This window comes from Chionomys nivalis, chromosome 10, assembly GCF_950005125.1.
Source record: "Chionomys nivalis chromosome 10, mChiNiv1.1, whole genome shotgun sequence".
In the NCBI taxonomy this organism is placed as follows: Eukaryota; Metazoa; Chordata; class Mammalia; order Rodentia; family Cricetidae; genus Chionomys; species Chionomys nivalis.
The window spans coordinates 80,353,517-80,641,874 of NC_080095.1; the positions used below are offsets into that span (position 1 = coordinate 80,353,517).

At 42.1% G+C, this 288,358-nt stretch overlaps 2 protein-coding genes and 1 pseudogene across 4 annotated transcripts; 1 reads left to right on the forward strand and 2 right to left on the reverse strand.

Moving 5' to 3' along the window:
- The first annotated feature begins 44,991 nt into the window (after window positions 1-44,991).
- LOC130883151 (peptidyl-prolyl cis-trans isomerase A-like) lies at window positions 44,992-45,946 on the forward strand (annotated as a pseudogene).
- A 14,848-nt stretch (window positions 45,947-60,794) lies between these two features.
- On the reverse strand, window positions 60,795-161,118 carry Snx13 (sorting nexin 13). 3 transcript variants are annotated; one of them, XM_057782297.1, is made up of 26 exons: window positions 160,262-161,118; window positions 123,878-123,990; window positions 120,139-120,241; window positions 117,720-117,809; window positions 116,666-116,787; window positions 112,456-112,577; window positions 112,274-112,375; window positions 111,050-111,138; window positions 104,397-104,480; window positions 101,769-101,907; window positions 101,334-101,422; window positions 99,195-99,294; window positions 96,995-97,188; window positions 95,728-95,832; window positions 95,061-95,193; window positions 92,008-92,045; window positions 87,580-87,649; window positions 82,862-83,034; window positions 79,125-79,232; window positions 77,410-77,520; window positions 71,596-71,757; window positions 70,597-70,668; window positions 67,544-67,689; window positions 67,244-67,312; window positions 65,590-65,702; window positions 60,795-64,162 (listed from the first exon to the last, which is right to left on the reverse strand). In XM_057782297.1, exons 1-26 carry the CDS (start codon window positions 160,679-160,681, stop codon window positions 63,915-63,917), a joined length of 3,315 nt encoding a protein of 1,104 aa, XP_057638280.1. In that variant the 5' UTR covers window positions 160,682-161,118; the 3' UTR covers window positions 60,795-63,914. The 3 variants fall into 3 exon arrangements, with proteins under 3 accessions (XP_057638280.1, XP_057638281.1, XP_057638282.1); XM_057782298.1 differs by having other exon boundaries at window positions 82,862-83,001; window positions 160,262-161,117; XM_057782299.1 differs by lacking the exons at window positions 120,139-120,241; window positions 160,262-161,118 and having other exon boundaries at window positions 123,878-123,976.
- Window positions 161,119-209,886: 48,768 nt separating this feature from the next.
- Window positions 209,887-210,843, reverse strand: Prps1l1 (phosphoribosyl pyrophosphate synthetase 1 like 1). The gene has a single exon (XM_057783081.1). The coding sequence runs from the start codon at window positions 210,841-210,843 to the stop codon at window positions 209,887-209,889; it is 957 nt and encodes a 318-aa protein (XP_057639064.1).
- Window positions 210,844-288,358: the final 77,515 nt, after the last annotated feature.

Below are 288,358 nucleotides of genomic sequence, written 5' to 3' on the forward strand. Positions count from 1 at the left end.
TGTTGTGGGGTAGTTTGAGGAGTATTAGTATTAGCTCTTCTTTGGAAGTTTGGTAGAATTCTACACTAAAATTGTATGACCCTGAGCTTGCTTTGTTTGGGAGACTTTTAATGACTATTCTACTTACTTAGGGGTTATAGCTCTATTTAAATTGTTTATATGATCTTGATTTAACTTTGGTAAGTAGTATCTATGAAGAAAATTGTCCATTTCTTTTAGATTTTCCAATTTATTGTAGTACAGATTTTTATGAATGACATAACAACTCTTTGGATCTCCTTGGTATCTGTTTTTGGTCTCCTTTTTGCTTCTGACTTTGTTAATTTCGATATTCTCTCTTGTCTTTTAGTTTAGTTTAGATAAGGGTTTGCCTATCTTGTTGATTTTCTCAAAGAACCAACTCATTGCTTCATTGATTCTTTATATCGTTCTCTTTTGTTGATTTGAGCTCTTAGTTTGATTATTTCCTGCCATCTGCTTCTCTTAGGTGTGTTTGCTTCTTTTTGTTCTAGAGCTTTCAGTAGTGCTGTTAAAGTTGCTGGTGTAAAATCTCTTCAGTTTCCTCATGTAGGCGCTTAGTGCTGTGAACTTTTCTCTTAGCATTCCTTTTATAGTGTCACATAAATTTTGGTATTTTGTGCATTCATTTTCATTGAATTCTTAAAAGTCTTTCATTTATTTCTTATTTCTCCCTTGACCCAGAAGTTGTTCGGTATGGATTTGTTCAGTTTCCCTGAGTTTGTTGGCTTTCCGTTGTTGAAACCCACCTTTAATCTGTGGTGGTCTGATAGGATACAGGGGGATATTGCAGTTTTCTTGTATCTGTTGAAACTTTCTTGTGATCGAATATGTCATCCATTTTGGAGAATATTCTATGAGGTGCTAAGAAGAAGATGCATTCTTTTTTGTTTTGGTGAAATGTTTTATAGATATCTGTTAGGTCCATTTGGTTTATAAAATCTGTTAATTCTAGTTCTCTGTTTAGTTTTTGTCTGAATGTGAGATGGGGTATTGAAATCCCACTGTCAAAGTGTGAGTGTCAATACGTGATTTAAGATCTTTACAAAAGTGGGTGCCCTTGTGTTTGCAGCATAGGAGTTAAGAATTTAAATATCATTTTGGTGTATTTTTCCTATAATGAGTTCTTTCCCTTTTCTTTGATTAATTTTCATTTGAAGAATATTTTGTTAGATCTCAGAATAGCTACACCAGTTTGCCTTTTAGGACCATGTGCTTCCAGATGTCATTCCAACTGACAGTTGATTGATTTTCAAATACCTTACAGAAGAAAGAAAATTTCTACTAAGGTTTAATTTTCTGCATAAAGCTTCAAAATTTGGATCTTGCAAAAAGAAAACTCAGATTGAACTGTCATAGCCAAAACTGGCCAATAAGGACAAATCTAGTCTAAGAACACAAAACACCAGAACCAGAACCAATAAAACCTCCCCTGCTCCGTGTGCCTCCTGAAATCAGGATTTTTAACATGGTTGAAAACAGTTTCCAAGCTTTTTGTTCTTTCATCTACTCCAGTCATCTTATATGATTATGTCTTAAGGATGAACAGAGTCCAGGAACACCAACACTTCAGTTCCAGGCGATCACCAGGAGTAAAAGATGAGGGGCTGTCCACCAAGGTTATATAAACTCTCACCCCAAAGCAATACCCCATGAACAGAAAACAGGAGAGTCAGAATCTTGGCATGAGGCTGCAAAGTCAAAGACCAATCCCATTTTCAAATGCGCCTGTAGTTGCACAGGGAATTCTCCCCCAGATGCTGCAATTCTGATATGGAAAACTTCGTAAGTTTCATGGGAGCAATTTTTCTTCTTTAGAAAATGCTGCTGCCTTTGAAATAGAAATTATATGTAGCCACTATAACTAAATTTCTCTGGTGTAAAATGAATGGCAATCGGAATTCGTTTATCTCTTAAGAAGATACACTTGTTCTAACAAATGCTTCTCCCTCTCAGCTGCTCATGCCATTTTCCTTTACCAGTTGCTGGGTGGGGCAGTTGCTCACAGTGGTAAAAAACCAGAAAAGATCTTGACATTTTAGACAAGATCACTCAACCGTGGATAGTGCAGCCATAGGCTGACCTGGACTTTAAGACCGTGATGGGTATCCCACCGAACAAACACTGAGAATTGACAGCATCTTCCCATTGGATCTTCACAAATGTGTCTCTCTTACTTGAAGCCAATCTTGATAAAATTATTGATTGCCACATGGACAGTAGTAAATTGTCTAAATGTGTCATCTTTTAGTTAATTCTCTGCCATATATGAAATAGCTCTGGATTTTAGAAGGGATTTCATCAGTGAATTACAATTTTTAAAACCCAATCAAGACCCAGGAAAATGACCCGGTGATAAACTGTTTGCTGAGCTAGCTGATGAACCTGAATTCTGATCTCCAGCACACTTCTAAAAACTGGGTGTGGTCATGCACACCTACAACCCCAACACTAGGGTGCAGAGACAGGTAGGACCTGTGTTTCCCTGGCACACGTTCAGCCCAAACAGTGAGCTCCAGATTTATTGAGAGGCCCTGTGTCAAAGGAAAAAGTGGAGAAGTGATTGAGGGAAACATTTCTACACCAGCCCTCGCCTTCCACATGCACAGCACTGGCGAACATCTATACACACACACACACACACGGGTGAAGAGCATACACCACGCACAAACAAGTAAGTAAATGAATGAATAAGCAAGCTTAAAATCTAATACAGCAATGGAAAAGCAATACTGCCTTAAGTTCTTAACTATTAAAAAGAAAAATGGCAGAATGAAGTCATTACCAAAAACAAAAATGGATTGCCATATACCCACATGAATACAGGTGACAAGTTTGAGTGACTTCCATTAGAACTTCAAGAAAACAAGACAGCTTGCCCTGCCTTCACCTCCCCTCTCCTCCTGTCTCCTTCACTGCCCTTCCTTTCCCTTCCTGTTCCTTCTTTTCCCTGAGGTGATGGGGAATAATCTTTTCCACCTGAATTTAATGTCCATGAAATAAAACAGGAAATTCCAATATAACTTTCCTCTTTGTTTTTAGATAAAGCCTAGCTATATTCTCTTGAATGTTGAGCATGGTGGGGTCACATGACTATGCCCATCCATTATTGTGTCCATCCATAACCATGCCATCCATGACTATGCCCATCCATGATTACACCCATCCACAACTATGCCCATCCATAACTATGCCCATTCATGACCATGCTTATCATAACTATCAATCTCTGTGCCTGTCTCTCCCCTCCCCCCACCTCTTTGAACTATACATTGCATTGTTCCCTGACTGCTGCTAAGCTGGACAGCCTCCTCAGCAGCCAGGAAATGCCTGAATGCAAGACAGCAACTCTTCTTTTATTTATGTTGAAGAATATGCATAATATTCCTACAATGTGGAATGTCAGACGGGAGTCCTCACAGGCTATTTCTATCTGTGGAACAGCCTCCAGGATGGGGAAGCCAGGGGGAATTAAGTCCATCACCCACTGTGTCCATCAATCACCACTACAGGAAATGTCTGTGTGTGTGTCTGACACTGCCTTGTTGAACAAATCTGCCTTACCATGACATCTGCTGGAAGACTCTGGTATCAGGTGGAAACTGAGCCAAATATCCAATGTCAATAATTGCCCAGGGAGGAGAGAGATTTGTGCCAAGATCTTTCTCTTAAATGATCTTCCAAACCAGAAACCATATTGTTAAAAGTGTAAACCAAAACCAAGGTGAACCCATAATAAATACCAGATGTGGGACTATGAAACTGAACCCCCAACACAAGTCAGCACACGCATGCAGTACTATGTAGCTTAAACACTTCCTTAGGAAAGATAAAATAGGAGGCATCCACCAGAGAAAGCAGGCACTAGAGTTTCTCCCTGCAGACCAGTTTTCATCTTCTTTCACAGACATCAAGGCATTAGTTGAGCTTAAATATCTTCATCTTCCTGGGAATGCTACCATACATTGCAGGCAGACTTTCCTGGTCTGTGGGTACATGGATCTCCTCCTACCCCCATGCTTGAATTCCAGCTGATGGTGTGACCATCTGAGAAAAAAGGACTTCAGCAGATATGATCCGTCTGCTGTTATTTCCAGAGGTTCAGCCTTTAGGAAAACAACAGTAACCTTAGCTATAATAAGTCTGCTAGCAGCCTCTACCAAGTGGGGGAGACACATGAATACAATACGAATCATAGGAGTTCACTGGAAATACAAAATAAATTATGGCATGAATAGTCATAATTTTACTGAATTGTCCCCATTACTTAAATATTGTTAGCACAAAGTTCAGTCTCTAATTGCCATTTAGTCAAAAGACTTTTGAAACTTAGTCAAAAGACAATGAAATAGAAGGTCTCTTTGTTCATTGAAGAAAACTCATATTGTCATGAAAGTATGATAGGTCAATTATCTTTCCATTCATGGTAAAAATTGAAGTCCATTTTTAACACGTGATTGGAGAGCAATTACAACTGCAAAATTTCTGAGGTTAATAACATTACAATCTCTGAGAATTTTCAAAGAGAATATGTGCGTGTGTGTGCATCTGTGTGTATGTAATAATTTCCAAAGGGTGTGTATGTATGTATATATATATATATATATATATATATATATATATATATAGTGTGTGTATATACATATACACTTATATATGTATATATTATTTTATTTGGAATTTATTTTATATATAAATATATATATTTCACACACATATATATAAAAAATTGAATAGGATTTTTGGGAAAAAGTCCCTTGTATTTTTTAAAGATAAAATACAATAAACAGAGAAAATATTTTGTCATATAGTAGGCCTGAAACTGCAACCCATGTCTGTGATATTCAGGTACAATTTTTCATTTAAAGATGTGGAAAAATCTCATTATTGAATCTAATCATCCAAAGGCTTTGCTTCTAGCAAGGCTCAAGTCATGCCCACAAAAGTAGCACAGGATTAATGAGCACAATGAGTTGGAATAGATTCTATAATCTCTTTCTTTTCATAAATTAAAATGATTTAGAAGCAAGCTTCTACAAGAACCAAAACTCTATTCAGAATCACTGGGTGTTGTATTCCCAGTGACAGCCCACTGACTTCCTAAATCATCTGTGGAAGGAGTTTCCATAGACCCGACCTTCCACACACCTACATATCCTGCTACTGAATTATCCCATCTCACCTCTGTGCGCGCGCTCACACAAACAAACACACACACACACACATGCTATAACGGTTCATTGTCTTATTGCCTCTAAATTCTATTCCAGACACCAATCTATTCCGCAATTTCGTTTTCTATTGTGTCCCATACTTTCTGCTCTGCTCTATTTATAGATTATCCTACTACCATCATGCAACTCCCGTTCCCACGTTGATCTCTTCGTTTATTTTGTTGTCTCACCTATAATGCTTTGTTCCCTACTTCGGTCCTCATTCTTCGAGGTTGACTTTCAGCTGCATCTGAAAGCCCTTGTGTGTTTCAAATGTTAAAGCTCCGCTCTACTCACCTCAACAGGCTTTCTGGAGCTGGCTGAAGATCTGTGGATCAAATGTACACCTAACCACAGAATAATGAAATGTAACCATCTTGGCAAACTTAAAGTGCTTCTGGGTTGGTGTTAACACTTCCATTGGTAGCTGAGGACAATTAATCAAAGCTCTTCACCATTTGTACATATTTGAGAGTCCCACAATTATCTGCTTTTTAAAATCAACAGAAGCTTATGTAAGGAGAAACCGATACAGTCCTCAAGACTGTGACTGAGTAGGTTTGCAGAACATGTCTTCTCACGTAGCTTCACAGCTCCTGGTAGCTACTCAGCGCCAAGACATTGTTTTTCCAAAGAAGATTCCATCTGACTGCTTATCAACTGACCCATGAGAAGCTGTGCAAGCCACAGGAGATCTAGGGGTGATATGTAGATTAAACAAAACACAGGAGTCTTGTCTTAACGTGTTGAATTCAGCAGCAGCATCTACATATTTGATCAAACAATTCACAATGTTTTCCTTGTTGTCGCAGTTATAAACCCAGCTATGACTGTATCTGGAACAATTTGAGGGGTGGAGGGTGAGGTTCAATACATTATCCCACTGAACCAGAAACTCGGAGAATGGAATCTGCGGATCTGTATTCTTTTTTCAAATCTCCAGGTAAATGTCTTAAGCATAAGGGTCTGGAAATATAAATGTGTGGCATATATTTGTTATATGTAGTAGTGGGTGTTACTTGAACATTTTTATATGAATATAACACTCTGGACAAATTCCCTCCTCCCTCCTCCCACCTTCCATTAGACCTATTCATTCTCTTGAACAGTCTCTTTTCCTTCATCCTGTCATAGATAGGATGGGTGGGTGGGTGGATGATGGGTGGATGGATGATGGATGGATGGATGGATGGATGGATGGATGGATGGATGGATGGGTAGATGATGGGTAAGAGAATGGATTAGGTGGATGGGTGAGTGGATGAGTGGATGGATGAATGGATGGATGAATGGGTAGATGGATGGGTGGATGGGTGGGTGGATAGATGGTTACATACACATACATATGGACATATACATATGTCTAAATAAAATCTAGTATCCACAAGTGAGTAAAAACAAGCACTATTTGTCCTTCTGAGTCTGACTTATTTGCTGTTTATGATGATCATAGTCACAGCCATTTTCCTGTAAACATCATTTTGTTCTTCTGTGCCACTGATTCTACCTTTCTGGATCAATTCCTGGACCAACCCTTCAGCTAGTCAGAACTTGCTTCGGAAGAAACACTTGGCGAGTTAAGACCTAATGCTATCCCAATAGATTCTCCTCACCCAAGTTCTTCCAGAGCATTCCAGAGGCTCAGCGTGTGGAACTCAAGAGACTTAAGAAAGCAATAAGGGGGCGGCAGTCGAAGGAGACAAAGCTTGGCTTGGGTCTGCTGATATCATCTTCCCAAAGATCATCACAGTGGTTGCTCAACCAAGTCTCTTTATGCATAAAGATTTGTGTTGTTTTGTAGTTTCCATGGGCTGTTGCTCCGGTGGCTAGAGCCTTATTTTTGCCTGCGTAGATGATCATTATGGGCAAAGCATGAAACACTGTGAAAAGTTTACTCTTGGTCACCACCGAGTAAAATCTCAGCCGGGCCGTCACTTCACCCGCTATCCTTTTTTTTTTTTTTTTTTTTTTTTTTTTTTGGTTTTTCGAGACAGGGTTTCTCTGTGGTTTTGGAGCCTGTCCTGGCACTAGCTCTTGTAGACCAGGCTGGTCTCGAACTCACAGAGATCCACCTACCTCTGCCTCCCGAGTGCTGGGATTAAAGGCGTGCGCCACCACCGCCCGGCCCCGCTATCCTCTTTAAATACCCTTGGAGACAGCTTTCTTTCAACTGAAAAGAATCATCAGGAGATTTCCCTTCTCATTTTTCCACAGTGGATATTTTGATGCACATTAACCAAGAAGAAGACAGGATGTTTGTCAGCTGGGATTTTTTCCTTATTATATGAAATTGAAGGTGGAAACTGTGGCTTTGATAAAAACATTGCAATTCCAGTAAGCGGGATTAATCAGTCTTTCATGTTCCAGAGCTAGATTGCAAACAGCAAGTAAAAGTTCCCTGACCTACCAGTGGAAGCAAACTCTCTCAAACGAAAATAAAAAAGGACTTCACAGACAGGAGAAGCAAGGCCGGAAAGAGTAACATTTGACATTTGGAAGGCTGGACTCTCGGTTCACAGCTCTCTCCCACAGGGGACACATCTCACCACATAGTTGGCTCGTTGTGCTATTAGCTTTCTTTGAAACAGCAAGCTGGAAATCTTGAGGGAGAAGGAAGGTTTTGGCTTAACTCCTCATGGCCTGAGAACTGTTGCCATCCAGTCAGGAAATACAAGACCAAAAATGAGTTTTAAAGTCTAAGTATCTGAGAGATGAGAACAGATTGTTGACAGGCCCAGGCCTGCCAGCAGCTGCAGAAACTCATTCAGTGTGTGTCTTGGGACTCTTTCCTGCCATCGTTAGTGAAGTCTCCTTGTTTGGGGGTAGCATTTGAACATCCTTATTTATTTTGTGCACCAGGACAGCTGCTATTTTGAAATGCCATGGAATCTCTTATAACAACAAGAACAGCATAAAAGCCTAACAGTGAGAACCTGTGCCATCACCAGCATTATTCAAAGAGTTAAAGATATACGTGGGGCTGGTAAAGAAATGAGATAGGGTGGGGTACTACAAGTTCCAACACTGAACTAAAAATACAAGATTTCTGCACGTTCTGTGCATCTCCCAATGCTTCAGGACTGTGAAGTTCAGATAACCTTGCCATATGTTATGGTTTCTTAAGTTCAGATAGAAAACTGAGTATCTCCCTGCCTCTCCTCTAAGCCGTCTCTGCATCCTAAGCAATCCTCATCAATGTCCCCAACTCTCATGACTCACACAGGAAACCCCAGCTTCCTTCTGTTCTTCTCAATGTCTCTCGGTTTTATGAGCACAATGCAATAACCTTTTAGGAAGCCTTTTTCTCCTTCTACTCAGCAAAATGCAGGTGGCATTTGTATCCACTCACACACATGTGGCCAGTGTGTAAGAGTGACTAGCACTCTGAGAAGCAAGGATGGTAAACTAACTAGACTACAAATATCTTTCATGGGATAATACAGAATTATCTTCATAAAGATTCTGTGAAAATGATTAAAGACCTCAATATCAGTCCAAACACACTGAATCTGATAGAAGAGAAAGTGGGAAGTACTCTACAACACATGGGCACAGGAGACCACTTCCTACGTACAACCCCAGCAGCACAAACACTAAGGACATCATTGAATAAATGGGACCTCCTGAGACTGAGAAGCTTCTGTAAAGCAAAGGACACTGTCACTAAGACAGAAAGGCAACCCACTGACTGGGAGAAGATCTTCACCAACCCCGCAACTGACAAAGGTCTGATATCCAAAATATACAAAGAACTCAAGAAATTAGACCGTAAAAGGTTAATCAATCCAATTATAAAATGGGGCACTGAGCTGAACAGAGACTTTTCAACAGAAGAAGTTCAAATGGCCAAAAGTCACTTAAGATCATGCTCAACTTCCTTAGCAATCAGGGAAATGCAAATCAAGACAACATTAAGATACCATCTTACACCGGTCAGAATGGCTAAAATCAAAAACACCAATGATAGCCTCTGCTGGAGAGGTTGTGGAGAAAGGGGCACTCTCATCCATTGCTGGTGGGAATGCAAACTTGTGCAACCACTTTGGAAAGCAGTGTGGCGGTTTCTCAGGAAAGTCGGGTTCAACCTACCTCTTGACCCAGCAATACCACTATTGGGAATATACCCAAGAGATGCCCAAACATACAACAAAAGTATATGCTCAACTATGTTCATAGCAGCATTGTTTGTAATTGCCAGAACCTGGAAACAACCTAGATGTCCTTCAATGGAAGAATGGATGAAGAAAGTATGGAATATATACATATTAGAGTACTACTCAGCAGTAAAAAACAATGACTTCTTGAATTTTGCATACAAATGGACGGAAATTGAAAACACTATCCTGAGTGAGGTAAGCCAGACCCAAAAAGAGGAACATGGGATGTACTCACTCATATTTGGTTTCTAGCCATAAATAAAGGACATTGAGACTATAATTCGTGACTCTAGAGAAGCTAAATAAGAAGGTGAACCCAAAGAAAAACATATAAGCATCCCCCTGAATATTAACCTTCATCAGGCGATGAAAGAAGACAGAGACAGAGACCAACATTGGAGCACTGGACTGAAGTCTCACGATCCAAAGGAGGAGCAGAAGGAGAGTGAGCACGAGCAAGGAACTCAGGACGGCGAGGGGTGCACCCACACACTGAGGCAATGGGGATGATCTATCGGGAACTCACCAAGGCCAGCTGGCCGGGGACTGAAAAAGCATGGGACAAAACCGGTCTCGCTGAACATAATGGACAATGAGGACTACTGAGAACTGAAGAACAATGGCAATGGGTTCTTGATCCTATTGCATGTAATGGCTTTGTGGGAGCCCAGGTAGTTTGGATGCTCACCTTAATAGACCTGGATGGAGGTGGGTGGTCCTTGGACCTCCCACAGGGCAGAGAAACCTGCTTGCTCTTTGGGCTGAGGAGGAAGGAAGACTTGATTGGGGGAGGGGGAGGGAACGGGAGGTGGTGGCGGGGAAGAGGCAGAAATCTTTAATAATTAAATTAATTAATTAATAAAAAAAATCAGCAAGAAAAAAAAGATTCTGTGAAAATACTAAATCTGATTACCTATAAAACACTTTTCTTCTGTATTTTCCAGTCTCTTTATTATAAAATATTCTGACACAGCAAACCTAAAATCACAGCAGGTAAGGATCTATAAGCACAATGACTTTGGGCTTTCCTTTTATCATCATTTACTTAGTCAATAAAGACAATTCTCCAACCGAACGTTAAACATTGGCGCAATGACCTAATCGTATCATTCTTTAACCATGAATGAACAAATCCTTTATCTCTCCTCGTGGTGCAATCATAACTTCAACGCCCGTTAACATGGTGATGAGGTTGTTTTCTAACTTCAATGCCCATTAACAAGGTGATGAGGTTGTTTTCTAACTTCAACGCCCATTAACATGGTGATGAGGTTGTTTTCTAACTTCAACACCCATTAACATGGTGATGAGGTTGTTTTCTTTCCAAGGACCTCAACCACAACCTGCTGAAAGTCCTTTAAACAGGACACAGAGAATGGTCACTTTATTCCATTACCTGTTGACTAACAATATGGTCAGAGTTTTTTTCTTATAAAAGTCTCGTCTTGGAAGACACCTTCACTAAGTTCTTGAACAAATTGCAAACCCAATTTTATGAAAAGGGTCAACCTATCCAAAGAAAAGTAATGGTACCAAAAAACCAGAGAAACAAAGATAGGTAGCAAGCGCTATTTAACAATTGAAGTCAACAGATATGTCTTAAGATTTCCAGGTGTACAGCTCTGGGCATTGCTTGATCCAGAAAGCATCCACTATTGGCCAATCACACACTGAGAGTACAGAATGGGCCTGCCAGGGTCTTCTCTCCTTGACTGTCAAAAGTTGACACATACAAATCACATAGGTTATGGATGGTTAAAGTTTTTGAGTTTCACATGGTTCAACAAAATTCCAGGTTTCATTGATTAATTCAATTCTTCTAAAAATCCTGTTTGTCGGTCTCCTGTTACCTGGAACTGCATGCACCCTACACTAGGAAGATTTTCCCAAACAATTAAGGGGGAAATCCTTCCTTCAGGTAGCAACAAGTCTGGAATCATCTTTTCTCTGTAGGCAACCAAGAAGTGGAACAAAATACAGGAATTAACTATTGTTGACATTGGAGCAGAGATAACAGAAGACTGTGACGCAGAGGGAAGCAAAATAATGAAGTGAATCTCGGAATGCTGTGGCTTTTGCCTAAAAGTGTTCTACGGCTTTCTGAGCAAGGGCGCCCCCTCCCCCGAAGCTGTTGCTTCACTGAGGAAGGAAGACAAGCACTTGACGTACTCTTTTTGCATGTTCCTGAGAAATGTATGGCCTAGAATGGTACATTGGCATTATGAGAATTCAGTAGTGATATTCTTCTTTCCCAACCTCTTCCAGAGATTGGTAGCCTGGACAGGTTGTCTCTGTCACACTAAGCCATGTAGGTCATGTTGAGTGTATGTGAGAGAAACATGACCCTGATGTAGAAGAGGGACCATACCAGAGACCAAGAGTTTCTTGCTGGCCTTAACTACTCCCCTCTGCCTACCCTGGCACAACAACAATAATATAACCCACCGCCATCATGACCCACTATATGGTTCCTTTGGAGCCTTAACTAAAAGGAACCACGGAACTCGAGAAGCACTAACGGGTTCTTGACTCTGGGAAAAGAGAGCTGCTCTCAGAGCAAGGAAAGGACAGAAGTGGGGTAGCATGATGTGACTCTGGAAGCCACTTCTTACAAGCTTCCTAACTAAAGGACAAAGCCAGCCACATGGCCAGGCTGCTGCTCTGATGTCACTGAGAAGCTGAGGAGCAGTGTTGGGAACCCTGGTGGCCATCAGTGCACGTATTAATCAGTACTTTCCAACCTGAAAGTGAGAAGTGCTGTGATTAACTACTAATCACAGAGTGACTGAGTTTTCAGCGAATGGCATTTAAAAAAATATCAAAGATATCTCGCCCCTCCCATGCCAGCATGTCATTTACATTATGTTTCTGTGAAAGGTGAGACGGGGCTACAGTTATCGCTGCCTTCTAACGGACCGAGTTTAAGCACAATTACACAAACTATTGTATTGTGGGAATGATTTACATATGTGTTGCGGCAGAAAAGCGAGGTTGCAACCACTTATCTAAACCACAGCCATATTTATCATTTCCACATTGCTGTGAACAGTTACATATGTGTTCTTGCTGGCCACACAGTAAGCACACAAATAGTCAAAGATGTATTCCCTTCCTTGTGAAACCATTTGGCACAGAGGGGGAGCATTTTCTCTGCTAAGGGCCATCAATTCTAAAGGCCTTAGGGGTTGGGTCTAACGACAATAACACGCTACAAAAAAAATTATTTTGCATTATGTGTCATAAAGTTCTTCATGTATACATTTTTCAAAGTTATAACTGGAGCTAAATACTGTGAGAATTTTCTAATTCATCTCATCAAAATCTGAAAATGGAAAATGTTTATTAATTATGGTCAGAGCTAGGACAGAACATTTGACTTGCAGCTGTGGGGGCCAGTTTGGAGTCCTGGCACCCACATAAATGCCAAATAGGCATGGGTGGCCATCTATGGTTCCTCTATTCCAGAGACAGGGATTCCTGGGACAAGCCACCCAGATAAACTAGCCAAGTAACTATGCTACAACAAGAGGGCCTATGTCAATACATCAGAACAATTGATGAAGACACCTGATAGGAGGGTCACAGGAAATATAAAGGACTCATATAAACTAGTGACTGTTGGGAAAGACAAGGCATCTTGCTACAAGCAGATGGGGCTTTTTGCTTTGTGCCTTTCTAGAAAACTTTGGTATAGAGCAAGTTACAGGAGACTGTGTGTTTCCTGCTGTGTGCTTAACTCAAAACTATTGAAGAGCTCACATAAGAGAACCTGAATTTTCAGACACCCAAAAGACTGTGTCTAAAATAACAAGGAAGTCTAGAAAGGGCGTGGCCCTCTTGCCTCTGTGCCATTCCACGTTCCCTTCCTCCACATTTTCCTGCTTTCCCTATTGCTGACTTTCCAAACCCAGCTCAAATGTTCCCTTACCCAGAGACCTTGCCCTGACTTCCCTAGCATAGGGTTATTGTTACTCAGTGTTACATCATAAACATTCTGGAAGGAGCTTTTCCAATTGGTTCAGTTTTCTACAGGGTGATCGATAAGCTACCCCTTTCCTGTCTACCCATCCACCATCCCCAATGAATTAGGAATGTTGCCCATCACGACTATCAACCCTCATTCCCAAATCCTACCCACAGCAGGAAGAGAAGCTGGGCCCACCATCTCATTCCTCATCAGTGACGGTGGCCCTCCAAGGAGTTATCCCAGGAGAGTGTATTGTTTCCTCCATTGGTCAGAAACAGACACATGGCCACTCCAACCAGTCATGGCAAAGGGAAATAGGATTGTGCAATTGGTTTACCCAAGGATTCATTCCTTTGATAGGGTCCAGCTTTCTTTCAGCATGTTACTATTGTCACGGCCTGCCACCTTCGCCTTGTCCGTCCCTCCTCTCTCCCTGCCTTCCTTCTTAGCGCTATGTTTCCATTTTACACTCTGCCCGGCACTGTGTGGTTTGGGGGTGAGGGGAGCTGGCGCAGGCCTCGTCTTTTACTTCACCCACAATGGGCTCAATACAACAACCAGCAAAGGGTTTGCTAAGCATCTTATGTAACCCTCTGTTCATTGGATGCACAATAGCACACCTGGGGAACACAATGTGCTGAACATGCCTATGAAGTCAAATGTCAGATTCATCCTCCCCCACTCCCCAGAAAGAATGAATTCTGCTTCAATTCTCAAGAACAGGAGAGTCAGGCCAAAGGAATAGCTAAGCATAGTAGGCGCTTGTGAACGCATGATTCAGCCTGCAGCTGAATCTCCAGATGATGGCAGTGCCACCACCGTGGTCTCCTTCTCTTTTGTCATCTCCTCCATCTCCTCCTTCTCTTCTTCCTCCTCCACTTCCTCCTCCTCCATCACCTCCTCCTCCACTTCCCCCTCCTCCCCTTCCTTGGGTTTTTTGAGACAGGATCTTTCTATGTAGACCACAATTGCCTTCAACTTACAATCTCCCTCATGCCTCAGCCTCACAAGTACTGGGATTACAAGCATGTTTCATCATGCCTGGTTGCCTTACTGGTTTCCAGATAATCTTTAATATGATAGAAGTGTCTCACTTAGGGATACAACTATTTAATAATGACCATGGAATGCATAGCACACTAAGACATGTTTCCATTAGATAAAATGGCATTTTGTAAAATTGTATTGGAAAATACAAATAACCACAAGCAAAGAGCTTGGTTTGACCAACTGCATACTAAAACCCTTTACACTGTTTGGACTTGAGTCACCAGCTAGGTCTGTCTGATTGGATTCTTTTCATGGTTTTGTTTATACTGCCTTGTTTTTGGCAATCTTGTTTGGGGGAGTGTTTTTGTTACCAGTGTGTGTTCTTAATCATCTTTTCCCCTCCTTCTATGTCTATATAAAAATAACTCTCCAAATGATGATGAATATGGAAAGGTATCATTGCAGATTAAAGTTGAGATGAGGAAGGAAGGAGTGGGTGACTGGAGATGTGGAAGGTAAGAGGACAAAGGAGGATGGTCGCAGTAGTATTGACAGCAGAGGGAATGTATTGCTGTGTCATAATGCAGCCATTTACACAATCAAGGCAGTTTAATACAAAGCCATCACTCCAAACAAAGGCGTGCTTCTATGTAAGATCCTGATAGACCATATAGGGAGGAAACTTAATTCTGGGGTTCCCTGCACATCCACATCAAAATGAATTCTTGATAGAGTCTCTGGCTCCTGTGCCACTCTACGGAGGTCCTTAGGTCAATGTCATTCACGCGCACCTCCTTTCAGACCCGAACGGCCACTAGACCATCGCTCCACAGCTAACTGGAGCCAGAAATTATTCGTACCTTCTTTGTATAAGTAGTGTGTAGCCAAGTAGTCCAGGCAAGTCTTCTACTCAACTATCCTTTGTGCTCAGCTTCTCAAGAGCTAGAATTTGAAGGCCTGTTTCTTCTGTTCTTAATCACAACACACAATATCAATAGTTTCTTCAGCTGGAATTTGTATTGGAATTTCTTATTGCCATTTCCAAATGAAAATTCTGTCCTTTACAAATTACACACACACACACACGCGTACACACACATACACACATACACACACACATACAAACAAAGTGCCTGATACAGTCTTAAAATTTCAATATTAACGGAGTTGTTTTCAAAGTTAAGAGTCATTCGAGTTCTAGACCACAGTACCCAAAACCTGGATAAAAATCTCTGAAGGAAAAGCACACTGAATACTTCCAATTCCCCACATCTCCCGTGGACAGCTGGACCATCTAGTTCCTCTCTCCCAGGAGATGAAATGGACCCAGCCTATGCCCTCGCAGAAACCTAGACTTCCCTTGCTTTATCACGTGACCTCAGCCGACACTGAGTAAAGCAAATGAGTGTTGCATCAAACCCTAGTGACCTCAGAGAGATAGTGAAGTTGCTTCTCAAAGTGTGCTTGTCCTGTTTGGGTGTGGCCTGACAGAATGGCCAAGGCAGCATGAAGCTGACTCCCTCTCCAGCAGAGAGTGTCAGTCTGGTGTGACCCTGGGTACAAACGGGAAAGGTAAGAGGAAGCTGAAGTCTGTTGTAAGAAGGCTGCTTGTTCATTTTCTGGCCACCCAGACTCCTGAAATTATCACACAGAAACTATGTTATTTAAATCACTGCTTGACCCATTAGCTCTAGCTTCTTATTGGCTAACTCTAACATCTTAATTTAACCCATCTCCATTAATCTGTGCATCACCACAAGGTTGTGGCCTACCAGCAAAGTTTCAGCGTGTCTGTCTCCAGCAGAGGCTCCATGGCTTCTCCCTGACTCCACCTCCTTATGTTGGGAGCTGTGAACTCCCTGGATCCTGAATTTCTGATAAACAACTTGTAATGTTTACAGCTGCTCTGAGCATGAGACCCTCAGAAGTTCCTGATGGCAGAAGAGTGGTTTCTGGTGGGTTTGGCTGGGGCGTGGCTATCAGTTAAGGATCTCTATGTAAGCAGCTCTGGTACACAATAAAGGGGGCATTCTGGCATCAAGGATGACCTGTGTCTCTGTGTGTCTTTGTGTGTTTAAATCCCCAACCACTTACCCAGTTCACAAACTGTATGGTGGTGCATAGAGCACAGATGGTGTTAGCTTCCCCCACCTAAGTAAGTTCTACCTTGCTATAGGCCAAGCCAGTTTCTTATTCATTAACCATTAAAAGCAACACATAGACAGAAAGACCTCCCACACCAGGAGTCCTTTTGAATTGCTACACAGTGGTGATGGAGCCTCCACAGGTCAGTCACCTGAGGAGCCCTAAAACTCCCAGCCAGGAACAGCACAAAATTAAGCCTCAGCCTCCCAGGTGATCCTGTGTGTAACCAGATGGAGATTTTATAAAACACGGAGGTCTGGGGATAAGCCAGGAAGACTCCCATGAGGCAAGGCAGGCTCCTAATGCATCTTGAGGTGCAAGAAGAACCCACAAATGTGGTGTGTTTTCAATAGGAATGACCCCATAGACTGTAGATTTCAATGCTTCATCACCAGGGAGTGGCGTTATTGGGAGATGTGGACTTGTGGAGGAAGCGTGTCAGTGGGAAGTGAGCTTTGGGGTTTCAAATGCTCAAGCCAAATCCAGTCTCTCTCTCTCTCTCTCTCTCTCTCTCTCTCTCTCTCTCTCTCTCTCTCTCTCTCTCTGTGTGTGTGTGTGTGTGTGTGTCTATCTATCATCTCTCTCTCTGCCTGAAGATCTGGATGTAGAACTCTCAGCTACCTCTCCAGCACCGTTCCTGTCTGTGTGGCACCATCCTTCCTGCCATGGTGACAATGGACTAAACCTCTGAACCTGTAAGCCAGCCTCAGTTAAATGTTTCCTTTATAAGAGTTGTCACGGTCATGGTGTCTTCACCACAATGAAAACCTAAGACACTGATCTTGCCTCTTTAAGCAGTGCAAACAGAAAAAATTCCACACAATGACCTTCCTTACAATAATGCTGTCCAACACGGATAAATTTTCCCTGATGCTCCTCACTTATGCAAACACAACATTGCAGTTTCAGGGTCTATTCTAAGGACATATTTACATAGGATCATTGCGTCTGGTTTGCTTTCTACTGCTGTGATGGAACATTCTGACCAAAAGTAACAGGGCAGGAAGGGTCTGGGGAGTTGCTTTTATCTGTTTGTTTTGGCTTATACACCGCACCCCATCACAGTACATCCCAGAGGAACCCTAAGACAGGAACCCAGAGGCAGGAACTGAAGCAGTAGCCACAGAAGAGCATTGCTCACTGGCTTGCTCCATGAATTACTCAAGACACTTTCTATTCAAAACAAAACCACCAGGCCCAGGGTGGGCTGTGCGCCCCACATCCATCATTAATCAAAAAAATGTCCTCACAGACTTGCCCACAAGCCAACCCGATGAAGTCATTTTCCCAATGGAGGTTCTCTCTTCCCAGATGACCTTAACTGTGCCAAGCTGACCAAAAAACTGACCAGCGCACTTTCCATATAAAGCCCATCGTTAAAGAAGTACAGATTTGGCGTTACTCATTGTTCTGTGGGGGTTCTGGCTCAGAGCGGCTGTGGTAGTGTGTATGTTATTAGAAAACTTGGTGGCAATTCAGAGTCCTGGGTTCCACCCCAGCGCTGCCTAAAGCTGTACACACTGGCTAGCTGGCGCACGAAGTGCTGAAACCACACCAAAACACACAGAAGAGAGAAAGAAAAGCCCCCAGACTTGAAAGCCATGTAGAAGGACTTAGAAAATGGGACAAAACAAGTGTGTAGAAAACAGACCTGCTGGGGTGATGCCTGTGTGGTAGAGGTACCTGGGTCCAGTTCTCCGAACTAAAAATGAAATGGGGTGGTGGGGTGGGGGATGCTGGTGGGTACCAGTAGCTTTGTTTCGCCTTGTGGTTACCTCAGGGAGTACACACACTGAGTACAACAGAGAAACTAAGTGAGCACCCAAATTCTAAGAACAAATAATTACAGTCCTGGTAGGGGGAGAGCGGGGGGGGGGGGGGAGATGATAGGCTGTGGGGAGCCAGGTCATCAGCCAAGTCAGTAGCCGGGAGGACCTAAAGGTGAGAGGCTCTGACTTCCGGTGGGACTCAGTGTCCTCCTGCTCAAAATCGCACACTGGACTCGAATCATTGTTGAGGTCTCCTGCTCAAGATTTTTACCTTTTGAATGTCCTTGGCGTGAAAGGCAGTTACGGTAAATTCCTTCGGCGTTTATCAATCGCTTTGCCACTAGGTGGCAATATTGATCCATAAATGCTCGAAACCAAGGGTCAAACACAAAAGAAACAAACCCTTTATTTTGCGACTTACATCTGTTTTCCGAAAGTTAGGAGGAATAACATATTCAGCAAAAACAAAGCTCAAGGGTGAGAGAGCACTAAGTCATCCATCAGTAAAGGACCAACTGAAGCCTTGGGAAGAAAGGGGGCGGGGCGGGATCCCGGGGATGGGCAGAGAAGACTGAAGGATAGAGCAGGGCAAGAGATGAAGGCAGGTGGTGGGAGGGGGGAACAGCAAACCTGGACCCAAAACCCTGGTAGTGTCTCAGGGACACCAGTGTCTTGAGAGAACGACTGTGGACTGTGGCTTCGATATAAAACACCCTCATAGCCTACTGAGCTCCCACACTCGGACTCCAGCTGTGTCGACCGACACAGGCCCCTGTGGGTGCCTTAATGGTTTCCCTTCTTCTAATAGACGTGTATGGTTCCTGATCTGTACCCTGGCTTAAACTGTTCGGCTCCTGCCTTGCCTCCTGGTGGCAGGTGTTTCGTCACAGAGATGAGGGAAGTAGTGAACACGGGGCTCTTTGCTAAGCTTACTGGGCACTCTGGTTGGTAGCAAGCCTAGGATCACTTTTCTGTGTTCTTCTGCAGTGTCTACAGTGCGCTGTAAATTCACCAGATTTTACTGAGCTGTTGGGACTCCACTGCCTCCTGTAGGTCACATAGCGGCCCTTCCAGACCCCAAGCCCTGCTAAATCCTGAAATGTCTTACTCAGATGTTTGAGCACAGAATCATCAGATGTTAGGACTGGAAGAAATCTAGCGGCATTGCATCTGTCTATCCCGTTTTGTCAAAAGAAATTAGAAAAGCAGTATTTAGTATCTGAGGAGTTCTGGGCAGGAAGGGAATGGGTTGTCTCCTATAGTAAAAGTCCCCACACAAGCAGTTTCTGGTTTTGTTCATTCAGTGATTCAGCAACAATATCAGAGCCCAGGACCCCTTTCTCTGCTCCTCTATTCATGGTGCAGATGCTTCCTACGGCAAGCAAGCCACATTAGCTTTAAACAGCACAGTCTCACGCCCACACTTCAAAGGCACGGGCCAAGTTCAGCATCTCTCACTGAACATGGAAAAGAAAACATTCCTAGGAACCGAGCAGCATATTTACCGAGCGGCATATTTACCTTCCTGATGTACTGGCCCGAACTGGGTCACCTGCCCAGTCTTTTGAGTCACTCTCGAGAGAACGGATGCCCCATCAACAGCTTTGGAAGCAGATCTGGCTTAGATGGAAGAGGCTGACGTGAAGTAAGACAAAGCATTGCTGGCACACTGCACTGAAAACAGGGACGGTGCCCGTGGGGAACTCCAGGGAGTGTTCTGTGTCACTACACTTGATGAATAAGAGATCAGAAAACAAGATATCTAGGCTAGGCAGAGTCAAGAAATATCCCCTTGCCATGAGACTTTGTTCAAGCATTCTCTCTCTCTCTCTCTTTCTCTCTCTCTCTCTCTCTCTCTCTCTCTCTCTCTCTCTCTCACACACACACACACACACACACACACACACTGCATCAGCATCAATGTACTCAGCTGGCAGATGCAGGACTGTTCACACGCCAAGCTGTTCCGGGGACAGATTTCTCACCATCACCCAGATGTGGACAGTCACAGATGGGTTCCTAACTGTCTGCTGAGAAGGATGAAGTACTACCACAGTTCTCCACTCAATCACTCTGTAATTGTAAAAATGGCCCTGGTATCTGGACTGGAGCGCTGTCCCACGGACCTGCCTCTGAGACCGTGGTCCTCTCAGGTGGAGGAGGATGCTGGCCTCCAGGGTCAGACTCCCAGAGATGCTGGTGCTGCTGGTACGAAGACCCCACCCTGAGGTGGTGGCTCTAGGTGAGCCCAAAGGACCCCCAAAACCACTCATGGCATCCGGAATTGGCACAGCCTTTCCTGTGATTTCTGGAATTGAAATGTGTTCCACTCCAAAGACTCCTAAGACCTACCTGACCTGTAGACCTGTATGTGCCAAGCTGCGCTATTTTCTTTCCATTTAAAATGTGTTACATTTATATAGTGGGAGCCAGGCCCCAAATGATGCTCTACAAATGGAGGAGGATGGGTTTTGAATATCTCTCCCCCATAAGAGCATTGATACCATCAGTGTGGAACCTCAGCTTCATCGCTCTTTAGGGATTGTCAGGATGCGGTTTATGAACGAATCGCAGCACCCACTTTAGGCCGTGCTGTCTTTCTCCCCGGTTCTACGCTGTCTCCACACAGCAAGAATCAATGCCTTCCCAGAATGAATCTCAGAGCGCATCTTCCAGCTCCCTTTCATGCACTTTGATCAGTGAATTTACGTGGAGAAAACCACCGCACATGGGCCAACAGATCCTGAGAGCTCTCCAACAATCTGTAAATTGGCAGGAACTCTAAACAGTTGCAGGTGTGAACGAATTGGCAGCTTCCCCCAACCCCCATGCACCGTGGCAGCCTCAGATACTCATGGGACTCTGGGAAATCCTCCACCTCTACCTGAGACTCAGACCGACCGTGGAAACTGAGGAAGGCAGCTTTGTTTAAATAGTTTGCACAGTGCACAGGTGACCAGGGTGCACAGGTGGCCACATTTGTCAGCTTCCATAGGCTTCCACACATGAAGTCATTGTCCCGGCCCAGTGGGAGAAAGCTACAGGCCCCTCTCTTCCATGAATCCATCTGGTCCTGCCTGTATCAAGGTTGAGCAAGGTGTCCCACCGTAGGGAAGGGGCTCTAAAAAGCTGGTTCATGCACCCAGGATAAGTTCCGGTCCCACTGCCAGTCCCCCCTCCCAATAGATCAACACAACTGTCACCCACATTCAGAGGGCACACTTGGTCCCATGTAGGTTTCCCGGCTGTCAGTCCAGAGTCCATAAGCTTCCACTAGCTCGGATCAGCTGTCTCTGGAGACACATAACGTTAGTGCAATGTGCTATCGAGAGACATGAGAGAGGAGAGCCACTGCCTAAAGTTAATTCAGAAAAATCTCTCAAGAAGATGATAGCTGCCGGGCAGGGGCGGCACATGCCTTTAGTCCCAGCCCTCGGGAGGCAGAGGCAGGCAGATCTCTGTGAGTTCGAGACCAGCCTGGTCCACAGGCTCCAAAGCTACAGAGAAACCCTGTCTCGGAAAACCAAAAAAAAAAAAAAAAAAAAAAAGGAAAGGGTGGATTAGACACCACGCATTTTGACTCAAGACTTTGGCCATGCCATTCCCAGAAGTTGATTTGCATAAAACCTGAAGGCGTGGTGAGAACGCGTCCGTTATCCTAACTTGAAATTATTTAACTGAAGGACATTAGGCAACAAGACCCAAGCTCTACTCCTTAATTATGATGAATTTTTAGCTTTAAGGTTTTAAATAGTTTTAAGGTCTATTTATTTTAAAATATTTACGTCTGTGTGTGACTAAGTAAGTGCATGCCATCCGTGTGCAGGTGCTCTCAGAAGTCAGACGAGGGCATCGGCTCCCCGCTGCAAGAGCAAGCATCTGCAAGCTACCCAGGTCTTCTGGAAAAGTAGCAAAAACCAATCAATCAGTAGCAAAAATCAATGAGCCACCATCTCTCCAGCCCCTTTAATCATTTCTTAATCTTATGAATTTTTTAAATTTAAAACCTGAAAGATTTTATCTTTTTTTAAAGCCTCAAATGAAGAACAAAGATTCCTGGTCTGACAGACAGTGTTCCATAGGAGACCTCACACTGTGCGATATTCTGTTAGAAACAAGCAGTTGTCAAACAAAACTATTACTATATAAACAAGTTGCATTTTACAGCTAGGAGACTAACTATTGAGGGAAATAAAAAACTATTTGGTCACTGTTTCTTTAGAATATTTTTCAAACTGGAGATTTTTAAAATGTGAAACTATGTTTAGACAAATAAGTATTTTTAGAATTGCATGGAGGAATGTTAATATCTTCACGGTGAGTTTTGATAATATTTTATTGTTTAAAAGAATAACATGCTGTACACTTGGTTTACAAAAATAGACCCTTTGCTTCCTATACCAATACTAGCTCATGCTGGCCTCTGCTCAGTAAGAACAAATACTCCGTGGACAGAAAGGAACCCATCCTGATGGCAGAGATGTTCATCTGACTCAGGATATCCCAATTCAATTTCTCTGTTCTTGGCTCTACTAAGTTTCCTGGTCTCATTGAACCAACTGTCCAGCTTCCCACTGCCTCAGTTTCTCAGGATGCACTTAGGTTCAGATTGCTCCCCCACCACCACCACAGAGGAAGTACCATAACAAGGCAGACCATTGGGAAGGTTCAGCCTGTGCCTATAAAGTGTATTTACAGCTCCCTGGAGCAAGACAGGTTGGAGCTAAAAGTATCATTATTTTTGTAGTTAGAAAGCTAGAACACCACACACACGCTTTATGCTTTTGAAAGAGCTCTTGATTTTCTGCCTAAGCTCTGGCCCACGGGGGAAAATATTCTGTCTTTCAAAGGCTTTCTTTCATAAACAGGTCATTCTTTCTAAGTGGGTCCCACTGACTATGTCTATTAAGTTGTAGACACACTTAAGGAAGGCTGCATTCGGTACTGGGAATAAAATGGTGTAGGCGGTCAGCCACACCTTAACCTAAAAAAGAAAACAGTGCAGAAAAGGCCTGGGGCACCCAGAGAGGCCAGAGCAGTTACAACTCGCTCAGGAGTTCTTGTGCCACCCAAACCAAGCTGCGCACACAACAACTGGGCCTACAGAGGACTTCCTCCCAGCCTTGCCGGAGAGGAAAGCCACCGGGCCTCAGAGTCACGGCCACGATTCCACCTGAGAAACGTCTTTATCAATAGAAGAGAAGCTGAAGATGCTCAAGCTGGTAAACATTTATGAGTGAATTAACAGGCTGTCTTCTTGAGTTTCCTTTTAGCATGAAGTTCAATCCTCCATTCCCTAAGTTGAGCAACTCTACCTTTAATTTGTCATGACTCAGTCAGCTGGCTCTCCCTGCTCTGTTCCTCTGGTCTCGAATCTCACCACTTGTCTGTGGTTAGCTTGGTTTGACAATTAGTATCTCCAGGGTGTCTGCGGAAACGGGGTGCAGAAGGTGCGGGCAGAACAGGCTTCACTAGCACTTTACACTTGGAGTCAATGTATCTCTTTAGGGTTTGTGTCTCGAACACTGGGAGTGCTCCAAGTGATACTTGTTTTAGTGCAACGAGACAGTCTTTGTCCAGTGATGGCTGACCCAAGGACCTAGAATGCTGTAAAAGAGGGGCCCCCTTGTTTGTCCCTGCTACCCGGCTAGCTTACACCTGAAATAACCATACAGAAACTGTATTAATTAAAACACTGCTTGGCCATTAGCTCTAACTTCTTATTGGCTAACTCTTATTTGTTAGTTTAACCCATCTCATTAATCTGTATATTGCCACATGGCAGAGGCTTACCAGAGATTCTAACTGGCGCCCATCTCAGGCGGAGGATCCATGGCTTCTCCATGACTCTGCTTTCTTCCTCCCAGAATTCAGTTCTGTCTTCTCTGCCTATCTAAGTTCTGCCCTATCAGGCCAAAGCAGTTTCTTTATTCATTAACCAATGAAAGGAACACATGAGCAGAAGAACCTCCTACACCACTAGAATTCCAGCTATTCATGGTCATCAGAGACAGACCTTCGACAGTGGCGTTTTGTGAACTGCCTCGCACCAGTGAGGACTAAAGGTGAAGATGCTTATGAAAATGAGGAGATCAGAGAAAAGCTTTATTAAGGAGACTTACCAAAAATTGATAAATTGAGGAAAAGTGAGAGAGAATCCCATGTCCCACCAGCTCCCAAATATGGATACGGAGACTTCTTATTAATTATAAAAGCTCGGCCTATAGCTGAGACTCGTTTATAACTAGTTCTTATAACTTAAATGAACACATTTATATTAATCTACATTTTGCCATGTGGTTCGTGGCTGTTACCTCTCCTGCTGTACATCCTGCTTGCTCTGCATCTTCTGGGGACTCCACCCTTTTTCTTCCCAGAATCCTCTCTGTCCCGGGAATTCCTGCCAATAATCCCCTGCCTAGCTATTGACCATTCAGCTCTTTAGTGCACCAATCACAGCAATGTATCTCCACACACCGTGTACAAACATCTCACAAGAGTTCCAAGAGAGGGAAAGGTTTCCAAGATGGGGAGGAAAAAACCTTCCTTACATGGTGTTTTTAAGGGAAGATGTCAGCAACCGGACCAAGGTTAATAATGACTACAGTCAGTACTTTAGGTGCCAAGCCAGTTGGGGCCCCACATGCTCTGTGCACCTCCTTCTGGACCATGTAGATGATCACGTGATGACCAGGAGCTCCCAACCCAAGCGCAGTTCCTGCAATTCACCTGTGATTTGTTCTCGGCCAGCTGCCGGACTTGATTATGCACTAACTGTTCACCGCCCACTCGAGTTGCGGTTCTCTGACGGTGCAGGCGCTCACGCTCTGTTAATTACGCTACCCTCCACTCACGCAGCCAGCAATAAGCATCTGCGTTTGCCTTTCGTAACCCCTTGCCTGCAGGATAGTCTGTAGAGGAATTTTTCAGAGGCCATTTTTACCTAGTTTATTTTAAAATATTTGCTCTATTAACAGCAGGAATATATGACAATACCTTACACATGGTCCTCGGGGGCTAGAGAGTCAGAGTATGCCACCACTGGCTTTGCCGCTCAAAACCTCTGTCTCCAATGAGACTGCATGCCGCAGGCCCCTTTTGTGTTTCAGCCTTGGTATCCCCAAAATCCCCATTTTAGCTGTAACCATTTCTTACCCCAGCATCCAGTCTCACTATAAACAAACTGCGGTATTCACCGTGAATAATTTTCCTCTGCCACCTCACAAGGAGAGAATAAGAAGAAAGCTGCACTGCAAAGATAATACCGAAGGCAAAGCGATGAGTGGACAAGATCTCAAAAGAAACAGAAAAGTGACCTCAGTGAGCAAGGCAGAGATTCTCCGAGGCACAAGAAGCCCTCAGAAATGGAAATGGACAAAGACAGCACGGAGCTTCTGGGAACGGCGGGAAAAATTACAGGGGAAAACTATGGTACAGGAACTGGCATCAGAAAGATTTGTCTCACGTGTTCTCAAAGCAATTTTTATTGCAGGAATGAGAAACAATGTTTTTTTGTTTTGTTTTGTTTTTCAGGTTTTTTGTTTTTCTTTTTATTTATTCTTTGTGTCTTTCACATCATGCGTCTCCTCCCATTCCTCTCCCCACTCCTTCAGATCTCCCCTCTACCCTTGCACCCTCCCCACCAAAATAAAATGAAATGAAATATTTTTTTAAAAAAGAAAACTTTTTTCATGGAAGCTGTCGTGTGACCCAGTGAGTCACACAGTACATCCTTTAGTCCACACATCTTGCTTGCAAGTGTTCATTTCAGAGAGTCGTTGGTCTGGTTCAAGGCCTCTGGTTTCTGTTACACCATCAATACTCGGACCTCACTGGGGTTCTTCTTGGATGCCCTGCTGTTGCCCTGTGTTGTGGAGATCCTGCAGCTTTGGACTGGCAGGAGACTAACTCCCAGAGAGGGAACACAGTGGAAGGGCCAGGCTGAGAGACCTATGACCTCGTGTCCACCAGTCTGTGCTTTCCATGGACACACATCAGTCCAGGGACACGACACAGCAAGGGCTCCTGGGGCTGAAAATTAATTCTAGCTGCATCTCCGCACTGCATGGCTCCTATCTATGTCCGAGGTTGTGTAGGCATTTTGAGAGAGTCTCTTTGGGACACTGTGCCCTGGGTTATTTTTCCCCTTCTATTTACTGTAGCATTGTAATTTGAACAAGCTTCTACTCCATACACTTCGTCAGCTCTAGAGAATTAGGTATCTACTTCTTTGTGTGTGTGAGAGAGAGAGAAAGAAAATCTTCAGACTCATGTCCTAAAATACAGAATTATTATGCAGAACTTTATGTACCAATACAAGTTGGAAGAGGGCAGTTGCTTCCCCTTCACTTAGAATCTCTGTGAGGTGGGATGTGGAAAGCATGACCTCTGAGGAGGCAGGGCAGCCGTGAAATGGTCCCCCCAACCATGGAGTTAAGAGCATGCTGGGAATTAAACTACAGATCTGGTTTCTAGTCCAACAGCCACACCCGTCTGCCCAAACTGCATGTGTCTGAAGTTGGCTCCAGGAAAACAGCTTTTAAGGAAATTGCTAATGAATCCCCTCTGCTGCAGGGTAATTGTGGGGAAAGACTAACCTTTATTAGTTGTACTTAGACTCTGTCCCTTCCTAGCTATGGCTGCTACTGGTCATTTACTTAAGCCGTTCCACCAAGTGGGGCGACACGCAGTGAGAGAAACCAAAAGCAAAGGCTGCAGGAGCAAACTCTCCCGGCCAACACAGTGGCTGGCGTGACCCGGGCCCTGGCCGATTGTGGCCAAGCAGGTGTATGAAAAGGTGTTCAGCATCGTTAACCATCAGGGAAAGGCCGAATAAACCACAGTAACCGCACACCTGTTAAACTATTGTCAAAAATTTACAAAAATACCAGGTGTTGGTAAGGATGTAGAAGTCAAATTGTCCTCCAGTGCCACCGCTGGGAACAGAACCTGGTATAGTCATTATGGAAATCAATAAGGAGAATCTCATTTCCGCATATCCACTCAGAGGAAATAAAATCACTATCCCCAGGAGATAACTGTACTTCCAAGGTCATTGCAGTGTTACACACAGTTAAGATCAGGAAATGTATGCACATAGACACATACATGCATATAGGCAGACATGTATACATGGATGTCTATTCATATGCATAAATATAGAATTTGCCTAGCATGGAGAGAGACAGTAATAAAATATTGTGAAGATGGTAATAAGTACTTGGGGAAGTTAAAACTTCAGTGGAGTCCTCAGTCACAAATGGGACATTTATATCAATTGTATACACGGTTTCCTGAAACATCTCTAAAGAAGGCACAAAAAGATTGTAAAAGTTGGAGGTTCCAGCCTGGAGCAAACCTGTCTTCTGGACACAAAGGACCATTGCACTCACGAACTTGCAGCAGCTGTGTCTGCCTACACAAGCCCTTCAAGGGTCAAGCCAGACAGCATTCTAGCCTGAAGGGGGAGGAAGGAGCTTCCTGAGTTCCTGCCACAAATTGAGAAGGTATGAACAGTCGCGACATCTGCTGGGGAAAGAGTCAGCTATCTTCAATGATGCAGCCATGGTAGGTTAAGCCTTGACCCACACCCAGGGCGGCACAGATTCGATTCCATGGTTTTGTTTTATCTTTTTAAAGATCCTGGTGAGCTGTGAAGAGTAGAAGGTGGGGATGAACCTAGAAGGAGTTGGAGGGATGAATGGTGTCATATACAATCAAAATACATTGCACAATCTTCTCAAAGAATTGATAAATACTGTATTAAAATGCCTTATATTATTGCTGCTTGAAATAGTATTTATTATTATTCGGGGAGAAAAATGTGGAAGCAAGCAAATGTTTTTCAGGATATGAACAAATCAAGAAAACGTTCATATCTACACAAAAGAATGTCATGAAGCCTTGGATAGGAAAGGGATCCTGCATCCAGGACAACAGGATGCTAAGGGAAGTGAACAGGCAGCGTGTGATCTCAGCTACATGGCTACCCTGAAGACATCAGACTCATGGAGACAGGGTAGAGTGGTGGCTGTCGGAGTGGGTGACTGGCAGGCATGGGTACGGTGCCAAAGGGTCCAAACTCTCCACCAGAATAAATTCCGCAGAGGGTGCTAACTGCAAGGGAAGAGGAAAGAATTGGGAGGAGGGCATTTACCAAGCATACAATATATGTTGTCTGTAAAAAGTGTAGAGAAGATGACAGGGAATCGATCTAGGTAGCTATCGATGGGTGATAGGCAAATTAAATGAACTCTCTATAGATCTGAGAGAGAAAGACAGACAAAGAGACAGGATGAGAGATGGAGAGAGAGGCAGGGAGAGCTGCTGCCCCAGGAACACACTTTCTTCCACTGGGACGCATCTTCCAGCAGCTCAGCTGTGGGATCTACACAGCTCTCAACAGCACCACCAGCTGGGGACCACGTTTTCCGCACATGAGCCTTCTGGAGGAAGTCTCCTGTGTGAAGAGGAGTAAGAGGCACACACGTGACATCAGCCAAGGTGCTCCCTTCTCCGTCACACCTGTTTGCTCTCTAGCCAACAGATTCAACTCCTGCACACGGAGCACAAACACAAACTTATAATGTGACTCAAGCGGTCGAGAAATGCCAAAATGAAAATATATAATAAACGAAAGACAAAACACCCCTCCAACTGGGACAGCTGCCGTATCTGATAGGAACACAAAAGTCATAAAGCCAGCACAGACGCTCGACAAAGATCCAGTAAAACTGAGCACAAGATGCCTACCGTGTCACCTTTGGTCTTCATCTCCTCCTGTTGCATACTGGGAAGACTTAATATTTGTAAAATTTGGGGATATTGAATTGATGGAGACTGTTTTATGAATCACTTATTCCTGCTCCCAGGAGTACTGCTTCCAAGCTTCGCCTGGAACTGCTGAACATACTACCTCTCCCGCTTTTAGGGAGACGTCCTTATCGACTTGAACGTCTCCCTTACACCTTGGAGGTTGTGACACACAGAAAGGAGCCTGAGGTTTCTTTCTGGGGCTCTAAGACATTTTTGAAAGCTCTGTCCCTGCACTTACCCTGGATCAAGATATCCAAAACAAAGTAAACTCAAAAAGGTCAACAGAATCGGTGGTCTAGAGGAGTTAACCACAGCAAGCCTCTTCCCTCTGACACTCAGGCCGTTGCGTGCATGTACAGCCACAAAGCCAGGTTAGCTGGTCACCTGTGCTGGCCTCCCAGCATCCAGCTTTCCATCTGCCATCGTGCAGACTGCCGGTGCAGTGCACTGCACGGACTCCTTGTGTAAACAAAAGCACCTTGCTTTCCGGCTTGATGAATAAGCTGGAGATATCGGTGGAAAAGAAGCAGGGGTGTGCAGAGGTTCAAAGGCCAGCATGCCACATGCGGGAGACCTTAGAATAAATGCTTACTGCATGGAACCCTGCCTAAGGGATGGGGCACCAGGCCATGGATTCCAAGGGTGTTGACAATGCTGTTTTATAAATTTATGAGGAATAATTCCTGATGTTTGTTCTTGATAGTTGATCAATTTACTCATTTCATGACTCTTTAAAATGTAAAAAGAAAAAAATGAGATACTATTTTACTATATAGCCAAAGCCAGTCTCCTGGTCTCCAACTCCCGAGCCTCCTGCCTCAGACTTTTTGAGCGCTAGTGTTCTAATCATGTGCTACCTCAATCAGCTGAGAATAAGAAAAGTAGTAAAAGCGAGGCTTGCCACAAAGCCTGGCATAAAGTCCATCCCAGGGACCCACATGGTGGAAGAGAGAACCAGCTTTGGAAAGGGGTCCTGGTCCTCCACCGGTGGGCGTGGCCTGTGTGCCTCCCCCTTACACACACAGAAATAAACATCAACTACAAACCTCTCTCTAATGGTGGAGACAAGGCCCCATCTATGAGAAGGACAGATGTGTTACTTAAGCCACCTTTTTACAGCCAATATTTTAGTTTATCGCGTTCTACCTTGAGAACAAGGCTGACCTGGATGCAAGGACCACGTTTCCCAGTCACGTGCTTTGATACTTTCTCAGTCTCTAAAGGAAGCTGGCGGTCTGCACCTTGCTCCCAGTGTCTTCCATTTTCTCCGTTGTCTGCTGTCGGAGCACTCTCGCCGAGGACAAAGCCATAGCTGCTGTTCTTCAGCCACGTTTGGTGAAACACATCGGAGTTTTCGGGATCTAACAACCCTGACATGGGGACAGAAAAGGGAAAGCGATCCTGACTGGCAGACACTAGGAACGTTCTGGTTCTTTAGGGATGGAAGCCGTGTACTAGAGGCACCGCGAACCTGTGCTGCACCTGTGGAAGGCTGGGGAGGTTCCCAAACTTTAAGTTGTAAACAGACCAATGGCTGTTACCCTGAGTCGTCTTTCTTTGATCTGGCCACTAGAGGGAGATGCTGCTTAACAGTTGGAGCCGCCGGTTTGCAAGTCGCTTGGCTCCCCCAGCTGTCCATCAAACTAAGAATTTCGATTTTTAGTTGTGCTGAGGCCTTGGCATGTTGTAAAGAAAATCTGATCAAACGGTGCCCTTTGTCTTCTTTGAACCCAATAGAGTGAAAAAAAAATTCTCCCGCAACCCCAGATCGAGAAAGGATGAGAATTTAAACAAGAGTGCCAGGGGCTGAGTAACGGGAAGACGCAGATCTGGGAGATGCTCGTTGCTGATCTAATACCTGTGATAGGAAACTTGACAACTGCACTACTTCCTAGGAGACACGAGACACTTGGGACAGCGTCCCCAAAGGGTTGCCGAGCCCTGTAGACTCCTAAGGTAATTTTTATAGGAAAAAAAAAAGTTGTATCTAAAAGTGGTCTCTTTAGACAAAAGGAAGGTCCTTAATTGAACTTCAGAACTACAATGACTAAAATCTGAAGAATAAAATTATCCCAAAATGGTTATTTTGAGAAGAAACGATTCTGTGCGTCTTCGCTACCATGTAAGGGTGCAGAGGGCTCTCTGCTCGGTTACTGCACAGATATCTGTAGAAGTTATCTCTCCTTTAAAGAGATGTAATCAGTTCCAGACGTGTACAACTGAAACGTGGAGCCATGAGAAGGATGCTTATGAACTTGATGTTTTCTCTAACTATTTAATGACACAAAGTAAATTGCTAACAAATACTTGAGGAATTCTTCAATCAAAATGAAAGTTAGTTCTTGGACAAAATATACTATCGTCGCTAAAGTTTTAAAACTTCATTTACAAAAGTGTCAAAGTAACTAGGAAAAACTTTTTAGTCGGAAGAAACATGCTAGGAGCTGGGGAGACAGTCACGTGCTTAACACATAAGTATGAGAGTTCCGGTTTGGTTGGTTCCCCCAACACCCACCTAGATGTGCACATTGAAAACCATTAAAATTCCTTGAAAGAAACCTAAATAAGTAGGAAGGAATCCCAAGTTCACACGCTTAAAGACATTCTTTAAGACCTTTCATATTGGTTAGGAAAGGTGGGCATCCTAAAGTGACCTCCAGATTCAACCCCGCTCCTACCAAACTGTCAGCTGCTTGTTTTCAGAGGTTAACAAATTAATCCTGAGCGTTCCATGGACATTCAAAGAATTCTTAGCTGTTGTGAAATATTACTTTAACTATGTAAAGATGCATTACATTTTGTCAAGTTGCAGAATATTTCTCTAACTATGTGAAGATGTGTTACATTTGCATTAATTAAATAAAATTAACCTGGGCTCAGAGAGGTGGGGTTAGCAACTCGTTGACAGGAAGTAGAAGGGAGGAAAATAGGGAGGGATTTTAAGTTGGGGCAGTGTAGAAGGAGACAGGTTTCCAGGGACACTGGCAAAGAGATGTTAGGCAGAGCTCACAGGTTTTTACCCGAGCCTTTGAGTCTCTAGTTTTATTAGAACAACAGAGATTTAGTTAAAGCTACCTTTAGTGGTAGTAGCAGAGCATTTTCCAAGGAAACAGAATTCGCCCCAGGCCACTGTGACAAACATTGTGGACTATTACTCTAAGTATGTAAAGATTTGTTACATTTGTTATGTTGTGGAATGTTACTCTAGCTATGCAAAGGTGTGTTACATTTGTTTAACTATGTAAAGGTGTGTTACATTTGTTTCTCCTTGCCTAGGTAAGGAACCTGGTTGGTCTAATAAAAAGATAAATGGCCAATAGCTAGGTAGTAGAGGGATAGGCGGGGCTGACAGGCAGAAAGAGTAAGTAGAAGGAAAAATCTAGGCTCAGCAGAGAACAAGGAAGAAAGAGAGGGAAATGCTAAGGGCCAGCAAGCCAGGCAGCTGCCGACAGTCCAATGGGGGGGTGGGGGCTAGGACAAACAGAACGAGAAAGGAAAAAAAAACCCAAGGCAAAACATAGATGAAGAGAAAGAGGTTGAATTAAGTTTTAAGACCTGTGGGACAAGCATGAGATAAGGCTGGGCATTCGTAACTACTAAGTGTCTGTGTCAGGATTTGGGGGCCAGTGTTCCGGGAAAGCTTGCTGCATCTCGTAGCTAGAATGACTTGAAAAGGAGAACCATGTTGATCATCACACACGCCCCAATATCGCAGTTCACATGTGCTTCATGTATGTGGTGCCAGCAGAAGTACAGACACGCACATAGACAACCAGACCCCAGAGGCCAGATACAAAGCCGTGTGTTTATGATCAACTGGTTTGTGATAAGGGTCCCAAGATAATGTAATAGGAGAGGAGTTTCAATAAATGGTGCTTGATGGAGGAAGGTCATTGGTTAAAAAATAAAGAAACTGCTTGGCCCTCATAGGTTAGAACATAGGTGGGTGGAATAAACAGAACAGAATGCAGGGAGGAAGAGGAAGTGAGCTCAGATGCCATTTCCTCTCTTCTCTGGGGCAGATGCCATGCCGCTGCTCTCCAGGGCAGACGCGATGCAGCCAGCCACCAGGTCAGACATGCTGAATCTTTCCCAGTAAGACTAGTGCTACACAGATTATTAGAGATGGGTTGATCGGGATATGAGAATTAGCCAGTAAGAGCTAGAGCTAATGGGCCAAGCAGTGTTTAAAAGAATACAGTTTGTGTGTCGTTATTTTGGGGCATAAGCTAGCCAGGCGACCAGGAGCTGGGGCGGCAGGAACACAGCCCGCAACTCCCACTATAGGTGCTAAGACAACTTCTATCCATCTGCAAAAGAATTAATTTAGACCTTTTTCCCACATCATAAAAATATAACTCAAAGCAGTAGCTGAAAGTGAGACAGAGGACAGAACTCCTGGGCGGGAGATGTAGCTTGTAAACATTCCAACTTCGAATGAAGCAATAGTTTCTTAGATGTGACAGAGGAAACAAGAAAAACAAATACAAAATTGCTTTTAACCAAAATTAAAATATTTTGTACTACAAAGTGAATTACTAGGGAAAAATTTTAAAAGAATACTCACAGACTTGGAAATATTTGAACGTTACGTATCTGATAAAGGTTTATTATCGGAACCCATAAAGAACTAGAGGTGGGTAATAAGAAGGCAAATCTGTTTTTAATAGGTCCGAGTTTGAAAGACATTTCCCCACAACTGAGGCACAAGTGACCAATGAGCATGAGAAGACATTGTCATCCTTAGACAGCAGGGAAATGTAAACGACACAGTGAGGGGCCACGTGCTCCCCGCAAGGACAGTGTGCTAAGCATACACACTTGGTAAGGGGCAGAGAAGTCAGAGCCAATGCTGCTGCTGAGAATGGCATGGGCCGCCACTCCATTGCCAAGCTGTTTGCCGGCACCGAAGGGGACGGGAGGGATGCGCCCAACAATCCCATTCCTCGGACAACTGAGGGTGACAGATAACACAAAGTGAACGCAGGATACTCCAGAAACATAAACTCATACAATGTCCCACACATGAACGTGCACACAAGTGCCTATGGTGGTATTTGCATAGTCCTCAGCATGTTTAGCTAATCCCAGTGTCCTTGATAGACACAGAGGACACTGGATGAACTAATGTCCCCATGAAACCAACCCACAGAGCCAGGAAAGAATTCAGGGTCAAGCCTTTTAGCTTCTTTGTAAACTTATTTACTTACATAACGTAACTACTCCTATTGATTTTTGTCTTCACATAATGGAGTGTTAATGTGTGTGTGTTTCTGTGTACTATGAATATAACTGGGTTTATTTATTTATTTTTGCTTTATTTTAGTGTTCTTATACACTGTAATGTATGCTTTTAAAACCCAGTCTGTTAAAGTTGTTAGTATATATAGTGACACTCGGAGGTGAGTTGCTGTGGGAAAGTTAGATAGGAAAACTCCCAACGGAGCAGCAAGAAGACCAGGGCCAAACCATGGGGCTCTTGATGGGGATATACTTGTTAGCAGCAGCCTGGAAAAATCTGCCTCAGAGGAATGGGCTTCTGAGAGATGCTGAGACCAATAGCATCTTTCTCCCCTGTCTAAAGCTAAAGGTATTTATAAAAATTCCAGCCAGTTCGTATTTTGAAGCCGAAGTTTTGCCCAACTCCTTTATTGACAGCACTGGCAGCCAAACTGTAAGCAAGTCACTCCAAATGGCCAAGATACACTTAAAGAATTGCTCAACATCCTTAGCCATTAGTGAAATTCAAATCAAAACGACTCTGAGATATCATGTTATACCTGTCAGAATGGCCAAGCTCAAAAACGCTAATGACAGCCTATGTTAGAGAAGATGTGGAGTCAGAAGATCACTCCTCACTGCTGGTGGGAGTGCAAACTTGTGCAGCCACTTTGGAAATCAGTGTGACAGTTTCTCAGAAAATTGGGAATCAATCTACATCAAGACCCAGTGGTACCATTCTTGGGCATATACCCAAAGGATACTCAATCATACAAAGACATTTGTTCAACTATACTCATAGCTGCATTACATGTAATAGCCAGAACCTGGAAACAGCCTAGAAGCCCCTCAACCAAAGATAAAGAAAATGTGGTACATTTACACAATGAACTATTACTTGGTGATAAAATCAATGACATCATGAAATTTGCATGCAAATGAATGAAACTAGAAAACAATATCCTCAGTGAGGTAACCCAGACCCAGAAAGACAAACACAGTGTGTACTCACTCTTAAGTGAGTATTAGATGTAACACAAAGGATACCCAGCCTACAATCCTCAGCCCCAGAGAAGCCAGGTAAACAAAGAGAAGCCTAAGAGGGACACACATGGACCACCCTGGGAAGGGGAAATAGATGAGATCTCCTGGGTAAACTGGGGGGTGGGGGATAAAGGGAGGGGGATGGAGGATGTGAACGTGAGGGATAGGGATGGTCGAGTTGGAGGCAGGATGGAGGTGGAGAGAAATGAAAGTGATATCTTGATAGAGGAAACCATTATGGGGTTATAAAAAACCTGGTGCCAGGGAAACTCCCAGGAACCCACAAGGATGACCCCAGTTGAGGTGCCTAGCAATAGTGAAAAGGATGCTGAGCTGGCCTTCTCCTGTAATCTGATTGGTGACTACCCTAACTGTCATCATAGAACCTTCATCCAGATGGAAGCAGATGCAGAGATCCACAGCTAAGCACTGGGCCAAGCTCCGGAAGTCCAGCTGAAAGAGAGGGAGGAGGAATGGTACAAACAAGGGGTGTCAAGATCATGATTGGGAAACAGAGACCTGAACTCGTGTGAGCTCATGGACTCTGAGCTGACGGGGAGCTGGCATGAGACTGACCTAGGTCCTCTGCATCTGCATAGCTTGGTCTGTTTGTAGGGCCCTAGTAGTGGAACCAGAACCTATCCCTGACACATGAGCTGGCTCTTTGGAACCTATTCCCTATGGTGGGTTGCCTTTCTCAGCCTTGATGCAAGGGGGAGGAACTTAGTCCTGCATCAACTTGAGATGCCATGCTTTGTTGACTCCCATGGGAGGCCTTAGCCTTTCTGAATGGAGACAGAGGAGGAGTGGAAGGGGGTGGAGATAGAAGAGAGGCAGGGGAAGGGAATGGGAGGATAAACTGTGGCTGGTATACAAAATTAATTAATTAATTAACTAATTTAAAAAATATTGAAACAATTATGTACAGATCTAAACATAATTCTCAACAGAAGCATCTCAAATGACCGAGAAGCACTTAAAGAAATGTTCAACATCCTTCGCCATCAGGGAAATAGAAATAAAAACAACTCTAAGATTCCATCTAAGTTCTGTCAGAATGGCTAAGACCAAATATAACTGACTGGCCATCTTCTATAGCCAGACAAGACTTCCAGTGCAGGGATTAGGATACCAACAGATTCACATCCCTACAAGACGTGCTTACCTAAAGGTGGCACATAACTCATGGAAGCAGCCAACCAATGACTGGGCCAGCTTGTGACCTAAACCACAAGAGGGATTCCATGCCAGACAATACCTGGCAGGCCAGGAACCAGAGGCTGGATTGCCCAGAGACCTAGAATAGAATCAAACACAATTAGCAAAACAACAATAAAACAAGTCATGAAATGATTCCTACTGATACTCTCTCTGCTATACTTGTGGACAAGAAGAGCCTGGCATAATCGTGATCAGAGAGACTTCACCCAGTAACTGATCGGAGCAGATGCAGAGAATGACAGCCAAACCTCAGAAGAGCTCAGGGAATCCTGAGGAAGAGGGCATGGGAAGATTGGAGGAGCCAGAGGGGTCAAGACACCACAAGAACCCACAGAGTTAAATGGGGCCCGCAGAGACTGAATTGACAACCAGGGAGCGTGCGTGGATCTGACCTTATCTTCTGCACATAAGTTACAGTTCTGTAGCTTGGTGTTCCTGTGGGACTTCTAACAGTGGGAGCAGGGGTGTCTCCGACTCTTCTGACTGCTTTTGGGATCCTTTTCTTCCTACGGGTTGTCTCATTCAGCTTTGATATGAGGGGTGTGCCTGGTCTTGTGATAACTTGACATGCCATGTTTCATTGATAACCTTGGGAGGCCTACCCTTTTCAGAAGAGAAAGGATGAAGACTGGATCTTGGGGAGAGGGGATGAGAAGGGGGGATTTCAGTTGGGATGCAATATATGAGACAAATACATTTAAAAATAAATAAATAAATAGCCTGACGGGGGTGCTCATGCCTTTAATCCCAGCACTTGGGAGGCAGAGGCAGGAGGATCTCTGTGAGTTTGACACCAGCCTCACTTAAAAGAGCTAGTGCCAGGACAGGTTCCAAAGCTACAGAGAAACCTTGTCTCAAAAAAATAAATAAATAAACAAATAAATAAACAATAAGCATATATGAATAAGACAAAATAACATATGACCATCACATTTCTTATTACATAAGAAATACAGCTCCCCAGCCTCTTACTGGAAAGAAGGAGGGAGCAAAGCAACCCAGGCCACCCTGGCTCCCACCACAGCCAGTGACAATGGAAGAATCCTGGGAGAGCCAGAGCAGGTGTAACTTACCCAGCACTTGCAGCAGCTCACCCTGCAGAGACCTAAACTGGAAAGGATGGGGCGGGGGAGGATGTGAGTAAGATTCCCGTGTGGAGGAGGGCTTCTTCGTGCTAGCACGGTGAGGCAGAACAGATGCCTGTGACAGAGTTATTGGTGGCCCTTTTGATCATCAAATGGAGCGCTGTCACAAATCACAAAGATAAAAGACAGTTTCATCCACAAGACTGCGCTGTCTCCAAACATCTGCCTGGGCAGGATCAGGGGTGAGTGTCACTCAGACATCCTGCTGTGGATGGGGCTGCCAGACTGCAGGTGATGTGGGCCAGCTGTGCAGGCCCACGGATTAATGAGCAGACAGAGGGCTAGTGACCTGGTCACACTGGTGTTGCTCAGCCTGGCTGGTGGAGAGCATGCCAGACTCAGGCCGTCCCTGCGGCCCCTGTTACTCTGTTAAGTTAGTCTTTCCTCATTAAAAGCCATTGTGTTTCCCTCCTCTCCTCATCCGTTTTTAAGTTTTAATTGTAAATCGCACAACCTAAGCTTCACTGTCTTAACCACCTCCAACTGCAGTGCTCAGCACAGCTCAGCTCAGCACTGTGCTGCTGCCTCGGGCTGTTTAGAGCGGAACACCAAGCTGAGGCGCAGCCCTCGACAAAACAACCCCAACAGAGAAAAGCAAACACAAAAGACAAGGTCTCTAGCTCTGTTTTCATCTGTATCTTAGGATGATGACCAGACAGCATGAAAGAGCAAGGCTAAGTCAACATGCACATTCATACACACATACACACATGCATATACACACACACTGAAAAATAGATATACACACACGTGCATGCACATGCACTGAGAAACAGACACACACATGTACACACACACACTAAAAGACAGACACACTCATGCCCACACACATTGACATACACTCATGCACACACACACACACACGCACATGCACACGCGGCACTTGGATCCCACGGAACACTCCAATGCTGTGGACTCTGTCTGGCTTGTGTTCTGTCTGTGTCATCAGAGCTGATAGCATGGAATCCCCGTCCTCCAAGAACAAGCTTCTTTCCTGGTCTCAGGCTTCCCAACAGTTTTGTGTCTGTGAGGTCTCAGGGAGATGCTCTGAGCCACCTTCTCTGTTTTATTCAAATTCCTTCTCAAGAAAACAACTTCTAAGCCCAGGGGAAGCCTGGACAGTTGTCATGGGAACCTCCATCGCACTCTCCCCTCTAGAGGCAGAACTTCCTGCTGTATCACAGAATGAGGAAGTTTCTTTATTACCCGGATATTACAGCAATGGCAGACAGCACAGGCTCCAACAGGGAGCTCCGCATACTTCCCTATGTAGGCCAGGCATCTTTCACTCTCTCCACCTCTGTGCGCTCCCAACAGTCCCTTTATCAAGAACTAGAGCCCACTGCCAGCATGGCTTAGTACTCAGACACTTTCTGCCTTTAATGAAGCCATGGAATTACACTGCATCAGACTCCAAGGCCTACAGCTACTCCCCAGGCACTACTATCTGCCCAGCTCTCATGCCCGCCAAACCAAACGTGAAAGGAAGGAGCAAGGCCTTTGAAATAAATGCACACTGTGGTGAGATGCTATACCGAGACAGCTAAGTCAAAGCTCTCTGGGTCTGTTTACATGGGTCTTCAGAGACAATTTTATTCAGACGTTCTCCGCAGCCATTGGCAGGGAATTGGTTGCCTATCATTGCCTTCATTTACAGACGGCCAAGTGTTGCTCAAGGAGGCGTGGATGAAAGGGCTAGAAAACTATTGTGCCACGGTCTCTGCGGAAGCAACAGAGAAAAGGAACTTGGCCTGGCTGCTCACTTTTGTACACAGGTCCACCCTCACCAGGACCATTCAACACTGGCAGCTGAGCCAACTGTCATCTGTAGAGACAGCAATTGTCCTCACTACCGAAGAACGGTATCTCCAGGTTTAGAGCAACCCCGGCAGGTGAGAGGCCACACTGCTCAGCCAGGAAAACAAACGAGGGCTACTCACGTGCACGAGGCTGACTGTTCGCCCACAGCTAGACTGGGCTGGTGCAAACCAGAGAATTCTGGTCTCACCACTTCATCCCCGACCAGCAGAGGGGCCTCCATCACCACCCATGTCAAAGACAAGAGGTTGGACTGTGATGATTGATTGATTGATAAGCCTGAAAGTCCTATTGCTTAAGAAGTAAACGAAGCAAAGCCCCCACCCCCATCCTTAAGGAATCTGATTTAACACCTAATGTTGGAGACCAGGAGGTTTGAAGGTCTCCAGTTTTCATCTAGATTTTGGCTTCTGTGACAAAAGACATTCGTTAGATTGGGGAAACCAACCTGTTGCTTTTGTTTACCAGAAGCAGCAAAGGAAACCAAGAAGTCTGCTTTTAAATAATTGCTATCAAGCATATCTAAACATAAGCACACAGGATCTAGACAGGACTGGCAGATAAATGGTTAAATGATTTGGTAAGTTAAAATAATTCACTTGAAAATTAGAGGTGAGTCCATATGAATGTCACAATAATGTTCTTGTAGCTTAGGGAAAACAAGGCAAGAGTCTCCTTCGGGTCTTCTCCCGGTCTTCATGAAGAAGCCATTAGGACCTACAAATGACCCTGGGGTGCTATAAAACAGAGACCCGATTTGATAATGCTTATTTGATAGTTTCTGGGTTTTAAATGCCTTTAAAAAACCAGGGCATATACTTTTCTTTGGGAAATCAAAATGCAAAAAGACCACATCAAGTTCCCCATTCTGAACCAGTTCCCGAGTCTGAACTCTACAGTTAGTATTTTCTGAGTGGACGGGGAAGGTTGGGAGAGCAAGTGAGTGATGGGGCGCCCTGGGAAAGGAAGCCTTCAGTTCTGCTCACTTCAAAGGGGGTGCAGGGAAACAGGTGCGCCGCCCTGTAGGGAAGGTGAGGGACAGTGGCTGTGTTGGAATGCACACGTGGCCAGGCAGGCAAATAAGGGTTCAGAAGATCAAAAGGAAACCTGAAAATCATAGGTCACCCCAATCTGTCCCTCTCCACTAGGATTACAGTGCCAGGCAGCTGAACGCCAGCACCTGACCCCTTCCAATCCTTTCAAGGTCAGGAGCCGGGACTCCAGCACGTCTGTAACGGATCCAATGCTGTCAGTTTCGCTGCTGCCAAGGACAGCATACATGGCAGCTGGAGAACCCAGCTCCAAGGGCTTCAGATTCACGGAGGTAACCCGCATTCTGCCGGCTTCTGTGCTTGTCTGTGCATCTCCCTAAGCAAAGGGTCTTTAGTTCGCTCACCAACAGGACTGAAAGTTTTTCCCAACTAGTTTGTGAACGCCCAGTTTGAATGAGAACAGCCTTGTGCCCTTCTGCCCTAAACATAGTCTCTCTCTCTCTCTCTCTCTCTCTCTCTGTGTGTGTGTGTGTGTGTCTCTCTCTCTCTGTGTCTCTCTCTGTGTCTCTCTCTGTGTGTCTCTCTGTCTCTCTCTGTGTCTCTGTCTCTGTCTCTCTCTCGCACACACACACAGTGGAAACATGGGATCCAGCTCCGGCACCTTACTTGCTAAGCTCCTGGTCTCTTTATGGTGGGGGAGGCAGACAAAGGGGGAAGGTACTTTTTAGGTTGATTTAGATTTAATTTCCCACATGCAGTGTTAGCAGAATCAAGGAGTGAACGACCACTGAGATACAGCAAAGGGCCTGGTGGGAACAATTTCCTTGCACCTTATGAAACGCGAAATAGCCGACTCATTGATTTCTCTGATTACCTTTGTGAATACAAGCAATTCATAGGTTACTCCGCCCTCAGTTTCTCCCTGGCTAAAAACTTATACTCCCCATGGTGCATATGAAAAATGTTTGCTAGGTCAACATAACATCTTAAATGGTGGCTCAAGGATTAAAAAAATTAGCGTTTCGTTCACGTGTGTCTTAATAGAGCCCATTTCCAAAATTAAATTTTTGATTGACTTCTACTGTTTTTCTTTAACTACTAACATTGAAAACATATGTAAAATGGAGTCACAGTTTGAGGCCCCTTGAAGGAAAGGCTCTCCAGGCTGAAAAGAGTCTTTTCTTTGAACTGGAGTCACACTTGGCGTCCTCTGCGGCCAGGGCTACGCTATATGGACAGACTAGAATAAAAGCGGACTTCGTTCTGTGGCTAATATGTGCAGTTTATCACACTTCCTATCTCTTCTCGCATGGTTCAGTGTGTCCATCAGCAAAATTTCACAAAATAACAAATCCAGCCCAAATCCAGTGGTTAAGCCCTGTTCTCCCTGCTCTGGTCCCTAGTCATGTTTGATTTGATTACAAAACAGCAAATCAATAAAATGCTACCACCAGAAAAACTCCAAGCTGTGCCTGCCCAATAAACATATCCGTTCCGACGCCAGAAAACATGGCACGACCACTGACAGAATTTACGTGCTCTGATTGCATGGGATTCAAGCTGAAATGTTACCACTGAGGGGAAACACCAGTCCTGGGTTGTGAAATCCCACAGGGAAACTCCAATCACCGGATAATCAAGTGTGCTTGATTATCTTATCCTTCACATGGCATTCTTTTGAGTCACCAGCAACTTTCCTTCCAATCCATTTCAACAGACCACTACGAAAACTGATTCCTTATCTGTAGCCGGAAGCTTTTCTATGTTTCACCCGGTCTTGCAGCTGCTTTCAAAATCACCACTCAGAGGCTTAATATTAATTATAACTGTTTGGCCGATGGCTCAGGTTTATTGCTGGCTAGCTCTTACATTTAAATTAGCCTATTATATAAGTTCATATTTTATCACAAGGCTCATGGCTTGTTACCTCACATCTTGCTTCTCTGGCGGCTGCTGGCATTTCCCTTGACCCTACCTTCTTTCTCGTTGTATTCAGTTTGGCATTTCTGACTAGCTATATTCTGCCCTGCCATTGGGTTGAAGCAGCTTTATTTATCAACCAATAAAAGCAGCACATTTTCACAGCACACAGAAGGGCATCCCGCATCACTTATCAGAGTACTGAATATGCATCTTGTTCCTAATGGGAGCACGCAGGGAGCTTCCATCCTTGGCTCCCTCCTGAGACGAACTGGGTTTTCTTGATTCAAATCACAAGCCTGGCGTTCAAGTTCTAGAGAGTCTAGGCATAAGCACCAGAGCCCTCACTCCAGTGGGCACCATCAGAGTTATCACAGCCTCTCGGCGTCCACCTTCCCTTGCATTAGCTTGCAATGTGCAACCCCACAATGCCTTGCCTCCCGCTCCAGCTCATCTGTTCCCTCCGCAGCTTTCTCAGTGTTGCTGAAGCAAGAGAAGCTACGTTTCTTTAACGGTCAAGGGTGTGCCCCCGAAAATGTTAAGGCCAAGCAAGATAATTTTCTACAGTTTCCAGCTCATGCATCCTCTCAGAAACCAGCCTTTGAGACAAGGCAGGCAGCAGCAATGGTGTCAAATGGGAGCTTGCTCGAGGTGCCCTGCCTTGAGGCCCTTTCTCGGCAGAGTCGGTCCTATTCCATTGCCTCTTCTTCCCTGGAGTGTCGCCCAAATGGTGCCTCGAACATGAGTTTTGCTGGCTATATTTTCTCTAGAAACTTATCAAAACCATCCCTGATATTTTAAACTATAGCATGCCCAATCTTCATCTTAGATCTCGGTCTTACCCCTCATTTCCCCCCCCCCCGAGTTAAAGATGCCCTACATTTAAGGTGTGTCTGCCTGTTTGGTATTTATATTGAAGGATTGCCAGTCTGTGCTTCCATTTTTTCTCTCTCTGCCTTGTCCTTGGCAGAGTTGCCCTTCTCTCAGTTTACCATGAAGTCTGACAGGCCAGCATTGGGACAGGCTGTTTTCTCAGTCCGTCCACACTGAAATTACATGGTGTTTGTCTGGGTCCAGATCCTCGAGGATGCACCACACGCTTGGGCAATCAAGGAACCATTTCTAGTTCCTGGAAGCCCTTCCGTGTTTGTAAACCTGCCTTTTCAGTCCAGTCCTGTGCATGCTGACTGATTTTACTCAGGGTTTGCCATGGCCCAGGCAGCTTGGTTCCCAGAACCCTGGATGGGGTAGTGAGAAAATGAATATGGACAGACACACGGACACATATGTGAAGCTGGGATTAGTTGGGATTCTTCGGCCACTGCCACCACATTGGGGAAGCTTGGCAGGCACAGCAGAGGGGAGAGGTTAGGTGGTCTTGGAAGGAGGACTCTCTGGGTGAGCATTCTCAGGCTATGAGCATCTGGGAGAAGGAGCTGTGGTTGCTACTGCACACACTGGACAGTCATGCATAAAACTCATCCTGGGACCGCTGAGGGGCATTTTCTCACCTCTCTTCAGTCTGACAGATACTAGTACTGGCTTTGCCTATCGTCCCATGGGTCTGAGGCCTTCAGGGTGCTGTGCCCATGGTAAAAATACACATCCACTCTGGACTTTGCTTACTTGGGAGCTTCCACCTCCACTCCCTACAAGGGTTGATAATGGCTTTCAACTCTCAACCCATGCAAAGCCTGCACACTTTGACATCACAGCCATCTACAGAACTCATCCTCTGGAAATCTCGCTTCTCTTTATTCACTGAATATTAACTAAGGTGGTTGACCGTGGGAGATTTGTCCCCATAAGGTACTATGCACCTAGATCGTGCTGACTCTGTCCAATGATCCAGACAAGATGTCTGCAAATGTATCAACCACCACTCCCTCTGACCATCAGCAACATTTTCCATCTTCCCAAACTATTGATGGGAAGTAACGCGAACAGAATCCTTGCTAATTGGCTGTTTTATTATGCATGTACTTTTTGTCATAGCGGAGATAGTTAAATTAAAAACTAATCACGTGGCCACAATACAGCACTGAGGTCTTGTTAGGGTTTCTACTGCTGTGATGGAACACCACAACAGAATGTCACTTGCAGAGGGAAGGGTTTATTTGGTTTATGCTTCTGCATCACTGTGCAGGAACTCAAGCAGGGAAGAACCTGGAGACAGGAGCCAATGCAGAGGCCATGGAGGGGAGCTGCTTACTGGCTTGCTCTGTATGGTTTGCTAAACTAAACCTGCTTTAGTACAGAACCCTGAACCACCAGCCCAAGAGTGGCAACACCCGCAGTGGGCTGAGCTCTCCCCCACAGATCACTAATTAAGAAAATGGCCTACAGCCCAATCTTATAGCAACATTTTCTTAACTGAGGCTCCTTCCTCTCTGGTGACTCTAGTCTGTGTCAAGTTGACATAAAAAGTAGCCAGCAAAGGGCCATTGCAGAATACCCTGCTTAAAGCCATACTGGGCTATATATGGAATTCTTTCTCAAAAATCCAAGGTCTGGGCTTTGCAGATGCCGCTGTCCCCTCTTACTGCTTGCTGCAGCCATGGTCAACCCCACCGTGTTCTTCGACATCGCGGCCCATTGCAAGCCCTTGGGCCGCGTCTCCTTCGAGCTGTTTGCAGACAAAGTTCCAAAGACAGCAGAAAACTTTCATGCTCTGAGCACTGGAGAGAAAGGATTTGGATATAAGGGTTCTTCCTTTCACAAGATTATTCCAGGATTCATGTGCCAGGGTGGTGACTTCACACGCCATAATGGCACTGGCGGCAGATCCATCTACGGAGAAAAATTTGAGGATGAGAACTTCATCCTGAAGCATATAGGTCCTGGCATCTTGTCCATGGCAAATGCCGGACCAAACACAAACGATTCCCAATGTTTTATCTGCACCATCAAGACTGAGTGGCTGGATGGCAAACATGTGGTCGTTTGATGGAGGAGTTACTTTCATTTAATAAAAAAACTGCCTTGGCCCATTTATAGGTCAGCCCTTAGGTGGGTAGAGCAAACAGACAAAATGCTGGGAAAAAAAAGCCGAGTCAGAGAGTCGCCATGATTCTCCCACTCCAGACAGACGCAGGTTAAGATCTTTCCTGGTAAGCCAGCTCGTGGTACTACACAAAATATTAAAAATGGGTTAGATCAATATGTAAGAGCTAGCCAATAAGAGGCTAGAACTAATGAGCCAGGCAATGATTAAAAAAATACAGATTCCGTGTAATTATTTTGGGGCATAAGCCATGCGGGCGGTCGGGTGCCGGGACGCAGCCCTGCCACAGATATTTCAACAGTCGTTGGGAAGGTGAAAGAAGGCATGAACATTGTGGAAGCCATGGAGCATTTTGGGTCCAGGAATGGCAAGACCAGCAAGAAGATCACCATTTCCGACTGTGAACAACTCTAATTCTTTTGACTTGCGGGCTTCTTACCCACCAGACCATTCCTTCTGTAGCTCAGGAGAGCACCCCAGCCCCATCTGCTCACAGTACCCTGTAATCTCTGCTCTCACTGAAGTTCTTTGGGTTCCATATTTTCCTCATTCCCCTTCAAGCCTAGCTGGATTGCAGAGTTAAGTTTATGATTATGAATAAAAACTAAGTAAGAACTGTTAAAAAAAATCCAAGGTCTGAGCATGTATCTCAGTATTAGTGTACTTACCTGCCCTGCACAAAGCTCTGGACTTGCTCCCTGGCACTGAAAAATAGCAACAACAACGTCCTTACGCTTTAAGTCTTCTGTGCCATAAGTTGCCCCAAGTCACATGAGCATGCCTGAGCTTGCCTGGCTTCTCAAGTATGAGGCTGTCCCATGATCTTGAAGTTACTTAAGGCCACGATGTAATCAGGGTGCACTGGACTGAGGTCCAGATAACACACCTTCCTTATCTTGCAGATATTTGAACTCAAGGATGTGGTAGGACAGAGAAGAGCAGAGGGAAGGCGGACTGGGCTACCAGCCATTCATACTGGGTATTTCTTGCATTTGCTCAACTGTGCTCACATCCACAGCCAGTGAACCCCACCCACAAGTGCTTGCCCTCTTGAGAGGTTTTCATCAAGCTAAGGGCACACTGCAGGTAAATCAAGAATATACCAGTCCTCTCTAATGGAAAGCAATGCCTATCCCAGATAAGACTGTTGAAGAGAGAAAAGCAAAAAGCTAAATGTAAAATAAAGTCAGAGATGATCCAAAGCAATTCCTTACAAATTAATTTGTGATGTAATGGGTATGGGAAAGTCACATACAGACTCATGAAGTTTGCTTCAGAATATCTGCATCCCTGACATGGCCTTTGCTCTTTGTTTAAACTGGCAATAAGACAGTTTCAGTTTCATATCCTGGTTTTTCAGTAACAGAAACTCACTATTTTGTTTTACACTGTCTTAGTGGGCAAAAGCCAGGGATACACTAGCTCTTGATAATAATGTATACAAATCCCACTCTCTTCAGTAGGGACAGTGCTGTTTGCGGATCAGTTTACAAATTGTGCATCTTTTTGGTTGTCCCAGTAACGAGGGAGATGTACTGATGATATTCAAGGAGATTAGGGACTCTAGGCAAGCTGACAATACAAAAATGCTAGGGAGTTATCCTTCTGTACACTGTGAAAATGTGTTGATATCACTGTTAATAAAAGTCTGATTGGCTGATAGCTAGGCAGGATTTTCAGGTCAGAGAGAATGCTGGGAAGAAGGGCAGAGTCTCGGGAGTCAGGAGCAGATACTGAGGGAAGCAAGATGAACGTGCTGTGTTGAAAGAACGTACTGCCATGTGGCAGAGGGTAGATAAGAAAATGGGTTAATTCAAAACAGAAGAGTTAGCTAGTAACACACCTGAGCTATCAGCCGAACATTCAGGAGCGGCTGCTGGGACACAGAGAAATGCATCCCACGTTCCTCAGAAGGTTCAAATATTGATCCACTTCCATTAATAAGCAAAAATACCCTATATTATTGCAACTGTCTCTAAACACTCAGATTTGGATCTATCGCTCTTTGCTTTATAGACAGTGCACATCAGTATGCTTCTTTGAAAACTCAGAGACTTCAGAGGGTGTGTACCAACAGGAACAGGAGTACTCAGTATCTTAACAGTTACCAGGTCGAGATGGTACAACCTAGCTGAGGCTCCCAAGGGTGCCTCTGCCACATCAGGGCTCCCGGGGTCTCTGACTCCTGTCCTTGACATTGGTGCTCAGAATGGAAAGCTTCCATGCTGAGGTGCAGAGGCCTTTCCATGCCGGTCTTAATTCCACAGCTCACCGTGCATTAGATCTGACAGTTTGGAAGCTGCCAGAGATTTTACTCTCAGACTCACAAACCTTTCAGGATAATGACTTTGCATCATAGTTTGTAACTTGCAATTAAACTGTCATTTCTTTTTATACTAATTCCTAGCAGAGAAAGTGGATCATAGAGATCAAATTTCCCATCAGAAGGGTAATTACAACAGCCAGGGTTATACATTCATTTTAGAATTTTACTTTAAAATTAAAAAAATTCATCCGAATATGTAGGTATGTTTTCAATAACACCTAGCCATGACATACATTTGAAAGACTTTGTGTCTGTCTGTCTGTCTGTCTGTATGTATGTATGTATAGTGTTTGCATGCTCCAGGTCACATGTGAAGGTCAAAGAACAGCATGCAGGAATCAGTTCTCTCCTTCCAGCACGTGTGTTCAAGGGAAGGAACTTGGGTAGTCAGCTTGGCAGCAAACTCCATATATGCTGAACCATCTTGCAAGATACACCATACTTTCAAAGCTCAAAACAAAATCTATAGATTGTCCTGAGACATTTTCCACTTCAATAAACCTATGTAAAAGACCACAGTTGGATATTCCTTAGCAACGGTGACTTCAGAAGGCATCGTGGTCTGTCCAGAGGTCCTCAGGCACCTTTGTCCTCCTGCATGGCCACAGTGTTTCTGTGGCCCTCGTGTTGCCAACGTCCTGACGTGGAATTGAAAGCGGACCGTCCCATTTGTCTCGGCCTTTTCAAACAATGGGGTCCTCTCAGGGCACAGTTCTGTGGGCAAGGGTTTCACTGCCTTAAGTCATGTGCAGGATGGCAATGAACCCTCAACCCCATCCAGACCCCAAAGGCCCCTCGTTTTGTCTCTTGGCACTTCAGTGGCCTATGCTATTTTTAGGAATCATTAAATCAGTCTGATCTCTTCCTGGAAAATAAAGAGCTCATTCTAAATTAGCAGGTAGGCATCTAATCCCGTATCTCAGTATCCACACCTTGCGAATGATGGCCAAGTGAAAAACTCTCATCTCAAGTCTGGTAGCACAGAGGTGCAATGCTTGAAGGATCAGTGCCACAGGTGTGTGGCTGGGGGTTCATTTGACAAAGGCCTCCAGCTGGAAAGCAGAGCACACCCAACGTTTTTAATGTCACCATACACTCCTATTGCTAAGTGTTCTATTCTCTCGCCAGTGGTTAAAATTGCTGGACGTACACAACAGAATAGCAGAATTCCTAACATTAGCCTTCAAGCTTAGAGACCCCTTGCCTCTTCGCCCTAACCCCAGGCATGGCCCACAGTCTCATCACAAATCCCAAATCCCACATGCTACAGGCCTTGTGCTTGAAGACAGTCCCCTGGGGCATGTGAAGAGAAGCGGGTTTAAAGTAATTTGCATGTTTGTGCTTCTTAAAGGAAGTGCGATTCCCATTTCTGTCACGCTCTTCAATCACAAGGGCAAATATGAAAACGGGCAGATGGGTCACACCACGGGCAAAGTCCCGAAACTGCAAATGAGGTTTGCCTATTTATGGATACCCCAGAAGGATCTCAGTACTGTCTACAGGGAGGAAACCATACGAAAATAGAACACAAATTCACACAAGCAATAGGAAATAGCAGTTAGATGGGGCGGGGGGCGGGTACCAAGCCCGGCCTTCTTTGTATCTTTAATTTTGAAACAGTAAATTGGCCAGGCAGGCCTTAAGCTTGCCACCCTTCTCCCCAGTTTCTCTTAAATCTTTCGTAATAATTAGTCTTGTAGGACACAGGGGAGAGGGTGTGGAGACATGGGCAACAGACCGAACATCAGTGAAACCTCCATGAGGTGTTGACTTGGTTTACAGTCTTCGAGAGAGACGTGAATGATTTTGATGCTCGGGTACAAGGGTGACTGGCAGGAACCGCAAAGCCAATGGCAGGTCTATAGAACACCATGGACTAGTAGTAACCCCATCGGCACTTTACGTAGAACTGTCCAAGTATATCTATCTGCAGGTCTAGAATCACGCCACATTAGCACTGGGCACACTGAAGTATTCAAATATTAGATGAATATTGAGAATTTGTTTAAAGCTTGATATTATCATAAGTGATTTAACTCTGAAGGAGAACTAAGATATGGTACACACCAGTAATCCCAGTACTTAGGAGGCTGAGACAGGAGGATCGTGAGTTTAAGGACAGCTTGGTAACACAGTGAGATAGTGTTGTGCAATGGGTCCTCTGGAGCCCTGCTCTGGGATCCCCACACCATGGTTAGGGTTCAATTCCATGCACACATCAGCCTGCCATTCCCCAAGAGTTCAAAGGCCAGGAAGAGACTAGCACTCCCTGGAGGCCTTCAGTCAGCAAGGCCCTGTGTCCAGAGACCTACCAGTCATTACCAGGTCCTCTGGCCTCATTCACCCAGCTGACAAAAGTCCCATGGTGCTGTGTGTCTGAACCAGTGCCCCTGGAATGCAGCCAAGGTGTCCACTGTTTCAACAGGGTCATCAGATGATCCTGAAACACATCAGTCTGTCAGGGCATCTGGACCAATCCCAACATGTCCTCTGTGATGTACCGAAACTTCTGTGCTCTGACCATCCATCAGGCCATTTCCACATCCTCAGACCACTCAAAAAGATGGTGAGCCAGGGTGATTTATTTTAGAATGTTGGCTCCACACCACCTATGTTCAAGAACATAGGTCCCATGTTAAGGCCCCTTCTGGCTACCTCTCTGTGCAAACAGAGCCTTGGAACATCACACTATGGTCAGAATCCAGGCTTTGGAGCTGACGACTGCTTTAGAGCATTGGCTTCATCATCAGCACGGTGTGGCCATCAATAAATACAGGAGTGTCAGTCATTAAACTACCATGTTATCTATTTCATAGTATTAATTTTTATTTTAATAGTCTCACTGTGATTTAGCTACATATGCTACATTTCAAGAGTACAGATCAGGGCTTGCAGAATGGCTCAGTGCACAGAGGTTCTTGCATGCTGGCCTGACAACCTGAACTCAATTACCAGGTCCCACATGTGGGTAGGGGAGAACCAACTCCTGCCAGCTGGCCTCTGACCTTTGAATGTGCACTTTGACATATATGCCCGTCTACTCCACTGCTCGGTTTCACGCCCCTCACACATCTCTCTCTCCCTACTCTCTCACACACAATGAATAAAATGAGTAAAAATTCAGTTTAACAGCAAATTTATAGAATTATACAATTCTCACCATTACCCAAATTTAGACTATTTTTCTTACTCCTAAAAGGAACTTCATATCAATTAAAAGTTACATCCTCTTCCTTTTCTTGCCCAGACCCTGGACAAGACGACCTACCTCTCAGCTCTGTGGGGTTCCTTCTCTAGAGCTCACTGAGACAGAACCGTACCTTAGGTGGTTTTGAGGCTGCTTTCTTTCCCTTAGAGTGTTCTCAGGATCGACTCATGTGGAGACTATCACAGTGTTCCACTTCGACAGAGCTGGATAGCCCTGCATCACGTGCACATACTCACTCCTCTGCTGACATCTGTGCTGTTTCCCCTTATTACAAACACAGTGCTGGGGAAAAGATTTGATCATGAGGTTTTATGTGGAAGCAATTTTCATTTATCGTGAGTACCAACTTAGGGAGAGAATTGTTAGCTCTTAAGATAATCCTCACAAAACATTTTGAAGAAACGGGCAAAGGGTTTTCTGGAGGAGCATTTCATAAGCCCGTCGGCTGCCTCTCTCTCTCTCCTCTCCCTTCCTGCTAGTGTTTCTTACTGAAGACACACTGCTGAATATGGAGCCGTTTGCACATTGGCTTCATTCTTGCTGTCCTGTAATGTAGAGGAGCACCTCCTCACGCATCCTGACGGTTTCCATGTTTGCTCCCTCTCACTGCTCCACTTGAGGGACATCAGTCTATATCCCTTAGCCATAATTGCACTGGGCAGTTTGTCTTTTTCATCGCTGAGCTGCAGTTCTTCGTGATTCTGGACACAAGTTTTTAATATACACAGGACTTGTAAATATAGCCTCCCTGTGGGCCAGTGGTTCTCAACCTGTGGGTCATGACCCCGTTGATAAACTCTCTCTCCAAGAGTATTTACATTACAATTCATAACAGTAGCGAAAGTACAGTTATGAAGTAACAATGAAGTAATTGTATGATGGGAGGGTCCCCACAACATGAGGAACTGTGTTAAAAGGTCACAGCGTCAGATGATGTGGGATTCCCTTCTGTATGCTCTGATTGCCATTGATTAATAAAGAGCTGCTTTGAGCCTATAGCAGAGCAGGGAAGAAGAACAGAGCTAGGCAGGGAAAATGAAGCTGAATGCTGGGAGAAGGAAGGCAGAATTTAGGAGCCATCACTGGAGACAGATATCAAACTTTGCTGGTAGGCCACAACCTCATGGTGATGCACATATTAATAGAAATGGGTTAAATTAAGATGTAAGAATTAGCCAATAAGAGCTAGAGCTAATGGGCCAAGCAGTGATTTAGATAATATGGTTTCTGTGTGGTTATTTCGGGAGTCTGGGCAGCTGGGAAACGAACAAGCAGCCTCCTACAACAGATAGGAAGGTAGAGAGCACGCTGGGGGCTGCCCTTTTTCCTTAATCATGTTCTTTGAGCCCAGCATTTTCATTCTCATGAAGCCCACTTTACTTTTTTCCCCCTTAGTTTCTTGTGCTTGGGGCCATATCTCAGAAAACACTGCTTAGTCAGGTTAAGAAAGGCCCCGTGGTGGCACACGCCTTTAATCCCAGCACTTGGGAGGCAGAGGCAGGCGGATCTCTGTGAGTTCGAGGCCAGCCTGGTCTACAGAGCTAGTTCCAGGACAGGCTCCAAAGCTACAGAGAAACCCTGTCTTGAAAAACCAAAAAAAAAAAAAAAAAAAAAGAAAGAAAGAAAGAAAGGCCCCGTGTACTGCAGGTCTGGTGACGAGCCACTGTGCTCTGCCAGCTTCTCCCTTGGTCAAATAGGCTGTGTCTTTGATTTCAGACTGTTCTTAACCTGCTGTCTCTGGACACCACCAGATTTTTAGTGAAAGCAGTGGACTCCTCTCCTTGCTTACACTGGCTCTGGACTGTCCAGAAGAGGGCAGCAGTCAGCCAGCAGAGACTCCCCTGGCCAGGCAGAACCCATCATTCCCCATGAACACACTCCCCTGTGGACGCTAACTGTTAAAAGCCTGAACGTAAGACGCTTTCTCAACATTCCAGGCTAGGAATTGAAAAGGGGGTTTGATCAATTACAATGCATGTCACTTTCTCCCACACCACCAGCTCCTGTTCTATAGCACAACAGGAAGTCTCAAACCTTTAAACTCTCCCTTTTCTGTGGGATCTTGAAGCAGCCTTACAATGCTAACATGATTGTGTCAAGAAAACATCCACAGGGCTGAGGGTTAGAAATGCAGCCCCCTGACCGCCACAGAATCAGGATGAGAAGCACAAAGGAGCACTGTGCGGAAGGCAGCCAAGAGGGGATTGCAGCTCAGCAGAATCACCAGCGCAAACTCTGAAAGCTTGCAGTCCGCGTCTCCTCTGGACCGGCTGACAGTGTTACAGAAAACCCATGGTTTACTTTTCAAAGACCCAGAATCTGGTCGATTTCCCTAAGGCTTCATACTTTAAAATCAGAGTCATCCACCGAGGGGACCGTGGGCAGTGCTTCCTTAAAATGCTGCCAACTAACCACAGTGCAACCCAAGCAGCTTTATTAAGATGCAGCTCCAGAGCCTGGCCTCGCATGAAATGTTCACCGAAAAGGAAAAAGCTATAAGGGTATGGCTTCACCATTGGGACTCACATTGCCCAGTAAGGAAATAACACCACACATGTACTCACATGCATACACACATGTGCACACACAGCACACACACATGGACACACAGAAGTTACATGCACATGTACACACACAGCACACACATGCACACACACAAACACACACACACAGCACACACACATATACACACACAAAGTAAAATATACTTTAACTTCTCTCAGGGTAGGTGGTGCCTCAACATTATAAAGGCAGACTGTTGCATGGCTTTGTCTTTTTTTTTTTTTTTTTTTTTTTTTTTTTTTTTTTTTTTTTGAGACAGGGTTTCTCTGTAGCTTTTGGTTCCTGTCCTGGAACTAGCTCTTGTAGACCAGGCTGGCCTCGAACTCACAGAGATCCACCAGCCTCTGCCTCCCGAGTGCTGGGATTAAAGGCGTGCGCCACCACCGCCCGGCTATGGCTTTGTCTTGTAAACACATTCTGTTCAGTCCAGATAAGACACCAAGCAAAGAGATTACTGCACGGAAATCAACCAAAATGAGTTGAACTTCCAGTGGTGTGGGAACTCCAGGGCGGTTACACCAAGCAAGGGCAGTCTCCTCCTCAAGGCCTTCATTAGGTCCTTAAGTGTTTGCGGAGAGGGGCAGGGAACACGCACTGCCTCTTGAGCAGTTAGTAGGTCCATCCTTTGTCCCCCACAGCCTATGACATCTGAGAATGGTCATACTGTGCTTGGAGAAAGAGTTCCATAACAAGGCAGAAGTTTATGAAATCAGCAAAACTTTTATTGTTTAGAACATAGCCACGACCCTGACATTCCCATTATATTTATCTGAGGCCAGATGTTATTCTGAGTCCTTTATCTATATATCAACATGCTGGATAATCACAAGACTGTCCTGTTGACACTATGAAGGTCAAACCCTTTGGAGATACAAGGCTGTGAACTGATGATCCCCAAATTAGAAGCCACATCTGTGTTTAATACTCTGCAAGGCAAACTGGCTGATAAGAGAACCTCGGGGATTGTGGAAACATCTACTATTACATAGGTCAAAGTCAAACTATCTTGGGCTGGGTCTCAGCTCCTGTCCTAGCCATTCATAGTCCACTTCTGAGTGTGAGCTAACAGCCAGCCTTCTGATTATTAGAAAACTATTTATGAAATGTACACATTATCAGCTGGACTGTCTGAATCTGTAGGAGTCTTTGGCATAACCCACCCGATAGTCCCACCAATAAACCTGAAATATGTCTTGATTTATAAAACCTTCACGAAACTTACATGAGAACATAGTATTTTGAGTACACTAAATATGTACTTCAGGCCACAGCCAGGCATTTTCAGCTGCTCCAGAAGAAACTACCTCCTATTTCATTCGAGATAAGAGCTGCACTTTTGTGCCAACAAGGCCAAGGCCATGTAGACTGAAATCAGTAGAGCCAAAATTAGAACCCTGGGCAGTTAACTCCAGTCTGCACTCTTAAACGCTCCAATACTTCCTTCTGGGAAAAATGATGACGTTGAAAGGTGGGGGAAGTGTATTTATCAAAAGTTGGCTGGTTAAAGAACTCATTCTCTGCAGGAAGCACACTATGGAAAGCATGAGGCTCCCTTATTGAGCTGAAGAGCAAGGAGAGGATGGGTTGTTGTGCATTTTAATTAACCCTCATTTCATATCTCTTGGATTCCCGAGTTATCATTAGAAACATCTTCCCCATTTCGGGGATACCAAGGAATTCTCTCCTTTCTTCTGGGGCTCTGAAGAATTGTTCACAATGTGACTCTGTAGACTGTTGTAAGATTGTCATGACACACAGGTGGATGCCAACAGACCTACTTATCCCCACTCCCGTTGTTTGTAGGCAGAGACCACTCATTCTTTTCCCAGCCACCCAGACCCGAAATAACCACACAGAAACTAAGCTAAAACACTGCTTGGTCTATTAGCATAGGCTTCTTATTAACAAATCTTACATCTTAAATTAACTCATTCCTATTATTCTGTGTATTGTTACAAGGCTTGGCTTACTGGGTAAAGTTCTGGCATCTGTCTCCTTGGGCAGCTACATGGTGTCTTCTTGACTCCACCTACTCTCTGTATCTCTTCCAGCCTGACTGTATTCTACCCTGCTATAGGACAAAGCAGCTTCTTTTATTAACCAATGGTAGTAAAACATATTCACAGCACACAGAGGGGAAATCCCACATCAATTGTTAACTTGCCTTCTTCCTCTGCTCCCCCTCCAGTTTGAGATGCCTTCTCTCCTGAAGTAAATCATCTACATATTTAACCCTCTTCCTGGTCTTATTTTATTTCTGTGTGGGCTCTTTTTCATTTCGGAAGCAGTCTGAGCTGTTTGCCTTTGCACCCAACTATCATTTTATTCCTTGAGATAAATTTATGGTGTATCTGGTACACTGTGCCAACTTCCCTTATCTCCCTGGAAAAGTCACAGACAGCTTTCCTGCCAGGCTTTCATCAGAAACAGATCTTGAGAAACACTGTCCTGGGCATGGGGTTGTACCTCTATCCAGAGGAGACTCTCAAGTCCATATTTTGCCTACTTAATTCTATAGGTCACTTGACTATTAGAAAATAGCAATAATAGGAATCAGCATTAAATTCACTGCATGTGGCCCAAAGCAGAAAGTCCAGACAGCCCGTCTTATGGTTCTCCTTTACAAGGTACAAAAGCAAGATTTCAATAGAAGGCAAGCTTGTAATTTTGACAGTGGACCTCCTTCCTATACAGAACATACAGTACATGGTGATGCTGGGTAGCAGAGCAAGCCTGTGTACAAGTCATCCATGCAGTGGCAGAGATCAACACTCTGCAATGCTTACATTATTGTCTGGGAGGTCAGGTGATTAAGCAGATTCTCAAATCACAGTTACTTCAGCTTAGAATGTGTTCAATAGGAAATGACCCAATTTAAGTGAAGGAATATCTGTATACTAACCCTGTCTATCTACAGGGAGCCGAATAATGTTGTTTTTCTATATGGATATGTTGAACTTTTAACACTAGCTCTGCCCACAATCTGCTTCATCTTTTTCCTTTGGAAGAAAAAGAAGTCAAACTTCTCAACACGCTACAGGTCAATATGAAGTCATAAAGCTCCATGTAAGCTAGAAGCTGTCAAACGTGCCAGCTCATTCCTGATCACACATGCATCCTTACCAGTGACTATAACACCACAGACAACTGTCTCAATCTTCAAAACTACAGAAAACAAACTTCATTTTTTTCCCCGTAAATCTCTATATGCATCCTTTCCTACTTATTGGCTTGTATTTTCAGATTACCTTCAGTACTGCAGAGAAATGACCAGTTTCTACAAGTCCCTTAATAAGCGGCTGAGAGACAGTGAGGTGGGTCCATGCCACTGTAAAGACGACTACTGTAAAGGCTACTTTCCCAAGGGCAAAAAGGCTTTTCATTCACATTCACATGTACACACACACACACACACACACAATTTTACAACTCACCCATAAACCAAAAATCAAAGAACAAACTTACCAATTTGTTGTAGGAGACTAAATGGCAGGGAGCTGTTTTTTTTCCCAGCAAACAAACAAACAAACAAACAAACAAACAAAAACCACTTTCTTGACCAGTTTTTAAAGTTCGCAGTACTTTATAAGTAAAAGAAACAGCCGACTTTAGCACACACAGAGGGAATGGATACAGGCCGAAACATGAATGACTGCATCTGTAGTGCCCCAGTGCCGGGACCCCAAGACCACCACCAGAGATACTGACTCAACGAAATGCAAAAGCAAGGTTTAATTCGTTTAATTCTGCAAATCGTGATAGACAGACCTTGTCTTGCACACGGATGCAGCGGGGGCCAGAGGTGGTGTTCCACCGTTCTTAGGCAGGGTTTATAAAGGCAAAAAAAAAAAAAATCACAAATCTATTGTTATGGGCATAAGAGGTACAGGTGAATCTGATTGGCTCCAGTCTAGGAGATTTTCCACTCTTCAGATATCCACCTACAGCAGCTGGGCTCCAGTCTAGGGAAGTTCCTGCTCTGCAGATAGCCACCTTGGTGTCCTTCAGGTGAAACTGTCAGTCCTCAGGACAGGCAGGTGAACCAGGAAGTCAAATGGTTGCTTGACAGAGGATCAAACCACAAAAACTGGCCTCTGAACACTGCTTCTATCAATTCAGAAATCAAGCAGCCTTGCACTAACCAAAACAGGAACGACGTTTACCAAGACCCAGGGAGACATGGGGTTCATCACTGGGGTCAGGTGTGCCTGGGGCCCACGAGGGGTATCCCAGTAGGACATTCACCTGTCAGAGGAAACTCAAGACAGAGGCATTTAGGAAATGTGATTGCAAAGAATGCAGCAGCGGAGGAGTTTTCAAGTTTTAGAAGGGCAGAGTGAGAATATAAAGGATACTAGGTATTTTAAAAAATCCTTTTGTAAACACCAGTTACTCAGTTATAAGTAGGTATATGGAACAATGATCCATTTTCTCATGACCATTCATCTCCCACCTCCACGGACCTTGAAAACAGCATCTTTCTTTATGCCCTGCGCCCCCAGGTGTGGAGTGGTCATGACATGAAGGTAAAAGGAAATGCTTGGTTTGCTGCCTTCACCCCATCCTACTTTAGGATTCATTTGCCTTTCGTTGGGGAAACCACACGTTCTGCCCACAGAACAAAGACCCTCAGGTGTGGCTCCATCATTGTGAGGATGGTGGCCAGACCGTCCAGTGCCGGGGTTGAGAAGCCAGACCGTCTGGGTTGGTTGCGTTAGCACTCCCTAATCACAGAACTTTGGACCAGCAAGTCCCATCTCTAAACCCGAGAAGGCAAAATAGTACCTGCACCTCCTAAGGCTGCTGACCTTGGATTAACTGATCACTCTGGCAATCTTTATTGGAAACAAATGCTGTTCTTCCAGGTGCTTGGGTTACGACAAACATTATCAATTGAACATCTCTCCTTTCACCTTTGTGTAAATGTTTCTTGGGATGTTTCTATTGACGGTGTGGATGCTCCAACACTGTACAACTGCTCACCCCTTCCTCGGGACAAAGGCTAAAGGGGTGGTAGAGCCGGCCTGGCTGTCTGCGGTGCTGGCCCCAGTTCTCAACTGTCCGGGAATTTTATGGTAGAGGTGCTCCAACAACTAGAACAGCTCACCAGACCTTGACTGTATGAACGCCTTGCTTCACTCAGAACACCTTTGCTAATCGTCAGGAAGGCAAGGAAAAAGGATGGCCTCAGGCACAAGTGTCCACGTGGCTCACATAGTGTCCTAAGTCCTTCCTGGGGGAACTAAGTGCATCGTGTATTAACTTCCCCAAGAGAAACCACGGGCAGATTAAGCTTGCCATTCCCATCGTTCATGAGAAGCCTTGTTTGTCTTGTGTCTAGTTTACGTACCATGTTGCTGTAACTCAGGAGGCTTCTGTGATTCAGGGAGACAGTGGGGGCTTACAAAAATACTTGTTTTATTCCATTCTTATATGCAAAAGGTCAGCTCAGCTTAAAAGATCACATGTATTTCTCATAAAATCATGACTTGGGAAGCACAATTTTCACTCTGAGCTGTTACATGATTTTTTGAATGTAGCGTGTGATACGCAAATGTTCCATGAACTGAAATGTGTTTCTCTCCATCAATTTCCTGGGCACTACTGGTTTGATTCTGGCAGGAAAAAGAATTCATGACAAGCACCTTTTTCAGCTTCCTTGAGGAAACAGTCGAGTCCCCTTCTTTCAGTTCACTGTTCTGGTACTCAAAGCCAAATTCTGCTGTGGGATGGCCTTCTGTTAACGTGTTGCTTTTACTGGTTAATAGAGCTAGGCAGGAAAACCAAACTGAATGCTGGGAGAAAGAAGGCAGAGTCAAAGAGACGCCAAGTATCCTCCGCCAGAGACGGATGCACCAGAACCTTGCCAGTAAGCCACAGCCATGTGGTGATACAGATGATTAGAAATGGGTTAATTTAAGATATAAGCGCTAGCTAACAACATGCTTGAGTGATTGGCCAAGCAGTGATTTAAATAATATAGTTTCTGTGTGGTTATTGGGGGACCAGATGGGACAGAAACCTCCGCCAACAGAATTCTACTTTAACATCTGCTGTACAACCAGCTATTTATTAATTTACCATATTTTCTGCTTTCTCCCAACGACTGGACGTTCTACAATTTAAAAATTAATTTATCACCAAAATTCACATTTTTTTTTTCCAATACAGTTTGCACTTCCTAACCATAGAAGTTTTTACAACTTTCTGTGAATATTCCTAGCTCAACACTAGGAACATGGCGATCCTTACGCTGCTGATGCCAAAGACTCCGAGCAATGAAGCTTAGGAAATAGGTAGTCTCGGCAAGGCGCCCTGGACAAGGTTCTGGACTGTGACCACTGTAGTATTCTGTGCAACACTAGACTCCCTGTCACAGCACATCCTAAAGGGACTGATAATTAGAGCATAGTTCTAAGAAATACTATGCCAATTCCTAGTGAGGTATTAGGTATTTATTTGATGTCTGAGCAGTCTGTGATCTAGGCCAAGAATGCTAAACACATCTTTTTTTTTTTAATTTTTTTAAAATATTTATTTATTTATTATGTATACACTATTCTGTCTGTGTGTATGTCTGCAAGCCAGAAGAGGGCACCAGACCTCATTACAGATGGTTGTGAGCCACCATGTGGTTGCTGGGAATTGAACTCAGGACCTTTGGAAGAGCAGGCAATGCTCTTAACCACTGAGCATCTCTCCAGCCCTTGCTAAACACATCTTAACCAAGCACATTATTACATGCCACATCAACTGTCTTTGAGAATAGAACATGCTGGGCGGTGATGGTGCAGGTCTTTAATCCCAGCACTCAGGATGCAGAGGCAGGCAGATCTCTGTGAGTTCGAGGCCAGTCTGGTCTACAGAGCGAATTCCAGGGTGGCCAGAGCTACACAGAGAAACCCTGTCTTGAAGAAACAAAACAAAACAAAGCAAGAACATGTCTAAAATACCATGCAAAATTTGAATCTCAAATGACATAAAACACAACTTGCTAATGAATTACTATTTCTCAATCTTTGTGTTTTGGAAAATCGCTATATAATTTTAGGTGAAAGGACAATATAATGTTTAAGACTGGTCTACCCCATTAAAGGAAAAATCAAATTCAGCTAATTTGAACTATTCAGTAGCTCATCTATATTCTTCGAACATGAGTGTTCAACTTCTAACTGAAATTAAAGAACACAGAGATTGTAGAAACAAGAACATTGAGCAGGCATTTAAAAAAATAACACATATTACCAAGTAAACTCAATGAAAGTGTTTGTTAATACTTTATTAGTATTTTCTAATGGACAGAACATAACACAAACCAAATAAAAATTTTCATCTTTTTAGTTAATAAAAATAACTGACATTCTGATGATTCCCCTCGTTAGAGGAGGAGAGCAGTGACGGAGCAGGTAGGCACAACTGACACGTATGTACAGTGATATGCACAAGGACATTTTCTAACAAACCCGAGAATGTGCTCTTTAGTTTTCCCTTATAATACAGGAGCCACGCTCCCATAAGCAAAATTTTCTACTGATAAAAGAACTTCACAAGGAGTGACAAGACTTATAAGACACGTCCTCATTAAGGTGCAGCAACAACAGAGTGAAGTCGTTGGATTAAGAAGACAGAACTATAGATCTCAAAACATTAAAAATGTACTTATTTTACAATTACTCAAAGAAACATGCATCAAATAAAAATATTGCACAAAATTAAAACTGTGGATTGTGAAATTTAGGTTGTTCTTAATTTTTTTTAAATCGGTACACTTTTAGGTTACATTTAACTGTTTGACTTATTTTTTCCCCAAGAATCTGCAGCAAAAACTTATAGTGATCAAACTGAAATATTCAAGAATTTTTTGTGTGTTTTAAATTAAGGCTAACGAAGTGCATCCATTGGTCAATGGCACGACTGTTTCCAGGAACTACATAGAAGACCCTAATTATAAGAAATACTCATCTCTGTGCTACATTTAACGTCATACAATCAGATTCTAGGTGAATGAGCTGTGTTGGTTTCTATGTAGTTATATATTACTTGAAAAAAAATCAGAAAATCCAAAAGAATGATTAATTTTGAAGGTCCTTGCCTAAAGGCACTACTGACTTGAAAGCATTCAGAAACTCAACATGAGAAGACATAAAGCTTCTTCGTGTATGCTCATATGTGCAATAAATGCCCGAGATATAACAACTTTATTACATGTGGCACAATGTACTTGGCGTCTGGGTTAAATACACAGCTGGACCAAGTCACTCAATAGGTAATCCGCAGCCGTGGCACAGCCACACTCTCCACGGGAAAGCACAGGCAAGCAGACATGTGACCATTTGACATTTCTGCTCCTAAAATATAAACTCTTCTCAAAAAATTATTTTAAAAACATTTGCTCAAATGGTTGTGTTTTCACTCTGTTCTGTTTTGGTATGGTTGCAGTTGTCTTGCAGGGCTATTAGGAGCATGTGCATTTTATACGACCTTTTTTCCCCTGGTTAATGGTCAGTTTTCTCATTTTACATAAAAATGCATTTCACATGTACACACTAGGCTCTTGCATGAATCCTTCTGTATACACTAAGATTTATTCATGTAAAAATATAATTGGAATGGGCAGGGACATGTATGAAGATCACTGCGCTGGTGGCCACGCTGGCTCCCTACAGGTCTGTCTGACACATCCATTAAGCAAGGGGTAGAGGAAGGAAGGGGCTGGCAGGGCAAGGGCAGGATGTATGTTGAGTACAAGAAACAGTTCTCCCACCAGAGAAACGGGCTTCTCTTTCTTGAAAGTTGCAAGAAAAGGATTCTACTTATGCAATTCTGAAAGACATGCAACACGTTCTGAATATATGCATAAGAGATATGCACAACAGCACTGATGAACATCACAGAGCTCTGCAGGAAGGCTCCCCTCTGTTCGCAGGCTTTCCTGGGTGAGAAGGATCTTAGTGAAAGCAAGACACGGTATACTGTCCCAATCTCAAAGCTCCCAAATAACTGGAACATCAATACTCTGTCTGACCTTTACTGTAAGCACCCAAACGTTCTAACACCAGGATACTGGCTCGTGGTCTGAAAAGTAGCTTCACTATTTTAAGGTTTTAGTGTTAAATATTTGTAAAACAAAAAGAGCTGATATATCCCAAACCCCTAGTCATGGGAAGTATTTAAAAGTACAGAAATCCTGCATACATGGGATATGAAGACTTCTTAATGGACAAATGGGGAACACCAGGAAATGTAAAGGCTTCAAAACTGGAAAAGGTATTTTGCTTCAATGATATATAAAATTATATTAGGGAGTTAAATGTATACACCAAAGGGTTTTGTGTACTAGCTTTATTTAGAATTTTACATTATGCGAAATATAAATAAAAGCATATTTTAAAAAATAGTACAGTTCTGTTTTCATTATTTATTTTCATATATGTACATATAGTAGAATTAGGCATTTGTATGTTTACATAGGACTATAAGCTCATTAATCCTTTGATTTGCTATGTTGGTAGTTACCTAAGGCATGTCTAGATCATATGATTAAAATTATCATATGGTACCTTTTAATAGAGTACTGTTTAAATTTTCAATTTTTTGAAGAACAGAATGTATTTGGCAGTTCTTACAATAAATAATTCCCCTTCTATATAATCAGTAATCTGTTAAAAGAGTTTTAAAAAATTTGAACTTAGAGCTACCACATGCTTCTTCTGCACAGAATGCCAAAGGAAAAGGAGAGAGTGGAGTACCGTAAGAGCGAGCTGAGCCCTTAGAGCACATAAAAATCAATGGAGATTTATACCAATGAGTAATAAATCCAATCAAATTCTAGTTTTGATTGGTTCTATTTTATAGCGCTTTACTTTACACAACCAAACTGTAATTCTGGGGAAGGATTATTTCTACACTAAGGGCATCCTGTCACTTTTCCCAGACCTTGAAACATTTGTTGTAGAGATGCTCACCTGCTGACCCACGTGACCCAGCAGGTCACCGAGGGACACAGCCCTCTCTCTCCCAGCCACACCACAGTGTGCACAGTTAACAGGCTCGTGACCGAGGACCCACTGCTGTGTGCTCCCTAGCTCCTAAGAGCACTCCGGCACTTCACCACTGGTGGACAATGTTGATTGGTTTGGAACTCCAGTCTTGAATGAGACGGGGCAGTATCCTCTCAATGTTGCAAAGTATGCACCAAATCATTTAAGACACAGGATTCTCTCTTGGTAGTGGCTGGATTACAGGTGAGATGAGAAGGCCCAGTCTTATGGATGGACTAGGGTCTGTTTGGAGACACGGAAAGACTGGTGTAGATGCAACAGTATGTGAGTCACACCATTAGTCCTGGAGAAAAGCACACCAGGTTTACAGGTTGGAGTGTCACCTTTTCTGTAAAGAAGGCGCTTGAGTACTTTGAAGTTTCTGTTTATATTTCTGCATCTGCTTTGACCTTGAATGAAGTTTGTTGAAAAGTTCCCGGAATTTATACTGTGGAAATAGGGTTTCTAAAAAGCCTTCTAAGAAGACGTACACCATTCTTCTATTTAGCTGGTTGTGCTGAAACATTTCAAAGACACGAAGAATGCCTTTCCGTGTGGTCTCTGCTCCAATAATGTGCTTCAGTTCATCTGTACGGAGCAGAGAAAATACACACGTCCATTCCACAGACAGAGGAAAGACATAACTACATCATGATCATGAACCCAGAATGTAAAGAGCCAGAGCAGAGTGAGATGTGAACAGCACCTGCATCCAGCACCACCTTCCCACACTAGAGACAGCACAGCACAGGAGCGTCAGAGCCGAGCTCACGGGTTCCAGATTAGAGTCACGATCCTAATGCTCTTCCCTCAACCCCATGAATGAAGATTTCTAATAATCAATATCCTTATAGACAGACAGATTTGTACAATTTAGTTAAGATGCTCACGGTGTGGAGATGCTTACAGTGAAACAAAGAAAACATCCTTTGGACAACAATGACTACAGCTGATTTTGTTCCTTGGGCAGGACAAGGAAATTAAGGATTATCCCGGGCAAACAGAACTTCAAAAAACAAATGAGAAAGAAGTAAATAAAAAATAGTGAGAAATGAGGGTAGAGAAACAAGACTGGGGTTTAGAGTTCCAGCAAGAGAAAGTAAAGAATAAAAAAGTTGCCAAGAGGTGGTGCCCTTCACTTTTAATCCCAGCACGAGGAGACAGAGGCAGGTGGATCTGTGAGTTTGAGGCCAGCCTGGTCTACAGAGTGAGCTCCAGGACAGCCAGAACTGTTACACAGAGAAACCCTGCCTCGAAAAACAAAAGCAAAAATAATGAAACATTGTCACGACTATGAGGCAAGCTTGCTCGAGCTTATGTGGACAACATCAAATTACCACAGACAGAATGCTTGAGAGCTATCTATGAGCATCTTGGAATTATTCATAAGCGACCCCAAAACAAAACTATTATTTTTCTATTAGAAATGAACAGAAAAACTTAGCAGTTTGCAGACTTAAAAGGCATAATATTAAATAAGCAAGAACCCCCCATGTTATCCCTCATACGTGGAATCTAGTCATTTGCGCACGCGCGCGTGTGTGCATGTGTGTGTGTGTGTGTGGGGGGGTGTCTCATGTCAGCCAGGCTGGTCAAGGGTCAGGGATAAAAAGCACATCTGTGATGCCCACTATATGCACTGCTTTGTGCATGCCAGGCAAGCAGTCTGCTAACTATACTCATGTCTATCCTTAAAATAACAACAAACACGAGGCAGTCCCTATGCTGTGACCAACAGTCCATCCACCCGTCAAGTCCTCGTTACACAGCTCTCTAAAGGTCTCAAAGCAGCAGTCAGAGTCCTGCTGCTAACTACAGCTCTGGGTGAGCAGGGCTGTTTCAGAGGACGGCTCGGAGGACTGGTTAGGGTGGACACACAATGCCAAGTGCAGTGCCCAGCAGATAGGAAGTCACTGTCTGCCAGTCAACAGAATAACAAAAATGATGTCAATATCAAAAAGTAACGTCAGAAAAAATACAAATACATCGAATTTTAATTAAAAGTGTTCACTCACCTGGCATAATTGCAAACAATTTTGTTTTTCCTGCAATTCTTGTTCTCATTCGGATTGCTTTATCTCTGCATGGAACAGTTTCTGCTAAAATGCCATTGGGCCAAAATGCATCTCTATTTAAGAAAATTAAATATTATTTGTAAAGATTTCATTTTGTAATGACAATAGTTGATAACATCATTACAAACTGCTAAGAAATGAAAGATTCAAAGCAAGACAGCATTACAATTTTATATAGACAAATAACAAGCATCATCCAAGAGCAGGATTCAGTTGAAGTATAAAAGGATATACACACAAAGTAGCAGAAAAATTCTGGGCCCCTAGTACTTTGCAAACACTAATAAAATGGAAAGTGTGGATCAGCACATGACAAAGCAAGCATCTTATACAAATGCATCCACAGCACCCTGAACTTGAAAAGTCCAGCAGTTTAACAGCTAGTCTGTCTCGGCTATGCCATCCCAATCCCCATCTAACTCAGACAGCAGGAAACTCAAGTTGATGTCTACAATGTATGCCACAAACAACTTGTTCTCCATCTTCTAGTGGATTTCAATCCTGCTTCTTGATGTTAGTTCCAAGGGGACCTGAACTGAAAGGTCTGGAGGAACGAGACTCCCTAGACAGCCAGAGGCGCCCTCTCGATACTGCCATGTACAAATGCACTAAGCCCCACCATCACCACTGGACATGCCTTCAGAGAAATCATCTAATAAAAACTAGAAACAGCTTGGCTATAAGGAGATAAAACCATCTTTGCTGTGTGAATGTTCTACATGCTAAGACAATCAATTCATTCATCTCTGGAGAAAGGGTCCACCCATAGCTAAACTTCCCCAGTTAAGTACAATCTGAAAATTCAATCTGAAAATTCACCTGCCCTAACTAAAATGAACAGGAGCTCCTATGCATGCCTGTCTTCACAGTTACAGAGGGGCTTACTTCTTTATTTGCTTTCTGCCTTACTCTGAAGAAACTGCATCTTATCTCTCCCTTCTCAGTGACTGACAGGTAGAGTGGTCAACAAATTCTGGAGTATAAACGTAAAAATTACTGTCTCAATGTTGTTTAATTTGTACTGTCCTTATTTAAAGATTAAACCAGTGTCAGATACAATTTTCCAAAATCTTCACTGAGTGATTTCTATGATAAAAAATGTTACACTTTTGAAACAGGGTTTTCAAGTGCCAAGGCTGGCACCTGAACTCACAACATAGTCAAGGCTGATGGTTAACCTCTGATCCCCTTGCCCCTCTTCCAAATCCCACCAGACCCAGGTTTCTAATACTATTTCAACAATCTTAAAGCTATCTATGGGATAAAATATCAGCTATCACTTTAATAATTTGAAAAATGTTTTCTTTGCAAAGTTTAGAGAAGTGCATAGCTCCACAGGACAAATGTTTGTCAGTTATCACGTGCGCACATGCATGTGTGTGTGCAGGGCGGGGTGGGACATGGGCCACAGTGCAGACACAGAGGACATCTGTTCTAAGTATCTCACCAGTCCCAAATATGTTTATAATTCTCATATGTCTTTGCTCATCAAAACCAGTGTTAAGACCAGGAAAGAAAGGAAGGCATTAAGTTAAAAGACAATACGTATAGCAATTACACTCTGACTATATGGAAGAAGCGTCTTAAGACACACCTGAATCGCTTCACCGAGTCAGCTACCTGTTCGGGTGAGGTCATCCAGTCAACATGGTCAACTATTTTTCTGGAAGTAAAGAAATTTGAATGAGCAATCTTAAAGTCTTAGCAGCAAGTAAAACTACCACAAGTCTCAGAGCAACACTCTGAGTGGGTAAGCTGTTTCTGAGAAGAGGGAGCTAACGATCTTTAAAAGTTCTGAGGAACGAGTCGCTGATCATGACTGAGCCATTCCCTTATGGAAGTGAAGTTTAAGGCTAGTCACCGGGCTCTCCATAAGAAAGCAGGGAGTGGCTACCTGTTAATGGTGTCCCCATACGTAGCTCTAATCAGCTGCTGCAGTAAGTTTTTGATATTCCTTCGCAACCACTGGTTTCTCTCTTTTAAATCAAACACTTCATCCATTAGAAGAAGCATTACCCGAAGTGGAATATTGTCATCTACCTGGAAAAAAAAAAAAAGAGAAGAAAACCCAGAACAACTGGTGAGCTTCAGACTGTAAATGACTGTTGTACTGAGCAAACATCACCACTGGAGATGCCAGAGGAAAGACTGACACAACATCTTAACTCAGGGAAAGTGTGCCTACACATGACAGTTCTACATGCTAGAATTTTATAACCCGGCAATGTTAAGTAATTTCTAAGGCTAGAATTTTAAAAAATTCTTCTCAAAGTGGATTCATGATGAAAATCTTAAATATAAATTAGTTCTAGCTTTTAGCAGTCTGGCAACATAATATTAAAATGGATAATAATTTTCTGAAAATATTTTTTCATAAAATAAAAATATTTTGGCTGGGCAAAAATTATAGCGCACACCTATAATCTCAGCACTTGGGAGGCAGAGGCAGGCGGATCTCTAACTTTGAGGCCAGCCTGGTCTACAGAGCAAGTTCCAAAGATAGCCAGGGCTACACAGAGAAAACCTGCTTCTAAAACAAAACAAAACAAAAAGGAAGAAAAGTATTCTTATCATCTATATTTAACAGCTGAAACAGAAAAAGAATATGTTTTTCTTAATTAATGCTTTCTATACAGTTTTTACAAACATATATATATATATATAACTATTTTCAGAAAAAAGTTAAAGTACAATCTAGTAAATAATTAAACTATCATTATAAAACATATAATTTTTTGGAAATTTTATGCCTTAACTGGCATAATTAATACTATGCTATTAATATTTTATATAATTGGAATAATTAATTAGTAAATGCAATTAGCAAACCTAAAAGAATGTAATTAGTACACCTACAAGTTAATATAATTTTTAAAAGACTTTTAGTCTCACATTGCTCTCTTTAGGCAGTTTTTATCTTACTGGTCTTTTTCTTGTACATTATGATTTCCAATTTTATGTTTTTATGGTTTTGTGCACGAGTGAACTCCTTGTGTTTTTTCTTCTTAAAAATTCTGGGTGTTTTTGTTTGCTTTTTTTTTTTTTTTAATGTGTAGCCCAGGCTGGCCTTGAACTCGTGATCTTCCTGCCTCCATCTCCTTCAGCAAATCCTACTGGTGTGCACCACCAAAAGGAGTGCCTGCTTGTCTTCTACAGAAAGAAAGGGAACATAGGTGGTAGAACTGGGTGGGTGGATTGTGGGAAAGGCTAGGACAAGATGGAGGAGGAAAATGCAGGATCAGAATATGCTATCTGGAAAGTTTTTATCAATTAAAAAAGAAAAAATAAATTAATATACTTTAATCATGAAAGTCTTCAGCCAACAGTGCAAAACAATAATAAAAACCAGCTGGAATGCTTTCACATGGGAATATGCGTGCCAGGAGAAAGCAGTTACTGACTAAGAACTTATGTAACTGCTGGCCATCTTAAAATTTCCAACAGTTTGATACCACTTTCCTGATCAATTACATACCTTAAATAATGAGAAAAGGCAAGGATTTTACATTTTCACTACTGTGTTACAAGCACTGATTAGTGTAGTTCCCATGCCACACATGGACAGATTATAACTTAGATACAGCGAGGGGAGAACGACACACTTCATTACTGTGGTACAATAAATACTGCTAAATTATCTGAAGAAATAACAACATAAATCTGAAAAGACATTATAAAAAACTTTAACTACAAAATCCACCCACATAGTAAAAGATGTTACAGATAATACACATTAAACTCATGAAGTATTCGAAAAGAATCTTGAAGCAAAAATAGTAATAATCAAGACAGTTTATTATAAACTAATCTATCTGGAAACTGAAAAGTGAAACTGTAACTTTAAGATAAATCTGCCTAAGAGACCGGAGCCCATAAACAAATCAAAAAACACAAAAACTGAATCACACATAAACAAAACAATAGGTAAGATGAGCTTCCAGTAAATGGTGCGTAGGCCAGCTGAATGCTTATCCAATCCACACATACAATAATCAGAGATGAAGTGCAAATTTAAATGTTGCCATGGTAAAGCAAGAGGGTTTGTAAAGGAAAACCAGAGAATACCATCACTGTGACCCTAATGTTGGTAAATTTACATATAGGGCTCACACGTGCACATGCGCGCACACTCACACACACAGCAAAGAACTCATACTCAGATTGTATCCATACTAATAGAACACACAAAAACAAAGATAACTGTGCCAATAGGAAAACGAGTGAAAGATTCAGACACCCACAAACAGGCCACTGAATGGGTGACAACATGAATGCGTCTATGTCAGTACGACCATGGGAAGGTTGAATGACAGATACAAGTGCTGGCTCTCTGCAGAATGCAGAGTATTAAAACTCTCATGTACTGCTGGCGAGAATGAAAGTGGTACAATTAGTTTCGGAAAAGTATTTAGCAGCACATATTAAATTTTAATTTATATAATTTATATACATTTTCGGACTCAGAAATTGAATATTTAAGTAGAAGAATGTGTATTTATCTTTTTCAATTTTAAGATATGAACTAAAATGTCCATAGAGTTCTATGCATAGTCCCATATACAAACTTACAAGATTAAGCACACATCCTACAAAGACACAAACTCAGAAAGAAAAACTGGAGGACACAGCACAGAAGATCTCACAGAGCTGAGCAGCGATGCCGGCCACGGAGCAGCCCCTTTGTCGTCTACTCACAAGTATAAAGTATAAAATCCTCCAAGGCTATACTAGCACGGGAGGACAGTGGTTTCTAGGGCCCTGGTAATTTCTGGGATTTATTTGTTTGTTTTTAAATGAAGAGTGCTGATATCAGAAACATGTTCAGTCCCTAAGGATTCACCATGTTTAACCCAACATGGGAATCTGAATGAATGATACACACACATTTATTTTAAAAGCTCTGCCACCCTATGCTAAAATAGAACCTCAGAGTAAAGATGAACTCACATTATCATCGAGCTGAGCTGAGACTCGACAATGCTCAGGATCTGAATCAGTCTTCGTAATTAAAGGAGGCACCTATACATTTAAAATGATAAAAAGTTAACACAGTACCCAGTGAAGTAACCCAACACTATCATAACTCAAATCAAAGGCAAGCACTGGATTTGACTTTTGGTGCAAATATCAACAAAGCTGAACATTCTCGATTCTGCACTGGGGATGGCCAGGAACAGAGCTCCAGTCTGCTCTTTCTTGAAGACCCTGGGAAGCACATTATCAGGTCTAAGCCATTAACAAGTGATTAATCCGACCATGTATTTTACAGCCAGGGAATCTGCTGGTACTCTGTGCCAGCAGCAGCACTGCCACTCATGCCCACGTTTCAGTTGTCCACAACCACCATAAGGACAAAGCCCACTGAAAGTACAATGTTTAATGGAAAAGGAAATGCCTCTACCAGTAAGAAAAAAAAATCTTCATTCAACAATTATGTGTCTGTGTCATTCAGATTCACATGGAATTAGTTTGTAACTCAAGTGTTAGGTTTATGGGTTGTCTTTTACAGCTCTGATAACATACTTAACAAACAACTACATCAAAATGATTTTACGAGTGTAAGTGAGAAATGCAATAAAGGTCTCGGAATGTATGGCCCAGGGGTGCACACACAGGGCACGACACCACACTGGCCTGGGAGGTCCTCTCCTGACTGACCCGATGGGCCTCCACTGTTTGAATCAGCATAAATTAAACTCTATATCTGAGTGAATATTAAGTGTAACTCATCCGCAAATACAACTTATTTATTTGAAAAGAAATCTACACCATTAGAGAATCAATACAGTCCAGTGTAGTAAGTTGATGCAAAATATTAACTTTGCTAAATTTATTTACTGTAAATGAATTTTTAAAATTTTATGACAGACTGATGAGAGAATTCTTAGTGTCCCTTTGGCTTTTCTCTCCTAGGGACCTATGTCTGGCAGTTTGAGAGCTGCTTACCTTAAAGAAGGACTGCTTTATGTCCTGCCCTAACCTCTCAGACATTCTGCCTACGTTGTCGGACATTTTTGTCACTCCTTCTGCCAAGCTATCAGGAAGGGATTTGACTGCATTTGAAACATTCCTCATAGAGTTGCGAAGCGGATTTACAAAAGTGTCCATCTAAAGCAAAAAAGAAATTATATTCAGATCAGTTACACAACTCAGGAGTCTAAGAAAATATAGAAATATACCATGGGAAGACAAAATAATTTTCTTGTCAATAGTATGCCATTGCATTAAACATTACACACATACACGCACGCACACACACACCTGTTGACTTAGTGTTCTTTAGAATGTATCTTCATAATTCACATATGTGATTTGAAAATCTCACTGAGGATACTGTTAGGAAAGGAATATAAGCCTTCATTGTTTAATTATTGAAATTCTGAACACCTTCCCAAATATTGATACAAATAGAATTAACTATTGCAAACTTCCACCATAATCCAAAGCAATAGTGAAATATGAGCCATAGCATAAGACATCTGCCAAAGGGCTACAGAGAGTGGGATGAGTCACGACAGACGCCCACTGCAGTGGGCAAAGTCAGAAGAGGGCAGCCACCTGGGCCTTTTGATGTCAGACATGGAACTAGAGTTACAGACTCATAGTTTCCCTCCTGGATTTCGGTCTTGCTTTGGGATGTGGCACACTCTTTGTATGCTGTGAATATGTTTTATTATCATTGGTTAATAAAGAAGCTATTTTGGCCTACGGCAGGGCAGAATATAGGTAGGCGGGAAACTCAAACTGAATACAGAGAGAAAGTAGGCAGAATCAGGGAGACACCAGCAGCCAGATGTGCAAGAAGCAAGATGTGCGGTAACAAGCCCTGAGCCTCAAGGTAAAATACAGACTAATATAAATGGGTTAATTTAAGTTGTAAAAGCTAGTTAATAAAAAGCCTGAGCTAACAGGCCAGTTTGCAATTAATATTAAGCCTCAGAGCAGTTATTCGGGAGCTGGTGGGTGGAGAGAAACCTCCAGTGACAGCTTTGACCAACATCTCCTCCGATCCTCCCTTTGGAATGGTGAGGTATATTCTGTGAAATCACATGTTGGAAGTTTGATATTGGCTTTTTAATTCTTACAGGGGTTTACAGTTAAAAGAATGCCTTGAGACTCAGAAGAAACTTTGGACATGGAGTTGAAACTGTGAAAGATATGAAGACTGAATGCATTCTGCACTGTGTATGGCCACGAGCCTATGGGGGCCAGAGAGTGGAGTGTGAGGGTCTGAGTGAGAGAGACCCATACATTTGAATACTGCTCCACGGGTGGTGGAACTGTTTGAGAAGGATTAGAAACATGGACTTGGAAGGAGGTAGGGTGCTGAGGTCTACAGAGTCAAGCTATCTGCAGTGTTCTGTCTTCTATTTGCAGATCTAGATACAAGCACCCAGCTGTCCCTGATGCCATGCCTCTGTGCTGACACCATATGCTCCAGAGAGTCGTCCTGGTCTTTTACCTGGTTTTTTACCACAGCCACAGAAAAGTAGGACTGAGGCTGATGTGCACGCTTTATGGAGTATTCAACCTTAATCAAGAACACACAGGCATAGCCGGGCGGTGGTGGCACACGCCTTTAATCCCAGCACTTGGGAGGCAGAGGCAGGTGGATCTCTGTGAGTTTGAGACCAGCCTGGTCTACAAGAGCTAGTTCCAGGACAGGCTCCAAAGCCACAGAGAAACCCTGTCTCAAAAAACCAAAAAAAAAAAACAATGCCTGTCCTGGAACTCTTTCTGTAGACCACGATGACCTGAACTCAGTGATCTGCTTGCTTCTGCCTCCTGAGTCCTGGGTATTTAAGGTCTGTGCCACCATGTCCAGTTTGACATGCAGAATCCTAAAAACAGGACCTTAGGAGAATATCTATCAAGTATCACAGTTAAAACATGTAACTAAAGAGAAAGTTGTAGCTCTCTAATATAATATTTACTACAGAGAAATTCATAAATGTCCACTCCATGACTAACAGAACTAGAAAATATTCTGAAATGTTCTGAAAACAGACAAGAACAAACTTTCCAATCAACAGCTCTACTCAGCTCTCTGTTCTACTAACACAACACACACTGGAATTTTGACTGAAATTGCTACTTCTTGCTATGGGTAAAAATGATCTCACATTACAATAAAACAGCAGATAAAAGGGTACATCAAACTGAGAGAAAGACTGGGTGGCATTTGTTCTATGAGTTGTTCTACATATTTTTTTTAAAAAAATGGACAAAAGTAACAGTTTCTAAGATACTTAAGTTGTGAAAACCCTCTCAAAAATGCTTGTAGACTCTTTAATGGCTACTTAGAAGGGTCTTTAGTCTTTATTTAACATAAAATTCTTTTATCTCAGAAGACTTACCAATTGTTTTGTGAAAATTAATATAATTGTAAAACAGAAAACAAGGAAAATAACTAAAAGAAGACTGGAACACATCTCTATTAACATTTAAGGCGGGATAATGAATGCAACCACTCTGGGGGAAAAAGTATAAAGCTACGCACATGCATACATGTGCATATACATATACATACACATACATACTATTTTAAAGTCTATATATTGGAATTTACTTTTAAAACACACAGTTTAGGAATGTTAGCATCCATTGTGGGGTAGAATGAAAGAAAATGGCCTCCAAAGAGAATGGCACCCTTAGGAAGTGTAGCTTAGTTGTAATAGGTGTGGCCTTCTTAGAGGAAGTATGTCACTGTGGGGGTGGGCTTTGAGGTCTTATTTGTTCAAGCTATGCTCAGTGTGGCACATAGTTCATTTCCTGTTGCCTGTGGACCAAGATGGAGAACGATTAGCTCTTTCTCCAGCAGCATATCTGCCTGCATGCTGCCATGCTTCTTAGAATGCTGGTAATGAACTAAACCTCTGAAACTTTAAGGCAGCCACAATTAAACGGTTTCCTTTATAAGAGTTGCTGTGGTCCGACAGCTGCTCAGCTATGTTCACGGTAGTATTATTGGTAATAGCCAGAACCTGGAAACAACCTAGATGCCCCTCACCTGAAGAATGGATTTAAAAAAAAAGGTACATTTACACAATGGATTATTACTCAGTGGTAAAAAAGTAATGACATCTTGAAATTTGAGAGCAAGTGGATAGAACAAGAAAAAAAAAATCTTGAGTGAGGTAGCCCAGACCCAGAAGGACAAATACAGTATGTATGCACTCATAAGTGGATATCAGACGTAAAGCAATGGATAACCAGGCTACAGTCCACAAAGCCTGAGAAGCTACCCAACAAGGACAACACTGAGAGAGAAGCATGGATCCCAGGGAAAGGAAAATAGATAAGAGCTCCTGAGTGGGGAGGGGAGGAGAACATGAGGAATCAGGATGGTTGAGTTGGGGGAGGGACAAAGGAGAGCAATGAAAGCAATATCTTGATAGAGGGAGCCATTATAGGGTTAGGGAGAAATCTGGTGCTAGGGAAACTCCCAAGAATCCACAAGGATGATCTCAGCTAAGAGTCCTAGCAAGAGTGGGGAGGGTGCCTGAACTGCCCTTCCCCTGTAATCAGATTGATAACTACCTTAATTGTTATTATAGAACCTACATCAAGTAATTGATGGGAGCAGATGCAGAGATCCACAGCTAAGTAAGCCACGGGCAAAGCCTCCAGAGTCCAGTCAAAGCAAAGGAGGAGGGAATATATGAGCAAAGGGGTCAAGATCATGATGGGAAACCCACAGAGACAGCTGACACGAAAGTGGGAGCTCCCTGACTCCGGACTGATAGCCGGGGATCCTGCACAGAACCAATCTAGGCCCTCTGAACATGGGTGACAGGTGTCAGGCTGGGGCAGACTGTGGGGCCACTGGCAGTGAGACCGGGATTTATTCCAGTGGAGGGATACCTTGCTCAGCCTTGATATAGAGGGGTGAGGGTCTTGGTCTTGTGTCAACTTGGTATGCCAGACTTTGTAGACTCCCCATGGGAGGCCTTACTCTTTCTGAGGAGTTGATGGGGACTGGGTGGGGGTAAGGTGTGGGGGGGGAGTAGGAGAAGGGGAGAAAAAAAGGGGTAAATGTAGTCGTCATGGAAAATGAGAAAAATAACATCTTTTAATAAATTTTTTATTTATTTATTTATTTATTTATTTATTTATTTATTTATTTATTTATTTTTCGAGACAGGATTTCTCTGTGGTTTTGGAGCCTGTCCTGGAACTAGCTCTTGTAGACCAGGCTGGTCTCGAACTCACAGAGATCCGCCTGCCTCTGCCTCCCGAGTGCTGGGATTAAAGGCGTGCGCCACCACCGCCCAGTTTAATTTTTATTTTTAAAGTTGCTATGGGCATGGTGTCTCTTCACAGCAATAGAAACCCTAACTAAGACATATTAAGATCTTAAAATCCAACAACCTAATCATATGAATTCCTATTTATAATTTCTAAATATTTTGTGTCAATTCCTTAACCTCTTTTCTGATTTAATGACAAGGAAGGACTTGGAAGGAGAGACTTCCAAATATTTCCAAAGGGTTATCACACAGCTCCCTTCTGCGTCTACCCTTACAATCCACAGTAACCATCCACTAGTTATCTGTAAGACACTTTAAACACAGAATAAGAGCTTGACTTATGAAGTAGCTTAAAATAAAGAGTTACATCTTTATTTCTTGAGAGAATTACAGTAGCAAAATGAAACGCAATCCAATGCAGACTGCTAGCAAAGACGGGACAGGACCCTGAAGACCTGTTACCACATACCACAATACACAATCCAAAAGCAGGTCTGGTTCCACATTGTAAACTAACTAAAACTCTTTAAATAATAACACTCAACAGATAGAAATACTTTCAGAACGAATCCTAGTTAACATTTGACTCATTGTTGATTGAAATAAAAGACATTTCCTCCCAATAAAAAACATTTCCTAAATAAATAAATTAATTGAATAAATAAAAACAAAACAAAACAAAAAAAAACAAACAAAAAAACAAAAAAAAACATTTCCAACTCAAAACAATAGAAAGCTTGTAGCCTATTTTAGGCAAACATTCCTTAATGGACTATTTTTAAAATCTGTTCCCTTGTTTTTCTTTCTTTTAAGCTCCACTAGATTGCAAGGTGCGCTCGTATATGAGGTAACACAAACCAGCCTGCCTCCATCCTGTGCCTGAAAGCCATTTTATAGTCAAAGACAAACTAGGACTGGCCATGCCCCCTACCTGTACCTTCACTACAAATGGTTCTGTGCTGCCTGTTCTGGGAAACAGCAACCATATCTCTGTTTCCAAAACTGTCCCAACCACCTTGCAATCCTATCTTTGTTTCAAAGGATTGTTATTACCATCTTATGACCATCTAGTAGTCAGGTCTTCATTTCAAGTTAATGTTCTCCCTGTGTACCCCCCCCCCCCGATTTTGCCCACCAAATCTCCCACTTGGAAAGGTTCTAGACCTGAGCAATAAAAACCTTGTTTTCCTCCCATCCAATGCTGATATCCTGAACGCCACTTTTAGAGAGAGAGAGAGAGAGAAAGAGAGAGAGAGAGCCCATACACACATACACACAAACTTGTCTTTATTAACTGCTTGATTAATGTGGTTATGATGATTTGGATTGGTGGTCTTTCTCCTCCATCTTTAGGATTAACAGATATCCCAGGCAACAGTGAACGGACTGAAGCCCACATGCCTAGATGCACTTGTCATCTTATCATTTTAAAACGTGTAAATCTGTATTTTTCTTTTTTAAAAAGGAGCCATGAAGAATATCTTAAAAGGAAATTTAACACTATGCTTACCTTGCGAGCAAAATCTCCTTTCCCTTTACTGTAGGCTTTGTTCTCAAGGAAATCAAACACACAGTGCGCCAAGGCTGGGGAGGCTTTCATCATCTCAGGAGTCAAGAGTAGCTAACAGGAAAAAGAAAGTAGTTCAGGATGGTAAGATAGGGAAAAGACTGTTTATAATTCCACCTGATAATTTAAGAATATAAAATACTTTATTTTCTGACTCCACAATTCAAACACGGTAGAAAACTGTGTTTTTATATAATTATGCTAAAGTTTAACATTAATAAAACCAAAATTTTATGATATACATAAATAAAAACTTTCAAGTGTTATTTAAAATGTACAAAACAAAATACTGCTTCCACAAATGCTAATGAACTTAATATAGTCTAGCTAGTTCGTTCTGCACCACAAGGTGTGACACATCAGCTAAACGTATACAGTAGAGCCACCGTTAAAAACACTTATAGGACTTCATTTGGGAAAAGCCATCAACGGTGCAAACAAAACTAGAACCAGAACTGAATATTTTTCAGGCAAACTGTTTAGAAGAGTTTTAGAAACGCAGCATTCATGCGTTCAGTTTCGAGTTCTCTTCCTGTCCTTTCAGTACAGAAAACAGGGAAGAACAATTACAGTCATCAGCAAAGCTAGTCACAGGGGTGAATATTTAAGAGAAGACAGGGAAGGAAACGCTGCTAAACAAAATATTCAGTATATTATCTTTTAAATTTCACTCGATTCTAAGGGGAGTTTCCTAAATCTTTTTCTAAAAGATTTTTTTTTCTAAAAGAGCCATATAATAATTATGTAGGTTATGACCAATGAGTCCCTACCATAACTATTCAAGTCTCCTGCTTATGAAGAAGATGGAAGGAAGGAGGAAGAAAAGAAGGAAGAAGGGAGGGAAAGACGGAGAAGAAAGAAGGAGAGAAAGGAAAGAAAAGAAAAGAAAGAAACACAGCTACAGGCAACAGATAAAAATTCTTGCTCCCAAACAGGAGCTTATCTGTTGGCTGCAGTCTGCTGATTCCTCTGCAGAAGAGGATGAGCTGAGCAATGGGACACTGTGCACTGTGGGGACATCCTTCTGAGACACTAACTAGGATAAACTCCACCTGGGTTCTGCGTATTCAGGCGTAAAATGCATCTCTGGGCATCCTACCAGCCTGTGCAATATGTAACATGTAAAATATGTTTTGCTGTTTCCTATGAGGAAATTTTACGACCAAGATGATGGATCCAAGAAGCATATTCAGCTCAACTTCTCTCTTGAACTATTTGGAGAACAAAAGATTGTAAAGGTTTTTGTGGTCATGTGAAAGTTACTATGTATTGAACTGGGAGCATTTAACTGTTGGGTATGGCACAGATGTATCTACATACAATCATCTGAAAAACATGCTACAAATACTCATCTAAACATAAAGAAACAAGTCTTGGTGTTTAAAAGAAAATGTTTACCACTAAATATAGAAATAGTTAATAAACTATTTAAAAGACTACATGTCAATTTGATACACTCCTCAAAATCGATTATTAGTCCACTATTACAGCCAAAAGCTCAGCTGTGTTTTCGTTCTTACTGCTAAGTAGGCTGGAGACAGAGCCCCGGGTCACAGCACGCCAAGCACATGCCACACCAAACTAACTCAATGAGGAAATCCACTCCACGCTTGTATCATAGTGAATGAAATCTACGGAAAACAGGAAAATGGCCTTACCTGCAAATAGGCATTCAAATCTTTTTTCCTCTTTTCTAAAAAGTCTCTGTCCATGTTGTTAAAAGTCTTTTTACCAGGGAGTTTCAATATGTTCGACAGATTTTCAAACTACAAGACAAAATACATTCGGAAGTTCTCTTTTTAAGAGAAATGATTTCCACATAACAATTTCTCTACATGTCAAATGTATCTTCAGATAATTTGAGGTTATATTTTCTTACATTAAACAAAACATCACAAAAATCTTGTCCCCAAAGCCAAAAAGATAGTAACCTCTTTTTAATAATAAAGAATATCAAACAAAGAATAACAAAGGCGGGTAAAAATAAAAATGGGCATTTGCCGTATGAAGTCTCAGTTTGGCATTCTAATTTTCAGATTATTCACAATTTCATAGTAAAGCTAGTACTTTTCTTAGCAACTATTTGACTCATGAACAGAGTATTAAAGATTTAAAATTTAAAATCAAAGTTATGACATTATGGCTTGTTAATCTCATAAAAACTAAACTAATATTAATGACAATAAAATAATCACTGTAATATATTTTTTTAAAAAGCAGAAAAGACAAATTATTAAGTATAGGCAGCAACCATATTACAGCTCTGTATACAACTATAATAAGCATTAATAATTTTTCCTCACCACGAATTACACTATGAAAAAGCAATCCGGCAGCCTAGCTGCTACAGACTTAACATTTGGGTGCATCTTCGTGGTCCACGACAGCAATCTGCTGCACCTTCTCAAGCACAAGCTCTTAGTACAGTGCTTGTTAACATGGTCTAAGAGCAGGACTGAACTAGGAATGGCCCGGCCAACTGCCAGGACCTGAAGCTTCAGGCAGTCCCTTCCCTCTTTCCATATTAAATACACTGAAGTAAGCAAAGTTTTTAAAACCATCCTTTTTTAAAAACTACATTATTTCAACAAAGAAAACTAATTCCTATTGCAGATGAGAGAAAGGGAGAGAGAATGAGGTTCAGAATCATTTTCATCTCAAGCTGGAAGATTCTGACAAACTGACACAGCGAAATATGTAATGGCTGTTTGGAGTGAGAACATGAACCCGCTCACTGCACACTATATATGCAAAATAATTCCTTTGCCTCAGTCATTATCAAGAAGGAAAAAAAAACGGATAGGGACAATAAGTTGAAAGTACAGTGCAGTAATGATAACTCACAAATCTGGTTATAAATAAGCCAGAAGAATAAGTCTTCATAAAATACAATATGTAAAACAGGCTGTCTGGTACATCAATGAACCCTCCCCCCCTTTTTAAATTACATTGTGGAACTTAACACCCTATGCTATTTTAAAAGATAGATAACCTCCTAAATATCATTATGTATATGACTCTAAATTCTTACCAAAGTGCAAGGGTCTGAACCGTTCCCCCAAGTTCACATGCTGAAGGCCTTGGCTCTGGACCCTGCACGTCATATGTTCAAGACCAGGCCTTTAGTGAGGTCATTAAGTTAGTCTGCAGTAAGCGTTAAGTAAAAGCTGACTCTGCCATCCTCAGGGGAGGACAGCACACCCTAGGAATGCATACACACTGGGAGAGGCCATGGCCTTGTCTGAGACAACCTGGAAACCTCAGAAACCAAACCTGTCAACCCTGGACCTCAGGCTTCCAGCTTGTAGAATTATTTCCAGCATGTGATTTACGCAGTCTGAGTATTTTATGAACAGAAATGGCAGCAGTCATTAAAATAACAATTTTTCCATAAACTTTAAAATGCTAACAAACAACAGAAGTAACTTAACATCACAAAATAGAAAGTCTATATTTTAAGGACACAATCCTTTCTAAGTTATCTGCCTGGACATCAGTATTCTATATTACTGTCATGAGAAAAGACAATAAATTTTATAGAAGCTATAAACACATACAGGATTATTTTGAAAAATAGAAAAATGTCCAAACAAGTAAAAATTGACACATATTAAATTAGAATGTCCTCTATAAAGAACTGTTATACTAAATATAAATCATAGACACTCTAAGCTCAAAGATTTTATCTTTTAACATTAAACATATTGGGTCTAGATTCTTAATACACCACTAAAAATTTGTTGAAGCAGTTTTGAAGTTACATTTTAAAAAGTCAAAATGTGTTAATTCTCAAACACATAACTCCCTTATTCAGTTGTAAAACAAATTTTCAATAACATCAGTGGCACCAGTGTTTGTGCACCCATGTAGACATGATGCTGTCTACAGCACTGTATACTCCTGGAGCAACGACGCTGCCTGTCGGCTTCACTGCTTCCCTGGAATTAGGAAGAGTCGGGCATATAAGAGAATCTTAATAAATCTTTCAAAACTAAATGAATGGACAGTTCTAGCCATTTTAAAATGCATATAACATTAAATTTTTAATTTTTATCGATCTGTCCATAAAGACTATTTATTAAGGTCTTTAAAGAAAAATGATAGTTCATTTACTTATATTGAGAAAAAAATATTACTCATTAAATTAAATAAAATGAAACAAATTTTAAAATCATTTCACTTTTAAGCACTACTTACTTACTTACTTTCTTGTGCTAAGAGAAAAATTACAATCATCTGTCCACAGAAAAAAATGTCCTATAAACCAAACTCCCACCAATGCACACTAAGTGGAACTGCTTTCGGTCATTAAGTTTTTATACACTTCTGAGTAGTTCGAGTGCATGAAGAGCTATGTGAGCTGCCTGCTTCTAGACAATGATCTGACACTTAAGAAGTAAACAGCTTTTCTCCAACGGGAGTTGGAGAGTCCTTCATAAAAGATCTATTAACACAGAAAAATATAAATGAAAAGACATGCACATAGATAATTACTTATTGCATTACAAACAGTCCTATTACCAATAGAGAAGTTGATCAACAACCTCTTGTTTTTAATAATGTCAAAGCTCTTAGTTTATCCTGCTCTATCTACTAAATATTGTAATGAGACTATCATGGTACCAACCGTATTTTTTCAAATATATTAAGTCTTATTTCTACAGTACAATGTTATCTAAAATTCAATTAGGCATTATCTTAATTTTATTGACTTGATACTACTTATATAACTAATATTTTGATCAACCAAAGATTTTCAATGGGGAAAATAGCTCCTATTCCATCTCTCATCTGGTATTGTTCTAAGGAGAAGAAAAAAATAGCTTTTCAAAAATAATCAAGAGAAACAGTTTCTTTTCATTCAACGTTAAGTCTTTATAGTTACTTCCACAAAAAAAGATTAAATTTAGTAAGAATTTAAAACAGTATTTGGTTAATGTCAGGTTCATTTTAGACTGTGGTTCAAAGGAACTTAAGCAAAGTGCCCAGGTTTCAGCAACACTGTTGGGTGCAAGTACCATTCAAAGTAACTGTGGCTTTAAGTTATGGCTCTGAAACCCACCACCGTGTTCAGACGGTCCTAGCCGTCTTCTTCCCTCTGCAAACCACCACATCTACAGAGAGCCCCCTTGCCTCCATCCATGTCCAAACTTTTCCAGTTTCAAGACCATGGTGCTTTGCTGTTACTCCGCAATGAGTGAGACTGGTTCAAGTTTCTACATCTGATTTAGTGGTTCACTGCTTAAAACCATGCCACCAATTATACCAATTATATAAAATATCAGCACCTTATTTTCTCTCATCAACTTTATACAATGTGAACATTCTTAGAGAAATGTAGATCCAAAGCGGAACCGACAGAGAGTATAAGGCCCAGGCTTCACAGCCTCATTACCTGCTCAGTGATCCTCATGTGGAAGTCATGGAAGTCACTGTAACGCCGGTAGGTTTTCCACATCTCCTCGGTGTTTAGGCTGCGCCGGTGTACAGTGATGGCGTACAGCGCGTATGTCTTGCCATGATCATTACAAACGCCTGCCACAGCATATGGGTCATAGTCAGCATATACTAGTCATTTCAAACAAAATGAAGAGGAACAAAAGACACAAAAAGGAGGAAGATGAAGAACAAAAACAAACAAAAAAGACACCATGAAGTGAAGAATTTGAAATGACAGATGAAAGAATGGCATCAGAGGATAAAACAGATTCCAGTGCTCTGTGCTCACAAGTTCACGGTCTTCTAACAACTACAGCGTAAGACAAGGTAAAGTCTAGTGATGCCAGCGGCCACGGCCACTGCAGCTCTGTGGCAGCTCTTCCTGAGAGCTTTTAGTCATTATTAAGAATGTTGCCACTGTACTACTCAGAGTTGAAGCAGTGGGGTCTCCTAAACTTCATACACCAGGAACCCTGGAAACATAACAATAGCCTTTACTGTTCATTTGCAGTTCACTAAAACCTGTCCAACTAAAGAACAACAAAAAAGCCAAAGGGTAAGGCTCATCCTCTGGTAATTCTTTCCTCAGAACTACCAATTACGTTCACCAACTCACAAATGGAGTTTATTCTAGAAGGTTAGCAACAGCAGCAAGCAATAAATAACTAAATAAGCCCTCATCCCACTGACTTTCCATATACCACATGTCAGTGAGCCTTTAAAGGGAAAATCCTGTTCTACTTTGTGCTAAATCAAGCTCTTCTCTTTCTAGAGTTACTGTGTGACTCTAGCTCAGTAAGGTTCTCCACCTTCCTATGCTACAACCCTTTAATATAGTTCCTCATCATGTGCTGACCTCCAACCACAAAATTGCTTCGTTGCTACTTCATAACTAATTTTGATACTATTATGAATCATACTGTAAACATATGATATACAGGATATTTGATATGCAACACCCAAAAGGGTCCTGACTCATAGGTTGAGAACCACGGCTCTAAGTCTCCAAAACTTCAGTGCCTCTCATGTGTGTCTAGTGTGTATATACCTGCAGCAGTGCAGCATGTGTGTACATTCATGTAGAAGCTAATGACCAACCTCAGATATGTTTCTCAGTCTCTCTACTTTTGCTGGAGACAGTCTCTCACCGGAGCTGTTCACAGAACTGACTAACCTAGCTGACCAGCAAGACCCACGAATACTCCTCTCTCCAGCTGCCCTGCAAGGTTTCCAAGAGCACGCTGTACTGCTACGGTTTGACCACCCTCATGCTTCAGTGGCAAGCACTTTACCAACGGAGCCACCCTTTCTCCTCATGGCCTGTGGCACCTGCACACCTCTGTCCGCCGTTTTCATGGCACTACCACATGCGGCAGCCCACATGGAAGTTTGGCCCTCTCCTCAAGTTCTGAACTGGGTATCCGTCTCAGTTTTAGCCACTGTATTTCTTATTTTACGTTCTCTCCTTGGTTCTTTTCATGCTTACCTTAGGATTTATTCTCCTGAATATTTTCAATATATCTACGCACTATTAAGATTGTCATTTCTGATTTTTCAAGAACATAACTTTCTTTACTGTGGCTCCTGTTTCCTTCTGGAGCTGCTTTCTGAAATCCACTTTCAAGCTCGGCATCTCAGAGCTCTGGGCTTATGAAAGAAGGCACAAGGAAAGTTGTTGCCACTCTAAGTGATTTTCACAGCTGGCCTTCTGTATACTTCAATTTAAACGTGCTTGTACTGGTATATACAGACTTTTTTTTATCTTTGTTCTTATTCTCTAGCCAATACAGTACATCAGTTGTTTATATAGCACTTCATTGTACTGGGTTTCCAATCTAGAGATGATCAAAATAAATGGGGTCACACGTGAACACTCTATGATTTAAAGTAGGAGAACAGAGCATCTGTGGATAGTGTGCTATCTGAAGACTTCGGAAGGCCAGCTACACTAACTCTCTCTGGACCGAGACGCTGGGGTATGTGATGACAAGGACAGTGAGATGCAGACACTCATGGTGGTACATAACTGGCGCTTTGCTTTGGAGGGCTATCAGATACCATTCCCGACTACGACTTTCCATTTCTCAGTTTTCATACATGAATCTAAACTAAGTCTTCCTAGTTCTTGTATCTCATCAATCTGTCCTCTGCGCCACTGAGTGAAGGACACAGTTCTGTTGTCCCTAAACGGATTGCATAAAAAGGTCATCCAAACCAGGACAATGGTCTTTATGCTACTGGGAGTATGGCTGGGCACCACTGCTTCTTCACTCCCAAGGGCTTGTTTCTCCTTATGGCCATGGTACCTGTACACTTCTTCAGCTAGTTTCACAACACTGCCATATGTGGAAGGCATTGTGGCAGTTTAGGCTATTATACTAACCAAAACTCTAAGACTGATATAATGATAGATTAAAATAATCCATTGTGAAAAAAACAAAAGAGAGGTTTTAGAGCTGACTAAATATTTTGCTGTCTTTCAAATCAATCTCACAAAGGAGTTCTATATACCTTCTTAATTATTTTAATATCATAGAAGTAGGTATCTATATTGCCAAATATACATGAACAAAGCCTCATGCTAAAATGTGCGCTTCCTACTTAAAATTGTCTTTCCTTACCTTTACATATATTACCAATATATTTTATTTGGCCAATGATAATTATACTGATGATAATATTAGTAACAGAAATACTCTGGTCATCACATTCTACATATGCATTTTAGCAATATACAATGCTCACATTATACCGTCAACTTGCTCTTACGGACTTAGGCATATCAAATAATAAATGACTTTTTCATCAAGCTGAAGATTTGGCTTTTTAAAACACAGTGGCCAAATCAATCAAGGATTGGCTTTATCAATTGTGCTCAAGGGCTGTTTGAAAAAGATAGTGTAGAAGCCAATCAGGCAGCTCACTACAACCAACTATGAATTAGTGAGAACAAGGAGACACCAAAGATCAGAAGAGACAGTGAACATGTAGCAAGGCACTAGAGCAGCAAGGCATTGAACTGTAGTTTTATGCTAAGGTCTCATGAGATCATGGACCAGTGTCCAGTTGGAAAAATAGATAAATAAGACCCAAAAATGATGCCTGTCACACATAAGCCATTACTAGTAGTTAGATACACCCACATAGCTATCCCATGAGACAGGCATTTCTGTCAAGGTTCCACTTGACAGGACAAGAAATTCTAGCAGAGACCTCACAGGAGCTCCTCTGACTGGAGCTACAGAGTGAAGTCTGAGCCCGGCAACTGGTCAAGAGCCGTGCTCTTAACCCCAATATGACACTACTTCCCCAGAAGTTCTGTATGTGTGAATGAGGGAAAAAGCAATTTACCAAAAACGTTTTGCTTTATGCTTTCACGCATTTAAAGGATATACTGTTAAAAATAAATAACTGATAAAACAAGAAACTCAGAACAGCCTAAAAAGAAAAATATTGCCGGGCGGTGATGGCGCACGCCTTTAATCCCAGCACTCGGGAGGCAGAGGCAGGTGGATCTCTGTGAGTTCGAGACGACCAGCCTGGTCTACAAGAGCTGGTTTCAGGACAGGCTCCAAAACCACAGAGAAACCCTGTCTCGAAAAACCAAAAAAAAAAAAAAAAGAAAAGAAAAATATTAACACCAGAGACATGGGCACAAATGTTCTCTTCTAGACATAAAATTTAGTATTTCTAAGAAATAAAAATGCCTATTGCATGAAAAGACATCCATAAAATTAGAAGACAAGCCAAGAAAGAACACGAAGACTTTCTCTAATTCTTTAAAAATTTATGGAAGAAAAAGGTGGGACAAGTGCTTTAAAAGTTAAAAGGAAAAATAACCAGACCTCCACTTTAATTGACAATGTGTTCTCTAGTGATATCCCCAAAGAAAGTAGAATGTGTATTCACTACACGTAAAAAGTGAAGGATCCACTGACTGATAACTTGTTCCAGAAATCTAGCAAAAAGAGGAGAAGTGAGTCCTTCGCTTCATTAAGTATAACAGAGCCATTTTTTAAAATGCAGATCATTATGTTTCAAACTATAATTACATGTCAAAATCTCTTTTCAAAATCTCAAATGTAAATTAAATGAAATTTAATTGAGACATGAATCTCTGTATAATTCATCAAGTATAGAAAATCACTCACTCCTACACTCTAGGACAGTGAGAGGCTAGGGAGAAACTGCCATGAAAACACCATCAGCACCATGTAAGACTACCTATCACAAGGTCTTAGGCTGCTCAACCCACGAGAGCATCTGTGAGGTTCCATGAAAAACACGCACAAATCCCACCTGCCCCGACTATCTCTGCCAACTCCTGAGTGCATGAAAGCAAATACAGACCCAAGAGCTCCGTGAGAAAGAAGTGGGAATTAGGAAAGGGACTGTCAGCAAGACTCAAGTACAAAGAGGAAAAGACTGGCTCTGGAATTTACTTTAAACAATAAAATGCTTAGAAAGTAACCATTTTCAAATGTGGCAACCTTAGAGAAGAAAAACATCCAAATACACAAGCAACCAAACATTACAGGACTTAATGAATTTGTCTAAAAAAAAAAAAAAATCAGAAAACAAGTTCCCAAGACAAGCTGAACGCAATCCTAAATGTGTAGGTAACAGGACTGTACAATCACCCGTCTTTAGTGGGAGCAGCACAAGGCCTCTTACCAGTGTCGGAAATGTAGGCATGAAGCTGGCCAGAATCGTCAGAGGACATATTTGAAAGGTCATCCAAAGACTGGAAAAAAAATTAGGGAATAAGCTTTACAGGAGAAGTACGAGTCATTCTGTATCAAAGGTCTACCATTGCTACCTCCTCGCGTGTGCTTCACACCATGTGCACGGCCACACACTGAGACCAGCAGACTCTGCCTTTCTCTGAGTGAGCTAGACAAGAACGCTAAGCTCCTGTGCTCCTGCAATGGGGAGACTAAGGCTGCAGCCTTGAATCTGAGGCCTGCCAGAGCCACACCCAAGACCCAGTATTTAAACAAAATAAAAAAGAAACTAAAAAACCAATTTAACATATCACAATAGTCTCTTCATTACTTATCCACATACAGTAACTTAGTTTCAATTATAGACACTATAAAGGAAGAAAATTAAAAATTAGAACTCTTTACAATAAGAATTCTTAATGGTGAAATATACTTCAGACAGATACATTCCTTAGCACTTTCATTAACTGAGAAATAATCAGTTAACTTATTTTACCTCACACAAAAGGAGGGTAAAGACACCTGCCTCACAGGGTATGTGAGATTGAGAACATATGTAAAAGTATTTAGAAAACTATTATAATAATTAGCCATTGTGACTACTTAGCAAACGGATGTAAGTTCAGACTAAGACTTTTGTTAGTAAAATTTATAATGCTACAAACAAAATCATTACTGATTGATCAACAATTAATTTAACTATTAAACTAGGACACTCATATTTTAAATCACTTGGTCACATACATTTGTACCCCCACACAAACACATCTCCAAGGCAGACAGGACACACAGAGACAACAAAACCAGGCAACCTGAAGCTGCTCTCTGAAGACCCTGCCTACAAGGTCCTCCTCCTTTGATGCCCCCACCGCCTGACACGCCGCCGTTCTCCACCCACTCCTTCTGCACAAGGTGCTTATCTCAATACTCTATTTCCTTTGGGGCACAGGATTTGGTATTTCGCAGTGGAGCATGCACTCTGCTATCTGGCTCCAACAAAAACCCCTCTGCAGCTCATCTCTAATAAGATTTATGCATTAATAACAGTTCTACCTTTGTTAGGGCACAGAAAAAGTGAAAATATTAGGAAAGAAGTGAAACACATATACTTTAAGTGTTCCTGTGGCTCATACTACAATGTTTTCTAAACAGAAATTGCACAATCAATAATTTACATATCCAATATCTACCTGTAATTTAAAAACTATACGTTCTTTCAATAACAGCACAGAAATTCACAAAATAATTTTTCAAAAATAAAGCATAACAATAACAATCCTCTTTTATATTACATATATGACAAAATGATTAAAAAAACCCTCCTAAATGTTGCTGCAATTGCCATACATAAGTAAATAACAACTAGACTATGAAATTTTAAATGGTAAAACAGTATTAACTCCAGAGTCACATCTAATTTGGAAAAAGTACTGTTTGGGAAAAGAAAATTGTGATTTTAAAACAAGCGCATTAATATCACACTAAGATCATCAGTTTATATAGTAATCCCTGAGCTAACATTCTTAAACATCTTGCACGGAAAAGAAAATGGCTCATTTGTTCGTTTGTTTTCTAATTTTATGTTATGGCAAAATTTTGACTTCGACATTTTTACTCCCTCTTCACTGCTTTTACAGACTGCTGTCCAGGCTGACACAGTCTGCAGACAGCACTGTGCCCAGCTAGAACTACAAACTTTGTTAGCTCAGCAAACACAAGCGCACCACCGTCTCTGGTGGAGGTGGCAGCAGTCATGTACCTGCTGATCTCAACAGGGTCATATGTCAACAGTCAATGCATTAAGTGCTTTCACTGCTCAGTATATTACAATCAACAACTACGTTTAGTTCATAATCCTATTTTTTAAATTTAGCTAGACACTAAAATTTGATTCATATCATAAAGTAAATATGAGTGACTCCAGCTACACAAAAGCCAAATTTAAAAGATGTATGAGCTGAAGATGGCTCAGAGGTTAAGAGCACTGGCTGCTCTTCCAGAGGTCCTGAGTTCAATTCATAGTAACCACATGGTGGTTCACAACCATCTCTAATGAGGTCTGGTGCCCTCTTCTGGCCTGCAGGCATGTATAAAAGCAGAACACTGTATACATGATAAATAAATAAATCTAAAAATTTCTGGTTGAGTGGTGGTGGTACACGCCTTTAATCCCTGGCACTTGGGAGGCAGAGGCCTGGGGATCTCTGTTAGTTCAAGGCCAGCCTGGTACACAGAGTGAGTTCCAGGACAGGCTCCAAAACCACAGAGAGAAACCTAAAAGCATTTACTTCAGACATGAAGAAAAAAAAATCACATTTTATTACTGTTTAAACATTTGTATAAACACTATAAATATGAATATTAGAAAATTTCAAACTGAGAAAAGTTTCCAAGGTTTGCAAAGTTTATACATATATGATGTAAATTATTGCTAACATTGAATGCTCTAAAAACAATTCTTTTTCGTTATGACACTCTGAAATATAACAAGAGAAACATTTATAAAGCATTATAGAAGTTATAAAGAATCTGGCATGCCTATGGCTGCTTTGCTTCAGCTGTTTTGCAAGTTATACTCTATGTTGAAAAAAAAACATTTACTCAATGAAGTTATTTCCAAATAAGGAACAGTATAGTTCCAATAGATCTCTAAACAAGTCACAATAAACCTCTGAACTTATTAGAAAATTTAAAAGAAAAAAAGAAAGAAATGTAGGAGTAAAAGTCATCCTTTACCTCTCTACACTATGAGCTGAGTATTTCACAGAGTACTAGACTCTCTTCCTAACAGTACTCTAGGAAACACATCATCCAATGGCAAGAGCAGATATACAGGAGAAATAATATGTTCGTTATGGAAGATTCAACCAGTTATTGCCAGGGAGTTTATATGCTAAAAACCTATCATTCTTAATTCTCTAAATAAGGTATAATTGATAGAAAATTTTGACTACAAAACCCTTTTTGTAAGAACTTGAATTGTTTTGGTGCACACTCTATACATATGTGGCAGCCCGAATGAGAATGTCCTCCATGGGTACACGTGTTTACATGCTTAGCTCCCAGTTGGTGAGCTGTTTGGGGAGGAGTAGCAGGTGTAGTCTTATTGGAGAAAGTCTGTCACCTGGGTGAGCTTTGAGGTTTCCCAATACCACACCAGGCCCAGTCTCTTGTTTGGGAATACTTTACTGTGTAAAGATGACATTTGCTCATGCTGCAGAATATTACTTTACCTGTGTAAAGGTGTGTTACATTTGTTTACACTGCATTTGTTTAACAATGTAAGGATGTGTGTTTAATTATGTAAAGATATGTTGCATTTGTTTCATCTAGCCAGCCTAAGCCACCTATTGGTCTAATAAAGAGCTGAATGGCCAATAGCAAGGCAGGAGAGGGATAGGCGGGGCTGGCGGGCAGCATAAATAGGAGGAGAAATCTAGGCTCCAAAGAGAAGAGAATTAGGGAGAGAGAGGAACACGCCCAGGGGAAGTCAGGCAGGCAGCTGCTGTCAGCCAGCTATGAGAAAAGCAGTGAAAGCAAGGAAAGAAGGAAAGAGAAGGCAGTAAGTCTCGAGGGAAAAGGTATATAAAAACAAACAGGTTAAATTATGTTTAAAGAGTTAGCCAGAAACTCTAGGCTGAGATTTCAAAACTAATTAGTTTCAATGTCATAGATTTGGGAGCTGGTTGATGGCCCAAAAAGAAATGACCTGGTACAGTGTCTGTCTCCGCCTGCACATCAAGAGGATGCTCTCAGCCACTTCTCCAGTACTGTGTCTGCCTGTCTGATGCCACAATTTCCCTGCATGATCATATGAATTAACCGTCTGAAGCTGTAAGCAAGCTCTCACTTACGTTCTCTTCTAAGAGCTGCCTTGATCAGGGTCTCTTTACAGCAACACAACAGTAACTAAGCTGAAAGTTATTTAACAATTTACTATTTCTTTTGAAAGTGAGAGAAAAGTGATTTGAAGCTTTAAGGATAATAAATATATGAATATAGCATTTAAAAATGATAAAAATAATTCCTTTTCTTTTTTCTTTTAAAGACGTGGCCTCACTATATAGCCCTGGCTGGCATGAAACTATGTAGACCAGGCTGGCCCTGAGATCACAGAGATACCCCTGCCTCCAATTTGGGATAAAGAAATCAGTTCCTTTATAAAATTCAACTGCAGCTATGCAGGTCTGATCTAATCACCATTTCTTAAAGATGAAACTCGAAGTACAGATCGATGTCTTACAAACTTAGCATTTCTTTAAAAGCACAATGTCTTTCCACTCTGTAGGGCAGCTTGACGTTTCTTACGCGTACCAAAAGCCTGCCACGTTATTTTCAAGCTACTTTACTAATTAAAGTACCTATAAGTAGTACTTACCAAATTTATACTTCCTGTAGGAGATCCATTAAAAGATTCTACAAAAGAAAAATAAAGATTAACACACAGCAAAAAAGTTCAAAGTTGTTACTTTATGTAGATCTAAAGGTCAGTAATACAGCTCAATAAGAGCAGAGAGACAAAACAGAACTGTTTTACACTTCTAAACACCTGACCCTCAACTCTCCAACTACCATGCCAATTTAACGCTGAAATGAAAATCTGCACACCCGACGGCACACACACTCACAGGTCTCTCGTGTGTCACATGCTGTTTAATGCAATGCGAATCAGTTTCAAGGCAAGAACCTAGAGCAAAGCACATTAGGTAACTGCAGAATTATTTCTGACTTCTGTTTCTGGGGATTAAAAATATATCAATAGTATCAGTCTTCAGTGTGAGATACAAACACACGGGTTTTTAAAATATCTAATTGTCCACTGTTTCCTCATAAATTCAGCAAAAAACATTGCAGTCTAGTTGATGAGATCATTGCATGTAATGCCATTTAGTTAAGCAATCATGATGAGAAAATAATTTTGTAATGAATGTTAGAAGTATATAGCTAGGCTTGATGATGTGTGCTTATAGAGACAGAGACAGAAACAGACAGGAGAAAAGTGAGCACAAAAATGCCAAGACTCACAACTTTGTATGCCTACTTGGGGGAAAATGCAAGTGTTAGAATAAGAACAAAAAATGTAAATAAACATTAGCAAGTAAGTAGCAACTATTAACACTAATGAAGAACAATGATGTTTTCTTTCCCTTTGGGTTTTACTATGTATCTAAGCAAATTAAACTTTCAGTTATGATGTCTCTGCTATGTAAAACACTACTCATATACAATTTAAAGTTAATATACCTTTTCCAGGCCTTAGTAAATGTATAAATTTGATTAGTTAGATGAATCTTCAAATAGACCACACTACTTGTGCAGTTCTAAGAGGAGTAGCTGGTATCGCCTTCTACCCTCAATAACTTGTTAAACAAAGAACATTTCTTAGCTCCCCAGAACTCTGATCACAAAAAATAAAAATGGGAAATTTCATCTAGAAATATTCTTGGTTTATAATCAGATGATTCCTAAAGTAAATAAATATACTGACTGTTTCCTGTCCCTTCTGTGGCATGGCAATCTCTTTTGTCTTGTCACTAAAAAAGGTTTCCAAACTACGGAACAGTACAGAGAGATGTAAGAGGTAGGAGCTCAACTGAGAATGTGAGGCCAAGGGGCTGAAATCCATGGCTAGAAGACAATAAAGCTGACAGCCATTTAAAATCATGGTGCAGATTACACAATTTTATAATTTAAAAATTTTATAATTTTAAAACTGGCTTTCAAAATTATTTTCTGAGTATAAAAATCTATCAGTTAAGATATGAAGGTATCAGAAAGCACTGAAGCATTATCCTAAAAAGACAAACACATAAACATGGGCAAGCAGACGGCTTAGCAGATGAAGGTGATGGCTGCCACGGCTAAGTTAGAAACCCAGAACAACAGGTGAAAAGAGAGAACTGACCTGCAAGCAATACTCTCGACATCCACAGGTGTGACATATGCACACGTGTGTGCACACACAAACACACACACTATATAATTACAAACTACAATTAGTGATTTAATCTGGAGTCAATCAACAACTGATACATAAGAGAAGTGTGTTCACAGTCTTAACCTAATTTATGTTGACAATAAGTACACGGTTTGGACTGAATGGCTAGAAAGTGAGTTTTAACATGCCAATTCTACCCACATAGAACACAGAAGCTCTATTAGTATCTTCAGTCATACAGCACCTAGGTAACTTGATCATCACTCAGTTTATCTTGTTCCATTCCGAGTTACACAACAAACCCACTTTAAAATTACTAAGATAATTTTCAAATGGATGTAATTAATAATAAAGACTTTACAATAGTTATTTTAGCACAGTGAGCTGACAGACTGCTTTCTCAAACTTCACAGAAGAGCTACCATTTTCCAGCAGCAAAGAAACACAGATAAACTGTACAGCTCCACTCCTCCTCTCCAGAGCTACAAAGCGTGACAGCTCAGAAAATGAATCCCTCCCTTAGCTACACACTCATAGCTTGAGTACTCCAGTGGATTACGCACTGAATCGTCTTGTCCAAAAGTCTATGCAAAAGTAAGTGGTCATAACCAAAAGATGTAATTAGTTCTATATTTTCCAATTTACTTTATCTTTACATTCCTTATTTATTCAGAACATAGTAGAAAGCCGTTCAAATCTTAGACAGCTAACTGCTCCTTAACAAAGTTTCCAAATGTAATCACAGTAAAACAATCACTGGATCTAGGAACTCATGTCCAAAGGCCTCATGGTTCACTTGTACAGCCTTTAGGTGTGTGCTTTAACTCATAAAACATTTTCACACAGAGAAGTTTGTTTAAAAATGATGACTTAATTACTGTATGATGATAGGATAGTACAACTGACAAAATGAGGCTTACAGTGAATAAACTATCTGACATAAGCAGTGAGCCACAGAACCATGTACCGACCTAAGCATGCCCTGCGCTTACACGTGCACATCACTACAACACGCTGGTAACTCTCAGGATCAGCGTTTAAAAAGAAGTTAGCGGCTGGAGAAATGGCTGGGGGTTTTCTAGGTTGAAAGAAGGTGCCCACAATGTGTGAGCTCTAGACACGGAGAGGAAGCAAACAGCTCACACTGCACATGGCTTTACAGCGGGCAGCTTCAGAGCGCCCGCTCTCCTCACTTGGTCCCACGGTTACTGAGTACAAAAGAAAAATATTTTGGATGATCCATGTTAAAAAAGTTCTTACTCTCATATTCCCTTATAAGCTTTAAAATATAGTACAGTTTACATTTGGGTTTAAAAACAATTTTTATCATGTTTAAAAGGTCACTCTTTTGGTAATTAGAATGCATACTGAGACACACACAAACACTCACACACACCAACACACACACACAAACACACTCACACACACCAACATGCCAACACACAAACACACTCACACACACTCACAAACACATTCATTTGCTACCACCTTACCTCCATCCCCATCGTCTGATCCTCTGAAACTCGGATCTTTTAACATGTCAAGCTCAGCTAACATCCGCACATAGAGTGCATTCTGCCTGAAGGAAGGATAAAATCTTTCATCCCGCAGCATCAATTCATATACCTGTTGAAATAATTGAGGTATTCAAAACTTAATACATATTAATTAATGATTTTGCTACATAAAGTATCACAAGGCTACACTGATATTTTTCTATAATATATCATAACTTAAAAGGTGTCAATAATAAGATAGTTTAATAACTACTATGATATTCTGAACCCTCCAGTGACTAAAAGGTTCCTACCTTAATAAAAGTTATGTGATATTATGACATTTTTATGCTCTGGGAAGTAGTGCTTTCTAAGAAACAAACAAATACATTTATGAAGACATATTAAGATGAATTTTTGAGGCATGCTTTTTTATATACAGGTATCTACTTACTGAATTCTTAGACAAGTATCTGGCTCTTACTTCATATTAAACAAAGCAACCCAAAATAAATGGTCATTCAAAGAAATAAAATAGTCATTTATATTGCTGCAGTTAAGAGTTTTTACAATTCTAGTACCTTTCTAGTAACTATTCTACCAAAAAAAAAAAAACTTGTCTGTACACAGAAATACTTTTTCAAGAAACATGAAATATGAATACCTTTCTTTGAATGTCATCAAAGATTTCTGGAGTTGGATCTTCATGATTCAAAGTATCTGCTAATTTTGCTACTAAATAGTCATCAACAATAACTCTTGGAGATGCCTAACAGAGAAAAATATAATGAGCTTTGTAATTCCTAAATATAAACAGGAGATAAGAGAAGTTAAGAACAGGATCACATCGCTTAAAGTAGTCAGCAGACAAGAAGCTTTACCAATGGCACTGAGTATTTAAGAAAGCTAAAATAGAGCTACAATGTATTGTTCATCCTGTATGTTGCAAAAGACTAACAAAGAATTTTTTAAGACTTGCTTAATTATGTGTCTAAGTATTTCTTTTGTGTATTACATGTACTCCTAGTGCCCACAGAGTTCAGGAAAGGGTGCTGTACACCTGGAATGGGAGTTCCAAACAATTGTGAGCTGCCCTGTGGGTGCTGGGGATCGACCCAAACCTTCTGGAGAACAGCCAGTGCTCTCTCCCGCTGAGTCATCTTGCTAGCACTGGCAGACAAATTTGTTCTTGTTTTTTATTGAGCAAATTTGCTCTTACTATACATTACTCCCGAATTGGAAAAAATGGAGATAATTCTATCGAAGGTTATTCAAAATCACTATTAAGGATTAACAAAGATTTACTTAAGACATAGTTATACAGTGTTAGGCACACAGGATACACTGTTCACAGAAGGTAAATAGTCAAGCCATCGTAGTTAGGTAGGTATGACATGACTGACTAATTTGACACCAGATAACCCTTCCGAATGTCTACTAAAAGACTACCATTATCCTAAATCTACTTTAGTGACCAATGTTGGAGGCAAAGTCCCAATGTGATATGGGAACAAAATAAACCTTAAAGATAAACCTATTACTAGAATGTTCATTTCAAAACATATGCGGCAGATGCAGAAATACAAAACCTGACCTTTCTTTTCAAACAGTGCTGGGACTGAGATGAAGGCCTGTGCAAGCTAGACAACTCTGTCTGCAGTCTCCTCTATCCTCCTGACTTCTGTCTAGCATGGACCTGAATCTGAAGGAACTACCAGTCTTGACTTCCATTAACCTGGACATCCTAATTTGATTTTATAAAACTGGATTCCTCTCCTAAACAATGAGAATACAAATGCACAGGAAGGCTATCCTTAGGGTTAACCAAGGTGGGGTCACTGAAGCCACCATGCCCAAAATAGTAAGGACCACACTGAGTATTATGAATGATACTGCCTAAGACAGAAACAGTGACCACAATAAACTCTTACCTTCTCAGACAAATACTGTTCATAGATTCCAACAGCAGCTGCTCTTAGCAGACCTTTGGTTTGGTTGGTCTGCTGTTTCCCATCTCTTTGATGACTTGATAAAACCTCTAGCTGCTGCTGAGCTGTAACCCGGTAGCCTTCCACTGTCATCCAGAAGAAGAGATGTGCCTGACCTCCAGTTTGCTGCATGTAATCTATCAAATAAAAGCATAGCAACAGTTATTAACGTCATACTTTAGGTTCATATTACTGTTTGAAAATAAGAAGGGTTGTAGTTTCAAATATCCAAACTCTAAGTGGACCAGAGAAAGTCCACGAGCACTCAGTGAACCCCACTGAAAGAACTACGGGCAAACAACTGAGGAAAGCTAAGGTCGGGAGACAGTCTCCCCAGGGAAGAGCACACGACCTGGTCATCTAATGCTAAACGGTCATCCCTGAAAACAAACCTGAGTAACACCACACAGAACGAACAGGGTGCATGCATGTGTTAAGGAATATATATGTATATGCAAATCGTACAGAACAATAATTAATGAGAGAGCAAGGTGGGATATATGAGAGGGTTTATAAGGAGAAAATGATGGAATTATATTAATCTCAAAAGATAAGAAACAATTAAAAACAAAAGGTTTAGAAAATCTCTAATGTCAAAAAGTAACCATAAATTGGTTAAGCTAAATAACAATTACATAGGAAACAGGAAAGCTTTTTGTATTTGTTTTTGAGATAGAATCTCACTAGCCGTTCAGGCTGGCCCTGCAACTTAAGATCTTTTCCCACCTAATCCTTCTGAATATGGGCATAAATGGGATGTTTTGAGGATAAAATTCCCTGTGAACTTTCTATGTAAGACTTTATATAAGCAACTACTTCATCAACATTTATTTATTCTGAATAAAGATTAGTAATAACATGTAATTTTCTAGGTATATTAAAATTAAGATTAACATTGTATGAAACCACATAGACTTTGATCACACAAATAATGATTCAAAGATTCACGTATACTGGTTATGTTTACCAGATAAAAATAATATGTATGAATTCAAGGCCAGCCTGTTCTACGTAGCTAGTTCCAGGACAGCCAGGGCTGTTACACAGAGAAACACAGCCTCGAAAAACCAAAAAAAAAGAGAGAGAGAGAGAGAGAAAGAAAGAAGAAAAGAAAGAATGAAGAAAAGAAAGAAATAATAGCCATTCAAATTCATTAATATTTTAAATTGTTAAACTCCACCATGAAGGACTGGCAGGGTCTGTCTGATGGAACTCTGAAAGGAAAATTCTGGGGTGAAAGCTGGATGGCTGAGGCAGACTGAGGGGCCACTGACAGTGGCACCAGGATTTATCCCTACTACTTGTACTGGCTTTTTGGGAACCCATTCTCTTTGGAGGGATACCTTGCTCTGTCTAGATAGAGTAGGGAGGGCCTTGGACCTTCCTCAAAGCAATGAGCCTCACCCTCTCTGAGGAGAGGATGGGGTCGGGAGGGGGAAAAAGGTGAAGGGAATGGGAGGAGGGGAAGGAGCGGGAACTGGGATTGGTATGTAAAATGGAAAAAAAAAAGTTTGTTTTGATAATAAAAAAAAAGAAAATTCTGAATGCCAGGATAAAGATCTGGGGAGGATAAACTGGCTGAAATGTAAAATGGTACAATCTCTGAAAAATAAGTATAGTGGTTCGTCAATGAATGAGCAAGACAATTATGACTGACTACTTCCACATACTGTTACATACGTGAAAGAACGTAAATAAGGATCTCAAAAAGCTGCTTCTGCATACACACACATCACAAAAAGCTGCTTCTGCATACACACACATTACAAACTCACGCTCACTAGAAGAACGATGAAAGCAACCCAACATTCCCATGGGGACAAATGGATACACAAAAGGTACTGAGGGGCAGGGGAGGTGAGCCCACATGTATGTGTATGTATGTGACACCCTGAAAAAGGAGAAAAATTCTGACATATGCTGTAACATGGAAGACACCTGAGGATGTGCTAAGAACGGAAGCTGATCTCTTTCAAAAGTGGTAACAGAAGAACCACCTTAGAGAGATGGCAGGATATTAAATATCACTGGACTATACACTTAAAAGTATCATATTTTAGAATTTTTGGGTTGCTTGTATTATACCACAAATTTAAAACCAAAAGAATTAATGTCTATATTATTTAAATAAAGTTTTACCTACCCATAAAAAATTGTAGTGCAACATTGTCTACAAGAATGCTGTCCAGGGGGACTGTACAAAGTTTGCCAAAGTTTGCTGCCAGCTTCACAGTATTTATTTCCTACAGACACAAACAGATCATCAGTCATTAGGATCGGATGTTTATAGAAATATAAGGGCAATGGAACATTCTATCAAAATGTGACAAACACTCCCCTTTGCATGTATGTTGGTTCCCAATAAAATACTCTGTTGAGAGACTCTAAATCCCTACTCATTTTAAGAAATAGTTATCAAATAATCACTTAAAATGTAATAAGCGTTAATTGTCCCCAATATAAAATAACCTTTATCACTGTGTTTTCATGCATTCTCTATTTCCACACATTCAGTGTACAACAAGCACTTCAGGAGATGAAGCCAAGAGTATGTTTGAAGGCTTTTCATTTCCATGTGGAGGTGAGGTTACTTCCGTGGCTGCTCTCTACCTAGCTTGAGAAAGGACCCGCGCTGACCCTGAGCTCACTGCCACCTACTGTAGCACTCGTCACTACTCGTCACTACTACTCGTCACTACTCACTACTACTCGTCACTACTACTCGTCACTACTCGTCACTACTCACTACTACTCGTCACTACTCGTCACTACTCACTACTACTCGTCACTACTCACTATACTCGTCACTACTCGTCACTACTCACTACTACTCTTCACTACTCGTCACTACTCACTACTACTCGTCACTACTCACTACTACTCGTCACTACTCGTCACTACTCACTACTACTCGTTACTACTCACTACTCGTCACTACTACTCGTCAATACTCGTTACTTTCATTTCCATTAGCATTTATTCCATAGAAAAACCATTTCCAAAGAGCAACGCTGCTTTTAACAGAATAAAACCTCTGCTACTGATAAAGAAATTTTCTTTTCAAATTATATAAATAGTGAAGTACATAGTCAAAGCAATAGAACAAGATGGCTACCTACAAAGAGAACTTTAGAGAAAAGGTTAAAAATGTCAAGAACATCTGGCGTCAGGCACTGTGCTGCATACAGTAATCACACCTGATTGTACAGACGAAGAAAACAAACATCAGAAAGGCTGACAACTGTCATAACTGATGATGCACGTGGCAGGGCCCAGCCCACTGTGGGCAGCACCATCACTAGGCAGTTGAGTCTGCGCTGTGTAAGGAACTAGCAGAGCGAGCCAAGGAGCAAGTCAGGAGTCGGTATTCGTTGTGACCCTGCTCCAGTCCCTGCCCTGCCTTCTCTTCATTGTGGGCTGCGACCTGGAAGTGAAAGTCAGAGTCTTTCCTTCCTCAAACTGTTTCTGATGAGTGTTTATCAGAGCAGCAGAGGACAGAGGAAGACGCATGCCTTCCACACTCGTCTCCAGCCCCTCCAGTGGTCTGCATGCTGACTCACTCAAACACCGTGGCTAGCAGCAGACCTACATAGCTGCACCACTACCTGGCAGGTCGATGTTCACGTTAGATGTTGGCAGTGTGGTGCTGATGCTACACACACTACCACATCACTCTCGATAAGTTCATCAGCAGTCCCACAAATTAAACCTCTGTTGCTTCTAACAGCGATCATCAATATCTGGGTGCTTCTGGAACAGTTATCAGCGTCACCTTCTCATCATCTAAATTTCACTGACGATCACTTAGGACAGACCTCCAGGTCCATGGCTCCACAGATATCCATCGGCAGGCCAGGAGCACTGCAGATGGGGGACTTCCAGGCAGTGCTGTAATCAACCCTTCCTGAACTGCTTTACAAAGTATCAACTGTGCTCTAGCATATGAAACTAGTTCTTTGCCAGGCAAGCTCCAGGACCTTAGTTCAGATCCCCAGGACTCACATAACAAGGCTGGACACAGACTTGTATCTGCTACCCAAACACTGGGTGGGAGCGTACATACAAGGATATTCTCAGAGCTCAGCGGCAGGTGAGCTCCAGGTTCACAGTAATGTAGAAAGCAACCACAGAAGGCATCTCTAGTCTGCACATGGCCTTGAGCATGTGTGTACACACACCCACACGTTTTATGTCCTGCTGTGACTTTATGCCACAGACTGGGATTTTAATTGCTGTTAAGTATTTACAACTAGGCATTATTTCAAAAGTATTTTATACTTACTTTGCCTGACTGTAACCGCTGTATTCTTGAGTCACATACTTTCTTTACAAATAATAAGCTATTTATTTGATTTTTAATAGTGTTAATATCTGAAAGAAAAAAATCATTAGGAGCTAAAAATGGTTGTGGTATTTCAAAAGTACTTAACACACACTTATTATTTACAAAACAATCAATAAAGCAATTTTGCTTCAGTAAAAAACAATGTAAAATTTTTCATAAAATCATTTACTTTCAAATAAATCATACCTATTATCTTTAGGGGCAACTGCAATAACATCATCTTCACGTTTACTCTAAGAACATGTTAGTACAGGAAGGAAGACTGAATTTGAGCTTTAAAACTAGAAGTTGACGATTCCATTACATAAATTAAAATTGTTATTAAGGATCTAATAGTCCTTGAAGAGAACCCTGTTCAGAGTGAACACTTACCATCACCAGCTGTATCTAAAGATCTAAGGTACTGTAGTTCCTCTGCTGCCTTATCTCTGACTGCTTCTAACTCTCCAATATTGTCACTTAATTTAATAATGTTCATAAAGGCCTCATAGTTGCAATTTGAATCACGGATCTGAAAATAAAGTTTTAAAGGACAGGTAGGAGAGAATTACTTATTAGGAGAAAATTTCAGCACTGAATGAAACCATAAGTCAGGCACCACAAAAAAAACAAAACAAACAAACAAAAAGACTGTACCAAAAGGATGAGCAGTACATTCAAGCACTTACATTAAAATGGGTCACATACCATTAACAAAAATGATTAAGCTAAACATACTACAAACTGAAGAGCACAGAGTCATGCTCAGAAAGAGTGCTGACAGCAAGGAAATCAAGGTGGGTGGAAGTGAAAAGGGAAGGCCTCAAGAGCAAAGGGTGAGCAGCAGGGATCGGGTAGGAATTCCATAGTGTTACAAGGGTTCCAGTTTTGGCTCTGAAGGAAATTAAGTCACTAGGCTTAAACAGAATAGGACTAGAGACAATATTCTATGCTGCTGTATAAACACCAAACACAGGCAATAAGTAAAGAAGAAAAGGAGAAGGCGCAGGTAACACGTGCAGAAGGAGTAGTGGGGGCTCTGGTAAGAAAGGTATGATAATGTTCTTTGTGCAACATCTTAAAGTTAAAATGTGTTTGTTATGAAGAGTGCCGAAAGCTGACAAATCAGAGGAGAGTGAGGAAGGAAGCCACGAAGGGCTGCTGTAAGCTATGGCCTGAAAGACAGTGACGCTCAAGCTACTGCAAAGCAAGACAAGAGACAGACCACAAGAGAGGGTCAGGGAGCCATTAAGTGTCCCTGAGTATGCTTTAAGGCATTATTCAGGAAAATCAAGGCAAATATGTGATTTACAAGCCACTGACAGAGAGATGAGAGTCAAGACCACGAGGCTGCACAGGAAGGGCAGAAAACGAGTGTGAACTGAAAAGGGAAGCTGTCACAGAGCTAGCAAATTCAAAACAGCAAAAGACAGAAAGGGCAACATTTAAAATAAAAGAAGTGCAGTGTGGTAACTAAGTGTGGTATGGTATTTCCTCCTGAGAAGCATTTCCTCCAGGAGGGAGAAGAAGGCTCACGGGCCTGAGAAGGTAAGTCAGTCACGTGCCAGGGAAGGCTGTGTCTTGGGCGGTTCTCTAAACCCTCTCTCCAGCTTTATGGGGCAGGCACTGACTGCTGGGTGAGGGAGAAAACACAGACTAGCACAGACCAAGAGGTTTCTCATAGACTTGCAGAGCTGCCTCTAAGATCTGCAGTTTAAGTCATCAACCATGTTGGGGTGGTCTATTCTGTTCTGCACTGGCTTTTAAGACATCCTGTTCCCTGTAAGTAACCTCTTGCCCACTCCCCCCTACTAGCAGTCCCATAGTGACTCGCTGGCTCCTTTGGTGTAATTCTTACTTTGGTCTGCCATGGGCGCCCTTTCTGCAGTAGACAAGTGCACGCTGCGTCTCCCAGGAAAAGTGTCCCACACAACAGTGCTGTGTAGAGTGCAAGTGATGGGAATATAAAAACAGGAAAGACACAAAGACTACAAGACAGAGTAAGCGCAGAGACAAAATGAGCACCATGACCTTGTGATGAGGGCAGATGCTCTCACCACAGCACACTCAGCAGCTACTGGAGAGGAAGGGAGAATAAAACTATATTGGACATAATCAGGCTATGCTATCAGTCGGTGAACAATGGGGCATTTACCGACTAAGCAATAGTCCCGACTAGGCACAGCCACACGAAAGGCAGCAGAGCACCTGCGCCGCCTGTCGTTCTCATCAGAAAGTCCGGAACCACAACAACAGACACAGTCGTACCCGGACGCTTGCTTCTCATCAGAAAGTCCGGAACCACAACAGCAGACACAGTCATGCTCGGACGCTTGCTTCTCATCAGAAACAAGCAGAGCAAGAAGACAAACTTATTTTTCCAACCACCCATCTTTAAAACTAATAAAAACTGTCGACACTCTAGAGGAAATGGAACTATCCTAGAATCGTACAGTAAAACCTATTTTATGATAAGCAAAGGTTCAGTGAGCTTGATGTCAATTATGTCCATAAATTTTGAAAATCATACAAATCCTATAGGAAACTGTTCAGAATAAAATAAAAACAAAGTGATATTTAGAATTATAAAAAACAAAGATCATTAAAAATGCTACATTTGTGGTGGGTACTTGAGTTTTATTTTTCCTTAGGTTTTTTTTTTTTAAAGAAATTATGACATAAAAAGTCTAAGTTACACTACTGAGTAAATTATCTATGTCCAGATAAATAAACACACAGGACTAGAGTCACAGCTGAGATGCTCCTGCTGGCCAGGCTCACACTGGATATGAGAGGGTGAGGCACTGCTAGATGCATTTGCTGACGTGATTCATTACAATTTTTACAGCGGCCACTAAAATAGCAATAGTAATGCCATAATACTAAAGATAATAGAAATGTAGAGACTAGATAGCTTCATTTCTTTAATATTCTGTTGATTGATCACTCTAATCTCCAAACTACATTTTTACTGCTAAAAACCTGTTTCAAAGACAAGTCACAATTTTAAGAGGTACTTACCATCCATATGACATATTGATTAATATAATCAGGATCACTGAGTAGATTTATTAATGGAAGAAGAATTCCTCGTGCAAGGATTTCCTAAAAATAAAATTAAAAAATAGATAGCTCAACTGTCTTCTCAAATCTAACACAGCATAAATTTTCTGAAACTACAGTAACTTATGGAACGTGGAATCACTGCATTATCAAAGGTGTGCCACCATCCCCACACTAATCAGCGAGATAAAAGTACCAATACCAACTGAAATACAGCTCTAAGAGGCTCTAAGAGGCAGCCCATGCCTGATACTATCTGATACTACCTGGAGGGCCAGGAGCCAGAGGTTACATGGCCCAAAGACCAAGGATAAAAGGAAACATGACTGGCTAAATAAATAAATGAAATAATGAAATGAGTCCTAAGAATACTCTGCTATACTTGTAGACCAGAGCCCAGAATAACTGTCATCAGAGAGGCTTCATCCAGCAAATGATGGGAGTAGATGCAGAGACCCACATTAGATGGAGGTGGGAGAGAGAGATTGACAGGAGTGGAGAGGGGAAACTGAAGTCAGGATATAATATATGAGAGAAGAATGGAAGACAGATAGATAGATAGACAGACAGACAGACAGACAGACAGACAGACAGACAGAACAAGCCACAACACTATGAAAACCAGAGGGGAATAAAAAACAATAAAAGAACACCTCTGGAATATTAGTATTTGTGTGTATTTTTAAAAGAGAAAGTATCATATAAAGGTCCGCATGAATCTAAGCATCCACACAAATGTATTTTATGAAAGGAGACGTCACTCGTCACTTTCACAGCTGTCCGCCTCCAGTGAGGAGACAGACAAGCACCAGCTGGGGTCAGCACTGGCTACATCCGGGCAGCTGGCACACAATGTCTCCTCTACCTGACTATTTTCCTAATAAAAAACGTGAAAAGTAAATGATAAAATCTACTCACATACTCTACACACAGTCCCAGTTTTAGCAGTTTGTATGACCTTATCTATTAAAACTCTGTCCTCCTCCTAATGTCTTACTAAAGAATCAATTATGCTTTGTGTCTTTCACACCATGCACTTCCATCCCATTCATTTCCCCGGCCCTTTGTATCTACTCTGCCTTTGTAACACACCCCCACCAAATAAAATAAAACTTCAGAGGAAAAAAGGAAAAGAAAGAAAAAATAGTGAGTCACACAGTAAATTCTTTTATCCATATACCTGTACGTGCAAGTGTTCACTGCAAACAATAAATAAAAATGGAAAAAATAAAAACATAAAATTTGTATATTAAAAAAATACTCTGGGCAGCTGCGGGATACCCCAGAGGAGTGTCGGCAAGGACCCATGCCTCACTGACTGAACAAAATGATACACTGTGTGACAGACACACTCAGGCTCCCGATGCCAGAAGGACGGGTGAAGAAGTGTTGGAGAGGTGGGAAAGATGGAGAAGCAAAGAGAACTTTTTGGGTTTTATCTTCTTTGTTTGCCTGCTTGCTTTGGTTTGATGTTTTCAAATTTTCTTTTGCATAGCACTGCAGGGGTGAAGGGAGGATATGGGGACATTGGAAGGTGAACAGAATTAGTGTGCATGATATGAAATTCCCAAAGAATCAATAAAGAAATTATGCTTTAAAAAAAGACTCAATTATCCCACTAAGTATGCCCTGATCCTTTCAGCTAAAAGGTTTTCCACGTCCAAGTTTCAAACACATCTATATAGGTTAACAGAGAGTCATCTATAATAGTCAAGCTTGTAGTCATGTTAGTTAGATTTTTGAGATATACAAAAATGTATAGGGATTCTTCAAATCTTTCAGAGACCTTCAGAATATGGCATTCAAAGTGTTTTAAGAATTTAGGACGTTTCATGATAGTGAGCATGTCTGCTCTTGGCAGCACCAAGAGGAAGATGGGCATCGAGGAGGCTCCTTATGGAGTTTGTTAGCCATGTGGACAGGAAACTGCTCTTGCCTGGACTGCTAGTTGGCATGCAGGACCCACGGAGAAAAGACTGCTGGACTTGCCTAAAGGTGAGACAATACTTTGGGGTTCCTGCTTCATGAAAGAGTCTGCAAGTGACTGACAAACTGCCAATATAGGCAGAACTATCTTTGAAATTTCCTGCTTCATGGAAAAGACTGCTAGATACTATGGGCCTGTAGGCTGAAGATGGATGTCCCAATGGTACAGAAGAACTTTGGATGACTGTCCAGTTCTAGAGTTTTGGAAATTGCTTACAATGAACTTACTGTTAAGAAAGAAATGGGTTAAATTAAGATATAAGTGTTAGCCAATAAGAAGTTAGAGCTAATGGGCCAAGCAGTAATCTAATTATTGCAGTTTCTGTGTGATTATTTCAGTTCTGGGTGGCCGGGATGAACAGCAGCTCCCTCCAACACAGCTGTGCCTGCATTTATTGTATTTGTGTCAGCATTTTCTCGTTATGTCTTACATCTCTGACAACGGAGTACTACCTAGGAACTGGTGTGTAAATGGAATTCCTTGACTGACCTAGCTACTTACTTTATATTTACCAGTCCTCTACAATATTTAAGTCCAAAATGGGCATGTATTTACATGAATGGCAATGAGGGCTTAAGAACTTAGGACTCATGCTACTAACATGAAATTTTTAGTGGCATAACCATCCCTTGATGCATGTGATTTTTTGAGAATACTGGTAACGCTAACTTAATATTCACTTTCCTAACTAAAAGCCCAATTGATTCTCTTGGCAGATCTCTAGTTTATCAGTACCATTTGTTTTCATATACACATGAAATATAGTCATATATATGTTTATATACACACACACAAAGACATCTGTCTTTTTCTTTAAAGAAATATTTTGTATAATCCTGCATGAATAAATAGTTTTGCCAACAGCTATTACCCCATGATAAATTAATAATTTTAACAAGCAGTAATTCAGGCACCAGTAATTTCTAGAAATTGAGATTCTTTAAAGTTGTAGATTGTAAGGAATATAGTCAATTTCTAACTTTTTGTTTCTTTATTTTACTTCTAAGACAGGATCTCAAGCAACAGAGGCTACCTCAACTATGCTGATGTTGTATTCCCCTCTGCATGCTATGAATATGTTTATTAGCATTGGTTAATGAAGAACCTGCTTTGGCCTATAGCAGGTCAGAATGTAGCCAGGCTGGAAGAGAGATCGAGATAGAGTAGGTAAAATCAAGGAGAAAGACGCCAGCTACCAGCCATAACCTTACTGGCAGGCCACAGCCTCATGGTAATACACACATTAATGAAAATGGGTTAATTGAAGATGTAAGACTTAGATAATAAGAAGCCTGAACTAATAGGCCAAACAGTGTTGTAATTATAGTTTCTGTGCTATTATTCAAATCCGAGCGGCTGGGAAATGAAAGAGCAGTCTCCATCTACTCTATGTAGCTGAGGATGACCCTAAATGACTAATCCTCCTGCCCAAGCCTCCTAATGTTCGATACTACAGGCATGAGCCACAATACTCCTTTTTAAAAATATATTTCAAATTTCTTTCTTCAAATTCTGTTTCTGACCAACATGTTCAAATTTTAAAATGTACTTTCTAAGCAGAAAAATTCAATCCCCAAAATCATTTTTCAGAGTTTCTTTTCAAAATAACAGATTGAAAATAACTGTGATTTTATGCTTATTATTTAAAATAATCAGTACAGCAGTCTTAGAAAATTACTATGGTCTTTCAAACTCTCCTTATACAATCTGGCTAGTAAAAGTTTGTCACAGGACTCTACTGTGCCCTGCAATCCCTGCAGCACCACAGCAGGTAGCCTCTCTCTGGCTTGCAGTTCTGAGTTTAAGACCCCACATACCTCTCACTTTTTTATCACATATGTAGGAGTGCACACACAGAAGCACACAACTCAGCACTTGTAGAGGGCAGAGGAAAACCTGCATGGTCTCCTCCCACTGTGTGGGGAGGAATACTTGCATGATCTTTCCTTCCACTGTGGGGGCTCTGGAGACTAAACTCAGGTCTTCAAGCTTGGTGGCATTTCCCTTTACCCAATGAGCCTTCTTGCTGGCCTAAGACCTCAAATTTCTAAAGGACTGCCCCAAATGCCAATATGAAAACCTGACATTAAGTTACTGAAGTCATGACTCAATCAGTAAATAAAACACAGAATGGAGACAATGGACAGCCATTTAAATAGCAACTACCTTAGACAAATACTGCATTGGTACAATCTATGCAACAACAACAACAAAAATCAATACACCAGAAAGAGATTTTAAGCTATTATTGAACCTAAGCAAAATATCTGCTGTAAAAGTTTGAATTTAAATACTGAGAAAGAAAACTGACAAAGGACGAAAAGTGCAATGAACAAAACTGACTCGTTGAATGCAGTGTTGTAGTACACTAGATTTGACCAAAAACGATGAAATCTGGCCAAAAAGCAATCTATAGTGAGACAATGGCTGACTACCTTCCTACGTATTTTTAAACAGCAGCTTCACTTCACGACACAGCACCTCCATTCTTGACTGTGCAGGAGCACGCAAGCCACAACCAGCAGGGGAGCCGCTGGTTTGGTAACTGCTATGTACCACACACTGTGTTAACCACTAGATTCACAACAGTGTAGATAAATAGTAAGCATGGCCTCAGTTTACACTTCATTATGGAGAAAAACACCAAATTAATAAACAATAAAAAAAATTATCACTTAAAGAGGATAAATACTAAGAAGGAAAAAACTAGGCACTGTCTTCAGTACAGGGAAATACAAAGGAACTTGAAATTCAGTGGTCACAAAGGAATGTCTGATGAGGGACACTGAGACATAAAACTGAAAACGGTAAGGCTAAGAGAGTAACAACATCATTCTGAGTAAGACCAGCAAAGGCATGACACAACTATCAATGAGTGAAACAAAAAATGGTACTTCTTGGGGAGAAAATTTGTGTAGCTGACTGGTGACGGAACTTTTATCCTTAACTAAACTCTAGCTGCTTACTTGAACCATCTTCCAAATTAAACCTCAATCTTTCTTCATCTTTGTACCTTACATTTTAACAAGAATCCACCCAGAGGAGTTTAGTCATAACGTTCTCTTCCGCACTCTTGTGTCTCATCATCCTGGCCCACCTCCAACAAGAATCCTAATGAGGTGTCTACTACAAACCCTTGGACTTACAAAGGTGACTTGCCTGCATGATGAGCTGGTGCGATCGATAATGGTGCAAATATTCCAGGTACTTTCTAACTGGATTCAAGACTGTCTGTGTGAGATTGGAGCCCACACCTGACACAGGTAAAAGGGACAAGAACCTGAGCGCAGACAGATCGTGGCTTACAGGGAAAGCTACTACTGTCCTGCAAAGGAATGTAGCGGTGAAGTGACTGCTGATGGCAGACTGTTATACCCAGACCAGAGAAGACCTGGGTATAACAAGAAGACAACAAGAAGATCTTGTTGCAGTGGAATGGAATTAACAGAGACCCACAACTGGATAGTGTGCAGAGACTGAGTCTTTGGATCACTCATCTGTAAAAGTGGTGTTTTCACCAATTCCTTCCCCTCAGAGCTCAGGGAGCTATGCAAAGGAGGAACCAAAGGATTCTAAGAGCCAGAGGTGATAGATGACTTCAAGGAAACATCTTCCAGCCACAACAGGACTCATATATGAACTCAGAGATGAGACAGCGTACATGAAACCTGCACAGGTTCCAGACAGACGGGGTCCCAGCACTGAGGGGGGAAGCAGATACAGCATCCCACCTCTAACCAAGAAGTTGTCTGTAACTGATGCCATTGCAAAGAGAAAACCACTTTTCTCCAGTGGAGTGTCACTGATCTATCAGCCACACTTCAGGGAGGGCCCCAGGCCTGGGAAGAGTTGAACCACAAAGAACAAACTCAGCAGGATGTTGTGGACTTGTTGTTCCATTTTGTTTTGTTCGGCCATGTTTTGTCATGATGGACTTTGGTGTGATTTTCCCTTTTATGGGATTTTTCTGTGTTCCTTGGTTTTCTTTTGTTTTGTTTTGAGAGAGACGTAAAGAGGAACATAAAGTTGGGTGGATAGGGAGGTGGGGAGGAACTCAAGAGAGGAAACGATGAAAACATATTACATGAGTCGTTTTTCAATTAAAAGGAAAAGTCTGTCTGTATGATAACCATATATTAAAGTTCCTAGCTCTAAGGCAGTTCTCAAAGTATTGGCCAGTGACCTCTGGAGAATTCAGAAAAGATCCCCAAGTTCATTTCTCCCATTCAAATACTAACCAGGCCCAACCCTGCTTAGCTTATGCGATCAGACAAGATTGGGTGTGTTCAAGGTGGTATGGCCATAGAACCAAAATCCTTTCTCAAAGAATGAGCTGAGCCAAAGTCCACTTTCATAATGATACCAAGCCCTTATTTACATTGGCACGCTCATGGGACAAGAAGGCATTCACTGATGTCATTGACCTACCAGCTAATGATCTTCTGCTTTAAAATTTGTTTTTGTATTTTATGACACATACTTATTAAAGATGAAGAATCACATTTTAAAAAGCTCCTCAATGTTTCCATAATTCTGAAGTTTAACTGGGTCTCGAGGCCAAAGATTTTGAGAACTACTGCTCTCAGTTCCCTTACATCATTATTGGGTATGAGTTTACGCTTACCCTGACAAAGTATCGCATGATCTTGTTCTGGAAATCTCCAGGAGGTAGCAATAAATATAATAAAACCTCACACAAATCCCTTAGGAATCCTAAAAACAGAAAAAGTAGCCATAATAACATTAGAAAATCTAAAGTTTCTACCTACTCTTATATAAGACACAGTTTTAAAAGGCTCGTGTTCATAACAACTTCCTGCTTCAGTACTTACACATCAGCATTCACTAAATCGCTGTCACTGCTCTCCAAATACTCACTAATCAAACTCACATCAGTCCGAGCCAGTCTTATTAATCATGAGAAACTTTAAAGACAAAACTGTTTTTCTCTAAGACAGCTTTAAATATACAAAATACTTTTCATTCCTATTATGTATTATCCTTGCATACTTAGAAATTTCCTATGCACATAGTCAGGAAAAAGAACCACGTCTCCAGTCGCAGATGTGCGAACACTGCAGGACGAGCTCCTCTAGTCTACTCATGTAAGAAAGCTCCCATGCGAGTTCTTCACAGCACCGTAGGTACTTGTTCTTTAACTATAACTTCACACACCACTAATCAACTGGTGGTGAAAATTAAACTTAATAACAACTATAAACAGGAAAGAAGAAAAAATGGGAAAGAAAATAATAGAAAAGGCAAGAAAATAGTTTAGCACGTTCCAAACCTGAAGAAAAGCAATGCTTCCTTATGGTTATTCCCACACAGACACTTCCTGGGAAACAATTTAATAGCTAATCCCATTAGTAAAATTACATTCCAAATAGTAAAGATGTAATTGTGGACTTTAATTTAAACTAAAATTAAAACAAAAAAAAAAAAATCGAGAGCAAAAATTATCTAACTTCCACCAAGTGAAATTTTATTGAAACAACAAGAAACACTTATTCCAGTAACTAGTAACACAAAATAGCACATAATAATCTAAATATTTTATTTGAAATTAATTAGAAAAGAGTTTAGGGAAACAGGTATACATTAGGGTATAGATAATAAATTTAAGAACCAGAAATAACTCTAATTCTTAAAATGTTAAGCGTTCTGCTGTTTAAAAGGTAAGCTTCAGGATGAGAAGCGTACGTGGAGGCTACGTGTAAGAGTTACAATAAAGTCGTGTCTTCTCTCTGCAAGCTGTCTTGTGCAAGAACAACACCACCAAGATTTGTCCTGCTAACTTGCCTCTAACCTGAGACTGTTCACAAAAGAGTTATATTAAAAATTAAACCTTCTTCATCTTTGGGAGAAGTGCACACTAGGTCCCGGCAAACATCCTTCTCCATTTCAACTTCAACTTCAAAAAAGCTCTCCACCAGATCCTCTGCTGCACCTAGAACAACAAGGGACAGCTGAGAGTGCAGAGAAAAACGACTGTTAGATCCTAGCATTCAAATGAAATGAGGTCAGTACCTTTGACTTCATCATCTTTCTCTGTTGCTCTCTGCTGAGCCTTTCTGAATACTCGCAGGTGAGTGCCAAAGTCATCAACAATGCGCGTAGTAAAGTAAGGCTGCCAGTCTATTTCTTTTGACCTTATAGAAAAAAAACATTAAATCATTATATAAATGCTTTGCAGAGACGAGTCAGACTCCCTGGGGTTACAGGCAGCTGCAAGCTGTTACAGTGGTGAGAAGCAAAGGTCCTCTGCAAGATCCTCCAGCTCCTCAGACTCAGATTTTGTTCCTGTCATATTTTAATATTTATACCTTAGATGTTCCTACTTAAGACTCTGAGTAAATCAGCTCTTATTTCACTTAGTCTTCTGACAATATATTTTAATTAGTATCAAAAGGCATAAAAATACAATTTAAATTCTTAAAAACTGGTAAAAATAGTAAAATAATAGTAAAAAAAAAAGCTGCCCATGGGTACATCTTATAATTTCTCATCCCAGATACAAAAATACCTGAGAGATTCAGAATGTTTCTATCTGCTTAGGAGTATTTCAGACACTTCTTGGTTTCTTCTGAATCCATTCTAAATTTTCCACTCTTTTTTCTTACATATACTAACATTTAAAACTATCACCACTAAATAACAAGACATATAGAACCACTGGGCTAAAAGGTCATGATAAGTATAACATGTATAAAACTCTTCAGAATACAAAAGGTTGAATATTAATCTTATGAAATCATTTAGTGCTCTATCTCAATAGCAACAAACTTCAAAAACCATTTTAGTAACTAGTCAAACAAGTAAAAACAGCACATAATTCTGTTAACACTTTCAGGAGTATACCTAGGACAAACAAAGTAAGATTCTGGGCCACAAGAGAACCCAGGGCAATGGGAGCAGGAGAGAACACATTCATTGACTGCTGGCGATATACAATGAACAACTTGTGGAGATCTTCATTTCATGGCTGGCCCTATTTATTTATTTTCAATCAGAGGCTTTGCATTGTAGTGAATAGACCAGTCTTAACAAGAGAGAGGGGGGGAGGGAGGGGGACACGAACATTGTAGAGGCTGCTGCTGTCAGGGACATATCCAAAGCAAGGGTCTTCAACTCCTATGTGCTCCCCAAACTCTACGTCAAGCTGCATTACTGTGTGCGCTGTGCTACTCACAGCAAGGTGGTCACAAATCGATGTCAGCATGCTCAGAAAGACTGAACGTCCCCACCACAATTCAGACCTGCTGCTGCTGCACCAAAGCCCATGTAAAGAGGTGGCTTCATAAAGACAGAGGAAGAAAACACCTTGGAAAAATAAAATGGGACTTATACTTAAAAAAAAAGCTCAACCCAGCCATGTTGACACACATGTACCCAAAGCAAGAAAAAGCTGAAGGCTCTCAAATCAGAGGTCAGCCTGGGCTACACAGTGAACTAGAGACCAGTCTTGACTACACAGTGAAATGGTGACCTTAAAAACCATTTAAGTCACAATCAACGTGAGCAACTTTCAGTTTTGTAAAATATAGTGTACTCACTACAGGATAAATTATTCCACAAAAGGTTTCTTGTAACTAGTTTGGAAAAAATGATATGGAGAATTGCATATCTGTTTTCCTTTATAGAACAATGCCATTTATTAATTTACTGAACTGCTCCAAAAAATTAGAAGCATTTCAAACTCATATCAATTCATTGAAACATCTGACATCTAAAGTTAATAAGACTATCATGTAATACAAATATTTAATATAGACTATTCAAACATTTAAATCTAGATTTCTATTTTTTCAAAACAGAAATATGTTGAGGGTTAAAAAAAAAAAAAAACCAGCACACCACCTCTATTTGACTTTCTTACAATTACATGCAGTCTAGACAAAATTGCAACTCCCAGAGAACAAGGACAGTAACACTACTGTTTTCTATTGCAAATAGGAGGGCTACACTAAAAATGTTTAATGTCTGTCTTGACAAAGGCGGGCAACAGTTTAACAATGGTGTACTCTATAAAATGGTACATGATAAATATGCAAGAAATGAGCCATGAGCCTGGGGGTGGAGGCGCACACCTTTAATCCCAGCACTTGGGAGGCAGAAGTAGGCAGATCTCTGTGAGTTCAAGGCCAGCCTGGCCTACAGAGCTAGTTCCAGGACAGGCAGGGATGGTACATAGAGAACCTTGTCTCGAAAAAACAAAACAAACAAACAAAAAAACAAACAAACAAAAAAAAAAAGAATGAGACGTGAGTGTTAACAAAAGCCACTCGGCTACACATTCCCGACCTCAACCACTCTAAGTAATGACTAACATCTAGGCCCTTTGTTCACTTTGTTTACAATACTCCTAACTACTGTGCATTGCTACCCAGAAATCTAATCCTCCCTCCCTCTCTCCTTCCCCACCCACTCTGTCTCTATCTCTGGGTGTCTCTCTGTCTCTCTCTCTGTCTCTGTCTCTGTCTGTCTGTCTCTCTCTCTCTCACACACACCCACACCAAATAAAAATGTAATCTAAATGGCACATCTGTATCATATCCTCTTCCCTCAGAGAGGGAGCAGAACACTTGTAAGATCGAGAGCAAGGGGAAGATCAGCAGCAAAACAGCACCCACCAGCAACGAGAGGGCAGCAACACACACAGACCTGGAGCTGCAGGGCTGCATGTACGCACAGGACCTGCCCAGATCAAGGCAGCCACAGTTCTGCTGCCTTAAAAGAGGCAGGAGAACATAAAAGGACATCTCACATATCTTCATTGCTGCTCATCATATGTTTAATTGCCTATCTATAGCTATAAAGGAAAATGCCAGATTTATAAAATGTCATTTTCTCCTTTAAATTTCTTGAGTTAGCTATACTTAACCATAAACTGAAAACCCAAAATTCACTGTATTTCCTGTATTTATTTTTATTTTCACTGTATAATATTTACAAAATAGCTGAAATTATACAGCACACTATTTTGTAAGCCTTCATTTTAATAACGTTTCCTACATACTTGGTGTTTCTTGAATGTCTGAATGGCAAAGTTGGAGAGAAGGCTCATCAGCTGAAAGCACTGACTGCTCTTCTCGATGACCAGAGTTCAGTTCCCAAAACCTACACAGTAGCTCACAACTGTCTATAACTCAGTTTTAAGGGATGCCCTCCTTTAGCCTCCCCAGGTACAAAGCACATACATAAATGCAGGCGAAACACCCATAAACATTTTTAAAAAAAGTTTTAAGGGGGCTGGAGAGATGGCTCAGCAGTAAAGACCAGTAGCTGCTCTTCCAGAGGACTTGGTTCAATTCCCAGCACCCACACGGCAACTTGCAGCTGTCTGTAACTCTAGCTCCAGGGGCTCTGATACCTTCACACCAATGCATATAAAATAAATTTGAATAAATTATTTTTAAAAAGTTTTAAAACAACTTTTAAATGTCCCAATGGTGACAAAAGTGTCTACTCCTAGATAAGTAAATTTCTTTTTTTAATAAGACAAATAAAAAGTATAATATTGGATGCCCTTAACCTCTGTCATAGCCAGGCAATTATGCCAATTCACTACAAACACTACGAGAGACGTACAGACCAAATGGAAAGAGGCTCTCTGTCTACCTGGCTGTCCTGGAACTGGCTACGTATACTGGCTGGCCTTGAACTCACAAAGATCCCCTGCCTCTGTCCCCTGAGTGCTGAATTATAGGTGTACACCACCACGGCTGGATTCAGTATTTAAAAAGGCAAAGGCAAAGTAGAACAGTAATAAAATACAAGCAACCTCATTTTTAGAACAGAGCGAGGGTGTGCCTAGGCACTCCTTAATGGTGATATACAATGGCTGATAAGTATATGAGAGGGTGCTCAATGAAAACTTGCAGAGAAGCACAAGACAAAACCAAAAAGATAAGCTATCTCACATCTACTAAGTGCTATAATCAAAACTGACAGGCAATAACAACTGTGGACAAAAACAGAAAAATATGAAGTTGCTAATGAGAATGTAACACAATGCAAACACTTCAGAGAAATTTGCATTTCCACAAAATATTAAGGACATCGGTCCAAGAGAAATAAAAGTATGTTTGTGTAGATAATGTGATAACATCCCATAGTAACAGTCCACTATTTAACTTACCTTTTACCTAAAAACCCCTTCATTTGGAAGTTGTTTCCTACTGTAATACATGACACACCTGAATTGTTCTGTGTAACTCTAAGCAGCGATCTTACTTACCTAGTAGCAAACTGAATGAGTGCATTCTGAAGAGTCTGCCTAATCTCAAGAAGAAACGACTCATCATCACTCAGTGTGTAATACCAGTACTGGACATAATCCCTCAACGAAAACTGGATAACCTATAGCAAAACATTAGGGAAAAAAAACCTTTTTAGATTTTAAAAACAGGAGCAAAAACCAAAAACGAGACAATTATTGGCCAACTTATATTCTTCTACACATCTTAAATTGTAATGGTAAATTCCTCTCTTCATTATCTCATGTTAAAAACCGTCTCAAAAAATGTTTGATACCCCAATTCATACACCTTCAGTTTTTGAGAAAACTAGAACATTATCTATGACTACTCACACTCAGTGCTGTACTACGCTGAGTCCAACTCAGTTCCCTGCGAAGGGAAGTAAATAATGCCAAGAGATACAAGGAGCTCAAGTGCTTTACTGATGCCCGTCAGATCCACTGTCACCTAATCACAAAACTAACTGAATCCTATTAATACCTTTGATGCAGCCAGTACTGTTAGTCCATAACATCAAGATTATGATTTCTACAAGTCATATAAGTTAACTACAGGCTAATTTATAAAACATTAAAGTTCAAAGTATAAATTATTTATAATGATCATATAATCAAAAACATGATCAGAAAATATTTGAGAGAGGGATATCTACTTCCAATCTAATTAACACTTTTAATCAAACTGGTGATAAACATCTTTAGAGGAATAAAACTAACTCAAAAGTCTAATTTATCAAGCACTGAGCTTGAACAAGATTGATACATTAATATTTTAAATTATAAAATTACTAGAATATCAGATGTCAGCAAAACTTTTTTTCTAATAGCCATTAACCCATAAATGCTATCATGTTAAATAAACTGCCTCATTATAGGCACCTAATAAATATAATTATTACGTATAAAATTCAAAGGTAGCATTATCATAAAATTTCAGGAAATTAAATAGCTAAGAGGTACACCTTAGTATTTCCAAAAGAAATATAACTCAAATACAAGAGATGAAATCCAAATACCACATACTGAAACTCACTTGCTGGAGAGGTTCATCAATTATATTGGCACCTGTCAGTCTTCTATCGATTTTAATAGTCCTGGCTTCTCGTTTCATTTCTTCTAAGCACTTAAGGAAAACCATAATGTGTTACTGAGTGTTTCCTTGATTTCAAACATCTGCAGTGTGCTTCAAATTGATTTCTTTTTATACTTTCCCTTATTTTCCAGGCAATAAATAATTTGTTAAAATAAGTTTAAGTCAAACTTCATTTCTCAGAGTAACAAAATTAGACATCTAGGAAAACAAAAGCTATTACTATTTTCTACGATTTTGACAAGAGGTGATTTAAAATGGACAGGTATAATAACGGCTATTGTTCAACCAAACCTCCAACTATGAAGCTAACATTTCTGATCTGTCAACTTACTGTCTTTGCTGATGCTCTCTGTGGTCCCTCTCCTTTTCTGGGGACCAAGAGCATATTAACTATCAAATGAATTCACTTTAAAGTTACTTTTAATTAGAGACAATTAGGAACAAGGGAAATGTCGTTCACCACATTTCAGTCGTTATCAGAATAACCATTAGCGAGGGAATAGGGAAAGAAGTGGGAGCCTCTTCAATAAATCTAAGCATCAATATGCAGTCATATAACAAATGCGAGGCAGACAATAGAACTTAAGATTACAATGAAGTTGACAAAGTCCTAGCACACAGCGAAGAAGCAAAAGAAAAGGAAACTACAGGTGACACAGAGACAAGCTGGTGAAAGGAGACAGAGACAGAGACCCACATTGGAGCACCGGATTGAAATCCCAAGGCCCAAATGAGGAGCAGAAGGAGAGAAAGCATGAGCAAGGAACTCAGGACCGCGAGGGGTGCACCCACACACTGAGACAATGGGGATTTTCTATCGGGAACTCACCAAGGCCAGCTGGACTGGGTCTAAAAAAAGCATGGGATAAAACCGGACTCGCTGAACATAGCGGGACAATGAGGGCTGCTGAGAAGTCAAGAACAATGGCACTGGGTTTTGATCCTACTGCACGTACTGGCTTTGTGGGAGCCTAGGCTGTTTGGATGCTCACCTTACTAGACCTGGAAGGAGGTGGGAGGTCCTTGGACTTCCCACAAGACAGGGAACCCTGACTGCTCTTCGGGCTGATGAGGGAGGGGGACTTGGTTGGGGGAGGGGGAGGGAAATGGGAGGCGGTGGCTGGGAGGAGGCAGGAAGGAAGGAAGGAAGGAAGGAAGGAGGGAGGGAGGGAGGGAGGGAGGGAGGGAGGGAGGGAGGGAGGGAGGGAGGGAGGGAGGAAGGAAGGAAGGAAGGAAGGAAGGAAGGAAGGAAGGAAGGAAGGAAGGAAGGAAGGAAGGAAGGAAGGAAGGAAGGAAGGATAGGTAATTTTTAAAAAAAGTTGCAAGCATTCCACCTAGCTGCAGCACTCCATGGTATCTATCGTAAGGAAGTTATGTCTGTATTCAGAGATGCCTGTGTAGTGACGGTTACTGCAGCGCTGCTCACAACGTGCAGGATAAAACCAGGCTACAGATAAATAACTTAGTGTGGACATGAAAGGAAGTACTACTGTACATAAAGAAGAAGAAAAGCAGGCCCTCTGTAGAAAAAAAAGGACAGATCTTGAAGACAATGTATTAATCAAAATAAGACAAACATAGAAAGACAAGTAAGCAAGGTCTCATGGTTTCTCTCCAAGAGTGTAGGGGGGCTCAGAGGATGAGGATGTGACTGGGAGAGGGGTCCGAAGGGTGGACGGGATCAAAGCACACCTATACAGAAATTTCACAGCGACCCACTAATGTATACAATCTATATATGCACAATAATTATATTAAACAGTATGAAGAAAACGTGTGATCAAAATAAAACACTCAGAATGAAGTGGAATTCTTTCCTTTCTACAATGTAAACTAATATGTACATGACTTGCTTCATTTATATTTTAATATTTAAGTGACTTTAAAGTTAAATTACTAGCATTAAATTCAAATCATTTGTCTCTCCACATAAAATGAGACCCCCATAACACAAAACTTGAGCGTATACCAACTATGAGTTCTACGTACCCACAGGATGCAATACCTACTTCATTTATAAAATCTGATACTTTAACAGAAAAATAGCTTAAATCAGAATGATAAAAATTAAGACCTGAGTTCTTAAAACTAAATATTCTTTAGCTTAATTGCAAAATATGCTTTTCAAAGTAATTAAAAAGTGTACATTTTATGATTCTTATTCAATTTCTTTCTCTTAAACCAAATATTCATTGGTCTTATAAATTTTTATAAATTATATGACAGTTTGATATTAAGACAGAAAAACAAACTAAACTAACCAATTTCTATCTTTCCCTCAAAGCTGCCTTCCCATTTGTTCACACATCATACCAACAAAGTTCTCAGGATGCCGTTTCTCACCCCACCCAGGACCCACCTTGGGGACCCCAGGCGGTGCTGGAGGAAGGAACGAGTGCTCACACAGCTCGAGGTGCTTCTCTGAGTTTGTCTTCCCATACAGGAGAGTGACCACTAAACCCCTGGGGGGAAATAATTATAGATTAAAAATACAAAATATTCCTATGTTTTATCAAATTTGTTAGTGAATATATTGATCAGACTTTACGAGTTTCCATTTCTTAAAAACTAAGTCTGGAAATTTGGAAAATTAAGATTGACAAATTTTGTTAGGCTTTGAAATTTAGAACAGCTAGAAATATTCAGTGAATTATATCATATTTTTGGAAGTTTTACTCAAATAATTTTTATTTAAAAAAAGCCTTCAGCCTTTAATCCCAGCACTCGGGAGGCAGAGGCAGGCGGATCTCTGTGAGTTCGAGACCAGCCTGGTCTGCAGAGCTAGTTCCAGGACAGGCTCCAAAGCCACAGAGAAACTCTGTCTCGAAAAAACCAAAAAAAAAAAAAAAAAAGCCTTCAGCCAGGTAGTGGCGGTGCACACCATTAAGACCAGTACTGAAAGGGCAGAAACAGGCAGCTCTCCGTGAGTTTGAAGCCAGCCATGACTATGTAAAGAGACCGTCTTGAAAAACCAAAACCAAAACAAAACAAAAGGCAAAGGAGAGAAAGGAAAGAGGGTAAAACAACATGGATGATGTCTGAAAGAGAAATCGCATTATTATTTATTTACCTAAAGTTACATATAATACATACAAGCCTCTATGTGTGTGTGTGAGTGTGCATATGTGCATGGGTGTGTATTTTATGAGTATATATGTATGTGTGTCATGTGTGTGTGAATGAGTGTGCTTCTGTGAGAGTATGTATGTGTATGTATGTGTAAGTGTATGCCTGAGTGTTTACAAGTGTCTGTGGGTGTGTATGAGGGTGTGTGTGTGTGTGAATGTGTAGGTGTATAGTGTGCATAGGTATGTGTGTACGTGCCTGTGTGTGTAGGTATGTGTGCGTGTGTGCTAGTGCATGTGTGCGCTTGTCTCCAGAGGTCGTAATACCTATTACCTGTGGCAGGGCAGACATTCTTACTAAGATTCAGTCTGGGCCTGTTTCAGTTTAATCTGATTATGAAGCGCACTTACAAAACACCAACAGCTGGGCATTGTAGTTCATGCCTTTAATCTCAGCACATGAGAGACAGGTAGATCTCTGAATCTGAGGCCAGCCTAGTCTACAAAGCTAATTCCAGGATAGCCAGGGCTGTTACATAGAGAAACCGTGTCTTGAAAAACCAAAATAAATAAATTAATAATCTACCCAATACATACAAAGAAAGTCCTGAAATAATGCAGTATTGACAATATTCCAAGATTTTATTAAAATACATTGTGCTTTTTCCTCAAAAAGTTTTTTTATCATAGAGCAAGATGGGCTGCCCACAGGAAAATACATTCCTTCCAAACCTATTAAGTAAATAACAAAAACACATCTTTAAAATCTTAATAATAATTTAATTAATAAAACAGCAGAGCCAAACTAGCAAACAACTCTGAACTTAAGAAGTGTCATCATTTTACTTTAAAAATGTATTTTGTTGCTTAAATTTACAATCCACTGAATGACACAAAGTTTCCCTGCAGGGGCAATCAGACCTCAGAATCAAGGCCACAAAAAGGGAAACTCAGAAGGTGATGAACTTGTTGAGCAACCCTGAATACTCTGAGACAGTCTCAGGAGCTAATCCTCTTCAGCTGGGTGCAGAGGAAACAAAGGACCCTGAAGGGGGAGGGGGGCCTTAGCAGGTCAGCGGCCAGTACAGAATCGCACTAGTTCAGGGCACAGCAGTAGCCTGGCGTTTCAGACTCCATCCTACGACTCTAAGCAATATCTAAAGAGGTTTTACTAACCTCACCATGCCTTCCAATAACCTATTTTTATCTAACATTTTTATACAATTCTCAGTATTCAAGCCATTTTTTGAAAATTATTCTCTGGATAAATTAGCAAATTCAGAAAGGGGTCAATAAAACTTCTAGTACTTCTGTAGTGAGTAGATGGTCACCTTTCTGTGTCTCAAATCTGTATTTACTGTTAAGAAATCCTTCTCAAGCCGGGCGGTGGTGGCGCACGCCTTTAATCCCAGCACTCGGGAGGCAGAGGCAGGCGGATCTCTGGGAGTTCGAGGCCAGCCTGGTCTACAAGAGCTAGTTCCGGGACAGGCATCAAAGCTACAGAGAAACCCTGTCTCGAACCCCCCCCCCCCCAAAAAAAAGAAATCCTTCTCAAGTCTGGTGGAGGTGGTTCACACCTTTAATCTCAGGACTCAAAGACAGGCGTATCTCTAAATTTGAAGCCAACCAGAGTGAGCTCCAGGACACCCAGGGCTCACAGAGAAACCCTGTCGGGATGGGGGAGGGGGCAGAGAAAGAGATCTGCCAACTTAGAACTCTGAGCTTTGTCTCTAAAGCTAAAATTTCCCCTCTTTCCAAAGTGTTGGGAAATATTGACAAAAGGCTTATTCTACTTATGAAGTTAGTAGATCTCTACCTTTTAGACTGTAAGATTTAGAGAAACATTTCTTTAAGAAAAATAATTTTTTCAGTCAGCAGAAGCACCTTGACATGTGGGAAAGAGCAGCCCCACAAGTCAGTGTAGCTGGAGATCTCTTCTGGCTTCGCTCCTGCGTCTGTTTCAGAAATTCTGTACCAAGGTTTTCATTATCAACTGAGATACTCTGAACTCTCTATCACCTGACTCCTGTGGCTAAAATAGATTTATTTATTTCTTTCAGTAACAAGATACTCTGTCTAGACAATTACTAAGAAAATACTGAATCTAACAGGAGCTACATACACTTTTGTGGGGTCTAGGACAGAACTGCTCAGTCATCACTGTGTGCTCCCTAGAAAACGAACATGACTTTCAAACCTATGGCCTGAAAGAGGTGATGGGTAGTAGGTGCCTTCAGAAGTCACCCCTCAGTGTCTACAGGCTCTGATGTGTTTGTTTACATGTACAGTCAAATAAATCACCTGAAACCGGAAGCTCAGAAACTCCTCCAAATGTTGGGAGGTTTCAAAATATGTTCAAAAAGAACTAGGAAGTGTAGATCATACACTAATTACATCACAATGGACTTTCTCAACACACATCAAGAACAAAATACTCATCTGGCTGAGCTGCACTGGACAGTACTACACAGGCATGTCCCCATGTGGAGTCTAATACCAACTGTTCTGTTACAAAGCATTAATAAAGCTTGGCTGGAACCTTCTTTGTAAATGTTTGTCAATTTAAACAAAATCATAAACATTGCAAACCAAGTAACCATAAAAGAGAAAACTGTAAAAGCAAGTATTTATCTGCACCGTCTGGATCAAAGTAGAAACACCATCAGAAGGCACAATTAGTATCCGCCATCCGGTTTAATGAAATAGGACCTCCTAAAAAGTAAAACTAGATGTGTTATCTCAGCTGATCAAAGCATCACAGCAGATAATAAAATTCTAACCTTAGCCAGGAATTACATCAAAATTTTTCATATTATGAAAAACATTTTCATCTTTAATCACTGAAATTGCATTTGTAAAGATAACCACCACATACAAATGGGTATCTTAATTTTACTTGTTTTTTTTAAGCTTTAGTAAACAAAATTTGAGAAAACAGCATTCACAAATAAATTATACTATGAGTTCTAAGTCATTTTATTTCAATTTTAACAAATAACACTAAGTTATAAAATTATCGTTGTACATACTTACCCTCCCACAAAGCAGAGGATGTAAAATGCCAAATAAAATATTACAAAGGGTCCAAAGGTTACTAGAAAAAGGACAATGCCAAGGCTTCCCCATCCCCATATGGATAGACTGGCCTGAAACAAAGCAGAGACAAGAGGAGCAAAAGGTAAATAAAAACCAAAGAAAGAATTCTTCATATGAATTAGCAAAAACAATTTCAGTAGTTTTTAGTTTTTTCTTTTAAACACTAATGATTTTAAGTTTGTCCTTTTATACATGTATGGTATCATTTCAGAAAGCATTAAAATATTTACTTTTGGAAATATATCCTTGGATGTTTATTTATTTCCAAGAAACAATACACAGAGATTAACAGAGATCATCAAAAAATATTGAAAAAAATGTGATAATACTACTGAATGAAAACTTTGTATAATAACTGAATATTTATAGTTGCAAAAGCATACAGAAGAGTTTGAATAGCATGACTAACTAGTTTACAAAGTCATTATTATTTATAATACTTTAAAATTCGATCTCAAGAATTATAACACAAAGAAACATTTTTTAATCAAAATTTTAATGTATGTCATCTATCTCACTGAAAATTATGGCATTTTTGTTTGATCCAAATGCTATACAGAAAGTTATGAACATAGACTTGAGAAAATCCCAACTTGCACCACCAAAGCTAGCCACACATTTCACAAAGCATTCCCAGTCTCCATCCCTAGAGAGAGAAGCTGTCATAGAGAATCACTCTGTTTTATCTAGTGAACGTATTCCTTTGTTAAGGGCAAACTGGATTTCAGCAATGTAAGTCATAATGAATAAATAAAGATATTCAATTCAAAAAGTGTCTCCATCAATTTGCTGTGTACTGTGATATATACAAAGATGGTATTTGTCATCAAGAAGCACAGAGAAGAATGTCTTATAAAACAAAACAATTAGACACTGAACCAAGAGGATAAAGGGATAGAAAGCATGGCAAGATGTTACACTACACAAAATTACCGACAACAACCATAGCACGGACACCCGCAATACGGACTGTGAATGAAAAGGTCTGTGTCCTCCAGTCGCTGGCTGCTTCCTATGCAATGAGCTCAGCTTAAGGTGCTGACACAGAGCTCAGACAGCGCTCATGTTCTACACTTCCACACGTGTACACTCGTGAGGGAGAACACACAGACAAGGGAGCACACAGTCCACCAGACAGAGAAAAAAAGCAATGGGATGGCTCAGCAGCTCCACTGGTTGGAGAACACAGGAGCAGAAAGCTTCTCCACAACTTACTTGGAAACAGTATTTTCATTTACTCACGTCCTCTCCTATGCTCTGCGTCCGTCTTTCTGCGACCACCACCCATTTCCTTTATCTTTATCATCCTTTCTCTGCATCCTGACCACTGACACCTTTAACCAGGGCCAGAATGGCTGTTAATTAATTTTTGTTCTGCTTCCCCATTCTCTTTCTTGGATCAGGTGGGAGTAATATTTCACCCACAGAAGTGGTCATCTGCCCTTCCTCCTAAGAACTCAAAGTAGGTCAGTAATTGGAAATAAAGCAAAAAGCAGCCTGGTCCCTCTGATTGTCATTGAGCTCAGCATACAACACCTACACCTCACTGCAATACTGCCCGGTGCCTAGCAACAAGAGACATTCTGTTTCCCAAGGTCCCCCAAAGTGTTCACCAACCTCCCCAAGAGCTCTGATAAACTCTCCAGAAAGGTGAGAGCAGACATGGTGCAGGCACTAGCCAGCCCACCTTCTCCAGCACAGTCTGACTTCATCTCAGTAGTGCTGCCATTTCTGTATACATATATGTATGCTTGTTTGTTTCAGAACTAAATAACTGGTTGAGGAATGACATTCATACACTTTTAAGCCAGTAAAATGCCTATCACAGGACAAAAAGGAGCCTGAAACTCTCCGGGAGAGCCTTCACAAATACTCTCTACCAGGTTGTCTGGTTCTAATCATAGAAATCTATTTAGTCTCATGTTGTCACACCTGAGGACCTGAGTTCCACATGCTGTCTTCTCCATGTGTGCTGTAGCATGCTTGAACACACACAAAATAAAAGAAGGAATGGATAGATGGGAAAAAAAAACATAATACCTGTTTTTTAAAAATAAATAAATAAATTTTCAAAGAAGTAATCCCAAATAATTGATAGGACTGTACTCGAGACTGGCTGGCCAAAACTCTGGGAAATCTTCCTGTTTAATTTACCAAGGGTTTCAAAGGTAAGTGTATGCGCTCAAGTTTAGATTCTTCCAAGTCTCTAAGTTCTCATTTGAAAGACAGCAACCCGCCCGCCCCCCCAAAAAAACAGGCTTCTCATTCACTCAAACAAAATTTGAGAATCACTATAATGTACAAGATTCCAGCAATCTATCAGAAATTAATGACATTACATACACATAAGAAAAAGTCTACAAAGCAGTGCTCTGCTTAACTAAGGAGAGAATTTTTGTTTTGTTTTTATTTATTCTTTTGCAATTTCACTGTGTGTTTGTGTGTACACTTGGGTCATACTCTGCAAAGCCAAGGGTCTCATCCTCTGCCCCGGCACTTCTTCTACCCTAGGCAAGCACAGTGCGGAACTGTATCCTGAGACCAGGGAGAAACATAAAACCCTGGAGAAGTAAGTCAAGTGGTCATTTGCTTTGGTGTTACTCTCCTACAACTATCTGACAATTTTAAATTAAAAATTCCTTATTGAAACATTATCCAAAAAAGATTTTAATTGAATGTTTTACCTAATGCCAGTTAAAAGTTTAATTCTAATTATTTCCTAAAATGATCAAGGATAATATAATTTTGCAATATGCCAAAAACCTTCACAAATTCAGACAAGCATTACCTAAAGATAAAACAGAAAAAAATCTACAGGGCTCATAACATTAAAATAATCCCTAATATATCCCCCCCCCTTTTTTTTTGCTAAACACACATAAACTTTGAAATGTCTTTGCTGGTTTATCCATGAAACACACACAACTCTAAGCTGGTAACCTTTAAGGTCATCCACAGTTTCTCAGGTTTCAAGTACCTAAGCTTCCATTCACAGCATCGAAGCTGAGGTAGCACCCAGTGCTTTTCTTAACCTGTCAGAATGGTTTAGCCTTTTGAATCAAGAAGATTTTAGTTATAAATCTTCCTAGTCTCCTCTAAAAGATAAAAGGCTCTGTAAGTCAAGTTCAAAATCATCCTCAGCTACACTGAGTTCAAGGGCAAACTGGGCTACAAGAGACCACACCTCATTAAAAAAAAAAAAATGACATGCACACACACGTACATATAAACACACACATATTAAAGATATTAAGGTATAAAGACGTTTTATAATTCACAAGGTCACACACCTAATACTGTAATGGGTGGTAGTTAAGACAGAAATCCCTAACTGGCTAAAATGCCAAGAATCAAGTGTTTGATGATAAATGGGATACCATCTAAGGCTCGGAATACATACCTCACGAAAGATGGAGCAGGAAAAACGTGAGCGCATGAGGATGGCAGCAATGTGCAATGAAAAGGTGTCTTCTGGACACGACACAGCCACTGAACTTAAGTATTCATGACAGCTGTGCATGTATGCACAAGACTGGACCCCTAAGCATTTTATCATAAATGGGGGAGAGATCCACGAGGCCCCACCCCTCAAGACCTATTGACAAGAGTGGCCGCCAGAAGAGGGGTGCCCTTTTCTTCAGTGGGGTAGCCTGATACGCTACTCATACACCACTATTAAACAAACTCTCACCCACACACCTGCAAGCAATTCTAACTAACTCATTGGGGTCCACACAAAAAAGAAAAGCTTGATGGTAGGAGTGAGACCTTAGTAAGGGGTTAGTGGGAGAGAGGAAGAAATGAGAAAGGAAATAGGAATTAAAAAACCCTCAAGGTCCTTATATATGTACATGAAACTGTACAAAGATTTCTAAAAGACAAAAAAAAATTATTCTTTCAAAGTCTCAGAATCAAGAAAGAAAAAGTATCATGTATGCCTCTTGATAATACAGAGCAAATAGAAACAAATTATTTTATGCCTATCAAAGCCAACTTATGTTCAAAATTTAAAATTCACCACATACAACTAATACTAGAAACTTTATGTATTTCTAGAAACTCACTAAGACTCTTTTAATGCAGAATTTTCAGAATAAATCATCTCTCAAGTTAGTCTGACCACAACCAATTAATTAAGCAGCTTTGTTCATAAATGCACAGCATATTGCATTATACAGCAGTCCTAGAATATTCTGGCATGTAGGAAGTAGGGCCAAGTGAAGACAGCTGTTTAAATCAGCAGGTGAACAAGCTGTCAGAAGCCCACATGAAGTGCCTTGGGCTCTGATCTGAATCACTCTAGATCGGATAAACTACTCTTTGAGGTATAAGAAAACAGTCTATTTTTGATTGTTCTTTGTATTTATTTTTTATGGGTGTTTTGCCTCCATGTGCATCACATGTGTGTCTGGTGCCCACAGAGACAAGAACAGGGTGCCAGATCACCTGGAACTGAAGCTACAGACAGTTGTGAGCTGCCGTGTGGGTACCAGAAATCAAAAGCACGTCCTCTGAAAGAGCAGCCAGTGCTCTCAGCCTCTGAGGCATCTCCCCAGCCCCCAAATACATTTTATATACACTATATGGCAGAGGGTAACCAAACAGATAGGGCCAAGAATCTCAAAGTTTATACACATTCAATGCCACGCTTAAATTATATATAGTTCAACAACCAAAACAGCCCTAAAAGTGGCATTCTCACCAGTCTAGTCTGTCTTCCTCCAGCCTTATTCTATCTAGAGTGAGCTGGAAGCTATTCTCTAGGAATTTCAACTGAATGCTATCTTGACAAGAGTCCGAAGCTTCTCTTAAGATTATAATGCGATCAAGGTCTGGTATCTCCAAGACAGTTTGCCAAATATTCATCCATTTACTAGCTAAAAAGCAAAACTAGAAACTAGAGGAGAGAAAATAGAGGGCAGACTACGGGGAAAGCCTGTGGAGAGATCCTAAATGGAAATGCTCCTCTTCACCTAACCATATGGCTTCAGCATCACATGGTCCTGCCAGTACAATCCATGCCAACACTCCACCCTCCACAACAAAACCAATTAACAGCGCCCTCCTCCTTCTCCCCAGGGAATACCACATAAAAGTAGCAGCAATGTCTCAGTCAGTTCCACATACTCAAGTCAACCTATCTACCGCCCATGATTTCCAGGGGCAGCCAGGCAGGAATCTAAAGTATCAATACTGAGTGAACAGCCTAACCTTCTCTTTCATGTTCAGTAACACAAGGACAAACAGGCTCTTTCACTCTCTCCATTCAAGGTACCTAGTGGACCTCTGGAAGGAAGCCTGACGATGGTGACTTGTACAAAGTTTTCCATACTGCTGTGAAATAGGCAGGGACAAGGACCATGCGGACAGAATTTCAGTCAGGCACTTCCGTGTGAATACCCTTGGGTTTTCTGAATGGGAGGATAGCCACAATGAGTAAGTTATACCTTACACATACATTCTGGTTCTGTGGTAATAGAACTGCTTCCCTTACACATTTCTAGGACAATTACTTGCATATATATAGATGACTTCCAAGTCCTTAATTTTGGGGGTTTTGTTTTATTTTTTGAGTCAGGGTTTCTCTGTAGCTCTGGAGTCTCCTGGCACCCACACTGTAGAACAGGTTGGTCTCGAACTCACAGAGATCCACCTGCCTCTGCTTCCCCAGTGCTAGGAGTACCAGCGTCCAAGTCCTTAATATTTTTATCAAAGCAGTGACAATAAATGATCTCTCACTAGCTAGCAGGACTCTAAGAATCCAATAATAAAGAAAATATAATAAAATCAGCAGCTATGACCTAAGTGAGTTTTAAGAACGCATTTGCTATTCCTACGTGCACCTGCTGTGTACGCACTTGCCCCACCTGTGCGTGGGTCCTGGGTAAACTCCAGTTGTACAGCAGCTCCTTTGCCACTGAGCCATCTCGTCTGCTCAAACTCTTTCTAAATAGACCCTATCAGTTCTACAATACCTACACACAGTGTGAAGCTCCAGCAGGCAAAACCACAGTGATGTTATTAGGCTGCACTCCTCCTCCAAGCTCCCACAACACAAACAGTGGAATCAACGAATTAGGGACCAGAAGCAACGACAGTATTAAAATTAAATCAGAAAATCATATTTCCTGAATGTTTTCTCTGATGCAGAAAGAACAATAAAACTACATAAAACGCTTATGAGGTTGTACAGAAATAAACAATCCTGACAGACCTGCCACAAATACTCTGATTCAAAAATGCAAACCAGTTTGCTACAGTTTTCTAGATTTCTGACAAGAGTCTTAGCAGTCAGGCATAGGAAACAGACTGATCAAGAAACTACTAGAAACATTTCTCTATCACAATAATAAACGTAAAGATTTTTTAAAATAAATTTTAAGATTCAAAAATTTGTTAAAAATAGACTTGAGGGCTGGCAAAATAGCTCAGGGGTTTAAGGAGCAGGGAACTTTTCTAGAGGAGCTGTGTTCAAGGTTCCCAGCTCCCACAATGACCCACAACCATGTATACCTAACTCCAGGAAATCTGATACCCCTGACTTCCCTAAACACCAGATATGTAAATGGTACACAGACATATGAACAGGAAAAACACCCACATAAACAAAAGAATAAATGCTTGTAGGCAGAGATTGCTCAGACCCAAGTAATAATCACACAGAAACTATATTAATTACAACACTGCTTGGCCTATTAGCTCAGGCTTCTCTTACATCTTAAATTAACCTATTTAACTAACTCTTACATCTTAAATTAACCTATTTCTATTTATTAATCTGTGTATCGACACAAGGCTGTGGCTTACTGGTAAGGGTCCATCTTTCTCCTTCAGAGGTCATATGGCATCTCTTTGATTCTGCCTACTCTCTCTCTATATCCCTTCAAGCCTGGCTATATTCTGCCCTGCTATAGGCCAAAGAAACTTCCCCAACCAAGAAAAGCAACACATATACAGGACATCCTACATCATTTTTTTTATTTTAAAAAATAATTTATTTTTACTTAATGTGCAACAGTGTTTTATCTGCGTGTTTGCTTATGTGAGGGTGTCAGATCCTCTCAAACTGGAGTTACAGACAGTTGTGAGCTGCCATGTGGGTGCTGGAATTGATCTCAGGTCTTCTAGAAGAGCAGCCAGTGCTCTGAAATGCTGTTCCATCCCTCCAACCCCATAAATAACTTCTTAAAAGAATAATTTTTTTTAGCACTCTCCAGAAACCAAAACACACACACACATTAAAAACAGCATTGCCCTCACCTCTATGGTATGCCACAAATGTTAGTAGATGCCACTAACACAACGCTTACTTTGGAGGAGGGTGCTAACCTTCTGACAGAATTTTCACTATTTAGAAAACATGTTGATATTTATAAACATTTCCTTTTGCCAGATTAAAGTCAAATTTAAACACTTTTTAGCTAACACTGCTATATATCTCATACAAAAAAACTGTCTTAGAAATAGTTGAAAGCAAAATCTTAAATATACCGAGGAATAAGACACTTAAATCTCCAGTGTGAGTTAACACAATCTATTTCACCAAAATAATTAGTAATAATAATAAATCCTATTCATTTTGAATAAATTTTCTATCAGAATATTTATTTTAATTATTTTCCCTAAATAAAATGGTATACTAATATGCACAGCTATCAGTCATCTACAAAGAGAAAGCTACAAAAGCTCCCTCTTTAAAGGTAATGACAGACAGGTTCTGTCACACAGTGGGATACAGGAGACAAATCTCAAAAAAAAACAAAACAAAAAAAAACCCTGTTCTACAGATATGACCTTGGAACAGCACATATATTTTTGCATAATTATCAAAACTACACTGGAAGGGGATAACCACAAATAGAGAAACCCCTTCCAGAGTTTTCACCGCATGGTAAATTGACGGTGGGTCTTTAGTGGAAAATATCCTAAGAAAGACAATCAACATACTTCTGCCTTCTTAACAGGGCCTTAAGTAGTTACCTATCCGTACAAAGCAATGCTGTAGTTCCAATGCAATGCATCAAGGCTACTCAGAAGGACGTCTGATTCCGAGTCTGGGTAGAAAGATTTCTAGAACCCTCAAGCACCACAAAAACTCACTGAGAGGACGCAGGACGACCTGAAAAGCCCCACCCACCAACGGCACAAGCAGAGCAATGCTGTGGTGATGGGACACTGCTCTTCAGGTCCCAGTGATCTCTTCTGAACTGACAAACTGACAGATCCTGCCACTGTTCTTAAAGGCAGGAGAGAATGAAACAACCATCACGGCAGTGGTGACGAAAACACAGGTTTTTAAGACATATTTCATACAACAATGAATATTGTGTGCCTAGCAGTAATGCAGCTGTTAACCCATGCAAGAAGAGCAGAAACGGACGCCGCCTTGTGAATAAAGCTATACAAACACCACCATCTATGGAAAGGTGTTACAGGAAAAAGTAAAACCAAACCTGCACTTTACTTTAAAAATACAGAAAACTAAGAAAATGTTATAAATGCCATGGAGATGAATTAAGAAAAATTCAGACTTCAGGAAACACCACAGGACAACAAACTAAAGAAAACAAACAGTTTCTTCAAGAACTGAAGCTCAAGGGGTAAAAGACAGACAATGGAGTAAGAGCAGAAAGAAATAAGATTAAAACAGCAACGTGTTAAAATTACTCAAACTGGTTTTAAGCAAAGCACAGTGGAAGAAAGAAGGAAGCAAGTAAGAGAAAGAAAAATGAATTTAGTTGTTCTAGGCATCATTACAATAATGACATTAATAAATTCTATTTTTTGGTTGGTATAATGATATTATAGTTGTTTTAGCAAAAGAAATGTTTAAATGTATTTTCAAGCTGAAATCCTGTACCTGGAATTCAGTTCTTAGTGGAGAAAGGTAAAAAAAAGAAGCTACGACCCAGGGACAAGTGCCAGAGCTGGCAAGAGCACAGGGGCTCAGTACATGATTTACTGTTCCTACTTTTATCTCTAAAATGTTTCACTGACATATTTCTAAAATCCAATCATAACACTCATTTGGACAGTTAAGTACACTTGTTCTCAAGTAATCACTACAGGGAAATAACAACTAAATATGCTGCATCTTTCCAGTCCAGGAAACTCAATTCCAGTTACACATCTCCTATAAGATTAGTTAACAGTGGTACAACATACGTGAAACTATTCAACTAGGAGGAAAACTATTTTAAATACTGAACTGTTGAGCATAGTGGCATGCACCTTTAATCCCAGTGCTTGGGAGGCAGAGGCAGGAGGATCTCTGAGTTGGATGCCAGCCTGGTCTACAAAGAGAGATCCAGGACAGCCAGGCTACACAGAGAAACCCTGTGTTGAAAACCCAAATAATGATGATGGCTGAGTACTGAGTTCTGATGGGGGAAGCTTTATTAACCAATCACCTCTAAGAAGTGGAACCTAATTAAGGCGTGGCTACCTGGAGCTCAGGAAGAAAAACTGGGATGGACCAGGTGCTCGCTCTCTCTGGTGATTCCAGCGGGACACAGTGGAGCTTGGACTTCCCATTCTCGTGGCATGAGTTTCCCCTTATAATAAGTAAAAATGTAATTGTTTATCTTCAAGATGGCCTGGTTATTTCATGAATTGAGTTAACATTTACAGAATTCTAATATCTTGTTTTATGCATAAAAAAGTAAATGTTTCACATAAAAACTACTGGCTTTTAAAAGATTATTTTGGAGGTTTCAGACTGATTCTACAGTAATCGATTAGTTATGTGTCAAGTCTTAATGTGGAAAGCATACTCAAAGAGCTTCTGCTTGCAAGGGAAAGAAGAACATATAAATTTAGCTAGCGGGATTATGCCAGAATCTCAGTGTTCAGGAGCTGCAGCAGAAGGATCTAGAGTTCATGGCCTGCCTGTCCTAGACTGAAAGAGAATTGGAGATAGGCAGCCAGATGGCTGATTACCTGCTGCACAAGCTTGGCTACTTATGTTCAGGAGAATCTCCTCCAAGTTCTTCTCTAGCCTCCCACATGTGCACTGTGGCACATTTACACATGTGCATCGTGCACAAATACACAGCAAGAAACTTTTAAAAATTAATCTATTAATTTATTCTTCTTTCATATATCCTGACCAGTCCCCCCACCCCCAGACCCTTCCCCACATCTGTTGGGACTGAGCCCTGGCCTTCAGCTGCTCTTCCCTGTCTAGAGACTTCTTCTTTTTTTTTTTTTTTTTTTAAACATTAACCAAAGGAATCTTTTCTTTTTTTTTTAACTTTATTTTATGTGCATTGGTGTGAAGGTGTCAGATCCCCTGGAACTGGATCTTCAGACAGTTGTGAGCTGCCATGTGGGTGCTGGGAATTGAACTCGGGTCCTCGGGAAGAACAGTCAGTTCTCTTAACCGCTGAGCCACCTCTCCAGCCCCTGTCTAGAGACTTCTAATTGAAGTGACTAAAAGCTGTGCTTTGCCTAGAGGATAGAGGATGGGGTTTTCACCTGTTGGCCATTGACTGCAGGGTATTTAAGCCTCCATGGTGCTATTAAAGAAGGGCTTTTGGTACCAGTGATTGAAGGTCTGTGCGTCAGTCTGTCTCTGCGTGTGTATTCTCAACCTCCAGCCCCTTGCCCGAAACTCGCGAACTGGGTTCTAGCGCATAGAGCGCAGACGGGGCCGCGGCGCGCAGGCACACATCCACTCCTCCTTTCCCTTCAGAAAAGAGCAGGCCTCGAGGGGTATCAACCAAACATGGAATAACCAGCTACAATACAGTTAGGCACATACGCTCCTATTACTGTTGGACAAGGAGACCCAGAAGGAGGAAAAAGGTCCAAAGGCAGGCAAGAGTCACACATGTAGCAACACAAAAGTGCCACAAACTGAATGAGGAAGAGTTTTTCAATAAAAGAAAAGTTAGCACTTCCAGACCTGAAGCAGTTCTTAAATTCCTTCTAAAATATTTTCATAAAAAATATAAAAAGGAGAAAAGAAAACATTATTAGAGTGGATTTTAATTGTATTTTAATAAAGACTGCCTGAAGATCTGAGAGTGAAACAATCCCACTAGTCAGCCTTATAGACCAGATTAGGGTAACACACACCTTTAATCTCAGTAGGCACACTAATTGCCATAGAAACTGGGCAGTGCACGCCTTTAATCCCAGCCCTAGAGAGGAATATGAAACGGGAGGAGACAGCTCTCAGACACAGTCTCCTTCTGAGATTCCAGGAGGCAGGATCGCCATTTCAGACTGAGGTCTGAAACAGTGGCTGGCTGTTTTGCTTTTTTTATTTTTTTTCTGTTTTGATTTTTGGACCTTCATGTTGACCTCCAATTTCTGACTCTGAGCTTTATTAATCATGTTTCAGCATATTCAACAAATGGTTCTAGCATAACTAAATATCAACATGTAGAAGAATGAAAATAGATCCATATCTATATTCATGCACAAAACTCAAGTCCAAATGGATCAAAGACCTCAACATAAAACCAACCACACTAAACCTCATAGACAAGAAAGTGGGAAGTACACTTGAACGCATTGGCACGCCAGACCACTTCCTAAATATGACCCTAGTAGCACAGACACTGAGAGAAACAATTAATAAATGGGACCTCCTGAAAGTGAGAAAATTCTGTAAAGCAAAGGACACGGTCAAGACAAAACGGCAGACTAGAGAATGCTAAAAGATCTTCACCATCCCCACATCAGATAAAGGGCTGATCTCCAAAATATACAAAGAACTAAGGAAATTGTTCATCAAAAGAACAACTAATCCAATAAAAAAAATGGGGTACATACCTAATCAGAGAACTCTCAACAGAGGAATCTAAAATGGCTGGAAGACATGTAAGGAATTGCTCAACATACTTAGCCATCAGAGAAATGTAAATCAAAACAACTCTGAGATTCCATCTTACACCTGTAAGAATGACCAAAACACTGATGACAGCTTATGCTGGAGAGGATGTGGGTAAAGAGTACAGCCACTTTGGATATCAGTATGGCAATTTCTCAGAAAATTAGGAAACAACCTTCCTCAAGAACCAGCAATACCAATTTTGGGTATATGCCCAAAGGATGCTCAATCACACCACAAGAACATGTGTTCAACTATGTTCATAGCAGCTTTGTTTGTCATAGCCAGAACCTGGAAACAATCTAAATGCCCCTCGACTGAGAATAAAGAACATGTGGTACATTTACACAATGGAGCACTACACAGCAGAAAAAAATAATGACATCTTGAAATTTGCAGGCAAATGAATGGATCTAGAAAACATCATATTGAGTAAGGTAACCCAGACCCAGAAAGACAAATATCATATGTACTTACTAATAAGTGGCTTTTGGACATAAAGCAAAGAAAACCAACCTACAATTTACAATCCTAGAGAACCCAGATAACAATGAGGACCCTAAGAGACACATATATGGATCTAATATACATGGGAAGTAGAAAAAGACAAGATCTCCTGGGTAAATTGGGAGCATGGGGACCATGGGAGAGGGTTGAAGGGGAGGGGAGATGAAGGGAGATGAGCAGAGAAAAATGTATAGCTCAATAAAAACAATAAAAAAGACAAAAAAAGATTACAACACTAAAAAAACTGAAAATAAATTTAAAGACTGTCTTCAAAAAGCAGTTCTATGGGCTGGGAATATGTCTCAGAATAAAGTGCATACCCAGTATACAGGAGAAAAGACACAGACTCAGTCTCTAGTACCAAAAATAAAGCTAAACACAACACAAAAGACACCTGCAGTTCAACAACAATAAAAACAAACAAACTACCTTTGTTTTGCTAAATGAACATGTTGTCAAACTGCCTTCTCAAACATGTGCTTAAACAGAGTGGTTCCTCTCTCTATCTCAGGAGCTGACAGAAAGTTAAGTCCAGGGATCAGTGCTAAACAGGATCTCTAATGCCCTGTCTACCCAACCAAGGCTCAGAGAACATCACAGAAGGGGGCAAGAGTAGTGTGAGAGCCAGAGGATGGGAGAAGAGCTGTGGAGCTGTCTGCTAGACACGACCCGGCATGCAAACACTCCAAACATTCCCAGGTGTTGCTGCTGCACAACATTGGGGCTCACAGAAAAAGAAGATGGGGAGATATAATGTGAAGGGCAGAGGAGGAGGTACTGGGAGTCGGAGGGAGTGGAAAGGGAACTGCGGGTGGTATGATTCAGACAGATCAAAGAATAAAAAAAAGGTAAGAAAAAGCCAATCTCTTTCCCAGAATTCAGCCGATCCCCTTTCCACTACTGTCAAGAATATTTCAAAATATCAAAGTAGATGATGCTGGCTTGTGTTTATTACAAAGAATTTAAAAACTGAGAAAGGGATCAGAAAGTTGTTCCATTTCATTTTTCCAACATATGTGTTTTTCTTCCCTTATATTCTAATTTCTAAATAAATATTTTAAAGCCATTTACAAATTGAGGTTCTGGAGAAGAAGAGGAGGAGGAAGAGGGGGAGGGGGAAGGGAGGGAGGAGGAGAAGGGGAGAGGGAGAGGGGAGGAAGGAGGGGGGAGGGGAGGGAGGAGGAGGAGGAGGAGGAGAAAGAAGAAGAAGAAGAAGAAGAAGAAGAAGAAGAAGAAGAAGAAGAAGAAGAAGAAGAAGAAGAAGAAGAAGCAGCAGCAGCAGCAGCAGCAGCAGCAGCAGCAGCAGCAGCAGCAGCAGCAGCAGCAGCAGCAGCAAAGAGAACAAAGAGAAGATAAGAGACAAGACAAAAGAAAACTCTGGCTGGGATCAGTGACAGACGAAGCCCAGCAGTGGTATCCACCAGAAAAATGAGCATGGTTTGTAGTAGAGTCATGACCCTTCCATGTGTTCTAAAGATTTACTTGATGCTGAGGCAAATTTGGTTTGAAAAACAAAAACGGTCTTTCAATAGGTTACCCACTCTGGCCTTGAATTCCTAGCCTCAAAAGTTAGCTTCCTGAATCAATCACAGGAGAAGCAGTCATGCTGCAAAGATAAAACTTTACTCCTGTTTGATTAAAGAAACAAGACACTTATGTGTACCTAAGCTAGAGATCATCGTGGGCAAAATTCAATTCACTGCTTTCACTGAATGTCCCCTTTATTCCCTCCCTTAAAAGGGAGTAATGCCGATCCAATTACTACAAGGAAATGTCAGAACTGTGTTAAATGACCCTCTTGGAACTTGCTCATCCAACCAGTTAGCAAAGTCTGTCCCATGTTTTGTCCTTAGTATCCCCTGGAGTCTCCTCTCTTTACTGCCAAAGCCTGAGGCAAATTCTTCAGTGTAGGTACCAGACTGTAGGACTGTGGTGGTTTGAATGAGAACGGGCCCATAGGCTCATATATTGGAAAATTCGGTTCACACTGGTTGACTGTAGGTAGGAATAGGACATGTGACCTTGCTGGAGGAGGTGTGTCACTGGAGGTAAACTTTAAAAACCCACACCAGGCCCAGTCTCGATATCTCTGCCTCCAACTTCAGGATCAGAGGTAAGCTCTCAGCTACTGACTGACTGCTCCAGTGCTATGTCTGCCTGCCAGGCACTGCGCTTCTGCCATGGTGATCACAAACTAACCTTCTGAAACTATAAGCAAGTCCCCAGTTAAACGCTTTCTTTTATAAGCTGCCTTGGCCCCAGTGCCTCTTCAGAGAAGCAGAACAATGACTAAGACGCTTACTCCTACGTTCTCCTTAGAGCCAGTCTGTGATAACCATCCTGAACCTGGCTTTCCCACGAGCAGGACCAGCTAGTTCTCTTGCTCCTGTTTCCACTCCAGAAAAATTTCCTCCCTAGCAAGTTCTCTTCAAGAGCCAACAGCTTTTCCCATAAAGAAAGCTTTTCCTTTCAAACATCCGTGCTGAATAGTCTAAAGTCAGCTTGACACAAGCAGAATTATCTAAAGGAGGAAACTGAGAAAGCACACCCACAAGACCCTGTAAGTCACTAGCTGCTAGGTGTGAGGGCCCAGCCCATTGTGGGTGGTGCCATCCCTGGGCTGGTGGCCCTGGTATCTCTAAGAAAGCTGGCTGAGCAAGTCACGGGGAGCAACCTGGAAGCAGCTCCCCTCCATGGTCTTTGCATCAGCTCCTGCCTCCAGGATCCAGCTCTGCTTGAGTTCCTGTCCTGACTTCCTTCACTGATAGGAAGTATAAGCCAAATAAACATTTCCTCCCCTCCATTAATGCTACAGTGACCCCAATGAGGACACCCACTGTGCTTCCTTACAGCCTTACCTTTAAAAAAAAAAAAAAAAAAGAGTCTAATATTTTTCATAATGTAAGGTATGGAGGACGCCCTGAGTGAAGTCCTGGGTTTATGTGTATTTTAACATGGGCATAGGCTGTTGAGGACTCCAAGACCAAGTGGCCCATGGGAAACTGGCCAACCCATCATGCAATGGTCAGTTTCTCTCAGGGGTCCAAGTATGCGCATCTGAGAGTGATGAGTATGAGAGAAGACTAGCAGCTTCAGCTTCCTCCTCCTGATGACTACAGTCTATAGAGACCACCAAGAGACCAGTCAGCCCTGCCCCACCCTGTACCTGATTCCAGCTTCCCTGTCCATGTCTGTGCCTGACTTTTCTTTATTCCCTCCCCACCTCAGTCAGTGGTAGGTAAGGAATATACAACAACAATGAATGGAAACCAGGGCCATGACTCTGAAAATGGGCAAGGATGGGTGTGTAGGAAGGTTGGAGAAGGATGTAATTATATTATGATCTCAAACAACTTTTTTTTTTTTTTTTTTTTGGGTTTTTCGAGACAGGGTTTCTCTGTGGTTTTGGAGCCTGTCCTGGAACTAGCTCTTGTAGACCAGGCTGGTCTCGACGGTGGCGCACGCCTTTAATCCCAGCACTCGGGAGGCAGAGGCAGGCGGATCTCTGTGAGTTCAAACAACTTTTAAAAATTTAAAGCTACATGCATCCAACAAATGTCTATAGATCTCTACTTTTTAAGAACAAAAAGGAAAAAACCTCCACATCTTTACTAGTACTGCAGAAACATGTGTGTACTTATCTAAACTATTCCAAGCCTCTCCTATGTTCTATAAATATACAGTTTTCAGTGAACACAGTGAGAAGGTCCTAAGTGGTATAATTTGCAATACCTCTTAGGTATTTTTTCAGAAAAAAATTATTCTAACCCAATTCTCATACACAACTTAGAAATGACACCGTATGAATCTATTTCCCCTTTATTTCCATATTTCTATACATTTATATTAGTTGGATCATACAGTATAAAGTAAATATTTAACCATGAATAATCCATCCATTTAGCAAGAAATAATGCAAATTAGTCTCCTATCAGTAAAGCTACGGACAAAGAAAGAAATTAGAGAATACAACTATGACTAAAAATAAATGAAAAGTAATTTTTTTTTTTTTGGGGGGGTGGGTTTTCGAGACAGGGTTTCTCTGTGGTTTTGGAGCCTGTCCTGGAACTAGCTCTTGTAGACCAGGCTGGTCTCGAACTCACAGAGATCCACCTGCCTCTGCCTCCCGAGTGCTGGGATTAAAGGCGTGCACCACCACCGCCCGGCAATGAAAATTTTAAAACAGAGAATCAAAGATGGTTGGATTAAAATAGTCACAGGTCTTTACCCAGTACCAACCTTTCACGGGCTCTGAAGGTGTGGACTCTGATGACTGACAGCCACACGTGGTACGTTACTTAGTACTCAACTGATTAGCACTGATAAACCTGCACCGAGGCTCAGCTTGGCTGAAGAACTAAGGCCCTGACCACTCTGCCTTCCTATAGATGGAGACATGTCACCAGCAAGTCACATCACGTAGTGTAACCTAACAATGTCACCTGTCACAGCCACGGCAGAACCCTGAACCCGAGCTTTACAGCTAAGCCTGCACAGTGTGCCCCACAGAGCTCTCCAACAAATTACCACGGGGTTTGCAGAAGGGGAGAAGAATCCACATCCACCTGAGCATCAGATAAAAGAAAGAAATTGAGAAGTAAGGAAAACCACGTATTGCTGCTTGGTTTTCATCTTGCAAGTGAGCATATCTAATACTATGACTACAAAACTTACATATAAAACATCACAGCCCATAACCCATCACAGCCTCATCTACTTGGCGTCACAGCCTCAACAAGCTATTCTGAGTTTCATAACTTAAATACATAATTGAAATTAATTAACTATATACAAGATCATCTGATTAAACAAAACAGGGCCAGTGAAATGTTTTGGCAAGTTAAAGAACTTGCCACCAAATTCTCCAATTGGAGCTTGCTCCCTGGACCCATGCTGTGGAAAAAGAAAAACCGACAATCAAGTTCCTCTTTCCTCCAACACATTATAGCATGTGCACACACACAAAATAAATGTACTAAATGTTCTTAAGTATAAAATGTTTAATCATGACAAGCATTTTGCTTAGGAAATGGGTTTTGATTAGTAGTTAACACAGATACTGTAATTACATGCAACTTGTGTTTTCAGAGTACTATTTTCCTATTTCTCCTATAAGCTATTACCAAATTTATTGTTTTACAGTTTATCTTATTCTGACTAAAAACACTGAAACTGTATGAAAATATTGTGACTAAAGTCCTGATTGAAAAGCAAATTATCAGTCATCATATAGCTGCTTTTCTTTTACCAATATGAGTCAGTAACAATCACAAATTTCCAGTCCCATATAGCTTTTCCTTTACTCTAAGGTTCTTTATAAAACTTATTTCAAATTGCCATGCAGAAAATCCTAATGCAGAAATAAGAGTAGTTTGCCGAGATATGATTTTTTCTCACTGTCTTAAATCTATACTATTATACATTAGAAAAAGAAAAATCTTAAATGATTCCAGGAAAGCAGCAAATACAAAAGCAAACCACACTCTAGGCTTCGCCATTCATTGCCAGGCAGAGAGAGAGCAGACCCAGGGCAGCAGCATCATAGGTGAAGACTGGTGCGCTAGGCCAAACTCAAGCTTGGAAAGGCTGGGTCTTTGTCAGAAGCAGCAGCCGCTAACCATGACACTCACTAGGGAAGCTGTGTGGCAATAGTCCAGACCGTGGGTCTCTCTTTGGATCCCACAGAATCGATCCACTCTTTCCAGAGGACACAAGGTTGGAACTTGCTAAGATCTTCAATGCATCAAAGGTTTACACTGGCACCTCCTATGAGGACTATCTATCCAATATCCAATTATAATCCACCACAGCACGGGTACACATAGTTTTTAGACTATTTCTGAACCTGGGAGACCTGTTACCATGATGCAGTAAGTTTGCTGTTGTCAATCCTGCCCTCTACACTAACCACATCCTTGCTCTTCATCTAATTTCCCACTTCCCCTTCTTCCTAACACGTCCCTTTAGGCTCACTCTGCTTGACAGTACAAACACACACTCCCATGAGGAAAAACTGCTTCCTCTGAAATCTTCTCCAAGACTGCTTATTCTTTCATTCATCATTATTATCATATTTTGCATTTATCATTATCATCTCAACTTTAATTCACAGGTCATGAGAAGTTTCCTACAAACACACACACACACACACACACACACACACACACACACACACACTAGTAATACCTCTGCTCCCAGATAATTCTTGTTCATTAGGAAATACTTCAGGAAAAGGAAAGTAAAGAGGAATTTTAACATTCTACTACCAGGCTATGCTGCCTACAAATTACACCAGAAGAACAGAGGATGGGAACCATGGTTTCGCGATTGCCAATGTGCAGCACAGTTAAGGACAGTTTAGAAAATTCTCCAGGTGACTGCAATCTGCAGTCACATACAAACTACTGGTTCCCAAAGCACAGCTCACCTTTCACTGCACACGGATACATGGAATCCAACATACTTTTACCCCATATACTAGATAACCTGAGTCATCTCAAAATACACAAGGAGAACCCACCTCATTCTCTGTCTTTAATTAAGTGCTTCTACATTAGCCAACATTCTCTGCAACTCTACTTTAAGCATGTAAGACTAGCCACTCCTTTCACACTGTCTTCTTCCTATTTTATTCTCTAAGCCCTCTAGCGTTAAAAGTTATTTGTGCCGACTGCATCTACCATCCATTGTCATAAGAGTTTCCCATAACTGACTATCCTACTTTTTCCTCTCTGGCCTACTAAGCATCTGCTTTCACGGCTGGCCTCCAAGGCCCACCACTTCAAAGCCTCTCCTGCCTGTGTCATCATTTATCGCCGCAGCTGGAACTACTTTAACTTTCCCATGGTTACCACATTGTAATGAGTTGAGTCTGCTCTGTTCACTGCTGCACACTTGATGTGGCACATACAAGACTCCTAAAGCTGTGTGCTGTGTAAGTACAAGCATAAGCAAGGGCAGATCTGCTGAAATCAAGACACTTCCTCCAACTCCCAAAGATACACCCTCATCACCTTACTTCCCTTCCTGAGAATTTACTAACATCTGGGTACTCGTCCTTGAATTCTGTGTTAAATCAATTTCATAAGGAACTACTTTTTACTGAGCAGGGGTATAATAATAAATAAAAACTACTTAAGAAAGTAAATGAAGATTATCAAAGACAATTCACAGCATTATATTGAGTCATTTTTCTAAATTTAGTGAAAATTCTCTCATACGCATAAACACAAGAAAGTAATAATAATAAAAAAAAGGTGATGTGTAAAACAGAAAACTAGGGGCTATGGAGATGGCTCAGGCAAACTGTTTCCCGTATAAGCATGAGAACCTGAACTCAGATCCCCAGTACCCACAGAAAAGGTTGGGAATGGCAGGATGAATCTGATCCCAGTACCAGAAATCAGGGAGGCAGATGTTTGGGACTTGCTGACCATCTGTCCAGCCAGCCCAGCCACATGATGTGCTCTGGGTGCAGTGAGAGATACAGTCTCAAAAACTAAGCAGAAGGGGCAGTTCAGTGGTGGAGTGCCCGCCTTACATGCATTAGTCCCTAGCCCCAACCTGAAACCCCAGCACCACAAAAATGAAAATTAAGGTGGAGACTAATTGAGGAAGATATCCAATGTAGAACTCTGGCGTGGGCGTGCACACACACACACACACACACAGACGCATGCATTCATCACTCACATGTGCTCTCTCTGTTGTTCACTCACTAGCATACACACACATACTCTTGCACATCCCAGAAAAACACTTTCAATACCTCTTTATTCAAGAAACATGAAATTTCTTCCTCCTTTACTCATTGACTAGCATGGAATTTTGAAAAAGCAAGACACTGTAATCAGCACTGTATTGTTTCACAGTGGGGTAGGCCACTTTTCCCCACAAAAAGTTCATCTTCTTAACTCATGTTCTGTGTCTTCAATTAACTAGCAACCTTTAGCATGCAAAGAAACCCAAAACTTAAGAGCAGGAATATAATTTCTTCACTTCTAGGATAAAAATGAAAACTTTTAAATTGAAATTGTTTTTTAAAATGACTCTAAAATATCATGCCAACATCTGTTTAGACATAAGTTGTTTTAAATATTCATCTATGCCTTTTTTCTATTAAACATACTTAATCTGGAACAAAAGGAGTTTCTATCAAATGTCTTCTGGACATTTATTATAATATTCTATTTTTTTCTACTAGACAATTAATAAGTATGAGTTTACTATCCAGTACTTAGACATTTTTTCATATCTTCAATAAATTCTATTTAATTGTACAGAGTAGATTTCCTTTAAGGTCAGATCAGAAATTTCACTTGTAATTTCACATGAATGTTGCAGTAAAGGTAGTCTCTAAACCTGAGATATATTAGATACATTAAATGAAAACATGTTATAAATTTGCATATGTATAAGCCTTTTTAGAATACAAACATCATAAAACATAATTATTTGTGACTGCCTGTATGAAGAAACGAAACCTCCATGTAACATTTGAACTTTAAATAGAAGCAAGTTGCTGAACTACAATGATGTAATCTGCAAGTTATGATGCTTCCTCACCTAAAGTCAAAAAGAGAAGGAAAAACAGCTGGATTTTCGTGAATATTATGTGAGATTTTTAAAATGTGGATAGGGCTTGGAGAGGGCTCAAAGGTTAAAAGCTCATGTACTCTTACAGAGAAACCTGGGTATCATTCCCTGAACCTACGTGGCATATCATAATTCTCTATAATTTGTTCCAGGGGGTCTAACAACCCTCCTCTGGATTCTGTGGGTACTAGGCGCGTACATGTGTCACACACACATACACATACATACATGCAAGCAAAACACAGATACAAAATAAATCTTTTTAAAAATTAAAATGTTAAATATCATATTTTAAATACACCCCTACAAACTGACCCAGCACACTGAAATGCGCTTCGGACAAACACCTAGCAGCAGCAGCTTGAACTACACCCAGTCTTCTCCTCAGGCAGGGTTTTGAGTCATTATGTCCTTGACATAACTAAGAAATTGTTTCATAGAGAAAAGCACTGTTCAACTTTAATTTTCATAGCAAAAAAGGAAACATCAAAAACGAAGTTAAAATCTTAGAAAGCCATGTTTCTCAGTCAGTTCCTATTCTATAACACTGTTCTCTTCAGATTTTTCTGAGTAGTTCAGAGACTACAATAGATACATAACGGACATGACCCAGCACTATGTCTGGCATGTCTGGTTAGCGTGTCACCTGGTCTGCTCTCCTGGGGCCACACTGCAGCAGTTAAAGACCCTGGAAGTCAAAGTCACCCTCTGCCCTCATCTGACTCTAATAGCTTGTCCTAGGGAACTAAGCTCACACACTTTAGCATGACTAAACTCAGTTTACACAACAACAAAGCTTCATCTACCATTTGTGGTGGTTTGAATAAGAATGCCCTATAGATTCCTACATAGATTTGAATGCTTGGTCACCAGGGCATGGCACTATTAGGAGATGCGGCCTTGTTGGAGTAGGTGTAGCTTTACTGGAGGAAGCAAGTCACTGGGGGGTGGAAGCTCAAGCCAGGCCTAGAGTCTCATTCTCTTCCTGTGGATCCAGATGTAGATCTCTCAGCTCCTCCTGCATGGTGTCTGCCTGCATGCCACCATGCTCCTTAACCATGATGATAATGGACTAAACCTCTGAACCTGTCAAACAGCCCCAATTAAATGTTTTCCTTTTTAAAACCCCTAAGACACCAGGGTTCCTCTCTAAGGAGACAAAACTTGTATAACAGCGGCAGTTTGGGACACAAAGCAAAACCAAACATATTCATAAAGGGCCTATGTTTTTCCTTCATCCATATAGACTATAATGCTGCAGAACACTGGGCTGCAGAGATGGCTCAGTGGTTAAGAGCAAGAATTGCTATTGCAGAGGACTCTAGTTCAGTTCCAAGCACTGCTCTGGACAGCTTAAATACCTGTAACCCCAGCTTCAGGGAAATCAGACACCTCTGGCCTTCACAGGCCCCTATACTCACAGCACATACCCACACATACATGCACAGCCTTAGTTGGGGTTATTGTTACTGTGATTAAACACCATGACCAAAAACAACTTGGGAAGAAAGGGGTGTATTTGGTTTATGCTTATATATCACTGTTCGTCACTGCCCTGAAGGAAGTCTCAAGCAGAACAAGAACTTGGAGGCAGGAGCTGATGCTGAAGCCATGGAGAAGCGCAGCTTATGGGCTTGCTCTCCATGGCTTGCTAAGCCTGCTTTATTATAGAACCCAGAACCACCAGCCCTGGGATGGCACTGCCAACAATTAAGAAAAGGCCCTCCAGGCATGCCTAAAGCATGATCTTATGGAGGCATTTTCTCTTCTGAGGCTCCCTTCTCTCTGATGATTCTAGACTGTGTCATGTTGCCATAAAACTAGATAGCACATATTTACACACAATTAAAAATAATTTTAGAAAAATCAAAAAATACTGAATATTTCTGGTATTTCCAATTCTTAGTTTCTGGGGTTTGTATTTTGGTTCTGATTTTTTTTTTCTGTAATACCTATTCAAAGGAAAACCATTTCTTTAATGGTAAGCGGACAAAGTAAGATTCACACTGTGCAAACCTAATACTGGTAACCCTAATTCTTTTCCTACATAACAGGTAGCCTATGTCTAACCAAGCAATATGAGCTACTATTCACTAAGCTCTCACTATTAGCTCAGGACCTTTGCTAGCTTTTAATACAGCTACCTCTAAGAACCCTTTCATGAGTAAGTTTTATATAACCCTAACCCTAACCAGCACCTTAAACACCTGGCCACTCTTTACGAATGTTACTGGGAATCTGCAGGTATTAAGGGAACTTTCAGGGTGTGTTCTGGCGCTGTCGGAGTTCAACATAAGCTTCCTTTAGAAGGCTAAGGTCTGTATGGTGGCAAGGCAAAAGATATCAAGTCAATAACTAACTCTGAAAGTACAAGGAGCTTAATAACTCAAAGATGAGCCTTTTTAATCAAGATAAATTTAGGGAAGAGTCATGCAATTACATTGAACTGCAACTTTAAGAAAAATGTATAAATTATTTTATTTTTTCATTTTGCAAATAAACATGAAAAATATTTTTATACTCAAATAAGTACAACACAAAACATAAATATTATACATGTTAAATATTCTGTGGAGCCTAATTTACTAGAGGGAATAAAAGGGATGAAGGTTAGGTAGAAAATTCCTAAGAGGGAAAAGTGTAGGCCTTAAATCATGGACAGAACAGGAGAGTTGGGGGAGGGGCCAACAACACACAGTAACAGACAAGAAAGGGAAAGTCAAGTACAGAAAGGAAGGAGTAAGACCGGCTTCACCACAAAGGGCCTTGTGGCAGCGGAGCAAGTTACTGTAACAGAAAGAGTGGCTCCCTGAGAACAAAACACTTCTCTGTTACATGAGCCTGCCTGCAAGACTGCTGTATAAAGAGATGAACATTATCTATCTGCCTAAATATTTAGTTTTCATTTATGTACACAAAAATTTTATTTGCAATAACATGGCCCTTTATACTGTGCATATTGGAGGGATTAATTTTACTGCTCCTCACTTTCTGGTTCCCTATAACAAATGTTAATAAGATTTAATGAATTATAAAACACACATCGACTTGACTTTCTAAGACTTTTATTTCAATTGCTGGGAATGACTTTACATGAAACTTCATCAAGCTGACAAGAGGCCCAGGCTTTGCATATCAGAACACTGCATGACAATGGCACTGGTGACATATAATATGAGTAGTCCACAATTTCCTCTTCCCTTTCATCTATATTAAAGGGTTTGTGGGCCAAAGACACAATCGTTAACCAAATTTTCTGATTATGACCAATTTACATTACACAGGTGTCGTCCTTTTTGTTTTCCTCTTGAAAGTAGGTATGAAACTAATTCTTAAGATTTACACTAGAAATATAATACCTACATTAAAAAGTTACTAAAAACTGACAAAGGAAAACATTAAATTATCTGGCTCAAAGAGAATGGTTCTGTTTAGCATTTTAAAGCCTCTTCAATGAAACAAAGACAACAGAAGACAACTCAAATTCTAAGTCTAAAAGAAACCTCTTGCTATTTATAGCCAAAGAAATAATCATGCAGCAAAGGACTTACTCAGTGTCAGTTCTAAACAGGACTCAGCATGGACCACTTCACTTAGTACTCATCAAAACCTATGGGGCAAGTACTACAAGTAGTGCAGAAAACTGCAGTTCAGAAAGGTCAAAAGATGCTTAGAATGACAAAAGTTGTATTCAAACTCAAGTAACCTGGGGCCAGTCACCACTGCTAACCAAAAGCACCCAACTCTTAAGAAGGTCTGTGACCTGCAGAGTGCCTCTTAGCTACTCTTCTACTGCTGTGGCCAAGGCAGCTCGGAGAGCACAAAGTGTCTATGGTGTCAGGGGGCTGGAGCCCATGATGGCAGAGGAAAGGCAAGGCATCAACAACAACTAAGAGCTTGTATCTGGAACAAATGGGGGGGGGCAGAGAGCACAACCCTGGAGCCCATGCCCAGTGACACACCTCCTCCAACAAGGCCACACTTCCTAGTCCTTCCCAAACTGTTTCAAGCCATTCTTATTCAAACCACCACAAAACATTAGAGGACCTATACAAACACAATCTAAGTTCACAGACATTCATTCAAGGGTTCTTGACTGTAAAGTGAAATTTAACAAACCGTGAAATATTCTGAAAGCCTACTCATTTTAATAAAGCCTGTATGTAGTTAATATGCACTATTTTCTGAAGTCTGCTGTATAGTTCCATACCCTTTATGTATTCTATTCTTTATGTTTTCTCCAACCTCCCTCTCCTTCTACCTAACAGGATCAAGCCACTGCCATATTTTGTATGGAACACTTAGGTCACACAAGAAAGAAAGAAAGAAAGAAAGAAAGAAAGAAAGAAAGAAAGAAAGAAAGAAAGAAAGAAAGAAAGAAAGAAAGAAAGAAAGAAAGAAAGGAAGGAAGGAAGGAAGGAAGGAAGGAAGGAAGGAAGGAAGGAAGGAAGGAAGGAAGGAAGGAAGGAAGGAAGGAAGGAAGGAAGGAAGGAAGGAAAGAAAGGAAGAAAGGGCAACACATTACACTTATTGTAGTCTGATTAAACATCAGTGTTGTTTGTTGTAAGAAAAAAAAGCAGGGTGCTGGAGAGATGGCTCAGTGGTTAAGAGCACTGGCTCCTCTTCCAGGCATGAGTTCAATTCCCAGCAACTATATGGTGGCTCACAACCATCTGTAATGAGATCTCACGCCCTCTTCTGGTCTACAGACATATAGGCCGGCAGAATACTGTATACATAATAAATAAATCTTTTTTTTTTTAAAGTATATCTCAAGTTCAGAAACAGAAATCAGAAACCAACTACAAAGTACCTTATGGCTTGTAGAAACACTTGGTAACATACATCATCATATCCTGAAGTCACATCAATACCTGATAAATTTATGTAATAACTGAAACACCCTGAAATTTTGTTTCACAATTAGCTCTTCCATTGAAGTCTATTTTACAACCTCCAAGCCTCAAGAGATGATGACCTGAAAGGCCATTTTTTGCATATGTTCATTGTTAAACAACAATGAGAAAACTTAAAAACACACAATGCAAGGGACTACATATCTATCTTGTTCCAAACCACAAGCAGGCTAAAAATAGTCTCAACGTTTTGGGAACGAAAGCGATCCTAGATTAAACAGAGCAATATCCAAGGACTTTTCAAAATACTAGGTTAAGGTCAAAGAGTCATAATTCACCTTTGGGTTTTTCAGAAATGCATGAGACTGAACTATGTCAGTAAACAGGAGGAAACAGTGTTATAGCGTCAACAATGATGAACTATCTCAGTTGACACACACTAGCTTCGCATGCTACTGAATATGCTATGCAGATCATCACAGAAATGAATTATTAACAGCAAACTCTCCTGGTACATATTATTCTGTAAACAATGGGTGAATACATAGACAAAATGACCCTCAGTGCTCTGTGTAACTAAGAAGCATTTTAATCTGAAGAAGGACGCTTAAAAGAAATCCCACACTAGCTCAGACAGTTATTTATTTAGGGGTAGACTCACAAGTCACAATCCTCCGCTGGAATGGAGAACAGCAACCGAATCCCGCAGCAAAAGAGGCAGGACGAGCGCTTTACATCGGCATAGTGTAAGAGGGCACAAGTAAGTGGGCAGGTAACTGAAAGGCCACTGGCGGTAGGAATTCCAGCACCTCCCCCTTTGTTTAAATAAGAGAGATCTAAGCCTAATACAAAATTATATACAATAAGAACAAATATACTCAATAATTATCCTACCCTAATGAGTTTAAGTCTTGTATAATAAATAACCTGGCCAAGTCATGAGAGGAAAGTAACTACAACTATCTAGTCTTCAACCCCATCGAAGACCTAAGAAGGGAAATAATATTATTTGAATAGGCAGGAAGTGCCATCAAGCAACTTCCAAAAATGTACAACAAATGACAGAGTCAACTGGCTACCTGGGCAATCACACCAAAGTCTCATTTGCAACTTTGAAGCAACAATCTTTGCCTAAGGCCTAGAGTAACTGACAGACCATTTTCAGAGGCAGGAAATTTTTCAGAACCGTTTTATACTGTCTTGGCAAGATTTGACAGTCTTTTTCTTTGTGTCTTGCTTATCCATTTCCAGATACCATGTACCTTGTCAGTGGTTGAGGCATGGGCAGTTCCTTGCCCAAAGGTCAATCATGCCAAGAAGAAAACAAACTCTGAGTGGAGTGTCTTTGGTGCTCAACATTCACTTGGGAATAGATCAGTGCACTGTATGGTGGATATAGCTTTTACTCAAAAAAAAAAAAAAGAAGGGAGGTTATATGCTGCATGGTGCTACCCAGAGTTTAGGTGGTGAGGATGGCTCCCACCCAGCAGTCCTAGAGGGAGAGGTGAACTACATCCACCATATTTAAAACCTGAGAGAAGCGGACCCAGCACCCAGGGCCACTGAGACCAAGCTGCTTAACATTTTAAGAAACGCTTCTGATCAGAAAATAATTACAGATATGCAATAAAGAAAAAACCAGATTAAAAAAGACCTCTAAATGGGTCACAGTGTTGGATAATATTATATCCTTCTGGAGTCTTTGATGGAGTTGAAAAATTTATAGCTATAGTTATAGTTTTCCTTAGTTATGATAAAAGATAAAGTAGATATAAATACTGTAACTGTAATTCTTGCTTGGTATCTGTTTTGTTATATGTAAGTTTACTATTTTGAAGTTAAAGCTTTCCTTTTTGTTTAAACAGAAAAGGGGAAATGGTGTGGGAAGTCCTTCTGTCTATGTGTTGCTTTTATTGATTAATGAATAAAGAAACTGGCTTGGCCCATAGCATGGGAGGAGGAAGGCAGAGTTGGAGAGAAGCCATGGAGCTGCCAAAGTCAGACATGCTGAAACTTTGCCAGTAAGCCACTGTCACATGGCGATACACAGATTAAAAGAAATGGGTTAAAATAATATGAGTTAGCCAATAAGAAGCTAGAGCTAATGGGCCAAGCAATGATTTAATTAATACAGTTTCTGTGTGATTATTTTGGGTCTAAACTAGCTGGGCGGCTGGAAACCAACAAGCAGCCTCCTGCAACATTAATCCAGAGAATCTGATAGCACCTGCACATTTTAGAAGTGTGACTGCCCTCAAATTTCTATCTCTGAAATCAATGATTACATTTTTATTCACACACATATATTTGTAAACGTTAACAGCAACATTAAAAACCATCAAGCTGAAACATTCAACAAAGTACCATGAAAATCATTAGAGATAATTTAGGTGTATGTCTAAAGATGTATAGATGTGCCAGGCAGTGGTGGTGCACGTCTTTAAGCCCAGCACTCAGGAAGCAGAGACAGACGAATCTCTGTGATTTTGAGGCAAACCCGGTCTATAAGAGCTAATTCCAGGACAGCTAGGGCTGTTGCACAGAGAACTCTGTCTCGGGACACTCACAGATGTGTAGATGAATAAAAATTTTAGGGACTCATGAAATCAGAATACCATGTAATCAGAGAAACAAGATAAAAATTTACTTTATCAAATTCATAGTTCATTACAGATAAATTACAACCTGTTATTTTTTTTCCCTGACGAAGAAACAAAGACACTTACATTCCTAACTCAGGCCCTCCCTGCTCAACTGCTTCTTTTCTTTTCCTCACTATTTTTATGGGGGGTGGGGGGTGGGAGTAATCCAACTATCTAGAAATAAAATGGCCAGCCCATGTACTTAACTATATAAAATCTCTAAGACATATAAAATATTTTTATATAAAATATAAAAATAATTATTGTGATACCTTAAATTCATTCAGACAATCTTATCTATTTTCCACCTGTATTAATTTTTCTTGAGGAGATGTTTAATATTTATTCTGTCAACACATACTTCAGTGTAAGGTACCCAATTTAAAGTGCTATTTAGACTTTGGGGACACAACTTTAATCATCAGTCTCAAGTACTCACACTTACAGGAAAGTAAATAAACAGAGATCAGACCAGAGTACATGTACTATTTTCACTAGGGTAATGGGATTTGGCATCTGTCAGTAGAATGTGATAAAACCACTCTAAGGATATGTAAGAGTCTTTAGAAAAAGAAGAAACAGACTCAAAGGCCTTACGGGCTTAGTTTAGTGGCAGACGGCGGACTCCCAACACCCACAGAATAGAGAAAGAACAAACCAGGGCTCACAGGGCTCCTCCTCCAGCTCCTGACTTCGCTTCAGAGCACCTGTCGGGAATTGTGGGATGCTGAATCAGAGCTGCCAGTCATCATCCCAAGGCCCAGCGAGCAGCTGCACCTGGCCTTGGAGGGCGAAGGCAAGTGACACTCAACTCTAAACCACGGTCTCCAACCTTCTTTCCCTCTTTAATTTCACTCTTTAATAAAATGCCTTGTTTCATTCTGATGACAGAATCTGAAAGGCCTCAGTTCTGACGGCCGAAGTGGCACAGAACTAAATTTAGCCATGACAGTGAGGTTTCTGAGCACAGGTTTCCAGTGTGACCCACATCACCAGATCATCTTCCGATTCTTCTAACACAAAGTAGCCATACTCTCACTTGGTAAACAGGTCTACCTTTAACACAATTTTAACTAAGGCCTTGGCAATAGTATCTACAACAAGTTTCAGTTTTCTTTTTATGAATTTACCAAGGTATTATTATCTCAGTTTTACTGAGAAGGAAACCAATGCTTACAAAGTCCACAGGACTACTTCAGGATCCACCTTACACAGGGATCGGAGACTCGTGCCTCTCAATGCTCAGCATACGGGTTATTTGCATGCTGTCTCCCTAATGAGATTGGTACAGACTTAATGACACATCACCACTATTCCAACATGTGTGTTTGCTTAACTATAACCACCTTTGAAAGTTTAAAATGATTTAAAAGCTATCATTTGCTTCAATTCAAAGTTCCCTTTCCTGAATATTTAAGAAAATATTTGCATAATAAAACCTGACTCTGAAACTGAATTCTAGAGTTCTGTCAAGTGAGGAAACATAAGTTTGTGAAACCACAGAATTTCAAGACATAGTTTGTTTAAGCCGTAACCTGAGAAACTTGCTCAGGAAAAGAAATCTGTGACATCCTTCATCTTTCCCATCAAATGGCTCATCAGCAAGCAGCCCAGGGAAACGCAGGGCAGACCTAGTTTTCCCTTCCTAGCTCATGTTCCCTAGTGTTCACTGCTGTTTAGCTGAGTGCTCTGTTGATCCCACTATCACAGTCTACCTCAATATGCCCTCAAGCCTTTTACTGTAAACTAGAATTGACAGAATCATCAGGAAGCATGAGGACTACACACAGCAGGAATATTAAATCAGAACACAGCACCTTTATCATCTGCAAGTGGGCATGGACATGCAGGTAGTGTTTACATTCAGAGTTGTACAGCAAAACATTCTACAATGATCATATGATGTATCAAGGTCTGAAAACTCTTAAAGCTTATTTCCTGCTCCCTCCTGACATTGGTTTCCCCAAACAAACTATAGGAAAGTTTGTAAAGACATAACAATTAGTGCCATAGTGCTTCTCATCATAATCTAATAATATACCAATTATACAACCCTTTATCAATTTCTGAGGGAATTGATCATCAAACTAGATGGAGATTTACATAACACACAAAAGGCCCTTGGATTTCGGGTTGTGGTGTTAACTAAAATATCACCTAGTTTTGCTTTGTTTGCAATCATATCACCTCTGAATATACAAGAGTCATGGTGACACATACCCAGAACCCCAGCTCAAAAGACTGGAAGATCTAAAGTCTATGCCCAACTGGTGCTACATGCTAAGGCCCCACTGCAAAACAAAGAATTAAAAATGAGAGAGAGACTATAGGCATGACGAATTAAAAATAATAAAAATAAACACTTTATGTTAAGTATCCAATCTCTAAAAATTTGGAAAAAATACAAAAGTTAAGTCCTTTAAAATTCTTGAAAATAGGTATACCATAATTATTTTCCAATTAAAAGTAAATCTTAAGTTGGGGGCGGAGCATGCACATGATGGAGGAAAAGATGCCTGCCACAGTCTGGAGATCCAAGAAACAGGTTGTAAAATCAGTTCTCTTTATCCACCTTCACATGAGGTCTGCGGATTCAACTCAGGTCGACAAGCTTGTACAGCAAATGCTTTTTATGTGCTGAGCCATCTCACAGGGCCCCATATGAAAGTTCAGAGATGGGGACTTCAGATCCCCTGCACCATAGAAGATGATCCTAGCAGCACATATCTGGAGTCTGTTACTTCTCTGCTGGGGCAATGGACACAGGAGATACAAGCGGCTCATTGACCAGCTAGGCTAACAGAGTAAGTGGGGTCCAGGTTCAGAGAGACTCTGTTTCATATGTAAGGCAGACATCAGCAGAAAAAGACACCCTTCCAAAACCCTTGGGTTCCACAAGCACAGGCAAGGGCACACACGTATGTGCACATGTCCATGCATGCATGCACACATACAAACACAAGATAAATAGATTTTAAAGACAGAAAACACATGTAACAATAGAAAATATTGGCAAACACAGTTCTGATAAGGGGTTACAATTTAAAACACAAGGGATTCCAACCATTTAAGAAAACAACCTATTCCAATAGTAAGCAAATGATATGAAACACCTACTACAACCAACATGAAGATGAAAAACTGTTCACCATCGGGAAAATGCAAATTAAAGCTACAATGAAATATTACTTCCTATCTGCTTGTTAGAATAGCTACTATCGAAAAGATCAAAGATACCAACAGTCCCATGGAAACTAGCATAGCTGTCAAGGAATAAGATACATGGCCATTCTTCAAAAACTGAGGCAGAACTACTATTCGCTCCTGCAATTCAAAGAACTCTATGTCAAAGGGGTATGTGCGCTGTGCTCATGACGACACTTCTCGTAGTATCCAGAGAGGTGATCACCTTCAGTGTCCATCAGGATGAATGCACAGGGGAGGGTTTTCTACAAGGTGGGTGGGCATGCAAGCCGGCACAGGAAACCCAGTCCACCGAGCCAGAGAAGAAGTGCTTCAGTTCACACAGGGAAGAGACGCCCGGTTGGTCTAAGGCTACAAAGTTTCTAATAGGGAGATATTTCGAGGTGAGTGGCTTAATCCCAGCTCTCCAGAGGCAGAGGCAAGCAGACAGATCTCTTGAGGTCAAGATCAGCCTGGTCTACCTAGTGAGTTCCAGGACAGCCAGGGTTTTGTGGTCTGTATAGTGAGACCCTGTCTCAACAAAACAAAGTAATATTCAGCTTAGCTCTTCTAAAAACACCAAAGAAGGAAAGTGTACACTACCAACCAGGGTCATTCCAGTGAAAACCTTCCACGCCCTTTGCAAAGTCCTTTCCACACCTCTTCACGTGCCGCAAATACCGATAAGCCTCCAGAGTTCTCGCTCTGGTTAGCAGCCTTTACAATGCCATTAATTAATAATTAAAGAAGCAGCTCATATAGTTTAAGGATTAATCGATCCCAAGAGTATTTCCACCATAAATATACTAATCAATAAATACAGCCATAGTATTTTATGTAGTACTACAGGCAAGTGTGTGTGTACAGTCAGTCATGTATGTAAAGGGTCCCTAGCAGCTCAGACCCTTTTTTCCTTGATACACAATCATCCACAAGCATTTCTGGAGTCTCCATGGCCACATAACTTTGCAACAGGCTATAACTGTATCACTTTCCTTCTGAGTCAATCACCCATGGAAAGCATCTAGCAGTCCTCCAGAGAGGAAACTGATTTCATTTTCTCTGTGCAAGTATCCTCCTAATTTATCTGAACCACAAGGCCTTTTCATTCCTTAACAAGCCGGGACTTCTAAGAGTCCTGCCATTAAGGCCTTTTCCATCTGTTTTGTGTCTGCTAACCTTGAAGTAAAACACCAGTATTCATATCTAAAAATCAAAAACACTGTCATAAACTCATTGCCACACACTCACAAACCCAGGCACTTCTGTCTCTCACTGTCTCTCTCTTCTGGTTGTGGGTTGTCTGTTTTTGAGGCAGGGACTCCCGTAGCCCAGACTAGCTTTAGAACCAAATGTCAGCCTTGCTCCTTGAGTTTACACTTCTCAAGTGCTGGAACTGCAGGTCTGAACCATCCGGCCCAGTCACTACTTGTGCACTCACAAAAATGACAGTGCCTGACAACTGATCACACAAACCAACGGTACGCCATTATTCCCAGAACCAACCTGGCACATTTCCCCCACCGCCTACACCTTCACTTTGCTGTCAAACCACCGGAATCATTGTCCTAGGACAGCTTCTAGAATAAAGAAAACCTTAAAAGTTTACTAATGAAATTCAGTGATATTTAACAATATCTTAATAGTGAGAAAATTCACACTAATTAAAACACATTCTGAAGTTTAAAAAGTCCCAATTTTGAGATGTAAAGTTAACTATTAATAAGCAAAAGGCAAGAACCTATTAAGCAAATAATTTTCAACCATATCATGATAAATTTTTGCAAATCTTATAGGAGAAACATTGAAAATACTAAGTCTTAATAGGGACCAAAGCAGAGGAAGAAATCTTAAGTGCATGTTAAAAAGTAGTTTCATCACCCCTGCTGGAAAACATGAAGACACACGAATACACAAAATGAACAGTCTTCCAAATAAGTTAACTGCTTATTTTAAATTTTAAAATTTAAAAATTTTAAAGCAAAAACTGAAGCCAAAAGTTAAAAACAAGGGCTGCCTAAGTAGGCTTACACTTTCAATTCACACGAATGTCATTTCACAGGCTTCAAAGTTTGATGTACGTATTATTTTGCTTAAGTGAATAATATTCCCTTTTGCCTTACTTAAAATAGCTCTTAATGAATAACTCACACATTATCTCATTTCCACCGTTTCAATTAAATCTATAATTTGATAAATGCAGAACTGGATAGTTTTGTGTGAATGCTTATTATTGATATTACGATCACATATCTATGTATGCCCACTTCTTTGTTTCTGTTTTTAATTAAGAACAGCATAGTGACAACATCAGAAATGGAATGGACGTAAAAGGACAGGAATGGAGGGAAGGAGGGAAAGGAAGAAGGGGAGGAGGAGGACTCTACACTATGAGGACACAGCACAGAACTTGAATGAGAGCACTCAAGTGTGACTCTTGCTCTCGTTTTTAACTCTCAACCTGCTTTGTCAGGAAGCCAAAAGTGACAGCGTCACCGACCTGAACTCTCTGCCTGGTCTCTGACCAGGGAAACACCTGCTAAGCGTGACCAACAAAAGACTAGGAAAACCCCTCAGCAGGTGGTGCAGCCCTGTAGATCCGGAGATCTAACACTAACTAAACCCAAAGACCTGGTGGCTGGTGTTACCACTTGCAGACAGACATGACAGACAGACGTATGCGTTTGCACACACACACACACACACAACACACACACACGCGAAGTCATTTGTATCTAAAACACTTCAAAATGGGACTATTTACTGGGCTTTAAAATAAAAAAAAAAAAAACCAGAGAAGTTAAGTTCAGCAAAAAAGCCTCAAGTAATGAATTCTCTTCTGTTCAACTGCTGACAATATTCAGAAAAGGAAGTAAAATGTTTTTAAACTGGTCAAGAAAGCTGAACACTACTGAGGGCCGCTGCGCAAAGTGGTGGGTCCTGAACCGAGTCAGGACACCAGACTCCTAGCTCCAACTAGTTCACTAACAACTATCTGACCTTGGACAAGTCTCTGGACTTCAGTCAGCTTGTCTACAAAATGTCTACGGAAAATCACAGATGAGATCAAAGGACAATTTAATCTGAGTTTTACTTTAGAGAGGCAGCCCAAAGTGGTGCTTGATAAAATAACTCCATAGGAACTACCAACAGTGGAACACTACCAAGCTCTGCCACTACCAAGCCAGTGTGTGTACACACACAGGTACACACACTGACACACACTGCAACAAAGGAAGGTTTACTACTATCTGTGACCTGTTTAAAACACTTTACTGAAACTAAGCCGTATAAAAATACAGAAGCTTAGAATGAATGCTCGGTCTATCCAAACCAAGACAGTTACGCTGCCATTAGCTCACTATTTTCATTGTGAAAAGATCAAAACTCTAAAAAGTCCTATCAAAAGGACATGCCATACTACACAAACACAGGTGACTCAGAAAAGTTACTAACACTAATATAAGGCAGCTTCTCGCCAAAATATGAGAATAAAAGAAACTGAACTGCTATTTGCTTTTTTAAATATACAACTAATGACAAGTTACGATAGACCACATTCTGTGACAATGAAGGTAACCAGAAAACTAAAGATAAAATGTAGAACTGGGAAACGTGAGGTGAACTTCTAACTATTAGGAACGCGTGGTTCCTCAGTTAACAGTCAACCGGTAAGGATTTCTCAGGTGCGACATATATGCCAGGCTCAGGACACAGACGACAAATGAAGCTGCAGCTTCTTAGCCAAGTTCCAAAGGCTTGGAAAGTTCAGTGTGTCCTATTGTATCGTCGCTCTGAGCACAGTAAAAGCCACTTGTCTCAAATATTTTATTTCCCTTTCAGGCCAGTGTAGGACTGCTTCCCAATGATCACTAACGCTGCTTAGGACCCTCACAGCAGCTCACAAGAATGCCCATACCTGTCCCTGACATCGGGATCCTCACAGAACCTCAAGTGCGCACGGTCCTAGGATTTCCCTAAACCCACGGCGTCAGCCGTCCACACCTGCACGGACCATTCGCACAGCCATGTCACCTCCAGCCACTAACCGAGTCGCCCCGAGTAAGTCCTACCCCCGTAAGGTTTTGCCAGTGCAGGCAAACTCTACTTCTTCAAAGTGGGCACTGAGAAAAGGGAAACCGATTGGTCCATCGCCGCTGCCCTACTTCCATTTCGGGACACAGGAGAAAAACTGTTCCGAGGGGGTCAAGAAGGTGGACGCACGGCCAACTCAACTTTGGGACCGGGGCACCGACTGCGGGAACGCGACGGGATGCGGGGGCCGCGACGGAGGGCGCGAGGCCGGAGAGTCGAGGCGGCGGCAGGCAGAGCGGCTCGGGCCGGCTGCCCCCGGCAGGATGCTGGTCCAGCCCGGTGAGGCCGAGCGGGCCCGGCAGCGCGGAGACGCGGACCGGGCGGAGGCCGGCCTCGGGCACCGGGACGCGGCAGGGGACACAGCGGCGGCCGCCTCGGGGCAGCGGGGCGCGGACGCCGGGAGGCAGCGGCGGCCGGAGGAGGTGGAACTCTGCCGAGTCAGCACCGCGCCCACTCGGGGGCACTTGTGGGAGCCGGCGGCCGCCCGGGAGGGCCGGGTCGAGCCGGGTCCGGTGGAGCCGCCGAGCGGGTCGGGCCCAGCGCCGGCGTCGGTGCCGCTCGCTCGCCCGCCCGCCTCTCAGGTGAACAGTGGGGCGCCGCTTACCTCTGTTAACATCATTCCACCCCGGGGGAGTGAGGTCCTCCCTAACCTCGCCGCATGGCAGCAGCCGTCGCAGCAGCGGAAACGACCCGGGTCGCCGCCAACGGCGGCAACTGCTGCTTCAGTCCCGTCCCGGGCGGCGGCTGAACTCGGCTCCGCTGGCTTCCCCCCGGACGGGCCGCTCGCGACGGACGCGCCGCCATCTTGGAAGAGCGACGTCCGCGTCCCCCCGCGACGTGCGCTCCTATTGGCCGGCGCGCCGGGCGCGGGCGTCTTGTGACCGTCTCCATGGCGCCGGCGCGCGCAGGGGCGGAGGCGGCGGGCGCTGGGTCGCACGCGACCGGGGAGCTGGGCGGCCGGCGGGGTCGGGGATCCCGGGGGAGGCAGGGACGCGGGCGGGGATCGCGGCGGAGGGGCGTCCATCGCGCATGTCCCCCGACGCGGGCGAGGAGAACCGAGGGCGCTCGGGACACGCTCGGGACGGCGCCTCCGGGCGCGGGGACCTGAAACTGCAGCCGCCCCCGCCCGCCCGCCCGCGCCGCGCTGCTCCCCGAAACTTGGGCAGAAACTTGTCGCCCTGCCTCCCCAGCGCTCCGGTTCGAGTCGTCCGCTGGGCGAGCGACAGGTTGTCGGTGTGATCCCGGGCGGATCGTCTTCTTCACCCCGATCCTGGCACAGTTAGGGCTGCTGCCTCGCTGATTGGCCAGAAGCTGCCGAAGCTCGAAGGCTTAGGGTTTCTTCCATAGAGACTCTTAAAAACCAAGCGGCTTTTGCCCGGTAGCTGCAGTCTCCATAGCATTATTGGGGTTTATTTTTAAAGTTGTATATAATTTATATAATGTGTTTATCTGCCCGAAGAAACAGGTGTCAATAGATGTCTCTGTCAGTAGTCCCGAAGTGAATGGCTGAGACCAGGACACCTCTCTCAGACCACCTGTAAGGTGAATTACAGTAAAACAACGCCCGCTTCTTCCTGACTGGCCATGAAGGAGTTTTCCTGAAGAACCTCGGCCATTACCAACGAATTTGCAAGGAAACTGAGAAGTGTTTGGACTTGGGAAATAAAATACTTGCATCGCCTTCTTACAAAAGGTTTATTATAAAAGGGATTGTGGAAAACTAAAGCCAGCACTTACTTCCTGTGTACTGGAATCTTTGCCCTTAACAATGGTACTATTGTGCTAAATGTAATTTAAGGATGTGCTCGTAAATTCTAACAGCGAGGAAAGCAACTGCATTACAAACCCTGTATTATCTCCCTTCGCTGGTGTCCACCCGAAGAAAAATTGATTTAAGCAATCATGTACTTTTAAAAAAAAAAAAAAAAAGCTGCTCCATTTAAAGTAGTAGAAAGTAGTTTTTGTTTTACTCTGCAACTTATATCTAATTTCTCCTTTGCTGGAACAAGGGCATTCTAACTTCTGCAATACAATAAAATATATTTCCGGTGGTGACAGATTAATCTATAAATAGGAAACAAGATTGAAAACTACAAACTGCATTGATATTAAGAGAAACCAAGAGAAGAGACGACAAGGAACCTGGAAGAAGATACTGTTCCAACCTGTAAATAAGAATGCAGAAGTTTCATTAATGTTTAAAATAGCAACCAGTGAATTAAAACTTTAATTCAGCTGTCTGGCCTGAGTAGTATGTTCTGTTTTTCCATCCTTTCCCCTTCCTAGAAGCAAGATTCTTTCACTTGGGGGTAGGAAGGAGCTTTTCTTTTCTTTTTTTTTTTCTTTCTTTTTTTTTGGTTTGTTTTGAAACAGGGTTCTTTGTGTGGCCCCAGACCCTGGCTGTCCTTGAACTTGCTCTGAAGACCAGGTTTGCCTTGGACACAGAGATCTCTCTGCCTCTGCAACTGCCTCCTGAGTGCTGGAATTAAAGGTGTGCTCCACCATCGCCAGACTGTTTTCACTTTTTTAAAAAGTAGTAAATTAGGAACCCTCAATGAGCACACGCAAAGCCGGGGTTAACTCCTCAGCAGCACAGAAATCAGGTGTCGTAATAGTTGTCTGTGATCCCAGCTCTTGGGGCTGTAGAGCCTGGAGAGATGGAAATTCAGGGTTAATGTTAATTTAAAAATAAATAAAACAAGTTCAAGGCCATCCCAGGATAAGTGAGAGCCTGTGTGAGGAGAGAGGAGTGGAAATTTTGAGTGTGCATGCCATTAGCATTCAGAACTTTGTAAGCCTGGGAACAAATCACAATTCCCAGCCCTTCCAATCTAATTTCCCAGCCAAAATCTTTTAATATGACCTAAAAATCCTGTGCTGATAGGCATCCCGGTCTCCACCTACCCCTTACCCCCCAACACCTTCCACACAACTATTTCTATTAGGCCCACTCCCTGCTCCTATAATAACTGGGCATCCTAGTGCCCAAAACCTTGGCACAATGAACTCTATCCGGAAGAATCTTACCAAATACCAGCAGAGACACCTTTGCCTCCCATCTAAAATGTTGCTTCTTCCCTACCATCTTCTCCTCTTTGCTCTGGTCTCTTTTTCATGGTAGCTGTGCTTACGAGTTTCTTCTTATTTTCTATCTCCTAGTAGAATGCAAGCTTCGAGGAATCAGGAATTTCCTCTATGTTCAGTGATCTCTCCTTAGTGGCCCAAGTGCTGGACGGGTTCGTATGTGGCACAGAGAGGATGCTCAATGTTTCTTAAATGAACAGTGAGACATTGCCCAAGAGACCTCAGGAAAACACCCTAGTGAAAACCAGAAACAATCCCTTTGTGTTGAAAATTAAACTACTTAAAAACTAAGGTGGCACATTCTTATTTTGCAGTTATGAACTATATCTCTAGATGTCTTGTTACTCTTTGATAGAGTCTCAGTGTGTTCCTTTAGCTGGCCATGAACTCACTCTCTAAGCCAGGATGACCTTGAATTTTTGGTCCTGACTCAGCTCCTGAGCAGCTAGGATTACTAGCCTGTCCAACAAAACCTGGTTTCTCTTGACTGACTTACACATATGTTGGATGTGTGTCAATTTACTAGCAAGGAAAGCAATCAAGTAAAATACATTATTGCAGAAAGTTACGGAAATTGAGTTATGTAGCTGGAAAAGAAAATGCTTACAGAAGGAAGTAACTTAGAAATCTAAACAAAGTAAGCCCCTGTTTAGAAAGGGTCACAACTTCTTTCTGCGTGGCCTCAAGGACATCCTATTCCTATTCCTATTCCTATCAGCTGCTCGGAGGAAACCTGAGGCTGGAGGATGCTGGACTGGCGATAAGAAATTTAAAACAAAACAAGCTTTCTTACGAAGCACATGACCCTTTCTTAAGAAGCACAGGTCCCACAGCTGTGTGGATCTGCCTGGTGAACCCTGGAGAGGATGTCACAGAAGAGGGGCAAGGCGAGTTAAGCCCTAGATACTTAAAACAGGCCCCCGACCTTGATGTCAAAGCCTTCAGAGACTGAGAATGTCCATTGCCAATTTCTTTGGTTTTCAAACAAAAACTATCTTTACATATTGAGCTCCCCACAAATTGGATCTAATTTCATTTTGAGAAACTGAAAAAGCATATGTCATTTTCTTCCCAAATGAATTGCATCTCTCCAGCAATTTTTATGTTTACATTTTAGCATCATAGGCCAATTTTAGTTCTATTTCTTACTCACAATGATACAGACTCAGATTATACAATGTAGTGCTGTGATACATGTATTCACTTAAAAATAAAATTAGCAAAATTGTATCTTGTATTATCTTTATGTTGAAACCTTCAATATCCTCACTTTTAACAAATTTGAAACAATTTATGCACTGATGGTCCTATCCTGAGCATTGAGTCTTAAACTTTAACAAAATCCAGAAACAAAACCAGCAAAGCAGAACTGGAGTAACATACTGGCCACAGCAATCCATTCTAAAAACAGACAACAGGGCATCTGTATTCTGCTAGATGTTAGTAGGATAATTCAAATCAGGCAAGCTTTGAAAAGCCTAGGATATCCTTTCCTTATTGAGGATATACTGACCCAGCTCATTAAGACAGAAATATTATGGGGCTCTGCTATCAGCACACAGAACCCCAAAATGATAATGTTCAGTTATCTCTGCAATAATAGCTGTAAAATAATATTACACTAAGATCTTTATAGAAGGACGTACTTCAAATATGTAAAAGCTGATACCTTAGTAGTATAATAATGGTGTTCCAATCAATAGTTTTATAAACAAATACTTTGGCTGAGCGTTGTCTCAATGGATAAAACGCTTGCCATGTGACCCCTAGGCCCTGAGTTCTGACCACCAAGACCTGTGGAAAGCTGATCTGTCTCTCCTTCAGGAAGAAGAAGTTTGAAGGCCAGCTTGTCTGGTCTCTGCAACAGGAAAATACCAGAGACTGCCTCCTATAAAGTAGAAGGCAAGGATTGCCACCTGTGGTCCTCTGCCCACACACGTGCCCTAGCGCATGCACGCCCCCCCCACACACACACACACATGCAAACACAAGATTTTGCTTTGTGAATTAAAACCACAAGTTAGATGGAGACAACTTTTCAACATTTTGTTCTTATTCACAGAAACTTTTCTTTGGTGCCTTTTAGTACAGGCATTGTAGCGGGCAGGGAGCTTCTGAAGGAGGACTGGCAGATCCAGGTTTCAGGGGCGCTTACCGAGAGCACACAGACCTCACTGGAGTGGATGTGTGTGTTGGTGAGGGGCTTGCACCTCCATGCTCTGCCTGAGGAGGAAGTCACAATGCCCAATCCATTCCTAGAAGACGGAAATGTGGGCCACTGCTCGTCTCTGGGGACGGCGCACTAACAGATTACGTGGAATTCTTTCCGGTGAGAGATTTGCCACTTCTCTATTTGGAAAAACTAGCTTGTTTGACAGTCTCACACGTGAGTTTTAGTCACTTGCGTCCTTCTTTCGTCCTCTCTCCTCTCCCGCTGAGACCCGTCTTCCAGCAGGTCACCCTCACTTCCATGTCTGCCTTTGCATCTATCTTGCCCAATGGTGGTGGGGACGTCACCTACAGGAGCAAAGGGAGCATCACATTACTTACATGGGGGGTGGGGTACATAGATACTTCTTTTATACTGCTACTTATAATCCAATGCTAGTTTATTGTTCTCGTCCTCTGCTTTTTATCCAGTGGAATGCATCTAGTTGTCTTTTGTCCCTTTGCATGTATGTTCTCATCAGTGTGGGAAGAGGTGTTTTTGTGCTTCTTTGGTTTTTTGTTTGTTTTGTTGTTATTTGGTTGGTTGGTTGGTTGGTTGGTTGGTTGGTTGGTTGGTTGGTTGATTGGTTTTCCTTTTGGCTACTTCCTCTACTTTTGGTCACATGGGCTGAAACTGGCTCTTCCTTGGCCTAACCTACAATCAGCCATCTCAGAGAAACCTCGGTTCCGTTTATTGGGAAATAATACTAGAAACAAGACCTGGACTCTAGGAGTGACGTTTGCTGCTCGGCCTGTTGTTCATTATAGACTAGTGAAGTGCACGTGGTGTCCTTCTGTCGATGTGCTGCTTTCATTGGTTGAATAAAGAAACTGCCTTGGCCTTTTGATAGGGCAGCACTTAGATAGGCGGAGTAGACAGAACTGAATTCTGGGAAGAAGGGCGGCCGAAGAACAGCCATGAAGCTGTCAGAGACAGACATGCTGAATCTTTCCCAGTAGGCCACTGCCACATGGTAATATACAGATTAACAGAAATGGGTTAAATCAAGATGTGAGAGTTGGCCAGCGAGAGGCTAGAGATAATGGACCAGGCAGTGATTTAATTAATACAAATTCTGTGTGATTATTTCGAGTGTATTTCGGGTGTAAAGTAGCTGGGACAACAAGCAGCCCGCTCCTTCTGTAACACGCACAGAGTAACAACACAAGTTACTCTTCTTGTTGCTGTGAAGAAGGTCCCAATAGAAGCAGCTTAGAGATTAGTTCTAGATCAGTTTGAAGAAATACAGCCCATCATGCCATGGTGTTATAGCTCAGCCTATAGCGCAGCAGACTGCCGACCAGGGATAGAGGCCTGCTTCAATCATCTGTTTCTGTCAGCCGTACCACACAGTCCTCAGGATTCCACATCCTTCCAAAACAGTGCCACTTGGGTGGACACCAAGTGTTCAAGCAGCTGCACCTGTTGGGGACACTTCGCATTCCAACCAGAACAGAATACATACTATATATATATATATATATATATATATATATATATATATACCCATATATACATGCTTGTGGATAGCCATAAGTTAATCATAGCTGGGCATGCTAGTGCAACCCAGAATCCCACCACCTGGGAGGTTGAAACAGAAGTTCAGGTCAGCCTGGGGTAGATGACTCAGATCTATACACTAACAAAGGGCATGCTAACCTCTCCAATCCTATCTGTTATCAGAAGCATGATTCTAGCTTCCTTTCCTTAATTATGTGCAATTCCTCTTCCACAGTGAGAAGCTGGCTTCCTCTCAGCTGTTTATATTTACTAAATTGTTCAATTTCAATATGAGTAGAAAGGCCAAAGAGATAACTCAATCAGTAAAGGACTGATTTTGAAAGCATGATTTCCCGAGTTGGATCATCAGAACCCATGTACATACGCTGAGCATGACGGTACACACGTGTCATCCCGGCACTGCGGAGGCGGACACAGCCCACTGGCCAGTCACCCCAGGCAGTGGTGGGCTTCAGGGCAGACAAGAACCTGAAATAAGGAGGACAGCACTCCCAAGGGCACCAGATGTCTTCTAGTGCACACACATACACACACACACACACACAAAGACACACACACACATACTCAAATGCACATATAAATAGGCACACGTGTGCATTTATAAATGTGTGTATAGCAATATCAGAATTATTAGCATGTACTCTCATGGGAAACATTTGTCACCCAGAGTACAGAGCTGATGCCTGCATAAGCTCTTTTACAGACCCCGAACGTTTCCAAAGTTGCTTAGTTTAGCGGTTCGTCTCCCACAACCTTCGGTGAGATTGTTTCGTGTATTCATAATACAGTTAGATTCCTGGTGACAGTTTGCTTTTGTTCCTGAGATCTGTGTGATCTAAATGGATGAGGGTTTTTGTTATTGGCTTTTAGTTTTTTAATTTGGGAATGTTGCCTCGCTTCCTGTGCTGCGCATTTCCATGAGTCTTCTTCTCTAATACTATGTACCCAGCATCACAGAATCATATAGAATGCTCTCAGGGCCCTAAAATGTAAGGGGAAGTACATGAAAAGATTGTTTTTACACGTTTGTCTGTAGATCTGAACAGCCAATGATTTTATTGTATAAACATATTCTCTGTAATACCCAACCACCTCATGCTTACTGAGTTTTTATTGTGTACTAGATTCTAAGTGCCTCCTAACAACCTTTTAAGATAATAGCAGTTATTATTCCCACCTTACAAAGAGGTAAAGCCAGAGAGTTCAAATATTTGTTCAACTTTATACAATAAATATAATAGTACAGTCAATAGCTGAAGAAATGTGTATGCACATATGCTCATATCCTTGACATATACGCATATCACTTTACACAGACACGTGTGTATATCACGAGAAGTAGATGATTTAGGTTTGGATGCACTAAGGTAGCACTGGGCGTCAATCACAAGTGTGAAGACTCTGACCTTCTGTTTCTGTCTTCAGAGAAGGAAGTGACCAAGCCTGCTACGCCTCCTTCTATAAGGCTTACCTCAGCTACTTCCATGTTTACAGAGGAAGGGGGATATCAAAGACTGCCATTATATTGCTTCCTGTCTCTAGCCAACCTCTAAGGCTGTTTGAACTGTTGGAGGAGTTCTGTCACTTTTCCACAGCACCGCTGATGTTAGTCTGCCATGCCTGCACCCGCGCATCAGTGAAATTTCTAAACTGAAAACTACTTGTAGTAAACACACAAACAACTAAATGGTGGAGATGTGACACAGGTGCCCCCGGAAATTCTTGCCCGTGGAATAAAAATAAAGCCGGGAACAGAATGTTCGCAGCGTGGCGCTGTCTGGGTATTAATAGCCCGAAATCCTCCAAGTGAGAAATCACCAGTTAAATTTTTGTTTCTTTTTCTGTAAAGGCAGGGTTGAAACATACAGTTAGGTTAGCCCTGCTCTACGGCCCATGGTGCAGCATGCGATTGCAATCACTGGACAAAGCTTAGGCCACAAATCCAAACTGCTTCGGGTCCTTCTGCCTTGAAACTCTGACTCTAGGCGAGAAGCGAGCTGCAGTTGCCTTTCCTAGGGCTTTTCTTCAACAGGCACGTTCATCACCACCTTTTGCGAGACCTCCCGCCGCCCCACAGCGGCACCCGCTGCTGTGTGCTGTTCTGTGCGGTGATGGACTTGCATTGCCACCTTCCACTGCAGAGAAGACACCTCCTGCTTGGAAAGCCACGTGTGCAAATTCAGGAGCAGAACTCAGAAGAAAGGTGTATGTGTGTGGGGGTGGGAGTCAAAAACCAAACAAAGCAAAGGACACAAAAACAGCTACAAACCCTGCGGACATAGAATTAAATGATTAAATAAAGGGCGTGTGAAACCACTCCCTTCTTGACTCTATAAGGATATTCACCTCTTTTGCATGGGAAAGATTTATAATTTGTCTTGTTCATTAAATCAGCAAAATGCTGAGGGTTTCACATTTTATTTTTAAAAATAGATGTCCTTTTCGGGTTTTCCCGTTGCTGGGGAAGCGTTCTTTCCGTTGCTAACAGAATGCTAAATGTTCTGCCGTGAATGGGGCCTGTTTGCTTATATTAGTAGGAATGATGAATGAAGGATTATATACTTTTTTTTCTGTTTCTATTTTAAAAAAAACCCACCTGCTTTGAAACACATGATTGTCTACTAGTTAGCAGGTAATTCTTTAATAGAAACATGGGGAGTTGGCTGATTTGTTTATGCATTGTCTGATTAACCTTAAAGTGGGCTGACTATTCAAATGCAAAGATTGCAGATGGCTGCGGATTTCACTCTGGGAACGCTACTATCACTCACCGTCTGGTGATCAGGACTTTTAAAGAAGGCATTTCTGCTCTTCACATTTTTCCCTGACAAAATTTAGCCTCAGTTAAGGAAAAAGAAAGTGATGGACCCTGACTCTTCCTTCAAATCCTACAGTCATAGAATTAAAACACCAGCCACTTTGTTGGTCTTTCTACAGCTACAGTGTGCTTCCTTTCTCTGTGTCTCGACAGAAGCAAGGGAGAAAGGATTTGTGTAACTCACAGCTCAAGTGCAGCCAGTCCAGCATGGCAAGGGAGTCTCGGCAGCAGGAGCTTGGGTCCCTGATCATATCACATCCACCATCAGGAGACAAGGGCAAAGGTTGCAGAGCTACTTCAACCCCCTTTCTGTTTATTCAGTCAAGGATCCCAGCCCAGGGAATGGTGCCGCCCACAGAAGGCAGATCTTCCCACCTCAATTAATGTAATCAGTACAATCCCACAGGCTTGCCAGAGGCTTATCTCCTGAGGAAGTCTAGGTTTTGTCAATTGGCCACCAACCCTAACTATCACACTCTACGTAAGGAAGAAGGCTTATGGGGGAAATGTCACCAACAACATACTGTGATGTTTAGGTATACCCAGTGCTCAAGGGTGTGTGCAAAAGCAGCTCTCTGACTAGGGAGTCAGGGTGGACATCGAGGTAGGGAGAGTACCAGTTGGACTGACTCGGGCACATAGTTTGAGGCCAGCTTCCTTGTAAGAACCCTGCTTAAACAACAGGAGCTGAGTGTAGATGTGTGGTGGACACTATTAGGTTTTCAGCACTAGGGACAGAGGCTGTGGCGGGTGGATCAATGGAGTGCGAAGTCAGTCTGAGTCCTAACTATGGATTAGAGGCCAACCTGGGGTACATAATAAGATTCCCATCTCAAAATGAATGAAAAATAAAAAAGGAAAGAAAAGACTACCTGACTATCCTGTGCTTAAGATAGGACTGAAGGCCAGGCTGTAATGGTGCACACCCTTAATCCCAACATGCAGAAGGCAGAGGTAGGAAGATCTCTGGGTTTGAGGACAGCCTGGTCTACAGAGCAAGTTCCAGGATAGTTGCAGGGCTATGCAGAGAAACCCTGTCCCAAACAAACAAACAAACAAACAAAACAAAACCGAGACAGAGAAATAGAGATAGGAAGAAATGTGTGGCCTTAAAGTTAAACTATGTATTATTATGCTTATTATGGTCTTAAGTATGTTACTGTGAAAGACCATTTTTTTTTCATTTTTTAAAATTGTGTGTCTCTGTGTCTGTGTGTCTATGTGTATGTATCGGTGTGTGGGTCTGTGTGTATGCCTGAGTATGGGTCTGTGTGTGTGTCTATGTGTATGTGTCTGTATGTGGGTCTGTGTGTATATATGTGTGTCTGTGTGTGACTCTGTGTGTGTGTCCATGTGGGAATCTGTAGGGAGTTCTATGGGGAATCTGGGTGTAGGTCTGTGGGAGGACTGTGTGAGGTCTGTGTGTTAGGAGTGGCTATGTATGACTGTGTGTGGTGTATGAGGACATGTGTGTGTCTGTGTGTGGTGTATGAGCACATGTGTGTGTCTGAGTGTGTGTGGAGGGAATCAAAGAAGCTGAAAAAGAGATGAGAATGTTGTCCAGCTCTTCTGGATCTGACTAATAAGCAACTGTGAGTCCCCTCACCGAGTGCTGTGAACCAAACTGAGATCGTTAGGAAGAGCAGCGTGTGCTCTTAACCCCTGAGCCCTCACCAGCCCTAAAACCAGTAAGGGTTTTGTGTTTCACTGGGATCCCCCTGCCTCTGCCTCCCCAGTTTGAAGATTAAAAGTCTATGCCACCGTGCGTGATCTGGGCTTCCTCAAGGCACAAGGAGCCGGCCCTTTGTGGGAGCTGTCATTATCAGGAAGAACAACCACAAAGTATTGAATTTGTGTTCAGTCAAGTTTGATCATTCTGTCTTTCTCTTATTAGTTTATCAATCCCTTTTAGTTTTAAACCAGTTGCCTAGAAACATTTTTGTTGTTATTTTGAGACAGGGTTTTTCTATGTTTCTCTGGTTGTCCTAGAACTTGCTATGTAGACCAGGATGGCCTCAAACTCACAAAGATCCGCCTGTCTCTGCCTTCAGTGTGATATTAAAAGTGTTAGCTGACCTCAGAAACATTTTAATACAATCATATCTATCTAGTTTCTGAGTTCATTTACTGCCCAGTTGTTCTCATTCATTTGTTTCTTCTGTTTCGTAAAGCTTCTGGGAGTTTGAATTACCAGAAAGTCACCGAGGAAGAGACTTTTGTTTTCATTGCTAAACATAATAAAATAAAATAAATATCAAGTGTTCCTTGGTGTTATTCCTGTTAGTCTTTTTTTTTTTTTTGGTTTTTTTTTTTTTGAGACAGGGTTTCTCTGTGGTTTTGGAGCCTGTCCTGGAACTAGCTCTGTAGACCAGGCTGGTCTCGAACTCACAGAGATCCGCCTGCCTCTGCCTCCCGAGTGCTGGGATTAAAGGCGTGCGCCACCACTGCCCGGCTTATTCCTGTTAGTCTTAAACAACAAGTTAATTAATTATAAAAAAAAAAAAAAGAAGGATGAACTAAGCAGCACGTCCAGGCTGTCCCGTGTCATGTTTTGCCTAGCGCAGTTTTCCAGATTATTAGAGTACAAAAAAGACAGAAACCATAGAACGGGAGTCAGCAGTGATCATGCGCACTCACCGTGGAGCCAGAAAGCCTTTCAGACAGCCGTGTTTGGCCCCTTTCGCAGTTAAACTATAAAAGGATAGAAATAGCACATTTTATAAAGGTGATGTAAAAAGCTTTTTAATCATTTACACTAATAAAAGAAAACATGGATTTGAGAAATTCCAAACAAATGAACACTGCAAAATCTGTCAAATCCTAAAGTCAAACTATTCCAATGAGAGCATTGTGTACGTAGATGCCTACAAAAACGTGGTTGTGGAGTCTCTTTCCCAGCCAGATAGAGCTCAGCAGAGCCATGGTGTGGAGCCACGGCGTGGAGCCACGGCATGGAGCCACGGTGTCAGCTCTCCAATTGCGGAGCGATGGTTTCAAGTTTTTCTTAATTTTTTTTTTTTCGGTTTTTTGAGACAGGGTTTTTCTGTGGGTTTGGAGCCTGTCCTGGAACTAGCTCTTGTAGACCAGGCTGGTCTCGAACTCACAGAGATCCGCCTGCCTCTGCCTCCCGAGTGCTGGGATTAAAGGCATGTACCACCACCGCCCGGCTCAAGTTGTTTCTTAACTGGCCTTTTCCTCTTTCGGATTATGCAAGCCACCTGCTAGGATGGTTTTGAACTGGCTCACAAGAGCAATGGTTAAATTTTTATTATTTTTCTAGATGATTTCCTAATATGGTGATTAAAACCTAAAGTAAAAAGTCAAGTGTGGCAGTGTATGGCTATCACCTCAGGAGGTAGAAAGTAGAGTCAGGAAGACCAGGAGTTAATTTAAAGCCAGCCTTGGCTACATTTGCAAGTTAAAGACCAACCTGGTCTACAAGAGACCCCCTTCTCTGAAAAAAAAAAAAAAAAAAAAAAAACAGGAAAGAATAAATAAATACTAAAACTATAAACTTACAGTTAATAAATTACAGATAAATGTAACAAACACTGCTAAACCTGCACAATCACTGCACTGCTCAGTGAGGTTAGCTTGAGGTCACTGCTGGTCATTCTACGGGGAAGCACTTTGAGGACCCCGCTGGAATGGAAAACAAAACTGAAAGCTCGTCATTTTTCCGGAGTTAAGAAAGCAGCCAGGAAACGCACAGCGAACTCAAACATTTCCATGACGAGCTTTTACATCTTGAGTGCCACCAAAGACTCAACTCCCTCCAAGAGTCAGCAACCCCGCTGCAGCGCAGCAAAGATCTGCTCCCACTCCCGACAGCAGGAAAACCCAGCAGCTCCCTTGCTGGTAAACAGCAGGCAGCATTCATCTTTGTCCAACACTTTGTCAGTTTCAGCGACTTACTAAGAATACAGAAGTTCAGCACAAGTCAGCAAAAGCATTAGAAATCACAAAACAATGCACGTGGTCTTATTTCAGTCGGGTGCCACTGGTTATATATTTTAAATGTATATGCACACACGTTTTATGCATACTCCCTAAGTACCCCCAGGAAGCCAGTTTATCTGTACAGTGTTGATTTGGTGACCCCTTCACACAGCCTCAGTTTCTCCATTGGTTGCAAACCTGTCCCCTTCTCCTCAATCACCTCATTTGAGTAGTTTACATAAAGATGAGGAAGATAATCACTTTGCCAATTATCTCAGCTGTCCTAGAACCCCGATTTAAGGCCCTGAGATGTTGGCTACAGAATCTGAAGAGGTTCCATTTTCCTTCTACAGACTCTGCCTCCCTGATCTCCCTGCCGCAGTGGTCACAAACCTCTGACTGGGTCGGTGCCGGGCCATGGTTAGAGAATAGCAGCCCCATGTGGAGATGGACTCCTCTGGGTTTGATGCAGAGATATTGCCTCCTGTTCTCACAAAGCTGGATCTGCTGGCGCTTGTGTTTGCTACCAGGAAAAAAGTGAGATCACTACACTCAACTCAGAGGAGCATACTCAAGCAGCTGACAGCGTCCTGCTGGTGTGGTTCCTCCCATAGGTTCTGCTGTCTGTTGTCACAATTCTATCTTCCAAACTTGAAGAGCCACCAAGCTTCCATACCCTAAGATGACTGACTGCCTTGTGATAGCACGAACCAGTTCCTATTTGTTGTGTGCAAAGCACTGTGCAGTTGGTGGCATGCACCCTGCAGACTTCCCGAAACTGCACGGAATTCTGTGCGGTTGTGTTCAAAAGCATTTGGTCCTGGAATAGGGTTCGTGGTGATCTATCAGATTATGAAGGAACTATATAAGTCCACAAAAATCCCAAAGCTCATGGGAATCAAAATAACCAAAAAATTAAATAATAAATAAATAAATAAATAATAAAGCTCCATGTGCGGCAATTTGCTTAGCATCTTTTGCTCTATCCTAGGAGTAACACACACACCTACAGATGAATTTGAGTCTGTCTTTAGTTGATTTTTTAACCTAGATTTGAGGCTTTCCTCAAAGTTGGAATTTCGTTTGATTTCATCTTTGCTAATTCTTTCCATGTTAGCCTATTTGTGTATGTGTGATGTTGTCAGTAATCTTCTCAAGATAGTCTAAATTAGGAGACATTTTTATTCTCTTGATTTATGAAATTTTAAGGAAGATAAGGATCTAATAAGAAATCGTTGTCTGTATTTCATCAAAACTTTTAAAATATAGCCTCTGTGTATCCTTAGAAATAACTTGAAAGAAATAATGTTCGGTATTAAAATCGAATTTGAAGCAAGGCACAGGACACACATCTGTTGTCCTAGCACACTGAGAGTGGAGTGAGGAGGGTGGTGGTTTGAGGCTGGCCTGTGTTTACTGTCCAGGGTGAAAAGTCTCTATAATGTTTTTCCTGTTTGTCAGTAATTTTAAATTTTCTTACAAGATTTCTATGCTAAGAGGCCAAGTTATGAAGCAGGAAGAATTATTCCTGAGGACAAATTTAACCCGGAATGAGTGAGAAAATAGTGAGATATATGAAACCTCTCCTGTTCTCCTGTGATGCTCGCCATCCAGCAGAAAAATAATTGAACCTGATGGAAAGCAAAATAAAGTGTTCCCAATACTACGCACTCAATATCTTTACTTCAGGAAAAGCCAAAGCAATTTCTGAGGTTATTTTTGTCTAAAAAGTAATTTATTGCTTGGGTAAGCATGACACACAGGGCTTTGTGAGCCCGCTCCCCTGACTGGAGCGGTGTTAGACCAGCCTTTGCAGTCTTGGCTCATTGTCCCGACTGAACAGAAAAGAATTCTGTGGATATAAAGTATACAATAGTATAATCTAGTGCTTTCATTGCAAGTCAATTTGGTTTGAAATTTACATTTTTTGGGACTAAAACACTACCTCCTCAGACGCACGAGCCAACATTATAAATATACTAAAGCAAGTCAGCTCTGCTGAAGGCTTCTGCTCCAGTACAGCTGGACTAGAACAGAATGAGCAAGGCTCCCGAGAAGCACATGGAAGCCAAAGCTGGGAAGTTAGCTGCACTGATTTATGAAGAAATTTGCTACTTTCAATGTGTATGATTAGTAGAAATTTAACGTTGCCTCTCAAAATTCACATAAGCTGTTAAGCTACCATTTGACAAGCATTAATTGTCACAAAGAAAGAAATTCTCTCCCCGGTTCTCAGACTGCAGCTTGTACATCTGGGTGGTTGGGTAGTCTGGCTTCAGGTTAGCTCCACTTCTTGGAGTATTCTTGTCTTCATCAATCTCCTATTCTATTAGCTACATTAATTTAAGTGTATACGGGACTAGATTGACAGCTAAGCACAATACTGAAACCATATGGAGACAAAGATGAGATGTGCACGCGCGCATGCGCGCATACACACACACAGAATTTAGTAGGTATGGACACAATGAGATGAAGGAATTGGCCCCTCAGTGTTCCTTACAAAACTCAAATCTTCATTGTAGTTCCTCATGATAGATCTGATAGCTAGGGAAAGTCAAGCCCAAAGAACCATGTTAAGAATAGCACTATGGAAGCCACTGGTTTTGTTACCTATACTCTGACTTGTTAATTTCTTCTATAAGATACCTTATTGTGACATCAGTATTGTCATAAACTAAACAATGGAATGTAAAACTGAGCTTAGATGGTAGAAGTCAGAGGGGGTGAAGGACAGCAGGAGGATGTGGCCCACTAAATCAGCTAAGCAGGGCTCATAGACTCACAGACTGCAGCGGCAAACACAGGGCCTGCGTGAGTCTGCACCAGGTCTTCTTATGCTATGCCTGTTATCTTGCTGTTTTATGGGACTCCTAAGAGAGGGTGAGGGTGTGTCTCTGACTCTTTTACCTGCTCTTGAGGCTCTTTTCCTCCCGTTGTGTTGTCTTGTTTAGCCTCAATAGGAAGTTTTCTCCTTGTCAATAAGTATCTTGTCTCATCCTGTATGGCAGTTGTCTCTTGGAGACCTGCATCTTTCTGCGGAGAAAATGGAGCAGCAGTAGATCTGGGGGGAGGAGAGGGCTAGGAGCAGTGGATGGAGAGGAAACTGTGTTTGCAATGTAAAAACAAAACGGAAAGATAACGATCTTGGCACCAGGTAAGTCATTCTCCTATGTGAGATGCAGACAGAGTTTAAGACAGTAAACCATCAGCAGATCTAAGTGACAACTTCTTACCATAGGCTTTATGGATACTGAGGAGCCTGAGAAACCCCATACACTCATGCATAGATAATGTGGTGAAAAGTTAATGTGGTCACCTTTGTACTGCTGGAGAGGAAGCTATGTGTTAACGGCACACACAGTTTGTCAGGTTTAGGACAGTTGCCCAGGAAGTGTAGGGAAATATCAATAAAAAGGAAGTATGACCAGGCCTATTGGGCACACTTTTAACCCCTGTATGGGTGGGAAGAGTTGAGAGGGTCTCTGTGAGCTCAAGGCCAACTTGGTCTTCAGAGCCTTTTCCAGGCCAATCAGGAATGCTAAGATCCTGTCTCAAGCAAAACAAAACAAAAGCTAATAACAAACATAGGAACAAGGAATCACAAACAATAGCACTCCCATGTCAGGAAGTTAACTCCCTAATAAGGAAAGAAAGTGAGATCTTCCATTGCTGGCAGGAGTTCTGCTCAAGGCCTGCTGTACTGTCCTCTGCCCGGTGACTCTTGCCTAGTGACTCCTGCTTCATGTTCAAGTGCAAGTTTGTGTTTGGTGAAACATCAACTCAGCCAGCATTGGCCTTCTGTTCCTTATTTTGAGCCCTCCACCTTTGTTGTTCTTGGGTGAACACTGAAGAGACCTCAGACCAAGTAGCCAAAGGAGCCATCAAGGCTAGACCCATTGAATTTGAAGTATAAAGGAGACCAAACGTTGATCTTGAAGTATCTGTCCAGTGAGAAAAGTTCTACTACACTCCAGGTTGAAAACCCTCTTCTTTTCAAACCCAGCCGTCTGTTTGCCACTAACCTTCAAATCTGAGTTTCTTTCAGTCACCTTCAAAAGTGCATGAAGATGAGAAATACAAAACTAGGAAGAAAAGTATGTGCACCAAGGTCAGAAACATTTAAGATGGAAATAATCTAATAAAAATTCCAAACCCTTGCTTTCAGATTCTTTAGCAGGATTTGTTTCGTAGCTAGCTGATTATCCTTTCGTCATAAAATCATTATGGAAATCACCAAATGAGTCATACTGCTTGCCTTAATCCATACAGCCATCAACATAGATGCCAGATGAGGAGGGACTGGGCAGGGGTTTAGATTTATCTTTAACATGTATGTAAGTGGGGGGCTGGAGAGATGGCTCAGTGGTTAAGAGCATTGCCTGCTCTTCCAAAGGTCATGAGTTCAATTACCGGCAACCACATGGTGGCTCACAACCATCTGTAACGAGGTCTGCTGCCCTCTTCTGGTCTGCAAACAGAATATTGTATACATAATAAATAAATAAATAAATAAATAAATATTTAAAAAAACATGTATGTAAGTGTACATTTTCATCTACATATGGCTACATGTTTTCGTGAGGTGTGCATGCATGTGTGTGCTTGTGGGTGAGAGGCTGGTGGTCAACCTCAGTGTCCTTCCACGGGAGCTGTCCACCTTGCTCTTTGAGACAATGTCTCTCATGCAGATATGGGCCTCAGCTCCCTAGTGTGGGGGTTACAAGCACATATCATCATGCCTGGTTTTTATTTATGTGGGTGCTACGAATTTAGGTGGTGTCTTATTCAGAGTTTCTGCTGCTGTGAAAAGACACCATGGTCACGGAAGCTCTTATAAAGGAAAGCATTTAACTGAGGCTGACTTACAGTTCAGAAGTTTAGTCCATTGCCATCATCATGGCGGGAAGCACGGGGGGTACATAGCCAGACATGGTGGCTGGAGAGCAAGCCAAGGGTTCTACATCTAGATGGGCAGACATCAGGAAGAGAGTGAGACTCTGGGCCTGGCTTGAATGTCTGAAACCTCAAAGTCCGCCCCCAGTGACACACTTCTTCCTACAAGGACACACCCCCTAGTAGTCCCACTCCGTATAAGCCAATGGGGGCCATTTCCATTCAAGCCACCACGAGTGGTAAATATTTTTCTAAGGAAGCTACCTCCCTATCCCAATAAATTTAAATTTTCACTTGGATATCATGAAAATGTAAGCTTAACATTAACTGTTAATGGAAGCCACATTTGAATTATTTAAAAAGCGTAAGATATAGGCTTGTTGGATGTAATTTTCTAGCAGGAGTAAACTGTGAATGAGGCAGAGACATTCAACTCCACCCAGAGAGGCGACTGATCCCACATGAGCCACACTGTAGCAGTTGCATTGAACACTGCTTTGATGGCGTGAAGGGTTTTGCCCTCTGCTAAACTAAGCTTCTTGAGTTGAGAGGACTGTCTTTATATGCAGAGTACTACACAAAATGCAACTCAATAAATAGTTGTGCAGTTGCTTAATTTACTCTCAGACAACAAGGAACTTTTCACAAGTGAGAATTTGCCTTTGAATCACTCCTGAAGGTTTTTATAAAACACATGCCTGCCCACCCCCAACGATCTACACATAAGCCTAGACTTTCTGATAGACATTCCATAACATGATCAATATATATATATATATATATATATATATATATATATATATATATATATATATATATGTAAAGAATCCCTGAAGGCAGTCTTGTCAATGCCAAAAACAAAGCAATGAAGTCATGCAACCAGGATTTGAGTTCGTAGCTAATTCTATTCAAAAAGAGAAAATACAAAGGAGAAGAATTGGAAAAGAATGAAACTATCTCATTACAACCGCTATGTTGGTAATCTAGAACTCAAGATAATGCTAAGGCTAGTACAAAATTCAAATATAAGGAAGTAGACATTAGATTAATCTAAAATTTGATAGTTTGCACAGATAGAAACAATAACCACTTAAGTTAGACAATTTAAGAAATGAAATATTTAGACTGCTTAAGGGAAAAATGTGCTAAATTTACTTAAGGAAATGGTTTAAAATATTCTTCTATTCAGAAAGTAGACCTGAAATAGCCGAAAATCATTCCTTGATTTTGGAAAGAAAAATTCAAAACAAAAAATTCTTTAAAGTTAGTATGTTTAATATGATTTCAATAACTATAATCTGAAATTATTATTGTTTGATGAACATAAAATTTATCTGGAAAAATGTAAGTATTCTAAATAAAGAAAATCTAATGAGTTGAGGCTAGTCTTACATGATATAATTATGCCATAAAGCTTCTATAATTAAAAAATGCACAGTGTGGATGCTTGAATAGAGAGGCCAGTGGAAATGAATGTCAAATCCAGAAATAGGTCCAAGCACATATGGAATGTAGGACATGAAAACCATACCAATATAAATAAGCTGAATAAATGATGGATTTTAAAGAAAATATATCTAAATTTTAAAATTTAAAAAGACAAAATTAGACTCATACTTCATCCATACAAAAGAGAGATTTCTAAATACATCTGGTATATTTGAAAAATTAAATTGCACAAAATCTCAAGGACAACTTAAATAAAGTTTATTTAAAATGTGAGTGTAAGTTAAACCCTTCTAGTCAGATTAAGATTTATAATCGTTAATAGAAGATATTTTACTGCTGAAATGTTGGCCTTTTCTCACCGGAACAGGAAAATCCAGCAGAAGATTTCTCGGGATTGAACCCCGAAGTCAACTGCAGGACTAGCTAGAGTTGTCACCTAGGACCAGGCACAGCCATTCCTGTGGGCGCCACCTCCTTCCATCCTCACTCAGTTGGGCTTCTCTCTTGCTTTCATATCCAATAGCGCTTCAAAACTAGAGCCTCTGCCATGATTTTAGTACTAGGAGACTGCATAGCCTTTCCTGGAATCTTTTTGCCATAACAGTGTATACAACCCCTTAATTCCCCATAGTGTTAATTATTAACTAAGGAGCTGTTGTGAATAACCCTGAATCTGATGATCATCAAGTGGTTTCTCTCCGTATATGCTGTGTGTATGCTGATGTGCTATGAGCCCTTGTTTAGCTCTGTAAAAGCCCTTGTCATCTCTATAATTACTGTGAGGCCTAGTCAGCCCAAACCTCTGAGTCACACCTGTCTGACCTGTGTGGGCATTTATAGTAAGCGCACACTTTTGTTACTAGGAAGATCAGCTTTGTTGGTTGAGGGGGCGCAGCAGGAGCCTGAGGCGGCTGGCTGCACTGCTTCTGTGTCAGGGGTGAAGAGGGCCGAGTTATAGCACTCAGCTTGCTCACTCCCTTCGTTTGCTCTGGGACATCGGCCTTCCAGATGAGTTCTGCTACACTCAGGGCGGGTTTTCTTCTCTCATTTCGGCTTCTGTGGGAAAGCCTTCACGGGCGTCATAGAGGTGTCTCCTATTGACAGTGCAGATACCTTACATTAAGAAACAAGTCAAGGCAGTTTAACATTATAGTATGTTCTCTCCTGACTGGTGTATAGATCATTTTTACATTCTTAGCTGAAAAGCATTATGGAATCAATAGCATGTTGTAGACACTGTGCAGAGAGCAGAGAGACAAAAATGCTGGCTTCCCAATATTACAATAGGGCTCATTTAGCGCCACAATGTTGTGAGATCCAGCAGGCAATGGGAGCAATAAATGGGGGAGCCTACATGAGAAGATGACTTGAGTCAAGGCTTCTTAGAAGCAGCTGTTTATAAGTCCAATCTAAACGTACAAGTAAGGGGCTGGGAAGGAAGGTCACCGAGGCAGTCAGAGCATGAAACACGCAGTTCAGATGCAAGAAGTACAGGACGCCCAGATGACTCACCAATATATAACAATATACAGATTAGTATTTTGATATTTTGTTTATTGTAGCTGGGGCTGTCAGGCAGGAAGTCAGTTCAAATAGGAGCTAGTTCATGACGTAAGGCAAATTATGATTTTATTTCTCTGTGTCCTGTTTCCCCACTCTTAAAGATTAAAGCACTGACCGGCTTTTGCAGAGATGCCATCTAATTGATACTTAGCGTTGCTCTAAAAGCTCTAGGTCCCTTTTAAGCATGAAGCAGGAGCACAACTTTGTTGTGAGCGTGCTGATGAAAGACTACATGGTTTTTAAATCTTCAGGCTTGGAGAGGACGAGTGTTCTCTTCCTCTAGCATGAAAGGAAGTTTTACTGGTGTCTTTAATGAGCTCAGCCTAAAGTGGATGGAAAAGGTACGGTGGCCCCGTAAGAAGAACTTCACAGAAGACAGGAAAACTTGGAAAGTTAGCGGCACTGGGAAGAACAAACACAAAGACAGCCTGTTGAACTCTTTCCAGCTGAAATGCCTGTGCTAACGGCAGTAGGGGCATCTGGAAAAATCAGTGAGAAAAGCAGAGTTAGTGGGCATGTCCTTGTTTATTATTACATGCAATACAGTCACATTTAAAAATATTTTAGTTTTAATTTTAATTATGTATAAAGTGTGTGTGCGTATGTGTGTACATGTGTGCACGTGCGTGAATGTGTGTGTGCGTGTGTGTATGTGTGTGTGCGTGTGTGTATGTGTGTGTGTGCGTGTGTGTATGTGTGTGTGCGTGTGTGTATGTGTGTGTGCGTGTGTGTGTATGTGTGTGTGCGGTGTGTGTCTATGAGTACAGGTGCCCAAGAGTCCAGAAGAAGGCATTGGATCCTCTGGAGCTGTAAGCCCCAGGACTGGAGTACTGGAAACCAACCTCAGCTTCTCTATAAGAGTAGTACACATTCTTGCTGGCTGACCCAGCTCTCCAGCCCTCTGAGTCATATTTTTAATAGTCCAGTCACAGACACACCTATACTGCGGTAATTAGAATGGTAGATATTTACAGAACATTTGCCATGTGTCCTGCACTGCTATGTAGCTGGAAGTCTTTTCTCTGTTCCATCTGTCTCCCCTGTACTGGTTTCTCTCCTGCCCACTGGTCCCTGAAGTCACCTATGAAATAATCATTCAGAGGCTTAATATTAATTATAATTGTTTGACTCGGACTTCTTGCTGCCTAGCTCTACATATAAATCAACCCCGTTTTAATAGTCAGTATGTCGCCCTGTGCCCCATGGCATCTTGCTGCTCTGGTGGCTGCTGGCATCTCCCCAACTCTGCCTTCTTTCTCACTGCATCTCTGTTTGGATTTCCTACCTAGTTATATTCTGTCCTGCCATAGGCCAAAGCAGCTTCTTTATTAAGCAATGGTAATAAAACATATTTGTAGTGACATTTCATTTGTATTTTAACAAATAAAGCTTGCCTGAAGATCAGAGAGTAAAACAGCCACCCTGGTCAGCCTTACAGACCAGGAAGTGGTGACACACGCCTTTATTCCCAGTAGCCACACTAGTTTGCCATAGAAACAGGGCAGTAGTGGTGCATGCCTTTAATCCCCGCCCTAGAGAAGAATACAAGATGGGAGGAGATAGCTCTCAGACAGCCTCATTCTGAGATTCCCGGAGGCAGTACTGCCATTTTGAACTGAGGTAAAGATAAGAGCCAGTAGCTGGCTGTTTTGCTTTTCTGGTATTCAGGTTGAACCCCAATATCTGTCTTTGGATTTTTATTAATTCTGCTGCACATATTCACAGCATACAGAGGGGCATCCCACATCAAGACTAAGTATTGATTTTTATGATCCCACCTAATCTTTAAATTTATGACTGATAATAAGATATATCCATGAACATACTTATGTGCTAATTAATTCTTGAATTGAAATGCGGCAGAATGTAAGCGTGTATTTTCCTCACTTTCCCTTACGTACAGACTACATGGTCTTATGGTATGACTATATGAAGACTTCATTTGATCATGCTCTACGACAAGCAATTTACCTATTTCCTATAGAAAATAGCCTTTGTTCTCTACATACTAAGTTCTCCTAAGTTCTAACAAAAAATTAGTCTAACATTTAGTAGATGTTATCAAGAGTCAGGAATTATCAGAATGAGAAGTTGGGAGAAATTAAACAAGAAAAATTTAGGACCCAGAGTTTAGCATCTTTATCAGTTCAAACAGTGGTCAGCCAAAAGTCAAAACTGGCGTGGAAAAGACATAGTAATTGGAATAGAAAGAAAAAGAAATCTTAAAGGAAGAAAAGATTCAGCCTTGAATTTGAATCATGATGCTGGTTAGAGAAAGAAAAAAGAATGCAGGAGGCCAGAGACCATCAACACAAGTGCTGGAGTCTAGGATTTTAATAAAACCCCAGATCAGCTTCTTCCGTCCCTCCCTCCCTCTTTCTTTCTTTCTTTCTTTCTTTCTTTCTTTCTTTCTTTCTTTCTTTCTTTCTTTCTTTCTTTCTTTCTTCCTGTTTTTTGGTGTGCAGTTCCCGTGCATACGTGAGGGGGACAGACAAACAACCTTAGGTGATACTCCTCAGGAGCCATGCAACTTCTGTTTTGAGACAGGCTCTCTCACAGCACTGGAATCCTCACAGAACATCCCAGATGTTGTAGGCTTTTTGTTTTGTTTTGTTTTGTTTTGAGATTTATGGCTGAGAAGAATTGTTAGGAAGGCCACAGAGGAAGTGGCATTGTTTGGCTCTTGGTCTGCCAAGGAGGATTTGTGAGTTCAAATTCCAACCTCATTGCTCATCGACTGTGCACCTTTGGGAAATTACTCAAACTTTGTGCGCAGATTTCTTTATATGTGGGATAGAAAAAGTCATGCTGTCTTTCTCAGGGAACTTAAAGGAAAAGATGTGTGGCCTCTCACACAGGAAGTGTCTGTGCCAGGTTGTACCAGTTCACCATAAAGGGCAGGAAACTGTTAGGATTAGGTACGGTGCCTAGAAGGCACCAGGGTAGGGGAGGATGAGATCCTGTAAGATCTTAGACTAAACCAGCTTAGGAGAGAGGAAAGGAAGAGGCACTTGTAGGCAAGCCGATTGATGACTGAGACACCGTCCAATGATAAGGCGTGAACAAACGCAGTCTAACCACATAGAAACGCCCAGGGGTGAGAACCTGTCTGGCGCCTGTTGGAGCAATTGGGATACAGGAGTGTCACAGAGGACGTAAACCAAGCAAGAGCGCTTGGGGAGCACGTAGGAGAAATGGGGGCAAGCGATAAAAAAAAGGCTTATCAAGTGTCTTCTTAAATAGAGAATGTAGATTTAGACAAATGCCGTGAGAACAAAGTGAGGGGTGCCTTTGGAGGTGAAGAAGGGGGGCCAGAAGCAGGGAGGACAGACAAAACAGGGTAAGGAGGATGAATACGTGCACACTGCAATAGTTTACAAGTATGAAACTTCCATAATTGAGCCCATTATTCTGTATTCTAACTAAAATAAGGGGGGGGGGCAGGTTAAGCCTAATTCTGCCATCAGGCAATTGGCCGCTGATCCATGAAGATCATAATGGACTGTGGGGAAAGGAGTGGTGACAGCATTTGTATGAGAGAGGACTGGCCTCAGGAGCTGTGGGTGCAAATAGTTCGAGGTCATTCCAGGAGGCAGAAAAGACGATTTTCCTCTCACTGGCAGCCTTAGAAATCAGTCAGGTGCAGGGTTCTAGCCGAAGGTCACACCGGCAGCAGACACACCTACCTTAGGATTCCCTAATCAAAGCAGGAGGAAGTAGCTGACTTGTAAATCTCAGCTCAGATACTCTTGGCTTGAGCTGCACACCAAACCGCCATATTCCTAGAGAAAGGAGAGTTGGGACCCATGAGACACGTGGGAGACAAAATGGAGAAAGAGTTCTGCACTGGGGCGTGGTAAAAATTCGGGGTGGAAACGAAGGTGTTCGCTGTTTGTTAAGCCGTGTGGGCTGGTTCTAGTCACTGTGTTCATTTCAGGGGTTGGGTTTTAGAGAAACCTAGATACAGGAGTGAGGTGTCTAGACCTCGGCACTCAGTTAAAAACGACTGCTTTGTCCAGGTTTGGGCAGTGGTCCTATCACGGCCGAGAAGCCGCTGGCCCTGGTGTGTGAGTGCAGGGTAAAGCAAAACCAACAGACTGTGGCCGGTGGAGTGGGGCTGGAAATGTGTTTGCTCCAGGGATTTATAACGTGAAGCATTCGAAATACCTTGACCTTTGGTGTACTATCTTCATTTGCTAACATTTAAGCACCTCCCGAGAGATTATTGTTACAACCAATAAGTAATAGCATTTTGATCCCCATAGTTCTGAACACCTGCTACCGTTTGGTATAACTTCAAACCTGTAGAGCCATAGCTTCTATGGGTAGAGAACGAATGCACTCTGTGGTGGAAGGCTTGTGTGCACGTGTTGAAAACGAGACACGGAGGCTGACAGGCTGACGGGCTGACGGGCTGACGGGCTGGCTTTGACGCTTTGTGCTGAGCGGAATTCCACTCTCGACTCTAGGTGGCAGCTCACTCCGTCACTTGGGTTCTTTACACAAGCAATAGATTCATTCACAGTTTTTTCATGAATGCATAATTCTGGGTAAAAATTAGTTCCTGGCTCTCAGGATCTGTTAAAAATAGGTTTGATTTTTTTTTCCAGAATAAAATCATGGCTCGAGGTACAGGTTTTCCACGTCTCTTGTCGTTCTTGGTTTCATCAACTTGGTAGGATCAAGCAGAAGAGAACAGATAAAGATGAGGGTTTCAGCCATAATTTTTTTTGAAGAATGTAATCCGCTTAAGTGTGGCAATAGTTCTCTGTCAAAGCTGGGCCTCCATCCTGTGAAGGAGAACTCAGTCTGAATGAGTCCTCCCCGAATGTGTGATGCTTGCGGATACTGAGCCTTTCAGGGTTTCTCTGTTTTTTGAGATGGTTTAGGATATAGATTTAATTGAAGGAAAAATATTCTACAAGCAAACAAACAAAACAAAAACCAAAAGGAAAACAACCTGTGTTCTTCTGTATCTTTTTTATATTGCTAGCCAAAGTTAGAGTTTAGATAGAGTTGTACAGCACCATTCAAAACAATGCTCCCTCATGGCACTCATGCCTAAACACGTGTGGGGTATGGGCTGGGTTATGCTGTGTAAGGGGCTTAAAAATAAGGTATGAGAGAAGATAGCTCTTTTGGACACGAGGGGAAAATGCAGGTATGACCCGGGGGCCAGCCTACCTGACACACTGATGTTTTTGTTTTGTTTTGTTGTTTTGTTTTATTGAGACAGGTTTTCTCTCTGTACCCCTGGCTGTCCTCGAACTAGGCTGGCTTCGAATGCACCAGCCTCAAGGTGTCCTATGGATAAGGGACAAATGGCCTCTGCTGTCCAGCCACGCTGTACTTCTAAATAAGAAGCAAGGCACACCATGCTCGTGAGTTTTCCCAGAAATCACAAACAGATTGAGGGGGAGTCCGAGTAGCCAGTGGCTGGCCAGCTGATAAATCTCCTTCAATGTAATTCTTCCTGCTTCTTCAGCATGCAGACCCGGCGGTACAAGCATTCACTGTCCAGCCCGAGGTAATGTGCTAACCTATCACAGCCGGTAGGTTCCCGCTGAATACATGGTTGCTCATCTGCAACATAGGAGACACCATCCCCTGAAACCTTCGCTGGAGTGGTTTAACTCCTCACCTTTTACTGACCCACGGGCATTGTGGTTTTGTGTGTGTGTGTGGGGGGGGGAGATGCCTCCGGAATGACGGCAAGAACCTTACGTGAAAACTTTTCACTTTAGAATTTTTTTTCTGTTTTAGTATCAGCAGGAGGAAAAATGCATAAAGGATTTATACTTCACCTTAAAGATAGGATTTCTTTAAAAGAAAGATAAAAATACAGTGCTTTTTAATGAGAAATAAGATTCTGTTGTGCAGGGTGCTGGCAGATAGCAGCCTACATACTGGTTTTTCTTATTCTTATTGTTCTCTATCTTATAAATAAATGGTTCAATTAGAATCCCAAAGAGCCTGGCGAATGTATCAGACTCCCAGGAAGCTTTCATTTGGAAGTTGCATGCTTGGGCTTGTCCTGCTCCTCTACCATCCTCCATGTAAAAGGAACACTAAAAAGCTCTGCACAGCAAAGGGCACCATCATTTGAATGAAGAGATAGCCTACAGAATGAGAAAAAAAAAATTACACCAGCAATGCATCTCTCAGAGGCTTAGTACCTGGAATATACAAATAAAACCTAAGAAAACCCTACCCGTCAGGAACACAAACAACTCATCTGCAAATGGGATATGGAAGTAGACAGAGTACTCAGAATGAAACACAAGTGGCTGAGAAACACTTCTTAAAATGCCCAGCATTCTCAGCCAGGGAAAGGCAACTTAAAACTACTTTGAGATTTCATCTTACCCAGATGCCGTCAAGGATGCAGGAAAGGGGACCACGTAGCCACTGCTGCCGGGAGCACAAACTCTTGTAGCCACTATGAAAACCAATGGGAAGATGCCTCAAGAAGCTGAAAACAGATCGACCACACGTTCAAGCTATATCCATGTCCATTGCTGCTCTATCCACAATATGCAGAAAATGGAACTAGCTTAGAGGCTCATCAACTGATGGACAGAGAATAGGTGGTATGTTTGCACAATGGGATATTATTTAGTTATTAAGAAAAAACAGATTATGAAAAGCACAGGCCAATTAATGTAATTATAAACTATCATTCTGAGTGAAGTATTCCAGACCCAGAAAGATGAATATTAAATGTTTTCTCTTATTTGTGGGTGTTTGCTTAGAATCCTCAGATGTGTGTATTCCATTTGGAGTACTCACATAGGCCAAGACGTTAGTGAGGGGCTGTGTATGTGAGACTCTGGGGAGGCACAGAAAACACGCTAGTATAAAAAGTCAAGGGAACAATAGAACAAGCAGGGATAAATGAGGTGGGTCCTGGGAGGACAGGGTTAAGTAGGAACTGTGGCAAGGAATAACTAAGTCTGAAGACATTTCAGAAAAGGTATACAGAAGCGTACTGCTGTAAAAGTATCCTAAAATATACACATAGAAAGAGCTTAAATGGAGTTTCCCTGGAATGAGGCAACAATGCCCCTACTAGATAAAACAAGCAACAAATAAGTAAGCCAAGGGCAGGAATTGGTTACCTCTTTTGGACTTGTTGGCTTTTGAGGGCCTCTGGATTCTTCCAAAAATTATAGGCTATTGTTAATTTCCTCTGTTACCCTCCGACCATATTGCTGAAGACACCACGTACTTGTAACCTAGAACACACAGAAATCAAGCCTGGCATTCACCTAGGAGCTTCAACTTATTGGCTAGCTTTCGTAACACTGGAAGGTGCTACGCAGAGGAGGAAAGGAACCCTGCCCTTACCTGGCTGCAAGCTTTGCAAGCTACAACCATGACCAGCTTCACAAGACACGCCTGCTCGTGCAACAGTGGCATGAACGTTGTGGGAAGAGCTACCACACTTATTACCATGATTAGACTGAAGGCTTTCTCTGTAAGTTGAATCTCATATCTGGTACCAATTTTGGGGCCAAGAGCCTGTGGTTAGACAGGTTGTAGGCCCTAGGGAATACCCTACGATTATCACTCTGCTGAATGGATAGAGTATGATGTCAACTCCTAATGGCTTGTGATACACACAGATCAGTGCATCTATACAACCAAACCAGAGGAGCTTACTTTTGCAGTATATGGCAATTAACACAGAAACCCACAATGGACACAGGGTCAGAGAATATGAGCCTATAACATGCTCATTCTCAAGTAGGACATCTATATCACATGCTTTCTTTCAAAGGCTCAGGCATCCTTTTAGAAGAGGGTGCAGGAGGATTGTAAGAGCTGAAAGCAGAGGATTTTTCAAAGAAAACTATTTTCTGGGTCTGGCAGGTCAGTTGAACATATAACTTCACAGCACTCAGACAGAAGGCATAAGAACTATGAAATTAAGCTCAAGCTAGACAAATGTCAACACAGAGAGAAGAGGTGACCACTAAGTTCCCATCGATAGCTAAGGAGCTATTGGCGATTGACAGCTGCTGGGAGAGGAAGACATGTTTCCTTTAAGGGTGAGCCCCTCGTGGGTTGACATTATTTTGGTGGCAGGCCATGCTCCCAAGTGTATGTGGGCAGCACCAACTGTACTAGATGGGTTTAAAACAAAAGAGGGAGAGGATGCAAAGTTGGGTGTGCAGAGAAGAAGTAGGGTATATCTGGGGGAGCTGGAGGAAGAGGGTGAACATGATGAAAAATCACGGCACACAAATGTCCAGGAACTGATGAGACAGATGAAACGTTAGCCCAGCCCCTCAAGGCAGGGCAATGGCTGGACACGGGTTCTAGACTAGGACACTTGCAGTAGGGCAGAAAGCTTGGACAACTGGAAAAGGCTGAAATTTGGTGTTGAATGGCCAAGGAGAAAGCTCAGAAACCAGAAAGCTGAGGAAGCCTGCATAACAGTGGACGAGCAGGGCCCCGAGTAGGTATACTCAGGAGTAGCCAGGAATTAGGCCTTGTAGGTAGGTCTCTTTAACATTTGAGTTTTTCAGCCTTTCTTAGCTGTTGCCTGCACACACTGCCTCAGGATGGACAGCCCTCCTGGAATTCTTAGGAGTGTTTGTGGCATTCTGTATTAAACCACCTTCACTGTTCAACTCTTAGGGGCTCCTAGCTCCCTTTCTGTTTCCTTTCCTCTTAGGGTGTTAGCTGTCTCTTAACACCACCACTGTCACCCAACCATCCACTACCTCTGTCCCTATGACCTCCCGCGGTGACTGACAACCCTCTCAGCAGCATCTTTAAAGGGACTTCGATCATTCCTGACTGCAGACTCCCAACTCTGTACCAATCTCACAGTGTGTCTGCTGTCCTTTCTGTCTGCTGCAAACCAGCCACTGACTGCACATCGTGAGCCTATTCCAAATTTCCCTTGGCAAGTCAGTGCTGTTTTGTGTTTAAATCTTTTTCAATTTGCTTTTTATTTTTATTTTTGTTTTTTTTTTTTGTGTGTGTAGCTATATGTGCTTGTGCATGCTCCTGGGATTATAGATGTGTGTTTCCATCCATTTAAACCCAGCTTTTGAAAGGTCGTCAGTGATCTGAGCAAAGACACTTCTGCTTTCTATTCCACCATAGAAAGATCTGGTATTGATACACACTATGCCCAAAACTTTGTAACCTGCCAGTCCTCTTATGTAAGCCACTATAAATAATAATCTTTATAAAAGAATCTTTACGATAAGCATTTATTAAGCATCCTATTATTTCATCTTCCCTTTCTTTCTGTTTTTAAAGTTTTTAAAACTTATTTTGATTGATTTATTTATTTTATGTATATGAGTGCTCCATCTGCATGTACACCTTTATGCCAGAAGAGGGCACAAGATCTCACTACAGATGGTTGAGAGCCACCATGAGGTTTCTCCGAATTGACTTCCAGGACCTCTGGAAGAGCAGCCAGTGCTCTTAACCACTGAGCCATCTCTCCAGTCCTTAATTTTCCTTTTCAATGGACACATGGCACATGTTATTGCTAGCCTTAGGATTTGAAATCTTAAGCCTTTTGTTCTGGGTTATGCGTCAGAGGCATTATGGTAGGAATCGCTTTCTAAACCCAGAGAAAAGCATTTTAACAAACAAAGTACTTTGCATATTTCTTAGCAGACTATTTCAAACTTTTACTATTCTTTGCTAACAGTTCCTGGGAATCCTGTCTTCTGGTCCTGCTGTGGGACAATGATCTTGTACGCTGCAAAAAAATTTCACTTGTATTGGATTAATAAAACACTGGTTGCCCAGTGCCAGGTAGGAAATATAGGCAGGGCAACGAGAACAGGAGAATTCTGGGAAGAGGAAAGTCTCAGTCTACAGTCATCACCCAGAAGCAGAGGACCCAAGATAAGACTGCCTCACTGAAAAAAATGTACCAAGCCACGTGGCTAATACAGACGAAAATTGTGGGTTAGTTTAAGATATGAGTTAGTTAATAAGAAGCCTGAGCTACTAGGCCAACCAGTTTATAATTAGTGTAGACCTCTGTGTGTTTCTTTGGAACTGGCTGGGTGGGATGCACAACCCTTCCAGCAGGTGGTCTCAGCTTCTACAGAAAACACTAGCAAGCAGGGGAACTACTCACTTCATTATCCACCCCTACCACTGCCTTCCTCTTAATGTGTGCTTGAGAATCAGCATTAGCATGTCCTGGTCCTCTTCTGTTGCCTTGTCATTTTTCTCCTACCTGTTGCAAAATTTTCACTGTTTTTAAGTGTGTGTGTGTGTGTGTGTGTGTGCGTGCGCGCGCACGCACGTGCAGGTGCAGATGTGCAGGATCCCCCTGGAGCTGGACGTACAGGTAGTTGTCAGATGACTGATGTGATGTGGATGGCAGGAGCTGAATTTGGGTCCTCCGCAAGATCAGTACATATTCTTAATCACCAAGCCATCTCTCTAGCCCTTACCCTGTATGCTTTTAACTTGCTTTTAATTTTTTAAATTTTTAAGTAATTACATCATTTCCTGCCTTCTCTTTGCTGCCTCCAACTCTTCCCATGCACACACAAACAGTCTCTTTAAAACTCAAGGCATTTTTTCTTTTGATTGCTGTTACACACACACACACACACACGCACGCACCTAAATACATTTAAAAAAGCCTGCTATATCTGTATGTTACCTGTGTGTATATAATTTCAAGACCGACCCCTCGGCATTTGCTAATCAGTTGGAGGCTCTTCCCTGCAAAGGACAGTCTCACCCACTCTGAGTCATCCCCAGTAGCCAGTAGGAGTCTTGAGGTTGGGAAAGTTTTCTCCTTCCATGTTATCGCTTCCAATGGTGTCCTCATGTTCACTTTGTCTCGCCCGATCCATCTACAGCACAACTCCTGCAAAGGCTCAGCGATCACTGTAGAAGAGGGGGCAAAGATTTTTAAGAGCCAGAGGAAACAGGAAGTTTGCTGTGAAACTGTAAGTCTTGTCAACATAACTCAACAAGACTTTCTGTGCTTTTAACCTCTCTCTCTACTGACTCTTTTCTCATGCGCTCTGAAGGTGAGAAAATGTTTATGAGTTCAGCCAATCAATCATTTAGTTGGCTCCTCCCTTCAACCACATTTCATTATTCGCTTTCATAGCCAAGCTTCGTGAAAGAATATTCAGCATCTATCCCTTCAATCCTTGTGATCTGAGATCCGGGAGGCTCTGCTTGCTGCTCTCCTGACTCACCCTTCTGCTGGGCATAATGCCTAGCCCAATTGGCATTTGTAGAAGCCTTGTTAAACTATTGAAAAGATGCATGGATGTTGGAGAGATGGCTCAGTGGGTAAGAGCACTGGCTGCTCTTTCAGAGGACCTGGGTTCAATCCCCAGAACCCACAGGGCTGCTCACACCTGTCTCTAACTCCAGTTCAAGGGGATCCGACGCCCTCACACAGACAATCATGTAGGCAAAACACCAATGAACATAAAATAAAGATGTTATATATTAAAAAGGAATGATTTTGATCAGCATGTTTTAAAAAGCTCTCCCTGAGCTCATCTAAAGCCTTCATTTTGCAGAAGCCATGCTTTCCTGAAGAGCATGTGTCCCATTCTATCAGAGTGATGAAATTACTGTCCTATGTCAGCACAACAGAGGAGACATCGTTTGGGCCCATCTTTTCAAACGTTTTAGTCCAGGGTGGCCAGCTCTGCTGCTTTCAGGAATTTGAGAAGCCAGGACCAGGCAGTGGGGAGCATGTGGCAGAGATCCACTGTCTACCTTATGGTGGCTAGGAAGCCAAGAGAGAAATACGGGCCTGGGTCCCCATGTCCTCACCTAGGGTACGCTTCCAGTGATCTAGTTCTGTCCAGTAGGCCTCATCTTGTTACGTTTTCCTCACATCACAGTGGCACCCCAGGCTGGCAACAATTTCAGGCTGTTCTTCCTGTCCTTTTCTGTAGTGGCATTTCGTTTGTATTTTAACAAAGAAAGCTTGCCTGAAGATCACAAAAGTAAAACAGCCACACGGAGCAGCCTTACAGTCCAGGCAGCAAAGACACACACCTTTAACCCCAGTAGCCACACTAGCTTGCCATAGAAACCAGGTGGTGGTGGTGCACGCCCTTAATCCCAGAACTAGAGAGGAATTTAAAATGGGAAGAGACAGCTCTCAGACTCATTCTGATGTTTCCTGGAGGCAGGATCATCATTCTCAGACTGAGGTTGAGGTAAGAGCCAGCGGCTGGCTGCTTTGCTTTTCTGGTCTTCACGTTGAACCCCAATATCTGTCTCTGAGTTTTTATTAATCGTGCTTCACCTTTCTGTGACACTGGTGGGCTTTAGTTTACTCCGTGAACATGCCTCTGGAGGATGTCCAAAAGTCAAACCACAGTAAGGAGAATTTAGACCAGTTCTGCATATATGTGTGTGACCTGTGTTTGTATGCACACAGGATAAATTATTCAAGTTAAATTCAACTGTCCCATCAATGATATATAGAGTTGATACCAGTAGATGCGTATATAAATTCCGTGTTGTCATATTCTGGTTTTCTTGTTACTTCTCGGATTCCCTCATGCAAAGCCTTATTTCTTTTCCTTGCTCAGTCTTTCTGAATTCATGTCTTTTAAGTGGATGTCTTTGCAAGACAGTTTTTTAATTGTCTCTCTTGCTCCATGCATGCAAGTCTATCAGCCAGTTCCAATCTGTGGACTCAGATCATCCTTGAAGGGAAGGGTGCAGTTCCTACCCGCTTGGGAGTGCTTTAAGAGAAGGCATCCCATCCTCTCATTCCCTGGAGATGGAACTATCCTCCTGGCATCCGAATCCTGCTCTTATCTTACACATGTTCCTTAAGACACAGTAAAACACAGACTCCGAAGCTGTCAGGTCACACATTTTGAGTGTGAAGTGTTAGACATGTGAAATATTAGGTTAAACCCAGATAATAAAATATCTGATTGTAGACCCTGTGGCCTCTATATGAGAATGTCACAGAATCAAACTCTTGAGAGTCTCAGTATTACAGTTTTAGGCAGCTCTGTCCGCCCCTTCCCATAACACCTACTGGTGGGCTTTTTTGTTACTCGTGGATCATGCCCGCCCCCATCCGTTTGCCCCTCCTGCCATCCACGTTCTGGCATGGGTAGCTGGGCCTCTGTTTTATGTGCCAGCTGTTTGCGTTACCATCTCATTATGTCACGGAGGGGAGAGGTTTCCATGGTGATGCTGAACTGCATAAGGAGAGATTTTACTCCATTGAGATTTTATCTCTTTGGGGTAGCAGTTCGAGGGGAGTTGGGCTAGAACCTTCCCAACAGCAAAAGAGCTTGCAAATCTCCCTTCTGTTTCCAGAGTCTGCGCTTTATTTGGTGAAGGTATCCTGTCATTATGAATTCCCCAAAGACAGAAAATGATAAAGAAAACCAATAGTTGTGTCTTTGTATTTACTTGCCTTTCCAGAATGCACGTGGAAGTTCCTAGAATAACGTTGCATAGGAAAATGACTGAACCTATTGCTTTTTACAGTTGTTCCACCAGAAAAAGAGACTTTGTATCCCAGGTAAAATTATGTATAGGAACTAGCTGAACCACTGATGTAATTATTGCTTAGGCTTGGTGGCTTCCACGTTGTCATTGCCGGGGGAAACCAGGGTCACAACAGCATTCAAATGATTAGGTCGTACTTTCCCTGTCACGAACGAGTGATACTCAGTTTCCATTAATTGCTTTGTGCTTGAGCCTGCATTGCGGGGGGAGGGGATTTTGTTAATAAATTTTCCCCGGTGGTAAGCCTTCCTTAATTTGATCTTCCCCGAAAGCAAATCTATCCATGCCAGAGTTTGTTTTTTTTTCACCATTTACTTTAAGACTTTTAGTCAAAGCGAGTCATATTTGTGAAAATATGCACTCATAGACACACAGCAACTAAAAACATTAAAAAATAGACAGCACTGACATTATAAAATAAAGTCTGCCATTAAGCAAATGGACTAATAAGGAAAGTACACTGACCACAAATAGATCAACCATGGCATGGGATACAGTATGCTGTGGTTTAGATGTAAAATGTCCCCCATAAGCTCCTGTGTATCAACACTCAGTGCCCGGGAGTCTGTACTGTTTTGGGAGGCTGTGGACCTTTTGGGAGGAGGACCTCTGGCTGAGGAAGTATATCTTGGGGGAGGAGAATGGTACCCAAGGTTTGTATCCTGCCCCCCTTCCTGTCTTATTCTGCTTTTTGACCACTAAGATTTCAGCAAGCAGCGGAATCCCAGGTTCCCCCAGCCATCGAGGTCAGGTATTCAGTTACTGTGCTGGTTCATTTGAAATGTCAACCTGCCTCAACCTAGAACTACCTGAGAAGGGAGTCTCAAATGGAGACTTATCTAGATCAGGGTGGCCTGTGGGTATGTCTGCAGGGATTGTCTTCATTGTTGTTAACTGAGGTAGGAAGACACACTACTGAATGAGAACAGCCCCATTGCATGGGCTGGGCCCTGAACCGTGTGGCAGGGAAGCTGGCTGGGAACAGCAGCAGGCAGACAGGCAGCAGGGATACATTCGTGTCTCTCAGCTCTTGTTCGTGCGTGTCCTGCCTTGACTGCCAGGTAAAACTGAAGCCAGATAAGTCCCTTTCTCCAGCATGCTCCTTCCCTTCCGTGACAGAAGGAAGTAGGACAGTCACAAAGTTGACCCAAACCTGCAGATTTTGATCATCAAAATATGGTTTTCATGTCTGCAGTTAAATTTTACCATCATCAGCATAGAGATTCTCCTACCATGGCAACTCTTCAACGAGCTTCAGCCAATAGGAGGTGGAACAGACTTCCATTCTTGAGGGACCACTCTGTGTTAGAGCTGCCGTAGACTATTTCCTGTGTCTCCTCACTTTCTTCACAGCAACGTGGCACAGATACTGCTTTTACGATGTTTAAGTAACTCACCAGATGTCAAGCACTCAGTTGGTGTCAGTACTAGAATTAGGCTGTTCTACCTAAGTGTTTCTGACCCACCACCAGGAGGAGGGATGAAAACCTTATCATCATCGTCAATCTCTAAACAAAGCAGGCAAGAGTTGTGTAGGTCCTCTTCAAACAATTCTAGTGTACCACCATGAAGGATAGAAAAGCAAAATCAAGCACAAAAAAAAAAAGCCCGTTTTGAAGGATTTTAATCTGCAGCATTTGAGGCAAAAAATTACATATTCAATGGAAAATAGACCAAGCGCATGGGGTATGTTTGAAGGGCAAGTTCAAGTTTCTCCTCTCCAAAAGACTGCGTCTCAAAGAGCCCCAGGGTCTTCATTACTGTTTAGTCTAAGCTGCTTCTGTTCCTAACAAGTCCCACTTGTAGGGCAATAGCATCTGTGTCTACAAGAAATGCAACTCAACTAGCGTCCCTCTCAATATTCTGATAAAAGGCTTAGGACGAAAGAATTTGCCGTTCAAGACAGGATGGTCAGTTTTGCCTTTTATGTAAGTTTGCATTTGAATTTCAATTTTGTTTAACCCCTAGCCACATTAAATAAAATTCTCTTTCGCTTATCATAGCATTTTTATTTACATAGCATGCATTTTTCCCTAAATGTTGAAGGGAAGCGGCGGATGTGTGGGTGACAGGAAGAGAAGTGAGCGCATTGACAGGGTGAGCAGGATCCTCCAGTTAGGGCGTTTCGACACTATGGAAGATGGACTAGAACAAGCAGAATATTTAGTCAAAGCTCTGTGCACCTGAGTCCTTTAACCGTTGCAATTATAGACAAAGCAGGACTCCATTTGACTGCTAACCAAGTTTCACCTGATACGATTTTTGTGAAGCGTGTGATTGCCAGGAGCTGTCTTCACAGAGAGGGAAACCATAATGACTTTTCTGTCCTATAACTGCAGATAAGAGCTCAATGTCAAAAATGCATTGCTTTCCCTTACCACATAGCTAGAAAGAAAATTAATCAACATTTTATGTGTGCAGATGGAAATGCTTAAGCCGATTTTACAAACCAATTACTGTTCACTTCTCAAAATCTGAAACTTGCTCAAGATTTAATACACACTGAACAACCTCAGAACTCCTTGAAGAATAATAATTCAAACCTACTGTGGGATGGAAGCTGACTCCCATTCTGTATTCTTCAGTCTCTGTGGTTTTTCTGGGTAAGGTAAGTTATAATTCAGGGCCATGCAGGAGATGTCTGTGTAAAATATGCTTCCTGCTGATTGCCCCTTTTCAGAAAGACTTAGGCAGCAGATTTCTGGGGACGGAGCAGTGTTGCTATTAGGGGTCTGATTCTGCACTCCTGCTTCAGAATAAATGTCCCGACAATTCTGGATAAAGATAGCCGAGTTTAGGATCAAGAAGCAAAATTTTATGCTAGCATTTGTCATGGCTTGACCTTCAGAGTTACAGTCAAAAGTGAAATTCTGCAGGGTTTCCACTGTTGCTTCTTTTAAGTTATTGATACTCAGCTAAAAATATGTTTTAAAGCTGTACTTTAGTTTCTTCTGTACTACAAATAAGATGTTTATAGTGTACAAATAAGAAAAAAGATAGACTAAAATCAAAATCACTCATAATTACACCACCTACGGATAATCCCATTAATAATTCAGTCCTCGATGTTTATAATATGGCCTCATTAGTACACTTAAATAATTGATATGACAATAATGTTAATGCTTTAAAATTTATCACTTCCTTCTGGATTTTAAGCTGTGATGGATCATATTGTCACTTGTTTAGTGAGCAGTAGATCTTGCAGGTTCCGTGTGCCTTCAACAGGGATCAGCCTTGAGAGTGATAAACACAGGAGGGTAAAGTGTTTTATTATATGGGTCTTAACTTTTTGTTTTATTACTTCCTAAAAATGTTTTGAAAAATTTATATACACCATTACTAATTTTAAGTCAACGCTTAAATTTTTTATCATGAATATCATAGTTACAAAGCATGTCATTTCCACAGTATTAAAATATTAACATTTTAAATTAAAACTGTTAACAGTGCTTTTAAATATTGCTAAAGGAATTTAGCGCCACAACGATTTGATGCTCACATCTACTTCAAAAATGTTAGGCTGTTTTGGTCAGGATAATTCATTTATTTCTGGTACTTAGGGGCTAATTATCTTATGTATGGAGTTATGGTTATATTTAATGTGAACTAGATGGCCAGGTTGTCCCAAACATCTGCTTTTCTTAAAGTTCTATTAAACATCCATAGTGAAATTTGACCACCAATGTATTCCTATCCAAACACAACTGTAAGTTACTGTATCAGTAGTACTTTTAGCAAATGCTAGTGAATCTATTTTTCTTTTTCTCTCTTTTCTTGGGGATTTTCAAGACAAGGTTTCTCTGTGGAGCCCTGGCTATCCTGGAACCCACTGCGTAGACTAGGTTGGCTTCAAACTAATAGAAATCTACCTGCCTCCGCCTCTCGAGTGCTGGGATTATAGACATGGCCCACCACTGCCCAGCTAACTCATTTTTCTTTCTTTTTTTTTTAAACAATAGCAGTGTACTAACTTACCTTTAATATTATCCTTTCTATTCAAACTTCAGACAGGCAAAAGAGGTATAAAAAAAAAGATCTTTTTGCTACCTTCTATTTACTTGAGGTCATTTTCTTTTTAAAAAGTCAGACAGTGTCTTAACTAAAAGAAATTTCATGGATACCAATGTACAGGGAGGCCGTTTATTTGTTCCTGGCTGCCAAGACCATGAAATAATCACACAGAAACTATATTATTTAAATCACTGTTTGGCCAATCACTTAAGTGTATTGCTAGCTAACTCTTATATCTTTGGTTGACCCATTTCTATTAATCTGTGTATCACCACGTGGCTGTGGCCTACCAGCAAGGTTCAGCCTAGTATCTATCTTGGGTAGGGCTACATGGCTTCTCCTGACTCCGCCTTCTTTCTCCCAGCATTCAGTTTAGTTTTCCCCTCCTAGCTCTACTCTGCCCTATCACAGGCCAAGGCAGTTTCTTTATTCATTAACCAATAAAAGCATCACATATACAGAAGGACTTCCCACACCATACCAAAACTTTGGATTCCTGTTGACATCTGGCCAGGGGAGTGTAGCCTTAGAACGTTGAGCAAGGTAAGAGCTTTGGCTTTAGTTTGGAAAAATGTGAAAAAGCACTGGACAAGGAGAACAGGAAAGTGCACATGGAATAGGAACGCGGGCAGATACATCCATAGTGCATCAGCATTTAGGAGGAAAAGTCATTTTTGAAAAGAAACCTGAAAATTGATTTTCCAAAAACTCTCACTATTGGTATTCCCTATGGCATTTCTTCAAGTATCCTCAAAGATGTTGAGTCTTGTGTGGGGTATCATTATTGTACTGATTATTTAACAATTAAGCATCAGTTTAAATATATCAGTTTATGTGTTGAGTATTAAGTTATGCGTATTATTTTAAAATCTCATCCACATACATGTTGAGCAGTGATGGGTTCCTATGGTTGGAATTCAAATGACTAATAATCCATAGAGACATTTCATTTTTAAAAACATGAAGGAACTGGACAGTAGTGGTGTGTGCCTTAAATCCCAGCACTCGGGAGACAGAGGCAGGGGAATCTCGGAGTTTGAGGCCAGCCTGGTCTACAAATGAGTTCCAGGACAGGCAGTGCTATCCAGAGAAGCCCAATCTCAAACGATCTGACTCGGGTGAATGTTAGGGATCCAGGGAGGTGTTGGGAGCCCCTGCAGGTGTCAGAGCATCACCGAGGACACACCCCAAGAGCTCATTTGGTTCTCTCCTTAGTCTGAATGTCTTGTTCAACCATTTCTCTCATGCCGGACCCTCACCCACCCTCACCTGTCCACTCCTTCACCATGTTTACACTTGGTTTGTTCTTCATTAACTCCATTCTCTCACAGCATTTTCTCTGAGCTTCTCTGTGCGTCCCTTCCGCTGCTTGACTCCTTCAATATTAAAAACTACAATGCCGTTCCAGCAAGACTCCGATTTACTCAGCTTGATTTCTGCTTGGCCGGCTTTCTGTGGCATCTAGTTGTCCCAGAGTCGGGATTCCATCGCTTAGAAGGCATTCTTGTTCCAACCGCTTTGGTGAAGATGAGTCAATCTCCAGAGGTTTGCAATTCTCCCTTTAGTAAGGGTCTCAGTAAGGGCACATCTGCTTGGAGCAAGTTTGCCAAGTCCTCACTAATACCATTGGAAATATTTGTGGTCCACTTGCAGTCATTTTTGTTTGTTTTTTGATTATAAAGCCTAACAGAGCTGGGCATGATGACTTATGTCTATAATCCCAGCTGAAGAAGGAGGATTGTCCTGGTTTTGAGGCAACCCTGGACCACAGCCTGAGAATCTGTTGCATACAAAACAAAGCAAGCTTACTCATGAATAAACAAGTAAATAAATAAATATCAAAATATTTCGATCATCCTTCCATGGCCATAAATATTCCTCTGTGTCCCTTTCATGTAGTAATTACTAGAGGATTTGGCACATTATACCTAACTTGCCTTTCAAAAAGTCACAGTGCCTATAAGTCACCCCCCCCCCATTATGGTTTAACTGATATAGAATGTGTCTTGGGCTTTGAAATTATTCTTCAGGGTAATATTTGGGGACCATAACTGTTACACAGTGGCAATGATTAGACACATATTTTATTTAATGTATCTTGACACATTTTTAAGGACTTCTTAAAATTTCACTCTTACAAACAACAATATCTAGAATTTTCTTTTAGTGAGGTTTTTTCCTTATCATAATTTGCTACCTACATAGGCAAAGTCATACTACTAAAAATGATTGGATAAAAGAAATAGCAGTATTTCCCAACCTACTTAAAAAAACAGTTTATAATTGTGGGAGTGATATAAACGTCTGTTTTTCTGGATGTGGTAGTGATCTGGCTGTGGCATTTGTCATTCTATTGATGACCAGGACTGGTGATGCTGATCTGGCTAGATAAACCAAAGTCCCCTTCTGTAGTGGTTTAAATAGGAATGGTCCCGGTAGACTTATGTGTTGCTTGGCCCATAGGGAGTGACACTATTAGGAGGTGTGGAATTATTGGAGTAAGAGTAGCCTTGTTGGAGGGGTGGGCTTTGCAGTCTCTTCCTGCTGCTTGCGGATCCAGATGCAGCACTCTCCGCTCCTTCTCCAGCACCACATCTGCCTGCATGGCGCCACACTTCCTGCAATGAAGAGAAAGGACTAAACCTCTGAACTGGAAGCCAGTCCCAATTAAAGGTTTTCCTTTGTAGGAGCTGCCGTGGCCATGGTGCCTCCTCACAGCAATAAAGCCCTAGCTGAGATACCTTCCTCCCTCCTTTCTCCCCACGCTGCAGATGTAGTTGAAGAGGACCCCTTTCTCTGACGGAGAAGGATCATCATTTGGTGAAGGGCGCACACAAACTTGCACTGTGCACTCCCCTGGTAGAACTCCCGAGCAGACTCTTAAGAATCTGTTCTCCTTTTCCTGACTAGTGCTGTTCATTGATTCCCGTTCTTCCTTGATGAGAAAGAATAGCATGTCTTTTTTTTTTTTTTTTTTTTTTTGGTTTTTCAAGACAGGGTTTCTCTGTGGTTTTGGAGCCTGTCCTGGAACTAGTTCTTGTAGACCAGGCTGGTCTCAAACTCACAGAAATCCGCCTGCCTTAACACACTGTTATGTGTTACTTGTTTGGTTCTCCCCGTCTTGGTTGACGTTGCTCCATTATTTCCTCCCCACGAGTTAGCTCCCTTTGCCCGCTCTACCCTCTCCATGGCAATCTGTTTGCTTTCTCTGCATCCACTAAGACGCAGTCACAGGGAACCCATCAGCTGTTGTGCGTGGAGTCAGACCATGTTTGTCGTATTCCTCCCTTGTCATTGCAGATTTCTTAGAACTCCAAAATAGTCAATATTTAAAATTCAAAAAAAATTTGTTTGGTGAAGACCAAATTCTTTGTTCAACAACTAAGCCAAGTCCCCAGCCTCCTTTTCTTTTTTTGTTGTTTTATGTGTGTGTGTGTGTGGGGGGGGGTGGTCAGATTTGCCATTTTCTTACAAAACAAGCAAAGAAAAGCCCAAACAAATGCACAAGACAACCAACAAACATTATTATAATTTTTTTAAATCTTCAAATATAATCTTTATTAAGATTCAGCTTATATATATTTTTTAAATAAAAAAAAACCCACCAACTATTATGGTGTGTCACTGTCTCACAGCTGGACTGTCAATTCTCTATTTGTACCCATTTTACCAGAGGCCAAGCTCAAACCACCAAGGGCCACAAAACCTCACCAGACATTTTCCTTTGGGTAGTATCATGGTCACTGAAGCACCGAACCTTGCTGGATCTGTTAACACTTGGGGAAAGGATGACGGCCGGATAATCAGATAATGTCTATCTGAAGACCGTCTTGCCTGTTTCCTACCATAAGCAAATTTCTAAATTTGAAAAGCTAAGAAACAAGCTGGTTCCTCACGTGGTACCTGGCATCTGTGTCTGTCTGTAATGGAAGTCGTCAGTACAGCTCTCAAGTTCTGTGGAAAGTTAGCGTTGAATTACTGGCTAATGTTACTCTAGAAGAACTGCGTTCGTTACAGCGCGGAAGTCTGAAGAACTAACATATCCGTACAGCCGTCCTTCAGTTTATGGTGCTGAACGGATGGTGCTCGGGCTTACAAGAGAATAGCAAAGATGAGATTGCCTTGTAGTCTCATTTAGACAGTTAATTTTATCTTTGTTTTCTTTCATTGTGTTTCTCGATGGTGCAAAACTAATTGGCTCTTATCACAGTTACATTACCTTCAAAGGCAGATAAAATTAATGCAAAGTAAAAGATCACCATAATCAGAGAGATCTGTTTGAAATGGAGAGAGCCCCACTTAGAGCGGCTGCACAGTCCCAGAGGACGCGGGCAGAATAATAAATGCCGACTTTCCCCGGGTTATCAGCCCGTGCTCCCGTTCGTTCTCTGCTATCATTTGTTTTAACCTTGGGTTGTCCCCACTGCATCTGCTCGGCTGCGATTAATTCTGCGGATGGAAATGAGCCGTCGAAGGGCGACACCGCGCCGCATGACTAATTAGCAGACCGAATTATGTCCATAAATTAACATTTTGTTTTTATTCATTTAAATAAATCAAAGTTATCCAAATTATTTTGGATAGGTCGCTTTAGTGTGAATTTAGGTTTGTAGCCTTTAGCAGGGTCAGTGCGCACTCTCTGGCAGCCGGCTAGTCAGCTCCTTATTAAGTGGTTCCCAGCCTTGACTTTCCTGGACCTCTCAATGTGAGACAGCTGTTTCTGTTCACCCAAAGACAAGGCAGCCTTTCCAGTTATGCGCTCCACGCTCCATGCTCCACCACCTTCTCTGCCGTAGCCCTCCCTTCCTGGGGGCTCTCCTGCCCGAGTCCAAGCCCAGCTCCTTTTCTGTTTTTAATTGGTCAGGTGGAAATGAGTGTTGTTATGAAAATCAGAACGTTTCTTGAAAGGACCTTTGAAGGCCCCTATAAAAAGAAAACACTAACTGAAAACAGGGACCAAGGACTCTTCTTCAATATTAGGGTTATTTTATTCTGTGTGTGGGGTGAACGTGTATGCATGTGCTTGCTATTAACACACTTGTCGAGACTGAAGGCTGACATTGTACGACACAGTTTTTGACTGGGCCTGGTGCTAAGGGAGCCTCCAGGATCTCCCTGTCTCTGTCTCCCTATGCTGGGTTACAGATTTGCCTCAACACACCTTGATTTCATGTGGGAGCATGGGGATCAGAATTCAGATTCTCCTGTTACCCAACACGAAGAAACCCACCCCACCATTGGGGACAGCTTACAAAAGCTATGATCCTCAAGTTCTCTGCATAACAGGTAGGTAGCTTGACATATCAGAGAGCTTCCTTCAGGTCACTCTGCTGACAGAGGGAGGGCTTCCTCCCCCAGCTTTCTTTACTGTTTCCATAACCTAGGGGAGAAGACTTGTTGATGTCCCTGGACAGTTTATGACCTGTGCATGTCCATACAAAACTAGACTGTGAAAGGGCCCATCATACTCAACAAAATTGAAGTCTACTTGATTTTTATGGTGATTTAGATAGGAATCGCTCCCATAGACTCATGTATGCCCTTAAAGGGTAGATCTTGTTTCTGGACTCTCTCTCTCTCTCTCTCTCTCTCTCTCTGGCATTCTTTCCTCGCTCTGGTGTTCTCATGTTGTTTCTCATTCCTTTTGTCTCTTCCACTTTTTCCCTTTCTCCTCCTCTCTCTTTCCTTGGTCCTTCTCTCCACCCTTGTCCTGTTGTCCTGCCTTGCTGAGGTCCAGAATCACGGGATCTAAGCAGCTGCAGGTGAACGTGTCTGGATCCTTCCTCCTTACATTACCTCAGGTATTCTGTCACAGCAACAGAAAGTTGATGACTGTACTCATGTTCTTGCCTTAAAGTCTTTGCAGTTGCTACCCCTTACATCTTCTGCTCTTCCCCGAGTACTCAGAGCCCATTCCCTTAATCTTTCTCTAAGAGGTAGGACTTGATATGCCATGCTTTGTTGACTCCCGTGGGGGGCCTTACCCTTTCTAAATGGAGACAGAGAAGAAGTAGATGGGGGGGGGTAGAAGGGAGGTGGGGGAGGGAATGAGAGGAGGGAGGGGAAACTGTGGGAGGTAGGTAAAATAAAAATCTAATTAAAAGAAGAGGTAAGGCTGTTCAATAGAAAAGCCAACTAGTAGACAAGGAGTGCCGTAAATTCAGCTGTAAAACAGATACCAGTCTGCTTATTTCTAAACCAGAGATCACTTAATGTTGCAAAAAGAGGTCTCTGCTTGCATGGAATGATGAGTTATTCCAGGTATTACTTAGCATGTGCAGATAAACCAGGGTTAATATTTAATGGATTTCTGCAGAAGAGGGGAAGGTTGGATTGTAGAAGCCAGAGGGTTAAAGGACGTCCTAAAACACCCCACAGAATGAACTAACCTGAGATCATAGGGGCTCACAGAGATTGAAGCAACAATCTTGGAGCCTTTGTGGGTCTGGCCTAGGTCCTCTACTTGTTTGTTAGGGTAGTACAGCTTGGCCTTCTTGTGGGACTCTTAAGTGTGGTAGCAGGAGCTGTTTCTCTTTCTGCCTGCTTTTGGGACCCTTTCCTCCTACTGGGTGGCCTAGTCCAGCCCCAATAGGAGGGGAGGTGCCTAGTCTTACTGCGACTTGATATTGCAGTGTGTGGTTGATGTCCCTGGGAGGTCTTCTCTTTTTTGAAGGGAAACAGAAGAGTGGATGGGGGGTGGGGTGCAGAGAGGAGAGGAGAGGAGAGGAGAGGAGAGGAGAGGAGAGGAGAGGAGAGAAGGGCAACTGTAGTTGGGATGTGATATATGAGAGAAGAATAAAATTTTTTAAACAATTAGATTAATGGATTTCCTGGAAAATAGGGAAACAGAATGATGAGTCCAAATGCCGTGGAGGAAGTCACTAGTTGCATAATAACTAATCCAGACACAATGAATTATTTAAAGCCATCAGTCACAACCTTATCTTTCCTAATTCTTGAAGCATGCCTTGTGGTATAATCATCTGACTGCATCTTTGAAACAGGGTCAGGATTTGGTAAGCTTGTTAGCAAACACTCAATGAAGCCAGTCTGAAGAAAACACCATTAATCATGTCATCTGATAAGAGACGCTGGTCCACCTCAACGTTTACACTCATTCCGAATTCCTGTAGACAGTCTGTGGTGCATAGTGATTAGGCATCCTTATTCTGAATGACATTAGGGATCAGGCATCTTTTTTATTAAATAATTTCTTTATTGAATCTTTGAGAATTTCACATCATGCACCCCAATTCTGTTCACCTCCAAGTCCTTCCACATCCTTCTTGTCCAAACAAAAATTAAAAAAAAAAAGAAAACAGCAAAACAACCAAAACAAAACCAGCAAGCAAACAAACAAAAACAAGTAAAAACAAAAACCAACAAAACCACTTCACTTCCAATCTTTCTCGGTTCTCCAACACCTCTCCATTCATCCTCATGGCATTGGGAGCCATGGTGTGTCCCCAGGAAACCCCAGTGTCCTTTTAGCTTTTCTGGCAAATGTTTATCACAATGAGCCACTGGTCTGGCTCAAGGTCTGGTTTCTTGCATACCATCTTCACCGGTTCCTCGACGGAACTCTGCTTGGATTTCCCACAGTTGCCCCAAGTCATGGAGATCCTGTGGTTCTTGTCCCTTCACTGAGCAGCCCAACCACCACCCAGACCCATAGCTCAGTCCAGGGTTGGCCCACCCTAACATCTGCCCTATTGGGATTAGCCATCTTTATTGTGAATGAGAGATGTATATTGTTTAGGTCTAAATCTCAAAATTCAACCTACCCAAGATGCTGTGGTCTCCAGCTCTAGATGCTTTTCATTGTGATTTTCTTCACTCATTGCTGCTCAGTTCCTCCAAATGTATGATTCCCATCACATCGGCCATCCACTGAAAATACATTACAAAGCCTACAAGAGTGCTCCGTTGCTTTTTTGAGTAAATGAAAAACCTTAGGTTGGTATTTAAGACATTTCATTATTGTTATGTTTATCCTTCATTAGAGAATCTTCTATCAACTTAAAAAAATCAGCGGAAGCATAAAAGCTGAGTATCTAAGATTCTATTGTCTTTCGAGTGTCTGGTTCTGCCTCCTCCGAGATGGTTGATTGTGTCCGTGAGTCACATCCCAAATTATTTTCACAAAAGGTTATCCAGGATGCCCTGGGGCCTCTATCCAGAGCACGCTTTACCAGTAATGGATTTTTTCATTTTAGCATCCTCTGCAAATCTGGCTAGTCTGAGAACTTACGAGTAATTGGCTCCTGGCTCCCAGCTCCGTTGGCTGTGTTCTCCCTTCCACTCTCCCCTCTGTTTTCTCTGTTTTATTGTAACTAGCGAGTGGAGTGAAACACATGTTTGGACTGGAATCTCTTAAGCCAAATGTCCAAGTTCACCATTCCAGGTTGTTTCCTGTTCAAAGTAGAACAACTTTTCTACCATTTTACAACAGGTACAGACATCCTTTTAGCTTACGATAATCTATTCTCTATTTTGTTTTGAGACCTCATCAGAAATAAATTTAATAACCATATTTTGTTAGCAGTCTGCTTATGTTGATATACATATACACACATTCTCTCTCACACACATATGTACACATACATGTACACACATGCACTCAAACACACATATGTATTCACACCACACATGTAAACACACACAGCATATACACTATACACATACCACATACACTCATACACTCATATACATATGGCATATACATACATATGTACACATTCACACACATGCATATATGCACTTCAAAATAATCTAAGTTTTTCTTTTTTTCTTTTCATGTGTCTGGGTGTTTTTCTTGCCTGTGCTGGGTGCCCAAGGAGGTCAGAAGAACACATTGCATTGGTTGGAGCTGGAGCTACACAAGTTTCTGAGCCCCTATTTAGGTGCTTGGAGCTGTGCTTAAGCAAGAGCAGCAGGTGTTCTTCATGCTGAGACATCTCTCTAGCCCTGCTAGCTATCGATCATACCCTAAAATCCTTCCCGCATCAACAGATTCCCTATTCAAAAGCCAGCTCTGCATTTTTTTTTCCTTTCTATAACAGCATCCTACCTCCTGGGACCAGAACCTGAAGGGATACGGTATGTGCAGAGTGAATGACCATAGATTTGTTCCAGAATCGCATCAGTTTTCTAGAGTCACAGCCAGCAAGCTACCAATAGTGAGATGGATTTAAATACATGTTATCTACTATGCGAGTAGACATTCTTCATTTACTTTGTATTCTGTGAGAAGTTTGTCTCAAATACTACTTATATGAAATTGACAAGCCTCATTTAAACAGGGAAATAGTGTTACAATGTGTCTAAGGTAGAAGTCGCATTGTAGTATATCTCATCTATAGTCAGGTGCACAATCAAGAATTTATGTATTTACTTCAAGGAAACAAAAGGACCAGGGCATGCAGAGCTGTGGATGCAGCACGAAGACGCTCACCATGCATACTACTGCTGTCTGTCTGGATGAACAACTGAACAATGTCCACTGAGAATATGCCAAAAGGTTCATTCTGCACTTCAGAGAACTTGTGTAGACAGCAAGGGTGGATGCCAAGGCAGGAGATTGGGAGAACACCTCCACAGGGGCTCATGAGAACAAGAGTCCTAAGACAATACAGTTATGTGCTTCCTTCTGGTATCACAGCCAATTGCCCCATTAAATGGGGGACATGTGTATGGAATTCCTGCAAGAATGCATGGGTGTGTGTCAAGAATCTAAATTCTGCAGTATTGTGTGTAAACTATTGTTTATACTCCTTTGGTTTTATGTTTTAATATACTGTAACACAACACACTCTCAAAAAGTTCTTGATGAATTCTTCCAGGTGAACTTTGAGAAAAGCCTGTCAGGTCTACTTCATTAAAAAGTTCCTATAAGGATCTTAATTGGGTTTATGACAAGTAGATAATTTGAAGATGCTGTCAGTGCAATTCTGTTCTTCCTATTCAGGTTTCTAGTACACTCATTTCAGGCATGGCCTGTATCTGTTAGCAAATGTTTTGTGAGTTTACATGGGGCCCTTATTCCTAGTGATAGATATTTTAGGCTGTAGATATACGTAGTGTATATGAATGCTTATGAGATAGGTTCTCACTATGTATCTCAGACTGTCTGACCTGAAACTCACTATGTGGCAGACCTTGAACTCTTAATCCTCCTGCCTCAGATTCCCAAATGCTAGGAGTTCAGTAACTTCTAGCAATATTTTTTGGAAGAAGCCATAATGGTCAAGTTTCTTAATCTTTTAATACTAAAAAAAGATTAGCCTTAATACTGCCTTCAGATTGGAATGAACACAGGAAGTTGGGTTTCAACTATTTCTTCAGAAGTAAAAAGATATTCCACCTTGAATATTACCTGGCAGTTCACATGAGAACCAAGCAGCCGTTTGGGTACTGCTTTCCATCGATCTTGTTCTTGTTCCAGCCTTTACAGTTTCTTGGGGCTTTTCTCTGTTTTCTTGGACATGAGAAATTAAACACAATCTTCATAGCCACACACTTTCATACAGACCCAGACACTACGCTGACTTTCCTTAAAAGACATGAGAGCATCATCTCAAAATGTAAAACCAAGGTCGCTGGGAAGGCCAAGGCATAGCATAAATGTTGGAACAACCCAGAAGGCACTGCATGCCACCTAAACTCTGCCGTGGTGGTGGTAGGTGGCTACGGCAGAACCCGTACTGTAAATACTACCCATTACCTGTCACATGAACAGTTGGATGCAACTGCAGATTTGCCCAGGAGGAGGATGCCTGGGTGGAAAGCTAAAGGGAGAGGAGGCTCTGCTGTGTACATTTGATGATTTAAGCCAAACCCGGGCTTAAACTGGGAGCTGCTCTTGCCTTCTAGTGAATTGAGAATCCAGGGGCGTGGCTGGGAGTGCCCAGGGTACGTGAACTTTCAGTAGATTCTGGTGACCATGCAGCACGTGACTGTGTTTGATAGATGAAGTGGCTTTGTGACTGATTTGTCCTCATGTTGTTTGTTAATATGTTGGGAGATGAGAAACCTTGAAGTTTGTGAAAGCTTCAGTTTGCAAAGAAGCCGGAATGAACCAAGCTGGGAAACCCCCACATCCCACTGTCTCTTGAGATGACAGTGGGCCCCACTCGGTCTCCTGTTGAACATTTCATCAAATACAGAGGCAAAGTAATGAACAAGGCTTACTTTTATCTCACTGTATGTAAAAATATATGTCATTTCACTACAAGGGAACATTACTGAACAGGTAGGAAACAGATTCTCCGTTATGGGTTCTCCGGATAGCTTCTGCAAGAATCATGGAGATGTCAATCACCTGGATTTTGTTGCATTCTTTCATCTTGTCCTCCTGAGGTATGGTATTAGTGACCACCACGGCTTCAAAGCATGCACCGTTGATGCGCGCAATGGCGGGGCCAGAGAAGATCCCGTGAGTCAAGATGGCATAAACTCTAGTGGCTCCTGCTGAGAGAAGTTTGTCAGCCGCGTGGCAGATTGTACCACAAGTGTCACCCATGTCATCCACAAGGATAGCCACGCGATCCTTCACGTCGCCCACGAGAACCATGCGGTCCACTTCATTGGCTTTCTTCCGTTCTTTGTGAATCAAGGCAAAATCCACATTCAAATGGTCTGCGATGGAAGTGACCCTTTTCGCCCCGCCAGCATCAGGAGAGACAATCGTACAGTTCCTCCATTCAGAGATATTCTCCCGTATCCACTTCAGGACTGCTGGCTCTGCATACAGATTGTCTACGGGGATGTCAAAAAAGCCCTGGATCTGAGAAGCGTGTAGGTCCATGGTGATGATGTGATCGGCACCTGCTATAGACAGCATATTTGCCACGAGCTTCGCAGAGATGGGAGCCCGGCTCTTATCCTTTTTATCCTGCCGGGCATAAGGGAAGCACGGAATGACTGCAGTCACCCGGCTGGCTGAAGCGATCTTGCAAGCATTAATCATGATCAAAAGTTCCATTAGACTGTCGTTGATTTCGCCGCAGCCGCTCTGAACGATGTAGACGTCCTCTCCACGTACACTCTCGCCAATCTCCACGCAGGTCTCCTGGTTGCTGAATTTTTTAGTTACCACCTTACCGAGTTCTAGGCCCAGGCGCTCAGTAATCTTCTGGGATAAGTCCTGGTGGGAGCTGCCGCTGAAGATTTTAATGTTCGGCATCTTGGCCAGAGATCCTAGATTCAAATTGTCCAGGCTCTGCTGCCTTGGAACGGAACTTGGACCACAGACCCTAACAGCTTCCGGTCATTGAACAGCCAGTGGTTAAGAAGCCGTTACTCTTCGTTTGTTAACGGTTGTGCTGATCTGACCTTAAGTCTTTTGAAAAAAACAAAACAAAAGCCTTGATTGACACCTACTGCACACTTTCAAATTAAGAAGGCTTTGTACTCCTTGGGAATTTTCCTATATTATTATTATTATTATTATTATTTTCTTGTTTTGTTTTCCCAGATAGGGTTTCTCTGGATACATCCGTACATCCGTGACTGTCCTGGAACTAGTCCTGTAGACCAGAAATGGCTTCAAACTCAGAGATAGACTGCCTCTGCCTCCTGAGTGCTTGAATTAAAGGCACAGGCAACTACCTGGCCAATTGTTATTAATTTTTAGGGAATGTTTAAATTTGAAGACTCTAAAATACAAAGCAAGATTCTTAAGTTTAAATGGAAAGCTTCAGGCTGGAGGAGGTATGTGCAAAATGTTTAGTCCATTTCTTCAACAGAGCAAAAAGGCAAAACCGTATAAATGGAAATCCATCCCGGGGTATTTGGATGTACCTCCAAGATCTGTAATTATGGGGGGGGTTGATGTGTTAATTAAATAAATATTCCATGGGAGACTCCCTGGGTCAGTTGTTTTACCTTTGCAGATGTATCAAAATCTGCAGCCTACAGGCCACCTGTCCTGGTGTAGCTGGGAATGTATCTGAGCATGTTTATAGATGGCAATATCTTGCCACAATGTGTAAGGCTTGGACTTCTCTGTGGGACTTAAGAGGATGAGCCTGAGCTGCAAAGAGCAGCCAAACTAGATGCTTAAAGAAACAGAGTCTGGGACCCAGCAAGGGGTCGGAAGAAGTATCAAATCCTTTATTATCTACAACAAGGTCTGAGAAACATTTTACTCGGCTATGAAGTTTTATTTTTATATATTTAATGAGATATTATTATAGAGTCATGAAAACAACTAACAATGCCCTTGCTAAAATATACCTCGAACTAGCATGCTAATGGTATCAGCATGTCCCTTGACATGAAAACACCTTTTTTTTCTTCTTTGGTTCATGTTCTCTGTGATCGACAATGCATGCCAACTGCTTTCTGTTCACAAATCTTCATTCATGTTCTTTCCTTAGAAACCAATCCAACAGGAACACCTGTGCCACGGAATTCATCTCAAATGAGCTACATACAGTGATTTGTACAGAAAATCCTGTAGCTTAATTTAGAGGCACTAAAAAGTACTTGCAGCTTCAATTAAATTGATTTTTCTTTTACTGTCTCAGTATGACACACATTTTCAGTTTTTAATGAAAAACAAAACAGATTTTTAAATAGATTTAATATTACCTAAATAGGACTGGATGCTAATGTAAACATTTAAAACTCATAGCTGGTGTATTATTCTTGAGGTGTTAAGTAGAAGCCATTTTTGTATTGCTGTTATTTTTGTTCCAGGATCTGGCTGTTGCTATACCTCATAATTCTAGTGATTTGTCCAGAACCATAATATGTTAAAGATGGAAATGGCCTCAGAGCCCATTCAAATCATTTTATATCACAGTTCACAGCCAGAGAACCCAGGACCAAGAAACAAGCTAACCATGATGAACTGACTAGTGTATACAGGATGTGGGCTTCCTAGATTTCCAAGTATAGCTTTGACTGCTCGGTCACTTTAGGCCCCTTTTTCTCCCACTCCCCCAGTGGGGGAAAAGTGTACAGAAATGCTTGCATGACATTTTCTTACTTACCAAGCAGTTACAACAAAGAACAAATATGAGCCCAAAGGTCTTGTTGCTGAATTAATGCCTGAGATAAATTTCCAGCAAGAAATGAACCACTGATGTCACAGATCATTATATCATAGATTGTGATGTCATAGACGGTTATTCTGACATTTTTCTAACTCGGCTAGATCATCCAGGGGTTCCACATTGTTCTCCTTGTTCCATGGCTTGAAAGACACAATAGCCTAGTTATGATTGACTGCTTCAGGAGGAAGTTTCATGTAGTGATAATACACACTGGATAACACACTCTGTCTGTTGAGGTATTGCTTCTTTGAATTTGCTCATCATTCAAAGAGAATGATGAAGGGGGAAAAGGACCGTATCTTTTTCCTTCCGGAAACAGAGTGCTTGGACATCACCTCTGCACTTGTGTGACAATTGTAGCCTTTTGAGGTCTTTTGATCAGTAACCAGGATATTCATATTTCCTGTGTCATTGTTTCTTGCTTGACTGGTTGTTTCTTCCCCCTTCACAATTCTAACATAAATAATTCAAAGACAGTTCTGATGCAACTTGATCTGCTAAGGAGAAAAGAAATCCAGGCAGTCATTTCAGAAAGCAAGGAAAATGGTTGTGTTTTAAGTTAAATAAATGCTTTCACTAAACACACTTACAGTTGACAAAATGCTAGATGTTTAGGTGGCAATTATAGTTCTTTGATAAACTGTCACCTCCTGTCACAACACACGTTAGAAACAAGGACAGATTTGGATGTCCTTTGTGAGAGCGTTGTGTAGGTTGGGAATGTGTGGTGGCTAATTTCAAGCAGGGAACATATTTTTCTTCCCAGCAGTTCCCTGCCTGTCGATGAGGAGGACGTTCTTTGTGCCTTTAATCTGACTTCACTGACTGACTCACAGCCCCAGATCATTATTGTAAGACTGCCTTACCTGTCTGTCTGATTCATAATCATCAACCACAGTTCTAGGAGGAGATTCATATTCGGTCCAAACGCTCTAAAGTTTGTTTTCTGGTTGTTTAGAACTGGAGCTGACTACTGTGTGTGTTTATCAAGCCTTTTGCTGGAGATCTGTCGTCCTGTGCAACAGACGTGTATTGCCAGGTGGCAGCTAGGTGAATAAGGCCCAGCACAACAAACAGGAGACGAGGAGGCAGTTTCGTGATTCATTCACACAGCTTTGATTGGGAGTGTTAGGTTAGACTCACGAAGGTGTTTCTGCAGTGTACTTTGGAGTTTCTTTTAAAAGTCTGGTGAACCAAACAGTCCTAGTCTGAAATGGTAATCGTGGGATAACAGTGAGATTCGGAGCTGAATGGTGCACCTTTGTAATGACAGACCACGCAGTCCATAAAGTACATTCAAAGAAGGAAATGCATGCCTCATGGCTGTGTGAAATAACCTGCAGTGTCTCAGTGCAGATTCTGGGCTGATGTTTGCTATTTCACGAATAACCTCAGTTTCATACCAGTAACAAAGAGCTACGTTGATGAAATTTAAGAACACATGACTTTCATTTATGTTATTGAAATCTGAGTACTTTTGTAAGCACTCAGAAGGCAGGGTTAGGTAGATGTCTGTGAGTTCAAGGCTAGCCTGGTCAAGATAGCAAGTTCCAGGTCAACCAAGATCAGAGAGCGAGACCCTGTATCAAAACACAAAATATATATAAAAAATACTTTTTCTGATGCTTCGAGGGAAAAAGAAGAAACATATCTGTGGTAGTTTAAGTCAGAATGGCTCATATATTTGAAGGTTTAGTGCTCAGGGAGCAGCACTACTGGAGAAGGAAGGGGGGGATTAGGGGTGTGGCCTTGTTGGAGAAGGTGTGGTATCACTGGAGGAAATGTGTCAGGACAGTGGGCCTTGCCTGTGCTGCCCACTACCATAGCTATGATCACCTTGTCTTTGACAGTTGAGGGCTGCCACGTGGCCCCTGCTACTTTGGGACCTAATGAAATCCACTGCATCTATGAATCCACGGAATGACTTCTGTATTCCTGCAGAACCCCGGTTGACACTTGCCGTCAGTATCAGAAGCATCAGTACAGCATCCTTTAATACACCTTCTGTTCCATGAGGTCTACATTGTTGGAAACCACATGAAGAAAGTGAATAGCTTCCTGCGGTCTTTCAGATTATCTTCTCTAGGTGAACTAAGCAACCTATTTTGTGGAAGGCAGAAAAACAGGGAACTGGGAGAACCAGATCCACATGCTTTCTGGAAGAATCAACTAAGGAATCTCCCATAGCATTTCTGTAATGTCTGGTCAGTCAACAAACAGTAAATAAAATTAACCCTTTTCTCTCTTCAGTAGTGACCATCTATTAATAATAACTATTTTCCTAAACGCATGGAAACCAGGTATATGTTCACATCAGTAGAAATTGTTGGTAGCGCATTGGAGGATGCTGTGTATCCAAGAATTCCAGAGAGATCAGAACTACTGGGAACTTCGGTTAGCACCCAGACGCCATTCAATCAGCACTTGAGCTGGGGTGTGGGGAGTTTGTATTTCTAACCAGAAGCCAGGTGATGCCCCGATACCATCCTGTTGACCTTTGAGAATCTGTTTCATCTCACTTTTCAAGTTGTGCTGCTTAGTTTTTTTCAACTTGACATGTCTGAAGAACATTGTCTTGATTGCTAATTGGTGGGGATGACCTAGTGTTGTGGAAAAATTGTTTAACCATGCAAAGATGTGTTACTGTTTTGCCTCGCCTGCCTAAAGCCCCCGAGTGATCTAACAGATCTGAAGGCCCAATAGCAAAGGAGGAGGTATGGGTGGTACTTACACGCAGGGAGAGTGAGAGGAGGAGGAATTTAGACTCAGGGAAGAAAGAAAAGAAGAAAGAAAAAGAAATGTTAGGGAGAGGCCAGGGGCCAGACAGACAGACAGACAGGAAGCAGGAAAGTGGACGTACAGAATGAAAGGTAAAAGCCCTTAGGCAAAACGTAGATGACTGGAAACAGGTTAAGTTAAAAGAGCTAGTAGGAGAGGCCTAAGCTGAGGCTGGGCATTCATAATTATTAGTAAGTCTCCATATCTTTATTTGGGAGTTGGTTGGTGGTGCAAAGAAAATGCCAGCTACAGCCTAGCTCACTGTTAAGAGTACCAACTTCGGGTAGATGGTGTTGATATATGATATATGAATATATGTATAGGATAGCTGACTGTAGAGAAGCAAGCCAGTCCTCCTCCATGGTCTCCACCTCAGTTCACGGCTCCATGTTCCCGCCTTGGCTCCCCAATAACAGACTGTCACCTGCAAGATGAAATAACCGTTTTTCTTCCCTAGTCGGTTTTGTTCAGTGTTTGATCACAGCAATGGAAACTGAACTAGACAGAAATATTTGGCTGGATGCTTTTATTCACAGTCTTTGGTGTACTTACTTCTGTTATTGTCGGCACTAGATGGCAGTCTTCCTGCCTCAGCTTCCTGAAAGCTGGGATTGCAGGGATGGACTGCCATGCTCCTATTCCTTCCCCACGGCTAGTCCTGAATGTTTCAGGTCATCTATTCTGCTGTTTCATTCACGTGAGCGCTGGGGTACTGGAACTACCTGCTTTGACCACTGTTTCCAGCTGAATTTTACATATGGTATTTTTGCAGTATTTCTTTCTTGTTTCTGCTTTGTCGTCAATTGTTTAAGAGTTTAGATGTGTTTTCCTGCCCACTCTCCTTTTCACCCCTTGTCTCCCTGCCTTTCTTTCTCCTTTCCTAACATCTCTCTTGCTCTGTAGATTGAATGTTATTTGTCTGGGAGTCTAGTTCTTTTAAGTAATCAGGTGTGGTTTTCTTGAATCCATGCATTAGTCATTTTTATCAGGTATGGAAAGTCCTCCTGATGTGTCTCTTCAGATATTCCTAAGTCTTTCTTCTGTTGACACTGTGACGACACATGACACATCTTTAGATTCTATTTGCTAACAGGCGAGCAGAGGCCAGAAGACAATGTCACGGAGTGGGTTCGCTCTCCTTCCATCTTTATATGGGTTCTAGCTGTCAAACTCAAGTTTCCAAGCTCACACGTAGAAGCCCCTTTATCTTCTGATCCACCTCACCGGCCTCTTGCTGTCTGTCACCTGCGGCTGCTATGCTATCAATCTTGCCTCCTGAGTTTTAAATGTTAGTTACTGCAGTTTTCGTTGGGAAGTCATCTGGGTGAGTTCCTTTGCAGTGTTTCTGGGCGGAATGCTTTAGAGCTAGCTCATCGTTCTTCACTCTTGTCTTCAAACTTGTTCTTACTTCATTTGAATCTAAATCTGATTTAATGTGCAGCTGTTATTCTTTCTGTTCGTGACCCCCTCTCCCCTTTTGTGCTTTTTTTTTATTTATTTAACTTTGTACTGTCATGGTAAGAGAATTTATTGGAGGAAATTGTTTGAAATCAAAGAATTTTCTTCTGACCTTTACAGGAGCTGCTGTTAGACTGGGATCACCTTAATGCAAAATTCCCCCAGATGTGTTATGTCCCCAGATTCAGAATTACCAGGAAGGGTCCAAGGTCACTCCTTATAGAGATTCCCATCGTCCTGCTTCACGAATCATTTGTGTCTGTCCTGCTGACTTCCTGCAGGACTGTGGGATGGGTCTCTAGCCTCACCAAAGCTCCACACACGGAGAACTCTTCCAGCCCGATTTAAAGACTAGAACTTTCCCTTCTAGACATCCCACCTTGGGAAGACCCCTGGGCCTTAGCCTCTACCTGACTCAGACAGTGACATTGAAAAGAATGCAGTCTGGGATGATAGCTGGTGCCTTGTTCTTCCATGACATCTGTGACTTCCATTCGAAAAGCCATCTTGGCTGATGCTTGGCAGTAAAGGATGTCCTGGTAGTTAATAAAGACATTACAAGGGATGACCCCGTATGATCTTTTCTGAACAGACACTAGTAGTCTGAGAAACTGTAAGAAAGCACTCGCTGTGATGGGTTAGTGTTAAGGATCAATGTCTTAGGATTACTATGGCTATGATTAAAAAAAAAAAAAAAAAACCCTGACTGAAGGCAGCTTGGGGAGGAAAGGGTTTGTTTGGCTTATGCTTACAAATCTCTGCTCATCATTGAAGGAAGTTAGGGAATAAACCCCAGCAGGGCAGGAACCTGGTGCAGGAGCTGACGCAGAAGCTGTGGAGGGGTGCTGCTTACTGGCTTGCCTGACATGGTTTGCCCAACCCGCATTATTATAGAACCTAAGACCACCAACCCAGGGATGGCACCACCCACAATGAGCTGGACCATCCGGCATCAATCACTAAGAAAATGCCCCACGGGCTTGTTTACAGCCTGATCTTATGGAGGCATTTCCTCAGCTGAGGTTTCTTCCTCTCGTGATTGTAGCTGTGTCAAGTTGACATAAAACTAACCAGCAGAATTAGGTATTTTAAGTTTGTTCAATGATAATGAAAAGGACCTCTAAGTTCCAGCCTAAGCTTTCTGACTGATACCTTGAAATGAGGTTATATTTAAATTTTTTATGTTGTGCTCTAGGCTGCATTGACATATACTGAACCATATAATGAATGTACACTGTACACACTACCTCGTGAAAATTCTTTAAAATAAACGCTACTTTCCGATTGTTGTTGACTTTAGCAGTTTGCTTTACCAAGTCACTTTTGTGTAAATACATTCTGCTTCATATTCTTATATCTTAATTTTCTCCTTATCAATTCAATTCATGAGCGCTCATTTAAAATAAACTACAATGAAAACCAATAAACAGCTTATTAGTGTCAATCTGCTTTATTCCTTCTGTAGACATGAGAAAGAGCAGGTCTGTGAGTGCTTAAGCGAATTCATGAGCATAAGCTAATATTTTCTGTCTTGAAATTTGTGTATTTTTAAGGCAGTCTTTTACTTTCACTAATTTAGAGTGTAGTATCTGTTGGAGACTTAGACAATGGTGGTCGATGGTGTTTCTAGGTATAAGTAGTACAGACATAGCTGGTTTCTGGTCTTTAAGTTTAATTTAGCTGCAGAGGGGTGAGGTAGGGCTGTGGATATGCCCAAGGCTCATACCAGACCAGCTGAACTGGAATCCTGACAAGGCCGTTTGATATTTGATGACTATGAGCACATTTCTTCACAAACCATTGGCATGACTTTCTCATTTATGAAATGAATAATTGTGTTAATAATAATCTGTTAGGGTTGGAGGATGAATAAGTAAAAATAAATGGAAACTATTCAAAACTTTATATGTACACATCACAGGTACTTTATAAGCATGATTTGGAAATTATTTACATTTATTTACTTATTTATTTTGTGCAAGGTGTGTATGTGTGTGTGTGGTGTGTGTGTCTTTGTGTGTCTGTGTGGTGTGTGTCTGCATGTGTGTGTGTGTGTGTGGTGTGTGTCTGTATGTGTGTGTGTGATGTTTGTGTCTTTGTGTGTCTGTGTGTGGTGTGTGTGTGTCTGCATGTGTGTGTCTGTGTGGTGTGTGTGTGTGTGTGTCTGTATGTGTGTGTGTGCCCTCAGACATTCTGCAGCATATGTGGGGAGGACAGACAGTTTGTGGGAGCCATTTCTCTCCTCTACCATGCAGGTCTCAGGGATAAACTCACGTTGCCAGGCTGGACAGTAAGTGCCTTTACCTACTCATCCACCTTGCTTGTTCATGAGCCTAGTTTTTTGTACACAGAATACCAATAGGTGTCAACAGTTTTTTAAAATGACATCAAAGTCCTCGCCTACACAAGAACCTCTGTAGACTTTCTTTTTCCTCCCACAGTCTTCCTCTTGGAGGCCAATCACAGGGAGGTGGAACAGGCAAATGTGTGCTCAGTTGCCATCTTGAGAGAGGGAGCTTTTCCGGCAGATGCCCTAGGCCTGTCACTACTGAAAAGGCATGGTAAGGCTAAAGTGTTGAATGAGTCAGTGGGGTTGTGCTCTACACAACTGAAAGCAGGACAATACGGCCTGAAGATTAGCAACATGGAGCCCGTGAGCAGTGTGGTGTGAGATCAAGATAGTCTTTCTATGAATGAGTGTCTGCAGAAGATTCCCAGGTAAGTGTGGAATCTAGGCCCACAAGTGGACAGGATTCCTTCTATGGGCCAGGAGATGTTTATATCTATTTTGATATCTTAATGCATCTTTATAGTAACAGGCTCTCTCCACAGAATAAGCTAATAAAGCATTTATTCTTGAGGCCACGTGGAAAATTATTGGTTAATCAGCAGGAGATATTCCCTTTCCCAGTCAAGGGTTAAGTGTAATTTAAACTACGAGTCACAAAGTCTTTCGAGTATTTTAGCATTTCACTTTCAGATCTCGTAAACTCGTGGAGGAATTACTTTCATTGGTTAATAAAGAAACTGCCTTGGCCCTTGATAGGACAGAAAATTAGGTAGGTGGAGTAGACAGAACAGAATGCTGGGAGGAAATGAGGCAGACGCCATGCCTCTCCTCTCCAGAGCAGGCACGATGAAGCTCCAGCCCAAAATGGACGTGCGCTAGAATCTTCCTGGTAAGACACCACCTCGTGGTGCTACACAGATTATTAGAAATGGGTTAGCAAGATGTGAAAGTTAGCCAGTAAGGGGCTAGAAATAATGGGCCAAGCAGTGTTTAAAAGAATACAATTTGTGTGTTTTTATTTCAGGGCATAGGCTAGCCAGGCGGCCAGGATCTGGGTGGTAGGAACACAGCCCACAGCTCCTTACTACAGTAAACGGCTTACATTTTTGTATATTGTATAGAAAAATGATGAGTCATAAGCATGATCTCCCTCTGATGTCATTCTATAACAGTAAATTATTCCTCACAGCAAAATATCACTGACCTATCTAGAACAAGAAAATATATGTCTTATTTATAATGTTTTCGGGGAAGCAAACTCCATGGACCCTTTTGATGATTTTCTTTTAAATACATGAACTTCGTAGAAAATTCCCACGTATGTTGTTTCTCTGCGGAAGTTTAATCCTCTCCTTGCTTGTGCACCCCTGTGAAGATGGTGAGCAGATGATGTGACCCTCTTGGTACACTAAGTATCGCTATTTAAAAGACCTCTATTTTTATCAAGACCTTCACTTTTCATGCCATTTCTAAGTCTTTGCATCCGCTTCACTGCTCTGCTTTTTCTATTGAGTCTAAAGAATTCTGCTCTCGTGGGTCTGACCAGAGGAGCAGGTACTGAGTGTGTCACCTCACACGCCTGTGCTTAGTCGCCATTCATGCATCTCGCCACCACACCATCATGGCTGCCTTTCAGCAACTGTAAAAATGTTTCATTTGAGTTGGTGCATTATTCCCTAGCATTTATTTGAGGTCAGACTAAATTAAAGCCTTTTGAAATTATATGCCTCCCTACATAACAATGGGCACACACACATGCACAGAGAGAGAGAGAGAGAGAGAGAGAGAGAGAGAGAGAGAGTTTATAACTGTGATAATTCATTGGTAACTACTAAAGAACATCACCACTATGTTTTGGAGCTACTTGAGACTGATGGCTGTTTATTACACATTAAAAGAAGCACACAGGCACACACACACACACACACAGTGTAAGAAGAATGAAAAGAATGCATTTTTAATGACTGACTGAATAGTATTTCTTTTCAAATATAAACAGCTCCTAATAGAGCCATCAGATCTCATCAGTGATACGCTTTTAATGTTTCTACCTTGTGGATTGTCTGGGTGGTGCCTGTCTGAAGTCTGCAAACTGTCATTAGCTAAGTAAAATTGGGATAATTATGTTATGGTAATGGAACCAAAATTGGTAAGATAACTGAATGAAATCTAAGATTCCTTTGATCATTATTAGTCTACCATACTGATTCTTGAACTTGTGGTTCAATCTAAAGTGTTGTCTAGAGTCTCATTTTAACTCTCTGTTTTCATTACAGTATTCTGCCATTTGCTGAATGGCAGAATTTTAATTCCCTTTTCAGATGTATCCTTATGTCTTTAGAGACTCTACCACTTTTGAAAATAAATTCTTTTTTCCTAATGTGTGTGTTCACTTGCATGCATGTGTGTGCACGTACGTGCATGTGTGTGAGTGCGTCTGAGCATGTGTCTGCATACATATGTGAGCACTCACGAGTGCAGGTGTCCTCAGAGTCCAAAAGAGGGCACTAAATTCCCTAGAGCTGGAGTACAGGCAGTTTTGGCTGCTCAAGCTTGCTGGGAACTGAGTTTACTCTTCTGGAAGATCAGGAACTGCCATCTCTCCAACCTGTTTCTATCAGTTTTTTATTTAATTAAAAGACATGTGTACCTGTGTGGTTGAGTGTACCTATGTGCAGGAGCTCACAGAGGTCAGAAGAGGTGCTGAATCTGCCGGAACTGGAGTTACAGACAGTTGTGAACCTTCATGTGGGTGCAAGGTATCAAACTCAGGTCCTCTGAGCAGCGCCCTGTGCTCCTAACCATTGAGCCATTCATTCATTGCTCCAGCTCCAGCTTCTCACCTGAAAAAAAAAAAAAAACCTGTGGAGAAAAATTTCATGAAATCCTCCTTTCCATATTTATACTCTTGATTTGTCAGTTAAATATTTCTTTACCTTTCTTTGGGAGCCTTCGGATTATCTCCAGCCATTAACAACTAATCAAACATACCTGTAATTCAAAACAAAAATTAGTAAACAGTTCAATACTACCACCATGAGCGACATTTACCTCCTCGAAGGTTCCATGACTTTGGATGTGCCCACATTATTAGTTTTCCCTATAACCCAGTTACAGATCACTGAAATATAACTCAATGTGCAAGCACTGTCGGGATTTCATGAATATTTAGTGCCTGTTTCTAAGTCTGAAGTCTCATAAATCAACACTGCTCTCCTCCATGTCACATGGCTGTGACTTTGGTACTATCTCTTTGGAATTATAAAGGTTGAGTTTCACACAGTTTTCATATAAAACAGAAGAGGGAAATATCGACACAAGCTCTTCTACTGCAATTACTATGTCATTTATAGGCCAGTGTGGAGAAAGATCAAAAAGCTATTTTTAATTTCATGAACTAGAACTCAAAATATTATCACGTGCTTACTGCCCCAAAACTCCCTTGGTGGGTTTTCTTGTTTAGAACTCAAAGCTGTACACATGGACCTCAGAGATTTTATTGGGCTGTTACCTGCTCTAGACCAGCAATTTTCAGTGCAGTGAGCATTACTTTTTCTTGAAACACAGATTTCCAGAGCAACCATAGACTTCTTTTTTACTCAGTAGCGTTCAAGCAATGCTTCTCAGTCTGGGCTGTGCATTCGACTCCCCTGGGGAGTTTTGAAAAGCTACCTCAGCTTCAACCACAGAGACTTTGGTGTGTTGGTTCTGGGTCGCTTTGACAATAACCTGGTCTAGATGCTAAGCCTAACAGCAAGTAGGTTAATATTCCTAGACCAGAAATGTCATTCAGCGTTTCTAATAATGAATATGGATTTTATGTCCAGCTTGCAATCTTTCCTAATCATCTTCAGATATTTATATTTTCAAGTTTATAAAACTTTGCTTATCTCCTAGGAGAAGCAGCAATAACATATGCAAGCAAGCACTGGTGTGGAGAGGTGATGAAGCCTGCCCAGCTCAGCAGGAGAGCTTCCTTGAAGTTCTAGGAAGTCTTCTTCTTGCCATAGGAGACCTAAAGACATAGAGGATAGGGACACCAGAGTGCGGAAGCTCATGTTCCTGTTTGTGTCTAGGACAACTGAGCAAAGGTCTCTCTGAGCTGGAGTCTGCTCCTCAGCCATGTCCTAACAGCAAGGCTGATTGAATCTTTGAATACTGACGATAGGCAGCACACAGGAAAGGAAATGTCTGGCATGGGGACAGGAAGTCATTTTCCCAGGATCACAAAGCTAGGATGTTTTAGACTCGATCCCAGGCTGTCCCCAGTGCTCCAGGTCCACCCGTGGCATCCGTCACTTTGACTAGTGAGATTGCAGTGTGAAGTGACCGTCACAAATGAGCAATGTGCATCTACCCTCACGTAAGCTATACAAGCACGCATAACTTGATCTTTCTCAGTTTTAATGATCCCATATGTAAAATGGGCTAACAAGAATATCTGCTTCTGGAGGCTGTTGTAAGGTTTTCAATAGTTACTCTGGCGTCTGGACCATACAAGCTTTCCCAGCCCACAGTGCCACATGAGATTCCTGACGTGAAGCGTTAGAAGACTCCGCTCTCATCTCCATACTGTCCTTTTTAGTGTGCTGGGAAACCTCATTTGTCACCCACCCTCCTCAGTCTCCAGTTATCCTCCATGAAAATTCAGATGCTGTATTACGTGGTAGCAACGGGTTCTTCTCACTCTAATATTGTGTGATTCTGGATATTACAAAATAGCAACAAGGGGATATTTATATATGTAAACTGTACATATACTGAGAACTGCAATTCCCACCCACCCGTTCATCTTTTTAGTTCCAACAATTTCTTCTTTATTCTGGGCTCATCTGTCAAAATGTAGAAGTAGAATACTGTGATTTCTAACTTTTTAGGGGTCTATTAATCTCTCTCTGTTAACAACCATTTGCTCGAAGTACAGTGTCTCCTGTGCCTGACGATCTTCCACACTTTAGCACCTTAGTTCATTTTCTACCACTGTAGGGAAACACCTGAAGTGGAGTCTTTTATAAACCAAACTCAGCAATTTAGTTTACTGTTTTAGATGCTAAAAATTCAAATGGCGTGGTGCTAATTCAAGCAAGCCTTCCTGTGTCTACAGAACATCACGGCTAGACAGCATCCTCATGATGGGGATGTCTGAAAGAAGGCAACAGCACATGGCAGAATCATAAGCCATAGGAGGAAGGGACTCTGGGGCTGGGGATTGGATCCAGGGCCTCTCAAATGGCGCATGCGCATTCTAGATCGCTGAACTAGAGCCCAACTCAGCCTCGCTCTTTCTGTCTGCCCACTTAACCTTTCCTTGGCATATGTTCATGCGTGTGATGTTCACACGTTTGCACAGATCTTAAAGGGTGTGTGCACATGGGTACACACATGTGGGTGTGTCACGAAGGCCCAAGTCTTATGTTGAGAGTCTTCCTTGGTTGGTCACTTGCCTTATTCATCATTGCAGTCTTTCAGCTGGACCTGGAGCGCACGATTACACGATTCAGTGTAACTATTCAAATTTATCCGAGCATCCCCTGCCACTGCATCCTGAGGACGGGGACTACAAGGGGATGCGGGGCATTTATGTGAGCACTGGGAGTTCAAACTCTGTTTCTCATACTTAGGCAGCAAATATTTTATCCTCTAAGCTATTTCTTCTAGCACCCCAGTCTTTCTCTTATTAAAACACATGTATGTATGTATGTATGTATGTATGTATGTATGTATGTATGTATTTATGTCAGAGGACAACTTAGGTGTTGTGAAAAATTGACTTAATATGTGTTACATTCATTTATGCATGGAAAATTTGTTTAATGATGCAAACATTGCTGCATTCTTTTATGTTGCATTTGTTAACTCTGTAAAGTTATATTACTTTGCCTACCCCAAACACCTGACTGGTCTAATAAGGAGCTGAACAGCCAATAGCAGGAGAGGAACAGGTGAGGATGCCCGGCAGAGAGAATAAATAGGAGGACAAATCTAGACTTCAGAGAAGAATGAAGAGGAGAACGCCAGGGTCCAGCCACTTAGCCACTCAACCACACACACAGTAAGAAGTAAAGAAAGATATGCCAAGTAACAAAGGGTAAGAATCCCAGAGGCAAAACATAGTTAAAGAGAAACAGGACAATTTACATTAGAAGAGCTGGCTAGAAGCAATCCAAGCTACGGCAGGGCATTTATAAGTAAGAACAAGTCTCCGTGAATTTTTTGAGAGCTGGGTAGCAGACACCCAAAGAGTCCATGGGATGGAGCTCAGGTCTGAAGCACCATAGCCAAGAATGCTTTCTGCTGAACCATTTCAGCAGCCTAGCATTCTCTTTCCATAACAATCCTCTCCTTAAAAACTAAATACAATTAAAAGAGCATTAACTGAGGGTCCCAGGAGCCATACCCTAATTCTTATTAAGGGTGATACCTCGTCCCCTGTGACATCTCACTACATCCCACTTCTTTTTTTTTTCATTTTTAAAAAATACTTATTTATTTATTATGTATACAATATTCTGTCTGTGTGTATGCCTGCAGGCCAGAAGAGGGCACCAGACCCCATTATAGATGGTTGTGAGCCACCATGTAGTTGCTGGGAATTGAACTCATGATCTCTAGGAAGAGAGACAATGCTCTTAACCTCTAAGTCATCTCTCCAGCCCCCTATATCCCACTTCTTAAAGGATCCTCATCACCTTAGGACATTGCCACACAGAGTCAAAGTGCCAACCGTGGTGCCTTAGCCACTCACTGACAACCCAGGACAATTTGTTTCATCTTTTGTTACTAGAGTATAGTATTTATCAAATGTTATTTCTAGTTGTGCCCTTAAACACAAAAAGAATGCAAACACTCTTTAAATTTACTAAAAAGTTGAATTGGTAGAAATTTCTTTCATAAAGTTCCTGGAGGCCTTTTGTAAATAGAAGGTTCTGTTCCACCTGGTCTTGCAACTGTTCAGTCCCAAAGAAACACAGATGCTTATATTAATTATAAGCTGTTTGGCCTATTAGCTCAGACTTATTACTAACTAGCTCTTACAACCTAAATCAACCTATAATTTTTTTTACATTTCAAATACATAAAAATGTATAGTTTATTTTGCAAGTAAATTATGAGTATAAAGTGCAACAGATTTGAACTGAATAGCAGCACTAGCCTTAATCTTGTGAATACAATTTTCAAGGTAATTCCGGTGAGCATTTAGGAGACAAAGGTAATAGAATCTCAGTCTTTGTAGAAACTGCATAAATATTCGTGATCAGAGTGCTTGCACGTGGACAGAAAATCCAAGGCTGTTCATAAGGGACCAGAAAAAAAAAATAAGGAATATATTGATAGGAACTAGGAGAAACTAGGCAATTGTTTATCTGCTGAGCTACCCAGTCCTAAATCTAACTTCTTACTGCAAGAGTTCTCTAGGAATTAAATACTATTTTCATATTGATAACTCTCAAATATAGTACTTCATTTTAGTTTTAAATTCAACCTATAATTTTTTGTCTGTGTTTAGTCATGTGGCTTTGTATCTTCTCTCAATAAGGCATTCTCATCTTGCTTCCTCTGTGTCTGGCTTGTGACTACGACTCTGCCTTTCGTCTTCCCAGAATTCTCTTGGTCTGGTTGTCCTGCTTATACTTACTGCCTGACTACTGGCCAATCAGTGTTTTATTAATCCAATCTGAGTGACAAATCTTCACAGTATATAAAAGCATTATCCCACAGCAGCCTTTGATACCCTGTGTCATTTGTATTGGAACAAAGTAGGATGCTGTGTTCAACTTAGGGCAGAATTGTTTAGATTATAATTTTACACTCACTTTAGTTTACATACATTCTCTATAAATCAGAGTGAGAGGTCAAGATTTGCATGCTAATGTTTTGTTGGAAATGTGTAACCCTGCCTGAAGCTACTTGCCCTGGGCTGGTAGAAAAAAAACCACAGTCATGCACCATTGTGTGAGTGAATATATGGTGGGGGTATGGGAGCTCTCGGAGAGCACAGCAGGAATCGCCCATGCTTACCCAAATAGGTCTGTGCTCACTCAACTCCATAGAGATGAAGGCCATGCCATGTCGGAATCCATTACGCTTCTGTTTCTCTGCTAGAAAATTGACTCCTCGGAAGTCACGTGACTGGCAGACGGCTAACCTAGCTGATGAGCTCGGAAAGTCCTACCTCCACCACAGCACTTCCTCCCTGCACTTTCTCCCACCATGCTTTGCCTGTCTCCAATCAGGTCCACCTATGCAAATTAGATGCATTTTCTCTCTCTTTCCTTTTTCTTCTCCTCCTGCCTGACTGGAGCTATATAAGCTCGACCCTTAATTCAATAAACGAGCTGTCCTCTGACACAGTCTCCCGGGGCATTCACAACCACAATACTCATGGAGACCCTGCTCCCCAGATCCTCTGCACCCTGGGACTGCACCATGGCCGATGTGGCTGGGGACCCACACTACCAGCTGCAGTTGGGAGAGTGGGCCCTGCACCTCGCTTGGACAACACAGTAGAGCTGGCCCCGGTTGTGCAGGTGGGGGTGAGAACAGGAGACCTGACCTCACCCCTGCTGCCTGCGGCATTGGGTGATCTAGCACCACAGTACTGGAGAGCTCTCCCTGGTAGTGGTAATGAGGGAGAGCTGGCAGGCTGACCAACCCAGCTCCCACCCAAGCCCAGAACCAAAACTATGAGTTGATCTGCCCCAACATCCACCAAATCTACGATCTGTTGGGCCATGTTGAGGGGCTAGTCCTACAGATGCAAAGATGCAGGATCTCCATGATGCAGGACAACAGGATATCCAAGAGGAATTTCAGTGAGGGCCCAGTATTGAAACTGCAGTAGAAGCCAGAGGCCTCGAACCAGACCCATGACTCATTGCAATGAACACTTGCAAGTAAAGATGTACGGACTAAAGGGTCTGCTGTGTGACTCACTGGGCCACACGACAGCTTCCAGGATGAAAAAAGTGGGTGGGGGATTGCAAGGCAGAGGGCAGACACAGAGGGATGGGGAGATGAATGGAATCAGGACGCATGATGTGAAGTCCATGAAGGATCAATAAAAGTTTAGAAAAATGCAATCTTATGGCAACTTGAGAACTTCTCCACCTAACTGGAACTGGATTAGCAGTCTACTCCGTCTAACTGGAACTGGGTTAGCAGTCTACTCCACCTAACTGGAACTGGGTTAGCAGTCTACTCCGTCTAACTGGAACCGGGTTAGCAGTCTACTCCGTCTAACTGGAACTGGGTTAGCAGTCTACTCCACCTAACTGGAACGGCCTCTCAGTCTTGCTTTGTTTTGATTTCCAACCTACTGCAGACTAATATTTTTTGTGAAATGAAGTAAGTAAAAACAAATTATTAAAAGAAGACACTCTTTTGAAAGACTTAAAAATACAACTATATTGCCATTCAGTTAGGTGATATGAAATTGTCTTTGCCAAATTACCTTAGACTCCTTGCTAGTTTTGAAATTCTCAGGCTTACAATGGACATCCGCTGAGATCAGAGAGCCATGGATGGTACCAGTTGGTGAGCAAGATAGTGAACAGTTCTTGTCTTGAAAAGAAAGCCTGACTTTTTCATTTTTGTAAGTTTGAGATATTTTAGCAAAAGCAGACATTTCCCAACTTCTGCAATGCATTATAGTGAAAACACGCACAGCACTTTGTTTCTTTATGATACATTATAAGGTTGAGCTGTAAATTATAACTTTTCTGCTTTGTTTCCACCCTCCCCTCTCCTCCAGCCCTCTCCTTAACTCAGACTATTTCTTAGAGTGCTGGATCGGGCTAGCTTCAGGAAGCTCCTGCAGTTCTCGCTGGAGTTGAAATACAGGTGGATATTAGGTCTCCCCTGCAATTAACATTAGTGGAAGCCAGTTGTTCGGAGCTTTCCCAATAGCAGCTACTGATGAAAAGGAGACCTAGAAAGCCTACAGGGAGTGAGCAAGTGACTCAGGAGAGCCGGGGAGATGATGACAGGGGACTGTGCTTCTGTGCTCAAAGGCACCACGGATTTATGACTTGAGGGATAGAATCATTGTCCAAGTAGGAACAACCCCAAACACCCATGAGTAAAGAAATGCACAGAAGATTGTTGCCGTAAGAATGCATGAGGCTTTTCAAGTTTTGATACTACTTTGTCTGGGTGTGGGAGCTGTGCACAGGGGCCACACACTTGTCTGGAGGTCAGAGGACTACTTGAACAAACTAATTCTCTCTTTTTACCGTGTGGGTTCCAGGGGTCAAGCTTGGTCCATTAGGCATGACCACAAGCACCTTTACCTACTGAGCCGCCTCAGTGGCCCTGGCTTTAAGGTTGTTTTTTTTTTTTCCCATTTCTTTATCAAATTAGAAATTCTACTGTAAATGCCAAGTGATAAAATAGGTATATATGATATATATGTGCATATTTTTGTTTTTATGTATTATTTGTATATATGGGGGTTTGCATATATAAGCACAAGTATGTATATCTAGGGCATATATGCAAATAGAACATGTAGACACAATCAGATGTAATCTTTGAAAGATTGATAGGCAAATAAATCCATTCCTCTTTGAAGGGTTCGTTTCATAGTTTAATCCTGTAGCTTTGAAACAGGAACCCTCACTCATCTGGCAGAGACAGAGGTTTAAGGAAAAACGACAAAGGTATTTCAGTGCCCCCAGAGTTTACCCTTAACCCTTATCTCTTAGGAATTCCTCCTATATTTAAAACATGTTTACTATAACACATGGGACTATTTGCAAGCTGACATGAAATGTACACTCAGAGTCTAATGATCAACTTGATAGGGATCCCTGGGAAACACTTCCCTCCTGATAGTGTCTTTGGAACATCATGGTTTCTAGATGAAGCTCATTTGTTTCCTGTTTCTTGGCAGCATCGCTCATTATAAACAAGGCTCAAATAATTTATTCCACCTTTAAAAAAACCCCACTTCTTTGCATTTGCATCTGAAGGCTGCCTCAGTGTATGGGACACAATGATGTGCCAATCATCCTTTGACTCCTTAAACACTGGGTGGGTCCACCCAGGAGCAAGCCGTCTCAAGGACGTTTGGAAGTGCAGTCAGCTTAAATCTAAAGCAACCACTGTACAGCAGGTGGATTTATCTCACTTTCAGTGATCAGAGTCAGTCTTTAGAATTACATTGTTAAGCTGCAGGGTGAGAAGCTGGTCGCGGTGTCCATCTTAGGACTATTCTGTGTAGGAATGTGATTTTCTCATCCTCATAACCTCAGTGTGTGGCCTGAAACAGCGCCCAGTGAAGGCTGGTGTCTGAGCAAATGAACTGGGTTTCTGGATCATGGTTCATATTTAGTCATCTGACCAAACAAAGGAACTCGGAAGAGCTCGAGACTTTCCTCCACGTAGAAATGAGATCTTCTCATCATGGCAATGCTGAGGGAGGTTTTGTATTGATTTCCTGCCTGATTCACTTTGTGTTGCTTTTCCAGACTTACTCTGTATTCCAACATTGCCACATCACTGGGAAGCCCATAAAAGCAGCCCACACTCTCACCCTTACGTCTTTGGGCATGCTTATGCCTCTATCAAGTAAAGTTGTTATCCTTTGATGCTGGACCTTCATCTCTGCCCCTCTGCAGGGACACTGCACTATTGCCACTGTAATCCCATGTATTCTTTTAAAGCATCAGTTCATGCCCAGGAAATGTGTGACGGAGAACAAACACACATTTTGCAATTAGACTAAAACTAAGTTAGGCCCTTGCTTGAGCACTTTCTGAACAAGGTCGCGAAGCTGTGTTAATTTACTTGCTGACAGTTAGCTTTGCTAGTCTAGAAATGAGGACAGCGAAGTCTTCCTCCTGGGGAGGAACTTGTGAAGATTAGGTTAGGTAGCACTCGTAAACGTTTGACACTTAATTGGTACCTGGTAAATAAAAGGCTGCCGAGTAGGCACTCACTCAACTTTGGAAGAGCAGGCAGGGCTCTTTATTGTGGAGCCATACTTGACATATATTTAAGATTGTCAGGGATCCTTACAAAAGAGAAGGTCGTATAACAGATCTAAGATGGTGGATTCGGAACCAGCAGGAGAGCTGAGGATGCTGCTGGGTGATGGAGCATTGTCGAGCCGGGGCCAGGCCCTGCTTTCCATTCCCAGGACTGAAGACGCAATCAGTACAAATCTTGATTTAAGGCACCATTCTTAGAATTAAATCTAGTTTAGGGTTATACATATGGAAGGGAAGCATCAAGCCAGTTTCCTCCGGAATCGCACCCATTCATTATGAACAATGATCGCCAAGCAATATACTCGTCTTCCATGTTCCCTTAAGTGTCTGTGGCGGAGTCAAACTGAAGGATGATCCGTGTGATGGTAGCGCGCTGGAGCCCGGAGCTCGCCAGAGTACCGCCCTCCAGATGAGGTTATTCTGGAAAGACTTAATTTAAGCTTTCCACTTAGCATTTCATGTGACTTGTTTTGTACAATGACAAAGCTGCAGGTGTTAACACAATCTAAGAGTTTAAAAATGTGCCTGTGGTATATTTAAAGTGACCAAAAATAACTTTTTTTAAAAAGATTCAAAAAATAAACTGTTGACATAAGTCACCAAAATACTCCTGCTTAAGAAGTAAGATTGTAGCTTTCTGCTGTACTTTCTCGGTCAAAGGCTCCCAATGACCTCAACCCAGTTTTCCTTGCAGTCTGCCCCGTGTCCAGCTTCCTTTAGAACCTACACGCTTCGTTCTAGGGCGAGTCTTTTCTCGGCTTCACTTTTAATGTCTTGCCCAATGTCATATTTTAGGGTAGTAGTTTGCCTTTCTGCACCCTTTTATTCCAGTTAAACCTAAAGTTCGTAACCCAGCCTGCGTGCAGACGTGGGGCACATCTCCTGAGATAGGGCTAACCCAGGCAGGCCGGACTGGAGGGGATGTGGAGCAAACTGACCTGGTCTTTCACAAAACGGACTGTGAGTTTCACACCAAAGGCGATGGTAGAGCGGTTGGAGACACTGGCTGGTTTCTAAAAACCGGAAGGAAAGCCCGTCCAGTGATACCGTGGTTATGGAGAGGGGCACGCATCCAGTGGCTGAGGGGCTGAACCTTCCCGGTATCGTCCAAAGACAGGCAGAGGATGAAATGGAAAGGCATATCTGGATGGGTCCAGAAGTCTAGGATTTAACTGTTCCTCCAGCCCAGCTCCTCTTCCCCCAACTCCTCTTCTTTGTGTGACTTGAAGAAGAGTCTTGAGAGAGATCTTAGTGAGATCTTAGTGAGACGCTAATACATCGTAAAGCAAAGGGCTGTCATCTGGGCGGTGAACAGCTGATCTCCTGTACAATAACTGCGTGGAAAAGGTGAATCTGAGATCCTGTGACTAGGGCAGTACAGTCCGGAAGCCGAAGGAGAAGAATGCTACACTTAAACTTCCATCTTCAGCTTCCTGATTCTACTCTCTCGGAGCACTAAATCCACAGAAGCGTCTAGCTCTGGGTTTTTTCTTGGAGAAACAGTGGAGCCACATTTGAAACACCTTATAATTTCTTAGCGGAAATTGTTTTTCTATAAAGTCTTTTGATTAGAAGAAACTAGACATTTTCCGTCTCAGAAGGAAGAAGTACTTCACTGAGAAAACATTATTCCCATAGTTATACTCCTTTCTACCTCATTCACTACCTGTTCTTGGGGAAAAACAAACCAAGCCAAGCTCAGTGAGTCCGCTCTTTAAGTGTGGCAGCGCTAGCGTTTCCCCGACACATCTGTGGGCAATGAAACACAATCAGAAGGCTTTACAGCGGGTATTCCTTCCCAGAGAAAATCTCACCCTCGCAGTTGCCTCCACAAGGTCAACCAAAGGTTAAACATCGATCTTAATGATGCTGAGTCATCAACAAGGGAATAAAAGCTTGAGAAAGCAGCATTTGACAAAACTGTGTTCCTCCTCCAGAGGACTCTGCCTACCAACTCCCTGGGATGCAGGTCAGGAGAAATACTATGTCCATTATATGATGTAAAGATGTTTCTTTGCAGAGACTGACGGTAGAGTACATCATTTAATCATGTATATGCACATGGTGACCATATGGACTATTCTCTTCATCTTAATCAAATATTAATACATTGAAGTGCTGTGTGCACTTGTGCTCCTTAGGATCTGCAGCCCCAGTAGTTTTAAGTCAGTGCCATCATCCTTTTCATCTTTGAGCATGACGCATTGGTATCTATCTTTTATATTTACCACAATGACTGACAAATTTTATAGTTGGCTATTCTTTCATCCAAGGTGTACACCTTTGCCAGTGATTTGTTCAAATATGGTCAGGTCAAAGAGACAAGAGATTTGGATTAAGAAATTTGGAAGCCTTAGATTATGACAATACTTTTAAGATCCTCTGCAAAAGGAAATACACTAACAGTTGGCAGAAAATGCCTGTCACAAACAACATGGACAGCAAATCACGTGGCTGTGTTATAGAGCATACCAGATTGTATGGCTGTGTTACAGAGCATTCTAGATCCTATGGCTGTGTTACAGAGCATTCTAGATCCTATGGCTGTGTTATAGAGCATTCTAGATTCTATGGCTGTGTTATAGAGCATTCTAGATCCTATGGCTGTGTTACAGAGCATTCTAGATCCTATGGCTTTGTTATAGAGCATTCTAGATTCTATGGCTGTGTTATAGAGCATTCTAGATCCAATGGCTGTGTTATAGAGCATTCTAGATCCCATGGCTGTGTTATAGAGCATTCTAGATTCTATGGCTGTGTTATAGAGCATTCTAGATCCCATGACTGTGTTATAGAGTACACCCAATCACATGTCTATGTCACAGAGCGTAGCAGATCACAAGGCTGGGTTATAGAGTGTATAGATGTTCTAGTGGGGATTTTTCAATGATGAACATTAGTTCCTAGCACTTATATATGGTGTTTCACACTTTCTCAGGAGGTTAATGTGTTTTTACTTCTTATTTACTTTAAATTAATAAACAGCTATTGGATGTTTGAAAATATAAACAAACTTGAATGAGTAAAATTAGTCATTCAAACTCCCTGGACTCATTTTTACATATTTTTGACAAATTTGATTTTATATGCAATATCACATTCTGCTCTTGCATTTAATAAGAGTTTTCTCTAGTCTTAAGACACCTACAATACATTTTAAAAACCAAAAGAGTATTTCTTTCTTTCCTATTCTCATGAAATGCATAATTCATGGTAGTTGTAGAAATTCCAAATACTCCCTAAGTGTGTATAGCAATCATAGCCCAGCACAGAGAAATAACTGCAGGAAAACTCAGTGAATCTCCATCCAGAATTTGGCCCATGACTCTAAACTAAAGTTGTATGCATGAACACAAATAAATATATATGTAAACATGCAATGTTGGCATCACACCACGTTATATGTAGTGTTGGCATCCTACCTATTTTGCATAATGCAGTTTAACATCTCACTGTGGTTTACATCCCTGACTTTACTCCTTTGAACAGTTGCACAGGGTACCGTATCAATTCTAAAAAATCATAGTAGCCACATAGCATCACACTGAATGTTCTGGTGTGGTTAAACTTTTCTAGGTGTCCGTTCCTCCATTAATAAAGACTGGCTTTAATATCTTACTTTTTCATGTGCATAGCTGTTTTGCTTGCATGTGTGTTTGTGCACTATGTGTGGAGGCCAGAGGACTCCTGATACCCTAGGTCTGGACTTACACACGGCTACGAGCTGTCATACAGGTAATCAAACTTGGGTTCTCTGGATGAGCGACCAGTGTGGTAAGCCCTGAGCAGTCCTGCGTGGCCTGTAACTAGACTTTTCATGCTACGCATCACACAAAGCTCAACACTGGAATGAACAGCTTCAGTCTTCTGACAAATATTACACAATTTCTGCGGCTGTTGCCCAGCCATTTTGTAGTTCCTTTAAAATTCTGGCATTTATTTATCTCTGTCACTTTTTTCACCCAGAGTCTTTTAGAATTTAAATTCATGATTCTGTCATCACCAGTGACACGCTTTTCTAAGATGTAGCTTACCTTTAAGGAAGATAACTGATGAAGAGAGCTGATGTCTGTCTGGGTAAGAGTTTCTCCCAGGTAAAGTTCATGGTGCCTTCCTGCTTCATCTTGGTCAGCGTCTTCAGAGAATGTGCGACATTAACATGTGCTTCACAGAGAAGTAGGAGATGGGTCTCCAAGATCTACGCTGAGGACCTGCATTGAAGTGACACAAGTGTGAGCAGTGAGCAGTGGCATTAGTGTGAGCAGTGACACACCTAGTGTGAGCAGAAGTGACACCTAATGTGAGCAGAAGTGACACTAGTGTGAGCAGTGACACACCTTGTGTGAGCAGAAGTGACACACCTAGTGTGAGCAGTGACATACCTTGTGTGAGCAGAAGTGACATACCTAGTGTGAGCAGTGACACTAGTGTGAGCAGTGACACACCTTGTGTGAGCAGAAGTGACATACCTAGTGTGAGCAGTGACACTAGTGTGAGCAGTGACACACCTAGTGTGAGGAGAAGTGACACACCTAGTGTGAGCAGTGACACACCTAGTGTGAGGAGAAGTGACACACCTAGTGTGAGCAGTGACATACCTTGTGTGAGCAGAAGTGACATACCTAGTGTGAGCAGTGACACTAGTGTGAGCAGTGACACACCTAGTGTGAGGAGAAGTGACATACCTAGTGTGAGCAGTGACACTAGTGTGAGCAGTGACACACCTAGTGTGAGGAGAAGTGACACCTAATGTGAGAAGAAGTGACACTAGTGTGAGCAGTGACACTAGTGTGAGCAGTGACACACCTGGTGTGAGCAGAAGTGACACACCTAGTTGAGCAGAAGTGGCACACCTAGTGTGAGCAGTGACACACCTAGTGTGAGCAGTGACACCTAGTGTGAGCAGTGACACCTAGTGTGAGCAGTGACACACCTAGTGTGAGCAGAAGTGACACCTAGTGTGAGCAGAATTGAGTGTAGCTTAGAATCAGGTCTGAGGTGAAGCTGCTCGATGTCATCTGTGATGTCTGTGCCTTCAGAGTGAGCATTTTATGGAACCTTTGCTTGGGAAATTGCTTTTCACCCCAGTTCAATGCTAATGTACTTGTAGGCAGACAGAATGTGGCGACATTATTTCCACCCTAGCAGCATATGCACGCTGTCCCATTAGGAGTAATATTTTCACGCTGTTGAACAGCAGCGAGTGATAACGTTAGCGGGCAGGAATCAGAATTCTGACAGCTCGGTTCACCGTTCACATTGTTGCTTCCGGGAGGCAAGAGACGTACAATGAACAGAATACCCCAGAAAAATGATTACTAACTAATGTCAACTCAGGTACCACGCTGATGCAGGAAGACTTGTCTGAAAAGGAAAATGAACTGATTTTCTGACATCCTGTATCTTTGTCCTCTTATCTCACAGGGCACAGAGAAGGGGTTGAGTTATGCACAGTTTCTTGCCTCCTCAGGAAAAGAAGAAAGTTCTCAAGCATGAATTTCTTCGGTTTCTGGTCCGGCACCTGATCTTCAGCCAGCTTCTGCTCCGTGTTCATCATTTTATCATCAGTTGTGAAGGAAGAAAGATCTCCAGTCCGGTTAACTGCTTCCTTTGACTCTGGGGATTCTTTTACTTTGTCACACGATGGGTTTGCCTTTTCCAAGAGGGCTTACACGAGAAGACAAAGCCTGAAGAAAAGGTTTGAATGACTATTTTTTTCCAAATCTCTCATGGATGTTACAGCAATACCACCTTTCATGATGCAGAGGAGAGAAATTAATGATAAAGTACCAGGAATTCTTTAGGGTGTGAAGGTTATGACGTCACTCTCCAATGGAACCTTGGTTGGGAAGGGCCCTTCGCGCTGTTTTTCCCTGTGCAGAGGTGACCAGTCTCACACATTTCAGACTCTAGGGACACTACCCTTTGTCAGTCATCAACAGCTTCTTCCTTTGCGCCTCCTTTTCTTCCTCCTTGTCCTCCTTTCCCCTTTTCTCCTTCCTCTCCTCCATCTTCATCTTCAGGTCTCTATAGATTTAGTTTACTTTTAATTGTCTCTCTCTCTCTCTCTCTCTCTCTCTCTCTCTCTCTCTCTCTCTCTGTGTGTGTGTATGAGTAGCTATATGTGCATGTATGTGCAGACTCCCAAAGGTGATATTGGATGTCATGCAGCTGTAGTGACAGGCCAGCTGATGTAAATGGTACGAACTTAACTTGTGTCCTCTGCTAGAGCAGAGAGTACTCTTTTAACTGTGGAACCATTTCTGCAGCCTGAACAAGTAGGCTTTGTTTTGAAATTTTTTGTTTTGAGACAGGATCTCTCTATGTGGCCCTGTCTAGTCTGAAATTTGCCATGTTGACTAGGCTGGCCCTAAACTAACAGAACTATGTTTGCCTCTGCCTCTGGCATGTGCCACCACTTCTGGCTGGTTTTGTTTGTTTCTTCAAGATTTTGTACTTTGCATTACAGAAGCTTCTCAGTTTCAAAAGGTCCCATATATTCATTGTTGCTCTTATTGTCTGTGCTACTGGGGTTCTATGTAGGAAGTGGTCTCCTGTGCCCATGTGTTGCAGACTACTTTCTACTTTCTCTTCTATCAGGCTCAGTGTGGTCAGATTTATATTGAGGTCTTTAATCCATTTGGACTTGAGTTTTGTTCATGGTGATAGATACGGATCTATTTTCATTCTTCTACAGGTTGACATCCAGTTATGCCAGCACCATTTGTTAAAGACGTTTTCTTTCTTCCATTGTATAATTTTAGCTCCTTTGTCGAAAATCAGGTGTTCATAGATTTGTGTATTTATATCCGGATCTTCGATTCAATTCCATTGGTCAACGTCTCTGTTTTTGTGCCAACACCAAGCTGTTTTCATTACTGTAGCTCTGTAATAGAGTTTGAAGTCAGGGATGGTAATGCCTCTGGAAGTATTTTATTTGTATAGGATTGTTTTGGCTATCCTGGGTTTTTTTGTTTTTCCATATAAAGTTGATTATTGTTTTCTCAAGGTCTGTGAAGAATTTTGTTGGGATTTTGATAGGGATTGCATTGAGTCTATAAATTGCTTTTGGTAGAATTGCCATTTTTACTATGTTGATCCTCCCAATCCAAGAGCATGGGAGATCCTTCCATTTCTTCTTCAAAGACTTAAAGTTCTTGTCATAGACACACACATGTGCCTGTATAGAAAAATTGCTCTGCTGTAGCTTGCATATGATTTTAAAATATTATGGTTCTTTACTCTTTTAAAGAAAGTACACACCTAGGTCCTAGAGAAATTCTGGTTTAGTTATGTTTGGCTCTTCTTCGCACGCAGATCAAAGAGACTTATAAAAAACGTTGAAAATCCCCATAAGTCAAAGCATTCTCAAATGCTTGAGGTATTTGAAAATACTCTAAAGCAGAACATCCAGCTACCACATTTTTTTTTGTAAAGCACTCACAAACTTATTTTTTAAACAGTCTAAACAATAATGTGGCCTTTTTCTGATTAGTTACAGACTAAGCTTTAGTGGAAGATAAATGAAAGAAGTGTGGTTGCTACTCCATTGTTCCTGGTTGTAACTGGGTAAATACGGAGAGCAAAGACAGCGTTGCATAATTCATATTAAATGAGCTGCACATCTTCAATGCATTGACAGTGGACAGCCACTGAGCGCTGCTGATTGATGGGACGTGAAAGGACAGATGTGTCCTAGGAGTGTATTTACCAATACAGATGCTCCCTCTTGAGCGATAAAATCAGAGGAAATGGAAGGCATTTACACAGAAGAAAGAAAAACAAAAATTTAGTTTGTAACATCTCAGTTTTGATTGTCTTAGAATTTCCATTTTTAGATGAGTTTCTCACTTGTGAGAATTTATGAAAGGCAAATTATGACATCCAGTATTTTTTTTTCCAGCTACCCACTTAGTTTCCCATTCTACCTTCTTCAGACAATCCCATTCTGTTAAAAATGTGCCGCACAGCCCCATGCTTACACAAGAATTCACTGAAGAAGCAGGCTTGGGACTTGGGGCTTCGGATCGCAAGTGTCTTCTCTAATTGCCTCCTGCTTGCTCTCACAGCAAAAGTATGCTCAGCAGGTAGCTTGCCTTCGCAGCAACTCGATGCAAGTTGGATTAAAAGCACTAGAAGGTGGAAGAGAGAAATGAACTCTCTGTTTCCAAAGGCAGATTAGAAGATATGAAGGCCAAGACACAATAAAGATCAACACAAAGATATCGACACTCTCAAGCATTCACCGTATAAGGCTAATGCATTAAATTCATTTGTTCAGCCAGTTTCATCCTACACCCTCTATATGCTCAGTGCTCAGTGCTGTTTGAGGGGCCCAGGTGCGTAATACCGAAAGGGGTACAGATCTTGGACGTTGTGGAGTTTGTATGTGGTGAAATGGAGGAAAGACATAATGGAGATCAGTGAAGCCCAGTAAGTCAGTGACATCATCATCAGCTGGAGATGAGCATTGTAGGAATAAGCAGGGTAGGGAGGAAGGTGTGACAGGCTTGTGGGGCGTTGGCTCACCGTTCTAAGGAAGTGACTTGTGTGTAATAGAAAGTGTTAGGCGGCTATACTGCACTGGGAGACAAGTGTTACTGTAAACACAGTGATCACAGAGGGTCTGGGCAGCAGTGTCCCTGAGTGTTCAAGGAGCCCCAGGGAGTCAGGGAGACACAGGAAACTGTGGACAGAAAGTCAGAGCAGGAGGAAAAGTGAATCTCGTGTAGACCTTTGCTAAGACTTTGGCTGTAGTTTTCTGGACAATCTGAGAAGCAATCTGGCATGGGCTATGCAGGAAGACTAGCTAAGAGGCCATTGCCGTAGGAGCTGGGAGGGAGCGACGGCCAAAGAGTGAAAGTGGAGTTGGTGAGATGCGGTCAAGCTCTGGCTACACTGCAAAGGCAAAGCTAACAGGGTGTTGTTTGTAAGAGAAGGACATGGCTCATGGGATGGCAGTTCTGAAATGAGTAGTTGGGGGTTTGTCGTCTTAGATGGGAATTGTTGAGGGCTGCTGTACTCGGTTTCTCCTGACTTAGTGTAGTTTTGGGGGTAGCAGACTCAAAACCAAGAGTGAAGAAGGGAGATGCCTTTCCTTCTTCCTGTCAGTTGGACACAAGCTAAAGTTACCTGAAAAGAAGGAACCACACGAGTAGCGGCTTCCTTAAGACTAGCCTGTGAGCAAGTCTGTAGGACATTTTCTTAATTAGTGACCTCTACAGGAGGGTCTATGGGTGACACCATCCCTATCCAGGTGGTCCTAGGTGTATAAGAAATCAGGCTGAGTAAGCCATGGGAAGCAAGGCAGTATCAGCCTCCCTCCTTGGCCTCTGCATCAGCTCCTGCCTCCAGGCTCCTGCTTGGCTTGAGTTCCTGTCCTGGCTTCCTAAAGTCATTAACTGTTACCTAGAAGGTTAAAATGAAATACATTTTTTTTCCCTTCAAGTTGCTTTTGGTCATGGTGTTTTTACCACAGCAATAGAAACCAAATTAAGACGGGGGATATCGGAACAAGGCCCTAAGTCTGGAAGTCATCCACAGATGGGCTGTATCTCAGGAGACTGGATGGGTACGCCTATGGTTCCAATTCTCAGCCCAAATGCTCGTGAGAGCCGCACAAATGCTTCAATTACAGCCGCGTTGACAGAGATAAGCCTGGGGTCTCCTGTCTCGTCTGCTCAGGTTGTGCCGTCACCCTCATCATGAGTGCGTCTGCTGCCTTCTCTAGTGCCACACAGTGCACACCAGCAAAGTGACAAAGTTCCTGCAGATCCGAGGGTCTGACAGATAACGCCGACACCAGACCCAACTCAGTGTGATAGCGAGTCCTTCTCCGCTCACGTTCTAACAAAGGTCATGTCTCCTCTTCCCTCACCTGCTCCCTACGTCTCTGAGCTCTTCCCACTAACCAAGCCTTCATTGTATGGTTCTGGACTTGTTTACTCTGTGGTTTGAACATGGTTCATTCCCAACAAGACTTACGTTGAAGCGTGGTTCCCAGTGTGGCAGAGCTGGGCAGTGTTACCTAGTGGGAGGTGCTTTGGTTACAGGGACAGGGCTTCCACGAATGGATTTCACTTGTGAGTAACTTCCTGCCTTTAGAATGACATGACTGGCTTCCTTCCCAGAGTGGGTTATTGTTAATAAGCAGCTCCATCCTTTGTGTTCTCTCTGACAGCTGCTGAGCGTGCCCCTTTGTCGTCTGTCAGGAACTGGTGGCATCAGGCTATGACCAAAGAGGCCAAGCCGAAGACAGGGCCTTCCCAACCTCTGAATGGTTCGCAAAATCACTCTGTATTTTTTCCTCTGCAGATCATCTTGTCTCATGTATTCCATGTTAGTCACAGAAAACATACCAAGATCCATGCTCTCTATCCTGGGGAAGACAAGCCTCTCCGTGTTTTAACCAAAATCACTTTTCTCAAGAGCCAGCAGCAACACCTTTTTCCATTTATTTGCCTTTAAATCTCCGTTCATTCTTAGCAAATGCTTCTTCAAGTGACTACCCAACAAAGCAAATTTTGTGAAGCATGCACCTGCACGTGTGTTTGTGTGTGTGAGTGTGAATGTGTGTGTGTAGCATGAATGTATGTAGGGGGTTGTTAAAGAAAAGATTTTCTAAATCAATACACATTTGTTCTCATTTGGATAAGGCCTACAACGTAGGCTGAAAATGTTTTATTTTTATTTGGTCATATTTGCATAAAGAGCAATATAAAATGCCAAGAAAAATTTTGATCATATATCTTCACAATCTTTGTGCTCATCTTTACCATCTGATTACTTATTCATGCTAATATAATTATTCTCAAGTTCTCTTTCCCTGCCATATAAATTTGGATCATTGGGTAATTTGATAGTTTTTAAATTTTAACACTTGTGGATAATGGCTGTGCTGCCCACACCCCTGAGCTGCGGAAACCCTGGATGAAGAGACATTTTCCCCTAGCCTAAATTCATGTCCCTGTCTTGGTCGACCTGAATCCAAATGGTCACACTAAAGTTAAAAATGGCTCAGGTCCCTCATCCCTAGCCAGGCCGCTGGTCAGTTGCCTGTGTTTCAAGGTCCAGCTGAGTGACTCCTCTGAAAGAACCATCTGGAACATGCCCTAGAATACTCTAGGACAATGAGTTTTTCTCCCACTCCTCTGAAGTTGCCCAGTTCTCTTGGTCCTCGTCCTTTGTGACTCACCTGACTGTTGACCTGGATTGTTGTGGTCATTGCCTCCCGCAGCATCCTTTCTTGTGGGTTGTCAGCTCCAGGGGTCGAGAATATGGTTACCCACTCCAAGGCAGGAGACTGAAGGTTGCTAGGCAAGTGAAGCTATTACAATCAAACATGGCTGAATTCAGAATGCACAGGAAAGAAGCAAAGACACTTAGAGATTTCATGGAATAATCCTGAAACGCCTCCCAGAAGTCTGTCTGTGTCTGTCTGTCTGTCTGTCTGTCTGTCTGTCTGTCTCTCTCTCTCTCTCTCTCTCTCTCTCAAAACAGGGTTTTTCTATGTATCCCTTGCTGTCCTGTAACTCTCTTTGTAGACCATGCTGGACTTAACTTAGAGATCCTCCTGCCTCTGCCTCCCAAGGGCTGGAATTAAGGTCATGTGCCACTACTGCCCCACAAGTTTTTAGATTCAAAATTTCCCCACCCTATAAGTATCTTCATTCCTAAACTTCCATGATGAACCTTCTCATTCTCTTATAGGAAACCCTTCTCTCACCCGAGATGGCGTCTAGGATGGTGTTGAGGCCGTTTCCAACGCCTGAGTACCAATGCCTTGTGAACCTTGGTCATGTAAGTCCCCGGGCACTTGCTCTTTCCTGTCATTCAGCAACTCATACTCAGTAATCCTCAAAAGACAACCGAAAATTCCCAGTCGGTGAGACTGACGTGCACGTAGGGGGGCACCTTGTTTCTGTGGAGAATCTGCAGTGTGCGGAGCAGCTGGAGGTGTCCCCTTGTTATCCCAGCTCCTGCCCCTTCCCTTCCCCACTTTTACATGTATGTGTTGCTCCAGTTCTCAGTTTCGTGTTGATTTATTCCTGGTTTTAGCTTTAACTTGTCTTCTAAGTCAGCTACCAATTATCCGTCTCATTTTCTGCCTCAGAACTTGTGATGTTGTCATTTCCCCCACCCCACCCCTGAGTCTTTTTGTTTTTGTGGATGTATGCTTTAAAGAAAAAGCTTCCTGGTATCAGAAGTCAGGACATGTTCAGTACACTACATTTAACACCAAGTTGTCCAAACAGTTAAATGTTTTGTGATATTTCCTAATTTTATCATGAAATTGTAGAAAAATCAAAATTATGAAATATTGAAACTAATTCCCCAGAATATTCTGGGTAGCATTAATATTTTGGCTAATTTGAATTTAAATCAGTTTGAGATAGGGGTAAAGAGGATTTCTATAATTCCATATGAAATACATTAAAATAGCACTTTCAATACTAGGATTTTAAAATATAGCATGCTATTCTATACTTTTTTAGCCTTTTCTGAATAAACAGTTGCTTCTTACTTTCAAAACTTCCAACCCAGAAAAACAAGGAGAAAAGGATATTTTCCCCCAGTGAACTTTTTCTTAACATTATGTTGTATCTTCTGTGTCCTATTTTTTTTAACCTCAGTCTTTGTTAGGCGATAAAGTACCTTAATTTTTAAAATTATGAATACATTTCATATTTAAAGAAGACAAAACAAACCTTTCTTATTAGAAGTCAAAAGATTAGGGAAAGTAGCTCTTTGTGCTTGAGTGTTGGTGAACAAGTCTGAGCCGTTCTGGGCAGCAGCGAGCAGAGTGTGCCCACTTCACGGTATGGTTGAAATGCATAGTGCCTTTCTTTTTTATTGCAGAGCAATGCATACCCTTCAAATGTAGCTACTGAGGCTATTTTTCAAGAACTTTGATTGATTACTAAGAAATTTTTGTTTCAGAACAAGAGCCCAAACTCTCTCTCTCTCTCTCTCTCTCTCTCTCTCTCTCTCTCTCTCTCTCTCTTTCAAGATAAAAGGATAAATGCATCCCTAAGAGGTACAGGGTTGATATTATTTCTCAATATTTCAAAAATGCACAGCAAGGTTGAGAGAATAATGAGGAAATATGTAGATCCAAACAGATACATTAATAATTGATTCAACAATCTCTTTATTAAACAAATTTCCATTCATTGCATCACCTGCATTTTGTTGGTTTTGATGTTTTTTTGTGGTCATTAATGGTCTCTTTAAAAATTATATTGGACTTTTCAATTACTTGTTAGTTTGAATTTGAATTGCCACGCTAATAAAGTAATTGATATGAGATGAGCTGCCCTTCCCTTACATTCGCTGATTAGCTGCAAACCTGAAGGCTTTTGTTAGTCTCCTAATTGGTTCCAAATGTGCACGGTTGGATGTATTGACCACCTTCTTTTGAGGACTCACAGGAATATGATTTCTTGAATGTGGCTTCTAGGAACACATTGCAATGGAAAGGATGTGTTTCTGCGACAAGTGAGAACGGCCGTATTGTCATGTGGATCACCCATTGACAACCCATGTTACGTAACTGAAACACATCTGAGGGTGTGACACACATGGGGTGGAGGCAGGGGGGCACAGAGAGAATCTTTTCCTTAGCGCTGAGATTAAAGCTTAGAGGAACACAAACCTGGCCTAGATACTTGCACTGAGTTGTGCCGGAAACGCAGTGTTTGTTCTTGGGAGGCCTTAGACGTCCAGGTTTTGATGAAGTTTCCTGGTGTGCCCTGGAACAACCTTTCAATCGACTACAGGACAGCTGCTTTGCACACATTATGTGGTTGCCTGATATAAAGATTATTATAGTAGAAGTTCGCTTATACCACATTTTAGACAGAAAAAAACAGATGACATTTTCTTAGGAGTAAAGTCGGCTTGAGGGATGACTAGTGGAGATGCTGGCAGGACGAAAGGGTCAGTGTGCCATGCAGAAGGGCCCAGGGATGGGGACTTCTGGTGTTTTCGCAGCGGTAGTACCAAGTTCTTAAGACCTCCAGGTTTGAAGCGTGGAGGCCTGGGTGCAAATGAATAAACTCCCATGAGCACCGATTGTGAGAATTTAGGCTGACAGGACATAGACGGGGGTCTAGCAACAGAGCTGAGTATCGGTTATCAGTAGTAAGGCCTGACCTTTCTTCCCCGTTTCTCTGCTGGCCAGGCTACACCCTGAGCATACAGACAGGGAACCCCTGGCTGTGCAGAAGGCAGGCTATAGCTCTGGACCCAGAGCTGGACTGGGAGAAAATGGACCCGGAGGGGGTAGATAGGACTTTCTCTAAATGGAAGTTGTGACCTGATTACTAGGAAACTAAAATGACATTGAAATTAAACTGAAAATGTGACCTGGTTACTGGTTACCAATAACACACGTTACAATTATGAAGGCTAAACCTTCATGAATGGTTGCAGCTGAGGTCCATAGAGAAGTGACATGTTTGATAATGCGCTCAGTCCTTGCCCCCTTCCATCATCTGTTCACTCAGGGTGAGTCGTTTTACCATAGAATGCAATTCATGCTCCAGCTGTAAATGGACATTGTCTCTCTGAACGTGAGTATTCTGTGCTGTGCGTTCCCACGCGTGTGTAATTTCACCCCTGCGGGGTTAGAGGTCAGAGGTTGATGCTGAGCGGACTACCCCTATCACCTTCCACTCTAGTGTTTGAGGCAGACTTTGAACTGGAAAGAGGCAGGGATTTGAACTCACTGAACTGGAAGTGTGCCAGTTTGACTACACTGATTGGGCACAAAACTCTCAGGGTCTGTCTATCGCTGAAACCCCCAGCATTGGAATTATGGAATTACACAGATTCTGGGGTGGTCTCTGTTCAAGCAAGCAGCAAGCACTTTACCTGCTGAGACATCTCTCCCCACACCTGCCTCTTAAATTTTAATTAAATACAAACTTTTTCCTTTGCTCATGTATCATGAGTCCAATCCAGGAAGGAAGGAAGCAGGCAACACTTTATGTGATATGGAAGATATTCAGGGCACTTTTATGTTGAAGGGTTTAAGAAAGAAGTCCATGAAGCCAAGTCTGTGGAAGGAAAGGGAAAAAAGGAGGGAGGGGCAGGGACATCGATTAGGTTATAGAGAGGGTGGAATCGGGAATCAATAGCTGTAAAACACTGGAGCTGTGCGTTATTGACCCCCACCCCAGCCTCGGTTTCCTGCTGGTTGGTAACAGTGCATCTGTCATGAGGGCATTAGACTAAGGTTACACAGTAAGGAGAATGCTGGCAGATGTCAAGATGGTGTTGGTGACACCATCCCCGTGTCCAAAATAATTCTTCTTGGTTCTAGTTGATGAGAATCACTAACACCTACAAAACTTTGGTAAGATGGAGTCCTTCAGTGAGTTGGAAGATGGCTTCCCCACAAAAGTGTCCCTAAATTCAGGTTTAAGCTTGTACTCCAGCACAGATACCTTTAAGAGAAATGTGTGTAGGTGTAGTTTAGACCACAGATACCTCGCGAAGAGGAAGTAGTTCATGTTCTGAAAGGCCAAAGATCCACACTAAGTTAATTTCCTTGTTCCCCTTGGTCGTGATCTCTGCTCTCTTTCTATAAACATAATCTGTATCAGACGATCCTCACGGGTCTTCTTGGCCTTGTTGCCCAGGAACACTGTTTCCAAGACTCTTTCTAGTTCTTCCCTGCTATTGCAAAGGACACAGAGATAACAAGTAATCAAGATTACTGAAGATGAGTCTTCCTGGGACTTGCTGACTTTATGCTAAAGTGTTATGAGCTTCCTTGTTTCGCTCATATTTCTCCATACTAAATCTTTTGCCTTCTGCATTCAAAACTATGCAGTTGGACTTTATGCTGCTACTTCAGCACCTTGATGAGGAGCGGGGCCCTGGAGCCAGGCTGCTGTGTCTGAATTAAGCTCCATTATTCATTCATTAGCTGTGGGGTTTGGGGCAGTAATTAACTTTACTCTATCTTCTTTGTGGTGACCATTATATGTACCCAAGTTGCAGGGTTGTTATAGAAATGAACTAGAATACTCTGTATACTAGCATTATCTCCGGTGTCAGTTATATAAGAAATCATTAATTAATATGATTATAATATTGTAATGGTCAATTGTCATTTTGAATGAATTTAGAGTTACCATGTAGGTGTATCTACATGTATTTCAAGAAAGGTTTGACTGCAGAAGGAAAACCCACCCAGTCCATGGCGGTGGCAGCCATGACTGACTACAGGAGCCAAGCCAGCAGAGCACCAGGGTCTACTCCTGTTGCTTCCTGACTGTAGATATAATGTGACCAGCCATCTTCTGCTCCTGTATATACATATGTATATATGTATATACATATATATTCCTCAGTAGGTGAGTCCAGTATGGGTGTGAAAAACCAGAAGGTCAAGAAAAAGTGGACAGTGGAGACCTGGCTCATAGCTCTCTTGGAAACAAAGAGAGAAGTCATTTGTGTAAAATTTGGCAGAGAATGTGGATGCGTTCTGCCTGTATCCACTGTGGGTCCTGACATTTGCTTCCATCTGTTGCTGGATAAAGGTTCTATGATGACATTTAAGATAGTCATCAATCCGACTACAGGGCAAGGCCTGCATGTTTTATGCTCAAGCTACTCTCAGTGTCACGATCCTTCCCCGTTGCCTTCTGATCAAGATGTAGCCAGCACCATGTCTGCTGCACACCGCCATGCTCCCCGCCATGATGGTAATGGATTGAACCTCTGAAACTGTAAGCTGCCACCTCAATTAAATGTTTTCCTTTATATGGTTGTGGTGTCTCTTCACAGTAATAGAAGCCTTAACTAAGACACTTGGTGAAGACTATTTCTCTCAATCTTACCATTCCTTAGTAGTCTGCAGTTCTTTTGTGTTATTGGTTTTGCAGGCATAAAAGAGTCAAGACTGAGGGGTCATGGAAGCTTACCATAAGCTTGTGGCTATCCAGTTTATGGCAGGGACCAATGAAGCTCAAGCTGCGGCCAAGCCTGAAAGGTTTGGGGTGCCAGGGCTGCCAGGCATCTGCCATGGGTAGTTGAAGAAATAAAATGGAGCCATCCAAAGAGAAGTTTCCTGCTTGGTAAGCAGGAGACACAGAGGAGTGGGGCTTAAGCTTTAGCTTATTGAAGCCAAGAATATTCTCTCAAGAGCTCCAGATGTTGGATAAAGAGCCACAGGGGTCAGAGTTTGCCCTGTTGGGTAGAGGTCTTCCTCTAGTTGAAGCTATTCTTTCCTGTTAGAATGTGAATATCTTCTTTTGTGTGTTACTTTTACTGTACATTAGAAATATGTATTCTTTTTTAATTTTTAGGCACTCACTTTTAAGAGATTGTTTTGTATTTCAGAAGAGGCAGTGCAGAGGTGAGCAGTAACAGAGCAGTGTTCACACTGGGAGGAGGGTGGATACAGTGCAGAGGTGAGCAGTAACAGAGCAGTGTTCACACTGGGAGGAGGGTGGATGCAGTGCAGAGGTGAGCAGTAGAGCAGTGTTCACACTGGGAGGAGGGTGGATGCAGTGCAGAGGTGAGCAGTAGAGCAGTGTTCACACTGGGAGGAGGAGGGTGGATGCAGCGCAGAGGTGAGCAGTAGAGCAGTGTTCACACTGGGAGGAGGAGGGTGGATGCAGTGCAGAGGTGAGCAGTAGAGCAGTGTTCACACTGGGAGGAGGAGGGTGGATGCAGCGCAGAGGTGAGCAGTAGAGCAGTGTTCACACTGGGAGGAGGAGGGTGGATGCAGCGCAGAGGTGAGCAGTAGAGCAGTGTTCACACTGGGAGGAGGAGGGTGGATGCAGTGCAGAGGTGAGCAGTAGAGCAGTGTTCACACTGGGAGGAGGAGGGTGGATGCAGTGCAGAGGTGAGCAGTAGAGCAGTGTTCACACTGGGAGGAGGAGGGTGGATGCAGTGCAGAGGTGAGCAGTAGAGCAGTGTTCACACTGGGAGGAGGAGGGTGGATGCAGCGCAGAGGTGAGCAGTAGAGCAGTGTTCACACTGGGAGGAGGAGGGTGGATGCAGTGCAGAGGTGAGCAGTAGAGCAGTGTTCACACTGGGAGGAGGAGGGTGGATGCAGCGCAGAGGTGAGCAGTAGAGCAGTGTTCACACTGGGAGGAGGAGGGTGGATGCAGTGCAGAGGTGAGCAGTAGAGCAGTGTTCACACTGGGAGGAGGAGGGTGGATGCAGCGCAGAGGTGAGCAGTAGAGCAGTGTTCACACTGGGAGGAGGAGGGTGGATGCAGTGCAGAGGTGAGCAGTAGAGCAGTGTTGACACTGGGAGGAAGAGGGTGGATGCAGTACAGAGGTGAGCAGTAACAGAGCAGGCTCCTAGCTCTGGAATTACTGCAACATGACTGGTGTTTAAACACGGATCTCATTTTTCTCTGTAAAACTGAGTTGAATTAGTTGTACTTGCTAAAATCTGGTAAATGAGCTGCTGAAGTCTATGACAGTTTGTAGCCAAATATGTTCTGTCTTGCATTTGTTCTCTGTGCATGTGGAGGGCAGAAGTCAACCTTAAAGGTATTTCCTCAGGTGACATCCACCCTGGCCTTTGAAGAAGTGTCTACTGATTTGGGGCTGTCCAGTGAACCCCATGGAGCTGCTTGTCTCTGTATCTCCGTAAAGGAGGTTACACGTGTGTACAATCATGCCTGGCTTTGGTCTTTGCTTTCCTGCCTCTACATGCAGGTTCAGGGAGTGGGGATTGACCAGGTTTCAGGCCATCACCTCTTTTGCCTCTTCTCAGTTCTTCCTTTCCCCCAACCCCCCCCCCCCCCCGACTTCCTACCGCATTCACTCCTCCCCTGTTTTTCTTCAGCTGTGAGCAGGACTCTGAGCAAGTTGCAGCAAGACTGCTCCCCTCCTCTTCTACTAAGGCTGAATGAGGCAATGTGTCCCCAAAGCAGGGGACAGTGTCAGAGTCTGCCCCTGTTTCCCCTGTTCGGAGCCTCACACAGAGCCTGAGACCAAGCTACACAAGAGAAACACATGCCGAGGGGCTAGGTCAGCCCTTACAAGCTCCCTGGCTGTCAGCTCAGTCCCTGGGAGCCCACCTTACTTGGTTCTGTGGACAAAACACACTCTTTAAAAAGTATTAGGTAACAAAATCTTGCTAACAAACCCCTCGTTTTTAGGGAAACCAACTTTAGGAATTGCTAGAAGGGGTTGTCGGGTAGCTCTCGGGCCCAGTACCACACTCTAGCCCTTGGCTGTCTTTAGGACAGAGGCTGGGAAAATGATGAGTTGAAAATATTTACTGGACTAAGGATGCAGCTCAGTGGTAGGAAACTTGCAAGGACTCAGGTTCAATTTTTAGTGCTATAAGAAATAATAGATAAAAAAAAATAACAGGTGTCCTCTCAACTTCCCTCGCAATTAAGGACTATTCTCCTCTCAGTGTTCAAAGACAAGGCTAATTCCCGGGTGAGGCTTTTGGGAAAATATTTGGTTTCTGGATATATGCGCTGCCTCTTATGTGCCCTTAATTCTTAGGCTATTTTTTTCTGCCTAGAAAGTAGATTTAATGGCTGGAGCACCAACCATCTTGTGACAGGAGAAAGCACCGCACAGATCTTAAAACCTGCCCTTGAGCCCCCAAATCAACACTAACAGTTTCTAAGAACTTTCAGACCTAAGATTAAATTAGAACAATTTAGTTTGCCAAGCTACTACTTACTTTATTTATTTTTGTTTATAGCTTAGCAAGCATTAACTCCTAGAGGCACTGAAAAGAGTTTTCTTAGAAACGGCACTTCAAATTCAGGCATCCTTAAATTGGTATGAGTTTATTCATATGTCAAGCAACATCTCCAAATCAAAAATGAACGCTGAGTTCAACTTCAACATCACAAGAAAATGCAACATTAGATAGGAGAATTACAAATGACATTCATTGCTTCAGTGTTCTTCCTTTGACCTAGTTGTCATAAAACTTACATATGCTGTGATATTATCTGGTAGGAAATTTAATTTACATACTGAGAGCATGTAAGTACATATAAACATATTTAATTCAGAATATTTTCTTTCAATGTTGGCAAATTATATATAAGACATGTATATCATCTTAACATGAAACATTAATGATCTGGCTATTAAGCTTTTTTTGTTAAATGTAATAATCGCCTTGGAACATGTGTGTGTATGAAGGCTTTTCTTCAGTTCTTTCATCCTTCAAAAGCTTGGCTGACGACCTGCTCACATGAACACGGTTACAACATGTCATTCGCCATGTGACCTATCGTGGTCCAGCATGCATCATAAATGAGCAATGCGTTATGACTAAACATTACCATGTTCCACATACAGGTTCCAGAAAGGGAGCCTGGGCCAGAGAGATGGCCGTGCAGGTAGGGCTCTTGCTCCTAAAGGTGATGACTTGAGTTTGGTTCCAGGACTCACCAGCTGAGAGGAGAAAACCACTTCCCTTACGTTTTCCTCTGACATCCACCATCGATCATGGTACATGTATCCCCAGCCTCCAAATAAATAAATATTACTTTAGAAGAAAGAGTTTGTTTAAAATAGAGACAGTGTAGCTTCCAGTTTCCACTGAAAGTTTAGCAAAGGAAGGAAATCCCTAAAGGGTCCTTTTACCACCTCCATTACCGCTCAGCACTTCCCCTGCGGTGGGGAATCCGTTGGTGCAGATCTGTGAACAGGTTAAATTAATTGAGGAAAATAGTCTGTTAATCTCCCAGAGGAAGTATTTACAGCAACCCTGAGGAAAATTATTTTCAAAATGAGATGACTTCTAGAAAAAAAGAAGTGCTCAGGTTTAACCTGGACCTTTTTTGAAACAGATTACAAATGTGTCTAGACGTTTTTCTGGGTAGCGTCAGTCATGGGGAAATTTTACAGTGGGTTTGGAGACGTCTGTTTTGCTTGCTGATCATCTCTTGGTTCAGGGGCTCTGCTCTTTGATCAAGGTGATCCCAAAGAGCCATGGACACGAGTCTGACCCAGTTTTCCGTCTGTTGAGGAAACCCAGACTTCAGTGCTGCCTTGGAGAGAAGAGTGGGAGGTCAGATGCTCCTGCCCTCTGTTTTTGCTCCAGAGGAGTCCTGTCCTTTATTCCCAGAGTTTTTACAGCTCCCCTTTAACACTTTCATATTTGGTAATACCAAGAGAAAAAGTCGGGTTTGGAAAGTCCTGATGCTATACACATTTGCAATGATTCTAAAAATCCTAAATTATGATTCCTTGACCTTAGTCGACTACTATACAAACGAAGGTCCCCAAAGTCTAAATCCCACCAGCTTCACAGTGAAATTCACTCCTGAAAACTCAAGATAGTGATCAGTGTTTGTAATCCCAGCATTCAGGAGACAGAGGCAGGAGGATTGGCCAGTTTAGGCTAAATGGTGGGGCGGAGAGGAGGAGGGGCAAGCAGAAGAGGGAAAGAGGAAGAGGAGGAGGAGGAACAATCCGCCTTTGGCAATATATCCTGGCTAAATGTCATAATCTATTACTTCTAAATAAAGTTCCCCTACCTTTTCGATGATACAATGTAAATTTAATATTCAAAATACCTGTCATAAAATTCTGCACAGAGAGGGCATGGAATTAATCTTATTGACAACCTAATATTTATTTCATTCAATAGATAATGATGATTATTTAAAAAAAATTTAACACATGGATCCCAAACAGTCTCAAACAGGCTCTGAAAGTCTGCACAGCAAAAGAAAGACACAGAGCCCGGGCCTCCAGCCTTGTGATCCGAGCTGACAACACTCAGCTCTCATAGGTGCGAGTTTTGCTCACTTTCTTCTCTTGATGCGTTTTTTCCTAGAAGAGGTTTTCCTCACCTGGAAGGTTGATGAGTTGGTGGGCAGGGTCCAGAGCAGCCGTGAGCCTCAGGAAGGCTGTTATGGACTCTGCCGGAAGAAGCCTAGCAATGCTGCTGTCAGACACACAGCTAAGCCTGGGACTAGAGGGCGGGAGGCCTGGCCCCTGAGGACAGGACCCCAAAGTCACAGACTACAGTACTTTTCTTCTAAAGACAACTACCAAACATCTCCCCCAAGAAACACCCACTACCGTTTCTGCTTTCACCAGCCCTCTTTAAACTTCTGTGAGCTGATATGTCATTTGTTTTAAAATTCACATTTCTCTGGTAATTTGAGAAGTTGACTATGTCTTCATATAGATGCCGGGTATTCCTGGACCTTCTTTTGAGAAATGTCTGTTTCTAGCCATTGTCTATTTTGGCGTAGCTGGTTTCTTGCTATTGAATTGTTTGACTTACTTATGTTTTAGAAAGGAGCCATCTGGTGGATGCACCCTTTGGAAATATTTTCTCCCAACACATGGATTTGTCTCTTGACTGTTGAATGCTTCTTTGGCCTTGCAGGAGAAATTTAGCTTGATATTATTCAATTTATCTTTTTGCTTGGTAGTCTGTTGCTTTTGTTTCCAGCCAAAATCATTGTCCAGACCAGAAACCACTGTCCAGACCGATGTCACAGAACTTTCTCCATGTTTTATTTTTGTACGTGTGTGCACATGTGTGTTTCTAAAGATAGGTGCATGGATGTGGGAGCCAGAGGACAAGCTTGGATGTCGTTCCTCAGGTGCCGTTCACCTTTTTTTGAGACAGAGTCTCTTACTGGCCTGGAACTCACTAGGTAGACTAAACAGCACAGTCAGAAAATCCAGGATCTGCCTGACTTCACTTTCCCATCGCTGAGATTATGGACATACACCGCTCTGCCAGGCTTTTTCTGCATGGGTTCTGGGGATCATATTCACAGCAGCCGAGTAGTTTCCCAGACCCATCCCCTCCATTTGTCTAGTAGTTTTTTTTCTTTCTTATGTTGATGTCTAATCCACTTTGAGATGATTTTTATGTGTGATATGCAATAAAAATTCCACTTAATTCTTCTTCATGAGGACATAAAGTTTTCTTAATACAGCTGGTTAGAAAAACTGTCTTTTCCCTGTTATACACTCTTGGGACCTTTGTCAAAGATGAAATAATATAAGTACTTGTGCTTAATTTAAGACTCTTATCCTGTTCTCTTCATCAAAGTTTGTAAGGCAATAGCATGCTGTTTTGATTATGAAAGCTTATAATGTATTTTGAGATCAGGAATTGTGATGCTTCTGGGTTCATGGTTTTTTGTGTGAGATTACTCTAGCTCTTGGAGGGTTTTATTGTTCCAAACAAATTTTACATTGTTTTGATTCAGCTGAATAATTTCATATTTTGACAGGGATTGTATTTATTCATAGCTCACTTTGGGTAGCCTGGCCCAAATGAGCTACTAACCCTTCCAGCCCACAGATTTGGGGTATCTTGCATCTTTCTCTGATTAGTGTTTTATAGTCTTCAGTCTATATCATCTTAACTTTCTTGGTTAGACTTATTCTTGTGCATGTTATGGTTTTAGATAGCTATTATAAATGGGACTGTTTTCCTATTCTCTTCCAGGCAGCCATCGCTCATGCATAGAAATGCTGCAGATTTTCTCATGTTGACTTTGTGTCTCAAAGGTTCCTCATTTGCTTATTAATCCTAAGAAGTTTCGGTGGTGTCTACATGGACTTCTGTATAGGTCATTGGGAAACAGGTACGATTTAGTTTTTTCTATCCCATTTAGATGCCCAGTTATTTCCCCTATGTCCTAATCATACTCTCTGTGTTGAACAGAAGTGGCGTGAGGGGGCATCGCTGTATTCCTCCTGATCTTAAAACAGCGTCCTTTTCACGTTCCAGCATTTATTGTGTTCATTGTAGGCTTCTCACCTTTATTGTACAGAGGACCATTTCTTCCACACCTAAGGTTTTGAGAGGTTTTAATCATGAAAGGGCATTGATTTGGGTACATGGTTTTTCTGTATCTACCAAGAAGATCACAAAGTTTTTATCCTTCATCTTGTTAATGTGTATTATTACATATATAGGTTTGTGTGGGCTGGATCTCCTGCATGCCCCTTGCTTATCCCTCATGCATGCCCCTTGCTTGTACTTCATGAATGTCCCTCCTGTGTGCCCCTTGCTTGTCCGTCATGTGTTCCCCTAACTTGTCCCTCATGCATGCCCCTTGCTTGTCCCTGATGCGTGCCCCTTGAGTTTCAGTGACTAGCCACAGTTGACAGTGTATTAGTTTCTTTTCATGTTGTTGTGATGAGTTACCCCGACAAAAGCAATGGTAGGAAACTAGGGGTTATTTTGGCTCCTTGTTAGAAGTGCAGTGCCCCATAGAAGGAAGCCACAGCAGCAGGGGCTTGGGTTAATCCACCCCATACCATCCACCATCACAGTCCAAAAGCTGAGATGCCATTGCTCACTTCACCTCTGCCATTTTGTACACTCCAGGATGCCAGGGAATGGCACCACTTACAGTTCAGGCGAGTCTTTCCCTATTAATCAACCGAATATAGAGAATCCCTGAGGTTGGACTGATCTAGATAGTTCCTCGTGGGCATGCCTGGGAGGCTTGTATCCTGGGGGCTTCAGTTTCCTGTATGTTGATCAATGCTATCCCTCACAGTTGCAGAACAAAGAGCTGTTGAATTGTGCGCGTGAGCACCTTACTGAGGATGTCTGCATCTGTGTTCATGGAGGATAGTGTTCTTTTCACGCTCCTGTTTGGCTTTGGTGGCTGGATAATATTGGCCTTGTAAAAGGAGACCATAGGTTGTGTCACAGTATAGGTCCAGTTCACACTTCCTTCTTAGAATTCCATTGGTTTTATCCCATAGATGGTGTCATGGTGTAGGTCCAGTTCACACTTCCTTCTTAAATCACATTGACTTTGTCCATAGGTTGTGTCACAGTGTAGGACCAGTTCACACTTCCTTCTTAGAATTCCATTGGCTTTATCCCATAGATGGTGTCATGGTGTAGGTCCAGTTCACACTTCCTTCTTAAATCACATTGACTTTGTCCATAGGTTGTGTCATGGTGTAGGACCAGTTCACACTTCCTTCTTAGAATTCCATTGGCTTTATCCCATAAATGGTGTCACGGTGTAGGTCCAGTTCACACTTCCTTCTTAAATCACATTGACTTTGTCCATAGGTTGTGTCATGGTGTAGGACCAGTTCACACTTCCTTCTTAGAATTCCATTGGCTTTATCCCATAGATGGTGTCATGGTGTAGGTCCACTTCCTTTGTCACAATATGTCTAACTTCCCTTTTATTTTTTTCTCTGACTGACTGGTAGTTAAAGATTATCTGACATGTCCTTATTAATTTCTTCCTGGACACTCTGTCTAATACTGAAAGTCCTCTAGTATCAGTGCATTGTGGTCTGTTAGTCCCTTTAGAGCCAGTGGTACTTGTTTTATATACATAGACCCTCGGTGTCGGGTACATCAATTGTCTCTTTTCTGACATAAGCGTAGCCACTGCTGGCCATGTTTGAAATATAGTTTCCAATGTTTGCATGTACATGCTCACATGTGTGTATGTGTACATACATGCAATTGGGGGGCAGAGTGTACATTATGTGTTTTCCCCAGTAACTCTTTACCAACTCTGAAGCTCATCCATTTGTCCCCACTTGCTGGTCAAGGAACTCTTAGCAGCTGCCTGAATCAGTCTATGAAGCTCTGGGATCATGGGATCATGGCTTTGTACCTGGCGTGTAGGTGCTGGGACCTGAAGTTGGCTCCGCAGGCTAGCAGGACACCCACTTCACCACCAAGCCACCTCCTTAGCCCCTCTCTCCCATTATTTTACTTTCTATTTAGGTTTGTTTACTTGTTTGCTTTTTGAATCAGGATCTCACTCTGTAGCCCTGGTTGGCTTGGGAACTCTGTATGCAGATCAGATTGGTCTTGAACTCCAAGATCAGATTGGCCTCTGTCTCCTGAGTGCTGAGATTAAAAGCATGCACCTCTATGCTTGGCTTTAATGTGTTCTTAAAGGTGAAGTGAGTCTTTTGTAGGGTTCATATAGTTGGGCCAATCTATTCAATGACTAGAATTTGACATGGATTTTTAAATTAGACTCTAACCAATTTATTGTCAAATAAATGGTTCACCTGTTCCTGCAATCCTGTCTTGTCACCTTCCTTTGTAATTAGATAGCTTCCTTTCCTGGCATGCCTCTAGCGATTTCATGCATTCTGCGTACCTACTATCCATCTTTTCCTTGTGGTCACCGTGAGACTCGCCTAAATCATTCAGTGTTCATAACAGGATATTCCAAGCTGATGACAGCTTGGCAGATCTAAACAACACTTTGACTTTACCCTTGCCATTTTGCATTTTGGTGTCAACATTTGACATCTTTTTATAGAGCGCTGTGTTACTTTCAGTGGTTCCTCTCTAACACTCACATGGAAGATATGTACCCTGCACTCCTTAATTCAGCGGTTCCCGTACCAGTGAGTTTTGTACTTTCATATAATTTTCTGATATTAATTGGAGTATAAAGAAGTTTCTTTATTTATTAGTTTTGTTACATGTGGTATATGTGATGTGTATTTGTATATATTCTTACTTGGCTATTTGTATTCATTAGTACAATCAGTATGACACCGCACTTTCTCTTGTCCCATGGATTTTGTACTCCAAAATCTATTATTAGTCTCATTGAACATTTATGCATGCGATATGCATCTCCTCTTTGTGGTGTTTTCAGGATCTTCCTTTTGTTTTTGTTTTTTGTCCTTGAGTTTGTGCTGTAGAATATTATTTTAAGACGTGTTACATTTGTTTATGCTGTGGAACAATTGTGTTTCATTCTTTTCTGTTGCATTTGTTTAACTCCGTGAAACTGAGCTACTTTGCCTATGTAAAACACCTGATTGGTCTAATAAAGAACTGAATGGCCAATAGTGAGACAGGAGAAGGATAGGCAGGGTTGACAGGAAGAGAAAACAAATAGAAAAATCTGGGACCATGAATTAAGGAGCAAGAAAAGGAGGAGGACACTAGATGCCAGGGGCCAGCCACCCAGTCACAAAGCCAGCCATGGAGGCAGAGTGAAAGCAAGACAAGAAAAAAGCCCAGAGCCAAAAGGTAGATGGGATAATTTAAAGTTAAGGAAAGCTGGCTAGAAACAAGCCAAGCTAAGGCCGGCATTTATAAATAAGTCTCCGTGTATGATTTATTTGGGAACTAGGTAGTGCTCCCTCTCCAAAGAGTCAAAAAAGTCAAAGAGTTTAAACAATAACAACAAGTTTGGGTGTTGGGAACTGAACCTAGGGCGTTGTGTGTGCTGGGCACAAGCTTTAGCACTGAGCTATTCCACATTCTTCTTTGTGGCTAGCTTGTAGTTTGATTACAACACATCACTGCATAGACTTGTTTTGACAGAATCTGTTTAGAGAATGCTGATCTTCCGAATGTTGACATTATACCCCTCCCCAGTCTTGTAGAGTTTTCTGCTGTTATCCCTTTAAAGAATTCTTCTGGTCCATCTTCTCCCTTCCGTATTTCAATCTTATACATCAAGGGTTTGCTTTTCTGAGGCTGTTCCATAAGCCCCATAGGTTTCTTTGCTCCCTTTCTTTCGTTTGGAGCCCTGAAGCCTTGTCCAGAGGTTATCCGTGAGAGGGATGGTCTAGAAACTCGGTCTGGGACCTGCCCACCACTGGGTTTTACTGGGGAGCCTGGTGTTAGGGTTTGAGACGAAGTCTGATGCTCACAGCTCTTTTTTTGACTCGTGTTCTGCCATCTTTCTTTTTCTGGACTCTAATAGATTTTTCAATAGGAAAAAAATCTGTCTAATCCTATCCTTGCTTTCTGCATTACTTCCTACTCCGGAAGTGTGGGCTGCACATTGTGACTTCCCCTAGAGGATCACTGAGCATCAGGAGGGAAAAGAGAGCAAGTTCAAGGAGGAGAAAGCAGGCAAATACTGTCAGACAGAGATCAATGTCGGCACTTCCGTGATGCATTGCACCACTATCGTATGCTCTTGACATCAAAGAATGGAACTTTGATATCATATTATATCTGAGTTCCAACTCAACTCTTATCAGAAAAACACCAGGTATAGAGGGACAACCTATGAAATATCTGGACAATGCGTCTCAAAGTTATGGTTTTCAAAATAAATTCCAAAAAACTGTCATGGCCAAAAGGACCTAAGGAGAGATGACTATAGAATTTAGAATCCTAGCTGGGATTCTACACAGAAAGGGCACTTACATGAAAGTAACAAAATATGGCAAACGGCAGTCCTAGTTCATACTAACGCCTGATTATCCATTACAGGAGATGAAGTATGCTAATGAAGGCAGGTCATGATCGTTAATATTGCACATGATAAGGCACACTAGAATTCTACATGCAGGTTGAGTAGTATTCTTTATCCAAAATGTGTGGGACCAGAAGTGGTTTTGTATTTTTACTTTGTAGTTTTTTAGATTTTGATATATTAATATAACTATATTTCTTAGGGGATGATACTCAATCTAAACATGAAACCCGCTTGTTTTACATGTGCCTGAGCATACAGCCTGACTTGATTTCATTCAGTGCTTTTAGGGTATCTGTGTTTTGACAGCCATCAGTTATATGAGGTCAGATTTGGTGAGCTCAAAACCATAAAGATTCAGAAATATTTCAGATTTGAGGACTAGGGATGCCCAATGTTTAAAATAGTCTTGATTTATCTGCACAACTAAAGATTTTCTTTAAGAATGAAGACTAGACTAGACAAAGGACAAAATGACAGCCCTATGGGATGGGAAAAAAACCCCACTGACCCCACATCAGACGGCTGATTTCCAAGATATATATATATATATATATATATATATATATATATATATATATGTATATAAAGGACTCAAGAAACTAGACATAAAAATGCAGTAGCATTTCATTTGTAATTTTATAAATAAAGCTTGCCAGAAGATCAGAGAGTAAAACAGCCGCACTAGCCAGCCATACAGACCAGGCAGCAATGACATGCACCTTTAATCCCAGTAGCCACACTAGCTTGTCATAGAAACCAGTCAGTAGTGGTGCACTACCAAGAATTAGAGAGGATTATAAAACGGGAGGAGGCAGTCCTCCGTCTTGGTCTCAGTCTGAGGTTTCCTGGAGGCAGGGTGGCCATTTTCAGACTTAGGTAGAGGTAAGAGCCAGTGGCTGGCTGCTTTGCTTTTCTGGTCTTCAGGTTGAACCCCAGTATTTGTCTCTGAGATTTTATTAATTGTGCTACATAAAAGCCCAAATAATTCAAATTAAAATGGGTTGCATATCTAAACAGAATTCTCAACAGAAGAATCTCAAATGGTCAAGAGATACTTAAAGAAATATTCAAAAACATTAGCCACCAGGGAAATGCAAATCAATACGACTCTGAAATTTCATCTTACGCCTGTCAGAACGACTAAGATCAAAAACACAAGTGACAGCTCATGCTGGAGGGGATGTGGAGCAAGGGGAACAGTCTTCCATTGCTAGTGGGAGCACAAACTTGTACAGCCACTCTGGAAATCAATATGGTGGTTTCTTAGAAAACTGAGAATTTATCTAACTCAAGACCTTGCTATATCACGCCTGGGCATATATCGAAAGGATGTTCCATCCCACCACAAGGACATTTGTTCAACTATGTTCACAGAAGCTTTATTTGTGATATCCAGAATGTGGAAACAACCTAGATATCTCTCAACCAAAGAATGGATAAAAAAATGTGGTATATTTACACAATGGAGTATTACTCAGCTGTCTAAAACAATGACATCATAAAATTTGCAGGCAAATGGGTGGAACTAGAAAAAAAATCATCCTGAATGAGGTAACCCAGACTCAGAAAGACAAACACAGCATGTCCTCATTTATAAGTGGCCATTAGCTGTAAAATAAAGGATAATCATGCTATAACGCACAGACCCAGAGAGACTAGGCACCAAAGAGGGTTAATGGTGGGATGTTAAGATCTCCCCAGGTAGGGAAATATAATAGATTTCTTGGGTGGACTGCGGGTGGGTGGGGATGGGAACAGGAGAGGTAAGGTTCAGTGGTGGTAGGGGAGAATATGAAAGAGATGGCTGGAAAGGGGTAGAGGCACTTTATGTGAGGTAGAAACCTAGTCAAAGGGAAACAGCCGGGAATCTACAAGGATGGCCCCAGCTAAGACTCCTAGCAATGGGGATGTGTAACTTGAACTGCCCATCTCCTGAGGTCATACAGGACTTTCAGTGAAGGGATTGGGACACCAACTCAGCCATATAACCAGCGACCTACAGTCTGTCCCGCCTATGGGATGTGCTGGAATTGGTGCCTAGCCCAAGTGACATGAGAGGTTTCATCCAGAGACTGATGGAACATATGCAGAGATCCACAGCCAAACATTAGGCAGAAAGGGGGAGAAAGGATTGTGGAAGCCAGAGGGGTCAAGGACAAAAGAAAACCCACAAAATCAACTAGCCTGGACTCATGGGGCCTCACAGAGACTGAACCAGAGACCCTGCCAGGAACTGACCTATGCCTTCTGGATATATGTCATAGTTCTGTAGCTCGGTCTTCTCACGGGACTCCTAAGAATGGGAACAGAGACTGTCATTGACTTTTGCAGGATTTTGGGACTCTATACTCTATACTGGGTTGTCTCTCCCAGCCGGGGAGGTGCTTAGTCTTACTCTACTTGCTTTGCCATGTTTTGTTGACATCCAAGGGAGACCTGTCTTTTCCTGCATAGAAAGGCAGAGTGGATGAAGGGGGCTTAGGGGAGGTGGGGAGAGGGATTGGGAGGAGAGCAGGGAGGAAAAACTGGTTGGGATATAAATAAAAACATAAATAAATAGAAATTAAAAGAGAAAAACAGAAAGAATAAGAGAGAGGAAAAGTAAGAGGATGGCATCTGGAGAGAAATGGTGGATCAGGAAAGAGCTAGAGGAGGAGGGGTATATAACCAAAATACATATATTCATGTATGAAGTCTCAAACAATAACTGTTAAATATTGTGAAAAAATATAAAACACTGGAAGTAAAAAGACTTACCCCATCTTCATACAGCTCAGTTGAAGAGAAAATGAAGCCAGGACAAAATAATAATGCAGAATCACAAAGAGTATAACATAGGCTTGAATAGAGAGCAGGAACTGTTAAAAGGAATTATAATGTTTCCTGATCAACTAACTTAAAATGCATGAACCAACAATAGCAGCCAGTAAGTTTTTTCCTATAACTTGGCTCTGAGGTATCTACTAGAATGATAAAGAAGAAATCTCTCTGCTTCGTGCTAAGTATTATGTGGTAGATGTAAATAATACAAAGTCAAAAACAACCTCCCCGAAATACAAAAGCAAATTTCATTTCAACTTCCATACGATTACACAAAGGTCTATTTCACATGACCACTGAACTCCTAGAACGTTGTAGATTTCCGCATTCCCATCCCACGTTTCTAGAAAGTCCTTCTAGAGAGATGATAGAGCTGCTGCTGTTGGAGTTGGTGGTAGACAAACAGAAAATGAAAGACATTGAGGAAAGGTGAACACTTGACAATTTCAGAAAAGACTCCATTTCGAAAGGCAAGGTGTCACCAGGTATTCATGCCGCGCTTGTAGATGGAGAAACATCTCTGAAATGGTAAGGTTGGCCGACTATCAAGATTGTTTAACAGGCTTTCTAGTATGGACAGGAAACCAAACTATTTGAAGACGTCATTAGGACAGTGACTTTTTTTAAACCACCCCCAACTCTCTATACTTCATTCTCTTCTCACCCCCCTTTTCTCCTTTTTTCCAATATAGAGCCAGCTGACCACTCCCAGAGTATGAATTTATGATCGGGGCAAAGCGAGATGGTAAATCCAGCCATCGCACAGTTCTACGCACGGCAAATGCTGAATCATCTTACAGCATACCGAATGTACAGCCCTCGAGTTCTCCTGGCCTTATGGAACCGGCAGTCAGTTTTAGAGAAGAACCCTGCTATGGCCAGCCCTTGCACACACACATCATAGTGATCTCATGGTCCTGGGTCTCTGGGCTGAAAAGGAGGGCACTGGGTTAGGTCTCTCTGGTTCTTTGCATGTGTGATCTGTGAACTAGTTGTGTTTTAGCCGACACCGAGGAAAACAAAAAATGGACGTGTAGACACTTGTTTTTAACTGTTCTTCAGATCACCGTTTTATTATCATAATTATTAGCCTTTTTGAGTGAGCTGTTAGCAGTAGAAAAATATTCTCAGGTTGAGCCTTTTAAATAAAATATTCAGTGTTGCCTACTTTATAAAGCGATTTGCAGGCATTAGGAATACTAGTAGAGACAAGTCATAGCTGCAATTTCTTTTTCAATCCCCAAGGTAAAACACTAACCACCGAAGACGCCCTCTAGGCAATCCCGAACCCACTTGTGTCTCCTTTCTGCCAGGGCGGGTTCCAGAGCCAGGCTGCTCTCTCTGTGTGTGCAGCATTCAAACGCGGCAAACCTAAATCACATTTCCATCACCATATTGCCTCACATTTCCCATTTGGTCCTTCAACAACAACAGCAACACAACACCCCGACACAGCAGTATTTTCTTTAAAATTCCCCCGCTAGTGAAGCGCCAGGCCGGCGTGGGGTCGCTGGAGGTGCGGCCCCGAGACGAGACTCTCCGGTGCTCGACTCCCTGCGGTCTGCGCGGCCGGCTGGGCGAGCGCGCACCTGAGCGGCTGTGCTGGAGGGCGAGCAGGGCGAGGCCGGAGCCGCGCTCCTTCTCCACACCGTCCGGGGTCACCTGGCCTCTTCCGCCCCAGCCCCGCTTCCTGGTGCCCGAGCTTCACCGGGTGGTCCCCAGCCATCCCATCTCCCCTCCACCCCTCCACCGCAGGCCCCTGCCCTGCAGCCCGCGCGCGTCCTTCCCGCGCCCGCTCGCCCTGCCGCGCCCCCAGGTGTCCCCTCAGGCCTGCCACCTCCCCGGCCCGCCCCGCCCAGCGTTGCAGGGGCTCGGTCCAGCCCCGCGGTCTCCCTCCCACCCCCGTCCTCCTCGCGCCCCTCCCCAGCACGCGCTATTTTTAGCCCGTCCTCCGCGCGCCGCCCGCCCGCTCGGCTCAGCTCGCCGCCGCCCGCCCGCCCGCCTCCCCGCACGGCGCGCAGCGCCCCAGCCTCGCGCGCCCCCGCCGCCTGCGCCCCGCCGCGCCCCGCCGGCAACTTTCCCTCCCCGCTCGGCCTCCTGCCTCGCCATTCCCTCCTGCGCTGCGGAAGATGGCTGTTTGGAGAAGGCGGCGAAGTTAGGGGGTCGCCAACGCGGGGCGGAGGAGGGCGCACAGCCTCGGCGGGAGCGGGCGGAGGTGAGTGACACCGCAGTCGGGTCTGGTGCTGCCCGGGAAAGCCCTGGGAATTGGGGGCCAGGCGTGCTTCGGGTGCGCCGCGGCATTCCCTGTCGGGCTCCCCGGGCTGGCAGCATCTCTGCCGGGACTTCCACGCCACTTGGTTTGCACGGAGCTTGGTGGGTACCATTGTCAGAAGTTGGGTGCTGGGTGGTGTTTTTGGTGAAGACCTTGGCATTTGGCTAGTCAAGCCGAGGTGAGGGTCGTTGGTCAGATTTTGCCTCCCCCCACCCCTCACCCGAATACACACCCGATTTCTGTCGGATCCAAGCCGTGAACGAAAAGTTTGCACAGCCAACGTGTTGCTTGAGGGGAGAAATACTTAGTGGGGTACCTTTGGTGTTTGGAGGGGCACTTCAGTTCCAAGTCAGAACAGCCGAATACCGGGTTTGGAGAAAAAGTTCAGGTTGGAGCATGGGAGATGAAGCAATGCCGTGCCCAGTGGAGGGGAGTGATGAATGTTCGCTCCTTAAGGTAAATTGGGGGGTGTCGCAGTGAGGATAGGATGCGGCGGTGAAGACAGGGGGGCGTTCCCCATCCCTGCTTGCTTAGCTGGTAGCTTGGCTCTGAGGACATCACCCACTTGTCGGCAGTGAGAGGCGCTGGTGTCAGAGGCCTGTGTGTCTGTGTGAGACAGAGTGGGACCGAGCTGCCCTGCAGATTCAAGGCACCGGTGGCTCTGCTGTTCACGGTCTTGAAGAAGTCTCTGTGAGTGAGTTTCTTATGCTCTCATTTCAGGAAAATCTGTCACATTTGTTTTCCCTGTCGGGAAGGTGTGTCTTTTCCCCTAAGAGGAACTTTCAGATTGACTGTAGGGTTTTGAAATCCGTGAGAAAAGCCGTCTTGATGCACACACGTATCTCACGACTAGGCACAGTACAGAAGCGAGACACAAAGGGCTTAAAAAGTTTAACTCATGCCAGGAACGAAGTGAGGAATTAAGCGCTTCCCCCCATGGTATACCGCTTATGCAACTGAATATTTTTGGTGGGCCGAGACAGCTTATAGAGTAGCGATTAGGAGCTCGGAGTTCTCTGAGCATAATTCAAACCTTGTAAGAATGAGTCCAGGAAAAGCAGAGTGAGTTCTCATGAACCCATGTTACAGAAAAACTAACCTGAAGTCTTTTGACTTTTGAAAAGATCTAGATGTTATTTTCTGGTGCCCCAGAAATCTTTTAAATCCTGTAATTAGTAACAGCACAGAAGTTGCAGTTAATAAAGGAGGACAGTATAAAAATCACGTTTGGGAAAAGATGCCTTTGAACTGCTCTTTGGGACTTTGAATGTTTATTATGGAAATTATTGTCACTGGAAGTTTGTTGTGCTCTATATTTGCATTTTTTCTTACCAAGGATAAATAGTTATTCTTATTCTTTAAAACTACTGCTCCAGTTTGGGCCAATTTAATTATTGCACAGACATCAAGTCATTGATGTACCTTCTGCTTAAAATACTTCCAAACAGTAACATATCTCAGGTAAGTTTGCCATTTCTCCTTACTTATGTTGTCTGAATGGAGCAAACCTCACGCTGAGAAGTGTTGACTGTCCACACGTCACACGTGGGGAACAGGTCAGGTCTTCAGGCGTGTTTCAGTTAGCAAAGTGGTGCCCAGTGCACTGGTATCCCGAGCCCAGACCTTTGATGGACTGGCAGCTAGAGGGAGAGAGATGTGATCCTTGGTTTGCTCCCAAGCTGGTGATCTCCACTTCCCAGTGGACAGTTTAGGTGGACAGAAGGTGTGCAGGAGGAAGAGTTTGAGATGAGGTACCAGTTTATAGACAGAAAGCAGATGCTCTTTGTACCTCAGTCTCCCTGTTCCTCTCTCTCTGAAGTCCAGCCTGTTGAGCTGCCTTAGCTGGAAAGCCAGACTGACTTGACCAGAGACTGTTTCACTGAGCCACCACTGTCTGTAAGATAATGATGATGCCTCTAAAGCTAAAAGGCGATTTTATATGATTGTCATTGTTTGTGACTGGACTATTTATTATAGACCTTATGAAGTTACTTTCACCATCCATAATTGCTGCACACACAGAGACCACACACACACACACACACACACACGCACACACACACACACACTTTACATTAGCTTCTCCCTGAGGGTTTAAGGAATTTTAAATCTTGAGGCTAGCTAGAAGAGAAAAAGTGAACTACTTTAATGATACTCATAATTCATAATCTCAATATTTTCAACTATGGGCTCCATTTTTTATTAGGGCGATTTTCTTGAATTGTTTAAACATTACAACATGTTGTGCTGTACACCCTCTCAGAGGGGAATGTGTATGTTATTCTTAAATAGAGATATGGAGAAATAGCTAACAAGGAGAGTCATTCGAGAAACATATGGACATGATAAAATCCTTCTGTATGCGGCATCTGCACCTTCTCATTAGTGAAATAGGAAAGCCATGGACATTTTTCTTGTGATTACATCCAAATGTTTTTTTTTTTTTTATATTTGTGTTTAAGTTGGTGGGGACTTTTACTGCTTAAAGCACTTTTTTTCCCAGTGAGGATAGCACACTTAGTTTTGTTATCCACATTCACAGATACAGATAACTATTTCTAGATTGTTATTCTAGCTTAGATCTCTTGGTAATTCTCACCCCCCAAAAGAGATAGGGTTTAGAAAGAGGACAGCGGGAAGATGGATAGACCCACAGTGGCACATAAGTGACTTTGTGACCCCAAGGGTATTGATATGTATTTATCATTTTATTAATCACGAGAGCAAACTGCTATGGCGATATCATAGGTTTACACATTCCCAGATCCTCAAGCGTCATCTTTAGAGGTAGCATAGATTTGGGGGCTCCTGTTCTAGTCAGCATGAATAGGTTCTTGCTCTGGGAAAACTCTCACAGTCATCTGAACGGGGAAGAGCAGCCTCGGCTTCTCTAGGTGGCATGCGGTCCTGCAGACACTCCCTAGCCCACGTCTTGTCCTGACTCTGCTGGTCTTGCTTTATCAACCACAGCCTCTTCCTTCCCCGATCAAAGCACCGTGGGGTTTATCAGTTCTCTTATCAATCCGAGAATCAGCAGCAAGAGGACTCTTGATCCCAGTTTTAGGAAAATATTCCAGAAGTCAGGAAGGGAACGCCCACTCCAGAGCCAGATGGTGGTCAGAGATCATGTGATGTGTATCAAGGATGTGTGCTCTCCACCCCCGTGGGTCTGATGCTTTGGCATAATTTACAGTCTGATGACTGTAAGCAAGAGGTTTAATGGGGAAAGCTTGTTTTTATTCTGTGTCGATTTTGCATCTTAATAAATAGACCTTACTAGAAGAAAACACACAGCAACTTGCTCATCTTTTTCTTCGTTCTACTGTGCTCCCTCTATCAAATCTCAACAGAGTTTTCAAGATAATTGCCCATGTGATTTGTAGCAGCCAAGGTGATGGATAGACGCATGCCATTGTGCGGCTAGATCCAGGAATGACGTGTATTAGGTAGGATGCAGAAGAAACATTGCAGTCCTTAGAAACTGAAATCTTATGTAAGCTCACACATATTTGTTGAAAACAGTTCTATGTTTTTCTAGAAGAAGACAGGCCCAGACACTTTCTATCCAGTTAATGTAGTTTTACTTTCCCTTCTCTTAATTGCATGCTTCGTGCAAACTCATCTGAATGATTTTCAGTGCAAAGGACGGGGGAAATCTGGTGATTTTCTGTTGTCTGTGAAGAATCTGGTTTTACAGCTTCAGAGAGAGGGAGTGCTTACCTGTTGTATGATGTAGAAGGCAGAGTACAGCAGGATGTTCTAAAACTGATGGTGCTGATATTGCCAGAAATGGCACTGTCTTCCTATTATGCAGAAGCTGTTTCAGGAAAGAGGTAAGTGCGGACCAGCTCCTGGAGCATAGGGATAAGTGGAATGTTCAAGAAAGGTAAGATCTGGATAGATTAGGTGTCACTCAAGGTATTTAGTAGCCAGGCATGAAAATGAATGCCAGTACTAAATAAACTTATTAGAGAATATTGATGGTTTTCATTTGCTGTTTCTGCATAACTCGCACAATGAGTTTATCACTTTGAAGCAACCCCCATTCCACACAGCTCAACAGGCACTCTAATCCGGAGTCTCTTCTGGACTTGGTCAGGGCCACAGTCTCAGATGCTCCCTGGAGAGTGACCAGCGTCCATCTTTCCTGTCCTGTCCGCAGTCTCGTCTCCCTGGAGCTGTAGGATCGTGGTCTCTGCTTCCTATCTGGCTGTCACTGTCAGGTTGTCTCAGCTCTCCTCTGCTGAGGAGCCGCCTCACGGGCACCTGTGCAGCATGGCAGCCCACGTGCTCACATCTCCGCTTCTCTGCTTGAGTGGAACAGAGACTATACTGTGGCATGGCGTGATACTTTGCCTTTTCCATATCTATATCCATCTCTTTAAAAATGATTTATTTTTTCTACTGTATATGCATTGATGTGTTGCCTGCATGTATGTCTGTGTGAGGGTTTTGGATCACCTGGAACTGGAGTTACAGACAGTTGTGAGCTGTCATATGGGTTCTGGGAACTGAACCTGGAGCTTCTGAAAACACAACCTCTGATTTTAACCACAGAGTTATCTCTGCAGGCCATCCATGCTCTCTCTCTCTCTCTCTCTCTCTCTCTCACACACACACACACACACACACACAAACACACACACATATGTACTATGCATATATAATATATGCATACACACATTCATATATAATATACACATACACACATAATATATAATACACACACAAACACACATACACACATGCACATATACATATATGATATATACATACACACATGCACATATACACATATGATATATACATACACACTCACACATACACATATAACATATACATACACATGCACACATACATAACTAATATATATAACTGTCTATAATACATATATAACGCATCATACAGTCCACAGAGTGGCATCATCACCTTGCTGCAGTCTATTGTTCCTACTTATCTTTAAAGGAGGACTCACTGGAGGTCACATTAGTGTGTGTCCCGTGAGATGTTTTTGCTGCCACTGCCCACACCCAGCTTTGTAAGGGGAGTTCATGCTTTGCTGCCTAGGACAGGAGTCTCTGCATTTATGTATGTGAACGAGCTTCAATTATTATGGCCCAAAAGAATAATAGATTTTTACTGCTGAGGGAAAGAGAATGAAAAAAATCAAAAGAAAGAACAATTGTTTAACAGAATGTTTAACTTTTTGGCCTCCTTTGACCATCTGACTGGAGCTGAGCTTGTCCCCGGAAAGCGGGATCTTCTGGGGTTGAGGTAGTGATGGTTGGGAAACCCTACACTGCAGTGATGGTGGTGAAGACAGAATGGAAGTCTTCCTGTTAGCATGCGTTAGCCTGGGAACTGATTTAATTCATCTTTAAAAGCAGAAGGCTGTTAAGGGATTGGGCCCACCAATCCTTTCAGGGAACCAGCACTGTGATTCAGAGCCCCACAGCTTGGCCTTCCAAATTCTGTCTACAGGCAACAGACCCAAGGCCACTCAGAAGCACAGTACTGCCTGAGACTCTGAGATGATGGGTTGCTGTGTAGGAGCTTTGGCCTACAGAACACATCCTGTTCTCTAAACACTTTTCTCGGACCATTTTATCAAGTCCAGATTTTCACTCTGGCTGCCCGGACTACATTTCCCTTCTGCTGCTCCCATTCCCATCCTCACGTAAAGGGAGACTTTGAAAGGTTAACTACCTTGCTCGGGGTCACCTGACTAGGGGTGGCCCCAGAAATTGAATGCAGGTCTGGTTTCAGATCCCAGAGTGTGGGCTTGCATTCTGTACTCAGCGGTAAGCGAAGTCTCCAGGGGAAGCCGTTCATGCGCATGCGCACACTGAAGTGTCTCTGCTGTCGCTGCTCTTGGGGTCCACCGTTCACCTTGAGAGAACTGCACACTGGAAGATGCTGGCTGGCTGAAGAATGAGTGAGAGCGGGTGCTGCATCATGCTCTCATTTCCCCAGCAGGAAGCGCGATGATAGGTCTCTCTTAGATCTAAAAGTGAGAATCGGTGGAGGTTGTTCATTTTTATTTGAACTTTCCATTTCGGTTAAAATCAAAAGCCCCAAGTCCATTTTCTCCCCTGTATGTAGATTTCTACTATTAAGTTAAATCAGGAGACATTATGAATTCTCAGCACCTCTTTGGCCGTAGGGTTCTTTCTATAGCTTTTTCAGATGCCACCGTTTTGATCTACTTGAAAAGTCTATTGAGACATTCTTTCTTTCTTCTTCTATTACTCGGCCCTCCTTTCTACTCAGTGGTGTCTCCGAATTCTATTCATAGATATCTGCCCCTTTCTTCTATCTTATGTACTTAAATCTCCTTTAAATGGCTCGCGTTCCATTGATCAAATCATTGGCCCAGATCCCCTTCCTGCTTCCCTGTGAAACACAAGCTTGGTGTGGGGCTCTGGAAATCTCATCTAATTTCTGTTAATTTTACAGAGTGATGCTATATCCCCCCAATATACTTGAGAAGCCTTTAAAGGTTCTCTGGATATTTTAGTCAAACCGCAAACATTTAAGATGGATTATTCCAAGAAAGTTCTCAGGCTGGACTGTGTTAGGTCAAGTGAATACCAGCAAGCCGTTCCGTGGAGGACAGGTAGGTGGAACACTGGGATTGCCTCCCCTGGGTCCCGGTGTCTACCCTCCCTGAACCCTCCAGTTGGCAAAGGGGAACTGTGAGTCACTCGGCTGACTTGGAGAGGACAGCAATGTCCTGGTCCCGAGTAGGACTCAGAAAACCTTGAAATGAATTTGTTTCTTTATGTAAGTTTTAACGTTTTATTTAGAGCTAAGACTCTAAAGGCCCCCGCTCCCTGTATGGCACTGTTTGGTTTACTGTCTAGACCCAGCTTAGCCTTAGCACTGGTGAATGTTAGATGGTTGTTGTTAGCAAGTGGCTTGGACTTTAGGTAGTGGGAGACAGCCAGGCTGAGGGAATTAGTCAACACGTAGTAACACCCAACTGTTTTGTTTCCAGAGCTGGGCATTTCTGAGGCTACTTCTACCACTCATATTCCCGGGATTATGTCGTGCAAGCAGCACACAGTCAGGAGCTGAGTCCCCCTGTGCAATCAGAGACGGAATGGCCTGTTCCCTGTTTCCATTCTCAGTGTGTATTCTGACCAGAGATACCAAGTCCTTGTTTTGTAGCCACATTAGACTTTCGCTCCTCGGTGGCTCTGTTGGGACACTGCTCCTCTCGGTCCCTCTGGTTTGCTTTTCCTATGGGCAATGTGTGACTCATCTCCTTTTGTGACGAACCCTCTGGTCCCTGTAGGGTCTTCTCACCTCAGTCTTCTCTCGAGTCCAGTAACATCTGAGCTTCTTGAAGGATTAGACATTGAATCGTAGTGCTAATTTTTAAAACCCATGGGAGAAGCTACTACATGATGAAATTCTTTACTTGTGTGTGTGTGCGCGCGCATGCATGTATGGTGCGTGCACATGTGTGTGTGCGTGTCCAGAACACAGCGTTCTCTTACTTTACACATGTATTTGTAGCCCCTGTAATTTTCATGGCTCACTTCACAACTATGACCTCTCCCTGACCACATCATGATGGATACAGCAGAGAAGGTTACGTTTGCTATCCAAACAAAATGCCGCAGGAATAATGAGCTGAATTTGCCTAGACTACTAATTTGTAGAGTGTGAACTTACTGGTTTTATTAAGCATTTCAGTTAAGTATGTGGTGACATAAAATGTAAGTACTTTTGTTTGTAGACGTTATGAATTATTTAAACCCCAACCCAGTGGACAAATACTCAACGCGAGCCGCAGAACTGGTGACAGGAACAGTGCTGTGTTGTGTGACATGAGATGTAACTTGGAGAATGCTTGCCAGTGTCGGGTCTGGGTACAGCACGGACCTTCAGATTCTGTTTCTGCTTAATCGGATCTGTATTTCACATCAGGATAAGTGCAGAAAACATCCCTGGAGCAGTAGTTTTCCCACAAGTAAGCAACGTTAACTTCCAGGCCCTGTGAGATGGCACTCTGGCAGCTCATGAGAGTCCCACGCAGATAAAGGTCTTGCCGCCGAGCCTTATCTCTTTAGTTTGACCCCAGGGTCTATGTGGTGGGAGGAGAGAACTGTTTCTTACATGGCATCTTCTGACTGCCACTTGCATGCCATGACACGTAACCCCCACAGTGAATAAGAAAAAAATATAATTATGAGAAAACAGAGTATTGGAAAGAAATACCATGATTTAAAGAGTGATGGAAGCCAAGTAGCTTTGAATAATATACTTTTGAAGATAGTCTATGCGAATGAGTATAAAACAGCTTATGTATTACTGTATTTTAAATAGGATCATCTTTTATGGATCTTGTTTAGGGGGTTCTACAGTTCATGTAGCGGCCTCTAGAATGCTCATATATTCAGCAATAGTGAACTCTGTGCTAGCGAATTACATTATTTTTAATCCACTCGCATGTTTGAGTGATAAAATATAGTACTGCAAACTAATACGAGAATCAAGCGACAAAATTCAGGAGCATATCTTGCCATCGTGAGCACATCTTGCCACTTGGAGAATTTTCTGGCATTAAGGGCACAATTGACTGTGAGAATATAAGAGAATCTTTTGAGGTGGTATAGTTCCATATGCTGTGGGAATATGTCAATGATTTTTAATTCTGTAATTTGGGTTTTTAATGTAGTCGTTTGAAAGCTAGTTGTTAAGCATGGCAAGAAGACCAGAGTTGCTTTAGAATGCTTTAGGCAAGTAATTCTGTGAGAAGAAATGAGAATTAACTTTAACATTCTTCAGGACTGAAATAAATATCAGCACTGTGATGCCCAAACTTGTGGTGTTGTTATGTTGCTGTTTCCAGTATTTAAGCATAAAGGTTAGGCCAGATTTATATGCTCCTATAAAACTGAACCAATATGTAAATAATTAAAGAATTTTAAGCACAGAATCTCACGTAGAAAAATGCCTCACTGTTGGAGAGACCACAGCTTCTCTTTCAGTGTTTTTTCCTCTCTGCCTTCAGATGTAGAGCCTCATAGGCCAGCTGAAGAGCCACTCCTGTAGGCTAAGGATGGAATTTGCTAGCCTCCCTTGCAGCTAGGAATCTCAGCATGTGGCAGAGTTCTATGCATAGGATGTAAATGGGTGCGAATTTTGGGACTTCCAGGTGGGTCTTGAAGGGCAGAGGTATGCAGAGCCATCTCTTTCTCTGTTTCTGTTGCTGAAGGGTGGATATGCATCTAGACTATGCTGTGGAAGCCAGTGGCTGATGCATGGTGGGACAGTAGGCTTTTTACAAAGGCCTGGGCCCAGGATGATGACTTTTGCCTTAGGCAGAATTGCCCAAATAGATAGGAGTCGTATCTGAACTGTCACTGTGGCTATCTGTCACTTGGAGCCAAAGCTATATGTCCTGTTACCATTATTTTGCATTTAAAAATGTTATAGTTGTCTTTTGTAACTAAATTAAAAACCATCAAGTGGCTATGCACCATAACTTTAAGAGGGTCTTTTTCTTGTCCCCCCCCCCCCCAATAAGTCAGTATCACCTAAGGCAAGAAAAACAGTTAAACCCAGTGGGTCTTTCTGTGAAATTTCAATACAGATTTAAGTCACAAATTCCCGATGCTGACCTGGGAGGAAGTCAAGGTTTGGGAAGAAAGGTAAAGCTAAATTAGTTATTCCTGCATTTTATTTTCTTACAGTCAAGAAGAATCATTTCCATCTTCTGTGTTCTCTATTTCTTAGCTGTTAAATCACAAAGCCTCCTTTAGTCTCCTGTGTGAACTCCTTCCCTGAGCTCTTTTACTCTGTCTGTGATAGCCCCTCTGAAAATGGCAGTCCCAGAGACTGGGATAGCCCAGAGAGAGACTGGGATAGCCCAGAGACTGGGATAGCCCAGAGGGAGACTGGGATAGCCCAGAGACTGGCAGTTTCCTTCATGGCCTCTCCTCTCATCTGCTTCATGGATCCTCTTTAATCCAGCCCTGAACAGTGGGCCGACTTTGATTCATGGTTAATTTTCCTCTTTCCCCTGGGTGAGGGAGATGAGGAACTGATCACTTGTAGATATGTTTTAATGATTGTGCACAAATTTAAGAAAGTGTTAAATCAATTGGTAATAGTCATATACAGGATATGCTAAATAAAAGTTTCATTTCTATGATGTAAGAGAAAAATCAGACCACACTATGATGTGGGATTCCCCTCTGTATGCTCTGAATACCATTGGTTAATAAAGAAGCTGCTTTGGGTCTATAGACAGAGCAGACTAGAGCTAGGTGGGAAAACTAAACTGAAAGCTGGGAGAAAGAAGGCGGAGTCAAGGAGAAGCCATGTAGTCACGGCTGGCGACAGATGCCTCCACTGGAGCCCACTGAAACTTTGCTGGTAGTCTGTGACCTTGTGGTGATACACAGGTTAATAGAAATGGGTTAACCAAAGATATAAGAGCTAGCTAGCAATACGCTTAAGTGATTGGCCAAGCAGTGATTTAAATAATATAGTTTCTGAGTGATTATTTCAGGGCTGAGCAGCCGGGAATGAACTAACAGTTTCTTCCAACAATACTATACGTGTACATTTCATAGAGTTTACAGCTGCACCCTGTAGATCCTAGCTTTTTCGTTTCGGTATCTGTTACACCCTGGTGCTTATGTCTTGCATATTTTATTTTTCCTAACTGTCTATGTATGTTATGCAATTGAGGTCTGCCATATTTATTTTCTGCAGCCATCATTTTAAACTAGTCTTTCCAATGGGCGTTTCCTTTCCTTGCCCTCTTTCAGTTCCAATTCTGCCTTCCCATTTCTGCTTCTGTCTTTGGCAATCATATTGTCTTACTTTCTGCCTTGCCTTGCAGTAGAATTCTGACTTCAATGCCTTTTGTCTTAACTGAATTCTTCTATCACCCTTTATACTTTATACATCCGGGGAGGCTTTCTTAATACCAAAAAATAATGTTTGCCTCAGTTCTATGAGAAACAGTTTAAAACAGGGACCCAAAATGTTAAACATAGACCTAGCTACTATATGGCCTCCCAGCTCTACTCCCAGGTATACGGGAGGTGGGAGGGACCAAGGAGGGAAAGAAAGAAGGAGGAGAGATGGAGGGAGAAAGGGGTAGGAATTGAGAACGGGTTTTCAGACAAAAATATATGTCTGGATGTTTGCAGTCATTTATAATAGCAAACAGTAGAAATAATCCTAATATCTACTACCTTTGAACATATTTTTAAATGGTGTTGTATCTACTTATTAAAATATTATTGTGCACAGTAAGAAAGAATGGAGTGCTGGTGGTGGGTGGGGGTCATGAATATTATGCTATGTGAAACAGGCAGACTTTTGAGACCATGTCTTGTATGACTCTCTGTGTGTGAATGGGTCATGTGCAGGGAAGCAGGCTGTGAGTGTCGGAAGACATGGGATGTCTGGGGGGGGGGCAATGGCAAGGTTGTGAAATTAGATAGAACTGATGGTTGCATTAACTCTTTGATTATTGATAACCACTGGGTTATATTGATTGAAAGGTAAACTTGTAAACATAGGAATCATACCTGATAAAGGAAATAGGTAATAGGACAAAACCAAGCCAAACCTAATGGGAACAGGGTAGAAGTGAAGAAATTAGTCAAGGTGTATTTCCCTGGACAATTCTGAAATGAGTGGATATCCTCAGGGATATCCAGTGCAGCTGTGTAGGACAGATTGTGAATTTGCACGGTTAGATCAGAGACCTAAGGACCTGAGAAAGGTTAGATTTAAGGCATGAAGTCGGTATTAAAACATCACCATCTCCAACATCTATTGAATGTGCCTTGCTTTCCCAGTGTTTCTTTTTTATGTCAGAAAATTGTTAAGTCCAAATTCTTATGTTAACATTAATTCTACTTTGGATTTGTTTTCTGTATATTGGTAAATAATGACTGATTGATGTGTTCTCTTGGAAAAGTGCAATTATACTAGCTTATGAAGTACCTTTGATATTTTTATGGAGAGAAATTCATTTTTATCTATGGCATTTCTTTTGGGGTCCAATTACTAGAACTTGTGTCAAAGATTTGCATTCATTTAGAGGCAAAAGGCAAAGTTAGCTTGAGCGTTCAGAACAGGAGAGAAAGGACAAGGGTGTATTGAATCAGCTCTGGTTCTAAACAAGAGAAATGGAATTCTGGGGATGCTATGGAAGCTACACGTTGGAGCTGCCCCCCTCAGAAACAAGTGACCTAGGGTTACTCTTCATTGAGGATTGCTTCCAGAGGATACAAACCCCAGAACTTTATTCTCCAGTGCAGTCTGGAGAAAGCCCTTGGGCAAAGGCATGCGCACGCTGGCATTGGAAGCCTGTGGGTATCCATTCAAGCAGTAATGGGATGGGTGTGGGTGGCATTAACAGAATCCATTATAAATACAGGTGGTGATCTTTGTAGGAAGAGGGTTGCAATGCAAAGAAGACCAGAATTGAAGTTAGTCTTTCTCAGGATTCCCCTAGCTCCAGATAAGCCCCTGCTGGTCCAAGAAGCAGGGTGCACCAATCCTTCTGTAGGGGGCACTTGACCTTGTATAGCCCAGTTTCTCTTATAGAGATAGCTTCCTTCCTATCTTTCAGAGGTGAGCATTAATTTAGCTACATGTTTGAAAATACTTTGAAGGTTTAAAGAATTATTTCATACTTACTCAGATATCCACCCAAATTTATATCCATAGTGATATATAGAATGTGACAGTCAACCTGATCTATCTTGGATGTTAACCTGTCCAAAGGCTACTACTGACTGGGCAGTATGAGTCTGGTCCCTGTGTGGCACCCGTACGAGCAAATTTCCAAGTTGTGTGTAAGCAACAAAGGTGCCATGGGGATGGTTATTTTTAGACCATCAGCAGTGAAGACAACTCAGGGAAAGTGGATGAAATGAACCTTGAAGTAATAGATAGGGATTAGCCGTGTAGAAATGGGGGGCTAGGAAGAAATGGGGCATTCCAGGAGAGCCTGGGCAGGGCGCTGGTGGCAGCACACACAAGCATGAACCCACTGGGTTCAGGTGAAAGTGTTTGGACTCATGAGATGACCAGGAGGGGCTGTGGATCTGTCTGCTGCTAACCAGCCCTGTGGTCCTGACTGGTCAGATAAACCTTCTTAGCCTAAGCCTCTTTGCTGAATTTGAGGACATTATATCTACTGTAGAATCCCTTTGAAATGTTGTAAATGTCTTTAAAAAGTAATGGCCTTGGGCTGAGGGTGTAGCTAAGTGATAGAACCCTTGTTTTGCAAGTGTAAGGCCTGACTTCCATCCAGAACATCAAAACAAAACAAAACAAACATGAAAGAGACAAACCAAACACCATTGCCTTTTAAACTCTGAAGGTCCAGCACCATGCTTGAAATCCCAGCACTTTCCTTTGGAAAAAGTGCTTTCTTTGGATTTTATAGTCCCCGTTTAGACTTCCCTGGGAGGCAGTTTGGCCAGCACCTTCATGCCAAGCGTCGTGTGATCTCATTCAGATACCATTTTCTACATTGTTTTCCCCTTTGTATCTTTTCTGCTCAGGCTCCAGGCCTCACACCTCTCCAGAAAGACTTTTCTTTTTAATATACAAAAACATTCAACCAGATAATTCAGAAAGTTTATTTAAAAAAGTTTGGAGTCATGCCATCGTCATTAAAGGAAGCGGATGACTCTCAAGGTGAGTGGCTTTGAAAGGGAGAGCGTGGATGTTTGCTCTCTGCAGAGCGAAATGGCTTGTCATTTCCTAGCCATAAAAGGAGCCTTAGCTCCTTCCTATGCATTGTCTCTGCTTGACAGATGCTTATGTCAGAAGACATAGGTTCAAAGAGCACCCTTGCAGGGCATGGGGACAGCGATGGAGTATGAGAGCTGCAGAGGGAGTCTTGCTGCAGGTTCAGAAACATGCTTGGCAGCACAGAGACACAGGATGCGCAGCGACAACCCTGTGAAAGGAGGATGGTAGTGAGGGCAGGGTGAGGTGGTGGTGCATGGCCCAGAGCTCTGATGGAGACCAGGAAACCCTGACAAGTGTGAACTTCTCATGGGAACGGGGAGGGAGTTTAAGGCTGACAAGCTGGGTGAGTGCTGACTGCAGAGACGCTTTGCAAATTCTGGAGTGAAGACTTCAGAGGTTATAGAGTTGCTAGAGCAGCCATGATAGGTTATCAAGCAGAGGTTGGCATAGTCCATATTATTGTGTTTTGGTAAGAGTGTGCAGTTGATTTGGTGTAGGGGAAGACAGGAACTAATGGGCTCCGGAGGCTGTTGTATGTCTGGCCACATGTGAACCTACAGAGAGGTGGTTGTCACAGTGATAGCAACACTGGAGGGGATTTGAAGGCTACTTAGGAAGTAGGGAGGTTGTAATGAGTGACCATCCTGAGTGGTGCAGAGGAAGGAGACTGGGTTCTTTCACACGGGTGAGGTTTGGATCCTGGTGCCTTTCAGTGCTATTAGACTTTGGGAGAAAAACACTTTTCAGTGAACATTGACTTTTGTCCTATGCTTGCTGTGTGTGAAATACTTGCTAACTATTGATTAGTGACTTCATCTTTTCCCAGAACGTCTACTCTGTAAGATAGTGCATTGAGTTCTGAGAATACGGGAAAGGTGTCAAAATGTTCCATGTGTCTCTGGAACAGCCTAATGGGAGAGACAAGCCTAAATGATGATGAAACTAATTACTTAGTAAGAAAATAAGAGGGGGAGCTAACTCTGATGATGGAGCTCGGCAAACTGTGTGTCCTGCTGAGTGAGAGAGCCTGGGGAGTCCCTGGAGAGTGGTGGATCACCGAATCCTTGGTGACGTTGCCCAGACTGGGTTTGCAGAGTGAGCATGAAAGGGGACTAAGCCTAACACAAATGTCCAAGGAGAACGGTGGGTGAATGCATGAAGTTAGAAATGAAAGCCAGCGACAGCAGAGGGAACGGAAAGGGTTGAGAAATGACCAGAAATGCTCCTGTGGTTTGAGAACTCCTGGTCCGTGTGGGCTCCAGCAGCAAGAGCAGGCGCCACGAAGCAGGGTGGCGATACATGACGCTTCCTTGTGATCAAACAAATGCAGTCAAAACCAATGTTAAAAGCTCAGCCTCTCTCGTTTGCTGCGTTTTCTCAGTCATGCTTTCTGCTGACCTGAGTGCTGGCCATGCTTCTCCGGTCTTCACTCTACACTGGAATCTCAAAGTTAGCCACAGTAGAGACGTCTACAAACACTGGACAGATCGTAGATTTTTGGTTTTGCTTGTTTGCTAGATGAAAGAGTAATAGAGAGCTTGTTAAGAAGGTAGGGTACAATTAAATCATGTCAGGTAGAGAGGATCTTGGGGATAGGATGCCATGGTGGAAACATTCTTCTAGTGTTTGTGAATCGTTATCAAACAAAAGAAGTGTTCTTATTAATGATGAATGGAAGAAATTTTATAATTTTCAAACTGTGAGCTATGTCTTTCATATTAGTAGAGTTTATAATGAAAGTATACACACAGATATATATTTTATACACACACACACACACACACATACACTTTTCTATGAAGGCCAGAGCTAAACATTTATTTACTGGCACACAATGGCTGTGTGTATGGGATGAGACAAAACAGGTCACATCTGTTCTTTCAAAAAGCATGGTGCTCGGGTGGGGTGGGTGTGAGCCTTAGACCCTGTACCATGTACGTAGAAGAGATTCCCAGATGTAGAGCGTTGTCTGTTATGTTTGTATAGGAATGGATTTATAGTCCTTCAGTGAGGAGCCAGCCAAGAGAGACGTGTGGAAGTGGTGCAGAGAAGTGTTGGCACAGGTGGCAGAGATGGGAGGAAACGATACAGAGATGCTCACAGGGAAATAACCTTGTGTTGGGAAAAGACCCCCTCTGCTAAGGGTACAGAGTGATAAACTTCAACGGTGATCAGTTCCAGTCTTCGTACACTAAAGTTGTATCAGTGAATTGCGGTTTACGAAATAGGCAGATGCAGCTGAAGGAAAAACAACTTCAGGAAGATGCCAGTTTACTTGTGAATAAACCGTAGAGTAACAAGGGTGAGCACTGTGGTTGGCCAGGGTCAGCTTTCATGCTGATTGAATCTCCGAAATATTATGTTATATTTGTAGCCTGTTTTGTAGGCGGACACATTTAAATGAAAATGAGAGACAATCTAAAGGTGGCTCCTGCATTTAAATGCCAAGTATTATTTCATTTACTTAGCTTTACAACACGACGCTCCATTTCCATGGACACGGATTGAGTTTCCACGAGATGATCAGAAGTGGGGTGTAATTTGAGGTTGGCTAAGAGGCATTCATTGCATGCATGGATAGTTTGAACACAAGGTAAAATGTTATCCAGACTGCTGAAGAAAACAAGTCCTATTTTGGAACACAATTTTTTTCAGCATTATAATTTATGACTTTTCCACTTGGGCTCTTGCTTTTAACATACACACAAACACACACATACACACATGCTAATACAGCACACACATACACTCTGACACACATATACACACACTCATGCACACAGTCATGCACACAGTTGTGCACACACACTCATACACACACTCATGCACAAATATGCTCATGCACACTCATGCACACACAGAGTCATGCACACACACTCATACACAAATATGCTCATGCACACTCATGCACCAATATACTCATGCACACCCATGCGCACACACACTCATGCATAAATATACTCATGCACACGCATGCACACACACAGTCATGCACACACACTCATGCACACACAGAGAAATGTATCAAGCTTTGCGTATGCTGCTGTATTCTGATTATTTTTCATTACTAGAATTTGCAGTCTTTGTTTTTGCTTGGTTGAAAGCCATAAGTTATAAAGCCATTTTCAATTTGCAAAGGACTCTGACATCTCTTATCTTTTCAGTTCTATTTTCTTCAGATATCTGTCAAACAATTGCCCTAAATATTCAGAGCCATTCACATAGGCTGGGCATTGTGGAACACACCAGTAATCCCAGCACTTGAGATGCTGAGGCAGGAGGATTACAATTTGAGGCCAGACTGGCCTATATAGGAATATCCTGTCTCAAACAGCCAACAAAACAAAAAGATAGTCGAGGTGATGAAGGCAAATATGAATGCTGATAATTGAGTGTACATATGAGGTCTCCTGCTTGTGTGTCATTATCGCTGTCAGTGTGCATGTGTGCAGGCGTGTGTGTGCGTGCACATGTGCATATGTGTGTCTGCATGTGTGCGTGCATGTGTGTGCATATGCACATAAGTGTACATGTGTGTGCGTGTATGCGTGTGTGCATCTGTACTCGTGTGTGCGTGTGTGTGCATGTATGTGTGTGTGCCTGTGAGTATGCAGGCATGTATGTGCGCGTGCCTGTGAGTATACCAGCACGTGTGTGTATAGATTAGAGGCTGACATCAGTGCCTCCCTCCCTCACTCCCCACCTTCCGTTTTGAGACAGGATCTCAAAGCAAACCTGAGCGTTTTGATTTGCCTGACTGCCGACCACAAATCCCTCAAGATACTGTTCCACACGACCTTCCAAGGTACGTGCAGCAGTTGCTGCTTCTTTTTCTTCTTCACATGGGCGCTGTGGAGTGCACTCATCCTGTCCGGCTTGTATGTCACCTTTACTGACGGAACTATCTTGATGCCCAGACTCTGCAGCTATCTATCACCTTTGAGCCTAATTATGTTGGGGTTATCTGGCCTTTTGACCACACCCTGGCAGCCTTGTGGTGTGTCGGATATTTGGTCAAAGACCTCAAGACTTTGGAAACACTGTCCTTCATTTTGTAGTGATGGTTTTACAATGAGAATATTCTGTTCTCTACTCAGACAGCTGCCCTGTTGTCTGTTGATTGACTCTCGGTGGCAAGCTGCCCATTGCTAGTGTAAGCCATGATTAAGGCTGGAAAAGAGGGAAGGGTCAGGGCTTTTTAAAATTAATTAATTTTCCCAAAGATTCTTGTCATTAGGGTGACCAGTGAGACGTAAGTAGAATTCTGCTGAAGACGTGTCTCTAAAGAATTTGCATTTGGTATTACGAAAGGCACGCAGTGTCTGGGGTCTTCTGATCCGTTTCTCTTTACCACCAGAGACAGCAAAGGCGTTAGTAGAGAAGCAGCCACCTAAGAGGGTCTGCTGAAGAGGGCAAGGGTCTCAAAGTCTGCCTACTCCTAACCTTTGCATTTCCATGGTCAGCCTCAGGCCCTCTTCTCTGGAAAGTACCATTCCAGCTGTGTGTCTGTAGGCCGGACAGAGTTGACCGCTGTCTAGTCTTTATTTTTGGTTGGTAAGAAAAGACGTGACACAATTCCTTTTGTAAAACAGACTTCATTCTTTACAGTCTAGGTAGAACAGTCCAGAAAAGACGGAGCCAACATTATCTGTGTCTCACTGCAAAGCATGGCTGAAGGCTGTGCACATGCTCAGCAGAGAAGAAGACAGTCTGACATTGTGCGTGACAGCAGCATCTATTGAGTGGCTTAAGTCAGGGTGACAGTCAGTGAGGTGGTCCAGCGAGGAAAGGTGCCTGTTGGGATGACCTGGGCTTGATGCCCAGAATCCCCAGGGCGGAAGGAGAGGACCACCTTCCCTGGGTTTGTCATACATGTATCATGGGTTTTCTCTCTCCCCTCCCTCCATCCCTACATCCCTTCCTCCCACCCTGCCTCCCTCCCTTCCTCTCTCCCTCTTCCCCCTCTCCTTTCCCCCTCTCCCTTTTCCCCTCTCCCTCTCCCCCATCTCCCTCTCTGTCTTTAAATGTAGCAAAATTTTAAGTTTAACCACCTTACCGAGTTGTTTTCTGTTTTATGTGGGACCGTTTACCAAGATTCTCATTTTAAAATGTTAGTTGCCTTTTATGTTGTTAAAAATGTTAGGAATGAGTGAAATTCTTCCTGTTCATGCACTGCTAGAGACTTAGGGGAGTGGTTTTTAAATGGCCCAAGGTAGTTGTCAGTACAATTAAAAAATAATTATCAACGTATTTGAAAAATTAAATCCAGCTGTGTGTCTGTGTGTGCGTGTGATGTTAATGACGTCGCTTATTGATGATTCACATATATTATTGTATTATTACTTGTCTGGGAAGTATTTCATAACAGGTGTATTATGAAGCCAGTCAACTTTCTGTCCTTGTAAGGTATGAACATTAGAGTCATTTAACCTCGGCACTAAAGCCCTCATTGTGGTACCGGCAGGTGCTGTGCTTCTGAGGGCCACTCTGTGCTGTCTCAAGTCCATGCAGTTTCTGGGGTTGATGTGTGGCCCCAAACACAGGCGGTCTCATACTGCCTAATTATAGCTACTTACCATTTTTATTTAGTTTATCAGCTACAATGTTTGATGCAGCTTTTTTTAAAATGTAAAATGCAATTTATTTCTAACAGAAAATCTCATTGTGAAATTCTGGAGAAGCTTTGTGTGTGTCTCAATTATTTCATTCTATGAAACAATTTTTCCCCACCCGATCAAATTTGATAGCAGATATATGTTCATAAAAGTTTGATGTTGATTGCTTTGTTTCCTACGCTCCTTACCACAGGCTAGATTAGTTCATTTTTAGGTAATTTTTCTTAATCTTTCTTTATTAATATTGACTAAAATTTTGCCCCATCCCTTTTCAGACAGTCTTTAGCCTAGGCTGGCCTTAAACATGCTTATACAGCAGAGGGTGACTTTGAACCCTTCTGCCTCCGGCATGCACACCTTACCTGGTGTTAGGCAGGGTTGGGGAGTGAACCCATGCTTCATGCATGCTAGACATGTTCACAAACTGAGCTCAGCTTCCACCCCTTAACTAACTAAATATCTACTAGAAACACTCCCGGGTGGAAACTCTCACACCAACACTCAACAGTGATGAAGGCTGCGCTTGACTAGGAAGTCAGGTTTCATGTTCCTGAGAAGAGTTAGCTGGAAGAATGCTTCAGTTCAAGGATGTTAACTGAAGTTACCATGTATCTATCCCCTCTGTACCTGGGACTGTAATTGCTGCTCAGTCTCGGAATATAAGGAGCCTCATTAAGAAACATTCTTTCAAAATTTTAATTCCCTCCACATCAGTCGTACTTTGATTTTAGTTCAGATGTGAATTAAATACAATAACATGTAATTACATTAAAAATCAACTCTCCACCATTCTGGGCACGCTTCATAGCCCAACTCCCTTGCACAAAACTCAGTGCCCTACTTCATCGTGATTGCCTCTCCCGAGTGAGGTCTGTGGCTTCTCTCTTCTTACATGACCTTGGGGAAAATTGGCTTAAATGTATGAAAGGATATTTCAGGCATTGACTCAGACTAAATAAATGTGCTAAATTTGATACAGTGAGTGGGAAATTTTCTCCTCACCACATGGAACCACTAATGAACTTGGGAAGTAAACACGGTTAAGTAGGCATAGTTGCTGCTTTGTTACCATCCTTCTGAATTGGCCAGTTAGCATCGATAACATTTCAAGAACTTCACGTTTTCGTAGCTTAAAGACTGACCAAAAGAAGCCAAGCCAACCCACAACAAAATAAACTGTTTTCTGATGAGAAGGATGGGGGACGTTGGCTTGTCTTCTCCCTGGCAACAAGGTGTGCACCACCGTTAATCCCAGGTATTAAGACCACATTTGAAATAAAAACGGTGTTTGCAGATATAATCAGGGTAAGGTGAGGCCACTTTGGAGCAGGTCTTGCTATTATGACTGATGTTCTTGAAAGATGGGAAGGGACAGAGAGTGACGTGCGAGGGGGAGAGTCATGTGTCAACAGAGGTCAGAGCTCTACTGGTAGCATGACCAGATATGCTGACGTTCACAGCCTCCACCAGAAGCTAGGAGAAGCAAGGAAGGATCTACCCAGAATGCCAAAGGTGTCAGACTTGTAGCTCCTAGAGTTGTGAGAAAATAGATAGCTCTGGGTTTAAGGCACCTGCTCTGTGGTCCTTTGCTCTGGCAGCCCCAGAAACCCCACCCAGGAAGTAAGGATGGGCAATGACTGATAGCTGGCATCACCAGTAGCTGAAGGAGGTGTCCTCTGTATTTCACATGTCTGTCCTCTCCCTGTGCTAATATTTGAGACACTGGGGAACTGGGTCTCGTGTCTTTCTCCATCATCTAACATGGTAACATTCTATAATATCTCTGGGTCTTCCTTCATCATCTAACATGGTAATATTCTATAATATCTCTGGGTCTTACTTGCTCATCTAACATGGTAACATTCTATAATATCTCTGGGTCTTACTTGTCTCATCTAACATGGTAACATTCTATAATATCTCTGGGTCTTCCTTCATCATCTAACATGGTAATATTCTATAATATCTCTGGGTCTTACTTGCTCATCTAACATGGTAACATTCTATAATATCTCTGGGTCTTACTTGCCTCATCTAACATGGTAACATTCTATAATATCTCTGGGTCTTACTTGCCTCATCTAACATGGTAACATTCTATAATATCTCTGGGTCTTACTTGCCTCATCTAACATGGTAACATTCTATAATATCTCTGGGTCTTACTTGCCTCATCTAACATGGTAACATTCTATAATATCTCTGGGTCTTACTTGCCTCATCTAACATGGTAACATTCTATATTATCTCTGGGTCTTACTTGCCGTCACAGTGACGGGAGTCTCTGGGACGGTGTTGAGTTATAATAACATTGAACCTTGATGAGGCTTCGCCTGAGCTGGGCCCAGGGGCGAGTGCCTCACGTGCCTGCTTTCATTTATTGCTGACAAGCCTAGGAGGGATGTCTTATTATTTCAATTTCACAAATAAAAAACGCCAAATGAGGGCATTCTCTGTGATTTTTTCAGTTTTTCTTTATTGCTTCCACAACTTCGAGCCTGGCAGGTACCACTGTTTCTTTATGATTACAGCAGCCATGTTTTCATTAAGAATTCTCTTTATGGGGCTGGAGAGATGGCTCAGCAGTTAAGAGCATTTACTGCTCTTCCAGCACTGTGAAGACTGGCTCACAACCGCTTGGAATTCTCGTGCCGGGATGCTCTCTTCTGGCCTCTGGGGGCACCTACATGCGTGTGACGCATACACACTGACACAGGTCCACACGCATGCACACAAAGTAAAAAATGAAAAATCTCTATTAAACTTTAACTTTTTACAGTAAAAAATGTAAGTAGACTGTGTTTTCTAGCTTGATTGACAAGTTTGCATTTGGAGCTCCTTACTGTGAAGGATATAATGGAGAGGTTTGATGCCTTGGTTGTCATGTTGACATTCACCTTGTGGTAGTCACAGCATAGTTTGAAGCAAACTGAAATGGGTAAATTTGTGGGTCTCCATCTTGCAGACCCAAGGCTTGATAGAATGAGGTGGCCGCTAGCCTTCCAGTCTTCTTTTTTGCCTCATGGGTCAGTTTCTGTATATTCCTGTACCACGGCAACCTGGAGTCGTCTGTCAGGTAAAGGCAAACTTGCAGCATCTGCGTTTTAAAGAGAACAGTGACCGAGACAGGCAAGATGAGGAGCCAGGAAACACCCAGGAAATGGGTTTGCTGAATCAGTGTATCTGAGACCTGACCATGAGTTCAGCATGAGGGTCCCAGCTGTGACCATGCAGATAAAGATGATCTTGGGATCCTTAATCAATAAATTAGTGCCAAGAAAAAAGTGAGATTTGGTTAACTTTTTTGTCAATTATTCTCTTATTCAAGAACACACTAAGTAACACACATTACCCTATATCTTCACCATGGGCCTCTTAGTCATAAGTTTCAAGTCTCTGAGGGGAATGAAGATGTATCTTGAATAACAATGCTGAGAAATCCATTCCATGCTTAAAGCGGGGAGTTATTCCGTCACATCACTTTAACATGAGACAGCCTTAGAAAACACAAAAAGCAAGGGTCTATGTGTCTGATCTAGAGACAAAATTGATCTGGCCAAGCCTGGTCTGTTGATTGAGTGGGGCCTGAAAGGCTGTCTGTTTTATCTCAATGGAGGATGAGTGCCATAGAAAATGTTTGCTGTGGCACAGTAGACAGACAGGCTTCTGGCTTCCCAACCTTGCCTGGTTAAATTCGTCTCCTGTCGTCTCACCAGAGAACTGTCAGTCTTCTGAAGACCTGGGCAGAGAAGTGATGGAAACAGGAAGCGTGTTGGAGGAGCTTAGCCAGCACCAGAGGGTTCGGTGTGAAAACACGCTGGCTACGGACAGACGCCGGAAAGTCTGACAGAGTAATATGGGAACTTCCCAACATACCTGTCATGGCGGAGTGAAGTATTAGGTGAACTGGGCATGAGTGTGTCTGTATTTCTGTCATGGCCCTGCGACAGATTAACGCTGTGACTGGAAAGTGGTGTTTTGTGGCCATCCTCTCTTCACCTGTCAAAGCTGTGAGTTTTTACCCTCCTTCTCGCTTCTCTGAGATTCCCCTTCTGCTCATAAGACCATAGGCACTGTGTTGCGTCTCTTCCAAGTGCCAAAGGCCATGCCTGCCTGTGATGGCTGATACTGGTTAGGAACGTAACCAATCAGAGCAGATCTCAGTTGAGGGCTTGTCTTTATCACACTGGCCTGTGGGTATGTCTCTGTAAGCATTTTCCTGATTTCTAGTTGTTTTGTGAGGGCCATCCCTGGGCAGTTGGGACTGCCCTGTGTAATAAGGGAAAGTGTGTGTGAGCCTGAGAATGACCTCGTAAGCAGCCTGAGGTCCCTCCAGCCCTCCATGGTCTCTGCTCCAGTTCCTGCTCCCAGGTTCCTGCTTGAGTTCCTACCCTGGTTCTCGTTGAGGACGGACTGACTACAGAGGAGAAGTAGAAACCAAAAACATCCATTTCCTCCCCTAGGTTGTCTTTGGTTAGTGTTTTAGCTCATCAACCCAAAGCAAATCAGGA

Coding starts and splice junctions, on each gene's coding strand:
- Snx13 (XM_057782297.1), bottom strand. CDS start 160,681: ATGGACGCCCCTCCGCCGCGATCCCCGCCCGCGTCCCTGCCTCCCCCG. Junction 77,521..79,124: donor ATTTGAATGCCTATTTGCAG/GTAAGGCCATTT, acceptor TTTTCCTGTTAG/CTACTCTTGACTCCTGAGAT. Junction 70,669..71,595: donor TAAAGCAGTCCTTCTTTAAG/GTAAGCAGCTCT, acceptor TTAAATGTATAG/GTGCCTCCTTTAATTACGAA.
- Prps1l1 (XM_057783081.1), bottom strand. CDS start 210,843: ATGCCGAACATTAAAATCTTCAGCGGCAGCTCCCACCAGGACTTATCC.